At 46.5% G+C, this 288,358-nt stretch overlaps 9 protein-coding genes and 1 non-coding gene across 13 annotated transcripts; 2 read left to right on the top strand and 8 right to left on the bottom strand.

Moving 5' to 3' along the window:
* Positions 1–25,525: 25,525 nt before the first annotated feature.
* Positions 25,526–30,691, bottom strand: LOC149343364 (uncharacterized). The gene is made up of 2 exons (XM_089546945.1): positions 30,437–30,691; positions 25,526–25,957 (listed from the first exon to the last, which is right to left on the bottom strand). The coding sequence occupies exons 1-2, from the start codon at positions 30,689–30,691 to the stop codon at positions 25,526–25,528; spliced, it is 687 nt and encodes a 228-aa protein (XP_089403071.1).
* Positions 30,692–66,071: 35,380 nt separating this feature from the next.
* Positions 66,072–133,729, bottom strand: LOC149343362 (phospholipid-transporting ATPase ABCA3-like). The gene is made up of 23 exons (XM_089546944.1): positions 133,481–133,729; positions 132,175–132,363; positions 130,926–131,110; positions 129,616–129,741; positions 125,748–125,865; positions 123,132–123,286; positions 120,931–121,086; positions 120,041–120,213; positions 115,533–115,743; positions 113,914–114,079; positions 112,410–112,669; positions 94,038–94,234; positions 92,391–92,679; positions 91,251–91,404; positions 90,270–90,395; positions 88,054–88,311; positions 85,289–85,530; positions 83,541–83,765; positions 80,719–80,877; positions 77,175–77,356; positions 71,382–71,555; positions 67,627–67,849; positions 66,072–66,391 (listed from the first exon to the last, which is right to left on the bottom strand). Exons 1-23 carry the CDS (start codon positions 133,725–133,727, stop codon positions 66,161–66,163), a joined length of 4,446 nt encoding a protein of 1,481 aa, XP_089403070.1. The 5' UTR covers positions 133,728–133,729; the 3' UTR covers positions 66,072–66,160.
* LOC149343363 (uncharacterized) lies at positions 71,604–74,701 on the bottom strand. The gene is made up of 2 exons (XM_089542783.1): positions 73,785–74,701; positions 71,604–71,626 (listed from the first exon to the last, which is right to left on the bottom strand). The coding sequence occupies exons 1-2, from the start codon at positions 74,638–74,640 to the stop codon at positions 71,604–71,606; spliced, it is 879 nt and encodes a 292-aa protein (XP_089398909.1). The 5' UTR covers positions 74,641–74,701.
* Positions 133,730–134,559: 830 nt separating the features above from the next.
* LOC149343361 (uncharacterized) lies at positions 134,560–138,318 on the bottom strand. The gene is made up of 4 exons (XM_089546943.1): positions 138,266–138,318; positions 136,490–136,547; positions 135,918–136,160; positions 134,560–134,895 (listed from the first exon to the last, which is right to left on the bottom strand). Exons 1-4 carry the CDS (start codon positions 138,316–138,318, stop codon positions 134,560–134,562), a joined length of 690 nt encoding a protein of 229 aa, XP_089403069.1.
* Positions 138,319–143,029: 4,711 nt separating this feature from the next.
* Positions 143,030–146,378, bottom strand: LOC149343360 (uncharacterized). Its single transcript, XM_089546942.1, has 3 exons — positions 146,267–146,378; positions 144,126–144,316; positions 143,030–143,367 (listed from the first exon to the last, which is right to left on the bottom strand). Exons 1-3 carry the CDS (start codon positions 146,323–146,325, stop codon positions 143,030–143,032), a joined length of 588 nt encoding a protein of 195 aa, XP_089403068.1. The 5' UTR covers positions 146,326–146,378.
* Positions 146,379–153,148: 6,770 nt separating this feature from the next.
* On the bottom strand, positions 153,149–177,772 carry LOC149343359 (calcitonin gene-related peptide type 1 receptor-like). 4 transcript variants are annotated; one of them, XM_089542373.1, is made up of 17 exons: positions 177,718–177,772; positions 174,762–174,897; positions 174,446–174,559; positions 173,779–173,864; positions 171,943–172,105; positions 170,889–171,008; positions 169,397–169,503; positions 168,199–168,290; positions 165,975–166,101; positions 165,699–165,852; positions 161,422–161,488; positions 160,051–160,117; positions 159,479–159,564; positions 156,512–156,647; positions 155,663–155,704; positions 153,794–153,880; positions 153,149–153,348 (listed from the first exon to the last, which is right to left on the bottom strand). In XM_089542373.1, exons 1-17 carry the CDS (start codon positions 177,748–177,750, stop codon positions 153,328–153,330), a joined length of 1,638 nt encoding a protein of 545 aa, XP_089398499.1. In that variant the 5' UTR covers positions 177,751–177,772; the 3' UTR covers positions 153,149–153,327. The 4 variants fall into 4 exon arrangements, 3 of the variants coding, with proteins under 3 accessions (XP_089398499.1, XP_089398502.1, XP_089398503.1); XM_089542376.1 differs by lacking the exon at positions 155,663–155,704; XR_016282705.1 differs by lacking the exon at positions 153,149–153,348 and having other exon boundaries at positions 156,440–156,647.
* Positions 177,773–188,112: 10,340 nt separating this feature from the next.
* Positions 188,113–202,815, top strand: LOC149343358 (endothelin-converting enzyme 1-like). The gene is made up of 5 exons (XM_089546941.1): positions 188,113–188,311; positions 192,819–193,047; positions 195,429–195,603; positions 195,787–197,448; positions 202,090–202,815. Exons 1-5 carry the CDS (start codon positions 188,113–188,115, stop codon positions 202,489–202,491), a joined length of 2,667 nt encoding a protein of 888 aa, XP_089403067.1. The 3' UTR covers positions 202,492–202,815.
* A 7,493-nt stretch (positions 202,816–210,308) lies between these two features.
* LOC149343357 (uncharacterized) lies at positions 210,309–214,179 on the bottom strand. Its single transcript, XM_089542372.1, has 3 exons — positions 213,842–214,179; positions 212,676–213,034; positions 210,309–211,022 (listed from the first exon to the last, which is right to left on the bottom strand). Exons 1-3 carry the CDS (start codon positions 213,993–213,995, stop codon positions 210,483–210,485), a joined length of 1,053 nt encoding a protein of 350 aa, XP_089398498.1. The 5' UTR covers positions 213,996–214,179; the 3' UTR covers positions 210,309–210,482.
* A 23,876-nt stretch (positions 214,180–238,055) lies between these two features.
* On the bottom strand, positions 238,056–275,402 carry Nt5c (5' nucleotidase C). The gene is made up of 14 exons (XM_089545874.1): positions 275,166–275,402; positions 274,610–274,782; positions 271,868–271,942; positions 270,656–270,711; positions 268,712–268,802; positions 266,128–266,256; positions 263,838–263,895; positions 260,740–260,842; positions 256,082–256,183; positions 253,260–253,344; positions 252,113–252,253; positions 249,958–250,044; positions 247,711–247,769; positions 238,056–240,959 (listed from the first exon to the last, which is right to left on the bottom strand). The coding sequence occupies exons 1-14, from the start codon at positions 275,374–275,376 to the stop codon at positions 240,755–240,757; spliced, it is 1,575 nt and encodes a 524-aa protein (XP_089402000.1). The 5' UTR covers positions 275,377–275,402; the 3' UTR covers positions 238,056–240,754.
* A 368-nt stretch (positions 275,403–275,770) lies between these two features.
* On the top strand, positions 275,771–275,842 carry TRNAE-CUC (transfer RNA glutamic acid (anticodon CUC)). Its single transcript has one exon. It is a non-coding gene; the product is annotated as a tRNA-Glu (tRNA).
* Positions 275,843–288,358: the final 12,516 nt, after the last annotated feature.

Here is a 288,358-nt window from a genome sequence, read left to right as displayed (position 1 = left end):
ATGCCAGTGCACGTTAAAGAACCCCAGGTGGTCGAAATTTCCGGAGCCCTTCACTACGGCGTCTCTCATAGCCTCAGTTGCTTTGGGACGTTAAACCCCAATAAACCAAACCAAACCAAGCATCTTTAGCAATCACTGTGTTTCGCCAAAGGTTTCTCTTTGTTTGCCTATTCCTCCACACACTGGTTTATGTTATGACGCCGACAACGATGACGCCGTGCTACACTGAAAAATACTAGCTATCGCTGCAGCCGAGCGCCACAAGGAAGCTGATATGAAATTGTGATGGCGTGAAGGAAGCAGAGGGCAGACCAATCGAATAGAGCCTACCGGAGTAAAAAAACAACAAAACTTTATCTTGTAAACAGCATATTGAAGGCTTCCGTCCAATTTTCAGCTTATGCAACAACAGCTATTAGCGTGGACAATTATCTCCCATGCATGTGCGACAGCTGGTTTACGCGGCGGAACTACACCCATCTGTTGTTAAACCAGACATAACTTCAGCTTGCGCGGCCGCATCAACGAAGAAACCGCTGACGTATGGTTGAAACAGAGAATACAAAACACACGTCTCAAAAGTTTCGCAGTATCCGCCAGTTAACGTTTATCACTGACCAACCAAATATAGATAACATGTACGTAAGGTTTCATGTTCAAAGCGTCTTTCACACGCTCCCACATCTTGTGCTATAGTACCACACATCATATGGTAGGTATGCTTTCATGATACAGGTGAAAGTCGTGGAATCTTGTGATCTGATATCACAAGGAAACACGCGTTCACTCTCACGATAACTGAGATCGTCCATGTATGGCGCTTTTTTAGAAGGCTGACCTTAAGGAGGTGGCTCAGCGCTCGTTGCCGCTTCACGGTCATGAAAAACACTACGCGCAGGCTGCAGTTGGGGTACTGGTCGAGGCGGCCCCATGTAGCCCGAATGGCGTCCCTCTGTTCTCTGCGCTTGGGTGTCGACGTGACGAGCGCAGTTAATGTCGGACAGGGCGTCCAGGTTGCCCAAGAATCTATGTACAGGTCTGGAAAGTCCCACAGGGCTTGGTCCCGGTTCGGAGGCACTTCTTGACTGCGCGAAGACTGCCGTGACTCGGCGCGCCACACCAAGCGGTTGTTGAAAGGAGCAGCGGCGAGCCTCAAGTGCTCCGTGCAGAACGCGCAGCTCACCACCTCGGCCCTTGGACCAGATCCTTGTGCTTCCTTAGGCACCTGCACACTGTAGGCTGTCAAGAAGAAAAAGCAATGCACAGTTAATAGCCCTATGATCCACATGAGTGGTGACAGAATCGCTTGCATATTTTAACGAGAATTTAGAACAGCATGCAGTGAAGGCGCTAATCTGAATTTAACGCCAGCAGCACAACATGGACTTCCTACATGGAGTTCCATGTCTTTTTCTTTGCATTGTAGCCGTTGGTATAAAGGATCAAAAATAGCTCCTATGAACAATTTCCAACCCCTATGCACCGATGTGCTTCTAGAGCAATTTAAAGCCCTATGTAGTAATGAAAGTGCTTTCAGGCGCCTCGAAATGTGCTCCTGACGACTGTTGAGCAAAACAGAACGCCCTTTCAACTCATACACTGGACAGAAACATCACCCTCAATATGAAATCTCATTCATTATATTTTCGAACATCATTTATGTAGAAAGTCAGTCAGTCATTGGTTCTTTTCATATGTGTGCGTGCAATAGAACACGCCGAGAAAGAGTGTGGCGTAGGGCAGACCGTTTTCTTGTCGCGTTTTTTGTGTTGCCCACCACGAATTCGGATTTTACTTTCCAGACTGCTGCAGTCATACGTTTTGCAAGGCATTTAAAAGTGCAACATGTGTGATTAGTTTTGTTTTCTTTTTTACAGCTCTTGAGGAAGACGTAGCTATGCTTCAGCGACTTTTGAGCACCTAACCGCGAAAATCAACAAAAAAAATTGGGAAGTGTGGAGGGAAGCGGTCAAACCTGATATTTTCAAGCTCGTCGTTCCAAGCTGAATGTGAAGTGGATGAAGTAACACAAGGCAACCACAAAAATGCACCAGTCTTTGAAATGTTTGCAGTTTATCAATGCGCCAGCAGCAGACGGGTGTGTCCAAGCGGAAATCAAGACCGCCGTCTGTCAGCAGCCAGTGGCCGGTGGCCTAACAGCGACGAAGGTCAGGCGGCAACCTACTTGCCCACCGGGCAACGAACGAACTTAGTACACTGCCTATACTAACTTAGTATACAACATCGGATATACCAAACCTTAGTATGTCACCTCGAATATTACGACCTTTCGTGTGGCAGCCTCGGATATAAAGAATATTAGTATGCCACTTGGAATATGAGAAACTTCAGTGTGTTAGTTTCGAAGAGAACAAACTTCCGTGAGTTGCTTCCGATATAACGAACCTAACTATGCCACGTTAATTATTACGAGCTTTCGTGTTTGAATTTTGGATGTAACGAACTTTGCATGTTGACATTTAAAATAACAATCTTCAGTGTGTCAACCTCGTATATAGCGAATGTTTGGTTGCTAACGCATTCAAACGATTTTTTCCTGGCTAGCGAAAATAGAGATCTCCCGGAATGCTCGCCACTTCTAGTGCGAAGATGCTATAGTTATTAGCGTTTCTTTTTCCGTCTCCCGCCACCCACGGCAGCGCCCACTTCCACACGAAACGAAACAATGAGCCCCTTAACTGTTGCAGGAACAAAACTTGTGAAAGAACACTTGTACCAAAATCTGGCTCCTGGGCGAAAAATTCGATGTCAAGTGGGTTTACTTCATCTGTGACAATAAAACGAACTGCTCAGCACTGCTTTAAGCCGTATATACTGGAGAAAGAAAAGTTTCAAGGCATGAACAATAGCTGGCTTCCGGGTTCACTGCAGCGATTTCTGTGCGTAAACCTTTTCGACGCGGCCACGCGCAACATCCGAGTTTCGAAATGCATTTTCGGAAATTAAATGATCAGAGATTTCCCACAGCGTCTTGGTATGACGTACTCTGTCGTCGAAAGAGGCAAAGCCCCAAAGCCCTTTACCAGGAATACTGTTCCTAACATGCTAACCGCCGCAACAATAAAACGTTTGAATAAAAAGGTACACAAAATACCCACCAGAACGCAACTTTTAAAGCTCCAAATGCGTTGTTTCAATTTCTTACTTCATTTAGGATAGCCCATCTTGCTTTATACAAGAATACATAAAAGCTCATGCCCTTCAGCCTTCAAGTCAATTTTTCAAAACTCCCAATTATATCTTGCGAATAATTGGCTGCAGTAGAATCAGGTGTAACAACTCAGCGCTGAGGCAACAATGTTAATGTCGTACCGTGGACAAAGACGGAGGCGCTTCACCACAATCGTAAATTGGCTTGCGAAAATTCAAACAGCTAATGGGAAGACAGCGCACTGCGGTGTGAGCACTCTTTGAGTACAAGCACGGCCGGCCGCGTTGACAGCAGCATCGCTACTACCTGCGGCGCCTGGAAGCTGGTCTAGTAGCATCGTACGCTGCCGGCAGAACAGCATTGCACCAGTGGGGCCCATCACGAGCAGCAAGCAAATGCCCCGTCGAACTCGATGTGCGCAACCCTGCGGTGAAATCGCGGCAGCAGTGAAGTTTTGGCCACAGATCAAGCACGCTCAACTACCTTAGACAAAAAATATGAGGTTAGTAGAGGTCCTTTGTATTGCCTTACTCCCCGATTTTTCTCGTCGTTATCCCTCGCCTTAGATGGTGACGGTGACCTATAACCGACTGCCTCCAACCCTCTCCTTTGCTGCTAACTACTGCTTACAGGAGGTATTCCGGGGACTTAAATGGGAACAGTTGGGGATAAGAATTAATGGAGAATACCTGAGTAATTTGCTATTCGCTGATGACATTGCCTTGCTAAGTCACTCAGGACAAGAACTGCAAAGCATGATCAATCAGTTAGACAGGCAGAGCAGAACGGTAGGGCTAAGGATTAAGATGCAGAAAACCAAAGTAATGTTCAACAGCCTAGCAAGGGAACAGCAGTTCGCAATTGGTAGCGAGGTGCTGGAAGTAGTAAGAGAATAGGTCTACTTAGGGCAGGTAGTGACCGCAGATCCGGATCATGAGAGGGAAATAACTAGAAGAATAAGAATGGGGTGGAGCGCATATGGCAGGTTCTCTCAGGTCATGAATGGTAGCTTACCAATATCCCTGAAGAGAAAAGTATACAACAGCTGTATCCTACCGGTACTCACCTATTGGGCAGAAACGTGGAGGATAACAAAGATGGTTTAGCTTAAGTTAAGAACAAAGCAGCGAGCTATGGAAAGGAAAATGATAGGTGTAACGTTAAGAGATCGGAAAAGGGCGGAGTGGGTGAGGGAACAAACGCGGGTTAATGACATCTTAGTTGAAATCAAGAGGGAGAAATGGGCTTGGGCAGAGCATGTAATGCGAAGGCAAGATAACCGCATGTCCTTAAGGGTAACGGAGTGGATTCCAAGAGAAAGCAAACGTAGCAGGGGACGGCAGAAAGTTAGGTGGGCGGATGAGATTAAGAAGTTTGCGGGGATACTGTGGCGGCAACTGACAAAGGACAGGGTTAATTGGAGAGACATGGGAGAGGCCTTTGCCCTGCAGTGGGTGCAGTCAGGCTGATGATGACGATGATGACGGTTACAAGGCATATGTAAACGTACCGAAAGGATATCCCTAGTGGCTGTGCACTGGCAATTGTCCATCACGCTAAAACCAATAAAGTAACGGTCAGGAGGGTGGTAGACAGGAAGGCGCGATTTCTCCACAACTACTCCCCGCGTGTTTACAGGAGATATTTACAGGTATAGACTCGTTTACCTCAACTCCCCAATGACATCATTTATGTGTGTAGTTCATGGGACAAATTGCCGAGAATTATTGAGGACCGAGACAGGGAAAGCCGGAGGTTTGTTTTGAATATAATGGGCAGAAAACTACAATACCTCTCAACTGCCTTTACAGCAGTTTAGAGAAGTTGGTGGAGAATTTTACAGAAGCAGTTTACAGAAGTTGGCGGAGCATATAAGTGGTAGCGGAAAACATCTACTTAAGGCACGTAGTGACCGAGGATCAGTACCACAATAAAAAAAATAACTATGGGAATGAGAAGGATGTTCAGGATATTCGAACACTACTCTCAGATCACGAACACCAGTTTACCTGAATTTTTTAGAAAGTACACGAGTCCTGTATCTTACAAGCACTCCTTACGATTCCGAAACGTGCTGGCTAACGAAAAATGATAGACTAATCGTTAGGTGACCAGAAGTGAACAGGGTGGGTCACGGAACAAACACAAATTGATATCACAGACAAAACCAAGAATGAATGGGCATGAGGGAAGGGAAGGTAAGTGATAGCCCCACATGAAGAATGAATGCATTTAAAGACAAAACGAGCAGAGCAAGGAGGGGCAGAAAGCCAGGTGGACGAGCGGGATTTGGAAGTTTGCGGGAACAAGCTGGCCGCAGGTGGCACAGGACGTGGTTAGTGGGAGGGATATGCGAGATTCATTTGCACTCAAGCCGATGTTGTTAGATGGATGGTGATAATCATTTAAGGGTCTTTTGATCTTAAAGGTAATTTGTTATGTCGTGATTTGAGTGACTTTGTCGTACACAAAATCAGGTGCTCCAAAGAGAAGGCCTTTTTAATAACTCAGAATTTCAACAGCCAGATATCGTGCAGATTTAATATGAAAGCAGGATCTGGGAATACAAATTTTTTGAATGGCTATCAGCTCTAGCAACTCTGGGAAAACTCCCAACATCGTTACCAATAACTTCCTCGTTGACAGGCTACCCTGTCCATATGCACCAAGATGGAATTATGTGGACCGATAGTGACACAGTTTCATCGGTAACCTCTTTGCTATTAATGTCCCGATTTGGCCTGATTGGTGACGTGATTATAGATGGGATTTATCCGTAGGTCTCTGAATGGATGCTCTCTCTTGATGTGGGCACAGGCTATGCTCGTTCTTTCTATACCCGAAATTTGGGCTACAACTCAATGGAGTCCTTGTTTTCAAGCTGAATAGTTGTATTTTTATGCTGTGCCTTTCCTCTTCGTCCTGTGCTGCATTGCTTCAACCGGCGTCCGACAAACAGCTTAGTAAATTTTCTTTCGGGCCTTCTGTGCCACCTCACTTCGCTAAGAAGCCGAGTACTCATCGAGTAAAGGACTCCCTTCAAGAGCTTTCTCTCTCTACAACCATCGTAGTGCGTCAGCCAACATGAACTCAACACAGAGCGTTCTTCACCGGGATCTAAGAGAATTTGTTTTTACCTAATCATCCCTCAAGTCATCCCTCTCAAGTCTTTCCCTAAAAAAGCAGAAGAGACACAAGTACGCGATTCACGTTTACATAACGACAAGTTAGCTGAGATTTTAAACGCAAGGATGATTTCTACTTCTAATTCAAAGGCACATCGCAGGATCAAAATTAGAAAGAGTGCAATGGTTTCCCAGACGGCTTTCTCATACACTACCGTAGTTCCTCGCCCCTTATCGAAATCACGCTCTCAATATCTCACCAACGACGGCCTCGGCTAACAGCCTTCCAGTTTTACATTAGGAGCTGCTAAACAGGCAATGGCTGTAATACAAGTGGCCTGTGGGAGCTCAAGCCTGCGCTACACAGTTCTCCTCGGCTCGCAGTACAACGCATATGTAGCCACGGAATCAGAACACGGGAAGCACCAAAATAGTACCCTGCATTAAAGCCTAAGCACACAGCGAGGAACTGGCTAGCGTTCTCTCCACTTCACTTTATAACGTGAACATATCATTCCAAAAGGCAGTACAAAATTTGTTTTTTTTTTCTTTACTTCCATGCTCCAAAATCATCTGTGAGGACCGCCGCACAAAGGCTGGAGGCCACTAGACACTAGTACTCACCCACTTGAGAGTGTTGAACAGGCGGCCCGCCTTCCTGGTTATGCGCCGGAGCCACCCGGATGAGCGCTGCATGGCGGTGCTTGCGCCCACAGCTGGGAGTTGGTTTTCGGTGTTTCGTGCACACCTCGAGGTCAAGAACAGAACAGAGGCCAGGAGTTAGCTGGATACACGGCTACAGCTGCAGGTACCTTTCTTCTTCTTCCTTCTTCTTCAGTGAAGAAAACCAAGGCTACGGTTTCTTTTTTATTGTTGATGCTGGAATGGCGGTTGTGTATCCATATTTAAAATTCTCACCATAACAAAGGAAAACAGCGGTTTTCGCTATTCTGTTCTTTCACAAGGCACGGTTTATATTGTGGCTTAGTAAATTAAAGCATGACTCGTTGGGTCATGATGGGGTTGATGCATGCCGCCGGTGGCTCTGCAGTTACTGGCTGCGATTGAGGTGGTTGGTAGATATTCGACCACCGGCCCACATGACCCTGAGTGGCTCCTCTTGCAAGGAAGAAAGGTCGTTACATCTTCGCTGCCACTTTTCCGCATCAGAAACTGGCGGAAAGTGTCGGAAGAATCGAACTTTTACTAGTAGTTACCCACTTGTGGTATTTTGATATCTTGTTGGTCACCATACGCACGTGGTTACCATACGCAGTTTTGCAAAGCTTATTTATTTGTTGGCACTGTTGTCACAACCATCAGTGTCCGCAGAATTTGAGATTTCCGATTTATATATCAACAATTGCAAAGTAACATCAAATACATCTAGTCTCTCCACGTACTCACCGCTCAAACGATCACTAAGTCCTGCAGGTAGTGCCATTTCTTTCGAACTGCCACATAAGTACACCGGGCCAATATGTGACATCGGATCTGCTAAATGCCCCAGACGGCTGCTTACGTACCTTACAAGTATAACTTTGCAATGTCACTGGAGCGTATATTAAGGGTCAGATTTGTTCGTGGCGTGGAGGATGAACACGTCCGGCGAAATTTATTGACGCAACGGAAGCTTACATTAGAAGAGGCGGAAGTCGCTTACGCCGCCTTTCTTATAGTATGGAAATATAGTACACATAGTCTGACTGCCTTGCTACACGGGAAGTTGTTGCTCGTCTGTGATCTTGCACAGATCACAGACGAGCAACATCTTAAATAGTACATCATATCTGAAAAGAGAGATGCAAGCCAGACGACCACAAAAGGGGAAAGAAGACGACGACGCAAGTCTTCTTCCTTTTCTTTTTGTGGTCTTCTGGTATGCGCATCAATTTTGAGATGAACAACGCTCATGTCACCAAACTCTCCATCTTGCTTCTACACATCATACGCCTGCCACATCACACCCTACCCCACTGATTGGTGAGGCGGTCAGTGTTTGGGGAATCTATTTCCTTGAAGTCGAAGAATAAAGTTCCCATCGGTCGGGCTGCATTTTTTATTGCGAATGCAATATTGCTAGCACTTTTCTGCCGTCGCCGAAGGTCGTTCCTTCGCTGTCACGTGGCACGACCACGTGACAGCGTGACGTCACCACCAGAGGAGAGCAGGGGCCCCAATTCGTCTCTTCGGCCGTAGTCGTTCCTTTGCTCGGCGCGGCGGCTACCACGTGACGGCCTCCGCGGCCCGCCGCGTGAGTGCGCTCGCTAGGAGAGGATAAACGGGGCGCCGCAGGCGCGCTCCGCTTAGTCATGTCTGAGCAGTTGTACAACGCGTCGCTGGAGCGACGTGCTGCGCGCAAACGCCGGCGCCGTGCCGAGGAGACAGATAAAGAAAGGCAAGAGCTGTTGGCTAAGCAACGCGCCTATGCCACAGAATGGCGAGCCCTGCGGCGTTCTACAAGTTCTCTTTCTTTCCGTCCCAACAACAAGGCATCGCGCCGAACGGGTGGTGGCGTTCCTCCCTTCCTTTACGGTGCGGTTAGGGTGTCTACCGAGATGACAGAGAATTACTGCGCCATTTCCTTTCCTCAAAAAGCCGGTAGCCACGCGAGACCTGCAGACGCGGCGCACTGCGTTCCTTCAGTTGGAGGCGCTGCGCGCTTTCGCAACCTACCAGGCTTAACGAAAGCTAAGCCCCCGGCAATTTTTTTTCTTCCGCACGGCATCAAGCTCATTCATTCATTCATTAAGTCATTATCAGCCTGACTACGCCCACTGCAAGGTAAGGACTCTTCCATATCTCTCCAATTAACCCTCTCCTGTGCCAGCTATGGCCACCCTATTGCCGCAAACTTCTTAATCTCATCCGCTCACCTAACTTTATTACCCAACCTAACGTCAAGCTAGTCATAGAGTTGACGCACAGAAGTTGTGCCAGTCCTTTGTCGCTTTTTCTTTTGCTGCCGCAGAAAAATAAGTCGGCGTGTAGTCATACCACCACCAGTTACACTCAGAACCATATTCATTTCCAAACATATTTCAAGACAAGAGGACTATGGTACTCACAAATATAATCTTGCACACCGGGATACTCAATTAATTCGCAGATCTCATATATTTTCAGAGTTGTATTTTTGCTTGCGCAGAATACGGAAGGCGATATCTTCAGTGTGCGTGCATTTCTCGGCACGCTAGTTGTGTGCCTAGGCGCCGCCGTGCCAGCCACAGGCGATGCCGATCAAGTTGAGACTGCGACATTGCAATGCATCGCGCCACGCCATAGCGACTGACGGTGAACGAGGAGACGACGATGAGATAGGCTCATTGTCTTTTTAGACTTCTTTTTGTAGCAGGAGTAAGAGCGAGTTAAACATGGCCATAGATGTTATTCACGTCACGTCACGGGTGCCATCTTTGTATGTACAGGCCAGCTTCCACAGTGTCCTGTGGTTTGCCCTTGCGTATCTGAGCTAGTTCGAAATGACGTCATACGCGGCTCAGCAAAGCGCCTATTCCGACCTGTTTGGTATATGTGCTTCCCGCGAATAGAAGCTAAAACAAACAAGAACGAGTAGAACTGCGACAAACAACTTGCGGTGGTTTTATTAAATAAACACAGTGTTTATAAGCACAAACATTTCCAGGAGCTTGAATACAAAACACTATTTTATTCCGGCTGCCGAGCCCTCAGTGCTGCTGTAGTATTGTTGCCGAGTGCTCATGTGTTCTCCATTTTCTTTTACTGTTGTCAGGCGATGTAGAATCTAACCCATGCGCCGACCGTTACGATTGCATACTTTCCGAGCTCCAGAAACAAAATACCGGGCAAGCTACATTAATTTCCGATCTACAGGACATTAAAGATCAACTAAAAACTGCCGAAACAACCTTGACCGACTTAAACAAGCGCATGGACACCCTGGAATCACACTACGCCACACTTTCCACTCTTCATTCTGAGATAGACGCTCTGAAAACTTTTAACACCAAACTTGCCTGCAAGATCGACAAACTTGAAGAACGTATGGACGATGCAGAAAATCGATCTCGCCGTAACAATCTCATATTTTACAATATTCCTGACACTAACCCCACTGAAACGTATGCTGACTCGGAAGAAACAGTCATTCGTCATTGCTCCACTCAACTAGATTTTGCCATCGAACCCAATCTAATCGAGCGTGTTCACCGCCTCGGGCGCCACTCAACTGATCGCACCAGGCCAATCATCGTTAAATTCAACTCATCGAAAACTAAAGAAAGCATCCTTTCTTTAGGTACTAAGCTTAAAGGCACCAACTACAGTATTGGCGAAGACTTCTCCCTTCCCGTTCGTAACGCCCGCAAACATCTTGTAACCTTTGCCAAATCAGTATCCGATAAGTTCTCTTTGCGCTTCAAAACATTACATATTGGTCCCAAACGCTACATATTCGATGAATCATCACAAACAGTAAAAGAAGTGAAATAGCAACCATCTCAGCATCTATCGACAGATCGTTCGAAGCATGCACAGCAAGAAGCACTTTCATTGTCAGCGATCTTTACTAACGTGCGGAGTTTCATTTCAAAGCGCGACATTATTTCCCATATTGTCACTTCATCTGCTAGCACCATACTAGTCTTGACGGAAACGTGGCTAAACAGTGATATTACTGATAATGAAGTCCTTGCTGACTTGCCTAATTTCAGTGTTTTTCGCAAAGATTGCCCAAATCGAAGGGGAGGAGGGGTACTGATTGCAACCGCTCGGGATTTATCATGCTCAGCTGTTCACCTTTCATCAGATATAGAAATATTATGGGTTTTATGCCATGCTTCACCTAAATCAGTTGTGATTGGCGTTTGCTACAGGCCTCCTAGCTGCCCAGACTTCCCTCGAAAACTTAATAACGCATTAAATGAAATTAAAGCTAAGCACCCTAACACCTGCACTCTCCTATTCAGAGATTTCAATTTTCCGAGCATTGACTGGCATAATCTAATCGCTACAGGTAATAAGGATGCTAATGAATTTCTAGACGTCTGCCTTAATTTTAACCTCGTTCAAACTATATCCGAACCAACCCGTGTAACTGAAGACTGCGCTAATATCCTGGACCTAATATTAACGAATAATCCCTAATGCGTTCATTCCATTACGTATCTACCAGGCGTCAACGATCACCACGTCATACATGCGGCTTCACGATTAAACCATCTTTACGCGTAACTACTAAACGAGCTATCCGACTGTACGATAAAGGAAACTACACAGCAATAAATAATGAACTTCGCGCATTTTTACCAGGATTTCAATCCAGTTTTCATCAAAGATCCATCCCTGATAACTGGTCATTGTTTAAGAGGAAAATCGAAGATTTAGTCGACAGGTTTACTCCAAACATAAATATATGAAATAACCCTCAAAACCCATGCTTCACGAATACACTCAAACGTCTTGAAAATAAAAAAAGCGTCTTTTCCGATCAGCCAAGTTGCTTCCTAGTCAGAACGCTTGGAACAAATATTATGCAGCCGAAAAAACTTATTTATCAAGTATTCGAGAAGCCAAACGCACTTTTTTAACTCCGATCTGCCTAAAATGTTGTCAACTAACCCACGTAGGTTCTGGCAAGTCATTTACCCCCAGCACACACGCACTGTTTCCCTCACCGATGTTTCGGGTGCAACTGTCTCTGAAACTTAATGCGCCAACATGTTCAACACAGCCTTTTCATCCGTGTTTACTAATAAAACAGAGCCGACGTTTCCTCCAAACCCCCCAGTTATTCAAGATACTATGCCTCCTCTTACATTTTCTTCTGGAGGAATTTTGTCACTAATAGAAAATATTAAAATATCATCCTCTGCTGGAATTGAAAATATCAACGCTAAAATACTGATTAATACCAAAGATATATGTTCATCTCTGTTGTGCTTGTTATTCGCTCAGTCACTCTTCACAGGTCAACTACCCATTGACTGGAAAAATGGGAAGGTCGTTCCAGTCTACAAATCAGGTAACAAGAACTCGCCGCTTAATTACCGCCCCATCTCTCTAACTAGTATTCCCTGCAAAGTCATGGAACACGTCATCTATACCCACGTCATGACATTCCTTGATTCGAATAACTTTTTCCATCCTGCTCAGCATGGGTTTCGCCGGGGTTACTCCTGCGAGACCCAACTTGTCACATTCATTCATGATCTGCATGCTAACCTTGATTCTAATCTACAGACTGATATCATTTTTCTAGATTTTGCCAAAGCCTTTGATAAAGTACCCCATAAAAGCCTGCTCATAAAACATTCTCGATTAAATTTGCACCCCCGTATTTTAAAGTAGATTGAAGAATTTTTGACTAATCGCTCGCAGTTTGTCTCCGTTAACAATAAGAACTCTAACTCACTCTTAGTAACGTCGGGCGTCCCACAGGTATCTGTGATTGGCCCACTACAGTTTCTTATATACATTAATGATCTGCCTTCAAATGTAACAACTAACATACGCATGTTCGCTGACGACTGTGTACTTTATTGTGCTATTCTCACCACCACTGACCAATCTTCTCTTCAAAATGATCTTAATGCCGTTCAGGAGTGGTGTAATAAATGGCTAATGGAACTTAACCCACGTAAGTGTAATCTTTTGTCCATTAGCCTTCGCCGTAATCCTTTAACCTTCTCTTACGTAATATCTTAAGTTCCCGTACAACTAGTTCAGTCATACAAGTATCTAGGCATAACTATTTCTAGCGATCTTTCTTGGTGCCTGCATGTTACTAATATAATATCGTCAGCAAACAAGACATTCGGTTTCCTAAAGTGCCATCTTCATCATGCTCCCCATCATGTCAAGTTATTAGCTTACAAGTCATTAGTCAGGTCCAAACTAGAATTTGCGTCGCCCATCTGGAGTCCTCATCAAGCAAATCTCATCAATGCCTTCGAATCCGTTCAGAATCGCGCTGCTCGTTTCATTCATTCATCCTATTCGTATGACATCAGTGTTTCGTCCTTCAAAACAGCATCCGGATTATCACCCTTATCGCTCCGCCGTCGCATTGCCAGCATGTTTTTATTTCACAAATTCTTCCACAGCCCTATGCACATCGCACCTTATATTCTTCCACCCGCACGCATATCTCACCGCACCAGCCATCACCTACAAGTTGCCCGTCCACGATCACGCACCGTCACTTTTTCTAATTCCTTTTTTCCTCGTGCAGCCGCAGACTGAAACGGCCTTCCAAACAATGTTGCCATCATCACTTGCCCAAGTCTTTTCACTGATACTGTAGAAACTTTCCTGTCATTGTGAATTTGTGCTTTTATTCTTGCCACCCCTTATGTAACACCCCTTTTAAGGGGCATTTAAGGTAATAAAACGAAATGAAAAATGAAATAAAAGCACTGTAAAATACCAAAAAAAAAGAGATCTTGCGGAGGGAAAAAAGCGTAGCTTCGCGGCTTCAGAACGCGGTACAAGGCTTCTTCCCTTTTTTTGTTGTTGCTGTTGTTGCATCGGAAGCTATGGCACATACCCCCGATGGGGCATTCGCTAAGGTTTGGCGCAGACCCAAACAGGAGAAAAATTCATTCAGGCTAATCTCAAGTGGCTCATAAATAAAGATTGAAGAATCTGGGAAAACGAATAATCAATTCTGGAATGAAAATCGAAGAAGCAATGAGGTGAAAGTTAGAATAAATTAATCTAAAAGTAATATTTAAAATTAAGTAATTCATACGATAACAGTAAAGAAAAAGAAGAGTTGTACAAAAATATCCCGGTCTCAATAACCCATTTTACTTGAGGCCAACCAACCAACCAACCAACCAACCAACCAACATTCCTGTGATGAAGCTCACACACCAGCTTATTAAGGGAATGCCACTTGACGGTTGCACAGAAGGAGAGGAGGACAGGAAGAGTAAACGGCAGTCTTAATTGAGCAAGAGGAATTTGTAAATATGTAATTCTCAATCGTACAAACCCCCGGCAGGAGAGGATAAAATGGTCTAAGGATTCTATGTCTCCACATGGCACGCATAGATTCGATCGCGTGAATCCAAAACCACGAGGAATCCTGCAGCGCAACGGCGTCATGGAAACCTCACATTGCTTTGAAGCACATGAATGGATGTTCCATGGGAATTCTAAGTGTTCATAGCCCACTGTAGCAAGGATGGGATCATGGCTCATGTTCTGGTGTAGTTGGAAACATTCATAACGGGATGTGGTCAGCAGGGTAAGGTTTGGAACGACGAAGGCCCATCGATAGAGAGTTTCGCAAGGAAATGGGTCATCAAATTCGAAGTAATGCCTTTTCTAACCTATCTTTTTCTTCCTTTTCTATGCTTATCTCAGTCGACAGATCAGTGCAGCGGGCTCTCGAATAGTGACCCGATGGAGTTTGGCTCAACTCCGGCCGCGGCGGCCGCGTTTTCATGTAGCGGAATAGGAAAAAAAAATGCCGTGGTCTGTACATTTTTTTAGGGAAGATAATCATACCTGGAATATTCTGCGTTGGACTGCGCTGCGAATGTGACAAAGGAGAAGATGAAGTAGGCTCTCTGTTCAGCCATGCAATCCCGTCCTCAAGCACCCCTGGGTCGTGGCCTACGCCCTCACCCGGTGGCATCCGTGGGATCGGCCTTCATGTCGGACAGTCAGCTCCTCCAACAGCCGCCTCGAAGCGCCTCCGGACGTCTGTGGCCACTACTGAACTTCTGGGGTTGCTTGATGCTGCTGTTCGCCATTGACGTTTTCCTGGTCTTCTTCCTGTCCACTTCGAAACTCAGAGAGGACGAATTTGTTGAGGCCGTGGCTGGCGGAACTGGCGCGCCGCAGACGCGCACTTCATTCGCGCCAACGACTGACAACCGCAGAAAACCCCTTGGCCGTGTCGACGTGGGTAGGCGCAAGATACGTCGCCACCCGACCACTTCGACGCGAGATGGCGGAAGCTCTGACTGGCTGATGGTGTCTGTGACGCCGAACAACGATTCAGTGTGGATCATTGCTGCGACGACGTCTACAACTATAGACGAGGAATCTGCATGACCTGAAGTCGCCCAACTAATTGTGCTTTTAAATTGCCACTCTCGGAATCACCTCAGCATATAAAAACACCTTTAAACAAGAATGTAATTATTTTCTTCGTAGTGCACTTCGTAGAGCCCACGCTGAAGTGGGTGTTAGCCACCGCAAATGTGACTAAACGGAGTACTGCATTTGTGTTTCATATTCTTGATTTTTTTTTTCAAGCAAAAGCACTATAGAATGTATCGACTGAATAACATGTCATGGCACCACGCGGTGCAAGCGCCCCACCTTTGTGCCATTTGAAGCTTATATTAAGTGCCGATTGCGAAGGTGCCGTCAACGACAGGCAAATACTGGCAAAGCTCGATTGGAAGCCTGCTTTGCGAGTGATAGTGCAGAGATTCGAAAAATAAGAAAACGGCGCTCACGACTGCTTCTTCTTCGGCCTATTTCTATTCATTCCACACGTCAGTTGCGAGGTCAAGTAGTTTTGACCTCACGTTCTCAAACCTTATATAAAAACAAAATGAACGGGCAGCCTCGTGAGTCGGATCGTTGAGACGACCTCTCGATATCACAATGTTACAAAACTTTAAACCTCCCATTATATGGTTCGCTGGACAACTTTGGGTACGGGACAACGAATCTGACCACGACCTCGTCCTTGAATCACTGCCCTGGGCACCGTCGTAAAGTCATCATGAATAGATGTTTGACTCAACGCATTTTTTTGCTGAAGCACTATGTAATTGATGCTAGAGTCATCAAAATTTCCTCTTAACTCGAAAGAATTAAGCAAGGACGAAAAAATAGCATTAAGCAGGCCACCAAACCAAAACTATTCCCACCCCCAAATAGCCACACAGCTGTTGCCCAGAACTCTACAGGCCAAAATGTGGGCACAGTGAAAAAATTGTAAAATTCTACCGAATGCTAACGGCCTGTAAGTAAAGCAAGATCATATACCTTAAACCTTCGCACAATCCATAACCAGTGGGAGGCCATCATGCTCAACCCTGTCCCTCATCGCCCGTAATGTCTCCTAAGTAGCATCGCCGTAAGAGCTTCGGCCAAAAGAATTCTGAAATAGAGACTCCAACAATGGAGTTTACGCTAATTTCGGTCAGTAAACGTTCTCAACAAAGATACTTGGCGGAAGACATCACCCAGCCCCCAAACGCGGACAAGTTTAGCCGCCTGCACGGCACGCGCACGAGCCCCGCACTACTCCAGCTTCTACGATATCCCAAACTTGCCACCACCTCCCCTCCTCCTCCTCAAAAAACTATCCACCCTAGCGCCGCTGCTTCTTTCCAAACTCCAGGTGGCACCGCTTACGAGAAATACCCCGATCTATATGCGGGGACACTTCCAAGAATGTGCTGGCAGTGCTCAGAAAAAAAAAACGGAAAATTTTGGAAATAAACTGTATCGTTCTGGCTTTCTCCCGAAGCACAGAAGGTGCCCTTGCCCCATAATCAACATTTATTTTGTCAAAGTCTTTAGTGAAACGTGTGGCTCAGTGAAAAAAAAAAAGACGCTGTACATCACCCTTCGTTTGACACTTTCGTTCAGCTGCAAAATAAGCCTATGCTTAGCCATGACATCATTATTTTCTGGTTGTTAACTGAGGCTTATATGAATCTGAATTAAGTACTGACCAGTTGCATTTTCGTACTGTGCATTTTTCTTTCCGTTATTTACTTTTCATTCTTGTCCTCCATACAGCCAGCACTAAAATTCAGATAAAAAAGGGTGCCAGACAACTCCATCCAATGCTTTTCATCCCTTGTTCACAGAAGGTATTCAGAGGCCTGGATGGGAAACAGTCGGCGGTAAGAGTTAATGTAGAATACCTTAGTTATGTGCTATTTACTGATGAGATTTCCTTCCTAAGTCCCTCAGCGGCTGAATTGCAAAGCGTGGTCAGTGATTTAGGGAAGCAAAGCAGAACGGTAGGTCATCAGCTTATGCAGGGAACTAAATTAATGGAGGGAACAGCAACTTACGATTGGCAGCAAGGCACTGGAAACGGTAAGCGAAAACGACTACTTAGAGCAGGTAGTTATCGCAGATCCGGATCACGTGAGTGAAACAAATAGAAGAATAAGAAAAAGGTGGAGGGAATTTGTCAGGTCCTCTCAGATCATGAATGGCAGTTTAACAATATCCTTCAAGAGAAAAGTATACAACAGCTGTATCTTACCGGTACACACCAATTGGGCAGAAACGTTGTTTCTAACGAAAAGGACACGGCAGCGAGCTAAGGAAAGGAAAATGACGGGTGTAACATTAAGGTACAGGAAGAGGGCACAGTCGGTCAGGGAAGAAACGTGGCTTAATGTCATATTAGTCGAAATCAAGATTAATACATGTGATTGGGCGGAGCGTGTGAAACGAAGGCAAGATAATCGGTGACCGTTAAGGGTAACGGACTGGATTCCAAAAGAAGGCAAGCGTAGCAAAGGCACGGATGAAAGTTAAGCGGCCGAAAGAGACTATGAACTTTGGAGATGCAAGATGGCCGCACCTGGCACAGAACAGGGTTGATTGGAGCGATATGTGAGAGGCCTTTCTTCTGCAGTGGCCATAGTCACGCTGATGATGATGATAAGCGAACGAGTGCTAAGACGGTTATAAATGTTGCAGAGTTTCATTTTTCATCATTTCGCGGAAACACTTCACAAAATTGTTAAAGGATTTCAGAATTCCTTCATATAACCTCGCTACTGTTTACGACGGTGAAAGAATCTCCTGCATGAAAATCAACAGGTCCAGTTGCGATTAGAATGACCTGCAACGCTCTGGTGGCTACCTTCTGGTTTGCGTTTGATAGAAGGTGAATACCCTATTCTGCACAGTACCAGGCACGAGGCCACCCTGCTCGGCAGCTACACACTCGAGACATCAGCTTGTGCCAGCTGATGCGTGCTGCAAGCAATACTGCGCGAGGTAGTACCTGAAAGGGGCTTGCATTGAAGGTATAGGAAACCGGAATGCTGATAAATATTGAACCACCCAACATTCTCCTACAGAAATGTTCGATCCAGCTAGTGCAGCACAAAAGACGTCGGTGATCAGAAACGACCCTCCGTATTTCCCCTCTCAACTCGTGCGCTTGGGGGAGACATAAAAAAATAAAAATTACAAGCTAGGACGATGCTTCGCCCTCATATTTGCCCTATTTCTGTGTTTCCTATTTCCTCGATTCCAGGCGTGAGCTCACACTCGATCGCTTCCCAGCGTTTGCCCCACCTCAGCACTTGCCGCATCATCTTCTGAGTCTATGTGCTTTGCTGTTTTTGTCGCGTCATGGACTTCCAGATTGAGCAACGTCTTGCAGACGAGTGACGAAATGGGCTTAGAGCCTTAGAGGAACACGCCAATCGAATACACTGCGCTGAATACTGATCACGATGAAAGCAACTCGTCGTCAGAATCATCCTGCTCTCCCTTGAGGAGTTAGGTATAAAACTGGTGAATTGGATGAAGATAGTCCGGATATTCCTAGTTACAGAAGTTCTGTAAGTGACAAAAGATGGTAAATAATGGCTAGCGTGAGTGCTTTCATGCGATTCTTGCTTTCTTCAGCAATGTTTTAACCTGTCACGTGTCCAGCTACATGTTCTGCAGATATACATTGAAGGCTAACGCAAGTGCAGCTGCGGCTCCTGTGGCAGAGTGCCCACTACGCTGCCAAAAGTGTGTTGCTTTGATCTTCTGGTGGTTGTTCCTGTAAATGACGACGCGTGCGTGACCCTGCATCGCACATTCGATAAAGGTTGCTGCACCCCTGAACTCTTCAGAGTCCTGTGTACCTGGGGGCGAAAGAGGGGCTGCGTCGGTAATCCAGAAGTGTCTCGAAGCTGAAATGCAGTTATATGTCTCACCATAAAATTTGAGATTTTCAAGCTCATCATTTCTTGCCTACTGTGCACTCACGTGCTGGATATACAGGAAATTCGGTAAAGCAACAGGGTCGCTCTTTCAGCATTCGTAGTCTCGTGTTGCGGCGCGAGTTACAGCCAGCCAGCTATTCGTGCTTTTGGTAGCCCTCTCGGTGCAGGTAATGCTTCCGCAGTGTCATGATATTCTCATTTTCTGTTGGCTTTATATGACTGCCCCTTTACTGCTTAGTGCTGCCATCGGCTTATATCTGTTATGAGCGGGTTTGGTACGGATGGCAGGAAACAGGGCTTTGGCGAAGCAGCAAGAGCAAGATTGCACCGATACTTCTCAGGCCTTACATATACGCGTGCTTTATGGCTTTGATGTTCTCTGTATCGCTGTGTGTGTACGGACAGTATCATGTGTATGGGCCTTTGATTTTTCTCACGAGTGCAATGGGGTGACAACATGCACCAAAATTTGCAATTTGTGCTTGTTCGAATAACTATGAGCCAAATTTGGAGGTAATGTATACATGAGTTATCAAAGGGTTGAAGCCGTTCGGCTGCCTCGTATGCACGCTACACGCGAATAAACAAGTACGGCAGCCAAAAGGGAGTAACCTGTCCTCTAGCGCACTCCCTAAAAGAGCTGGGTATGCTGCCTAAGTTCTGGAGTAGCTATCGCTCAATAAATATGCGGAATGCTTACTTATCGCAACTGAGCCATATTCCAATTGGAAAATAGCGTAGCTCGACGCAGTTAGCAATAGGAGGAGAATTTTAAACGTGGCACTGGACTTATTCAGGCGACAGAGTATAGGGGATTGAAACATCTATTTAAATATTCAGTACTGCTAGAGTTTTGCATGTTTTGAAGAGTTAATTTCTTTCCATTGCCAATCAAAGGTATTTCATATTTTTAGTGCTGGAAACGTACCTACGGCATGGCACAATATCATACTCCTCAAAGGGAGTGCGCTGTAGGACAGCTTACACATTTTTACTGCTACACGCCTCGCATAGGCTATTTCGTGCTTAGACTGTTAAAATGAGACTGAAGCCACCTGGAAGTCGTTCATTTTATTGATAAAGCACATGAAAATACATTTTTTTTGCACCTCTGCTCTCTCTGTTACTCCATGCTCAGTGACATCAATATAATTTGAGCATTTCAGGTTCTGTCTAGCACGAAATATGTCTCTCCCTATCTCGAACACTTCTGCAGTGACTATATATATGGTGCTTATATTTGCCGCCATGCCAGTTTAGCGCTGCTCTGGAATTACTGCGCACGTACTGCATACACTCGACACAGTATCGCAAATTATCTCGCGCTTTTGTTGGCGTGCAATCCTTACTGAAACGACACATTTTGCACTTTGATAGATAACCTGTATTTCATGAAAACTAGTTCAATTTGCCATCCTATTTTGCGCTGTATGGCCCGTAATTACGGATGCAGTTACGTTTCTCCATCACTCTTGCTGTCGCCACTGCTTGGGCCTAGCTAACCACCTACCACCAGCTGCAAAAACATGCAGCTGACGGTGCAGTCCAGGCGAAAATGGTGCTGAGCTGAGTACGCAAAATTAACTTTAAGACTCTCACAGGTAGCGCAGAAGTGATAGATGCTGGGAAATGATGATCACAGCAGGCTGCAATAGCAAGGCAGTATTTGTCGCTGTATTCTGGCGAGTCGCAGTGACCTTCGCCAGCAAGGTCAAGCTGTTATCTGCAGGTTATCTGCAACGTTAACTGCTCCTCCTGAAAAAGCTGCATGCGAGCCAACTGACGTTTTCTATTGTCTTTGCTCTATTAATAGACTCCTCAATTCTTGCACATACACTTTTGTGTCTGATACAAACTCTATTACAGGGTTTTACGTTCATGGCAAAGGTTCCCTAGTTTCCTGCGATGTCACAATTCCGACAAAAATAACCGATTTCAGTTTTGCTCGGAATGAAATGTTAGCAGCCGCATTCTCATTGCTGTTCTCACGCATGCACTTCTATTTTCATACATTCCACTGTATGTCACGCAACCTATTGTTGTGACATACAGCAGTAGGAACCACACTATAATAAAAAAATTACCCGTTTCTCTTATTAGTACGACCATAATCCGAAGGAGAGCTTGAGAACTCAGGGGAATTCGAAATGAAATAGTACGTTTATTATGCTATCTCTAACTATGGGCATGCTAATATATGAAAGCAGTGGATACGTAGACGCTATTTAAGGTACAACGGTGCACATGCGCTAACCCCAACAGAGCGATGCCCAGGATCCGATACATATAAGCAGTGTTGTAAACATTACCGAAAAAAGTAACCAGATACGTTACTCGTTACGCTATAAAAAAAGAACGCGTTACCACCCCACGTTACCTACAAAAAAAAGTAACGCGTTACTGTTACCGTTACCAAGAAAACGTATCGCACGTTACTTTGCCGTTACTCCATGGCCATAAATTTTAATCAGTGCATCATCGCTGTAAAAACTCAAGAAAACAATTTTATAAAGCTCATATTTCACGATTTCAACTCCTCAAAGAAAACATAACTGAACTCAATGAATTTTCAGTAATTCTGGTAGGCTTCTGCTTACAAAATTACGCGGAAATTGTGCAGCACTAAAGAAACGCTTAAATGGCATAGTTCCGGGAAAAAAAATATATTTGCGCACATAAACAATCTTTTTTTTCACTTGAACCTGCATAATTATCGCAAAAATACGAATGTTTATGTCAAGGTGTTCAAGGTCAGCCACGCTCGCTTAGGAACTCGATAAGCAGAAACGTAGCCGCAGTTGCAGATAGAAATAAGCAAAATTTATGGTGAAAACGATGTTGATGAAGGGAGAAAGTTGGAGCGACAGTGTTGTTGAGCAGAAAATTTTTAGAAAGTTTAGTATGAGGTAGCTCATTACTGCCGGCACAGGATGATGATGTCTTCAGGCTTAATGGCACATACCCACCGGCACAGGAACTAAGGCTCATTTTCTTCTTTTTTCTCTACTTCCGTGCTACAGCCGGTTGACTGCAATCCCCTTTTCTGTGCTGCGCCATTGTACTCTTTAGACGGCTCTCTTGAGGCCATCTTGAAGTTGGTTGGTTTGGTTGGTTTATGGGGTTTAACGTCCCAAAGCGACTAAGGCTATGAGAGACGCCGTAGTGGAGGGCTCCGGAAATTTCGACCACCTGGGGTTCTTTAACGTGCACTGACATCGCACAGTACACGGGGCTCTAGAATTTCTCCTCCAAAGAAATTCTAGCCGCCGCGGCCGGGATCGAACCCGCGTCTTTTGGGTCAGCAGCCGAGCACCATAGCCACTGAGCCACCGCGGCGGCCATCTTGAAGTAAACTGGCGACATTCCTTAGTTTACTCAAAAGAGGAAACTGCTTCCACAAAGAATGCGAGAGTGTCGCCTGGGAACGAGACCTTTGGTTGGAAAACAAGCTTACGGAGAAACTGACTTACAGATTTCTGCAAATGGTCTATTGGTGGTTCGGCATGCGTCCGCTCCTTAGAGAGTTGTGTGTGTGAGTGGCTTGGAGGTGAAGACAAGTGTGTGAATGCGTGTTCGTGCTTTTTTTTTAGTTTAGTGCATCGTCAAGGGCAGGTGCTTTTTGGCGTGCGTGCGAGCCGCAACAAGGGTCGTCAAGAGCACCTAGAGACTGCTTATTTGCAACATCATTTTCGGTGGTTTTTTTTTTCTGAAAAAAGAGACAGAGGGGGACAACTGAAATAAATCAGGGGGACAGTAGAAATAAAAAGTAACTAGTAACGTGACTCCTCACGTTAACGAAAAATGTTAAGGTAAATACGTTACCCGTTACAGTTCCGAAATGGTAACGAGTACGTTACTAAGTTACCGAAAAAAGTAACACATTACCGGTAACGCCGTTACTTGTAACGCGTTACCGACAACACTGCATATAAGGTACGCAGCCAGCCACGGTCCAAAGCTGCCGTCACTGCCCGTGCTGCTGCATTCGGTGTTTCAAGCTTCGCTGTCCTGTCCTTAATCCGCTTTTCCTTTTTCTACTCCTCTCAAATATTTGGGTGCCTTCTTTTTCGCAACAATACCCACCGTTTTCTATCCACATCCATAGCCACCTTCTTTCCACTTGCACAACATGCACTTTTCGCCACGGCCAGAAAAGGCTGGCTTCTTCTAAATGATATCAAGCACTGTGGCAGAAGTTGGTTTAGATACTTTGAAAATCTCGAAAAAAATTCGCATTCTGTTTTGAATACTGAAGCATTACTTAATGCCTCCTGCGGAATGCAGCAGATTCCTTGGTTTCAATTTGCGGAATTACAATTTTTTCCATGCAGAACGGTACGGGCCTTAGTCATAGTTGCCACACATCTGCCAGTAAATAGGGCTTGAAACACAGCTGCAAGAAACGGTACAAATAATTTTCTTCTACATTCAGCGCAAATGTAAGAACCTTAAAATCCTTTCAAGACAAGAAGCTTCTGCATTGCTACAAAATAGGAGCTGCACATCAAAAATGTCAACTTCGTAACTAATGAAACACAGCGCAGGAACAAAAACGCGACGACGACGACGAGAAAGGACAAGCGCAAACTTTCAGCATAGCGTTTATTGCAGAAAGGAGCGTATATACTCTAATGAATCAGTGAAAGGGAAAAAACAACATAAGAGCACGTAAAAGCTGCTGACAAACAGCCACGCCACGTCCTCAGCCTATAAATCAAGCTCTTTCCTTGATAATGCCACAGACGGCCTACTGACAATTTGTCCCCTGCCCGAGCCATCTCCAAAGCTTCCAGAATTTCCATTGCCAGACCGTTAAGGTGTCGGTAGAAAGGGATTGTGTTATCGAACAAGGAATAACAAGGCGGTTCCGCATCACATTTTTTACATTGCGCAGCGGATGGCCGTCTGGGGCGATGTTATATCTGGCTGTAAAAACTGCGGCACGGAACCACTTTGTCATCACCTTGTTCAATAAGGCGATCCTTTTGTATCGACACCGAAACGACCTGACAAGGGAAGCAGCTCTCCACCGCACAAAAACCTTGAATAGGCTACAAGGTCGTTCGAAACTTTAGTTTGAGTTTCCCAGCGAGAGGCGCAGGGGGGGTTTCGCAGAGCTTCCTCCAAGGGCACACTCCTGAAGAAAGCAGGGCGCATGGCTGGAAGGCGCCTGCACCAGTTTTTACCTGCGGGTGGCCGGCGGTGGGTTTCAAACCATCTGACAAAGAAAAGACGGGCGCCCAAACAACTGGACAATTTCACCTCCTTTCTCAGCAGATTATGATTACGAGTAAATGGCCATCTCAAGGTGCGACTATATTTGCCGCATGCAAATAGATATATACGAGAAAGAAATAGATGCAAAAGCAAAAAACTAAATAAGCGCTTCGCAGTAACTGCGTTCGCGAAGCGTGGACTGCAACAACACATACTCCCAATATTGGGATATCAGGGGTATCTATTGTAGCAGCAATCGCTTGGGCGGACGTGGTTGCTTGACGGACCAATTCCTTCAAATTTTTCATTCCAATCTATTTCTTTTAAGTCTCTAAGGGCCGCACACTGCAGTAACAGTGGCACAGTGAAAAAGTATTTCGCTTGGTTTGGACGGACGGAAGAACGAAAACTGCAGACAAATAGAGGGGAAAATATAGCTATTAAATGTATTCCTACATTAAAGTTCCCGTGTGCTGTGGTTGTTAGCGTACGTTAAAGAGCCCAGGTCGCCTAACCAGAGCCATGCACTAGAGCGTCCCCCGAAGCCCATGTTTTCATTTGTTGAGTTCGGAGTTTGAAGAAAAATTTTAGGCAGTTTTCTTTAAACATTTTTTTCCGCCACCACATGCTAGAAGACGTCTTTTCTTGGCGCTCATCATACATATTACGCGTTGATTCGCCATCCCTGTTCGTGAATTACATATGCATAAAATGTCGTTTTTACTGCAAATGACACAAAGTGGAACCTCGTTCCCCTTTCGATCATCTGTATTGAAGGCGCCATCTTTGAAGACAGCCACCACCCAAGCACATCCTTAACCATTGCTACAACACAATTTCTTTCCTTGTAGTTCGTATCTTGTAAAATGTAATTTATTGTTCAGTTAGCATCCTCACACATTGTGTAGCTGATCTGGGCCGTCAGAACAGAGCAGAAAGTAGACAAGTACCGCTTCAACCAAAATGTGCCCTAAGAAAACTCTAAATATTGCTTTGCATTTGTACTGTCTACAGTTATTACAGAAGTCTCTTTCTCAAGAACAACGGTTGTATTCGTACATTCACTCATTTCCAAAACCCCATTAGTGGGGCATTTCGTCCAAAAGCGTTGAGACCGCTCGTTCGACTGCAGTGGGACTTGTGGGTTCATCGGTCTTGTCCACCCTCCCGGCCGTGCCAGCAAAAGGCTGCTGCTCCGCTGGCAATGCGCGGCTTCTGTTTGCGTCCTCGTTCTCCACGTTCACGTCGTCGGGTTGGTCAATGGCGAGGGTTATGTAGGCAGTCAGCGCCAAAAGAATCGCGGCCATACCGCAAATGTACAGCGCTATGAAAGGCACCCAGTTTCGGCGGCCACCGCTGATGCTTCCGGTCACGTGAGACTGTTCTTCCTGTCCGCCGACGACAATCGGAGGGTTCTGTGCTGCTCCACCTGCGCCTTCACCGATGGGGGGTCCTTGTACCTGGGCGGCTGCTTCGGCGGGTTGGGCCGCAGGTGGAACGAGTGGGTCTGGAGGCTGGAAAAATGTGGAACAAATTGCGCTACTGCCTCTACTGAATGCATTCGTTTAATATTTGCTCTTCAAGTTTCCCTGACAGACCTCAGGCTAGAGAGAGGGAGGGGGCGGAGGAGGGTTGTTCTTTAGACATATACGCAGAAAAAGCAAATGATTAGGCGAAGAAACACAGAAGTAACAAGCCTCTCAAGATGTAAGCGAATACAAATAATCAAACACAAAAATAATATGAGCTATAGTTAGAATCAAATTCAAAATTAAAATAGGCAAGAAGAGTTATAAATACATTCTAAATATGAGGCACCACAGTCGTACAGCCGTGACCTCATCGAAATACAGTAGAATAGAAAAACTAAGGCGGCTACAAATTCGTAGAACAGCGAGTTGAGCGAGTTGAGCGAGTTGATCATGAAGAAAACAGCGCCTGTCCCGTTTTCTCTCCTGTTCCTGTTACTGCGCTGTTTACTTCAAGTAAAAATTTGTGCTGTACGTTGAAATAGTAGCTCCCTGATTATGTAACAATTAGTCTCACTGACGGCGCTTTTAGCAAGATAATTGAATCCCATGGCACCACGAGCAAAATTACGGCTGATGCTGAGCGATGAAACGCTCTGTGCTCATGGATGAAGTAAGAGGCAGGATCGACCATCTCAAAGGAGCGCGTGAAAGGCTGCCAAGAAGTTATGGAAAGCTAAAGCATTTTTTCTTTTGCTAAACAAAATCGGTTCTAATTTCCAGATGGACTACCTTCTTGAGGAAAAACACAGCGCACTCCTAAGACACGGACAAAGAAAGGCAAGACGATACAGCGCTTACTTCAACTGATTATTTTATTGTGGAGCAACAAATATATGCTTTCGAAAAGTGGGCGGGAAGACATGAGTAACATGTTGCCTCCAATGGTCACCCTTGCCCTCATGTTATTTTCAATGGCAGTTTGTTATCTTTCGGTCGCGTGCAAACACAGCAGATGTTACTCATGTCTTCCCGCCCACTTTTCGAAAGTATATATTTGTTGCTCCACAATAAAATAATCAGTTGAAGTAAGCGCTGTATCGTCTTGCCTTTCTTTGTCCGTGTCTTAGGAGTGCGCTGTCTTTTTCCTCAAGATGAACTACCAACTAGCCCGCTCTTCCACCCTTGGAGTACCTTACTGCCCATTTTGTGTATTTGTATTAGTTAGGGCAACAGCGCAAAATACGTCAGTGGAAGGAGAGAAAACTGCGCTTGACCTGTGCTTTCACTCCTTTTGTTCACGCATTTCGTGTTGGGGCGTTTAAAATCTATCACCGAAACACCCTTTTAGCCGCAGTGCTGATCTCTATTTTAGTTAATTTACTCTCCAGAGTACTCAATATTCGACAAACATTCAATCCTCAATCCTGAACGTTTCTAAATTATTTCAAAAACATTTCTGGGTAATGAAAATTATCACAGCCCTTCGGCGAAACTTTTATTCCTTAAAATACCAGGGGAATGTCAAGAGCTGAAAGATAAGTAGAGGCTCATGCCTGTTAGGATATAATCGCTGTGTTTTCTTGCACACCCATAGCTATAGCTGCTTCTTTAGGATACGCTCATAAGCTTGCATATACTGCCTCTTAATGCGGCCCAAGTAAGCCATACAAATTTATTATATTCGCGAGAAACACCATGAAGTGACTTCTCACCTTTATTTGTAATTATATTGTAATATAGTAGGCCAGTGAGGGCCTTGCGCAGGCAACCGCCAGTGTTGAAAAAGACGGTTATGGCCAATGCTTGAAACCTGCCTGCTGAACCACCTTTTTGAACTAATTCGACGTCACGCGGACGCTGCATTCATCGCTGCCTTGCCGCTCCCTTCTGGTCTTAGCCCAGAAATCCCTAGCCCCCAGGCATTTGGTGGATGTGCGACTGGATCCCCATCCTGGAACTTCGCAGCAGAACCTTTCCGCTGATGTCCGCTATGACGGACAAACCCAGCCAGACCTAATCTATCCTTCCTGATACCATCATTTGTTCCGGCACCACACCGCAACGCGACCCCCCTCTCTTCCGTGGCCACGCCGATGAAGACGTCGACGACTGGCTCTCCACGTATGACCGCGTGAGCCGCTATAATAACTAGGACGAAAGCATTAAACTGTACACTGTCACCTTCTACCTGGTGGATGTTGCCCCTCGACGGTTCAGGAACCATCAAGCTATCTTTCCTGCTTGGTCAGCGTTTGAAACTGCGCTTGCGGATGCATTCGCCTGGCGTGCCGTTTGCAAGCTTCGCGCCGTACGGTGCCGTGGTCGCGCCCAGCAAACCGGCGAGACATTCCCTCGCTACATCGAGGACGTTGTAGACCTTTGCCACCGTCTCAATCCGTCGTTGTCCGAAGCAGACAAAATTCACCACATCATGAAGGGCATCGAGGACGATGCCTTCCAGATGCCTTCCAGTCGGCAAAGCGCTTCACCCGTCGTCCTTCAAACCCTCTCGAGTCCCTCACTGGTTTGTCGTTAAGTGTCCTAGACCAACCGTCATTGCTAACTGAACGGAAAGATTTCATTCGAGAAGAGGTTGCCCGCCAACTATCCCTCTTGCCGTCCGTCTCCAAGCCATCACATTAGGTTTCTCCCTGAATCCGCCGAGTCATGCTAGTGCAGATCACTGAGGCGATTCCCTCTACTTTACCTGTCAGGCAGGTGAGCGCGTCGCTCACGTACGCAGAAGCTCTGGAACAACCGTGGCGCCCTTCTGTTCCTGCCGCCTATGCTTTTGTGAATGCCTATTCTTCTCGTTCCATAGCTTCCCTGCACTGTCGCCGCCAACTTCTCGACTGGTGCCTCAACTTCACTGTCCCGCTCTTAACTCGAGGCACACCTCGGATAACCACCCTATCTGCTACACATGTTGTCTGCCAAAACACGTGGTCAGGCTCTTTTGCCAGCGGCTGCCGATGCCTTACTATTGGGCTCCTGCACGGCCATATGGTTACGATGAACCCCCACCAGCCTTCTCTTACCCTGCTCCGGCGTTTCCCTCCCCGCATCGTGACTCGTACACCCCCCGCCGGTCACCTTCTGCTCGCCGCCGCTCACTTTCGCTCATGATCCGTCGACCACAGCCAGCTGCTGAAAAAAACTAAAAGCCGCAGTGCCGGAGCCAAGCAGTGCGCTTTCGTTGAACTTCAAAAGTCCTCCGTTTCCCCTGCCAACGTTCTGCCTTTTACCCTTTTATTGGTCTGCTCAAAAAAAGGTAAAAAAAAAACATAAAAGAAAGAGAGGATGCCTGGACCAGCAATGCTTTGCGCTCGTTGACGCCGGAGCTACTAAGTCGGTTTTAAGCGAAGCACTCTGTCACCGGCCTCCTAAGATTTCTACGCCCATCTCCAACATCTCCCTCCGCACCGCAGCTTCGCACCGCATTTATCCTATCACCGGGTGCACTGCCCGAGTGACTTTTCAGCACGTCATATTATGCTGCGACTTTCTTTCGAATCACCAGGCAATGATATACTATGCCACTTCTGCGATCACCCTGTTTCCGCTTTGTGACCCACCCTCGTGCGACGTCCCTCTGCGCCTCGCCAAACTGATCGTTCCTGACGACACCGAAATTCCTCCGTTCTCGCCCACCCTCGTGCGTATGCCTTGTCCTTTTACCCCTGATGGCCCCTTTCTCTCGCATCCGACGGAGCCTAGAGTGCATCGCCACATCCTACTGCTTCCGTTCGGACTTCCCACGATCATCAGTGGCTGCAGAGCGATTTACGGGTCCAAGCCGTTTTCGTGCCCGTCGTCCTTACTCCGTGGTGAATGCCTCGGCCGCCTTGAAACATTGAACCCCGCCTCTACTTATCCGGTTCACGAAGAAACACATCCGCTTCACGTCGACGCCAGGTGCGGCCATCGTATCCCCGCAAACTTCTTAATCTCCACCGTTCACCTAAGTTTCTGCCACCCCCTGCCACGCTTGCCTTTTCTTGCAATCAATTTCGTTGCCATTAAGGACCAGCGGTTGTCTTGACTTCGCACTGCATGCCCTGCCCAAGCCTGAACCGCGCCGTAAGGGAAGGAGGGAAGGTGGGACTGAAAGTAGAAAGAGAGAAGGAGGTGCGGTATTGGAGACCTCCGGAATAATTTCGACCACCTGGGGATTTTTAACGTGCACTGGCATCGCAAAACACACGGGCGCCTCTTGCGTTTCGCATCCATCGAAACGCGGCCGCCGCGTTCGGGTTCGCAGTCGGGTACTCCGCCTCGGTAGACGAGAAGCTTTTGAAAAAAGTCGGGGCAGTGGTAGTAGTAGTAGACGTTTTAGTAGTCGTTCTCTAAGTGGCAGCAGTAGTTCTCATGTCTGAAGTTGATGGCGAAGTGGAAACTCAGAAGGCTACAGAGATACGAAAGGCGGCAAAATGTAGTACGTGACCCATCATACTCTTTTATCTCTAATGGTATAAATTATTACGTGTTCCAAGCTATTCTTCACACAAGCGCAGCGCTCACCCGCGGCTGGCTTTCCTGCGGGCCTCCCTTGCTGGCAGCCTGGGAGGGCGCATACTGCACTGGTGCCGCAGCAAGGACTTTGGAGATGGCCGGTCCGTTGCTGGGAGGTGCCTGGACACCGGGCGGCACTATTGAAGGCGGTGCCGCTGCCGCAGTGCCCGCTGGGTTTGCATTCAGCGTAGAAGGCGGGGTTGCGTAGACACTCTCAGGGCTCTTCACCCCTGAACGCAGAGCAGCTGGCGTTTTCTGCTTCATGGCGTCTGAAACCTCTTCTTCTTCTGCTTCGAAGACTTTTTAATAAAATCAAAAACACAAAACACACAAACAAAACGGAAGAAATGTAGAATAAGGTGAGGAATCCTGCTGCACAACAGCGTCATGGGAACCTTACATTGCCCTGATGCGCAAGAATATATGTTCCATGGGAATTTTAAATGCTCGAAATCTGCTGTACCAAGGATGGACTCATGGCTTAGGCAGTAGTGTATTTGGTAACGTTCATAACGGGTCGTGGTGAGCAGGATGAGGTTCGGAACGACATCGACAACAGGCCCATTGATTGCTGATTTCGATAAGAAATCGGCCATCGAGTTTAAAAGTAATGCCACAGTGCCCTGGGATCCACTGAAAACGCACTCCTTGCACATGAAGTGGAACAAAGTGCAGTAAGGATTGGTACCAGAGACTAGTTCCCGAACTTTCAAGCACTGCCAAGTCTGAGACACAGTCCGATAGAAGTTCGATAGTCGTGTTAAACGTCACCACACCATAACGCTGTGCATTAGAGAGCGTCGTCGTCATCAATTTCCATCTGTTTCGTCCCGTGGCACTGCGTGCTCACCGTTGTCTTCTACGTACCACAAATCCTTGTTTTCGCTCCGATGCGAATGTAGTAAACATTCTGCATAGCTTTAAGAGCTATGCTGTTTAAGTCGGAGGTTGTTCCGTTATTCGTGAGCAGCGGTGGCTGTGTTCGCAGTAGTGAGGTCACAGATAAAGGAGGGAGCGACAGAAGAAATGAAAAAAGAGGAATTTGAAAATTGGAATGACTCCAACGACTCCGTTTGCCCTGCCGCGGCACATATCCTCAAAGACTGCGTCCCTTACCGACAGATCTGCCTAGTCTGGATTCCTGCTCATGCTGGGAACTCCGGGAACGTGGGAGTTCGCAACTTAGCCCGAAGTTTTACGAACCGGGCGACCGACGCCCCCTCCTCCCCGGACGCCCCGGTGGAGTCTACCGTGACCTACGCTGAAATTCCCAACCTATACAGAGAACAACACCGAATATACCCTCCCTCCAACCTGACCTCGACAGAGCACAAGACACCCTGCTCCCTCGATTACAAACTCTTTCCCATCTCTGCCGCCACCCCTTTGGGGCTTATCACCAAATCGACCCTTCTTGCCCAAATTGTAACAAAGGCACCAGCGAAAAAAATTCAGGGGACACTTTGGTTCTCTAAAGTGCTGCAAAGCGAAAGCCTTTCCAGGCGCACTGTTTGGCATTGACTGCGAGACTGTTAGTGCTGTACTAGTGCTTTATTTGACTATACTTTTTGACTACATATTACAACTACACACTTTGACTGCCGATTTTGACTACCGACTTTGCTTCTTTAGCACGACTCTCTCTCTGCTTCGATGAGATCGGTTGTAACCATGGCTCTGTTCGCAGTAATGAGGTACGTAATGTGGTCACCCACAGAGGTCTTACGCCGCCTGTCAGAGCGGACGACAACTATTTTACTAGTTCTCGTCTGCTCCACAAGGGGGCGTCAGGCATTCGTGTGTGACCCCATTACTGCGAATTCGCGCACTCTGATGTCATAACCATTTCGACCAACCGAAAAGCGTGACACCTCTGCTGACAACCTTCCCCCACGCCCTAGTGCCAGCTACCACTAAAGGCTGATAGAAAGGAGCACTTACAACCACAGACAAATCGCAACACGTAGCTCTCACGTCGTGGGAACAAGCAGTCAACCCCATCCTGGGGGCCACGCCATCCCACTATGCCTCACTAATTACAATTAAGGCAATAAAATTTTTTCACTCACTCACTCCAAGACGACTGAAACTTTCCCCCATGTAGACTCGAGCACCACGTCGCTCGCAGCACCACCAATTTCAGCCGGCAGTGATCTGAAGGCGTCGCTGGCTTACTCCAGGGCCCGTATACGGAACTTTGTCAAAAATCTGTCAAAAGTTATTGACAGTGACGTCAAAATGACGAAACGATGTGACGTCGACGCCTGACGCAAAATTTACGCAACGAGGAATCAGCCAATTACAGCAGAGCGGCGCCCCGAAGCATTTGCCTGCACGACGAGGGACCGTCTGCTAAATTTTTGCTAAAAGAGTAAAGAAATCCACAGCGATAAAAATAATTATCATTTTATTTTGCCAAAAAATGATGTTTAAAGCTAAAAAATAGTAAGAAAAACAAGAAGCGCAAGAAGTTAGGCTATTAAATTTCCTGGTGGGTAACTTTTGCTGCCGCGGGGTGCGCAGACGGCGGTAAAACGTCAACAAGCCGCTTTGCACGGCTGTTCCACGCCTTGATACTGTTTTCTTACGTGGCGACGAAAATCAAGGTACTGTGCGGTTGTTCTAAGTGCGGAAAAATCGACGAAGCCAACTTGTTAAGGTCTCTGCTGTTCGGCTCTTACGATCGATGAAAAAAGTGTCAAAGCGTGAAGCGTTGTATGTGATGTGTGGTCGTCTGTTTATTTTTCCTCGACCGGACGACCACGAAGTGCGATTTGCAGGGGAAAATAAAGTTATTTGCCAGCATAAGCATGTTTTATTCGTATGTAGCTGTGGCACAGAGGTGTCGTCGGCTGCCGAAGCTTGCATGAAAGCCGCCGGCCGGAAATAACCGCTGTGCACACAGCACCCGCCGCTGCACCGACAGCGCGCTCGTACGCACACCTCCCAGTTCATCGCAGAGTTCGTCGCACAGCCACTCCATAGTCTGCCTCTCCAGTCGAAAAAGGCGTCGAAACAGCTCGTCCGGCAAGTTAAACGCGTCATCGTATGCCCTCCTTCGCCGTTTGCTCGCGCCGCCCTAGCCGCCATCGCCACATACACCGCTGCCGCCGCCGCCATTTTCTGTCAAAAACGCGACGGTCCAATTCTGATCGCCTCTAAGCCGTCAAAAAAAATCGTCAAAATGCGCCTGCATAATTAGGTGTGCAACGTCACCACTTCTGTCATGTCCGTGACGTAAACGCCAGCCACCCATGACGCAAGAATGCAACATGGCCGCCGGACACGGCCGACCAATAGGAGCGCGGCTACGGCGGGGCTTTTTGACGAGTTTTTGACGCGTTTTTGACAAGTTTTTGAATTGACAGTTCCGTAATACGGGCCCAGAAACAGTACACCATTGCGCTCCTGCCAAGCACAAAGGAGTGAGCATCCTCGGTTATAATCCATTCTCCCTTTCATAGAAAGTGATAGGTTTTTCGACCATTCCATGAGAAAACTACGGGAACGAAAACCTTTAATTTCACCTTATCAGTTGCCAAGAACATTCGCTTTCTACTAACGCAGCTGAGTTTTTTTATGTGCAATTTCCCACACTATCATTTTGAAGTTTTTCAAACATGCTTTGCAGGCGGCGTTGGCAGTTCATCAGCCTTCGAGTACTTTGCGCTCCGTCGTGTGCGGCTCACCCGGCTGCTGCTGGAATGACACCAACCTGACGTTTGCTGCACCCCCTGAAGCTCTTTTCACCTGTTGTGACCATTTAGACTTCTTCCTGCGTAAGTGCCAACTTCAATGGAAGTGCTCAGACTTCAAACAATCAAAAACGTCGAATACTAGCGTGATCAGCGAGTGGCGAGCCCCCTTCGACCGTTGCATGCTTAATGCGAAGTCCCGGCGCAGGATCTAGTGACGGGCTCTCTTCACGTGGAAGGGGTAGCGTGGAGGCACTGGTCGCGTGATACGCTTCAACGCAGATGACGACGTCTGCGCCGGGTGCGCCAGGAATGATCCACTAAAAGCTGTGCCGAAAGACAGCTGTTTTTATGAAAAATTTATTTGCCAGGAAGTCAGTTACGCTTAGCGCCCATAACTACCAGAAGGGGGTGTGCATCATTTTCACCTCTCGTGCACCCATGGTGGGGAACGGCTGGAAACACGGTCTTGGTGTTGCCTACGAAGCCTGCAGATATTTCCAAACCTCAAGAGAGGAACTTTGCGGGACGCATCCAGACAGGAAATTAGGTGCGCGACACTGCTCTCAAGCCTAAGTTCCGCAGAGTGAACAAAGAAATTGCATTTAGCTGTAATTAGGACGGGTTATTTCAAGCGCCTTCCACATATACAATTGGAATTACTGAAGCTTTTCGGAAGCATGAAGGCGAGCCTGCTTTCTGTGAGATCAAACATTGCCTCGACGGATTATATGCGGTGGTCAATCCCAGAATAAAGTCGTCACTAATGCCGCTCGTCGATGCCATGTTTGCGAAAACTATTTGAGCTCCTTGGCTAGGGATAACCACCTTGATAGTTCTTGAAAAACCTCAGCCGCTTCTCGCAATCGACTTTGCTGTGCCTCTGAAAAACCGCCATCTTGCTTCGTGTATTTCATGTTGTTTTTTTAATGGCTATAGATCCTTCCTCCATCCACATCATTAGTAGACGCAATGTTTCTTAGATTGACGGAAATGTTCATCACGAATGGGTGGCTTTATATCACAAGGCCTGAGCTGTTGCTAAGGAGCATGCAGTTTAAGCAATCAAATTGAAGGCGCGAAATGCAGCGAATGACCACTTCGATATTAAGCTAGTACATGCTACTTAAAACTAGCAGCATCGCACGGGACTAACGGGTCCATTCCTGATGAGTTGATGATGACACGCAGTCTGTAGAAGCGCTTGAATATACGCTACCAAGACACAAGAGAACTGTTATGCAGAGACAACACAATGCGTACTTCGCGTCACGAGAAGGACGCCCAACTGAAGCTTCTTGGGCAACCCGGCTATCATGCATGTTTATGCATAAAGCTTCAAAAAACACCTGCAGTAAGTTTTTGGAATAGTGAACTGGTCATGAGGCGAGTGAGTCGCTACTCGCATTTTGCCAGATGGGCCATTCTAGAGGCGCAATCAAGCGCTCCTGCGGCCAGATTTTGCGGCATCTGATGCGTCCACAATAGCACGCCAGTCTCTCAAACGAGCCCACCTGATCAGTTGGAATCTGATCAGGCAGGCCACGCAACCAAACTTCACCGCAGCAGCTAGAATATTGATGGTTATTATTCGCTGTAGGGGGGCGGGGGGGGGGGGGGGGGTGCTTAGAGACTGAGAATGAAAAATTGAGCTAATGCGCAGTGCAATAACTGCGTCCAGCTATGGGTGACCACAAGGGCGCTGCACAATGGAATGACTATAAAAGAAAAGGAGGCAAGGGTCAGTGAAGAAGGTGCTAGTAGTGCCCGCCTCAGTTTAAAGGCAGGAGAGAAAGTCTGTCCCCGCCAAGAACCGTAACAACATTTTCAGGGCGCTCCTCACTTTTGCAGGAGCAATGCAGTGAAAAATATTCACGCACAATGTTTAGTACGAAGGTTCCATCTTAAAGTCGTCGTCTCGCAGAGGACGCCGGTGTTGTTCGAAGTCTGAGAATTCACACAACAGCTGCTTCAATTTCGCTACCGCCATACCTAAATTCGCAGCGCAATTTTCCAACGATGAAGTGTACAGCACTTGCCAGGGTTCTGCAAAGTGGTGAAAATATGAGGAGGTCTAAATTACTAAGAGATGGTTAGGGGGGAGGGGGATGTTCGGGATAGAGGAGAAGCTGCAGTAATTCTCGTTAGTCACATGGAAAAAACTGTTACGAATTAGTAAAGGGGTGCGTTCGGAAAAGCTAGACAGTGTGTGCACCCCTCCTAGGAAGTGTAAAGGAAAATCACTGGCACTGTCATTTTCAGAGCCTTCCAGCGCTGTACCCTCTTTTTATCTTCCCACGCCGCCACTGAGAGGAAGCTAGGTAACGCGCTAGCACCGCTATTGGAGATTTTCATGAAACTCACTCAAAACTGCGATAGCGCTGGAAGCTAGTCCAAGAAGGATCGGCGGGCTTGGAACCTCGTTGTTTGCTCCTGGCGTGTCTGCTTCGGTACATCAGCGCGTTGTTATCACAATTATCCTAGAAAAATATACTTTATGAGGGCTGCTACTTCGGTGTCTGCGCTCTACCGAGACAGTAGAGTCGCTAGGACTCGTTGCGTGAGGTCAAAGTGCCAGCAGATAGAGAGAAGACGGGAACAACACGTCTTCTTTGGACGCTTATAGGGAATTAACGACGTAGTTTTTATCAGTAACAGAGCCTATATTTCGAAATAAATTATTTTTACGAACTAGAAGAGCCTATATAATTACGAAGCGTTTTTTGTCAACAAACATCGCTGACCACACAACTATAGCTGAAACATTTTTAAATGTGAACCGTTTTGTACGTAACTTGGCGGTAATTGCAGGCCTTGCTACGGCATGCGCGTATGATAATATGCTTCTTTGTTTCAAACGAAAGGTGAGAGGAGTTGTGTGATGATTTTATTCGAATTGCATTCCATTCTCTCTTTTTGCTCTTCGTTATTGCCCAAATTCTTGTTGTGTCTCAAGTCCGAAAGGTGGACGGATGGTAAGAATTCAACAGAACCGAACGAAAAGAAATGCATCATAGCAACCTTAAATTCATTAAATGCCTTCCACTTACTGCTCAGAACAAACTATCAGAGCGCACAAGGCGAGGTTGAGCGCTGGGAGAAAACAATACGCGAGTAAGGCGACACGCGTTTAGAAATCTATGCTTATAACTAATATAGGAAGTGTTTTATAAAATTGGCGAGCAAGAAAAAACGTAAAAGGACGCCGCTTTATCAGGAGAGATGACAACGATATCCAGTGAAAAATTTTTCATGCTTGTTTTCTGCGCGAACACTATGAAACTCGCTTGGTCTTTCTTACCTGTCCTGAAATAAGGACACCACCCGCAGCAGATGGCTTCGTCTTTATTTTGAATTCTCAATAAATGGTTCTACTATTACTACCGCCTGTAGTGTTCAATGAAAGCAAGACGCATAAAGCTTTACACTCCCTGGCTCTGCAAGTGTGAACATCATCTTCAGTGTCATTGATTTTAAACTCTCCAGAGTATGCGTCGACCGTCTGTCGGTACTCTTTGGCGCAGGCTATTTTATTTATTTATTTATTTATTTATTTATTTATTTATTTATTTATTTATTTATTTATTTATTTATTTATTTATTTATTTATTTATTTATTTATTTATTTATTTATTTATACGTACTGCAGCGCAATTATATGCGCTATGGCAGGAGTGGGAAAAAACAAAAAGCAAAATACTAAAGGTAACAAAATACAACAAAATGTACAAAGTGAGCACAATGAAGTTCAAAACACACAAAAAGTAACAAACAAAAAAGGAACTGTTAATGGCACGGTAAGAATATTCAGGTATTATGTGTCTTCCATGGCAGTTATAAAACTTTGAACTGGAGATGAACGAATGGATCCAGGTAAATTCCAGGCTTCTATTGAACGGGGAAAAAAACTGAATTTGAACAAATTAGTACGGGCAAAATACGGTATTAAATTTAGCTCGTGATGACTTCTTGTAGATGATAAAAGTGCAAAGTTAACGTAGTGGTTAACTGAGAGCCTTACCGACGAATTGACGATACAATGTAAGAATTTTAGTGATTCAGTGTGGCGACGGGCGGAGAGCGTGGTTAAATTCAATGAGAGAAGTGTAGAAGAGGGTGAGAAATCGCGATCATAACGATGACATATAAAACGCAAAGCTTTTTTTTGGACTGCTTCCAACATGTTAATTTCAAACTGCTTGTACGGGTTCCACACTACAGCTGCGTAATCAAGAACAGGGCGGATTAGAGATTTATACAACAGTAGCTTTGTGTCTTTTGGTGAATTGGGTAGCGTGCGTCGTAGATAACCTAGTTTTTTTAATGCTTTATTACATACTAAATTAATGTGTTTAGACCAAGACATGTTATTCGTGAATATACCACCAAGATATTTATACTGAGAGACCCTATCTACCACACGGCCATTGAACGAGTAACTATAATGGGAAACGGAAGATTTGTTACAAAAAGACATGAGGACGGTTTTGTCGAAATTAATTCTCATTTGCCAGGTACTACACCAACTACAAAACATAGCAAATGACTCTTGGAGGTGACGATGATCATTAGGGCCATTAACTACTTCGTATAAAACGCAGTCATCAGCGTAAAGACGAATGTTAGAAGAAATGTTATGTGGCAAGTCATTTATATATATTAAAAAGAGTAGCGGTCCAAGGACGGATCCCTGAGGCACTCCTGACGTCACATCAACAGCAGCGGAATGAGAAGAATTATAAGATACGAACTGGGAACGGGATGAGAGAAAGCTAGAAATCCAATCAACCAAGTGAGGATTGTTTAGTACAGCATTTAGTTTAGCAAGAAGTTTGGAATGTAGAACAGTATCGAACGCTTTCGAGAAATCTATAAAAATGGCATCAACATGGTTGCCGATATCGAGGTTAAGTAATATATCATGAGTGAATTCTGTTAATTGTGTTACCGTACTAAAACCGCGCCTAAACCCATGTTGAAAGTTAGATAGCAAATTGCTGGATTCAAGAAAAAGCATGATGTGTTTATGAATGACGTGTTCCAACATTTTGCATGATTGTGATGTCAAAGAAATCGGTCTATAGTTAGACAAGCTTTGCCTATCACCGGATTTATAAAGAGGGAGCACTTTGGCTAATTTCCATGAAGAAGGGACAGTAGCAGATGATAGGGACTTATTGAATATGATGGACAGGTATTTCGATGACCACATGGAGTAACGAACCAGGAACGCATTGTATATTCCATCTGGACCGGTACATTTCTTAACATCGAGGTTTAGTACAAGATTTAGGATGCCATCAGGGTTTACCACAACATCACTGATTGCTGAAGAAGAAATTATATTGGTGAGCGGTAGAATGACATTGTTATCGGGAACGAACACTGAGTGAAAATATTTGTTGAAAGCATCTGATATTACTGCCGGCTCACTGATGACGTCATTATCTAATCAGAACGAAGTGGATGAAGTATCGCGAGGTAAGATGGATGACCAAAATTTTCGGGGGTTAGTTCTTAACAGATCGCGCAGGTGGACACGAAAAAAAATCTTTGGCCGTATGCAACATAAGATTAAATTCTTCTTTCGCCTTGTGAAATCTGTCCAAGGTTATGGGATCGTTGCTTCTTCTAGAACGCCTTAGCCTACGAACGCGACGAGATAAATGCAAGATGTCTCGAGTCATCCAAGGAACATTAGTATTTTTTTTCTTAGTTTTCAAAGGAACAAAGCGTTGGACACAATCGTTGACAAGACATTCAAAGTAATTAACAAGAAAATTTACGTCTTGGCTTGCTGAGAAAGCAAAGAACGTATCGAAATGATCAGCTAAAACATCAATGATGGAATTGTCGTCAGCACGAGTGAAGTCAGGAAAAGTAGTAAACAAATAGGGTGATTTGGAAGCTGGACAAGAGAGTGAAACTAACACGCCTTTATGGTCTGAGAGCCCATCAATTACTTCGCAAGAGAAGGAACTATGGGCCAAAGAAGCGCTTAGAAAAACTAAGTCGAGAATGGAATTCAGCCTAGTAGCATTAGATACAACCTGAGTTAGTCCAAACAATAAGGAGATGTTTATTAGTTCTCTACAAATTGCAATGTCACGACCAAATGCAGATAACGAAGGCCAAAGGATGCCAGCAGTGTTGAAGTCTCCCATGCAGATAAATCTTGATGAAGCAATGTCGATCTTGCTCATGAAATTTGCGACAGCATGAAGGATATGAACGGAAGAGCCAGGTGGACGATAAATAACACTGATTATAATACTATAATTGTTTAGATAAACTTTACACCACAAGGATTCTGTGTCAGGGGAGAACATAACACTGAGAATCGCAAATCCGATCTGATCAGCAATGCCACGCCTCCACCAGCACTGCAACTTCTAAGCGCACGGCAACAAATCCTGGTGGAGTGAATTCGGAGTCGTAAATTCCACTATGCAGCCAGGACTCCGTTATGCCAATAATATGGGGAGAGTGAATAGAGATAAGGGAAAGTAAATCAGGAAATTTTTTAACAATGCTGCGAGCGTTAATATTTAAGACGACAAGCTTATCAGGACGGCCAGAGCTAAGTCAGGGAGACGATGATGCGGCAGTCAAGGACGCAGGCCCAGAACAAAGAGGATCATGATACGCTTTTACCAATGAATTAGAATTTTCATCCCAATTATAACGAACCTTGTCAATGAAGGCATGATCGAAACTTAACTTCACGACAGAACCGTTGTCACGAAAAGACCCTGATGCGTCCCATAACTTTTTCCGGATGGACCTAGCCCTTGCAGAAAAATCCTCTGTAATGAAGAAGGCAGAGCCCTTGAGTTTAGACACGTTTTTGAAAACCACTCTCCTGTCGGTGAAGCTAGAAAGATTTAGAATAACTGGACGAATATAACCCTTGAGAGCTACACCGAGCCTCTGGAAGCGCTCAATACTGGGGCAGCTAATCTTCAACTTATCAGTAAATACAGATGAGATGCTAGTCAGCAATGTGTTAGCGGTTTCGTTCGGATCTTCTGAAATGCCGTGTATGATAATGTTATTTCTCCGAGAGCGATTTTCTAGGTCATCGTTTTTTTGCACCAGCTGTGTTACTTTGGAATTTAAAGAGTTAATTTCAGCCTGTAAATCACAAATTAGATTGGTATTTTCGGGCGTGGGTGAAGACTCTAATGCAGCCACACGCGACTCCAAAGCATCAAAGCGACTGGCAAAAGATTGCTTAATGTCCGCAATGTCACGGGCCAACTGATCCTGCCCTGCCAGTATTCTAGAGAACATGTCAAACACTGAGGAATTTGAAGAGATTTCACTGTCAAGATTTACAGTGGAAGCACTCGTATCGTCAAACTCCCCGAGAGTGAGATTGGAACCACTCACAGACCGGGCTAAAGGTCTGCTACCAGATTGACTGTTCTTACTGGAGCTCGCTGGCTTTGATGAGGGGCCTGGATTGAGTTCCACGTCACCACTCAGGAGGAGATGACTTGCACAATAAAACGCGTGTATGCACCAGGACACAAGAGTACGTGGGCAAGGGTACAGCAGCAAATATCGATCATCAGATCGGATACACTCAGCGCCAGAATAGTAACATACCTGCATGAAGAGCAAGCAGCAGTTAAACATGATGCCGGTGCCGCTGCAGCCTAGCCCACTGAAGAGTCGGTCCATGCACATGGCTTTTATATCCTTCGCTAGTGACGTCATAGACCAGCAGTGCAGCGAGATTGGCTGGTCCAACGAGAAGTTGGCGAGTTGACTGGATTGCAGACATTTGAAGAAAGCGGGAAGCCCGACGCTATCACGGAGGGTATCAGCTGGCAAGTCCAAGGGCAAGCACACGGTGGTATCCACGTGCCCATTCAGAAGCGAAGAAACCAAATCCGACGAGATGATTCCGCAGGGGCCGTAGTCAGCAAAACAAGCGATGAACTGCATGAAGAGCAAGCAGCGGTTAAACATGATGCCGGTGCCGCTGCAGCCTAGCCCACTCACTGGCGGAAGAGGCCAATTTCTTCTTTTTCACACGTTATTTCTTTACACACTGGGGAAAGAAAGACTGACCCACGCGAGATTCCGACCATCAGTCAAAATGAGGGAATTTGTCATGAAACTTTAAAAAGAAGCGCGCGTGTGCTTATGCTATATAGACCAGAATCCAGAGCCGCTCCTGGACGCGGCCATTTTCCGCCGACTGGTGCGCCGCGGTGCGGGCGTTTCTTTGGAGACTGCGGGGCTGCGGCAGCTCCGCGGCCGCGCTTGCATATAGCCGCGCTTCGGGCGCTAAAAAAACATTGCCGAGCATACTTCCGCAGCGTGGCTGTGTTGCAGGAAGTATTCACGTTATCAAAGGGAGCGCATTGATGCGTTTTAATGACATTTAGTTTGACACTCACGTGAATTGTGCTGACGCTTAGAACGCGCTCGTCCTTATATCGCTACCGTCTTGGTGCTCCACTGCAAAAAAAAACAACAACTTTTTGTTCAATATCAAGTATTAGGTGTGCGGCTAGCATGCAGTTCCAATTCCCATGCACTCTTAATCCTTCGGCCATAAAGTACCACCCACAAACATGACTTTCTTGTCGCATGCGTGGTGCGCCAGTTTATCAACAAATTACCGCTGTGAGCTTAACTGAGTCGCAGCGCCAACAAAAAACAAAATTTGTCATGGTTTATGCAACCTGGTGCATAAAAACGTACTTTTGCTCAAATTATCAAAGCTTGAATAGACATTAGCAGCGAATCCAGCTTTCACGAATTCTGAGGTCCGAAGTCAAGTTCATTTTATTCTGTAGCTCTCGCCGCGTGTGACAGCGCTGCGTAGGCGTTTGGCTAAGAGTGAATGAATGTATTGAAATCGCGCATATTTTCCTATGATTAAGGTAGATAGCAAAAGCAGAAAGACACTACGCTAAATCCTTTACCCCCCCGCCCCTTGATCCCTATGACATGCGTGCGGAAAGAGCAACTGAAATCGGTAGCGGTCGTGCTTACAATCCTGTGCATGAAATGTGTTTAATGGAAACTAGAGCAAGCTCAGCGCAAGGAGGTGGTCGAAAACACGCGCTTCGTCGGGACAACCTTCAGTCTGCAACTCGCCTATACACCACTGATTCAAATCAATAAATCCACATTCCTGCGCCTAAAATTATCATAGATGATAGCGCACGTAAAAGACGGCAACAAACGACACGCCAGCGCAGAAATCTGCTTAGAAGTACCGGTTTCCAGTCCGTACGCTACCTGGCCGACTACTCCGCGGGAAAAATCCTTGCTTCTTGCAATACTATTCTAGAATTTCAGCCGCCGCGGTGGCTCAGTGGCTATGGTGCTCGGCTGCTGGCCCGAAAGACGCGGGTTCGACCCCGGTCGCGGCGGCTGAATTTCTTTGGAGGAGAAATTCGAGGCCCGTGTACTGTGCGATGTCAGTGCACGTTAAAGAACCCCAGGTGGTCGAAATTTCCGGAGCCCTCCACTACGGCGTCTCTCATAGCCTTAGTCGCTTTGGGACGTTAAACCCCATCAACTAAACTAAGCTATTCTAGAATTTCCCTGAGCAGCGCCGCCGCACCAGCGGCTCGGTGGAGCAGCGTCGCCGCTGCGGTGCCAGCGTTTAGAATCCTGAGCCAGCAGAATATCATCATTGAAAAACGTAGCGCGTAAAACGAGACACAGAAAAGGTGAAGACAGGACACGAGCGCTAATGATCAATATCAATATCATCATGGTGGGCACAAACAACGCGACAGACGCGCACTCCCTCGCCGCACTTACTCACATCCAAATGAACGGAAAAAAAACTCCGAGATGTCACGCTAACGACTAACTGCGCGCAAGATAACCGCAGTACTGTCTGGAAGAGGGAAAATGTGAGTAATGACGCACAGCACACACCCTCATACGTTATGACTAGAGACAGGATTTTAGGCAAATGCCTATTTTTTTCAACGCTTCGTAGGCGCACCATTTTTACATATGAGCACGAATTAGGTGTTCACAATATGTTTAACACTCTTTTTATAGTGCCTATAAATGCCTATTTTGGGTGTCAGTGCCTATAAATGCCTATTTTCGACGTCGGTGCCTAAAAATGCCCTATCTTACAGAAAAGGGGCCTCAAATAAGCTATGATTTTGCTTTCAGATTCTGGTTGCTTTCGAATCTATTTCGGCTTTGAGTAAAACACACACGTGGCAACATTAGATGAACTCGTCAGTTGCCAGTGGTGAACACTGCACCTACGCCGGCTGCGTACACAATACCAACCACGTCAGGCGAAAATATCGAAGCAACTTTTTTCCTATTTTCTGCCATTTTATCGAGGCAGCTTGTTGATGACTTTGGCTCTTAAAGTCGTAGTGTACCAGATGGCACCACATTTCGGAAAGAATACGGAGTAAGTTATAGGTTCGACCAAATAATTCCCAGTTGATTCCAGTTGAAACCAACTGTAAAATGTTTCATAAACCTGCTGGGAACAGTTTAACTGATTAAAATTTCCACCTGGGTAACCTGCCTTATTTTCGTTCCTTGTGCCCCAGCCGCATGCCATCTTCATCAAATGGCATTTGGCGGTAATCTTGTTGGAGCAGGCCACACTACACAGCTGGCAGTTGTGCGTGCATACGAAAACGCATTCGTGCACTCAAACCATAGAGTAAATGACTCAAACAATGTTTATTTCTAAATACATGGCCTCCTGTTAAGGTGTTCATTGTTTCTACTTTTGTACACGACAAGCAAATTGTTTGTTTCGAGGTATACCAACGTGTTTGAAAAGGGTTGGTAACCGTCCCTTTTGCTCTGCTGAAGCATTTGTATTGTACGAAAAGTTGCGCGACAGCCTTAAAAAAAACGGCTTCTAATGTTCGCACCTTGCTTAAGGTTCCAAATCATTCCTGCTGTGTTTTTGTTTTATTTTACGGCAGATATTGCGCGCTGAAGTTCGGAACTGTGTGCACTTTTGGTAAAGTTTATAGTGCCTATTTTTCTCCGTTAGGTGCCTAAAATGTAATTTTATCCGCCTATTTATGGCGCCTAAAACGTGGTTTTTAGTGCCTAAAAATCCGGCCTCTAGTTATGACGAAGCACTACAACGACCGAAGCGAACACGTAAACATGCATTCTACACGCGGCGCCGGCGCGACCCGCAGTCCATCGGTCCGCGCGCGCCGATAGATGGCGACTGGTGTCGAGAGTAGGGGCGCGCCAGCAGCCTGCGTGTGAGGGTAAAAGAATCTGGAATCCAGAGCCGCTCCTGGGCGCGGCCATTTTCCGCCGACTGGTGCGCCGCGGTGCGGGCGTTTCTTTGGGGACTGCGGGGCTGCGGACGCTCCGCGGCCGCGCCTGCATATAGCCGCGCTTCGGGCGCTAAAAAAACATTGCCGAGCATACTTCCGCAGCGTGGCTGTGTTGCAGGAAGTATTCACGTTATCAAAGGGAGCACATTGATGCGTTTTAATGACATTTAGTTTGGCATTCACATGAATTGTGCTGACGCTTAGAACGCGCTCGTGCTTATATCGCTACCGTCTTGGTGCTCCACTGCAAAAAAAAATCTTTTCGTTCAATATTAAGTATTAGGTGTGCGGCTAGCATGCAGTTCTAATTCCCATGCACTCTTAATCCTTCGGCCATAAAGTACCACCCCCCAACCAGGGCTTTCTGGTCGCATGCGTGGTGCGCCAGTTTATCAAGAAATTACCGCTGTGAGCTTAGCTGAGTCGCAACGCCAACAAAAAAATAAAACTTGTCATGGTTTGTGCAACCTGGTGCATAATAACGTACTTTTGCTCAAATTATCAGAGCTTGAATAGATATTAGCAGCGAAGCCAGTTTTCACGAATTCTGTGGTCCGAAGTCGCGTTCATTTTATTCTGTAGCTCTCGTCGCGTGTGACAGCGTTGCGTAGGCGTTTGGCTAAGTGTGAATGAATGTATTAAAATCGCGAACATTTTCTATCATTAAGGTAGGTAGCAAAAGCAGAAAGACACTACGGTAAATCCTTTACCCCCCCTTGATCCCTATGACATGCGTGCGAAAAGAGCAACTCGGTAGCGGTCGTGCTTACAATCCTGTGCATGAAATGTGTTTATGGAAACTAGAGCAAGCTCAGCGCAAGGAGGTGATCGAAAACACGCGCTTCGTCGGGACAACCTTCAGTCTGCAGCTCGCCTATCCATTTACTACACCACTGGTTCAAATCAATAAATCCACATTCCTGCGCCTAAAATTATCATAGATGATAGCGCACGTAAAAGACGGCAACAAACGACACGCCAGCACAGAAATCTGCTTAGAAGTGCCGGTTTCCAGTCCGTACGCTACCTGGCCGACTACTCCGCGGGAAAAATCCTTGCTGTTTGCAATACTATTCCAGAATTTCCCTGAGCAGCGCCGCCGCAACAGCGGCTCGGTGGAGCAGGGTCGCCGCTGCGGTGCCAGCGTTTAGAATTCTGAGCCAGCAGAATATCATCATTGAAAAAACGTAGCGAGAAAAACGAGGCACAGAAAAGGTGAAGATAGGACACGAGCGCTAATCATCAATATCATCATGGTGGGCACAAACAACGCGAAAGACGCGCACTGCCTCGCCGAACTTACATCCAAATGAACGGAAAAAACTCCGAGATGTCACGCTAACGACTAACTGCGCTCAAGATAACCGCAGTACTGTCTGGTAGAGGGAAAATGTGAGTAGTGACGCACAGCACACACCCTTATACGTTATGACGAAGCACTACAATGACAGAAGCGAACACGTAAACATGCATTCTACGCGCGGCGCCGGCGCGACCCGCAGTCCATCGGGCCTCGCAGTTCTAGGTGGCATTGGCCTCGCGCGCCGATAGATGGCGACTGGGGTCGAGAGTAGGGGCGCGCCAGCAGCCTGCGTGTGAGGGTAAAAGAATCTGGTCTATATACTGCCCACAGATGGAGTGCTATGTAAAGCCGCTATTTTGGAGCACCTGAGCCGCCGATCACGGTTGTGAAACTGACAATACTCGCCCAGAAATGTTTCCCGACATTCTCTTTTCTGCGTGGGCATGGAAAGATTTTTTTTTTTTTAGCTAGCCGCTGCTCGCTCTAGTTTTTCGTGACGTCCTCCAGATGGCGCCACCACACTAGCTCCTTACTTTTGAGGCAGCCGTGGCGTCCAGCAAACGGGACAAGAACCCAGTTGTTGGTAGGAGGTACTCCCTGATGGCTCGCACCCGCTCTTCTCGGGGTTTGAACATGACGTAGGCGTCTGCCGGCAAGTATCGTTGCTAGTCGCTACATCGGACACTTGTTTCCTCCTTCTGGCCAGTGCGCCTGTTTGAGCTGGCTTCTCCGACATTAAGCGGGCGCGCCCTGTGCGTACGAAATCTAGGCAGGCGGACAGTTCCCTAGTCTCGAATTTTTCACAGCCGACAGTGATAGTGGTATTTGGTGTATAGTTTTAAAAAAAAGCAGTGATATCGTCCACGATAATGTAGTAAAATTTGAAAGCGATTCTTGGAACTCTGGAGAGGGTCACGGCAATCAAGTATTCCATTTCGCACAAATACCGTCCTTAGAAAGATCGCCAAGCTGCGAGAAATATCCCTTGGTTATGGCCATAAGACAACTGAAAGTTCGATGACGACTCTGGGTCGGTTGATCTGTGGTTCATGCACGCTCTTCCAACAGCTATTAGTCGTTTTCAGACGGCCTGGGCGTTATTAAAAACTTCTAAAGTAAAGAACAGGTTGCACCTAGAACAGGTTACACCTGCAGATTCCTTAGAGCAAGAAACGTTCCCCACTATACACAAAAGAACCTGTTTTCTTAAAGACGCAAAATCCATTAGTACAATACATGGCTCGAACCAAAACCACATATATGCTTGCTTTGAACCGTCTTTCAAAATAATGGATCCAGCTAAACTCCTTCAGGCGGTATCAGAGAAACAATGCTCAAGGTAAAAAGAACATACTGATCTAAAAAACCACCAAGACTCCCAAAATTTAATTCGACGGGCCATCCGCCATTGCTGATTCCCTGGAAAAACGGTACATCAAAGAAATCACCACATTCAGCCAGCAGGACTAGCAGGACTCAAATTTCCATTCGCGTACAATTCTTCTGCTAATATGCATGATGTTTATGGCAACTTCATCACAGGTTGAACGAGCAATCCATTGGATGTGTGAAAACTTGGGGTCTTTACTCTTCGTTGCAAATGTTTTTACATCCTTCACTTTGCTAGCGAATGCAGCGGCAACGCATGACCCCTTGTTGGGCATTATAGCTGCGTCAAAAGCATATCCTGGCCGGCCAGTGATGATGTACACTCCGTCTGACACGAGTCTCGTCAATAAAAGCAAAAGAGCGTTCCCTATTGTGGTAAAATTTGTAAGTTCCTCAGAAGTTCAAATATCTTGTGAATTTGTAGGTTTTCGGCTCGGAAACCCCTACGGCTGTGGAACGTCGCTTGAAAATCTGCGTGAATTTAATACTCAGAAAAGAATGGTATTTCTCCCGCCGTCTTGGCACAACGTTCCAGAGTCTATCAGACGCCACTTCGAACGCCTGGCGGCAGATCGGCCACGCAATAGTCGCGGCGGAGTCGCATGAAGTGGGACTGCGTGAGTTTCCACAAAGTCTCTGCCAAGTGGTCAGTGTGAGCGCCAATGACATCAACGCTCCTGACGACAGATTCCGGAGATGTGCCACTCGCAAAACGATTCTTCCGTCGCACCTGTTCGTTCTCGAGAGATCAGACGGAACGTTCCCTAAAGGACACAAATACAGCGCGATTGTGTCTGCTACTCGTGGTATCAAAGCTGACATTAAGACAAAGCCAGAAGCTTTGGCCTTAATAGCCGCTTACAAGACACTTAACAACACAATTTATCCGATTAAAATTGGCGACTGGCACGACGTACACTGGAAGCTCGTAGACCTAATGCTTGTGCCAGTTGGAATCGAGGCCTTCTTCAAAGGGGACATATTCGCTCATGCGCAATATTCTCCAGCACCGCTGTGCTTCTTCACTCCCTTAAGAAGCGCAACTGAAGTAATCTTCGTCGACTCTTTAGCTTCGCTTGTTCTGTTCATTGTTGCCGTCATGACTTTCGGCATGATGCTTGCAGTGTACTTTCATATCCGCTGGCGCATTCATTTCAGCAGTCTGCAACGTTCTAAATATTCGTGCCTCTTTCTGTTTTTCGCTTCCACCTTTCTCTTGAAAGGATTACCGACATCACTAGCCAACAGTCCAAGATTTCGCTGTCTGGCAACCGCTGCTTGGGTCCTTGGCATGATGGCGCTGGGAAATTACCTTCAGTCCAGTATCACGGCAGTTCGCACCACCACAACGACCCTGAAGAACATTAATTCTTTTCCGGAAATGAATCGCCAGATTGAAATGGGTAGAGTATGCCCATGCGTGAGCAGGGATTGGGAAAATTTAATTAGCAATCATTTCCGAGATCGCTTTTGGGAAGATTTTGAAAAGCTATTGGATTGGGAGAGGCGTTGTGGCATGTTGTTCTTGCACGACACTGACATCTCTCAGTGTTACCAGCGAGCAAGCGAAGGAACGCACGTGGCGCTCTCAGTCTGCACTGACGACGAAATGGCAGTCGCTTCGCAGTGGGGCCTCGTTCCGGGCGACCATCACTCGACGATCATACAGGCGACTGCAGTGCACACCCTTAACCCGCATAGGTAAGAAAAAAATTCCTTGAACACTCACTCGCCAATTAATGTGATACACCAGAGCACAGCTAAGGCGTGCTAACTGCGGGCTGGTTAACGCATTATGAATAGTTAACTTTTAAACTATTACCGTCAGGCTCCCTAATTACTGATAGGCATGTGGGACACCATAAGTAATATTTATATCATTTCGAAAACGCGGTTACCCTCGCCGCTGTTGCCGAACGAATTTCGCCGAGATCGCGCGAAAATACATGCTCTTTCAGAAGCTTGCAGGCAGAGTAAGTTCTTCCGTGCACCTTACTCGTCGAGATAGACAAAAATTGTTGGGCCACAGCGCCTAGAGTAATCGTGTTTTCTAAATTCGAAGAGCTGATATGGACATTAATTACGGTGTGCTACAGGCCTCTTAATAATTGTGTACCCTAAAGGTAATGGTTAAAAGTCAGTTATTCAATATTAGTTAAGCATCCTGATAGTTGGCACGCCTTACTTTTATTCTGATGTACTGCACCGCTAACAATACTACGCCGAAAAAATCGGGCTTCTAACTCAAAAAATCTTTTTTTAAAATTTGTTTAGTCTTAGGTTAAACAGCCCTTGCAGTATTATATCGCTATTATATGACCACTATCTTTCCTGCCATGGGAACCAGCAGCCCGCGCTCTTCGGCACGGGATGGCCCTCCAGGTGACTCCCGTGGCGACCACCCAATGGTTCTAACATCGCTCAAACGCCGCTATGAAGTTCTTTGACGATCCGTTTAGAGCTGTCCTCTATAGAGGTTTATGTCTTCTAGAAAAAAAGTTCAAAATGTCCTTTATAGATATCGCAAATGCTATAAATGCTGTTCAATTGTCTTATTCACCGGCTGGAGAGGAAAAAAAAAACTCGAAAACTTGTTACCACTGTGTAAGGCGAGATTCAGCGGCAGCTGCTTAGGTATTACTCGCCGTCCTCCTTCTGCAATTACCACACTTAGTTCATGCACTCCAGTAGCACATTCCTCCGCTCCCGCAATCCGTCCGCCTTCTACGGTAACAACCTTGCGGTTACGCACTAGGCTCTCGATATATTGTCCTTCCATAGTTACCCCTCCCCTACGCTGGGTGGTTCCTGTGGCAAACCCTCTCCGGTTGTACACTGTTACGCTCTCACCTTACCCTCCTCTTTCATCCCATGGCAACAACCCCCCAGTTACGCATCCCTCCACTCTCGCCATGCCCTCCTCCTTCCATGGTAACTACCCTTCCAATAGTTCCCATGGCAACCATCCACCGGTCACGCCTGCTACAGTACTACTCCCACTGCGCCGACACGGAGCCCAGGAACGGTCGCTTAACAGCTCTCGCTGTAAGCAGCCGAAAGATTTAGTTTTACATTCGCTCGTTATTGGCAAGCCGGTAAGGCTGCTGTCTATTACTAGTACTTGAATACCGACGTGCATGCTGGTACGTGTTCCCGCAGGTACCAGCACCGTCGGCTCGTTCAGGCCGTCGCGGAAGCAGGACTGGCAGTCCCTCACCGAAGACGGTCGGTGACAACGAAAGGCGGCGTCCCCGGCAAAGAAACGGAGCCACTTCATTTGTACCTTGGAGTCTACCTGCTGGGCTGCTTGTTGTCAAGTGCCGCTCTCGCTGGCGAGATCTTCATGCAGTCACGACTAAGGTCGAGCCTGCAGAACTTGGCGAAGAATGTGTTCGACAAGACAAAAACTTCATTTCAACTGGGGTGCCATAAACGATTAGGGAAGAAAACTTTCTAAGCCAGCATGGCATGATTCCACTACTTGTGTGACGGTAGCGGCAATAGCGTTGTAATGTAAGGACTAAGGTTTGATAAGGACCTGCAATAAAGTGAACAGTGTTTAGAAGCAGCTTCGAAATACAACAATGGAAACGACTTTTCATTCCACAGCGAAATCGAAGTCAGTTTGCAGGTAGATTCGAAAATTCAGCACGAAGTTTTTGGCTCCAATGGAGTAAAACTCTCTAACAACCGGGAATCCGTAACAAATCCGCATTCCTGCAGATTACTTAGAACAGTTTTGTATAAAAAAAAAGAACCAAAAGAACGAGGCGGTTTATGGCTAAGATTTTTTGGGTCCCTTAATTGCAGCAGACATTTTTTTCTTCGAACCGAACTGAAGTAGAGTGTACACCTGCTGTTGTAGCCAGTGTACTCCATCGTGGCGTTTGTAACATGCCAGCGTTTTTTGTATGTTGCTTGTACCTATGTTGGGACAGCACAGAGACGCGAGAGGCACAGAGTTCCAGCGTGCTATCACCTGGGAGAGGCATGTGCAGTAGTATATATTCACACCACGTCCCCATGTACAAATAGATTGGAGAAACTCATGAGTCTTTATTTGCCTTTCTTTGGCTTTTTCGTCTTTCAGCCCAACATTCCTTACCTCATGGCACCGGCGAACTGTGGGCTCCAAACGAAGCAGTTACTGCTCCTTTTCTTCGCTCATAGCTTGCTTGCTTCTCCTACTCCGAACGCATGCCAGTTGGATCCACTCACCTCCGAGAGGGCGAGCAGCGTAAACAAAATTTCAGAGAAATTTGGAGCCTGCGCTCAAGAAGAACAAAAAGCCTTGCCTATTCTGCATTTTCGGAACCCACTTGACAGGTCCGGCTCAGCTCTTAGGTCAGCTGCTGTGTCTTAGATACCACCAGCGCCTACAACAGCTACATTAAGGGAAGCAATTTTTTTTTCGCGTTTCATACGCCCATGCGCACGTGCTTTTCCTCTTATTACTGTGACTCCTCATATTATTATCGGTACTGTTGGGATCACGATTTTGACCGAGAGAATTAACACGCCATTACTAACTTTGTTCCTAGGTCTACCTATGCAGTAAACGCTTCATGTCAGAATGTGCACAAATGTTAGCACTGGTATTCAACACATCCCACTTGCTTATACAAGACCATACCTCTTGTATGATGTGGCTCGTCGCACCAACCACACTCCTCTAAGACCTTGAACTACCGCTCCTAACCCAACACGCGATTGATAGGCTCGACTAAAATTTGTGGACCGACTGCTTAAACGTCTAACTAAGCTTTTAGGACGAATACACAGAGGACATGAAAGTTAGCGCTTCTTAAATTTTAACGAAAGAAAATGCATAACCAACTAGCCCCGCAACGTGTTTTACTAAGTCTAACTAAGCGCAGAAAAAATTTTCTCCAGCACTACATACGACGTTGAATGGTGACTTGCACGTCCCCATTCGTGCGCATCAATTAAGTGCTTGCCAACTACCGTGTGGTCCCGAACTCCATCCTCAACGCGGTCGCTTAAAATCAGAACCAGGACACTGCGCATATTTTAAACTCGTATCCCACTCTTTGAAACTAAATGCATTCGTCACAGGTAGAAAACTAGCCATAAACACACGTAACCTTCAGTGCTATGCAAACTTGTTGTCACCACGCAAGGAGAATATGTGGATGTGTTTCCAAACATGCTCTTGCTTCTATAAGTGTGTGACAATAGCCTCAGTGTGAGACAACTTTTAAATAAAGAGAGAAAAAAAGCACTCTTCTGCTAGCCTCTTTTCTACCAGGAAGCAAGAACATGCTTCATATCAGCGCCTCTAAAACGAAATTCCTGTTATTCAGCTGACATCACCGAAGGCTACCCTCTATTCCGTATATCACTACTGCAAGTAGTAATATACGACAGGAACCATTACTGCAAGACAAAATATAATACCATCTGACAGTTCTCTACCTCTTGGTGTTCAATTAGACAATCATATGAAATATTGTGACCATATTTCTTATGTAAATAAGAAAATGGCACCTGGCATACGTATTCTTACCAAAGCACGCCCTACGTCAGCATTAACGCATAGATCGCATTGCATCATTCATTTATCCACAATCTCATCATGTACAGTTTAACATGCTGGGCAAATACGTACTGCTCTCACCTTGCTTCAACACAGGTCATTCAGAACAAAGCCGCAAGAATAATTGCGTCCAGTCTGTGTATTGTTAATGCTAGAACTCTTCTCCATATGAATAATATCCTGTTTCAGAGTTCATTCAATTTCATGTGAGTATTTTCCTCTCCAAACTTAAGAAAACTAATTACCACCTTTTCAGTTCCTATAATCTAACTTCAACAATTCAAATATTACCCGGTTTGCTTCTAAAACCAATTTACTCCTACCCAAAGTTCCCACTAACTACGGTAAGCAGACCAGTTTTCATCAGTATCATTATGGAAGGCCTTACCGCTCAACAATCAAAATTGATATACACTGCTTAATTTTAAAGCATTGTTTCAACATTAGCCTCCTCTATTATCAACTGAATGACTAATAAAAAAATACTGATTCCCATTCTATGAAAAAAAAAACGGTAAAAAGAGTGGTGAAAAAAGCCGTCTTCACGGGAGCTGGTGTCTGCAAAGCAGAAGCCTGTGCAGAAACACTGCATGATGAGCCTGCCGTTTCATTCGGACATGCAATCATCAGCCACCAACGCATCTCAAAAGTTTTAAGTGTGGTAGTAACAAAAGTAGAAAGATAGCATTTTGGCAATGGATCAAACCAAATTTTCAGTTTGCCATCGTTCCGGGCACACTCAATTATGGTTGGACATCGATTTTGGTCCAAGTCGGCCAAGGCGAAATTTTGAGGATGGTCCATGCCAAATTTTGTAAATACCCGGGCCACATTTGGAGGTCGTATCATGTCGGACACGCTCAAGTATGGTTGGACATCAGTTTTGGTTCAAATTCGCCAAGGTCAAATTTTGGGGGTGTCCCGGGTCAAATCTTGAACATCACTAGGGCTAATTTTGAAGCTGATCATCATGTGGACACGCTCAAGGATGGTTGTACATAGATTTTGGACCAAATCGACCTAGTTCAGTCTGTTGCTGAGCTGTGATTATCACGGTCAGATCAGGCACGGAATGATGAGCGAGTTATGCATTGATTAGAGCTAGTGCTCTAAAAACGAATGGCGCCTGTCACCCTCGTCCTTGTCTCGGTTTAACGGCAGACACACGGCTGCATATCGTAGCCGATGGCAGCCTGTGGTCAGGTCCCGTCGCCTGCTGTGACAGAGCACTGCGATGTATTTAACATTGGCTGCATAATACAGCCAGTAGCAGCCAATGGGAAGTCCGGTCGACAACCATCCAATTGCCGGGTGCTTCCCGCAGACGCTTGCAAGCCGCGGGTATATTGAAGTGACCAATGACAGAGGACCTAATGAACGCGAAATGAAGAGTGGAAAATATGCAGCTTATAGAATACGGCCCCTGTACTCGCCTCCTTCGACGCGCCTTGCACGGTGGGGAAGAGGAAGCGCAGCGACAGAGTGCAGTTTTGATTGGATGCTATGTCAACCACGCCTCATTCCTGCTCTTTGAACTTTCAGAAATATAAGTGGATGTGCAAATAAGGACGGCAATGGTGGTCTTACGAACATCTGTAGTTCGGATTCATGCAGAATGTAATCCAATATTTTGTGACAACAAAATTTTTTCTGCAGCTTCATTAAATTTTTGTGTGATGCAGCGGACAAAACATTCGTGCCCCTCTATTTTCGCAGCATGAAATTTCAGTTTGTTTTTTTTTAATTTATGCATGCATTCATATAAGAGCCGTGTTGATGACAATAATGGAACAAGAAACAACTGGGAGCTTCACGCTGAAATGTTTTATCAATATTGACCGTTTATTCGTGCCACCCCACGGCCACATTAATGTGCTCAAAAGTTTAATCTTAAACTAAGCAAGAGGAATTGGGTGAGCTCAGGGTGAGCTCACTAGCCCGTGAGCTCACCCTGTTCAAGAGGAATTGAGTATTCGTTCGGACCACAGCGGGAGTTTTTTAATTTCTTATCGCAATGATGGTTGCATTGAGGAGAAAATTTCGAATGAAACTACGAAACCCATCCACATTGAAGCCCCGTGTGAAACATCAGCACAGTTAGTACATTTCTAACGGAGTTCTCCGACCAAACAGATGCGCCGCTTTCGAATCCGAAAACCGAGAAAGAACGCCAGACGTCACAGCGGAATTGTGCAAGTGGAGGCCGCCTCAGAATCACCCACTATACCTCCTCCCCCCCCCCCCCCCCCCCCAAAAGGCAGATTCTTTGCGATGGATCGCTTGCGTCTGCGCTTCGGTAAAACGCCCGCGCAGACTAGAAATAGGCTCCGTGGGCAGCCACAGACTGCAAACCGAACTGCTGATCGCGATCAAGCACGCATGCAGTGTGTGCTGTTCGGCGCGTTGTGGGGTGTCGTGAAGTGTACACGTAAACTTCGAGAGAACCTTGAAAGCATGCGATTGTGACCATAAATGAGGCGTTGTCCAGCGCACACTTCATAAGTTCTCATGGTTTGCCAGAGGGTAGCATCCTCGGCCCCGTTCTTTCCAGTTTGTGTGCGAATGATGCAGGTATAGAGGAAAGTTTCATCCGCTGCATTTATAAATTGTGCAGCTGATGCAAGAGACTTTTTTACAAAATAATCAAGCAATCAGGTGTCAGCCACACAAAAAGTAGCACTGGCTATGCTTGATAAATGAATGCAAAAAATACGCTGCTGATATACGCGGAGAAAACGAAAGCTCTGTTTTTTTTTTCAAACTTGAAACGAAAACATGCATGCAAGACAAACAAAATTCCAGCACTGCCACTGCCAATTCCTGCAGAAATTGTGCCTACCTTTATGACTCTATGCTACACTTTTCAAGGCCGAATCTCCTAGGATCGCCAAGTTGAAGCCATTAAAGAAATATCAAACAGCATGCACAGTTTCTCGCAATCGCAAATCAACCTTCGGAACAATGTTAAGCTTTTTGAAATGCCCTTTTCTCCTCTAGACTTAATTACTGTCACTTGGTTACGTACAGCAACTGCAAAATCAAATCCAGAAACTCTTCTCACTCAGCATCAAAAGCTTAGCTATGCACTATCATGCACAAAACGACACTTCTAGCAATGAAATGTTCTGACTACCAAATTTGCAAGTTGTTAAAGTAAGAAACAAAATATTACAATGGTTTTATTCATAAAATTCCTAAGCGCACAATAATGTAGAATCTGCAAGACGCATTATTTCGAGCCTTGGAAGGTTAAAATAAGCGGAACAACAAGCGGACTACAAGTGCTGCAAAGCTAATTACAGTTTACGCGCTTGAAACACGCAGCCTGCGAACAAACACCAGGTTGAAGACATTGGGCGATCTTTTCTTGAAAATCTATTATTTGCCATTATATTTTACTTCTATGTTCAAAATTCTGTTTTTCTTGCATATGATACACAAGTGCAATGTCGTTCCCACACAATCTAAAATTCTTACCATGCAATGCACCTGTTAATATGCGAATATCATATACTTTCACGCTTTTCTTTTGCTCTCAGTAGCACTTAGTGGACTCCACATGCTTAAGACCCTTCGTTTTTCTTCAACACTTTGTAAAGTTTTAGCTGGAACATCTGGTATATATCTCCGTGAATTACAAGATGCCTACGCCTGTGCAATCATTGCTTTTCGAATAGAAGAGACTTGCACTTCTCATCACTTCAATTTCTCTCTACTCTATGTACAAGATGCGTGGCGCTCAAGGTCTATTAGGGAGCCGAACGCAAATTGCTCATAAAGAGATAGTTCTGAATGTAGAAAAGGGAGAGGAGAGAATGTCTTGCAAACCGCGGGTGCTGGCACGAGCTTACATGTAGTCTGCCGAAGCCTTCAATTTCTGCTGCCCAATGAGTGAGGAAGATGGCGTAGCTATTGCAAATGACTAGCTTAGTTCGATGTAAGCCACCATAGCTGTGCAACCCGCTTGTTTAGGAGATTTAGAAACTCATGCTGGCAGTGCTTCGTGAAACTATTGAAAAAATCTGTACTGAGAGAGAGTTTGTACGCAAGATAGCTCCTATTCCTCTTTCTAGGATCCCTTGTTCCCGCACGGGCATGCTTCGTAAAATTGGCGCGCTACTTCCAACACGTCAAATATTCCCGCGTGTGTAATGAAATATCGCCTGATTATGACCAAAATAAAACTCTCTAATTGAGCCTTCCAAATCTACTCCACTTTGGGGGATTCCCTCAGGAAAATTGAACTACAATTAACTTTTTAGGCCTCTTTTCCTGTTCAAACTAAAAAATAAAACAAAATGGTTGCCGTTATGTTTAGTTTATTGAATCGCCCTATTTCAGTGAATCCCTTCTTGCAGCCTTGGTGCTTCGTACGCACAAATACGCAGCCAAAACTACGTGCACATCAAGTGGCAGCTCGCAGATAGAAATCCTGGAGGAAAAAATATGAACTGCCGTCAATATTTTTCGAGTGTTACTGGAACGAAAAATGCCGGGCGCTGCGGAAATTGCGCTTTCAAAACAGCCGAATTTGACACAGCTCTACATGGCACAGCCTGGCAGTTCTTGGCGAGTGCAATCGACTAATTCGATAAGTAGATATAGATTGGACAATTTTTAGGGAATGCACCGACGTCTGGTGTCGGACGGTGTTCAAGCAAAAGACATCGAACAAAATAATCGATAAATGTCGCCATGCGTTTGTTAGCACCACCCTCCAAAAAAACTGCTTTGCACACAGTGGCGTTATTTTTACTAACACTTTACTTTTCCTCATTTTTCCTAAGTAGCCACAGGGGCACGTCGAACGCAGCCCTTGGATTCGACCGCTTCAGGCATCGTGAGCATGCAGCCCGAAAGCGACGCGCGCGCGCACAGCGCGATCGCTGCGGGAGCTGGGCACCTCCCGAACTCCCTTGCGGATCGCCGCAGAAAAAATCAGGTTTTGTTTGCGCTCGAACATATGTGTCTTATTCTAACTTAAAGAACCTCGCCAGAATTGACAAGCTCTGTTGAAGGTATAATGAGTACAGTGGTTGTGATCACGAATCTCATGACTAGAATTTTCTTAAGAGACGAAACCATTGACAGATGAGGTACAGAGTCGATCACACTTGTCTAGAGCAGTCGAGCGGTGTACTGGGGAGCAAATGAAGTTAAATCTTGTCGCAGCTGCTTTGATGGGGATAAGGCGCTGGTGCCTGTGTGGTGCACATATCTATTAAACATCTCCCCAACGCAAGTATTGTCATTTTCTTCAAATTTAAGCAGCGCTAACTTTTAAGACGAATGCACACGAATACACAATCTGTAGCATTATCTGTGCCACCGCCTCTACTCTGTGGGTCCGAAGTGGAGAAAATGTTTTTTCTACTTGCTAGGCTCCTTTCCTACGGCATCCAGAATTCTTCTTTCAACTCCTACGCGCTTTTGCACGTCCGGAGGTGGTGTAAGCGCGTTTCAAGAAAAAAAACAAAAAAGGAAACACCCTTACTGTTTGCTAGCGCTATGTAAGCGCGATGCACTGGGTGGACACTTCATTGCCATCTTGATTCCAAACTTTTGTCAGATGGTGCTGCTGAACTTGAAAGAAACGAGATCACAGACCAAAGGAAACACTTAAGCTAAAGATAGCAGCACGCATGTACCGAATGCTTATCTACCCTGACCTGTCTGCTACGAACTGATACGGGACGCAAAACTGGCTAGTTGGCTAGTACTGGCGTTCACCGCAATGAGGAGCGGTCGTAAAGCAGTTGATGGCAGCTAGCTGAGCCCTGCTACTGCTATGAGAACAAGGGAGGGGGCTGAACTTGATTTCGGGAGGGGGGAAAGCCTCCCCCCCCCCTTTGAATATGTGCCTGGCTCCCGGATCTAATGTATGACGACATTGTAGTAATAGCGGATAGCCAGGAAGATTTACAGACTCGGGTTAATACTTGCGGGAAAGAAAGATGTTCTAGGCTTTACTTTGAGCGCCATTAGCTCAGGTTCTAAGACATTTAACGATTCCCCTTATCCCGTGCTTTCAATGCAATGACAATAGCTACCCAGGCTGGCATAATACGAATATCTTTGGTATGGGCAAACGGAAAGCATACATACATATATAATTACATACATACATACATACATACATACATACATACATACATACATACATACATACATACATACATACATACATACATACATACATACATACATACATACATACACATACATACATACATACATACATACATACATACATACATACATACATACATACATACATACATACATACATACATACATACATACATACATACATACATACATACATACATACATACATACATACATACATACATACATACATACATACATACATACATACATACATACATACATACATACATACATACATGCATGCATGCATGCATGCGAAAAGCACGATCAGGTTTGTACAGAAAAACAGCAAATAGGTGCCGCTATAATTAAGCGTGGGGCATTATAGGGGTAAGAATTAAGAGCTAAGTGGTATTTAGAAAGAAATAATGGCGTTTAGAAATGTGGTTTTGTGCCTAAGGGCAGAAGTTCTGTCGAGGATAGAAATGAGCGACGGGTTTGCAGATTAGCACTAAGTCAAATCAGCAAAACCACAAATTAGGCCGTGCAGTGAGACATGGCCTAGGCATGGTTTAAAGCACAGGGAGCTCGAGAGGTAAATATTATACCAAGAAGTCCCGAGGAAATTCGACGATAGCAGAAGGGTAGTCAAACATTTTCACAATTATGCACAGAGAGCGTGGACGCACAGTTCCAGAAAAGGACTACAAAAATAACCAGTAACTATGCAAGAAACTAGGGCAGAGAAATAAAATGCTTTGAACGACAGGATGAAAAACGCAAATGGTAAGAACTGGATTTATACAATGTAGAAAAAACATAAAATGAAAACGCAAATCAGGAAAGGATGCATCTAGGACATCTAAAGATCCCGCATCATTTTAAATGAGATCAGGGTGTCTTAGAACGCGAGGCTACGAAAAGAAATTTAACCATGAAAATCGCACACGTGGATTATGCGGAAAACCTGTGGTAACAATCGAAAACATTTTACTAGAATGTGACAATACCCATCCAAACGTTGGTAGAGGCACTGTCACTCTCTCTGAGACTTTAGTCTTGAGATGACAAAGGCAACATTAATCAATCTGTGATCAACGTCAAAAAAAGCGTTAGAAACACCAGGGGCTCAAAAGCAAGGGATGGATAGATATGGATATAAGTTCAGGAATAAAATTTCGTCAAGCGTAAAATCAATCGACTGCACATGTAAAAAAATGGCGAACATAAATAAATAACACCGTTAAATTTGGAAAATTGCTCAAAGAAATATAAAAAAGAAATACTGACCATGGTGGCACCTTTCACTGCCACCATAACTCTACAGCATCCCTACTTCGATTTATGGTAACCCAGTTATCTAACCTGAAATCAGTTCTTTTACAACGCTTGGACGCTTAATCGAAATGGCGAGTACACGTTGTTGTGGCGTGCTCCAGTGGAACTGCATAGGCCTCTCCTCAACGCTGCGAGAGCTCAGATATCGACTTCGCATGAACAAGCTCCAGGTGTGGGCCCTGCTACTGCAGGAGACCAATGCCTTGCCATCCATTCCGGGCTTTAATGGATACATGTCTCCTTCAGTGAACGACCGCCGTGTGCACACTGCAGCCCCTCCAGGAAAGGCGGCGGTATATGTTGATACGCGCTTTCCTCAAGTTCGCCTCTCCCTGGAAATCTGGTGTACCTCATACCAGAAGGTAGTAGCAGTGGCCGTGAAGTTTCCCGAGGCTGCTGTGGTGGTCGTGTCATACTACATAAGGCCCGCCGGTGGAGCTTCTTCCCGCATTAATCTAGGGTGGTTATTAGTTCTCCGGCAACAACGCCCAGGCTGCCCTGTTTTAGTCGGTGGTGACTTTAACGCCCCTCACCCAGACTGGGGATACCCCACTTCTAGCCCCCGTGGTAGGCGTGTGCGGGACGCCTTCGCGGATGCGTTGCTTGTTTTACTCAGCCATCCCAATTCAGCAACGCGGGCTGTACGCCATGCTCGCAGTCCAACATAAGCTCCGGACCTTTCGTGGTGGTCAGGTCCCGGCACTCCCTCGTGGCACGTGGAGCCTGATTGCTGGGGTAGTGACCACCACCCTATCATCATCAGTCTTCATCCGTTACGGGCCCGCCGATTACGCCGTTGGTGTTCTTTGGTCAATTGGGACACCTTTTGCACAACCCTCGAAGATCTCACTCTGGAGTTATCTACACTACTTATGGACTGCATACAAACTGCGCTTAATAAGGCTACAACTGTCACCTGGACAGACGTCAATCGCCCGGCGCCGGATGTGGGTCTGCTTAATTTGTGGGCTGCTCGCCGACAAGCGGAGAGGGCAGCCTCCGGAGACTCGGCTTCTGCACAAGCACGCACAAGGCTGAATTACCTTAAGACCAAGGCTCGCAGAATGAACGTGATCTCTCGCGAAGGCAGTGGTATGCGTGGTGTGAGCAGTTTTCAACAAAGTCATCGAATGCTTCTCTGTGACGAACATTTCGCGCTATGGAACACGGTTCCCGTCGTCCTGACGCAGCGGCCACAGCATGCTTCGCTGCTAACTTAGCTCCAGATGATTTCGCAAGAGAAGCAGCGCGGAAGATTTTCCCCCAAGTATGATGTGTTGCCTCCAAGGATCACAGAAGCCCCTTGGCTGGCATTCCGGCATATGTCGACAGGCTACCATCTACAGCCGACGCCGAGGGAATCGCAAGCCCATTTTCCATGCCCGAGTTACTTGCAGAAATAGATGAGGCCCGTCGGAAAACTGCACCCGGCCCGGACTCTATTCCGCACGAGGTGCACAAGAACTTGACTACCGCTGTACTCCCTCAACTCCTCGCCACCATCAACAAGGTATGGATAGAAGGCGTCGTACCAGAAACGTGGAAATCGGCTATTGTGATCCCTATCCCAAAGCCGGGGAAGCCGCCGACAGACCTTGGTAATTTCCGGACTATATCGCTTACGCCCGCTCTGTGCAAGCTTACAGAAAATATGCTTGCCACACGATTGTCGTGGTGGCTTGAGCACCATGGTTCCTATCACCCCGCCCAAATCGGCTTTCGGACCTCCATAGGTACAGATCTAGCTATGGACTGGCGGTCTTGGCGTCAACAGTTGTAGCATCAACTCGTAGTCATAATGTACGTACCGTACTGGCCATGGACGTTGAAGAGGCGTACGATAATATCAGTCATGCTGCTATCCTGGAATCCCTTGACATGCTGCATTTCCCCATTAGGGTGCCCAATATTGTAAAATCCTATCTGGAAGGCCGACACTTTGCCATACGCCTCACTGGTGAGACCGTTGGATCTTTCGTGCCTCTTCGTGGCGTACCCCAGGAATCTGTATTATCGCCAACTTTTATTGAATATTACTTTTATCCCCCTTGCTTGGCGCTTACATGATGTGTCTGAAATTAAGTTTTTATTGTACGCTGATGACATCACTGTGTGGAGCACCCACCACGACCTGTTGACTCAAGCCTCCGCCCTACAATTAGCCCTAGATATAACGTCGACTTATGCTTCTTCAATTGGTCTTCAGCTTTCAGTGAGCAAAACTACGTACGTGTCAGTTGCCAACCGCTGGTGACGCCGTAAACTCGCTGCGACACCAATTCGTCTCCATCTATCCGGAACTGCACTTCAACAAAGTTCGACCGTAAAAATCTTGGGCTTGACAATATACGAGTCAGGAAAAGGGATTGCTTGGCTTTCGTGAGCTAAAAAGCAAGCAAAAAATTCAGGCGTTAGGTCTGATTAGACGCATTGCTCCTAAAACAGCCTGCGCCCGATCTCATGTTGCACGGCAATTGGTGCGAGCGGTTGTGCAACCGCGCCTTGTTTACCAAGCCCAATTCAAGCATTTGACGAGAGCTCAATGGGATCGCCTTGAAGCTGTCAATCGAGAGGCAATGAGGGTCATCACTTGCCTTCCCCGCATCACCCCGATCGTGGCGCTCCAAGAACTTGCGCAGCTGAATACACAGATGAGCTTGTGCAGCAAAGACTTTATGCTCGGCGGCTCAAGTCTAACCTTACACACGCAACGTGTGCACTCAGGGCATATTCTTCATCGCACTCCATTCTACAGCCGCCTCCACCTGTTCTCCCGCCCTGGCATTTTGTGCAGCTAAGTACCCTCGCGGCGGCGTCGCTTCGCGAACGAATTACACAACAAGACGCCCATCTGCCGCAGGACTCCATCGTTTTATACGTTGACGCAAGCATCCAGGCCTGCGAAACCGCTACTGCAATTTACTGCCCTTCCATGCCTGCCCTGAATAAAACGTCCAGGTTTCGCTTCCCAGAAACTCCAACCTCCTTTTGTGCGGAGATACTTGCCGTTCAAGAGGCACTTTGCTCTGTGGCCGCCGTTCCCCTGCTACCTACGGCTCGCATTGTCATCCGCACCGACGCCCTTCACGTCATAGGCCTACTTCGACGCGTCATCCGCACCCCAGGCATTTGCCAGGAGATCCATCGTCTCGCGGCACGCATCCCGCAGCCAAACCGAATTGAGTGGGTCCCACGAGACCTGCTGAGCTCGCAAAGCCGTGCAGATTCTGCGACCCGCCTTGTGACCCCAACCTTGTCTCCGCAGTCTCCGCCTCGTGTCCTCACTCTGGACGACACCACCCTCCTTTTAACAAAGAAGGAACACCTCCGGCGCCGCACACGCGCTCTGATCCCTCCGTGTGCGGTAACCCTCCCCCGTGGTCTTATCCGTGCTGAGGAGGTTGCGCTTCGGAGGATCCGGGTAAGGGTTGCCCTAACTCCGGCCGTGCCACGAAAGTGGCTGCAATTCAAAGGTTTATATCCCCGCCCCAGCTGTCCGGTTTGAAAGAACCGAAATCTTGAGGCTGACATTCACCACCTGCTGTGGGTTTGCTCCGCGTTGAAACCGAGAAGAAACCGAGATCTTTCGCCGAACAATAGTGCTTCATACAACGCTTGGACACAAGGACCTCATCATCGTTCACTGCTCGATTTCATTAGATCAGCGAACCTTTTCTCATTTATTTAGGCATCCTCATCTATCATTACGTACCGTTCTATGTCCGGAGGCAATCAACATCACATTAAAAAAAAAGGCGACGCTCTTAACATTTACACATCCACCAACGGTGGAGGCGCTTGGCGGGCGCACGGTTTCTATAGGCACCTAGCTGAAAGCAGTCCACCTTTGGCGCCGTTCACATTTTGCTTTTCTCATATTAAAGTAGCTGTTTGTCAAGTGTACTTTGTTCATGTCGCAGAGTTCACACGTGTTGTGCCAGCCAGCACACCGACGCTGCACCATGCGGTATTAAAATTAAGATGAACATTTTTCTGTTAGGACATTGTTTGGTAGCTGACAGCAGACAGTGCTTCTACTTTTAACGCGATAGCCTTAGAGGCTCCGTTCTACAGAATATCCGGTGTCGACGTTGTCCGCATTGTGAGCGAAGAATCATGGACGTGAGTCTGGCAGGTGGCCCCCAGAAAGCAGCCTAGGAAGCAGGTTGGTGTCATGTGACCTTGTGGCGTCATCACAACTTGCCCACTGTGTAGTGAGTAAACTTCCCACTATGGCGGGTGGCAGTTCATGATTTTTCGCTGAGGAACAGCAATTTGGAACAGCATAAGCTCCACCGCTGGGAGCACCTGCCATCGCAGGGCAGCAGAGCATCGCTTTGCCGCTGCACCACTGCGCCAGGAGGGGTACGAGGACTCCCAGTCATCTGAGTGTAAAGCTGAGAAGGGCCTTCTGCGTATGTGGGAATGAACCCATTAAGGCTATCACCTCAAATCCTTAAGGCAGAGCTTAAGTGTCCCCGCCCATTTGTATAAGTATCACATGTGACCTAAATCTGTTCGTGCCGGTTGCTGCTATGGCTATCTTTCCTTCTCATTGCTTTCAATGCTCGCCGAAAGCGATGTTTTTTTTCTGTGCCTCGTCGTTCTCTACCTACCATTTTCCCCCGATTTCGTTCTACTGAGCTGGCCTTCATCTATTTTTTTCGGGTTAACCGCACTAATCCTCTCTGGATGCCAGCTGTCGCGGCCCCTGCCTGGGCAAGTCTTTTCAAGTTCACGTTCTCTGTTTCACCACCCTCTTCCCCACACCTTTCTGTCCCTCGCTGGTGCTTCCCTCCGGGAGCAAAAGCACTAACTACCCTGTCAATGATGAACGCATTACTAAGGCGAAAATGAATCCTCTCGTCGAAAGGTCGGCTTCCGGACTGAGGCTCCCTCTTTATTCCTTTAACTCATTAAGTCTTGAGCCTCATTCATGGTCCATCAGAAATATATTACCGACGAATTCACGGTAGAGCGCATCAAAGTATTTTTTTTATATTCTACCGCAGCCACTGGCGCTTAGATGCCGATGGTGGCGGTCGGCGGAATGAGGGCCTGCGGGCCCGCCGCGGCGGCAGTGGCTGCGGCCACGCTCGCCTCCTTCCGCGTCACGCTCATGAATATCTGCTCCAGCGAGGTGTCCGCGATGAAGAACTCCTGCAGCTTGAACTTCTTCTTGATGCGCGCCACGGTGGAGAACATCTCGCTCCACGCCATCTCCACCCGCGACATGCGGAACTCCAGCAGACCCTGCGCACACGGAGTTCAGGTGCATTGAGGGCGACATCGCATTTTATTTCTTTTTTATTCCGCAGCGTGGTTCTTCAAATCATAAATGGTTAATCAAGGCGGAATTGAGAAAATGATATTCTATGCGCTTCAACATCGGGCTCATCAATCGCAGTGGTAGCATATACGCCACATGTGAATGCGCATGGTGACACACAGCGAAAAGCAGTTTCTTTTATATGATGTCAAGCCGGAGCGAGCGCTGTGATTCTCATTCTAACCTGCTCTAATACACACAAGCACTAAAGGCTGCGTTCTGGTTGCCTAGTGCCTGCAGACTTCCTCGTCATGTGTAACTTCTCAGGCAACCTTTTCATGCCAGCATAGCGTGAATTGTTAAGTGAAGAAAAACATAAGGAATTAAAAAATGAGAAGCATGACATGCTCGCACTCTTCATTCCTTCTCTTCATGCAACTTTAGCTATTGATCTTTTGTAGTGTCATACGTGAAGTTTTCCGTCGCGCTCATTCCCTGACATTTTAAGTCAACTACGTACCACTGTGTTAAAGCTTAAAAACATGGTTTTCACAGGGCTTCGTTCAGGTCACCTCTGTCAGCGTACTCAAGCGTGCATGAAAATGAACTGTTATTGGGTTCTGTTTTAATTTGCAGCGTTTTTCGTGCTTCAGTGCCTATTATTCACCGCCGAAGAATATCCTCGGTATAACCGCAGTAGATTAATACTTCAAAAATTAGAACAAAAACACACCATGTACAGTAAAGCATTTTCTTTCCTGTTCTGAGGCGGTCTATGATTTGTTGGTACCTTACTTTGGGTTGTGTTTCTATACGGGAAGTTCGTTGCGTCTAACTTTAAATGAGCTGTCGGGAGTACACGTTCCCAGTACTACAGATTGGTTTGCAGAAACGTATCAGCTGCGACCAGGGGAAAGGAACTCAGGCAGTAATGGCCCAATTTGAGTCGTTTCTCATAGCAGGGACACCGCTAAATATCAGTCGGAAGCAGGCTGTACCTAGAAACCTTCCAAAACACGTAACTGCGAAGTAGGCGCCGCATCGCACAGAAAGTAAAGCAAAGTGCTTCGGAGGTTGTCTCATCGGGCCATAGTAGTAGCTCAAGGGTAGTCTCATTAATATAATGCTTCTGTCGCTCGTTTTACAACACGGATATGGTCCTACCTTCTCGATGCACTTCTCAAGCTGAGAGTTCCGCTCACCGGAGTCTGTCTCTCACCTCGTAGCTGTGAACGAGCTGGGCCTCTCGGAAGCTCTTGCGCACGGCCTGGGCCACGTCTCGCTGGTAGGCGAAGTCTTGCTTGCGGTCCGGGTACGTCTTCACGGTGATGGTGTAGCCCTTGCCGAACTTGCCTTTCAGGTGCTGAAGTGAACCCAGGCACTGAAGCTTCCCCTCTCCCAGGATGGCGATGCGGCTGCAGAGGAACTCCACATCCGACAATCTGCAAGTCAAATGAAATCATTTACAACAGTAATGCTGGATTTAAAGCATTCCTAAGAGAATGCCTTTTTAATGCCTATACTGCTTGGAATGTGCGTAGGACGTACAACTGCAAAATAGCGAAGCGCGCCTTATGGAAGTAGCAGAAAATAATTTTCGTCTACCCATTTACGTGAACGTACCGGGCGCCTGCGGCCAATATTATTACGGCAGCAGTGCGAAAAATGGAAATAATTACAAGAAAAAGGTGACATGAAGAGGGAAAAGAACATTTCGTGACTTCAGAAACTGAGAGAATGCTATGCTAGACGCGATGAGTTGAAGTACGTTAACTATAAAGCCCATTCGCCCCATTCAACATCATCTTGCAGTTCCTTCTAGAACGGCCGCTTTCCAGCGCTCGGGGGTGTGCTTTTTATTTTCTTAAGTTTTTCATAAGCTCAAAACTGAGCGGTACATTTGTATAGAAATAAGCACTGGTCACAATTTTGTACTTATGCATACAGGTACAATACCTATCACTGCAAGCGTCTGGTGATATTCCATATCGTAAGTATGCTAATTTTGAAAAAAGAATATCTCTTCTGACTTTCTTTTCTGCAGCAGTCTATAAAAACTCTGCAAATTCCTCTTCATTGCATTATAGCATTTTTGCATGATTTCTTGCTGTTAATCGAAATTAATGACATCCAGAGTCCTGGAATTTCGCAAGTACTAGCGGTTAGCGCGTCATAATTTTCACTGTGGCTATAATTTACGCAACAGTTTTATCGCTCAAGGCTTGCTTGTGGTTTATTAAGCAATTAGAAATGACGCGCCTGTCCTTGATTCGCCGAGCTCATGTGACCGGGGATTCTCCAGGCGAAGCTAGAGGTCATTCAAGCTAGAGGTGTCTCTATGCGTTGGTCGTGAGATTCTTTCCGTACCAGTAGCTATCTAGAACTACCTGAAGACAGTTTAGGCCACGGCAAATTCAAAACACGTCAAATTGCAGTAGGCGGCCACAAACATGTATCACGCCACGTATGCACAAGTCACGTAGATACAACCCTTTAAGACGTTATTTTGCGTTTACCAGGTGACCTTTATTCAGGTAACCACTTGCTAAAGAAATTCCAACAACCTATGGTCACCCAAAGAAATTATCCTGCAGTGAAACGTGAACCAAACACTGAGAAACTGTAACGATGATTACGAAATTATAACGTGCTTGTCGCGACAAAAACAAATATATGATCGAGGGACCATGTAACCACTTATTCTTTCCCTAGCAGCGGGAAGAGAAACCCAGGATAAAATTAATACAGTCAGGCTGGGCCTGTTCAGAGAAGAACGATAACGGAAGCGCCATAACCGATTTTTGTTTTCAATAAATTTTTTTGAAGTGATGGGACAATATGTTCACTCAAGGAAATCGTAATTAGTTTTCCAAGGAACTCTTTAGTTTTCATGGAAGAAGTCGTATATCACGCTAAGCAGAAAAGAAATCGCTACTTTGGAGCCCCGCAGAAAGTAAATAAAATTTTGTGGGACCTCATTATTTTGTCAGAAATTGTATGCAATCTTTCCTGATGGAAGCAACGCAAAAATATTTTTGGCAGGTATAGTTCTGCAGCAAAAAAATTGCTACCATTGCTGAAATTGTAAAGCATTCCGATAAGGGCAATTTTTAGAACAATACTGGGACAACAAGGGGTACGAAATTGAGGCTGAAATTTTTTTCAGTAAAACCAGATCCTGTTTCTATCGGCGGATAAAATTTGGACTTCCGGAACAGGCAGATTATTTTTAATTAGGCGTTGAATTCATCTTTAATACGAAAATTTCGAAAAAGGCGAACTTTACGAACATTTTTTTTTTTTTTTCATTTCTCCGGAACACCGTCAGTACCTGGTAATTGTAGTTGAAAAGTGTTTCATTATATTCGTGTAAATATATAATTAAAGCTAAATAGGCGTTGAATAAACCTCTCCCTGATGTAAACAGTGTGACGTCAAAAAGGTGTGCCCTGATGGGCAAAATCGTCGACTTTCGGTTCTGTACCGGTTTTTAGGGTGCCGAGCGCTCCCCCACCACCTTTGTTCCCCGATTCGAAACGCTTGCGGCCTTTCTTCTCCTGGTGTCAGCCTTCTCGGTACGGCGCATGTTTCGCCCATCGGACCAGAAACACGTGCGCTGATGACGTAGGCCGGGAGAGGTCTATTCATCTATAATACGAAAATTTCGAAAACAGCGAACTTTGTGAACATTTTTTTTTATTTCTCTAAAACACCGTCAGTACCTGGTAATTGTAGTTAAAGAGTGTTGCATTATGTTCTTGTAAATATATAATTAAAGGTATTACACAGACAATATTTCGTTCAGTTAATCTATATTCTGTGTTAAAAAGAGCAACCGTTATTAATTCGACTTTGAACTGAACCCATGTGGTTGCATTTGAGTTAGCACAATGGTAGAGTCTCAGAAAATAGCCTCTATAATTCGTGATAGCCCTATTGCTGATTATTAAAAATTTACAATTGGTGAAAAATAGCACTGCCACAATAATGAACTGGAATAAAGAATGGCCGTTGTGATCCTTACTAAAGCTTCATTTGTAACGCTGATGTGAGCTCCAATGGCCCCATTCCGATGGACGTGAAATAACAATCCCCATATGCTATGCGAAGTCAGAGCGAGCATTTTGAGAAACGCAAGGGGTTGAAATTAATCCGGAGGCAATCACTAAACCGCCTCTAATAGCATATATGCAGGCTCAGAACATTAAGCCTTACATTCTATAGAATCGACTGCGGCACGTAGGAACGCTTAGTACGGCAGAGTGATGCACTCGAAACCCATATATATATACATTGGTGTCATCAGAGTATGTTTATAAGGACATCAGACAAGGAACTTGGCTTCCATAGACTCTTGATATCTTGTCTCAAATTTCGAAAGGCAGACGAGGCAGGCAAGGGAGTGCTTGCATTCGTTAAGAGAACAGAATCGATTTGAATGTCCCGCTTCTCCAGTTGCGTTTCGCTGTTCCGGCAGTAGTTGTATAGGTATTATAACCTGAATGCTATGAGAGCCTGAGCCACCGATACACCTCCTGGTGAGCCTATCATGAATTATCTAAGATTGTTTGTGGGAACACTGCATTTGCAAAACTTAAAATTTCAATTCTTTAGTGATAGGAGACTGCGATGCAGTTTTTGTTTCGAGCTTTTTGGAAAACTGCTGCTCGAACCACGGCCACTTTAAAATGAGCCCCTCCTGCGCAATCTTCCGGTTGGCATTGCCGTTCGACTCCTGAGCAGCTGCTCTCATCTCTGTACTGTTGATGTGTATGCGGCCGACTTTTTTTTTGTGACTTTCAGCAAACCTTGCTACTCCATCTCGCTTCTTTGGTCATGCACTAGCGTGGTGCTCACGATCTATGAAGAATCCTGCTGCGTAAGCATCAAACAGTGCTCTTATTATCAAGACTCCTTGCCTGCGTGGTTAACTCGCTGCCTATGACAGTAAGAGAGGTACTTCGTGCATCTTACATGTGAGAAGAGAGAACGATGGACATCTTGGAAGCCCGCTGCAGTGAACTGATGTAGTTGACGATCCGCTTCCTGGACGTAGTCCCAATGCCGTTGTAGGGCTCGTCGAGAAGCAGCATGCTCGGCATGCCAATCATGGACAGGCACAGGGACAGCTTGCGTCGGTTCCCGCCACTGTACACACGCAGCCATTTCATTAAGCGCAGTGAAGGTTAAATCGCATCAGAATTTGGGATTCATGATGGCTGCAAGAAAGTGCACATTTGTTATGTTTTGAAAATGTTTATTAAAACGCTAATCGCCTATCACGTAACCCATGGAGTTTTTTGTTCATTTACGGTAGATCCTGGAACAAGAAGTATTCACTTTAGAACAAAACTTCTGCAGCAGGAAAATCAAAGCAGTATTTAAGCTGTAGGATGGGGGTTAAAGGCACTGGAACCTCAGGAGCAGGGCGGCAACAGTTCGTGGTCGGCGAAGGCGAGAACACAGCACGCGCAGCGATGGCAGCGCCGCCGCTAAGCAGAATAACGGTCGTCTTCGTCTTCACAATTGCCCCCGGGGAAAAGAGGAGCCAACCTGGCGACTTAGGGCGCGGCCAGGATGGCTGGGTCGTAGAATGGCTTGAGGCGCTGGACATGAACAGTCTCGCGTCCATGGCAGCGGCGATCAGAGGACGGCACGAGAGGTTCGACTGTGTTACAAAAGCTGTCTTGGGGCGATCGGCCTCTTCCATGGGTACCTGCCAGTACCCGGAACGTAAATCTAAAGAGGAAAATATTTCGGCACCTTGCAAGCAGTCTAGCGCGTCATCGATGCGTGGCAGGGGAATATACGTCCTTGCGCGTAATCTTGTTAAGGCGGCGATAGTCTACACAGAAACGGATGGAGCCGTCTTTCTTTTTGACAAGCACAACTGGCGAAGCCCATGGACTGCTTGAGGGTTTAATCACGCCGCTCTTGAGCATTTGGTCGACTTGATCTTCAATAACTTGGCGCTCGGGTGCCGACACACGATAGGGGCGCTGCCGTAGTGGAGCGTGGGCACCTGTGTCTATGCGATGTGTGACAGTCGACGTCTGGCCCAGTGAGCTGTGGTGACAGTCGAAGGAGGCGCGGAACTGGTTGAGCAAGTCGAGAAGCTGCGTGCGCTGCGGCAGTGGAAGATCTGCGTCGATGGAGCGGAGAAATAGTTCGGTAGATGAAGGAGTGGGTGTAGAAGATGGTGGGCTGAGCGCAGCGAGTCTGATGTGCGATGAACCGGCAGTCTCCCCATGGGTTAGAATAGACGCGACAGGTTGGACACTGCCGACACATTCGCCACGGCGCAAAGCACTAGGGTAGGGAAACGGGTTACAGACCCACAGTGCGGAAAGGCCAGCAGAAATAGTCAATACGGCGTAAGGCAGAGGAAGGCACTTGCGCCGGAGAAAAGTATGGGCTGGCGTGATAAGAACAGTGCCATCACGAGAAGGGGCACAAGAGAGGCGCACAAGGACGGAAGAGCATGGAGGCAGGTCGATGTCTTCGGTGACGAGGGCTTTAATACATGGCGGTGAAGGACCAGCGTCCGGCAGGGACTGGGGCAGAGCACAGAACCCGACTTCAGCGCGAGCGCAATCGATGACAGCGGCATGACGAGAAAGGAAATCCCAGCCCAAAATAACAGAGTGAGAACAACACGGCAGTACGACGAACTCGATCGTGTAGAGGACATCCTCAATTAAAACTCGAGCGGTGCAAGCTGCCGACGGCTTGATGTGCTGAGCGCTGGCCGTGCGCAGCGAGAGACCGGCAATTGGCGTCTTAACTTTCTTCAAGCGGTGACAAAGGTTGGCGTCTATTACTGAAATTACGGCGCCAGTGTCTACAAGGGCCATGACAGAAATTCCCTCGACCGAAACGTCAATAAGGTTCGCAGGGGACAGCTGAGGTCTTTGGTAGTTCGACGAGGACGCAGTTCTTGCCTCAGGAACTGCGACATCTAGTTTTCCTCTTGAGAATTACTTGGGCGGCGACGCATCGGAGAAATGGAGCGTCGTCGCGGCGAAGGGGAACGGCGGTCGGTAATCGCTGAACGGTCGGGGGAGGAAGGACGAGTGCACGCACGGGGCTCAGCAGACGCGGAGTACTGACGCACTGGAGGCCAGTACCCGACCGGCGGTGCCGAAACTGGGTGACGGCGACGGCAATGGCGGGCTACGTGGCCAGGCAATCCGCAAGTGTAGCAAATAGGCCGGTTATCCGTCGTGCGCCAAGGATCTCGGTCTCGTGGAGATGGTCGCAGATAAGGTGCCGGCGCTTGTACGGGCGCTGACATTATAGGGTACGTAGGCGGCCGAGGTTGTGCGACGACTTCAGCGTAAGTCATTGGACGGGCGACAGGTTTTGGGGCGACGTTGCCATAATTCAGAGGGGTGGCCACTGGTCTTGGGGCGGCGTCAGCGTACGCCAGCGGAGCTGCGACAGGTGGTGATGAATGTGCTGACGGAAGCACCTCAGCAACCTGCTCTCGAATTGCATGTTGGAGAGCCGGGGCCAAATATGGTGGCGACCCTTGAGGGCTAGGCAAAAGCGAAAGCTGACGGGCCACCTCCTCACGTACAAAGTCCTTCATTTGCTGCAGCAGATAGGAGCTGTCAGCTGCGGGTGTCAGTCCAGAAAGCGACTCTGGCTGAGCTGAGTGCTGACGAGTCAGGACCCTCTGCTTACGTAGCTCCTCGAAGCTCTGGCACAGCGTGATGACTTCCGAAACGGTGCGCAAGTCCCGAGCGAGCAGCATTTGAAAGGCGTCATCATCAATGCCTTTCAAGATCTGCTTGGTCTTGTCAGCTTCCGGCATGCTGACGTTCACTCGGTTGCAGAGGGCGATTACATCTTCTATGTAGCTAGTGAAGCTTTCGCCGACCTGCTGCGACCGTTCACGCAAGCGTTGTTCGGCGCGAAGTTGTCTGACAGCTGGGCGACCAAACACTTCTGAGAACTTCGTCTTGAAGGCTGACCAAGTCGCAACATCCCCTTCATGGTTACGGTACCATAAGTTTGCGACGCCGGTAAGATAAAAAATTACATTGTTGAGCTTTGTCTCGTCATCCCACTTGTTATACAGGCTCACCCGCTCGTAGGATGCGAGCCAGTCTTCCACGTCATGGTCATCTGTGCCGCTGAAGATAGCCGGGTCCCTTTGGCGAAGGGAGCCGGCACAGATGACAGTCGGTGGGCCTGCTTGCACGGCTTGGTGTTGGATGTCTACAGGCATCGCAGGTGTCGGAAGAGTGCGGCTACGGAGCTCCAGAGCCGATATCGTTACCCAGCACCTCCACCAAATGTAGGATGGGGGTTAAAGGCACTGGGACCTCAGGAGCAGGGCGGCAACAGTTCGTGGTCGGCGAAGGCGAGAACACAGCACGCGCCGCGATGGCAGCGCCGCCGCTAAGCAGAACGGTCGTCTTCGTCTTCACAAAACATATAAACATCGACAGTGCAGTGTATATCTCTGAAGCGCATGTCTTGACGATCTCTTCAAGGACGTGGCTCATATTGCTATGAGGAATTATGAATAACATGCAAAAATTGGAGGTCACACTTAAACACCGACTTCAGGGTATGACGCGACAGCGTTATTGGATAATGCCGATATACACGGAATTGGTCATTCTCGTCTTTACATCCATATGTCCCTGGGAATCCTCATACCACTCCTGGCGCAGTGGTGCAGCTGTTAAGCGTTGCGCCACTCTCGTGCGACGGCAGGTGCTGCGACCGGTGGGGCTTGTGCGACTTAGGTTCCTCCTTCCGAGCCACCTCTCAAGACCGATCTTTAATTTAAGCGCCATCGGCAACGGCGGAAAGGATGCCCACAATATGGTGGGCTGGTTGCGACAACGCCACGAGGCCACGTGAGCTAGGTGGGCCACCTGCCTTCCACTTGGTTTCTTCTCTGGATATTTTTATTTTTCTCAGAAGTTTCTCGACACCGAAGCCGTCTTTGCTGCGACATGGGTTTCTTAACGTGATCGCATTAATAACTTGATCATATAGTGTGGTCCGGCGGCGAACGCTAGAAGTTAGAGCCGTCCGTTCCTCTTCGAGGTATTATCGCGTGCTGCGCAAATAAACGCACGCGGTAGAATGCTTTTCCCAGCTAAACGGGCGCATTGTTCCAGCTGAAATTTCGCACAGAAGTGGCATTTTGTCGACAGAATTGTTTCATTCTACATTTTTTTGCGTTACTTCCCTGAATCGATCAAAAAAAGTCACCTATTCGCATCCTCTGCGGCGACAGCGAAGGAAATCACACCGTTCTTTCAGCGATCACACCGGTGGCGCCATCTCGTTTGTTGACCGTGAAGATTCAGCAAAGGAAAGAGGTTCGGGTGATTTGAAGACGCTCTTTCAACTGTATTTTTTTAATGGTCACAGAAAACTTAACTTGCTGAAAACTTACTTTGGCCAATCAAGTTTTCTGTGCCCATTAAAAAACCAGCCGAAAGAGAGTCTTCAAATCTCCCGAAACCCCCTCTTTTGCTGAATCTTCACGACCAACAAACGAGATGGCGCCGTCGGTGCGATCGGTGACAGAGCGGCTTAATTTCCTTCGTCGTCGCCGCAGACGATGTGAATATCCGACTTATTCTGTTCGAATCAGGTAAGTACGCTAACCAAACGTGGTATAAAACAATTCTGCCGACCAAATGCCATTTCTGAGCGAAATTTAAGTTCGAACAATGCACCCGTTTAGCTCAGAGAAGCATTCTATGGCGTGCGTTTATTTCCGCAGCAGGCGATATATTCCTCTACGAAATCTGCGTTTTTGTCACGGCTGAGCATTCAGCGGTTAAGTCAGCATTTCTTGTTCACAGGCATCGCGGTAACCATATCAGATGGCATAACAAATTCAAAAAAAGCTTACCTCCCACATATATAGCAACAAGATGGTAGGGTTCAAAAAGCCAGTGCTTTTTGTCGGGCTCGTAGTGCCTCGTGCTGAATTCAGCATAGAAAACCGAATGGCTAATGCAAAGCAAGCTCAGTGATTAATTTATAGTATTGAGCTTAACTCGACAGTAACGTGCCTAAGCACCAGCAACAAGCAACCGAAGAGGAATTCCAGAAGTGGCGGGCCATTTGTTATTCATTTTTATATTGCACAGTGCAAAGGACGAACAATCAGCATATAGTTTCAAGGTGCCACGATCATTCATTCATTTATCGCGGGTTCGATCCCGGCAGCGGCGGTTGAATTTCTTTGGAGGAGAAATTCTAGAGGCCCGTGTACTGTGCGATGTCAGTGCACGTTAAAGAACCCCAGGTGGTCGAAATTTCCGGAGCCCTTCACTACGGCGTCTCTCATAGCCTTAGTCGCTTTGGGACGTTAAACCCCATAAACCAACCAACCAACCAACCAACCAACCAACCAACCAACCAACCAACCAACCAACCAACCAACCAACCAACCAACCAACCAACCAACCAACCAACCAACCAACCAACCAACCAACCAACCAACCAACCAACCAACCATTCATTCATTCATTCATTCATTCATTCATTCATTCATTCATTCATTCATTCATTCATTCATTCATTTCAACGAATCTGTGCACACATCAATGCAAACGTTGTGTCAATAACCAAAGCTAGTGTAGGCCCCTTTTACAGATATATTCGGCCGTGAAAAGACGCCTGAAGGACATGAAGAAAATCATCAGGATAATTCATGTTAAGGAAGAACAGAAAAACCCATGAAGAAATAACTGTCTTTTTTTGACAGAGAGGCATGAGTACGCGTACCTGTATGTGCTGACGAGCTTCTCCGCGTACTCTTGCAGATGGAAGATCTCCAGGAGTGCGTCCAAATACTCCCTGGTTGGCACGATACCGCGCAATCGCGTATACAGTGACAGCGTCTCCAGGCCTGTCAGCATATCCAACAGACCGTCCCGCTGCGGACAGTAGCCGAGGAACCTTTGGAACTGCGAGTGTAACCGGAATAAGTGGCGGCTCCAAAAATATAGTTTAACTGGCTCGCTGTAGGTGCAAATCACTAATTGTCGCACAGAAGCTGCTACGTGATGGAGACCACAGTTCTGTGCACCACAGCTGTTTAGTGTAACAACTAAGATGCTGCTTCTACTTAAATTCCGCATTTCGTGGGGAGATTGGGGCGTCATGTGATATGCAATAATCGGCAAAGACACATTGCGTACTTTCCATTTCATGCAGGAATACCTATAAACGCGAGCCCAACATAACCGTGTATCCATTTGTACTGCCTTTTTGCACGGTATTAAACCAATGATTCTTGCTGCTAGCGCGTAGCTTATACAAGTATTTATTTCTTTACTTCTCGACACTGCGATATAGTACAAGATCATGAGAACATGGTTGTAATAAAAACGGACGCATACAATACACATGCGAGAAAATCACGCACAAAGATTGCAGGCAATTTTCAACGTTAGAAAATTCTGCGTAGCAGCCTCGTCATTAGGATCACTGCAGTCTAAAATCGTCTTCGCGAGGAAAGAATATTTAACATAGTTATTTCGAGCGGTTAAAGGCGTCATTTTTAAAGCATTCCTTTGCCTCATATTATGGCCTAACAGAGAATATCCGAGAGCACCAGTGTAGTAATGGCCGCTTAAGAGTTAAAACAGAAACTTTATTCCGTAAGTACGGTTGCGTACAGAGACCAGTGGCAACCAGTGAGTTTCGGAAGCTTAGAAAAAGAAGTACAACCATACGAATTAAATATACACCTGACTACCTTGTCCTGTTCCCTTTGCATTTTGTTGATGTTATTCGAGGTGACCCAAATAATTTCAGCTTATTGAAACAAAGGGCGAATAAGGGATTCGTGATTTATGATTTATGGTGGTTTAACGTCCCAAAGCGACTCAGGCAGTGAAGGGCTCCGAAAATTTCGACCACCTGAGGTTCTTTAACGCGCACTGACATCGCAGAGTACGCGGGCCTCTCGAATTTTGCCTCCATTGAAATCCGACTGGCACGGCCGTGATCGAGCCCGCGTCTTTCGGGTCAGCGGCCGAGCGCCATAACCACTGAGCCACCGTGGCGGCGAATAAGGGATTAGTACGCGTGGAGAATTACAGTGGGTGTAGATGATTTCACTGAGCGCTGGAACGAAAATTACGAAGGAAATTCGCTGTCACAGTACCTATGTGCATCGCCCAGGAAAGAATAATAGTTTTCTGTAGGCCAAGGTATTTGTAATCTGTAACCTGTGATAGTGGCATGCTGACACCATAGTGAAATTAAGAGGTTGTTTCTAGTGCATAATTCTCATAAAAAATTCTTAATGGACCTTTTTATTGGTCACTGCAAGGAATCACTTTCGCAAGGCAATTATTTAAACGCACCTAATCATAAACTTTGCGCACCTTTTAGAACAAAACAGTCATCTGCACACAGCTTAATGTTAACTGAAAGTTCTGTCAGAATGTCGTTCAAAAACCACCAGAACAAAAGCGCTCCCAGAACTAATTCCTTGATGTGCCCAGATTCAACATGGGCTTTTGTTCAAAGTTACAAATGGACATTTGTTTGAAAGGTATGCCGCGGTTCATGCCAATCTTGAGTTATTGTTGATATAATAGCAAAACTGGAATTACGTGATACCTTATCTAAAGCTGCGTACAAATCAATGAATATAGCGCCCTTTCCTAATGCCAATAATTGATTACCGGGAAGTAAAAAAAAAAATGGCACTGGTTTAGCTCTGTTAATGATGGGTTTGAAAGCGCGACAAGACGGAGACGAAAGGAAAAGAACACACACAACAAGCGTTTACTATCAACAAAAACGTTTATTGCAACGCTGGGAATAAATAGGGAATATTGTGTACATGATTCCCGTGTCATGTGGGGCTGTGTATATCGGTCAAACTGGTCGATGCATTAACACGCGCCTCGCAGAACATTGCCGGGCTTTACGAAGTAGCACAGGTACGCACCTGGCAAGTCATGTGGGCAAGCACGGGGAACAAGATAAGTCCTGCCAAGCCCAATTGGATCTAACGACAGTGATCTTTTCGCATCACGACCAGAAGACTAGGGAAATCATCGAATCCTATCATATTGCTAAGACAAAGGGCTGTGTCAGTGAGCCTTCAATTTTGCTGTCGGAGAAGGAACGAGCGTTTTTAGATAGTAACGGCTAATCTCTTTTTCTGTCTTGTTATTTTATGGTTCTTTATGTTTTCTGTGACCCCTATTTATTCCCAGCGTTGCAATAAACGTTTTTGTTGCTAGTAAGCGCTTGACGTGTGTGTTCTTTTCCTTTCGTCTCCGTCTTGTCGCGCTTTCAAACCCATCATGAATGTTTACCAACTTGCCCAACTCTTTGCCCTCCTCCAATAGCTCTGTTAAACCTGGAAGATTGCGAAAGCAACGACGAGAGAGAGAGAGGCGATGGAGAGCGCGCGGCAGCGGAGGCGGCCCCGGCACGCTAGTTATGCGCCGCTAATGCTCATGCGCAACTGGCGAGCGCGGAGGCGGAACCTCTGAGTCAACCGCGCCGCTACGGCGGCGCTGTGCCAGCTGTGCGCCGTGTGACGTCACAGCTCCTTGCGTATGCGCAGTATGCCCTTTCGTCAGCTTCGCGAAATGGCTCGGCGACTCGCGTAGTGTTGCTTTCGCAACAAAAAACGTATTTGAAGAATCGCTCCCCCCTTCCACCCCCCCCCCCCCTTTCAAACATGCTGACGACAAACTAAGGACCTTGTACTCGTATAAGAAATGTGATATAAATTTACTAATTATATGCTCAATATTATTGCTTGATGTTGGCGGTACCTTTGAACGGCGGTCTTCTTTAGCCTTGAAAATAGCATTGACCGAAAGGACTGTCAGTTGAAAGATAACCAAACAATGATTTCCAGATTATGTGTAAAGTCAACCGGCAGATTTTTCCAGTAGTCCCCATTTGTATTCGCCCCTGTCCCACTGTTGCAAATGTATCAGCGCCACGTGGCGACTCCTTAACGAATCGACATTATCTTCTGCTCCATGGTTTTCTGCTACTCTGGCAAATGGTAATTCGCCTATTTCTGAAAAGTAGTGATTGACTAACTTCAAGAACATCTATGAACAACTGCGTCGGAAGCCTCTAGACGGCACCTCATGCAGGGCTCCAGATAGAAAGCTGAAAACGAAGCCTCTGTACAAAAATGAAGGATGCTTAAAGGGGCTACTATATTTCATATTCTCAACCGTGTTTTAGAAGCCTCTAAAGCTCATCCCAACATTTCGCTGTTTTTGCAGAATGCAGGCCATACATAAATATGCGCTTGGTGACAAAGATTAGATTCGCTTGCCTGGTACAGGTCTCGCACGACAGAGAAACCGCCAATGAAGGCGTCTCCTTCGTGAGGCAGTATGTCACCGCTGAGGATTTTGAAGGTGGTTGTCTTGCCCACGCCGTTTGCGCCCAGGAGACCAAAGCATTCCCCTGTGCGGACGGTGAAGCTCAGTCCCTGCGGCGATAGAAGTTCGTTATTGAAACGCAACTTTCCAAGCAACTTAAGTCGATTTTTGTAAGAGTACAAAAGAAGTACACAGTCATGTGCCACTGTAAAAGGGAGTGTTCAGGGGTGTGATCAATAACCTCCCCGTTCTGCAGTGAAAACCAGCTGGTATCTACTCCCAAAGACACGAAACTGCCGTGAAGGCTAAAAACGAAGCACATTTACCTGATGAAACGAAAAATCTGCGCACTCACACTCATTGCTTGTGGTATAGGAACATCCCTGCTAGGACTTCGAAGACCTTATCACGTGCGGAAGCAAACAGTATACGAAAGTTGTCCGAAAATTTCGCAATGGTGAGCGAGCGAGCAGCAGCACTGCGGTCCTCGGCGTTAGCACCTGCTCCCTGGCTGTGAGTTTAAACAGACTAACGTAAGCGTGCGCCCTCGCTGTCCTTCCTGGGATGATAAGGAATCAAGCGGGTCGCATGTGAAGCCAGATATTTTAAGGCGAAAGCCTTTCATGCCTGTAATGCCGAGAGAAGGTTGCCAGCAGAGGTGCCACGCTTTTCGGTTGGTCGAAATGGTTATGATGTCACACTGCGCGGATTCAAAATAATGAGGTCACCCACGACTGCCTGACGCCCCCTTTTGGAGCACAGGACAACTAATAAAATATCTGTCGTCCGCTCCGACAGCGGGTGTAAGGCGTCCTGGGTGACCACATTACATACCGCATTACTGCGAACAGAGCCATGGAAACAACAGAACTCATCGAAGCAGAGATAGAGTCGTGCTAAAGAAGCCGTCAAAGTCGGCAGTCGAAGTGTATACTTGTAATGCGTAGTCGAAAGTGCGTAGTCAAATATAGCACTAGTACAGCACAGTCTCGCAGTCAATGCCAAACAGTGCGCGAGGAAAGGCGCCTTGCAGCACATTAGACAGCCAAAGTGCCCCTAAATTTTTGCGCGTTCAGAAAGCTGTAATGCAAACCGAGGGCGCAAGCTTTCGTCAGCCAGTTTATACTCGCAGTCAGAGAGCAGAGGCAGCGCCGGATCCGCAGCGCTGCCGTTTGGTAGCGAGTCCCCTCTCGCCGCTGGCGCGGCCCCTCGGTCACTTTTGGCAAAGACGGTACGTGTGGTGGGGCAGTTTTAAGTCAGCACGTTTCTATGGTAAACTTCTTGGCCCATGGTATTAATAAATTATTATACACAACTCCATTTTGCTATCAAATCTCATGCACTGGCATTTGGTATATGAATCGTATATCTAGTAATATATCAAAACTTCATAAATTTCAAAAAAACGCCATCCGCATAATCACTATTGCTAATTTTGAAAGTCGAAGATGGCCTGTTTTAAACTTCCATAGTACAGCAGCAGCCATTAACCTTTACAGCAGGACAATGAGATGTCTGTAGGAAGTCATCCGAAAATATGAGTCATTTCTTTCTTAGCCTTGCTCACATGACATGTCGAACCAGTCCCAACCGTGTAAGTTCCCGCGAACTTTGGAATGTACCATGCTGCCCAAGCAGTCATGGATCTGATATGGTTTGATTTAATGTTCCAGAAATAGTAAATATTTGCAGTTTTCTTTGGACTAGTCAGTACTACTGAACGCATTGCTACTTTATTTTAAAATTTGTACTTTTTTTCTTTCATTTGACAAGCTTCGTGTGCCAGTGAATTTCAGTGCGTTCTTTTACATGGCCCTTTTCTTTTCACAACCTGTTAGGTTCTAAAACATTTGCCGTCGCGTTTTGCTCTGTGTACCACGAGAGTGTGTGCCATTCTCATCACATCTGTCAATTCGTTCTTGTACTGGAAGTGTCATAATCATTTCCGACTGCTGTTAACTGAAAAAAAAATATTCACTGGTGTTCTCAGCAAAGGTACGCAGCCACAGACAAGATTCCTTTTGGCTTTTTAGCTGCGTCTCTCGTTTAGCAGCGTAGAGATCTGTAAAAAATTTTCATAAATATTGACACGATCAAAAACGACAAAACATTAATTATGCAGCTGAGCACATCAAGCAAAGTTGCTGACAATATGCTGCCCTGATCCCGTGAAAGGCATAGATGAAAGTGGCACTTTTAAGAAAATTGTCTGGCGCCACTCACAGACCGAGTCGCTTTGGGACGTTAGGTTAACCCTATAAAGCAACTAAGGAACATATCTACAACAACATAAGAAGTGTGTTCTAGCCATGTACATCCTATTACTTGTGACGTTGTAACTCTTCTTGATAAGCTTATTTTGCTGATGGCCCTCTGTAAAAAGCTGCATAACCATTGAAGTCCCTATGGAAAAACACCATGGGTTTCAACAACTTGAGAGCGGATGCTTGGCCAATCAGGAAAATAATTTGTACATAAGAGCTGGGTGCTTCATTTTGACCCCTCAGGCTTGTTGCTCAAAAAATGAGGCACTGGAAAACTTATAAATCAACTATGGGGAAAGAGATCTCTAATTGCTCATTAATGAGTTGTGTTAGAACTCGTCCCCCTTTCTGAACCAAAGATGCGACTTTAATGAAACCGCCATAGCTCGTTCCACTCCAGAAATACAGAACGAAGAGAAGATTGGGTGTGGCCTGACATTAGGACGCCAGAAGATAATGCTAGACCCTGCCATGTTTTTTTTTCTTCTTTTTTTTTGGTGAAAGCTTGCCTGCAGGACGGCATTGGTCTCCACGTATCCGTAGGCTTTCGTCAGGCGGTACACAACCATTGCCGGCGGCCCCGCTTCGGGTGACTGCAGCTGCGGCAGCTGCTGCGGCTCTTGCTGCGGCGGCTGTTGCTGCTGCTGTTGTTCCTGCGCTTGCAGACCCTTGGACGCAATGTTTTCGACCAACTTGGTTTCGTCCGCAACATCCGTGTCTTCGCGCTTGGCCGACTGGAATCAGAAGCGCCGGAAGGCGCACGTCAAACGAGAATCGTGTGTTTCCGTGTCCTCTGCACTCCGTATAAAACGGGTGCCCATATCTCCAGAAGCCTTAACGGGTTCGCAGTTTAGAATACGCGTCAAACATATATCTTTTGCAATGGCTCTGCCACGTGGACTTTGCAGCAAATATCATTTTCTGTAAGTCAGATTTCGAAATGCGCTAGGAAGGCTACTCATGGACAACTTTTTCGGGACCTAAAGCTGAGCTCCGGTTTGAGAATACCTCGACCATAGCTTTTGTTTACTGGCACTGGGCAGCCCGTTAATGATTAACCAGTCTACATAAAAAAAATTTTATTCAGATCTCCGTTTGAGCAAGGACTGTATGTCCATTACTGCATCCTATAACTCAAAGGCATCGAAATGCACCGGTTTACGTCGAATTAGTAAATTAGCATAAAGACGATAATTTCACGCTGTAGAATTTGTTCTATTTGTTGTATAACATATTCAATACTGGTTTCACTTCCTTAGGCACCACTACATACGTAATTATTTTGAACTGTAAATGGCCACTACTGCTTCCGCAATACACTAGAGGAGTGCAAGAAACGCACTTCCTCTCTCTATACTACCCATACAGTAATACATCCTGTCAACGCGGTTGCGGGTTTATTTATATTACGCTTATTTTTATTTTATTTTTTTTGGGGGGGGGGAGGGAGAGAGGCTTAGCCGAAGCGTTTTTTGGTTCCTTTAAAAATGCCACCTGTATTCAGTACAGCGTAGCCGTTGCCTTCCTCCCTGCGTATAAGCTTAGAGAAGCGCGCACTTCAATGCTGACTCTGAGTGAACATCAGTCCTGGCATGCGAACAGCTTCCATATCCTTCTGGTCAGTTCTATTCGGTTCAGTCTAAGATGTGCTCCCTCTCTAAAAAAAGTTTCAGTGAAGGAAGTGATTTCCATGGGGCAATAGCATTTTTGCACGTAGTGGCACCTTTACTAATGCTACGGGGTGGCGAAGCATACATCTAGAAAAGTTGACAAGGATCAGTTACGGCTCGGTTGATTGTTATGTTTGCTTCGTTTCTCTTATGTTTCACAGATGGATGGTGTTATGGGCAAGTGCCTTCCAATCGGCTGTTTTTTTTTGTCGTCTACATTCTCTAGCATCGTGGATGCTTTTCTGTTTTTATCTAGATTCAGCGGAAACAGGCAAGAAGCAGAATCCCCCAGTAGTGGCACTCAGCAATTCATAATTGACTTCAGTGCCGCAGTCCTTTATCAGAAGCAAAAGATAGACGCCATAATGAAAATTTTTCCACGTTGACGGTGAGATGGCGATTCAGACATGACTCGCCCGATAACACTTTCCGGTAACACTCACTTCCCACGCTTTCTTTTCAAAAGGCCACATCAGCAAACACTTGCTCGATCAGAAACACTGCATCAAAACAACCCGGCAAACGATTCTGAGTCTTCCATTAGCGCTGCTACAGCCCGTAGACAAGAGGAGGGGAAGTTCTCTTACCCTCGGGGAAACCGTATTGAGCAATTGCGTCATGGCCGGCCGTGGTGACCCCGCGTCGTCTGTGGGTTCAGGTTCGCTCAGGTGGCGGTCCAGGCGACGCAGCCAGAAGTAGTCGGCGCAGAGCAGCAAGGCGAATAGCAGCGGGCCCTCGAAGAACAGGGTGAGCACCTCGTAGAAAGCAGAGTACCAGTGCACGCCCAAGGGGCTGATCGCGTACAGCTCGGGGTGGGGTTCGTCCGCGTCTGCGTCGAAAGCATGAGCGTGACGATGACGAAATGCGCATTATTGCGGCAGCATTTACGTTTTCCTCTTGCACAAACCGCACGGATTCTCAGTAACGACTTTCGCTGATTGATCGAGAGAGTCGTTACGTGATCAGCATCGCCAAATTTGAAAATCTGAGGACTAGAATGTTCGAATTTCATTGAATTATCAACGCGAGGTTATACTAAACCGACCCACTCTTCCACCTTAATGCTCCCACCAATTCACTTTTATTCACTTCTGAACTCACTAATACACACAACACACCTGCTAATCGCCGCTAATCTTCTAATTTCACGAATCCACCTTCATTTAATTTCAGGTGTAGGCCTGCTTCGAAACTATGGGGGGGGGGGGGTCTTTAGTAGTATTTGGGCGCAGGTAAATTTCTAAATTATCGCATTTACTTTAAGAATTTGGTTACATGGTTAGAAAAAAAAACTTTATTGAGCAAAAGAAAGGCCGCCTGGGTGGTCTCCTGGCTGGTTTCAATACTACGTTTTTCACTTCAGTAGGTTTAAGGCAAATGGAAGTTCGGTGTTAGGCTCGTGTGGAAACATTCACAGCATTTCCTCGAGGTTTGCCCAAAGAATAGTTGTATTTTTACAGCTGAATCCACGTGTTAGGTCCAACACAGCTGGTTAGGGCAACTGGCCGATATCTGGCCGCCAGCGTGGCTTCTTTGCATTGTTTTAATATTGGGATAAGAACCCCTTCTTTCCAGACTTTGGCAAAATGTCCAGAGGCACACATCTTATCAAAGAGGCACAGTAAGAAACCTAGTCTTCCCGACATTCCTTCGCCTCCCCATGCTGGATGAAGTGTACCACCGCCACCTTTCCATCTAGTTATATTAAGAAACTCTGTGTCCCCAGGGATCCACACAGGAGTGACCATTCAGTCGAGAGAGGGGGCCGGGGTGAGACTGTGAAGGGTGGCCGGTGACGCCGCGCCCTGAAGGTAGTGGCGGCCTAAGAACCTAAGCAAATTTGGACGATTTCCTCGTCAATGCTGGAGTGGGCCAGCGCAAGCGTGGTGGCGGCTCCCTCTGTCTCTGCCGGGAAGTGAGTTCTGCTAGCGGCGGCAGCCTCCACTGTACCGTCTTCGTATGCTTCGACTGCTGTAAGTCTTGAGTTGGTGTCCTCTGCCACGCCGACATAGTGGATGTCGGAGCGGTTTGCTGTTCCTCTAGGTTTAATAACTCGCTCGAGCGTGCCGCCTACCCGCATGTTGGATAGCGCTCATGTTGCCTGGCAGGAGCTTCTGATGTAGGTTAGCTTGGGTTGGGGAGTAATTACGAAAGGGGTTCGACTTGCTGGGAAGGTAAAGGGTGGCCTCAGAGGGAGCGGTCCCAGTAGGCGCTGTCCCGTATCCATGCTCGGGCGGACCAACTGGTTGGTGCGTTGCGCCTGCATTAGGTCTGTCATGGTGCTGTGGGTAGCTGTGGCCAGGAAACGAGCCGTTCGAAGGAATATTTTGAAAACCAAATTTTCAGGTTATAATTCATGTTGGCCTTCAAATGAACGTTTTGTTACCAAATATTTCTTTTAAAAAAGTTCGATTATTCCTCTTTCCGTTAAGTCATTCAAACTTTAAACAAAAATGCTGGGACATATCCACAGCACCGCTTTAAGTCCAAATTATGCTGGCTGGCAGACCAGCCGAGAGCGTCTTTTAAGCATACTTGCCAACAGCAATTAATTATCTCTAATTGTGTCCCCCTCAACCGCCCAGATAACCTATTCTGAGCAACCTGTATGTAATGAAATGAAGCCCCCTTTGTTTTCTGCTGCAGTGCATGCAAGTGTTAGTAAGAGAGAAAAATTCCGCACCCACTGAAAATGTACACACCCCGTACAGTTTCTGCTGGCTACAGTAAGCGCGCTTCGCAGGCTCCTCAATGGTTTTAAGAAGTAAGACGTATGATGTAAGTGGCATGTTTTGGTTTAAAATCATGAGCTAAAAGAGCCAAACCTTTTGCTTAATTTCAGGTTGCGGTATAATTTAAATAAGGCGCTAATTCTCTTTCTCGCGTTAATAGGCCTTTGTGAGATACACACTCCATAACAACGCAGAAGTGTTAACGGCCTCATCTCGCAGAAAAGCCGGCGCCGGAGTCATTGGCCGAGAGTGAAATATCAACTAAAAATATCCCGAGGAACAAAGAAGGGGACATGTGGGCTACCTTGGTCATGTGACCTTGTGATATCGTCACAACCTGCAAAACCTGCGTTTTCTGGCTCTTATTCTATACGGAGTGTATTGTACATGCTTCGCAAATTGAAAAAGCCTGTACTCTGAAGCACTCCTAACTCTTTCGACAGCAGCTATGGTTCCTAAAGCAATGAGTTAATCAGTGGAAGATGCCTTCATTATGCAATGAATTACACCTAGCTTATGCCACTGCTGACGGAGATCATGATGTGGTGAGATATGGTAAGAAACTCTGCATTTAAGGTCCCTTTTAAGGATTTGGCTCCGTGCGCTTAAAATTTACTCACGCATGCAGCACTGCTCAAGGGATATCTTCAGCGTCGCCGTCTTGGCGTGGCACGCGGAGCGGAGCGCCTGTCCCCCCGTGCGGCACAGCGCATTCTCGGCGGCCAGCTGCAGCACCTTGGTCATGCCGCGCGAGTACGAGTAGTTGGGCAGAAGCCGCGCAAACTGCAGCACTGTCCGGATGAGCAGCGTCAGCACGGCGTTGTTCAGCGTGACCGCGTAGTGCTCCATGAACACAGAGCCCAGGCAGCACACCGAGGCTGTTGAGCGCACGCAAAGGAGACACAAAGAGTTGCGCCCGCGCTGCTGCTCCCACCATACGTATCTGCTACAGGACAAACCTCTACAATTTTTTAACCACTTCTTTCAAACACTTTTTGAGGCGAAAACCTTTAATGCCTCATCGTTGTCGACAGAAGGTTGTCGGCAGAAGGCTGTCACCAGAAGGTTGTCAGAAGAGGTGTCACGCTTTTTCTACTCAGACCAGAAAAAAAATCTTTGCGCACGATGGGATTCAAACCACCATCCTTCCGTTCCGCAGCCGAGTGTGCTAATGGTTTCCCTACTTCCTCCCAACGCATATCTAGTTACCCTTGTCTGGGACGCTGGAGAGTGTTTGCAGAAAGGTGTCAAATCATCATCATCATCATCATCATTTATTTGACCCTTAAAGGCCCCTGGGGGGGGGGGGGGTATTGGGCGCATGCCCAATACCCCCCAAACGGCTACCTCCCAAATGCCCTCCAGTGTCTCCAGCATTTAAGATTCACAAACAATTATGTACTTAATTAACATCTTAACCACACATCAGTGACACAAGCAGCAAACACCGTGCTTTAGGTCAACAAAGTGCCCCCCCCCCCCCCTCCGCCCCCCTGAATTTTTTTTTCCTGACATGTCTACTATTCCCGATGCTAATGTAGTGGCCAGACAAAAATAGGATGCGGCATTGCTCGACGTCCCATGTCCAACACCTCTTCAGACAGCCGCTCATCGAGTCCCGACCAGCTACCCCTTGTCTGCACGCCCGTTCACCGCAGCAGCCGCCGCCTCCTGGGACTGGTTGATATAACAAGGTTGATATAACAGTCCTTCGTGCGGCCTGTGCGGTGAGTGCACATCTGGGGGTTTGAGATTTCAATAACTAGTGAAGACCTAGGCGTTAAACACCAAGAAGTGTTTCGATAAGAAACCGCATGGCATATCACTGGTCCCCAAACTCTGCACAATTGTGTGTCATACTACGTATCGCGCCGGACCGGAGGGACAAAACCTGCATTAGTATCGCGTTATTCATATACCAGATCCCGTAATAAGCAGTGCTTCTAAACAGAGGCGCTAACTTTGATCGTAGGCAGCTGGTCTTTGCAGAAACTTTGCATGGACAACACTGAATTTCGGAATGAAAAAATCTGTTGAGGAAAGGAATGTCCTCGGCTTTTAACAAAGCAGCGGAGGAATCATTTGATGGAGGCGTGCCGAAGACAGCTTCTATTTCGTTCTAGGTAGACATTCAGCCGGTGACACCAAAATTTCTCAATTTCTTCCTGCGTCCGAACGACCAAATAATGTAAAAGCTCTTTTTGTCCATGCCGTGATAAAGTAAATTTGGTTCAGCACTTGTGCGGACGTCCTCAGACGGTTATTAAGGTAAACTTTACTGTTTTCTTAAGTGTTTACACGTAAAAAATTTGTTCGTGGTAGTGAGTTTAAACTGGACATCACAGCCTCTCAAGGCGGGTCGTTCCATCGTCTACACTAATTACGAAGGCTAGCAGCTTGCAGGAGGAGGGTCAATTCATCAATACACGCGAGAACATTTGTTCAATACGAACCAACGAGTCGCCCAAGCTGCAGTGAAGATTAACGACGTCAGTGAGTATTCAATATGCACTGAAAAGCCGATATGCGAGAGAAAATAAAGATATAAATCTTTTGACTACGAAGTTTCGCAATTTAAAATCCCGTCCTCTATTTCTTTCAGTACTCACCCAAGAAGGTGAATAGTTTCCTTAGATTGGAGGGTAACGAGTATCCTGACCTGTTAAACCCATATAACGAGTTTCCAACTAATGTAACCGTTGCAAAGCTAAAGTCTCAAAAAAAAGTTTCAATTCTCCTTCTCCTAATGCCCCATATGAATTTATTTCATGCAACTCACCAGCACCGATCAGCCACAGCTCTAATTTGCGCGTAATGACGAGCAGTGACTACTCACATATCACAAAAGTGGAGATGGCTAGCGTAGAGAATCCATATCCAGGGTTGTCAAAAAAGAAGGAGCATATATAGATGAATGGTAACGCAGCGTAGCCGTGCAGCATATTCATTGTAAGGATGTTCTCTGCAATAAAATTAAGAAGAAATGTCACAAGTTTTGTGCTTCTGACCGAGCACTGCATAAAAGTATAGAGCATGTCGTAGTGATTTAAATCATACTTTTAAGCTGATCGCATATATGCTGGAATAAATGCAGATATAGAACTAACGTGCAATATTTGTTCATAGTCGCAAGCCACTGCGGTGGCTCACTGGTTACGGTTCTCTGCTGTTCATCCAATAGACGTAGGTTCGATCCCGGCCGCTTCGGTTCCATTTCAAAGTAGTCGAAATGCTACAGGCTGGTGTACTGTGAGATGTCATTGCACGTTAAAAAACACCAGGTAATCGGAATTATTAGGAGCCCTTCACTACGGTGACCCTCAAAGTCCGAGACCATTTGGATGTTAAACCCCATAAAGAAACCACTGATAGCCGACCTACTACTTGCTTGTCGCAGTTTAATTCTCAATACCACCAGGGTTTTTATTATGCAATATACGCCAAATAATAGGAATGGGGCAAACCATCATGAATAAGCAACTGTTGTAATCTAATTAAGCAGTGGCCAGTCAGGATAAGACCTGACAGAGGCTAATCTGCAACACTTCGACACCACAAACAGATGTTATTGAACACGGCTGTGGCTGAAAATTTCGCATGGAAACAAGCCTCTCTTTTTTTGCAGTGCTTGGAATGTTTGCATGTTGATAGTATTCGAACGCATGCCGTGCTGGTTGAACCAGTCGTAAAAGTCCACCCAGAAGCCTGCGGTAACAATGCGCTAAAGAGCTATGCAAACGTCAAATACCTGACCTCACATTTATGCCTAAAAGTTTCTTCTGCCGAAGCAGGCTTGCAGAGTCCCGCGATAACTTACGAATGTAGTCGAAATCCAATGAATCCGCGTGGAAATAAGCTATTGGTGGCAGCACGAAGATGGCGGTTCCCATATAAAACATGAAGTCCCACACAAAGTTGCTGGCCCAGTAGAGAAAGGGGCTGACACCCGTAATGATGTGCAGGTGCTTCACCTGCAGCAGAGTTAAAAAGTTTCGTCACGAGGAGTCTTGGCGGTGCAGATCAAGTAAAACAGAGCACTAGGGTTAGCGTCAGCAACTGCAATGGTTCTGAACTGTACCCTAAGTATCAGCGTAGACTGGCAATGCACAAATGACGTAGTTCACCTAGACACTTTGCCTGAAACAAGCCTTGTGTTAGTTGCTGACGCCGAGAAAACAGTTGACGCGTACGCTCATGTTATGCCACCACGCAGGCTTCATTTTTGCGCGAAATTACCATTCATGTTCAGCAACATAAACAAGCACAAGCCCAGACAGGAATTATGCGTCAAAACGAGGACCGCTGGTGAATCGCGCTTCCACTGAGTGCATCACTTCACCAGAAACCTTTTCCCCCTGCTTGCAACATCTGATGGCGTAATAACACCTAGTTACGTAATAAATGAATAAGCTTGCGAATCCTGACGAAATAAATACGTGGGCCCATCGAAGCCACCGCGACAAAAGCCGTAAGGAGTGCGAGGGCAAAGCGTTCTCGTCGAAAAGGTGAGAGGAAGAGAGGCTGGGGAGGGGGCGAACGTCGCGACAGTTACGTTATTTAGCGGTTTGTGGCTGAACATCCTTCCATTAAATATCTTTTTGTTAATAATTGACGGTCCTTCCAGCCATTTCGCCGATTGTTCGGTTCGGTAGCAAGAGTCTTACTGCGCCTTCGCCTAACAGCAGGTCGCCTGGCTTCACCGACGGTGATTCTATCAGTTTTTCGTAGGCTATTGAGTTTTTAATTACCGAACTCTTGAAGTAATCGCACTAAAAATATGCTAAATCTCCTAACCGTCAGCCATATTTCTGCTTCTCTAGGCTCCATGGCAAAATATCATCGCTAAGGACCCCTCGTTGAAGGGTTGGCGCAAATAACCGAGAAGAAATTAAAACATGAACTTTCCAAGAACCCAGCGCCCGTGTCTACGAATGGTTTCACTAGGCTTAGCGCGTACCTGCAGCGCCCTCTCGGTGATGGGAAAGAGCACGAAGTTGCTGCACATCAGGCTGGAGGCCAGGGGCAGGAAGATGGATCTCAGCACCTTGGGCAGCAGCTCGCGGTACACGTCTCGGTTGCTGGTTGGCTCGTCCTCGACCTTGTTGGCGCCGTAGTCGAGCTCCGTGACGTCGAACGACAGGTGGGCGTCGTCCACTCCGGTGACGTAGCGCAGGCGTGCCTCATTGAACAGCCTCATGATGAGCAACGCCGAGTGCTGGATCTCACCGTTGTACCACAGGAGTGTCCTGCAAGTAAATAGCCTCAGAGATGGGGAGTGCAACTAGCTACTGCACTCGTTGCACAGTTCAGTCCAGTAGTTTATCGCATTCAGTATGCAGGATCCGCTTCCATAAACATCTCATCCGAACTTCTGCGTTCTTATTGGGAGAGTAGTGTGTAGAAGCAAAATGGAAGGTTAAGGTCCTTCATTCCGGTAACTTCCCTGATTCGTCATCACGAAACACTAGACTGGATGGCATAGTGAAAGAGGGAATGGAAGGGCACATCCGGTAGAGAGAGCAGGGCGGGTTGCGTTGCCCTCTACGACTGGAATAAAGCAGTCTCGTTCCTTCCTACATCGGTGACCAAGATGTGACGTCGCCCAAAATGTTTCCTGATCCTCAAAAAACGATCTCCTATAATATGGAAAAGCTACCAGAATAAAATGACGTGATGAGAAAAGCCGGATAAATACTTAAATACCCATTGCGAGGTCCTCACGTTTTTCGTGCTGTTCTCATATTAGGACATATTTACCAACAAGGCCAACGTGCATTACATCTACCGAAAGACATTTTGGCGACTACTGTTATAGCGGTGACCTTGTGACCAGTGCGCCATATGCTGTGGTGGCAATAAAATGCAAAGTTTTAAATCCAAGGCATTAAAATGGAGGGCAGAAAAACCTAGACATTGCGCCCTCCAACGCGAGATCAAAATGTAGCAGTAGTGGTACCAAACCTTCGTTCTCGTTCTTGCCACCCGTACGTGCACCTATTTCCATGATTTCGTGAAAAACAGGTGCACAGATGTAAAATAAGGCCCCCTTCAAACACCCAGAGTAACGATATCCTTTCAAGAGCATCGATTTTTTGTAACCCCTGCTCTTTAGGAGCCTATCCAAGCCCCCTTTTCGCCGCAGTCGACTATTCTAAATGGAGCGTTCGCAGTAGGAAAATTGTTGTTATAGTTATGACCTGCCGTTACTTTAGTTCATGGCCATTAGCGGCACATTCTCGAGCGAAGCAGGTTAGCCTTTCTGGTTGAAACAAATAGAAAAAGGGCTCACCAGTGGCAGTGGTCAAGCTATTCATTCGAGAGGAACTCTCCTGAAGTTATTGCAGTAAAACGAATTGCGTGCCAAATACCCCTTCACGCTTAAATGACTCATGAAGCAATACCGACAGCATCTTTGTAAAAACAGCGCAAAAGACGACGGACGTAGAAAGAACCGACACCACAAGAGGCGACTCGCAACGGCGAGTCGGCATAGCGTCATCGCTTGTGGTGTCTGTTCATTTTACGCCACTCGTCTTTCGCGCTGTTTTTTTCCTAAACTTTTGATGCCCTCCTTGCCGCCAATAGCATGAGAACGAGAGAGAACCTGTTTTCTTCGAGCAGCTGCAGAGCAAAATGCGTGTTGAAGACGTATTGCCGCAAGTCGCTCCTTGCTGCTTCCAACAGGACTGCGCCTATGCTTTGACTGGGTGGAACGAGGTTGACGTGGAAGCGCTCCGTGTCGAACATCGGTACGACGTAGTCGACGTAGAAGTCCGCGTCGCCGCTCACTTGTGCGAACCCCTGCGCACAGTAGTCAAAGAACGCATCATATGCATTGTTGCATGGTGTACTGCTGAAAAAAAAAGCTTGGAATAAGCGTCGAGAGAATGGGATATCAATCCGAATCCACTGCAGAGATTTATCACTAACGCCTCGAAGTTGTTGGGTTCTCAGCACACGTGTCTGAAAGACATAGCTGACTGACAAACCTTGTGACATTGATCTATTTTTAAGTATCCGGCTGCTATATCTTTTCTGCTCGAGTAAGGAGAAAGCGCATACTTGGGGGCGTACAGAGACAAGTTGAATGCTTTATCAGAAATCTAGATTACTAGCAAGTAGATTTAAAAAAATAAAAGATGCCAGGGCGCTATCCGAAGTCCAAGAAAATTTCGGAATAACATCGAACACGGTTCGAGTCTTACTAAATAAGCAAGTGATGCCCCTTAAATTATTTTTTCTTCGAGATTCATTCCACGCAGTCTACTAAACCGTTAAACACAGCAGCGAAAGCAGTTACAAAAAATGAAGCAAGCAGACAGGGCCTGCGCGGCACTATTTCCTGGAGAGAATTCAGGTAAAACAAGCTCAAGTTTGGGCCCTAAAACTGGAGTAGTTGGGGCTATGGACTTATGGCCGAATGCCAATGCCATAGCTAGCTTCATAATTTATCCTCATTTTGGTAGAAAGCATAAGCCAATTTTTCGCAGAGCTCCGGGGTTGGTGGGAATCCAAACAGGACTGGGAATACTTTACTTTATTAACAAATTACAGTTCAAAATTTTTCTGCCGTTTTCAGCTTCAGTATCGCCGCCGTTTTAAGAAAAGCGTTTTGAAGATGCTGAACTATGATCAGCCAGAACAGACCCAACTCTGGGGAGAGCTAAGGCAAAGGTCACGTGTGGACAGAGCAACGTTGAAGTTTTTGCATTTTCTTTTATCCCTTCACCTACTTGCACTTCCGTGCTTCGTAGAAATCTCTGGAGACCAGTGCGTTGCGCTTCTGTCTTTATCGTGAGTGATGCCGGACGAAAATTGCAGTGTTACCATTGCTAGCAAGACATGACAGTAGCACTGTAGCACTGTAGACAGTAGCACTGTAGCTCTGTAGACAGTAGCACTGTAGCTCAGCCCCAAGAAGCGTGTTATTATTTTCTTATTTAAACTTTTGAAGCTGCTCATTAGCTATTTCAGAAAATATTTAGCTTGTCATTCAGAAGAAAGGCCCCATTGATAACCTTTTGTACATGTCATCATGATATACAGAGGTAAACATATTGGTACCACCGCCACAGCGATCCAAAGGCTCACCAATTAATAAGCGTGCATGCAAGGCCACATAAAGTTGCCTAGTGCAACATAGTTGCCATCCTTTCCATGAAATACGTCACCTCTACAGGCACGTTAGACGCATGGAAACTGACACATGCCAAATATTTTGGAATGAATAGTACCCGTCAATCTTCAAGCAGAATGCTTTGTTTATATCTGTAGGTAGCTAATTGTATCAGTGCAAAGAGATAAAATATCTGCAATCACTCTCGCCAGCTTTGTCAAAAATCAGGGAAGTCAATATCTAGTGATTATTATCACAATGACTATCGCAAAAAATGCGCACTATTAATGAGCAGGAATGACCGAATTTGAGAGTGCAAGATGATCCAACTTCCAACTTGTACTTATAGCATACCTATTTCATTACCGCAACACTAAGCTTAAAGACTAAGGTTTAAAATGATAAAGATATTTATCGTTCACAATTTCAAGGTGACACTGAAACATGCTACCCACGTCATTACTTCCGTTCGTGTCGTATTCTTGCTCAAAAGTCACAATGTGTTAATACTCATGAAATTTTATTATCCCAACGCACTATCATAAACAACACATGGTTCGCGCTGCGCAATAACTTTCTGCCACCAAAGGTAAGTGCGAACTACGGAAAAAAATGCTGTAGGATGGGGGTTGTGACTCAGCACAACCTAGGTCGCTCTGCAACGTTCAGCAAAGCTTCAGCCAAACGTTCGGGCTGCGAGCGAGCTTCACACCTAAGGATCGTCGTCGTCTTTCACTACCACAGTTCATCACAGTGAGCGAGCGCGGCTGCTACACTACAATTACCTCCCGGCGAAAAAGGAGGCATCCTGCCGACTTAGGGCGCACACACGGTAGGCGGGTCGTAGTACGGCTTGAGACGGTCAACGTGCACTGTTTCACAGCCACGACGGCGTGCATCTTGAGGCGGGGAAAGCGGTTCAATAATGTAGTTGACTGGAGAGGACTGGCAGACGACACGGTACGGGCAGTGGTACTTTGAGATGAGTTTAGTGGAGAGACCGGGACTGGTTGAGGGAACCCAAAGCCACACGAGCGAGCCTGGGGTATAGGACGGAAGAGGACAGGTAGGGGCGCGAAGGTTCTTCTGGCGATTCTGATCTTGCGTTGTAAAAGAGCGGGCAAGCTGGCGGTATTCTTCAGCATAGGTCACTGCTTGAGAAAGGGTAAGAAACTCGGAAACAACAGGGCGATACGGAAGCACGGTATCCATGGTACAGGTAGGCTCGCGGCCGTAAAGAAGAAAGAACGGAGAGAAGCCAGTTGTGCTCTGTGTGGCAGTGTTGTACGCATATGTCACAAATGGGAGAATGCGGTCCCAGTTTGAGTGGTCCGAGGCAACATACTTGGCGATCATGTCGGTCAATGTGCGATTGAAACGTTCAGTAATGCCGTTCGTTTGCGGGTGGTAGGCCGTTGTAGAGCGATGAACAATGCGGCATTGGCGAAGTCGGGCTTCGACGGTGTCTGAGAGGAAGACACGGCCGCGGTCGCTCAGACGCTCCTTAGGGGAGCCATGGCGTAGAACGAGATGATGCAGGATGAAAGACGCAACGTCGGGCGCAGACGCGGATGGCAAGGATGACGTTTCGACGTAGCGGGTAAAGTGATCGACTGCCACTATGACCCAGCGGTGTCCAGCCGGAGTGATGGGAAGGGGCCCGTATAGATCGATGCCAACGCGGTCGAATGGGCATGTGGGGCAAGGCAAGTGCTGCATCGGAGCAATAGAACGGCGAGAAGGGGTTTTGTGGCGTTGGCATTCCGGGCAGGAGCGAACGTACTGTCGGATAAAACGGTACATTCCCCGCCAGTAGAAGCGGAGTCGAAGGCGTGTGTAGGTCTTCACCACACCGCCGTGAGCACATTGGGGGTCGGAGTGGAAAGAGGCACATATGTCGGAACGTAGGTGCCGAGGAATGACAAGGAGCCATTTGCGCCCGTCAGGAAGGTAGTTGCGGCGGTAAAGGAGGCCCTCCCGTATTGCGAAGTGGCGGGCTTGACGACGGAGAGTGTGGTTCGCAGGTCGCTGAGATGGTGTAGACAGGAGAGCGAGGAGGGAAGCGACCCAGGGGTCCCGTTGTTGTTCAAATGGCATGTCCGCAATATCAAGGGAGGAGGCATCAGTGGTGGCGGAAGATGTGGAGTCTAAGTCACGAGGTAGAGGGGACCGCGATAGTGCGTCGGCATCAAAATGCTTACGGCCAGATCGATAGACTACTTCAATGTCGTATTCTTGTAAGCGCAACGCCCAACGAGCAAGACGGCCTGAGGGGTCTTTGAGGGACGACAGCCAGCAGAGAGCATGGTGGTCGGTAACGACAGAGAAAGGGCGACCGTATAGGTAAGGTCGGAACTTTCCAATGGCCCAAATTATTGCCAAGCACTCCTTTTCTGTCACGGAATAATTGCGCTCGGCCTTTGTCAAAGTGCGGCTGGCATACGCAACAACATGGTCGGCGCAGCCGGGCTTCCGCTGAGCTAGCACGGCACCGAGGCCCACGCCGCTGGCGTCAGTGTGAATTTTATTGTGTAGGCTGGGGTCGAAATGGCGGAGGATCGGAGGGGACACAAGCAGGCGCCGAAGCGTGCATATGGTGAACGTAGCGTCACAGTCTGGCGTCCAAGACGAGAGGCTGGTGTCGCCGGCAAGCAGATCAGTCAGGGGAGGCAGGATGGAAGCGAAATTGCGCACGAAGCCGCGAAAATATGAGCACAGCCCGATGAAGCTCCGCAGCTCTTTCAGGGAAGTGGGTCGGGGGAACTCGGCGACTGCACGCAGTTTTGCAGGATCAGGAAGGACGCCTGGTTTGGAGACGACGTGGCCCAAGATGGTAAGCCGCCGGGCTGCGAAGCAGCATTTCTTCAAATTCAGTTGCAGGCCGGCGTCGGTCAAACATTGCAGGACACTCTCGAGGCGGACCAGGTGGGACGAAAAGTCTCGAGAAAAGACGACGATATCGTCCAGATAGCAGAGACACGTGTGCCACTTGAGTCCGCTGAGAACTGTGTCCATCATACGCTCGAATGTGGCCGGCGCATAGCACAAGCCGAACGGCATGACGTTAAATTCGTAGAGGCCGTCGGGCGTAACAAAGGCCGTCTTTGGCCGATCAGCAGCAGCCATGGGCACCTGCCAGTAGCCGGAGCGGAGGTCCAATGAGAAAAAGAATTCCGCGCCTTGCAGGCAGTCGAGGGCATCGTCAATACGGGGAAGTGGATACACATCCTTGCGCGTAATCTTGTTGAGGCGACGGTAATCAATGCAAAAGCGGATGGATCCGTCCTCCTTCCGCACGAGAACAACGGGAGAGGCCCAGGGGCTGTGAGAAGGCTGGATGACGCCCTGCTGAAGCATGTCGTCCACTTCTTTGGTAATGACGGTGTGTTCTGGGGCCGACACGCGATAACGACGCTGGCGCAAAGGGGCATGCGTTCCGGTGTCAATGCTGTATGACGACGGATGTGCGGCCAAGAGAGCTGTGCGGGAAGTCCAAAGACGGACGGAAACGTTGAAGTAATGCGACGAGCTGATCACGTTGGTGCGGCGAAAGGCTGGCATCGATAGATCGGGAAAAAACAGAAACGGTGTCTTGGTTTGGCGCAGCAGGAGGCGAACCAATGGCATCTATCTGGAGAGGGGCAGGTTCTTCAGCGACGGAGTATGGAAGAGCGTGATCGACTGATTCGACATGTCCCAGGCATTCGCCGCGGAGAAGCGTTGATGGACAAGAAAAAGGGTTCGTGACATAGACTGCGTTGTGGCCATCGCAGACAGTCAGAAGAGCGACCGCAAGGAGGAAACAGTGGCGACGGACAGCAGCATCAGTCGGAGTAAAGAGAACAGTTGAATCAGGATCGCAGAATCGAATCAGGAAGTGAGGGGAACCAGGGCTGCAGAGAAGGCAGGGATGTCAGTATCTGCGGCGACCAGCATTTTACCGAGTCGGGGAGAGGTGTCGCACGGCAGAGTAGCGCAGAGCGGAGACAGTTCAATGCTGGCACGGGCACAGTCGATGATCGCATGATGAAGGGTTAGAAAGTCGCAGCTCAGAATGACGTCATGAGAACAAGAGGACAGCACGAAAAACTCGGCGACATACACAACATCCCCGATAACAAGGCGAGCTGTGCATCACGCTAGAGGTTAAATGCGGTGCGAGCTTGCAGTGCGCAGGCAAAAGTTCGAAACAGGCGTCTTCACTTTACGGAGTCTACGGAAAAGGGCTGCGCTAATAACGGATACAGCAGCGCCTGTGTCTACAAGGGCGAGAACGGCGACGCCATCAACAAATACTTCGATAACATTGGCTGGTGAAGACGGATGACTTGGGAAGTTCGATGAAATCGCAGTTCTTGCCTCTAGAACTGCGGTTGTTAGTTTTCCTCCGGACGAGAGGGTGATCGCCGGCGCATGGGAGAGATAGATCGGCGACGGGGACAAGGCGATCGGCATGAAGAATCTGAAGAGCGGTCATGATGGAAGGAGTCCGCAGTGGCGCCGGAGGAAACTGGTAGCGAAGGAGGCGCAGGGTCGTAGTGGAATGGGCTTGCCTCGTCCCGGAAACTCGGCGTGTGTTGGCGACAAAGCCGGGCGACGTGGCCCGGCAAACCACAGGCGTAATAGATGGGGCGGTTGTCGTGGGTGCGCCATGGGCTCATGACAGATGGTTGGGAAACAGGCGTCGTGGCGTCGGGGTCTGGCGGCAGCCTCAGCGTAGGTGGGGGGGCAGCCACAGGCGGAAGCCGAGAGCTAGAGGGCAAAACGTCGGCGACCTGCTTTTGGATGGTGCGTCGCAGTGCGGAATCGAGGGCTGGCGCATGGTCGCCAGACACAGGCAGGAAGGACAGTTGGCGGGCCACCTCTTCCTGTATGAAGGCCTTGATCAGGGGAAGCAGGGAGGCCGAGTCAGAGACCAGACTGCAGACCGCCTGCGCAGGAAGGGTCTCGTCGAGCACGCCGGGTCGGCGTGTAAAATTCCTCTGCTTACTGAGGACGTCATAGCTCTGACAAAGCTGAATGACATCCACCACTGTTTGTGGATTCCTGGCGAGCAACATTTGGAACGCGTCGTCTGAGATGCCCTTCAAGATGTTAATTTTCTCGGCATCCGGCATGGATGGATTGATGCGTTGGCACAGGTCTAGAACATCTTCTATGTAACTGGTGAATGTTTCAGTGGCGTGCTGAGCGCGAGCGCGGAGGCGTTGTTCGGCGTGGAGTTTGCGCACAGCTGGGCGGCCGAATACCTCCGAGAAGCTGGTCTTAAATGACGACCAGGTAGGCAAGTCGGCCTCGTGGTTGCGGAACCACAAGTTGGCAACGTCACTGAGATAGAATAGCACGTTACCAAGCTAGGTGGCATCGTCCCACTTGTTGTGGGCGCTGACGCGCTCGTAAGTCGCCAACCAGTCGTCAACATCGGGGTCGTCGCACCGCTGAAGACGCAGGGATTTCACTGCCGGAGCCCGCCAGAACAGAGGATGGTAGGCGACGGGATGGGGGCTGTCTGGCTGGTGACTTCAGGCATAACAGACCGCAAAGGTAAGGTGCGGCTACGGAGCTCCAGGATGAGGACGAGAGGGGGAACTTACAGCAGCCTCCACCAAATGTAGGATGGGGGTTGTGACTCAGCAGAACCTAGGTCGCTCTGCAACGTTCAGCAAAGGTTCAGCCAAACGTTCGGGCGGCGAGCGAGCTTCACACCTAAGGATCGTCGTCGTCTTTCACTACCACAGTTCATCACAGTGAGCGAGCGCGGCTGCTACACTACAATACATTTTATTTTCTACGACACCATTTTAGAATTCTTTAAATTTGGACACAAAAGCAAACTAATACACTTTCATTGGTAAAGTACCATATACGTTTTTCTTCTGATTATGATTCTGATTTATATAATGTTATTTATCTTTTGTATCACGGCATCCTAGAGTGTGCTATTGTGCTTTATTTTGTATTTTATTTCTTCTATTTAAATCTCTTGGCTTTCTGCTTAACACTCTGTGCCTTGTTATTTATTATCTGTGTTGTTTCGCAATATAATTTGTGTACGTGGATATTGTTTGTAGCTTTTGTCTCGCATTTTACTGATTAGATGTGCATTGAAATTTATTCTCGCGGGAGGTCTCACCTGCGGTCTTGCACCGTAGGGCATGTGGCTCTACATTCTTATGACATGTTTTGGATTTTCAAAATAAACTTCGAGCATCAACTTAAAGATGACGAAATTTTTCTCAGTGTTCGCAGTCAGGCTCACTGGGAATAGTGATAACACTGATTCACTGACTACTAATCAGAGTGAAAGGCCTGGGTGCTAACATAACACGGTTCCTAATATATTGTTACAGGTTCAATTCACAAAGCTTATTTACATAGGGAGGTCGACCCGAGCCTCGCGCGTCAGCGGCAAGATACCTAACTTCCTCCTTTTCTTCCTGCGTGCGCACTTCTTCGTTGTTCCTTAGGGCCCATGCATAGCGCCTGACATTTCACCGTTCGCAGACGAAGCCCTCTGGGCCAGTCAGTCAATATGGGTCCCGAGAGTGGAAGGGCTTTAGCCGTGCGACATGCACGACTTGGGTTTTCCTTGAGCGGCGTACTTGCGTAGATTGGGGAGAGACCTCATAGTTAAGGTCACTGAGGCGAGCAAGAATGATGAACGGGCCTGCGTAGCGGGACATCAGCTTTTGTGATAAAGCACGCTTACGTAGAGGCGTCCACAACCATACAACGTCACCGGGCAGGTAGCAGACATCTTTGCGCCGGCGGTCGTAACGCTGCTTAGAGCGATCCTGCGATGCCAAGGTTCGTATCCGGGCAATCCTACGGGCTTCTTCAGCTTCTTCAGCGAGTGTTTGCAATAGAAGGCTCGGTGTCGAGAGAGAAAGGTAAAATGGTGTCGAGGGAGTTAGGAGGCGGACGGGCATAAAGAAGGAAGAACGGGCTTTAACCAGTTATTTCATGCCTCGACGTGTTATAGGCGTATGTAATTACAGGAAGCACATCGGCCCAGTTCTTATGGCGGGAATCGGCATACATGGAAAGCATGTTCGTAAGTGCCCGATTGGTACGTTCAACCAGTCCATTCATCTGGGGGCAGTACGGTGTCGCGTGGCGAAAATCGCATGAACAAAGACGCAGAAGCAGCGTCTCCCGTAATCTGGCGACCAGGTCACTGACAACAACTCGAGGAGGTCCATGCCGGAGGATAACAGCATGAAGAAGAAAGAGCGAGACTTCAGCAGCGGTGGCGCAAGGTAGGGCGGCGGTTTCACAATAAAGGGTGAGGTGATCAACGCAGACGATGACCCAGCAGATACTGTTGGACAAGCGGGGAAATGGGCCGAGCAGATCGAAACCAACTTGTTCATATGGTGTGCTTGGAGGTCGCACATGATGCAGGCGTCCAGGCGGAGAAGTTGTGGGGAGCTCGAACCGCTGACACTGCACGCAGGTGGCCACTTAGCGCTGAACCATGCGACGCATTTTTGGCCAGTAAAAACGTTCTTCGGTGCGGTTAAGGGTCCTGGCACACCCCAAGTGCCCAGCCATGACGTCATCGTCAATTGCGTTTAGAGTAGCCGGAACAGAGTAGCCGGAACGACGAAAAGAAAGCGCGCACCTCCAGACGAGTAATTAGTTCTACAGAGTAAATCGCCGCGAATGCAAAAGGGCTTGCGGATGTCGGGTCACGGGCTTCAGCAAAAAGTGGCGCCAAGTGCTGATCCTTGCGTTGTTCGGCCTGGAAAGTGCCAAGATCCGGAAACTCTTGGGAAACGGCAGTGAGGTAGTGGTCAAAGTTTTCATCATCGGAAGTAGTAGCCGTGAGCGGCAGCCACAAGTGGTCATCTGCGTCGGCGTGTTGGCGGCCACTTTTGTAAGACACTTTGAAGCTGAAATCTTGCAGGCGTAACGCCCAACGGCCCAACCGACCGCAGGGGTCGCGTAGATTGACCAGCCAGCACAGAGAATGATGGTCTATGACGACTGTAAAAGCACGTCCACAAAGGTACGAACGAAACCGTTGTACGCCGAAAACAACGGCGAGACACTGTTGCTCTGTTAGTGTAATTGCGTTCCGACTTGCTGAGGGTGCGACTTGCATAAGCGACAACGTGTTGATTGCCCTCATGGCGTTTGTAAGGGATCGGTAGTGTACGCGGGGTCATCAGAACGCGGCTGGGGGCGCTCAAAGCGAAGCGTCTCCTTTCTTGGAACGCGGCCGCTCGCGAACGCCCCGGCAAGTACGGGTGTCCCCCCCACCCGCGGTACCGATTCGCACACGTGCTGGCACGGATGTGTATTTGTGTTTGTTTTATTTTTATTTTGTGGTGGAGGGAATGTTCTCTGCACGTACTGGCACGACCGTGCGTTTGTGTTCGTGGAAAGGGCGTTTTGCCCTACAGAAGATGGAGGGCTGGTCAGGCTCTTGATAAACCAATCATGTGAACATTGTAACATGATTCGAAGTTACCAAATGTGGGCTGGGCCTTTAGGGCTTTAAAATCGGGCCCCGGAGCGGAAAGCGAGGTTCTGTGCTAAGGTGAGATGCTATGCATCTTCGGCTACGCCGAGTAGGGGCCTCCCCTAGTATTAGCCAGTTCCACACTTTTTGTTGTTTGTCTTTTTGCCGTTGTATCTCACTTGTATATTCTGTAAATATTTGTATATAAATCTTCAGTTATTCCCTTTTTTATCCCTGCGTGTCAACACATCTTGAGACCGTCTCTGACGGGGCACCCCTGGTGCAAAGATCAAGCTTCAGTCTTGAGAGTTAAACCAACCGTCTCTGGCGGGGCACCTCTGGTGCAAAGAAGAAGAACCTGATCTTTACTGGCGCAGTCGACAGGATCCTGCGGCCATCGGAAGACGGCGCAGGAAGAAGGCTGAAGGCAGGGAGAAAGGCGACGACAAGGCAACAGGTCAGCGTTCGAGAACGGACCTGCGGAGAGACGGCGGCAAGGACGCTAGGACCACGGCAGTAGTCCAGCGACGCGGGACTGCGTCCGGTCAAGGAAGGCAGTGCGTCGAGAACTCGACGGTCACCGGCGGGTCGCAGCAAGTGACGACAACGGGCACAGGACCAGCGGCGTGCGACAGGTCATCGCAGCGTCCGGTGAAAGTGGCGGTGGACTGCGACGCCAAGGAGCTGGCAATGCGGATCGACGCATCGAAACCGTGAGTTTCCTAGGTCGCATTGTTCACGTCCCTGTGTTCGAGCCGGCAGGACAGCTGTGGGGTACGGAAGGCGGTATGGAGAGTTATCCAAGCCGGCCCTCACTTGATGTGAAGTACCGAGTAGAACTGGCGAAGGCGCGGTTGGCTTATTTTCAGGCAGAGCTTGCAAAAGTGAATGGAGGAAAGGCGCCGCTATGCGAGGAAAAACCTCCGGATTTGCAGGAGTTAGAAGCAAGGCGCCAGCAGCTAGAGCTCGAGCTGGCTAAGCTCAAAGAATCTAGGAGAGCTAGTCAACTAGCCAGGGAGAACTGCTCCGAGTCCCGAGCGGAGAGGCCGCCAGTGCTGGAAGGCAAAGGCATATGCCTGTCAAGCACAGGTGAGGAAAACAGCCAGGCAGAAGTAAAAAGTGAGCCCGATTTCTGCGAAGCTGGAGTCGCAGTTCAAGAAAGCAGCCCGATGGAACGCAGTGTCGCGGTGTTAGAGGCGGTGAACGCGCACCCCGACGATCCAGCTGCACAGGTTAGCTCTACCCCAGATAAGACCAGGGACGAGGGCGCGAGTTCCGGAATAAAAACTCGGTCTCAGGCAAGTTGCGAAAAAGAACAGTTGGTCCAGCGTGAAACGACAAGTGAAGACAGACGCCAGATCGGCGAGCGAGTGAAAGAAGGAAGTCAAGCGTTGCCGCAGCGGCACACTGTGTCAGGCATAGGGCATAGAGTGTCCCGTAGCGCTATTGACGCCAGGAAACTTCCATCCGAGGCAAATAACGAAGGTTGGCCTGATGTGCCGACTGGACCGAGCGCCGCGCAGTTGTTGAACGCACCCGGCGGGTTTCCCACCAGGTCCTTCGAGGACAATGAAATGTGTGGCGAGTTGCCACAAAACAAATTCGAATCAAGCGACTGCGAGGGAGCTCATGCAGCCTCAGACTATGCCACGAAGCCGGCAAGCGCCGATCAAGCGCGGAGCGGCAATTTCAAGGTTTGCCCGTGCAGTAAAGGTACAAATGGCTCCAAGCGAGGCAGAGTAACAGGAGGCAGGTGCGTGGCTTTCACGGTGGAAGTCGGCGCGGGGAACTGTACGTCCCGTGCTGCAGAACGCCAAATCACGTGTGGCAAAAGTGGCCGCACTGATATGATTAGGCTGGACAGGGACTATGTTCCTCAAGCAGTACGCGTTTCGAACCGGCGCGCCGGAGAAAGCTTGCCCTCAAGTGCGTCGCGTGCTGAAGTATTTGGACTTATCGAGGATCAGGACGTTGTTTTCGATCCTGGAGGGCAGCAATTTTTGAATTCTTGCCCCGCTGTGGCACCGGCCTAATGAGCATAGTAGCCATTGGGCGTTGATCGTGTCGGTTGAGACGCGTGGTGGCTCGAACTCACACAGGGACGCTCGGTGCGACCAAGGAGGCTCACGTGGCCGCTTTCGGACCCCGTATCAGTGCTACTGAACGCTCTAGTTGCGAGTGTCGGTGTGTGTGTGTCGAGCAGGACGCGGGTGTGCATGCTGGTGAACTGGGTGCAACGCACCAACTTGGACGCTGTGTTACGGCGCACGGCAGGCATGCCACTGTGTGTATTTAAGTGTGCATTTTGCGTAATGTTGTGTTGGTGCCCGTGTGCATTTTTTGTTTTTGGTTTTGTTGGTGCCAGTGCTGGTGTATCTGCGGCATGTCACACACGGGGTGGTTTTGTGACCCGTACCAATCCGTTTGTTATAATTCTAAAAGTGGCATTTGAGCCCTTTGTAGAATCTTCGGAAGGGCGTGTAAGGGATCGGTAGTGTACGCGGGGTCATAGGAACGCGGCTGGGGGCGCTCAATGCGAAGCGTCTCCTTTCTTGGAACGCGGCCGCTCGCGAACGCGCCGGCAAGTACGGGTGTCCCCCCACCCGCGGTACCGATTCGCACACGTGCTGGCACGGATGTGTATTTGTGTTTGTTTTATTTTTATTTTGTGGTGGAGGAATGTTCTCTGCACGTACTGGCACGACCGTGCGTTTGTGTTTGTGGAAAGGGCGTTTGCCCTACAGAAGCTGGAGGGCTGGCCAGGCTCTTGATAAACCAATCATGTGAACATTGTAACATGATTGGAAGTTACCAAATGTGGGCTGGGCCCTTAGGGCTTTAAAACCGGGCCCCGGAGCGGGAAGCGAGGTTCTGTGCTAAGGTGAGATGCTATGCATCTTCGGCTACGCCGAGTAGGGGCCTCCCCTAGTATTAGCCAGTTCCACACTTTTTGTTGTTTGTCTTTTTGCCGTTGTATCTAACTTGTATATTCTGTAAATATTTGTATATAAATCTTCAGTTATTCCCCTTTTTTATCCCTGCGTGTCAACACATCTTGAGACCGTCTCTGACGGGGCACCCCTGGTGCAAAGATCAAGCTTCAGTCTTGAGAGTTAAACCAACCGTCTCTGGCGGGGCACCTCTGGTGCAAAGAAGAAGAAGAAGAACCTGATCTTTACTGCGTTGGATAAGTAGAACACCCACGCCGATGCCGCTGGCGTCAGTGTGGAGTTCAGTGGGTGCTGTCGGGCAGAAATGACACAATACTGGCCGCGAGGTAAGGAGAAACTTGAGCTCGCGAAACGCGGAGTCGCATTCGGGAGTCCAGTGGAAAGGAGGGCCTTTTTGTAGGAGACTTGTAACCGGGTAGGCTAAATCAGAAAACTTGGGAACGAAACGCCCAAAATATGAGCGAAGTCCTAGGAATCTCTTGAGCTCTTTTACTGATTTGGGCTCTTTGACACTACCATAGTCATTCAGTGCTTTTATGGACATGAAACTTCTCCGTAACGCTATGGGAGAGCTTCATATGGTGACCGCGCCTTCCACGAGGCGGCGCTGAGTGTGCTGTGGGGGCAACGACACGAGGAAGCGAGCGTCTCTACGGCCGGAAGTCTACGGGCGGAATGGGAAACCGGCGGTGCGGCAGCAGCTATTTTCTCTTTTCACACTGCCTTCGTTTGCAAAATAAGTACATTGCACGTGACGTGCAAGCCTGTGATGCCGAATACTTGCTGCGTGACGGGTTGCCGCTCCGGCTACGGAGGTACGCAGGAAAAGGCCTCGCTATTCTGTCTGCCGAGCGACGCCGAGCAGCGTAAAATATGGAAGCGGGCGATACCCCGACAGGAAAGTGGTGGGTTTAGTTTCGACTCCAAGCATGTCCGTGTCTGCGAGAGGCATTTTGCCCCACGGATTCGGTCTCACGAGTTTGTGATCAACAGAGAAATAGTGTCGCTGCAATGCGAGAAACCGAAACTGAGGCCCGGCGTCTTCCCACGGATATTCGAAGGCCTAACAGCGTAGATGTTGCATTGCAGACAGCTGTACTCTTTAATGTGCTGGTGGCTTTTGGTGCGAAAGCACTACTTCATGGGGTGAAACGCAACCATGAATCTTGCGGCGTCCCTTAATTTACGGGTGCAGAAATAAAATAAATATTGCCGCGACTGAAAATTTCGTACCCCCGGCGGCGCGAACGGATCAGCTTCACTGGCCACTGTACGAGAGCGCTATCACGCCTCTTGTTGTTGTTGTTGCTGCCTCAAAAACGACGGAACATGCCCACGGTGGGAGATTGGTCAGGGTTTCGTGCAGATCCAAACAGGAAAAAACTAAACTGTAACACACTCTCGCGCTGCGCGCATTGTACACCGTCGTCTTCAACAACGTCCACCCTCGGAACGAACACATCAGACCAGCTTAACCTCGATCAGAGCTTAACTTCAGTCTAATATCGTCGCCAGACGTGCCAACGACCCAGCAAAGCAAAACCATGAGCCGAACAGCCTAAACACATGCGTTCGCAGGTCTGCTGAGTTTAACCACGTTGAACACCTAGCGCTTTTTATTTTTTGTGCATGTTTCTCCGTGATTTCTATCATTGCTCGTTTTTGTTTATTGCGTGGCCGCTTACAGCTTGTCTCTTATTTTGGAAGCGCGAAGCGAGCACATGAGCAATGAACAACAAAAATTCATAATTTCCTTGCACTCGTCAGCGCTTCCGTAGTCCCAGCGTGACAAAGTGTAAATAAATGGCTTATGTAGCAAGAGTCTTCAGCAGCTGGCTTTGCCACCTCCGAAAGTGTCAGCAAAAAAAAAATGAGACAGCACCATCAAACTAACGGTGCATTCGTCGTGTGATCGCTCGTGTAGCGCGCACTCCGGTTCTTAATATGCCGCCATAACGTCTTGTTCTCAGCATTACTGTGATTGCAGTATTTGTCACAAGGTAAACGCCAGCCTTAAGCAGCCTTGTGCACTTAGATGAAAGCGAGGACTCGGCCGAGATAGGCGCAACCCAGACACGTATAGATAATGTTACTGATCGCTACGCTAGATCTTCCAGAATAACGTTGTTGGCAAGTTGCGGTAAACATGAATGCGAAGGAGTAAAATTTCACAGGTTCTTTTTCTTCTTTGCACCAGAGGTGCCCCGCCAGAGACGGTTGGTAACTCGAAGACTGAAGCTTATTTCTTCGCACCAGGGGTGCCCCGTCAGAGACGGTCTTGTGATGTGTTGAAACGCAGGGATAAAAAAGGGAATAGCTGAAGATTTATATACAAATATTTACAGAATATACAAGCTAGATACAACGGCAAAAAGACAAACAACAAAAAGGCGGAACTGGCTAACACTAGGGGAGGCCCCTACTCGGCATAGCCGACGATGCATAGCATCTCACCTTAGCGCAGAACCCTTATTCCGGCTCTGGGGCCCGGTTTTAAAGCCCTAAAGGCCCGGCCCACATTTGGTGGCCTCCAATCATGTTACAATGTCCACATGATTGGTTTATCGAGAGCCTGGCCAGCACTCCAGCTCCCGTAAGACAAAACGCCCTTTCCACAAACACAAACGCACGGTCGTGCCAGCATGTGCGGAGTAGAACATTCTCTCCACCACAAAATAAAAATAAAAACAGACACAAATACACATTCGTGCCAGCACGTGCGCGAATCGGATCCCCGGGGCGGGGTGGACACCCGTACTTCTTGGCGCGTTCGCGAGCGGCCGCGTTCCAAATAGGAGACGCTTCGCTTTGAGCGCCCCCAGCCGCGTTCCGATGACCCCGCGTACACTACCGATCCCTTACAGAAGGCTGAACCAATGTACAAAAATCGCTTTTTTGTGAAAAGCAACGAGAGAAAGTAAGCGCGTTAATTGTTTGCCAGAAAACAGCCGCTAACAAGGTTTACTAGTGACCGTCGTCGACCGCACAGGGTTTTTAGTGTCTCGACGTTGCAGCCAAGCTTTCAGGTGATAACCGGTAAAGTATCGTCCATCCTAAGCCCAAATACCGATCCCCAGAAAGCACGACTACCAAGCGAATATGAGCCTGCTGGCCGGAAAACAGCCGCTGCGAGCAGGGCTCGCGCAGCGACCCGTGCCCCCTCGCCGACAACCGCGCCACTAGCGGCGCGCGCTGTCCCTATATGAAACTTTGGCCGGAGTTTCGTGACCAGAACAAAACATTGAAGGACTATGACACTACTTACAGCTTCAACCTTGTGCGGGTCGGGCTTGACGCCATCCTTGTCAACGAGATGACCAAGCACAGTTATCTAGCGTTCACCGAAGCGACACTTCTTGGAGTTCAGCACGAGGCCCGCTCTTTCTATGCAGTCTAGGACAATGGCTAAGTGGCTGTTATTTTCGGCGAAGGTGTTTCCAAAAATAACAACATCTTCCAGATAACGCATGCAAACTTGCCACTTCAGGCCACGTAAAAGCGTATCCATAAATCGTTCAAAAGTGGCAGGAGCGTTGCAAAGGCCGAATGACATAACATTAAATTCATACAACCCATCAGGTGTCACGAACGCCGTTTTCTCTTTGTCTTTCGGGTGCATCGGAATCTGCCAGTATCCAGACCGTAGACCCCCCGAGGAAATGTAGGAGGCTGAGTGGAGGCAGTCAATGGCATCATCAACACTTGGGAGCGGGTAAACATCTTTCTTTGTGACAGTGCTAAGCCGGCGATAGTCGGCACAAAATCGCCAAGTGCCATCTTTCTTTTTGACGAGCATCACTAGAGCAGCCCACGGTCTTGAAGATTCCTGAATAATGCCGCGGTGCAACATGTCACGGACTTGTTCATCGATTATCTGACGTTCGGAACGCGAGACGCGGTATGGCTTCTGTCGAATCGGTTGTGCAGATCCAGAATTGATCATGGGATGGGTACGGGAAGCTGAAATCGGTGGTGGTTGGTCGCGACCGAAGTCAAACACCATGCGGAGCTTTATTCATGGCTCTAATATCATCAGATATTTGAAAAGAATATAAGCGCTATAAGTATACAGCACCGAAAGGATCCTGTGAATGCATTTTTTTACGCAGAAAATTCGCGTCAGTGTGCTTCCGTATAACAATTATGTTGCAATAAGATTTGCAGGCTATTTGGTTGCTTCTGAAGAAGGGTGTAACTGCGCGAAAGAGTTATGACTATAAGAAGGAACCCACTCAACACTTAGAAGCGCAGATCGGCAAATGTTACTGCAGTATATTTTTATTACCATAGGCTCTTTCCTATCTACGAAGGCAAGACCAGATGCAGCATTCTCTTGTGCAAGCCTAATTGCAGTCAGTTCCGGCTCCTTCCTTTACCGCGTGGATAACATGTTTGGCAACTTATCAGAGCGTCACAGACAGCGCTTAATTGCGCCTTGCGCTTCCTTGAGCAATGAAATTGACAGTCTGCGATTCTAAGTGTCTTGAGCGTAACTTCATGTTGTCCTAAGCCTTTCGCGCAGTTACGTCCTTCTTTAGCAATTCTGACTGCTCAGTGCTGTTATACTGCTCGCAGAAGAAATGTTCCATTGATCGTGTCGATAAATTTCTCCTAAGGACTGGACCATGGAGATCGCCAACCAAAATAATGCTGTGTACGGATGGCCCGTCTAAACTATTCCACAGATAGGAAATCTGCTCACTACGGCATCCTACAATTTAGTCATCTCAATACTCAGAAGCCGCCACCTTACAAAAGTTTCGGACAATACGCGACACGTACGAGTGATGAAATGCATAGCAGCACTGTTAGCGCTGGTTGAACTGGGGCCCTACGAAGCAGCTGGCCCGGTTCACAATCCGATGCAATTGGGACAAGAAACTGCGCTACCTGGAAACACGAAGAACTGGAGAGATATTTTACAAACGGTTCTCATAAATTCCTTCTCCATTATTTATGCGCCATGCGGAGTTCAATTCGATATTTTCCGTGGCAGCAGCGGGTCAGGCCTCCCACCGAAAACCACGCTACTATTAAACACAGCCTCTTCAGCATGCTCGTTAAAAATTTTGAAAATTAGAAAATTGTAAGGTACTGTTAGAAAAAAATTGAAGGTAATGTTCCATTCTTCCACATACATAGCAAAATATTTCTTTTCAAGTGCTTCCATCGATCGGGTCGAACAGATAAGGCTGCCATAGAAAACCAATGTAGAAAGCTTTTGACGATAGCGAAAATGTTAATAGAAAAAAATCAAGACTGCTATGGGGTCATCTGCGGATATATTGATTGGTATAGTGAAATCTTACATTATGTGAAAACATTGCATTCACAAACGGTTTTTCGCTCAAAAATTCTTTTGTACAAAATTTTTGGGTATGAGAAAAAAACGCACTCGTGTGTGGCACCGTTTCTAGATAGGGAAAAAAGGTGTTTCCTCACGGCCGTCGTCTGCGTCACATCGATGAAGGTGTAGGACAGCGTGTCGCCGACGTGCTGCGCCACGTGCGTGGTGTGGTAGAGCGCCACGTTCTCCAGCTGGAAGAGCAGGCCGAGCAGCAGTGGCGGCAGCAGCCAGCTGAACAGCGGCTGCTTCTTCTGGCGCCAGATGCACGTGGCCTTCTTGGAGAGCAGGGTCCACATGCGACTAACGAAGCTGGGCTCCGAGGAGAGCGTGGTGGCCATCAGGGCAATCAGGGGCTCTGCAAAGACGTCGCCAGCTCTCTGAAGCTCCTGCAGAATATGCCTAAAATCTGTTAACTTTAAAACGGCTGCTCAAGGTTTTTATTGTAACGACTGACATCTTGCCCGCAATTACTTTGTTCATTATGCGTTGTATTTTTGTATTTCTATTTCTACTCGCGCTACCATTTAGCTCTTCCGGAACGACTGTTATTAGAATGCACACTTTTTTATGTTTGACCGTCATCTTAGCTTTAAATGTTGTCGTTATTTGCGTTCTGTATTTTTCATTGTTCGGCTTTTGTTTGGTAGTTCCGAGGATAAAATAAATTAAGAAAACACTGAAACTGAGCTTTATCCTTTTCAGAAGGAAGATGGGAAAAAAATCCTTTTTGTGTCTATTGGACCGTGCGCCGCAGTAAACGGTGTGTAACTAGTCACTAGCGTCACTGTCGGCAGCGCCTTCCCACGGCCTATGAGCTGTCATCGTTCAGTTTTGGCCATGCAGAAAGCTCGGCATCAAGGAGGGCCGTGCTCACATCGGTCTTGAGTAATAAGCGTTGTTATTATGAAGTGCAGAGGGACAACAATCACAGTCAAATCATTTTATAATGATGGCTGAGCCGCGCGAACGCAATAGACGTTTTATATTTCCGTGTTAAACCTTTGTTATCTTTCACTGGAAGGAATAAAAACGGAGCCTAGCCACAATTTTAGCAATTACCACTGCATAATAAATGAAGATGACGGAGCAATTCATCGCACCACCACTTTAGCTACGTCCATAAGCTTTCTATCGTCAGTTACATTACACTTCACGTGCCAGAAATGGAACTAGTATATCAGTGACTACCAACAGTGAAAGCCATACTAGCGTGGAGAAGAAATGCTGCATTCATTCGCGTATTTTCTCGACCTTGTGTCCTTATTTTGTGAAGCACAACGCCAATATGACCGCGAAAAAGTTCTTCCTGAACGTTTTTAATGAGATGCGGTAAGTTTTCATTGATATCCGGCGGTATGCATCCGTGAGTAACCTCCGTCCCAAGACTCGATTCAGAATAACAATCCCTTTATTGGAATAAAAAAAAATAAAGTATAAGTTGGACAAATTTACACACAACAGATCTGAAAAGGCTCGCTTGCTCTACCCGCTTAGCTATGCGGCTCGCCACCATTCTACATCAAGAACATCCGCGCTACGTGATCAGCTACGTGACCCGGCTTAAGTCGCTGCAGCACAAGGCCAGCGTAGAGTGCTCACCCTTGGCGTCGATCATGGACGCCTCTTCCATAGCGGCGTCAAAGGACTTGCGCTGCTGCTGCTGCACCTGATGTTCTTCGCCGACGCGAATGAGCACATCTTCCAACGAGGTCACCGTCATCCCGAGGCAGTCGATGCCCAAGTCCGCGCTGTTCTTCTCGATATCCTGAAATGCGGAAGGGTTATTCGCCGCACTAAGTAATTAAGTGTCCGATCGACTTATGCGAACAACAGGAGCTGATGTTTATCCGTAATACTGCTCGTCAAAAGTCTTTACCTACCTGCAAAGCCTGCAAAAACGTACTCGCATCTTTACCTACGTATGCATGCATGGCTCATAAATGTATGATCGTCCATGCAGCTTTAATACAACACCTTCTCCCCCCTCTCTTCACTCCGCACATTCTTTGGGCGAATTAGTTAACTAAACGCAGAACAGGCAAGCACAGGTATACTAGCTTACTACTACCACAGTCGCCGGCTGAAGATGTGGCCCCTGCGGGACGCCTGTTAACTCAGTATGGAGATGCGGAGCTATCCAGTAGGATGCCCACTAAACACGAATTAAAGAACCTTGTGTTTTCTGTCCTTGTGCAAATAAATATTGACATGCTTATTATTCGCAAAAGATGAGCGCAGTTTTTATGAGAGTGGTTATTCAGACCAAATACAAATTCACATGGATTTCTTTGACCAACTAAAAACGGCACTGTTTCAATCTTCGATCTTTCGAACGGCATGTGCGTAGTGCAGCCATTTGTGTAACATTTAGAGGTCCCGGTGCCATAAATTATCAAGGTTTCTGGGGTGGTTTTAAGAAATTGCTCAAATGAAGCCAGTCGCCATGAGCGTGCAAGAGGAGATGCCTGCTCGGAAAGCCCGTAATGTGCTTGTAGTCCTCACCGTCACTTATATCTTGTAGTGCAAGTTACTGAAGCAGCATAACTGCACAGCTTTTCCAACCGACTGTGATGTAGAAGAAAATACTCTAAAACAAGCACATAATAATGGCTTTCAGTAGTCTTTGCACCCAAAGCGTAATAACCTAACGGATGGAAGATGCAGGTTTTCAAGAATGCTAACTATACACTTTGAAGAACGTTGAGGAAAAGTGGCTCAAAAAAGTGACTGCGAAAACTTTCATTTGTTTTTTAACACCACGGTATCTAATTAATGCTTCAAACATGAAAATAGCCTCCAATCGACGATATCCACAATATCCACATGACAATATCCACAAGACAATTCCGCCTTTCGCCAAGTGATTCAAAGATTTGAAGCCTTGCTTCGAGGTTCCGTGCAGTGCAGTCTTCTTTCGCAGCCATGGCCAATGTTTACTTGGTGCTTATTCTCTGCTTTTCTAAGCTTTCACGAAATCTACCATAACTTGAAGTGATGTTTCTGAAAGCAAACTACTAGCAAAGAAATTGCTCTCGTATCACCCCTGCGATGCAGTGGCAAGTTGTGGCGTGCTATCTAGTTATGTAGTGAGTGCTGAGTATGTCACGTAAATATTTTGGGGAAACAAGTACTATAAGGGCGGGTGACCATTGGAGCAGTGCGCTCGAGGGCCACCCATCCAGTGTTCCCAATGGCAGCAACTCTGGTGAGCATCTCGCCTTGAACATGGTGATGATCAGCTTCGTGCTGATGATCTGGCCCAGCATGAAGACGACCTCGTTGCGGGAGTCGCTCTGCATCCTTGCCTTCGGCGCGTGCTTGCGCAGCAGCTTCTCGATGCCGGGGACGTCGCACTTGGGGCCCTTGTGGATGCGCATGCGGTAGCCCGTGCCGAAACGCTGCTTCAAGAATGCCGGGGAGCCGGTGCAGCTGCGAGAAGAATTTCAGTTTCGCCTTTCGCGCATCTACGAATATCTTGAGAGTTAATGCCCTGCCTTAAGATGCATATAAGAAAAGCGCGGGTGCTTTTTTGATTAAAATACAAGAATAATTAACGACACTTCCCACTTGAAAGGGGCAATCACGTGTTACGACTATAGCCGTACCAAAGGCTTTTCCGTGACCTCGACAATCAGGGCTACAAAGGGGCAGGAACACCGAATTTACCAAACCCAGGAGGTCCATTTTCGGCAGCAACCACTTCTCGGCCAACTGACAAAGGTGAACCCAAGAGCGTTTGATTAGAATACGCTACGACGTCCACAGTGATAGCAGCGCCGGACACTTCGGACAAGTCTGCTGCGTATCTAGGCCTGCGAAACACAATGCACGGATACAAAAATTCAGGCTTCCCGATGGCTGCGAAAATTGCAACGCTTTTTCGCTTCACCCCATCTTTTATTCTGCTAAAGCACACAGTCTTACTGTATCATTGCCTGCTGTTATCTCCCCACTGGCAGTAGATTCTATTGAATATGATGTCATGCAGCCGCACAGCACCATTCCCCTCTCTTTGATACCCAGGGTGTAGCTTACATGGATGCCGCCTTCGTGGCTCCTCGAGGTTCCTGCGGCTACGTCCTGTACCATCCACACCTCCCGGCTCCTGAAACCCACACCAGCGGGCCGTATCTACACCCTCCAGACGCATTGTCCCTCGAGGTCCTCGCCATTGCGCATTCCCTCCAGTCATTTGCCCTCCTTCCCTCTCTCCAGGAGTACACAGTCTATTCAGACTCACAAGCCGCTATACACCACATACATAAACGCACCCTGACCCCTTCTCTCCAACAGGAGGTCGAACGAGCGGTCTCCGCACTGCAGCCTTCCATTGTTTTCCTCCGCTGGGTCCCTGGGCATTCCGCTGGGTCCCTGGGCCCATCAGCTCGCCCGCGACACACTTTTCCGGGCACCGTTGAGCCCCTGGCCCAAGCCCTCGGAGGACGGTGGGAGACTCACCCTTCGCCGCACCATAAAAGAGGTCTACCTTGAGCTCCGCCTCGACAAACGCCTTAACCCTCCCCCTCATCCATCACTCACGGTGCCGGAGCAGATGAATGCAGTTATCACCCCGTCCCGCCTCTTCCTCTATCGCTATCGATCGGACCCTTCATGTCCCAACTGCCCCTGTATCTATGCGGACCTGGACCATTAACTCTTCTATTGCCCGGCTGCTCAGCTGTCGGGTTCCTTCTCCCCACCCTCTCTGTCCATCACCACCTGGCTCGACTGGCTTGGCGCTGAAGGGGAAGAAGAACAGCAGCTTCTGGTCGCCCAGGCGGTTGACATGCTCGGCCTATAAATTATGGTCGAATAAAAGTCTTTTACTACTACTACTGATTTCATCTCTTTGCCACAGGCAAAGAAACCGTACAAACTCTGAACATCTTGGACGCCAAACGTCCTGTGGTTCAGCAAGACCATTGTGAAAGAAGTGTTGCGAAAAAAAAATGAAAAAGGTCAAAAGCAGGAGCAGAACTTATGATCACTGTTGGCACATTTTTCGTCTTCTGGTGGCTGTGTTTGCCGATTTCAGCGCACTGTTCACCGTTATGAATCACTGTCAACAACCCCACCAACAAACTTTTCTAAGTACCGAGGCCACGACTGCTCGAGCACATAGCAAACGTCGCCAAGTTTTCATTTTGCTGACTACTTTGGCTCCGGGCTAATTACAGAAGAACCGTTGCAAATTGTTGCTTCCCCGATAATCCCAAAGTCTAAGAATGGCAGCGCAGATACAATAACACATATGTCTCGTTGGCGATGTGTTGAGGAAAAAAAAAAGAGAAAAAGGAAAGAAACACTATTAGATCTCAGTTAAATGCTTCTTACACAAGCACCTCAACAAATTTATTCCTTTTTTTTTCACAGTGTGTTCCTAACAGTGCGCCCGACTATTTATTCCTCATCTATGCAGTATCGAAGCGTTTATGACATCAGCCTTGCTCAGCACATCATATCTTTCATTAATGACGTCAGCAATACCTGTTACACCCACGCCGTACAGCCTAACCAAGAGATGAACGTCGGGCAAGCATGTTTGTGGTGGCAGTTCAGAATTACAAAGAGAGGAAGGCGAGGGTGCTGGCATTTGTTACGCGCAACATTTAAGAGATTGTCCTTGAGTGGTGTGTTGCGACGGAGGATACTTGTTCCGACGCAGTGCAGATGGCGGAATATTAAGTCTACCTGTGACCAAGCTGCGCTACCGTCGAAGCACTTTCACGCCTGACAAACTGTAAAAGACACATTTGGCCCATTTAAAGAGGGCGGTTTAGAATCCGGATTACCCGCATCAAGGTATAGGCAGAAATGGCTAATGCTTAAGATTAGCTGAGATTCCGGCCATTTTGGAGGGTGCTAAGTACCTTCCTCCGGACGGCGACGTTCTGATGTCGATGATTTTTGTTCACACATGGGCAACTTTTGGACAAAATGCGCCATGGCACAAGTTGTTTCGCTGTACTCAAGGCAGGGTGAAAGACCTTCTTCCCAAGTCTTTCCCCCAAGAGAAGCCGAGCACTGGGCCCGGGACTACTTGCACCCTCTGTGTTAGCGGTGAATAGTTAGCAGCACTCGAAACAGAACCCACACTTCCTTCTAGATCATGGCGGCGGTATAACGTCCATGTTCTCAACCAAGACAAAAGTTGATTGTGGCGGAACACAGCTTTCAACATTGTAAATCAGTAAATTAGACAAACACCTCATGTGCAAAGCTGGATATCTAGTCAAAACTGCATATTGTATGTTAAAATTAAAGGCTACTGTCGAAATACTGAGATTTATATATCGTATATTCTTCTGAAATATTTCCTAAACGATTCCACTGACACATCTTTGAACGAACATTTTCTTTTCGCAGGCAAAAGCTTTCGTGTTTTTTTCGCCCACAGTGTACGCAAAAAAGGCTTTTCAGTATGTTGTTTGTAAAGAAACTATGTTCTGTAGCTCTTAATTTCATGTTTTCAACCTTCCACGCTACCTCTCGAATGTCTTGCAACTAAAAACTATGCACTATCTGCGAAATCTAAGACAGGACGCAGCAGGCGCTTTTAGTGTGAAACGCTGTGACAATTCTCGAACGAGAACGGAATATGCTCAAGAACGAGAACGGAATATACAATGCGCCCTTTACTGCCTCGAAGCTCTCGCACCGAACCAGCCATTGTGTGTGTCAACCTCATCGCCGTGTCTGCATGCCAGTCCCGAGTTGGCGCTGGTCCTGTCGTGTTTGTCTCTTTTGTCCACGTCTTTTGCCCCGTTTTCCTCTTGAATCGAGAACGGAATATTGTGCTCCTAAACCCTGAAGTACTTCCCTTTTACGTGCACTTATCAGGGTAGCCAACCAGAACACACATTTCGTTAAGCTCCTTGCCTCAACTCTCCTCTCCCTTTATTTTTCCTCACAACGTTTCCAGCCGGACAGCAACGTTAAATGGTGCGCGTGCGATGCCAATGTTGTTAAAAGCATTAAAATGCATTCAAGTACTTTAATAATTGACAGTTTTCCAAACCAGTGCATACGAGGCGCGTCGTTTCCATAAACAAGCCTCAACCGAAATCCCACGCCCTATTTTCCATGAAAAAATAGCGTTACCATGAACGCTCTCCAACTTGTCCAACTATTGGCTTACGCTATTCTATACGCTTAATTCGGGATATCAAGGTACAGTCCTGGCCATAATAATGAGGAGCACGCTTCGGCCAATAAACTCCGATCACGTCTCACCTAATAAAATTAATGAGATTCTTTATACGTATGTAAAAAATAGAAAAAGGTGGGCTAACGTATAAACGCAAAACGTTTTCATATCTCCTTTGCAAAATGCGTGAGATGTCCAAACAAAGAAGCATGCTTGGTAAAATTTTGGCTGCACCTGTACCTACGCATCTTTAATCAGTAGGTACTAAATACATATGGGTAGCAATGACAAAGAGTAAAAGCGTAGCGCAAAAAGATGAGTACTCAGAAAGATAGACACACACTCAGTCTTCGTCTTTTTGCGCTACGCTTTTACCCTTGTAATATGAATCAGCAAGCCCAAGCGTCTACCCTTCTGTGCCAATGTGTTTGCAGATGACCTTGAGTGCACGGCTTGCATGCGCCAAGAATATGTTCCACACTTGCAGATCAACTAACTACACAGTTTTATACTGCGGAATGAAGCCAGAACTGATGCTGATCGGAAGGTAGTGGCAGGAAAGGTTATTCAAGCACCTACCGGATGCGACCATTGGACATGACGGCTATCCTGTCTCCCAGAACGTCCGCTTCGTCGAGATGCTGCGTCGTGAGAAAGACCGCGCAGGTCCGGCGGACTTTCAGAAGCAGCTCCCACATCTCCCTGCGGCTGTCTGGATCCATGTTGGCCGTGGGCTCGTCCAATATGATCACCTGCACATCAAACGCGTGTGCACGATTACTGTCTTTCTGCACGAGCATATTATATACTAACGATGCCCGCTCCCGCTTTAAAGCAGAAAACTGCGCTTGAATGAAGCTGCGTTCTATAGCTCAACAAATTTGTGAATAAAATATAAAAGATGTGTACCTGTCAGTTAAACAGCCAGAAAATTATTTCAGGACCAACCATTATCTTCCTGTTAGACAGCACTCGTGTAGGAGCACCAGGTGACAATATTAAGTGTCTTTACGAATGCTTCTTTGAACATGTACCAGCTGTCGTAGAAAATCCCTCACAGGTGAAGTTCTAGCCGACTTGTCGACGAAGATTACACGCATAGACACATTTTTATGTTGGTCCGCCCCAGTGGCTCAGTAGTTATGGCGCTCGGCTACTGACCCGAAAGACGCGGGTTCAATCCCGGCCGCAGCGGGCGAATTTCGATGGAGGCGAAATTCTAGAGGCCCGCGTACTGTGCGATGTTAGTGCACGTTAAACAACTACAGGTAGCCGAAATTTCCTGAACCTTTCACTACGGCGTCTCTCATAGTCTGAATCGTTTTGCGACGTTAAACCCCACGAACTAAAGCAAATATTTTTATGTTGATTGCCACAGTTATCAACATAAAGCGCAAGCAGCAGTTCTTATGCACTGTGACGCGTCTACTGGTCTCCTGCCGATGGCTGTGTGTACGAGCGTCTCTTACCCTGGGCTTGGACACAATGGCGAGAGCTGTGCAGAGCCGTCGCTGCTGCCCCAAGGAGAGGTCGACCGCCAGGTCTGAGCGGTACGGCATGAGACCCACTTCATGAAGCAAGGTGACGACTTCCAGCCGGACAGAGCAGTACGGTGTGCCCTTGACCTGGGCAGAGCGCAACAGAGGCCGAAACACCTTGAGAAAGTGACCTGACCTAAATGACCAAGACAAACCCTCGAAACTGGTTCAGTGCAGGGCAGACAAAGATTTGTCAGTCTGCGAAAATTAATCCAACTTGCTTATGCTGGCGGCCACCTAGGGCGAGAATAAATATATATGTCAGTGAGCGTTTTTTAGAGTATTTCTTATGAAATATTCAGCTTCACAACCACTCCTGTTACATCAACTGTTTTGATTTGTAAAACTACCAAGCGTGAGCAAAGCCACTAATGGCATGATAATGCCGCAGCACCTTTAACCTCAAAGTTTTTTCTTACTAAATGCTCGAGAAGTAGCGGTGTACTTTGCGCGCAGCAGCGCTCCCGCATCGGTCCTGCCACGCCTGGTCTCCGTTCGCGCACCCATAGGAGATATCAGCGTGCTCAAGAGGGCGAAAGTTTGCCTCCCTAGTGGTTTCGCAAGAACAGCATGTTCTACCCAGTTTTATTTCGTTTTTTTACTTAAAAGCATGCTGCCAGCCTGAATACAATGCTTTAGGAAGGAGGTTATATAGGGCTCACAAATGAAGAAAATACAGGAAGAGCAATATGAATCACAGTAAAGAAAATTCAGTACGAAGCAACCGAGGTTTGTAGCAACTTCTCAGCGAAGTGCAATACAGTAAAAGAGATTACAAAAACGGGAGAAAACGGGAAACTGATAGCAAAAGAGAGCATGGCAGAGAAGCATAGAGGCAAACTAGCAAATAAAGGCCTGAAGGTGTCAGCGCGTTGCAGAATTTGTGCAAGAGTGCGCCCGAGATGACACCGTTGAGCACTGCACAATACCAGTAGACAAAAAGTCTGATTCTCGAGTCGTTCAAGGAAACAACTATTCTTTAAAACAACTTTTGTGATAATATAAAAGTGTTGTGTGTGGATTGGCGCCTTCAATGTGGATGTTTTATTAAACCTTAAGCGGTGATGGTAAAAAAGGAATTTTAATTCTTATTTGATAACGTCTTCAGGCAAGGTTTTGTTGCTATTAATGGCTGTGTTGGGGACGCGTTGTACGCGTTGTAAACTAGCCTCATTGATTACTTTTGTGCCTTTTCGAGGTTAGTGACGTTTTTTAGCGTGCACTGTTGCCAAAAAGCGGCAGTATATATCTACTACTACTATGATGTAGGTTTCATACACCCGAAGTTTAGGTTGCGTGTTGATGTTGCCAGTATTTTTCTCAGATAACCGAATTTTCTCTTTGCTTTCTCTCGATATATGGTATGTGCTCGTTCTACCACAGGTTCTCGAATTTAAAAATAACAGAATATATATAGCTTTATACTCGAGGTGACACATGCCTGTTAAGTCAATATTCGAAGTCAATGTTAAGTCAATATTCGAAGTCAAAGTTTGTTTGTGCGCCTGACTGACCCTGCACCCGTTTCTTTCTTTTTTTTGGAGTGGGGGTGGGGGGAGCGGGCTTAGGGTTTCTTTATAACCGTTTGCCATGTGATGCATCAAGAAAACTGTTTAAAACTTCGATCCTATTGGCGCGCTAGAACCAGGAATCACAAGACACTTACATGGGTAAAAAACAAATATAAAGACAATGCGCGCATTCATAAGTTGTGAGTCCGGCTGCATCTTCATGGCTTGTTCGTTGTCCCCCTGTTAGTGCCCCGCAGTCTCCGACGGGCCCGCTAATGTAGCAGAGTATGGGGCTTGTTGAAGAGCCGTGCTTAATGAAAATGACATTAGCAAAGCAGACAAGAGGGAAGTAATGCTCCATGGCGTGGACAGCTCTTGTGGTTCAGTCACTCTGTTCACTCAAACCGCTTGAAGTACAGAAGCGAAACAAAATTTCTTCCTTCCCATGCATTCTGATAGGGCACCGAAGGTAAACTTTCAGGAAAATATGTAGACTTCCATGAACATCATCATCATCATCATGATCCTTACTACACCGACTGCAGGGCAAAGGCCTCTCCGATATCTCTCCAATTAACCCAGTATATCGCAAGGCGGCAATATCGCAAGGCGGCAACTCACGACAGCGAAGAAGATGAGGTGCTCTTCGACGGTGAGGTCATCAAACAGGATGTTGTCCTGGGCGCAGTAACCGAAGCTTCGGCGAGCGTCCCTGGTGCAGGTCACGACGTCGTAGCCGCCCACCAGCACATTGCCCGCACTGCAGCTCGTGAACCCTGCGATGCAGTTCAATGCATAGTTGGCCGCTGGCGTTTGCCAACTTAAAGTGCGATGCGAGAAGTCATGCTTGTAGCAACTGATAATGGTGTGGAAGGCTTTTTCACTCATTGCTTCCTCGGTAACTTGCTTCATTCTACACTAGTGATTAACCTTTTAAACACCGCACTGTGACGCAATGTGTCAAAGCCGAAAATTACTGTTTGCTTTTAAATAAGTCGATAACAAATATCATATTTGTGATGCTCTCCACAATCATCACAGTATGCGAAAAAATAGTTTTGAAGAAGGATGGATTTTTATGTTCCACTTTTGAAACATTGGTAAGGAAGATGGTAAGCGCACCTTTCCTCGCCTTTAACCTTGGGCGCAAGCGCTGGCTGTTTCTGAATTTCCATCCCTACTCTGATTTCACAATTCTTAGGTCACTTTTGAGCCAGAAAGTTAAACAACATTTTATTGTGGATTGTGTCTCTGGTGGTTAGTATGCCGCAGTGAAAAAACTTGTTGACGTCATGTTTAGGCAGCATGACGTCTTGTTCAAACACCAGCCCTAGCGGCAGAAAGGAAGCGCTTTTCATAATATGACAGGCCTACGCGACTTGAAATGCTACTTGTAACTGGTCAGTCAGTTTCAGTGAAATGAATTATTTCGAAAAACAAAAAACTCGAATTTCTGCACAGGCTACTCAAAAATGAATTTGTTAGAGGTCTTCTAGCTGTTGCCATGTCATAGAGCCAGTCCTGTTCTTTCCCATAAAATAAGAAATTTAACGATGCTAATTATCACTCTAGCCAAAATTATGTGTTTACTGTCACTTTAATGGTTAAAGACGCTACGAGCAGACCGGGTCGACATATATTCATTATGACAAATCAAAGCGCTAACAAACAACGACTCAGAGCGGACACAGCGCTTAAGACAGCGCTTAACAGCGCTTAACAGAGCGGACACTTATATCGTCTGGTGACATTGTTAATTCACAAACATGCTACACTCGCAGAAACAATATTATAAAATTAAAAACGGGCATCTCACGTCAAGTACCGGAAAAACTTTACCTGGAGTGGGTGACAGCCGCATTTTTCGTGCTCCGGCAGCTTATGACGGAGCGTACTTCCGAAAATATCAAATTTGAGCGCACGCTACCTAAGCCCGTGCTTAATATTGAGCTTTCCGCAAGTTTGCTTCATCGCAAAGCGCAGGAGCGCAGAAAAAGCGGCCGTCGCGCACTCTAGCTAAACATTTGGCCGGCTGTACGTTGTTGTAAACAGACCTCAGAGTTTGAATCGGGGATAACGGATTCAGGAATGCACTCGACATCAACGAAAACGCCATGGCTTTCGAATGGGATGGTGGGAGAAAAGTTCATCTCCAAATTTTTCACCTACCGATACATATTTTATTGTCAACCAAATGTTAACAAATTCACAAGAATCCATACTGCCGAGCTGTGCTCAGAAAAAAATCTACAGTAAATTATACTGTCATCAAAGCTTGAGAAATTTCGCCACCCAGTTGTTTCTGCGCTTTGTGGGAGGTAACTCTAGCGTCAGAGATTGCTTTCGTTTAATTTATGTGAAAATGCGAGACAATAACTTTTCCTTTCGTATTCTACGTGCAGAAAACGTCATATTTTACGTAATTAAATTTCGTAGCCAGCTGGAGGCCGAGTACTGTTTTGGTGGCTACTGACAATATGTTTTCAACACGAGCTCTCTAACAGTAGCTTTATAAGATGTTGTGCATGACACCCACAAGCCAGGTTGTACCTGGAGTCATTTTAACCTTTGTTCTGTTATGAAAGTAAGCCTCTCTTGCGGTAGGCTCTCCTCTATGTCTACTTTACGGACCCACTTACGATGCGGAAGCTGCTTCGCGTCATTTAGAAATCAATTTTCCGAGACAATGCATTGTAGCAACGGCTCCAAAGATATGCTGTAGTATCTGAAAATGTGCCATTTTTCAACGCTTGCGTTCTGTACTCACTTAAATTAAAGAGCTCAATCCATGCGCTCAATCAAACGTCATCTAAGTTGAATTTCCATAGATAAAATCCATAAAATTGCTAAAATAACGATTAAATGTCGGGCTATTGTTTTCCAACTTCCCGCCTTCATGGCGACCTCTCGCAACAACGGTTCCATCTGCTCTCGCAGAACATTTTTGGTGCAGTCCCAATTACCCTTGTCTGGAGCATTAAGCGGCGCTGTGGGGAAAAATTAAGAGTAAATTTTAAAGCCAGTTATGGCTTCCACTGACCTTGTGGTTTAGCGCCGCCTGATAGGCATGCGAACCGCATAGTCAAAAGTGCCTTGCGCGTAGCAGAGCAGCATGGAAATCATTTCACTTTATTTGCTTCGCAGCACACCACTAATGCGTTCTAGACAATATGTGATCGGGTCTATACTAGGTCCTAGTGAGCGCTGAAAAAACATTCCCGGAAGCCGCGACCTCACCCGTGATCATGTTGAGCAGCGTTGTTTTCCCGGCTCCGTTGTGGCCGAGAAGCACGGTGATCTGGTTCTCGAATATCCGCATGCTGACGTCTTGGACGGCAAGCACGCCATCGTAGTCCTGCGCGTCGGTCGCGTTAAACGTGACTAGGCTGCTCTATTTCTAATTTTAATCACCCGTTTAGAGAAACAAGTTCAGTGGCAAATGTGTGACTGCGCTTCTAATATCTTAGATGTTTCTACACCTTAGAGTTTCGTTGAGGCCGCCATAACCAAACATAGGGCATGAGCAACGTTTCGCCCGGTCAGGATATTTCAAAGTGTGAAGGGAGCAAAAACTAAGAAAACGACACCAGGTGATTAGTCTGAAAAGATTTCTTACTAGAAACTGCTCCAGGCCTTGTGACTAATTGGTCATTCTTCATTTTTAAAAAGTAAAAACAGTCACATCCCAGGAGCCTAGCCAAAATAATTAAAGCCACCCCCGGCTTCTACGTGCCGCAAATTAAATGTTTCATAGTTCTCGTACTTACCATTTCTTCAAGGATATCAAAGCTCGTGAGCTAACAAACTACCTTCAAGGATAATCCGCAAGAATAACACTATGAGCATTGCACTTACTGCGTTTGTAATGGAGCTGTGGGCAGTTTTGTCGAGCGCTCCAACGTAATTCTGCTGTGTACGAACAACAACAAAACAGCACAGACTCGCGACTCTGCTAGCCCTGTTTTGCAGTGGCCTGTCTTTACCTTTATTACACTGATGCATCTTTATCAGCCTGACTATGCCCACTGCAGGACAGAGGCCTCTCCCATATCCCTCCAATTAACCGCGTCCAGTGCTAACTGCCCACCTTATCCCCGAAAACTTCATCTTATCCGCCCACCTTTACTTTTTGTTGTGCTTGCTCCGCTTGCCTTGTGTTGGTATCCAGCTTCGTTACCTTTAACGATCATAGATAATCTTGCCTGCGCATTACATTCCCTGCCAAAGCCCACTTGTTTGTCGTGATTTCGACAAGGATGCCTTTAACCCGCGTTCAATCCCTGACCCACTCTGCCCTCTCCCTGTCCCTTAACGTTATACGTATCATTTTCCTGTCCATAGCTTTCTGCTTTGTCCTCAATTTGAGTTTTACCCCTTTAGTTAGCCTCCATGTTTCTACCCCGCAGGTGAGTACCTGTAAGACAAAGCTGTCGTATACTTTTTCTTGAGGGATATTGATAGACTGCTATTCATGATCTTCGAGAACCTGTGAAATGCGCTCCACTCCTTTCTTGTTCTAGTTGTTTCACTGTCGTGATCCGGATCTGCGGACACTACGTGCCTTAAGTACATGTATTTTCTAGCCATTTCCCGCACCTCGCTACCAATAGTAAACTGCTGCTCCGGTCCGAAAGTGCCGCACATTGCCTTAGTTAATTTTTAGACACACCTTTCCGCTCCCGAGTTTATGGCTGTGACCCGAAGGCTTTCGTAGAAATCAAAACCGTATATTTGTGAAGGAAGCTAAGCAGAACTGGTGACAAGTTCGTCGTGGTGACTAGCAGCTTCGCAGTCTTACGGAGAAGTACGCTCGTGGGCATCTTACAGATGGCGTCGCGAATAAAAGCTATACGAGATATCAGAGAGGACTTAGCCTTCCAGTAGCCTTTGGGCTTTAGGGATAGTCAAAGCTAGATTAACACATGAGCTGCAGGGACGACCAAGAGAACACCGGAGTATTGGTGGCGTAAAAGCAGAATGAAGAAATTGAAGGAAACGCCACACAAAGCGAACTAATGTAGCTTAGAACTTGAATAATAGGGTTGAATGGGTCAAAAAATAATAACACGGTTAAAAAGGACAAATGAGAGGAGATGGACAAGTACACAGCAAATAAAAGAATTAACCACTTTAGTTCATTAACCAGGGTGGCTCTCGCCACCACCCCAATGCAAAGGGGATGCCAATAGGTATCCCTCGGCAATTGTAGAACACTCCTACTTTGCCCACTGCCTTTCGGCAAGGTGGGAAAGCAGCAGCCGGTAAGATAAGGAGTTTAAGAAAAGCTTTTAGCTGAGTCGCCAATGCGCTGAACGCGTTCCGCTCGTTGCTCGCACTGCAGTCCATTACGCACGTGAGTCGACAGGTGACGTTTCGACTTACGTAGTGGCTGCTAGAAGGGCGAAAAAGTGGCAGGAGTGGGGGAGAAAAGGGAAGGGCAAGGACAGTCCTTGATCGCTTTTTTGGATGCTTTATTTTAAACATCGAAGTCCTATAGTAGAAGAAACTCAAAGCTCCTTACGGCAGCACAGCATTATCGTGTGTCAAATGTGTAGCAGTGCACTCGGGACAGCGAATCATTATGTCGTACCACTTGGACCTAACCGACCTCGCCCCTTGCCTGTCAACAATAATGTTCGGTTTGGTTTATGGTGGTTAACGTCACAAGTGACTCAGGCTATGAGAAAGGCCGTAGTGAAGGGCTCCTGTCAACAATAGGGCATCCCAGCCGTATATTTGTGTATGGGTGGCGGTCCTCGGGTTATTACTGCGAAAGCAATACTGCGGTAGGTTTTGAGCCTTCAGCGTGGTCCCGGCGGTAGTCACGTTTGACCTTTAGGCGGCCTCCAGTTTTATGACGCGTAGAGGTGCTCGCGTCTGTGACGTCATAGCGAGGTGAAATCTGAGCTACCAAGTCGGTTCGTCGGCGCGGTCCCAGCGGTAGCCACAAAGCGGCGCAGATCCCAGGCAGTAAGAGAGGGGACTGCGTTCATTTCGAGGAAAGGAAAGGCGTCTTACCAACTCTGTGGTTTAGTGGACACCTCAATAACACTTTAAGCTAATTCCGGCGTTCATTTATGCGCTCTGACAGAGACAACGTTGTAGACTGCGTTGATTTGGAGGAAAGGAAAGGCGCCTTACCAACTCTGTGGTTTAGTGGACACCTCAAAAGCACTTTAAGCTAATTCCGGCGTTTCGTGCAGCACTCAGGCTTTCGCCTTTCACTACTTTAACCACTAAAGTTGCTCGTAATTTGCTTTCGCAACCTTCTGGGCTTAACCAAGCTAAGCCTCTGCCATTTTTTTTTATTTTCCGGCTCCTCACCTTTGGTCGAATTTGGCGGAACGGCACTCACACTGCGCCATTCACCGTGCCACCGTCTTCCCTTCTTTTTACTGTCTTTGTTTTATCTCTCCCCGACATCTGCGGTTGACCCAGAGCAACAGCGTGATACACCGCATGAACAGCAATTCTGCTCTGAAAAATTGTAAAAATCTCGTTGCAAGCATAAGAGATGGCCACGTCGCACCCGATTGCAAGATGGATAAAATAAATGATTACCCACAGAACGGAATAAAAATTTGCAGGAAAAACAATTTTTACCTCAGCCTGGAACCAAATGGCAAACCATGGCATTTTTTATAACCCACCGACAAATGATCATCTTTAATGTAGGAGCTGGAAGGGAATAGCGGGCAGGAAAGTTCGAGTAGGAAAGCGACACGACGAGGAATGCCGCTACATTGTCTTTATAGAAGGATGTAATGTGAATGGCCAGCGCTTAGGGCGTCGCCGCAGGAGCAAAACCTTTTGAAGTCCCCCCCTACCCACCTCATTTTAGCATAGTTCTAGCATCGCTGGATATGGTTGGTTGGTTTATGGGGTTTAACGTCCCAAAGCGACTAAGGCTATGAGAGACGCCGTAGTGGAGGGCTGCGGAAATTTCGACCACCTGGGGATCGATGATGCCGCCATGTGGCACTTGATGTGCGGCCATGACGTGCCGTGGAGGCTGGAACGGTGACTAAGCCCTCATGTGCATTAACTACATTGACTATCTAGGAAATTACGTCTAGGGCTGTGGTCTTGGGTTAAGCGCGCTTGCCTTGCTTGCGTGGTAGAGATCTATGGCGACCATCTGATTCCTCGGCTCGGACTCGAAGTTCTGCGCTTCGGCCTGGGTTATCTCGGGCGTCTTGAGTAGCATGACGGTGGGCACCCAGTAGCTTATCTGCGGCAAGAACGTTTGAACAATAAAATTTTCTAATAGTCAGCGTTCTGCGCTTCTGCGGAAGGCAAGAAAACTGAGGGAGCTATAGGTACTCTGCATGGATGAAAATGTGTTTCCCCCCAAAAAATTCCTCTGTACTTTTTTAACTGCCATAGTGCAGCGTTCTCAGAAGCTTTTTTTTTTTTGGTGCTTGTCTAACTATTTTTACAGTGATAACAGAACGTTCCAAAAAAGCTAGTATAATAGTATTGCTATACCCGCGATCCCATTTGATTGGCATTCTTTTGTTCCTTACCCAATCAATAACTTCCGGGAGATCCAAACTAATGCCTTGCAGTTATCTGAGAGGCCTTTATACCTGTTAGAGTACGAGCTGTACCTTGACAAAATTTCTTACTAGAATTGCTTATGAGCGATAGAACTTGTTTACCCCGGTGTGTTTCTCAAGTACGCATTTTTAAAATTGCCATGCGATTCTAGAACAGATCCATATATCTCCTGCATAGCCTATTACAAAGCAACAGCAATAGCAACCACTTGGCAGGCACTGGGAGCCGTTTTATCCAAGGAGCTGTTTACTCAACAATTCTAGACAAAAAAGTTTTGAAAGGGAAACAGCGTATGAATGCAATTTTTTCAGTATATTTCAAGATTTCACTACAACAATCTATATCGGTAGGTCACCCGTCAGCAGGCTTGTATTTTTTTCGTACTGACATTTTTGCTGTCATGAAAAGTGTTTCTTATTGGCTTTCTATGGCAGTCTTAAATGCTCGGTGCGAGCAGTGGAAACGCTATAAAAGAAAACTTTTGCTACATATCGGAAGAATGGATCAGTACGTTGAATATTTTCACACGATTACTTTGCAGTTGTGCAATATTCAATATTTTTGTCCAGGAATGTTAAACATTCACGTGCAAAAAGCCGTAATAGGCAGTGTTTAAGTGCAGCAAAAGCATACATTCCTAAATCAATTCGTGTTTTCCCTAATATATTGTCGCCTAGCGTGGATTCTCCGTAAACGCTTTCGAATAGCACCTTGCTACTGGTTTTAAATTTCTTTTAAAGACTGATAAATATAAAGGTTATTACGTGTTACTTTGTTTCGAAAATAGATAAAAATCGTCTAAAGGTTCGTTTTTTTTTTTTTTGGGGGGGGGGGGGGAGGGGTCAGAGACGTCACCTTGAACGGGTAGAGGAAAGGCTTCGCAATTCCTGGGCCGATGGGCATCACGTTGTCCAGGTACCACACAGAGATGACGATGAGGCAGTCGCATATCACGCCCACGAACAGTATTTCGGCCAGGGTTATGTTGTCTGGCGTGGCAGCACGATCGGCGAAGTTCACCCAGTTGGCGCCGAAATCAACTGGGCATCGAAGAATAGGATAAAAGCGGATTGCTGGAGTGCATGCGCATGGCCCGGCTTGTCAATTCAGATACGCTGGAAACTTATCTGTTACCGCCACTAAGAAACTGAATTCCAGAACTGCCAGTCGTCTCTACAATTAGGCGCGCCGTCATAGGATTACCTCCGCACCTTCACGCCTACATCTAAAATGGTCGTACAACAGCTCTTGAAGCGATACTTGACAACACAATTATTTATGCCGCGTGGGTAAGCACTCGAACAAAAATAACAAAAACGGATATTATGTTGTGAATATAACTCTACAACCGGGCAAATAACACGGCGCCCTCGACATGGTTTTCATATATTTTCCAGTTTCTGTCGATTGTTTGGTCAATCGAATATATACATGGGACGGAAGCATGCAGCTCATGAATGCCTGTTGGAAAGGCACGTTAGTAACTACTGACAGGGATAAAGATAACTTACGCATGAAGCCATGTAATATATGCAGCCGATAACCAGTCTGTTAGAGTGGCGATAGTCTTAGGGAGGAGGAAAGCTCTCTGGTGTGGCAGCTCAACCACACAAACACCTTTGCAGCACTCAGGCGTAGCCTTTGGCAAGTGTGTTCTTGGAAACATCTCTCAAATGAGCCACACACTACTTTTTATGCAGTACCACTCTAGCGACTTCACCATAGTTACCACACTGGTCTACCAAATCAAACCAAGAAACAATTCCAAACAAACGTCGGTCTATCCAGACCAGCAATGGAGAAGAAGAATTTAGCTGTTTAGCTACACAGCGCAGGTACTTTTTCCGGGCGCACTGACTGCAGTTATATAAGTACGCGCATCTAAGACACCGCGTCGTCCACTAAGACTACGTGTAAAAAGCAATTTACCAAAGAAGGTGCAGCAGCACTGCGAATAGTCTGAAGTTTAAGTTGTAAAGGTCAGAGCTGCTTGTTATTTCGTTTTCATTTTCTGCTGTAATTCAAAACTGCAAAAATATTGAATGACACCGATTGCCCCCGGTCTAAGAATGCTTTGGTCGCATGATTCCAACTAAAAACTTACCGAACTTCTCGAAGCGCTCCAAGACGCGAAAACTCCAGTGCAGGCTCATGCCAGGGAAGACGCACGTGGCGAGCTTCTGGCTGCGCTTGATGAAGTGGTAGCCCTGGCCGCCCGCGTCCTCAAGAGCCAGGAAGGGCACCACGCAGCTGAACGTCCAGTACAGCATGGCGCCGGCCACCGCAGTGTGCGCTGCACAAGATCACAAGGATGCTAAGTGGCCTTCTACTGCGAGGTCATAACGTCTCGGAAAGGAGATGCGATCGAAGTGCGATCGTTTATGACTACATATTGTGATCTGTCTATCAGGTACGTTTGCAACAGTCTCAGCGCAACGCCCCGAAACCCTCAGATCTCTATCTTTTTTATCTATATATGATGTTGCACAGTATCGAACGCTTTCCTAAGATCTATAAATAGACCAAGGGTTAAGAGTTTCTTCTCTATGTTTTCAATAATTTTGTCTTTAATGTGTATAAGACCTTCCTCCACAGACATACTTGCTTGAAAACCATACTGTGCATAAGATATTTTATGTTTCTCAAAAAAGCTGGTAAGTCTATCATTAATGACGCGCGTAATTGTTCATATTTGTTGCACCGCCGCCTTTATACACGGGTACTACTTTAGCTATCTTTAGGTCATCCGGAAACTCCCCAGTAAGAAGCATTAGGTTGATTATATAGGACAACACATGACTAATATGATTTGCAACATGTTTAATTGGCAAAGCCTTTATACCGTCATCTCCAGGCGCTACGTCACTTTTCAAGCTTCCGATTATTTTGCAAATTTCAGTTGGACTGCATGCAAAAAGCGAGATAGAGCTCATTGGACTGTTTGCATGTGTATGGTAGGACATGCTAGCAAGTGGGCCTGCATATTTGCCTGTGCTAATGAACCTAAGATTCATTTCTTCTGCAAGATGATCATCAGAGAGACGTTCACCATCGACTGTGATATCTGCTACACAATGGCTGGAGCGCCTTTTGTACATTAGATCGTTAGCCATCTCCCATAACCTTTTATAGTCATTGCGAGCACGAAGAATTTGAGCCCGAAAGTACTCAATTTTTGCTTTGATCTTTGCTCGACCCTTCCTTATAGACAACGGTGTTGCTAAACAGGGCACTTCCTTAACTGTGCGTACTGAGCAGGCGAAGAAGTACAAGCGTCAGAGCTACTGCACAAACACTGTGGGCGTGATTTGGAGCCCGGCGAGAATTTTGGATTCGAGATGCGAACTGTTTTGGCTGACACGGTGTAAAATATGGCAGACTAAAAAATTTCCGCAGTCAGGCGAACTCACGACTAGCGAAGAACATGGACAGCAGCGTGGCTTGCATCAGACACGAGCTGCAGAAGCACATCAGGATGCAGAAGAGCACCAGGGGGTCGCTGAACTGGATGAATGCCCGGCCTTCTTCGTTCCTCTTGACGCACAGAAAGAGCATCATGAGGGTCACGATGATGAGGTGCATAAAGAAGCCGCTGATGTAGTGGCTCACCCAGTAGACCCAATCGTTGAGGCCGACGACCCTCAGCATCTCCTTCATGCCTGCGTAAAAATGCATGCATGCAAAAGCAAGTTTAGAAAATTTTGACAGCGCCGCCGCCTGTTCAATGTGAGATAACACATCCGCCATCCCGAAAGATCTCATCTTCAGATTGCGCTAGGCGTACAGAGCGCTTTCCCAAACGTTGTGTTTGGGCTTTTACCAAGAAAAAAGTTGCAACCCACGCAATGATTTTGATTTTGCCGGTAACTGAAAACTATTACACGTTTGCTAAGCTTCCACTAATTTTCTCCAGACATTTGGGGCACATTATAGGCGTCAAAAAAAAACATCACTCATCGAAACGTACTGTAGCAAACAATGCAAGTGGAACTGGGCCTGTCGCGCTATTAGTGTTAACACAATGTGAAGATCACTAAATGCTCCAAATGAGAATGTTTACCCTGATTGTACCTTCAAGAGATTATAATTATAGAAGAAGAGAGCGCCTAAAATATCAGCTGCCACTGCACAATTAGAAAAAAACAGCATGAACTTTTGTAGTACACCTGCATACAATGAAGAATTTCACTCACCCCTGTATGGGCAATTTTCCACTGCTACAGTGCGCTGTACGGAATTGCAGTCAGAGCTGAATTCCAACCTACTGGTGTACTTTTAGGAGAGCAAATAAGCGTGGATAACTCTTTTCATTATACTCTAAGGCCAAATGAATCACCAGTTTGGAGTCAACAGTGGTAGCTTTGCACGGTTGTCTTCGCACACATCTAAGCTTGGAGAAATAAGCCTTAAATTGCCCATTAGGTACTGGTCACGTGCTAATAAGTAATAGTGGCCGTAAGCTCCCACCGCAGTGCAAATGGAAGAAGACTCAAACAAAATAGACGGGCTTACCAGTTGCCTTCTCATCACTAAGCCTAGCGACGAACACGGCAAAGGGCACAAGCATGCCGATGCAGAACCGCGTCAGCACCAGCGCGTAGTTCTTCGTGTCCTTGTGCTGGATGTAGGTGGGGTAAGGGAAACGCTGGAAGTGCACCTTATTCAGCCACCCCTGTCCCTGTTTCCGCTGGAAGAGGAGCGCCTGCTGCTCCAGGTGGCGCTGGTGGAGTGCATTCATGATAGGCAGCAGGGTGTTCATCTCGGGGAAGCGCTCCTCTCGTGATGGTCCTTCCGGCTGCGAGAGGATCCGCTCAGGATAGTTGACCTGCGAAAATCAAGGCGGCAGAGAACGGATGTCAGGAATGATGAATGGTTTTTAAGACTGTTAAGACTTTTCCCCTAGCAGCATCGCCGCAAGTAGCGTGCCCAAAGAAATGAGGCGTCAGGCTGCAAGATGAATACCATTTTCAAGATGATTCTGTTCCAGCTTGGTCAGTCGCGCTGGCTGGCAGTCCCTGGCACAGTAAAATCTGAGCTAACAACTCAGTGCGGGAGGAACAGTAACACAACGACAAGCGACAACCTGTTCAGAGTCTGGTGATTTTATGTAATAAACCACTGCCACTAACACCATTTGACAGGCTGCTTTAAAATCAATCCTTTGAATAAGCAAATTACAAGGAAGGATCGTTTCCTTACCTATGGGAATGTTGAAGCTCACTCCCACCTTAAAGTTATTCTGTCTCTGGCGCCTCCCTTCGTAACATCTTTCCCTACCGTAATTCCTACTTTATGATAAGTCTGAGACACCTCCGCTATCTTGACGCTATGAATAATCACTTTTCCTAAGCCTACCAGTCTAGTTCTCTGGACAGGCCTTTTGATGCCGTCTATTGTGATTTTCGATGAAACTCGGATAAGCTGTCATGACCCAGTTCGGTTACAGTGACCGCTATAAGATGAAAGCCACATATACAGGCTCCAAAGCGAAATCCCGCTAAATTCCCTTTTAGATGCAATAAAAGTTTGTATTGAAATTCCTAACTGTCTACAGGTGTTCTGCACTGCAGCTGCGATATTTTCATAGGACGCATTTTCCGAACTTCCTGAGCATTGAATGTAACACTGCTACCCATTCAAAGAGGGTTTTTAGCCCTCTTTGCAAACGAGTGAAAACCCATCTTTACAAAAGCGAATGAAATACGAGAAAAGTGTTTCCTGCCAGAAATACAATCCGTGGAAGTCATTTACGCAGAACGCAAGTTTGTATCACATCTTTTTAAACCTCTCTCAACTTTCCATACTCTTGCTATGTGTCAGGTTTTTTGGGCGTTTAGACATACTCACGTGCACATCAAAAGGTAGAGGGCCACCGAAGAAGCTGATGTGCAGGCTGACAGGCGCGTCAGTGGGAGGCATGTCCTTGAAGAACAGTCCCACCGTGCGCACGGGCGTCCTGTTCTGTTTGCGCATGGCAGCCACCAGCTCTTTCTCCGACGGAAGACCCGTCACACTGAGCACGCGCAGGTCCTTCAGGGCCGTGCGCGTCAGCCACGATGCGTACTTGTTGCCGACGGGCGCGAACAGCACCTGCGGCCACGACGGCGGTGATAGTTTTTCCCGCGAGAATCAAGAAATATTTTTCTCCTGAGTGGCTTTCGGTTACATCAAGCACGGCATTCCAGAAAATTCGACGTTACACGAATTATTCGTAAAAACATTCTGCAAAAACAACAGCGAAAAACTTATCCTCGATAATACCGCAAGTAGGCGTTCATTCTTGGAAACTGTGCAGCAGCTCACTTCTCCTCCAGCCCTGAAATTCACTGAAAGAGGATGCGTCATGAAGGAAAATATAACGCACCAAAATACATTCTCATAGTATGATTACACAATTTTCCTGGTACATATTCATTTGCCTGTGCATCTCTGAGTGGATAGCTGTATTTGGGACTGCTAACGAGCGTGAGCGGCGGGCTGCAATGAAACAAGACGTGAATCATACCTCTCAGTAGTAAGCGTAGGTACGCAAATGGGAAGCCAACACTTAGCAAACGTTTTGCCTCTTCGAGCTGCCGTTTTAAAGCATTTCATCACCCAAGGTAGTAATGAGAATGGCGGCAAACCAGTGGTGATTCCGATTGCTGAGCGGCCACCAATCTGAAAGACACGTATGGAGCTGCGGCGTCATGAAGCGACCGTAAAGAACATCAGCTGCACTTACCGAACGTGGTGGCTAGGCAGCCAGGAAGAGCGAATCGATGTGTTAGATTGCTGTCTAGGCGCGCAATAACCATGATAGGTCAAACAACGGTTTAGGTGCCGTATTACACGCGTACGGTAGAGATGTCATGTTGACTGAGATTTTGAATACTGAAAAAAAATTGACAAAAAAAATGTCCTCTTCCGGAAATAATGGAAACACTGGAAGTATAAGCAGGACAAGAATAAGCAGGTAATTTATTCGCAGATACGTCCGCAGTTGGACACTGAACAGACTAACAAGCATTGTCGGATTATTGTACACATATACAGTCTATTGCCTGGTCTTTTCGCTTCCCACAGTCTGCCACTTGCTTGTGTGTGATATCGATGGTGGATACTTCTGTTTGCGCTCAGAGCCATGGTGGATCAGAGAAGGCACGTTTGGAGCAACACTGAAAGAAGAGAAAATTGGACATCGAGGGGTCCTCTGTTAATTTTCTACTGGACGGGGTCTCAAGGATGCGCCTGATTACAGCCACTTCACAAGGAGATCTAGTGAAGTAGTGAGGTCAAAGGTGTAGGAAGTCGAAAGTTGACTGCACCTAAGCAAAGAAGGAAACTGACAGACAAGTCGACCAGTGTACCTTTTAGAAACCTCTGATGAGCAAATTGCACCGGAGTTTAAGAGACGCTTGATGAGGCGCGGACAGCTTTGTTACTCATAACAGATACTGGCTAGAAGCCTTAGAGCTTCAAAGGCTCGTATTCGAGCTGCCGTCAATTGCACTTGCTCAGCAGGCGACTCTCGGCGGTTATATATGACAGCTGGATGAGGAAAGCAGTAAAAAAAATCCTTAGAGATTAGAAAGAGCGCTGAAATGGTGTCTATACATGTGGCAATGAAGGAGAGTTGCTAATCCACTCACACTTCCTCTATCATCACCAGGCTTGGGATTTACCGGTATTTTCTTTTTTTTTTGAGAAATAAGAAATACAAGTGCTTTGTTTTGCCACGAACAAAAAGGAATAAGTCTATTTCCTTTCTTTAGTAAACCATTTTAGGTACAGATATATGGTAGCGAAGAAATAACACCGTATTCAAAAAGCCCCGTTTTAAAATTTTCGCCATAGGTAGCCGCATTCTATTGTAGTACAGAACCACGGAACATTTGTCGTTTAGTTGTTTGTTACCAACTCAAACTTTATCATGGTGCAATGCTTCAACCATATTTTATTTTTGAACTCAAACTTAATAATCAATGAAGAGCAATTTTCGCATATTTTTTTTTCACACATCTCTGCAAGGCAGTTTCGATGTTCACTGCAACAGTTGTTCACTATAATTGACGCGCACTCTATACCAGATCCATTTTTTTTTTGACATCCTTCGAAACGAAAAACAAGTTCTCGGCTTCTCTCCTAGGCCCATCATCTCTAGCTGAAGCGCAATATAAATATATAGTTAGTACGGTTCATGCAAAGCTCTGTACCTTAGCTCGTTGGTTCTATGAAGAACCTTTGCTGCACAGACGGTGACGCGCATGTTCCAATGCGCAACAGAAAAGTACTGCATAGATCTACTGCGGACAAGAAAAACGCGAGACCAGATTCAGAACTGACTCGCAGCGCTCCTTGTTTTTGCGGCACCGGACAAAAAGTGCAGTGGCACGCCATGCGTGGTTTCAGCAGAGCACAGGAGCTGGTGCCTGGAGATCTGCCCAGATCAGCACTAAAGCTCTGACGGCACTATTCCCACCCCGTTACGGCTGTTCTGAAAAAGTCACTAAAAAAATGCTTTTCGCTTATTTCTCTTTGAAACCCGTGTTGTGTCGGTCAATCGCATTCCCAAGCGTAAACTTTGAGGGATATGTTTAGGCGACAAAATTTTTCTTCGGCGTTCTATTTTTCTGATATATATCTAACCCTGACTGCATATTTCATGAAAGCTTGGCTGGTTTTCAATATTCCTGAAGCACCTGTCAAAGACGTTTAGTCAAGAGACATTTTGCTTACGCGTCAGCTGTCTCTCGTTTCGTTTATGGGGGGCGACTCAAGACTATGAGGAACGCCGTAGTGGAGGGCTCCGGATAATTTCGATCACGTGGGGTTCTTAAACGTACGCTGACATCGCACAGTACATGTGCCTCTAGAGCCGCTTGGTGTCTCAGTGGTTATGGCGCTTGGCTGCTGACCCAAAAGACGAGGGTTCGATCCCAGCCGCGGCGGCCGAATTTCGATGGAGGCGAAATTTTAGAGGCCCGTGTACTGCGCGATGTCAGCGCACATTAAGAACCCCAGATGGTTGAAATTTTCGGAGACCTTCACTACGGCGTCCCTCATAGCCTGAGTCTCTTTGGGACGTTAGAACCTCATAAACTAAACTAAACCGGCTTCTAGAATTTCGCCCCCATCGAAATTCGACCGCCGCGGCCGGTATCGAACCCACGTCTTTAGGGACAGCAGCCAAGCGCTATAAGCACTGATCCACCGCGGCGGCTGCGTCATGTATCGCGACTCCGCTGTGGTCAACCAGGTGGAGCTCCTGTGTTCACTTATTTATTTCGCATACCTCAGAAACCGAATTACAATGAATAAACAAATTATAGTTAACGTTATCACGTACTGTAACTTAACAAAAAGAGAATACAAAAACTTGGGGGCCTTCTTAAAGCCATTCTTAAAGAAGAAAATGTGACAGCATTCAGGTTACAGCTTATGGTGTCTAGAATGACTGGCCAATGTTGTTCTTGCGATTACTCCTAAAACTCTGGTTGGGCCGGTTCCGTTGAATTTATGCCTTATCCTACCCACTAATCTACTACCTTTTCTGGGGTCGGCCTACATTCAAAATTTTGGAGATCCTTTGTAATTTTCGAGCGCAGACAGACTTCCTAACTTTAGGGGTTCTCAATAATAAATTTGGCGGTGCACTATGATTGGTCTACTGGTGGTCACGTGGTGTTTACGTGACATAATGTCTCTCTGAATCACATTTATAATAGATACCAGGGAGTCATACCACTACTGGCGTAGTGGTTCAGCGGTTAAGCGATCCACAACGGCCACGGAAAGTGACCGTGGAAAAAGCCACTGGTGGGGTTTGCAAGAGCCGGGTTTCTCTTCCCGAGCTTCCGTAAGACTATTTTTGCAGCGATGGCTGTATATCGCTCGAGCAATAAGCTGATGAGCAGTACCACCGTGGCCAGTGTCAATGGCACTAAATTTATGTGCATTAATCTCATTGCCACGTGCAACGGGGAGCCAGTGGCTCCACCTGCCCACCGTGGCGGGTTTAGTTCAGCGTGGCAGGTGGGCCGCCTGCTTTTTCGTGACGCATAAGGACAAATGCCGGCTTTTCTCGTGAACCGAATCTCTATTGCTCTCAGATTAACGGATTTTTTTCTTTCACTGCCTGTGTAAAGGCTTGATCTTGACCGTGAAGTGTCTTAATTTGCAATGTGCAGAAAGCGGGGTAGCAAGCTTGGCGTGCGGCGGCCTCTTCTGTTTCTTAGGAATGTCTTTCACCCCCTGATGAACAGCTACCCACGAGCTTGAGATGTTAGTAAACCCCATTATATTCAAAACAAGTTGACGAGAAAATAGCTCGTTTGACCGTGGCGAAGGCGTTGACATTTGATCGAGGCGCGGAAGAAACCCTCTCTCGCAAACTGAAACTGAGGTCTCGTACGAATCTCTTTATTACAGCTTGCCTCATTTAGCGCGTAGTCATTTCCAACAGTAACGTAACAACGGAGTTGCCCTCTTAACCGTGTACAGCAGCACATAAGTCATACCTTAACCTCTACATCTGAGCAAGGTAAGGAGAACGTTTGTCCTCACTTTTCCATGCTTTTTGCGTTTAAAGGCGGCGTAAAGGCATCCCCTTATGGCTGAGAAGCAAACCCCGTCGGCTGTTTAGTTTTGGAAAAAGAGTGTACCTTACCCATAAGGAGTGGTAACAATATTATACCCAATTATTTGAATCCTATGACTCATGACTCATGCAAAGGATAAAAGTGGCTGCTCAAAATCAGGTAACTGCCGATATTTTGATGGACAGTGAGGATTTTGTGCTAGAAAGTGCTTCATGGCCTCGAACATACCGTAATCTTGGAAGAATGCTAACGTCCTCCTAAATCATACAAAGGAGAACATTGCGGACATCACCAAATACCGACCGATCAGGCTATTTTCCATTGTTCACGAAGTATTTAGAGAAGTGATGTTCATTTGAAATAAATGTACCGTAGACTTCAATCAACCAAAAGGACATGGTTGGCTTTGGGAAAGGTTACTAAGCAATAGACCCTATTCACCATATCGATCATGTGGTTGATAAGAGCGCCGAATATAACTATCGTCTACATATTGCCTTCATCGATTGCGAGTACACATTTGACCCCAGTCGAAATGTACTCGGTCATGCAGGATTGCGCAAACGGAATGCAGAAGAGGACTGTGCTAGAATTCTGGAAAAGATCTATAGCGGTTGCACAGCGAGTATAGTCATTCACGGAGAAAGGATATACCATTATGGAAGTGAGTCGGGCAAGGAGGAACATTTTCTCCAGTACTATTAACCGTAACTTGACGGGGAATAACTGGTAATACGCGTTAATGGAGAATACCTTAGTAATCTCCGATTCGCTAATCACATCGGCTTGGTAAGTAATTATCGCATGGTACAAAATTTAGAAAAACAAAACAGAACCGACCGAAGTTTACTCTGCAGAAAACTAAAGTTCTGCTCAACACTCTCGGAAAGAAGCAGAGGCGATGGAAGTGGCAAGGGAGTACATCAGCTTAGGGCAGCTGGTGACCACAGATCCAAATCAGAGGAAATAACTAGGAGAATAAGAATGGGGTGAAGGGAATTTAGCAGGAAATCTTAGGTGATCGTCACTAGGTCAATATCCCAAAACACTTGGTCAGTATCTCAAAAGAATAATTCCTAATAGCCGTATCTTACCGGTTCTCACCTATGGAACAAAACTCGTAGCCTAACGTGAAAGGTCCCACTAAAACTGAGGACGACGAAGCGAGCTATGGTAAGAAAAACGATAGGTGCAACGTTAAGAGACAAGAAGACAACACAGTGGGCTAGAGAACAAACGCGAGTCAATGGCATCCTATTTAAAATCAAGAAGACGTGAGCATGAACAGGGCATGTACTATAATAGCAAGATAACCGATGGTCGTTAAGATTAACGACGAGGATGCTAACAGTCCGGAAGAAAGTCAGGTGGGCTGCTGATATCAGGACGTTTTCGGGGATAGGTTGTCGTAGGTGGCACAAGACAGGGTGAATTGGAGGGAAATGGTATGAACCTTGGTCCTGCGGTAGACAGTGCAGTGCAGTGGGATGATGATGGCGATTCATGTCTGCGTCTAGCTAGGTAGCCGTGACGGTTCAAGACGGTAGTCTAAAAAGTCACGGACGTTTGACAGCTTTCTTCAAAAGTCAGTACCTTAGCGACATTTTGAGTAAAGTGAGAAGTGAGGTGAAGCGGCAATACCGATGTTGAGCGCGTGTGCGATATTTCTCTTATAAGAGGCTGAAATCATTACAGCTGTGCACAACAATATTCACCACCAATGAAGAAAACGAGAAGCGTGCTTCATTGCGTCATGCCAATGATGAGTACAGTAGACGAAAAGACTCAGCGACTGCAGCCATATTCATAAAAGAAACGCAGCCTTTTAGTGGCGAACGCTATTTGGCAAAATAAAGAGAGAAGAATACACAGCAAATAACAAAGAAAATATTTCTGAAAGACTGCTCAGGTAGAGTTCGATCAAGTGTTTGAGAGCATTTAATTTTCAAACTTAAAAACAAAAGAAAATTTGCTCCCAATTTGCACTGTATATGCTTTGTGCTAACTAGAGATTGCTTCGCGCAAGTTCGCCTCTCTTCGTACTGCTGTTTTTCTAGTATTTTAAAGTAGCATTAAGACTGTTATATAAGGCTCAATGACGCAGTACACGACTCTCTCTCTCTCTCTCTCTCTCTCTCTCTCTACACCTGATTATCTGCGCCTCGGGAAATCGCGCACAACCGTTTACACATCGTCACGGAAGACCTCACAGATGGGCGTAAGCAACGTGCTCCAAGAACGTTTCTCTCGTGGTAGTTTTTATCGCTGCTAATAATAAAAGGCAGCGCGCGTTGTCCACAGTGAACCTCAACCGAAAATTATGCAAGCAGACAGGAACGACGCTTGAAAGCTGTTCAGCGTCCCTTGAGAACTTCAGTCCTATTCTGAAGCTGTCCTGTCAATCAAAGGGAACAGCAGAGTTGGAGCACTCACCTGCCTGATCAGCGCCATGTCCGGCTGCGTGTTCCAGTAGGCGTCGGCGTTCATGGGCGTAAAATAGGTGTCGCCTCTTCGGATGAACGGTTCGCGGACCACGGAGTCCTCCTGGATCCCCAGCAGCAGCACCACCATGAGCACGATCTCGAGCAGCGTCGTGGTGTAGTGGCGGCACAGGCGCTTCAAGTAGATGTTCTTCCAGAGCACCATCAGTAGCTGCCGCAGTGGCGAGGCACCCTTGCATGGGCTGGGCTCGACTAAGGTCTCCTTGGGTATGGGGCCTGCAGTGAGGAATTAGCCCGTAATATGCCCGCGCTCCGCGCTTCCCACAGAAACAAGCGAGATCAGGGTACTTAAAGGACTGGAACTGCATCCCGTACTGAAAACAGAGCAACCGTTAAATATAAGGCTTTTAATTCATGTTAGCCTACCCAGCTTACACATACATTGCTTAATAATCTCACAGACTGTATGCAACGTTTACGAGCCCCGATGTTACAAGTATAAAGTGAGGCCTCGGGCAGAGTAAGCCAGTAAGACTCAGTAGCTCATCTGGCTCTATCCTATATGGTTCGCAATAATATAAAACTTGAACCGCATGCATAACACTTCCCTTAGTGCCAGCTAATCCGCTGTCTTAATCCCATTATAGGTTGTAGGATAAAAATGTGGTGGCTTGGTTTCCGAATGCAGGAAGGGGCTGCACGCCCAATAGATAAGCAGAGCTTAACGTGCGATGAATTCCAGCAAGCAAGTGCGGCATAGAGGTCTATGAGGCGTGCACCTTGCGGAGGGCTCCTGATTAACGGTAGGCTGTTGTGGTTCGCCTTCTTCGGCCGGAATCTGAGTACACAAGCGGTTAACAATTTCGCTCCCGCCCAAACTACAGCCGCCGCGGGCGGGATAGCTCTGTCGAATTTACGCACAAAAACGTGGCTCAAGCGCCTCGTTGGGTGCATATGGCACAGCCATTAGAGCCCCGATGCTCATTGAGTAGAGACAACCTCCAAAAACGGCACCGATTGAGGTAAATCCGTACCTGGTGCGTCCTTCCCCGTTCCCTCTGCTTGGAGAGTGAGGCGCGAAGCGGAACCGCGACGGCCAGGCGCCGACATCCTGTAGACCTGAGCAAGGTAATCCACGACCAGAACGCAGAATAACTCGTGAAGGGCGTGGTGCAATCTTCTTCTGCTTCTTGTCCTCGTGCTGGCACGTGGCCTCGTGATAATGCTTCGTTCAGCGTTAAAGAAAAAGACAAAACCGCATTGCTATTGCATTGAATTGGCATGCACTATAAATGCGAAAAAAAAATCACTACTTGGTTTTTTACGTGCCGCAAAACATGTTGAGATAAATTATCTCGTTTAGAGAGCACAGTTTACTCCAAGATTACTTGTTGGAGAAGTGCTTAAAAGAAAGGAAGAAAAGAGCGTTCATGTGAGGTCATTATTATCGGTCGCGCCTGACAAATTTTGCTCCAAGAATTGCTCGCTTTGGCCTGGAACCTACTTAAAACCTATGTATTTGTCAATTGGCTACAGCCCAACGTGAATGCGCAGTCTATTATCGACATATGCCCGTAAAACACAGCTAAGTGTGTTCAACCAGCACTACACCAGCGGAGGGAAGTTAAAAGGTAAAAAAAAAAAATTGTTAGCTCGCTCTCATTGTGCTCTTCAATACTACACTATGCAAGAAAATAACAAAATGGTAACAGAGGACGGTGTACGCACCGGTCCGCTTGATATTTCGGTTAAACATCAATAAATTTAACCTATTCACCTTAAAATTCAGCAAGGTGCTTTCAGTTCCAGATTAAACCATTAGACATTCAGAGGACTTTGCACCCTAGTGGCCAGATTCTCTCAGTGGAAGAGCTTGTCTGACATAACGGTGGTGGTAAACACTTTATTCTTTAATGAACTTTGCGCCCCCTGAACTGGCAGGGGCCATTATTCAAGGGCTTCTACTGCCTTAGGTCTTTGCTGCTGCTGCCTAACGAGCTGTTTTTGGTCCTCTAGCCTGGATCTGGACTGCACGGTTTCCCACTGCTCAGGTTATGGGTTTTGTATTTTCAGCGCAGCCTGTTTGCTTTAGCAAGCGCATGAAGCATATTACTGAGGGTGTTGTAAATTTCAGTGGGATATTGCTCAAATTATAGCTAGTTAAACATGTTGAATATATTTTTTGCACTCGAATAGTTCATGTCCGAGCTCACCGACCCCGAACATGTCCTCCACAATTGCGGGAGTAGAGGCTGGAGAGGATGCACAGGTCATCAGGGCATTGTGTATTCGACTGAAACTGTCAGCACGAGTGACAGAGACGGGACCCAAGAAAATTACGTTGGTGGTGTCGGTGACATGGTTCTACTTGCCTGTTGAGGAGGACACATCGTTGAAGGACAGGAGGGCTCGAAGTAAATGAAGGCGGTGGATACAATCATTCGGCTTGCGCTCGGGGGCCACACGAAATCAATACTTCGGACCGACTAGAAACGGCGACGACGGAAGCGGCTGCGATGAGGGGCCGGACGCCTCCGGGACTTTTAGATTTCACGGTGTTCGCTCAAAGACATAGGCATGGCCTCAGAGTACGCGTTGCGCGTCATCAACAGAGGGGGAGAAATCTGACTGTGCGGCCTGCTCGTGCCACCCTCCCGGCCCCCCACCCCCACCCCCGCCACCGGATTAGGGCCGGTGTAGTTTTGGCTACTAGGCTTTGAACCGGTGCAACACCAGCGGTGGGGATGGGATGGCCGATCCTCACGGGATGCGAACCCCATGGGGGTGGCAGCGGCTCCCAGGCGACTATGAGGGCCAGTGGCGCTCGTGAGGTCCGATGCCTGAGCGCACACAGGCCTGGGTTTATACTCAGGTTGGACCCACGAAATCCGGCATGGGAGGCGTGTCAGAAATGACAAGATTTTCAAACACATGCTACTTCCCTCCGCCTACCGACGCGCCGGTGTTTAGTTCAAGAGAAACCAGGTCCGCGCGGGGGTTCACAGTGGCCAGGCTCTAAAACGACACCGAGGGGAAGCGGCCTCACGGCCGGTTGCAGGGCTGTAATGGTCATTGCGTGATGCCGAGGTACAGGGGGGCGGACTACGACCTTGAAACGTCTAGGAAAACCGTCGATGTTGTGCAGTACCGGCGGAGTAGGCCCGGGTCATCTCACCTTGAGGCACCTTCTTGGTTTGCGGCCCTGTCGCCCAGCCTTGAACACTCTTTCCTCATTAGGAGAGGAGCAAGCTAGGGAAGGAAATAAGTGCATGGTTGGTTGGTTGGAAGCACAGGTAGGTCCCCCCGGAGGTGTTAGGTTATGGTGCCGAGAGCCTGTGAGCCAATAGGCTGATGTCCTAAGTCTGTCCTGGCCGGTTCACATCATACATACTTCGGTGTGTGAAAAACCTCGATAAGCACTCGATGGATACTAGCTGGCAGGTCGGAAATAAACCCCGTCGTGGAAGGGCCCCAGGTAGCTGACCCCGAGTTAGGTTCTCATGTCTCCGGCGGTCGGAGACCTTTGCGTTTGGTGGTTGGTCGGGCATCCGGTGAGCGGAGCCGCACAATTGGACGATCTCGATGCTCTCCCTGTCCTGGTCAGGCAAGCCAGAAATAGAGTCGAGATAATTTAATGATCAGATCAAACAACTTGCTGTCCCGATTCCTACCCTAAATACCATAACTAATTTCCTAACAACCATTCATGACATTCATTTTAAGGCGGAAGCCTTTAATGTCTCATCGTTGTAAGCAGCAGTTGTCGACAGAAATGTCACGCGTTTCAATTGGTCGAAACGGTCGTGACGTCACAGTGCGCGAATTTCAAACGAGGCCAATTGTACTTTGGCTAGTAACCATGCAACCAATTGAAGGGATCGTATATTGATGCTCCAAGTAAGTGGGACCGAGCTTAGTTAATTGCTTAATTGCCCAATTAGCCTAACTTTTCTAGTCAGGCCATATAAATAAATAAAGCCGAGTAGGAAATTGGTCAAGCTCGGGAATCGAACCCCGGTCTTCGGCATGCGAGACGAGCGTGCTATCCACTCCGCCATACAAGCTTTTTTTTTCTTTATTGACTCCGCCATACCAGCTCGATGGTTTGGAATGAACAAAGGCGCGTCTAGTGAATACGGTGTCTTCACTCACTCTCATCCTCCTCCCTTTCCTCCCGGCGAGGTTTAGGTGTCCACCGAGATATGAGAGACATATAATTTCCTTTCCTCAAAAACCAATTTACCGACGAGGGAGGCGTAGAACCCAATGGGCGATGGCGTTCTATGGACTCCCTGACACCGTTGCAAGACGCTGTCGCATTCCACTCTTAGAGGCGAAGCTTAACATCTTAACCACACATCAGTGACCACACTTTAGGTCAAAAAAGTGCCCCCTGAAATTTGACGGGTGTCCACCGAGATATGTGAGAAAGTTACTGCGTGATTTCCTTTCCTCAAATGCAATTCTCATTTTCTTCATTACGGGCCCTCTTTGTCTTCTTTCACTCCCACTTCCTCCCTTCCTCTACGGTGCGGTTCAGGTGTCCACCGAGATGACACAGAATTACTGCTCCATTTCCTTTCCTCAAAGAGCGTTGCGTTCAAAGGACAAGGCATCGCGCCGAGCAGGTGGTGGCGTTCCGTGGACTCCCTGGTAGCGCTACAACACGCTGTGGACTGCTAAAGGCGAAGCTTAAGCGTCATTAATTAGCAGTTAATTAGTATTCAGGCATTAATCAGTAATTAACCACTAATTAGTGATTTGTCATCACTTAGAAATTAGTACTCAATTATATGTGACGCCACCAGTGCCACAGAAGAGCGAAAGTGATGCGGAAAACGCTTTCGCCTCTACGCACTTTAGACAGTGAAAGTGCCCCCTGAATTTTTTGCCCATCCTTTCCGTTACTGCCGAGTTGAGATCAGGGGAGTCTCCCCGAGCCTGCTCCCCCGGCTCTGGATCGCTATAGTTGTTTTCTCATTTTTTTCTCCTTTCCACCTTCGGGTGGCAAAATCTGAATTGTCTACGGGCCAATTCTTTTATATCACCATTGGGTTTATACCCGTGATACAGTAGTGGTGCGAGAGAGTTTTTTATTCATTTTTATGCCTCAGTCTATGTCCTTATAAAGCCGTCGTGGTCCTTATATATGTCATGACGAGAGAAATTGTGCTCTGTTGAGATTGTCAGCTTACTTCAAGGGCTAGGAGGAATGCTTGCAAGGGCCGGCTGGTGCAGCCTTAGGCCGTCAACATCAGATCCGATTGGTTGGTGGCTTTTTGTCTTGTAAGGTTATGCCTTCGAGTGTTTTTAATCAAACAGAGAGGAGGTGATAAGCAGTTAACGTTATAATAAACGTGAGTAAAGCTCTTGTCCTATCAGGAGCGGCCCAACAACCATAGGTCCCTGAAGAATAAGCATGGCAGACGAGGTCGAAGAACGTCCTGAGGTAGGGGCGCCGACTCCAATGATAAGAGGGAATCAATTTTTCTGCAACGAGGAAAGATTAATAGGTAATAGGCTCGGTTTTTGCATAAGGCAGGGTGCCTGGATGACCGTTCATTTCCTGCTCCCGTCGCGCTCCTGTTCCGGCGGTTCCGCGATGCCGGACGCTTTCTGAGACAGCACGCATGCGCTGTGGAAAACATCGCGATTGTCGTCTGCTTCGTGGCGCTGCACTGACACCAGCCATGTCTGCTGCTCCGCTAATAGCCACAGCATTTCGTTTCGCGGTAGTGTCGATATGTGACGCGTTGGTGGGGCTATTTTTGCAAGGAGGATAGCGAAAGAAGAAAATCGCGCACAAAGCCGCATCAGCGAGTGAAGGGGATGGAAAAAAATTATGGCTGAGGCTTAGCTAAGGTTAAGACTAGTCAGATGCGAAGCATATTGGTGGCTAGGCTTGGTAATACATGGCTTTCCTTGGTTGCATACTTGGTCATTTTAATACAACCCCTAGAAGCCTTCGTCGTGGGGGAAGACAACGGCATGGCTACAGCGGAACGCCGACTAACCCCGAGACGCGCGTTGGGTGAGCGCCTGGATTGCCACGGAAGCCGCGTCTGCCTGCCCGGTGGAGCGAGCGTTTCACCTACACCGAGTGTGAACGCGCGTTCGAAATGCGCGGGAATGCCGCTCGAGGACATTCCGGCGTCTGTGCGATGGCATCGTCACGACGACGTCACGGTGCCACGTGGCGTGACGGCTAGGGGTCCCACGGCGACGGCGCGAGGTGGAGGCCGCCTCTCTCATCCGATGTCACGTGGTGTGACGTCACGGTGCCACGTGGTGTGACGTCACGGTGTTACGTGGTGTGAAGACAAGGTGTCACGTGGTGTGACGTCACAATGTCACGTGGTGTGACGTCACGGTGTCACGTGGTGTGACGTCTAGGGGTCCCACGCCGACGGCGTGAGTGGTAGCTCTAGCAATATGCTTCGCATAAAAGAGTGTACAACACAGTACTGAGTGCCGGAATCTGACCCACCTAAAACACGCGAGCCTTGTTCTGGAATCACCTCGAATGGTGTGTGTTGTGCGCCCGTGGGGTACCGCGTGGCAAGGGCTGTCATTCGGGCTGAAGGCTGAATTTTCGGCGGACGCCGTTTTGAGCCGCACAGGTTACGCAGCCCTGTACAGTCGAGGTGTATACATGTCTGTCCATGTATTGACCAGAATTTTGAGCCTCTCCCGGGCGCGGCCATTTTGCGCCGACTGGCGCGCCGCGGTGCGGGCGTTTCTTTGGGGACTGCGGGGCTGCGGCAGTTCCGCGGCCGCGCCTGCATACAGCTGCGCTTCGGGCGCTAAAAAAACATTGTCGAGCATACTTCCGCTGCGTGGCTGTGTTGCAGGAAGTATTTACGTTATCAAAGCGATAACATTGACGTGTTTTAATGACATTTAGTTTGATATTCAGGTTAATTGTGCAGGCGCATAGAACGCGCTCGTGCTTATATCGAATTCCGTCTTGGTGCTCCACCGCAAAGAAACTTTTTGTTCAGTATCAAGCATTAGGTGTGCGGCTAGCATGCAGTTCCAATTCCCATGCACTCTTTTTCCTACCTGCCGGCCGGCCATAAAGCCTCCCCCCCCCCCCCCCCTACAAACAGGGCTTTCTTGTCGCCGCGCCAGTTTATCAACAAATTACCGCTGTGAGCTCAACTGAGTCGCAAGTCGCAGCGCCAACTGAAAACAAATTTTGGCATGGTTTATGCAACCTGGTGCATAAAAACGTACTTTCGCTTAATTTATCATAGCTTGAATAGATATGAGCAGCTTTTACTAATTCTGAGGTCCGAAGTCGCGCTATTTTATTCAGGAGCTCTCGGCGCGTGTGAGAGCGCTGCGTAGCCGTTTGGCTAAGTGTGGAAAATGTAATGAAATCGCGCATAGTATTTTCCTATAACTAAGGTAGATACCGCACCGCTGCTGTGGCTCAGTGGTTACGGCTCTCGGCTCTGGCCCAAAAGACGCGGGTTCGATCCCGGCCGCGGCGGCCGAATTTCGATGGAGGCGAAATTCTAGAGGCCCGTGACTGTGCGATGTCAGTGCACGTTAAAGAACCCCAGGTGGTCGAAATTTCCGGAGCCCTTCACTACGGCGTCCCTCATAGCCTGAGTCGCTTTGGGACGTAAAACCTTAATAAACCAAACCAATAAAACTAGTGTAGATACCAACAGCAGAAAGATACTATAGATAAACCTTTACCCCCCAGATCCCTCTGACATGCGTGCGGAAAAAGCAGCTGAAATCGGTAGCGGTCGTGCTTACAATCGTGTCATGAAATGTGTTTAATGGCAACAAGAGCAAGCTCAGCGCAAGGATTCCGAACACGTACTGGTGATCGAAAACACGCGCTCCGTCGGGACAACCTTCAGTCTGCAGCTCGCCTATCCAGTCACTATACTCCACTGAGTCAAATCAGCAGATCTACATTCTGATGCCTAAAATTATCATAGATGATATCGCACGTAAAAGGCGACAACAAACGACACGACAGCGCAGAAATCTGCTTAGAAGTGCCGGTTTCCAGTCCGTACACTACCTGGTCGACTACCCTCGGATGTCACGTTAACGAGTAACTGCGCGCAAGATAACCGCAGTACTGTCTGGAAGAGGGAAAATGTGAGTAGTGACGCACAGCACACACCCTCATACGTTAGCTGATGAAGCACAACAACGGCAGAAGCGAACACGGAAACATGCGTTCTACGCGCGGCGCCGGCGCTACCCGCAGTCCCTCGGGCCGCGCGCGCCGACAGATGGCGACTGGTGTCGAGAATAGGAGCGCGCCCGCAGCCTGCGTGCGAGGGTAAAAAAATCTGGTCTAATAATTACTTCAGTAAGGCTCCGCGTCTTGACCTACATGGTCAGAACCTCTAGCTTCCGCATGCTTCACCAAGATGGTATGGGCGTCTTTGCACTACGCATCGACTCTGGCCATCAAAGGGCCTCAGACTTTCCGCGAAGCTGAAGACGTGAGTCTGTGCATTTCAATTTCATTTGATTTTCTTTCCAAAAGACACTTTGTTGTTGTAGTTACTCTTATGGATTGACGTATTGGTTGTCTGTCACCCGTATCTAAATGGATGCGCTATGATGCCCTTTTGTTCCTAAGCTTAAAAGCTTGCCAAATGCGGGAAAAAATAACAAAGGACCAGAAAACAGACGTGGGCCTCATTTTTCTTTCATCTTTTTTTCTTTGGAAATGACGCATTCGGTTACTCCAATCCTAGGTAAGCATCACTTGCCATGGTTGGGCGCGTTGGAGGACACGGCGGAAGAGGTGTTCGAAAAAATTAATCTTCGCTGTTTCGCTCAATTCCGTTTCAGAGTCAAAGAATAAAACTCCGTGTTCTCTCTGAGATTTACTCTTGTTTCGTCAGACACTAGTGGCTCTTTGTGATTTTTGAAAACTCCCTGCAGTATCGAATTCGTCATGGCGGCACGGTCGCAAAGATGCAGACTTTCTTTTCTTTCGACACAATGAGGCCGTAGCGGCGCAGCGGGCTTTTGCTCTCAATAGACAACTCTAAGGCATTAAAATTGAACTCCCTCGGGCATAGAAAGAAGACCACTTTTTTCCTCCCCTCTGCACACACGTAAAAATCCTTGGACTGAGTGGACGCCACAGCCTGGTCCAAGCTTCAGACGCACACTATTGCGAGCCTCTACAACACAAACCGCTTCTTCCCCACTCAATACCGTGGATGCTACATGACATGCAGCAGCCCTCGACTCACTTTTCTGTACTCCGTATGTGAATGCCTGACCCACCACGACTCCAAGCACCCACCGCGACACCAAGCGCGGGTAGAAACTGTAGTACGTATAGTTTAATATAGTACATATAGTTTAATACGTATAGTACGTATAGTTTAGTGGTCATTCCCTGCATATCGGGGTTGTGTGTTCGTCTCTTTTTTTGTTTCTGTTTGTCTGAAGCCTATTTTCTGGCAGGCTGCTCATCTGTCCACCGGGTGGTGGGCAACCTGCCACCGTGTCAAGCGGCCGCCCATTTATACGTGAGAGGCTGCTCGGGAAGGGCAACCTGGGTCGCAACCCAACCCAAGCAATCCAAGTACCACCAGAGGCAACACCTGCCATAGCACCCGCCTTTTGCCAATGCGCCACTGCTCACCTGCCCACCTGGTGACTTACTGGTCAAGTTGTTGCCGGTGATAACCAGGCGGGAACCAAGGGCGCTAATCAGGCGGAACACCTGTAAGCGCTCCGAGCTAAGCGGAATGAGCAGCAGCGGTTAGGAGAAGACCGTAACTGGAATGATGCTTGCGCCGTAGCTAAACGGCAGAAGTTGTAGTAGTTATAAAGTGGTGGCCTCGAGTCACCTAGTAGGTCGCAGCTCTAAACGACAATTGATGTCATGCTAGCGCACATATCCGTATTTCGCCTAACTACCCACATTGACATTTTTCTCCCCTTAACACCTCTCCCTCAATGCTAAGAAATGACCACCACAGGTGTACGACTTTTGTGGTTGTGTTTATTGCTTTTTTTTTTATTTTTCTGGCCAGAAGTCGTGCAGGAAAGAGCCATTTGTCTTCTGCATCCCTAAGAAAAAAAATCAGCACTCGTAGGGCCGTGGTAAACGCTGACACGCAGTCAAACAATGCGAAGGAACCAAATTGAAGAAAGACTGAGATGGCGAGAACGCTGTTACTTGAAACCCAGCTCCTTCTTGCGAATGTTAGACGGCATTCAGGGACTTCGGCCGTTTTACGGACGCTTCGGTACAAACTGCAAAGAAAAGGTTCAGCGATAAGCTGTTTTAGTCTAGCAGTGGTTGGTGAATTGAGTAAAAAGCAATAATTTGTCTTTGTGAAGAGTAGCTGAGAGAAATGCACTTTTCATGGCATGAATTTAAGAAATCGCCAAATACGTGCCATTAAAATTGAACCCTCGAAGTTGCACCACTTAGTAACCGCCCCCTATGAAAGTGAGTGGCCTAACATTAAGCTTAAATTAAACATGTTTTAAATCAATTTTTACGCCTTTCAGTTTCATTCGCATCACTTGGACATCACTGACTGCTTGCAGTTGTTAAAGCCGCACTAATAAATAGTTGGACTAAAGCATGCAATCTTCGTGTATAGACGTAAAAATAGTAGATGCAATATATAGATGTAAAACCCGTGACACGTCTATGAGCAACAGGATCGCTTGTGGTAGTTGAGCAACTCACAGTCACGCTTGTATCCGCATAAAATGTCCGATCCGTAGTTCTGAATCTCAGGCGTTTGGAATAAGTCTGGCGCAGGGCGGCTACGACCTGAGCAGAAAAAAAAAAACAAGTTTTCGTTCATGTTGAAACAAAAACACAACTATGTGCTGCGGTGTTGTTATCTTTCATGAAACAAATTAAATCAGTGGAGGAAACAACTGCACCTCTCCCTCATTTCACTTTCTCATTTTGAAAGCCCTGGGAACTGAGAAAATTTCTGGTCTTCTAAACACAGACAGCCACTAAGGTGCAATGACTAGACACAACGTAGAAAGAAAGCTTATGGAAATTATGTACGTATTTTAGGCACAGTAACATTCTGCACCAAATATCTCTACCCATCAGCCCCCAACTGCTTTTTTTTTTTCGGAAAAGAAGGCTTATGGTAGTTCCCAAATCTCTCGTAGTCATTAAAAGTAGTTTCTGAGCTCCTTCCGTAATCTGCTTTGACGCCAGAACAAAATGGGTGGCCTGAAAAACAGGGCTTTGGCAGTAGCTGCCGGAAAAGAAACGGTCGCGAGAGATAATAGCTTCGTTTATAACGCGTAAAAACAGGCATAAAACAGCCAGTTTATTAACGTCGTACTAAATTTATGCGCGCATGCTTTTAAGTATTTAATGGTCACTTTTAACTTGCTGCCTAGAACAAAAAGATCCATGGATGTCTGGAGGTGATCCAGCAGCACAGTGCCTGCGTCTCTTTTTGACCAGAACCTTTCCCAACCACATATCAAAACACTTCAAGATGACATCCTCCTCCACTTTTAGGTATCGCGCCAAAGGTCGATTTTTCAGCTATGCACTAAGTTGCCGTTCATGCCTCCTGGAGTCTCCTGCCTAAGATATTTCTTCTTTGGTGAAAAAGAATTTCGTAGAACTTTCCTCTAAAGTAAAGCATGGACCGAAAATAGCCTTATATATATAACAAATCACACGGAACAGTTCTTCCGCTTAAGTGTGGCAAGATTTGCCGTCTGTATATACTTTACTCCGATAGTGCATATGTGGGACAATTTTTTCTTCGTAGCAGTCCTTCCGTTTGCGCTCCGGCGTGCGATGGTGCAGCAGGAAATTTTTACATGGACGACCATAAATTAATATTGTCGTCACTCAGGCACTCCTTATCCAAAAGTCGCGGATTGAATTCAAGCGCCTGGGTTTTATAAACGTGCACCTTAACCAATGTTCTGGCGCTTCGACTATGTCCAAATACCGCCACCCTGCAGCAACGATGTTTTAATGTTTGATTCCTTCTTGCCACGGAGGAACCACGGACTTCCTTCAACTTGAAGTTTGTAATACTCTAACTGAGAGCATGCATCTCAAAATCAGCTGAACATTTGTATTTCGCTGATGGCAGACACTGGGAGGGAATGAATTTGAGTACGAAAATGAAAACTATATATCAATAGGATGACCGCCGCATTTAAACGAGATGTTGTGGACACTGTGCTAGAAAACTAATTAACTAGCAATATTCATTGAACAACTCCTTAGGAGACCCTGATGTAGCAGATACGATATCCCAAAAAATAACTGTAATGCAGCATTAAATTATTTCCCGGACGACTTCGTTTGCTTGGAAACAACTGGCAGCACAAAAATCCTCGGAAGATTAGGTCTCAAAGCCTTCATTAAGAGAAAGGTGTGATAGACTATTATCTTCAGCGTTCTACTTTTTCTTTTGTAACGCCACGATACTCGATATTAAAGTTGGCAGCAAAAATGCAACGTCGCATGATGCGTACTGCTCTGCCGAGATCGCCAGAACATGTTTTGTGAATGAATTTTATTGCATGCCACTTTTGTGCACGCAATTTTCCCACTCACCTCGTCGTGAAGGAAGCAGAACAAAACCGCAACACAAAGACCCTGAAAAGTGAGTAGAGCCAAACACAAAGCATGTGTCTTGCAACAACAATACCCCGATGTGTCACACTGACTATGCGCTACAAAACAAACTGAAACAAAACACGTGAACGACCTGGGCTAGCGTTCACGGCTAGCTGCCTTTATTCATTTATCCACACGCCCACTGCTAGTGACTGCAAAGGCATTGATCGATGTACTTTGGCTCCAAAGGCCAACTGGCCTGAAGGACCTGTGGTCCAGTACTACACGCTTATTGTACTGTCAGGTGCAAAAGGGATGCTTACAGCGCGAACACGGATGTATTGCTGCGACACCATCTGGCAGCCTACGCTGTCTAGAACGGCCAAAAGGTGGCAATTGTTTTTTTTTGCTAGAGGCATGGCAGTTTGCTCATTTCTTTTCCGTGGTCCTCCTTAACGAAAACGCGAAAAGGCATTACAAGAGCAATTAGCTATGCTCCCGTGCATGGCATAGTGAAGTTTAGCTACAGAAAAAAATTAGATGGCTTGCAGTACTGGGCACGAATAAAAGAAAAAGAACTAAAGAGCCAATCGGAATTCCAGTGGACTGTCAGTGTGTTCGCCTACGCACCGTGATATTAATAACATCAAGTCACAGTGCCGTTCAGCCTCGAAATGATCATCTTTACTCTGTAGCAAGCGAATGCCCTCTGTAGGTTCTTAAACTGAAAGCAAAAAGTTTCTTTCACAATACAATTATTAACAATCATCTCACCTGCCACTGGTTTTTTAGCCCCACATCACGCCAATCAACAGATTAAAGAAAACTGCGTAGAGATGACGGCACCTGCAGAGACGTGACAATAGCTGAGATGACCTCGTAGACGAGCAGTACGCCGCCGCCGCCATGTGGCCGGAAAGGGATCAGGACGTAATGCAAGCCCAGCAAAGGGAGCAAGATGATGGTTGCTCGAACTGCTTTCCTGATGAAGAATGAAGTAAAACAAACAGCGAGAGGCAATGTGTACAGTAGTAAAACCGAACGTCGTTGACTTTAGAAAATCATAGGTTTATTGATTGACATATAGCTATGCAGAATTATACTCAACATCTTATTTGCCGTAAACTCTGTGCTGGAAATAATCGCAAAAACTGTGATATTAACAGTCAGCACTATAAATCAAAAAGAAGATATTGAAACTTTCAAGGTCTAAAACTGATACGGCTATAATAGCACAAGAACATATTTGAATAAAACTGCAATGAATCTTGGTGACTCAGCCTACCTTGTACGTCAGGATAAAAAGGTGTACCTTGTTAAATGGTAGGATAACAAATCTGTTCTTCTTCTCCCCAGCGCGGTGGGAACTAGTCCGATGGGTTCATGCAAGTCGAGGTCGAATGATCAGAAAAGAAAAATTGCCGTTTCGCGACCAGCCATCGTCTCAGAATATAACTAATGCATGGGAGGTGTGCAACTGATGGAAATATCTAATATTTCATTATACAGACTTAAAATCAGAAGCATAAAGTGGACCGTGAGGTTTTTCGCTCACTTTCTGCGCATGGCTGTTTACAATGCATGGATTGAAACCTTAGGGACGGTATAGCTATATGGATGGAAAACTTTATTAACCAAGCGAGTTTGGACCGTGCAAGGTCTCAGGGCAACCGCACAGCCCTCACATTACGCGCATGTGTCCAGGCCACGTAGGGCCATGGCACTGGCACTCCGGTTCACACAGCGAAGTTGCGCGTCCGGGTCCTGCGACGCAAGGAGGGCCTCCCATTCCTCCCATGTTCCGATGCCGGGCTGTCCCTGCGGGGGAGGATCGGCAGGGCAGCCGAAGAGGATGTGGTCCAGGGTGGCGTGCGATTCTCCGCAGAGAGTGCACTCCGGGGAAACATGGCGGAAGTAGGATAGACACTGAGGGGTAGGAAGAGTTCGGGTCTGGAGTGGCCTCCAGAGGATTTGTTGGGAGTGGGATAAGCGGGGGTGGGGAAGGGGATAGAGTCGACGGGCAAGGCGTGTTTGTTGAGTCAGTTCTGAGAACGTGTGTGCCCGCTCCCTCGAGAAATCCCGGCTGGGGTCGCCATTTGCCCGGCAAATAAGTCCTCGGGCTGTGTTATCGGCGGCCTCATTTCCGGGATTGACAGATTGAGCCGGCACAGACAGGAGCTCAATACGCCTATCGGGACTTAGGGTGCACATTCTCAATATCTGCCACGCGGGGGGATGGACGCGTCCGCCGGCGAAGTTAAGAATGGCTGTTTTGGAATCGCTAAGTATATAAGCCGCATAGGTTTGGGCAATGGCTATTGCTATAGCTGCTTCCTCTGCTTCTTCCGGGGTACAAGGGGGGTCTATGAAATGGGTAAATGGGGGGCTGCTGGATGGTAAGCCACAGCTACTGAACGGTCTGGACTACATGCGGCGTCCACCCAGCGCACATCCTCTGAAGTGTCATATTCTTTATGGAGAGCTCTGGCTCGCGCGACTCGGCGGGATTGATATAGCTATAAACGCGCCGCAAAAAGAAGTTTTCTCGCACCCTCAGTACAAGCGAAACACAGCGGAATCACTGATCAAATGTAATCCAACTCAGAACAGAAGGGGGACTGTAAGAAACGTACATTTAACTGCACAACAGGATGCAAAGCCAGAACATCCGCCTAATCAAGACGTCCTTAATGACTGCTTTGATAACTTCCAGCAATTTTTTACGCTACAGAATGCGATCTGCTGAAGGAACTGTAACTGCTCAGGTAAAACCAGGGTGCGATGCACCAAATGCAACGTATTTATGTGCCTGCTGGGAAAAAACTTCGTTGAACAGTTGGCAACTAATGTCCAAGTTTCTGTACCCAATTTTTTCTAAACAAAAATGCGCCAAAATTTTGAGTAATTTTTATCTGTGTGTACTATTCACGAGGTGTTTAATAAAAATTTAGAAGTGAGTTGATTTTCTCGCCTCTTTTCAGGGTCGGTGCTGAGCAGGTTATACTCAATATCTCATTTGCCGTAGGCACTATGCTAGAAAGAGAGCTATGTCAAAGACTGCGGCAATATTATTCAGCACCACTAAATCAAGAGGAGGATTTAGAAATTTTCAGCGTCGAAATTTCATGTCGATAATGCGCAAACACATTTCTGTTCGAGTTTCGCAGGTACGACCACTAGAACTAATGAGTATCCTTGCCATCGGTATATTACTCCTCCAATGGCCAGATATGATGGTTTTAAATATTCTCTTGTCCAGAGCGATCAAAGTATGAAAAATATTTCTCAGATTCATTGCTCAGTGTTTAGTCTGTTTAAGCGGTAATTCCGGCCCGGCAGTGTGTTAGACTTGTAGTGGCGCTTATTCATACTTTGCATTTTTTAGCGCCCTTTTGCAGTGTGTTCATTCGCATGTAAGACCATGATGTCATCTTTTGAAATAAATCTTTTGATATCTTGCTCGTCAATTATTTTTGTTCAATATAACCTGTTCTAACTTTACATGTGTTGCGTGTTTGGACCAGTCGCGTTTGTTAGTATAGCAAGTTTATACGTCTATGTTGCGACTCCAGCGATCTCCGTTGTGGGGCTGGCAGTAAGTATATATAAACAAAAAAAATGTCTTAGGCACTAGTCCTAGTTCCTAACACTGTGTATTGGTTGTTAAAAGTATAAAGTATAAATGCCCATAGATTCTTAGCATGATGAAGCAGAGCGAAATAAATGCGCTACCATCAACTAATACGTACGTCATTTCTAAAACCTATATTACGCCACACGGTTTTAAGATTAGCAAACCAGACGAGTGCTCACCTGGACTGCTGATTGTCGGGAGAGTGCAAGACACGAAGCTTGGTTACCACGACTCTCACGATGTTCACAAGAAATGCGAAATTAAACTGCAAGCGTAAGAGAAACGAAATATTTACAGAATGAGGATGAATGGTTTGGAAGAGACATAATAAATGTTAGAATAGGCGGACGAAGCGTGCTAGTCAACCTGCCAAGCTTGACGGCAGGAAACAGTTTCAGTTGTGCTTGCTGGCACTAAGCGTGATTTGGAACTTCTGGAAGGAGACAATATGTAGCGTATTGCTAGTTCTGCTAAGCTGCAATGCGGAAGAAGAGGTCAGAGGGAGTTTTCATGGTCTCATGTAGGACACTACAAATGCTAGTGTTAAAAATAATGGTGACCGTTTTGCTAATTTGTCCCAATCCGATAAATTTTCATTCTATATAAACAACTGAATGCATTTCCCATTAGTGAAGGTGGGGCTGTATAAATATTTCAGTAGCGCTACTTCCGTCATCGCTTGTAATTTCTGCTTCAAAGTTGCCTAAAAAAAGGATGTTTTTTTTTTTTCATAGAAAGAAAGTTCGCTCACCATAATTGAAAGGCCCACAGTAACGCTCAGTATATAAGTATACCAGACGTCGTGTTCGATCCAGCACCTTTAAAATGAAGAGAGTAAAATAGCACGCTTGAAACATATTCTATACGGCATCACGCAGCAGCCATTATTTAAGTTTATGTTTATTTTCTTCCTTATGCAGAAAGAGGGAACCGAGACAAAAGGCCATTCCACCTGACGAGGTCTCCGTACCCATAACAGGGGTAGCGGTGCAGAACAGATGCAGAAATTTTAAAATAAATGACGAGATCATTTACGCAAAAGCAAGGAAACAAGCACTGCAATTTAAAATTTCATAACAGAACACAATACACGCAGGCCTATAATGAAGTGATGGCAGCATTTATAAAAAACCTATGAGAAACAATTGGGCTGGAAACAGAAAACAAAAACTGAATAATCAGCTACCGTAGGGCATACTGTGCGATCGCAATCAAAAGGGGACGTGAGGCAGCGGAAGGAAAAATTATTTTGGCGCAGTCACATAATCCAGTCGTCTCAAATGTGTCTAGATATTTCGGCATGTGCATGCTCAATCCGCTGGTGACAATAACCGCGCGGTTGGGTGGCCAGTCAGAGCTACAATAAACTTTTTTCCGAGAGTATGTGTCTCGTAAACATTTGATCGCGATAGCACATGCATTGGAAAAACCATTGAATGCTTACGAATACATGCCGTTATTTTAATTCCTTGCTGCCTTCATCGGAGCCTGTTTGATTTCTTACGCAATTAAGGGAAAAAACGAGGAATCATAGCAAACACCACATACTGGTGCACTGCAATCGACGAAATCAGCACTCTACATGGCCAAAGAATTTCATGTAAAGCAGAAGTAATATGTATTGTGATTTAATTTGTTATTCATGCTGATGACATAAAGATATTTAATGCGGAAAATTTTGGCGCATAAGAATTTGCTTAAGGTATCGTCGCGAGCACCTTAATCAGCTCACGTGTATGGTATGAAAACATATCTAATACTTCGTTGCTTGGCGAATGTAATGCTTTGCATTTTATCGAGAAAAGTTCAATAACACGGACATTTGAACTAGTTGGTACATACTGCTGAGAAAAAACAGCGCTAAGACGAAGGACAAAGAAAAGAGAACAGGACCGGCGCTCGATCGATCCCTTTTGGTTTGACCTCTAACAGCTTAACACACTCTGCGTCGAGATGCACTCGGAGGAAAAAAAAACAGTAATTTGGAGCGAGGACTCAGTTTGGTTCCCATGGTTACATCATTGATATATACCTCAGAAATGCTTTCCCTAGTTATCGTCAGGTGCTATCTGTGCTTACGTAAAAGAAGATGCAATATAAAGAAAAATTTTTTCACACTCACATATCTGATGCTTCCACATCTAAGCCACGCAAAACGGCGTAGGCTATGGTGGGAAATACAGGGAATCCTGTGAATGGCAAGCATTTTCCCACAGCCTTAGTTAAGAATTTATTGACAGCATTGTATCAGTCGCAATACCATATATGCATTCACAAGAACAGGTGGACGGTGAAAAACAATTTATGCGCAACAGCTGTAACGGGCGATTTCCCCGCTTAAGCCATACGATGGTTTTGGCGTTAGCACGCAATGAATAACTTGGTGGCACAAGCCCGACATAAAACAAGCAGTTGATTACAATATATTACGGGCAGTAAATGCTTAATCGATATGCTGCCCAGTGTGATCATCACAACGTCTGTCTACAAGCAACCTTGAGTGACGTCACCAACGAGAAGAGAGTCAGCAGTGTAAAACAACCACTGAAGCCACTTATGAGAAGTTTTCATGGCAGGAGAAAAACTGGCAATACGTCAGGAAGTACATTTTATCAGTAATCTAGGCCGACAGATATTTGCCTGGCGATTGGAATCGTAATGAAAGCAGGTTCCTTTATCTTCTACTTTGCCAATCTATCTTGAAATATTCGTTTATGTTCATTCGGGACATTTGCATCCCTTGCTATGGGCAAGTGGAAGCCAATTCATGCCCATCTGAAATGAACATGCTGACAATGCTGCTTACTTGCCAGAACGTGTCGAAGTCGCTGCCCAAGAGACACAGTCAACTCCGAACGACACAGTACAAAGGGATGCTCTATAGCGTTAAACGTCATTTAAGTATGTTTACCCCAGTAGCGGTTCAAGAAAATGTTGTTGAAGTGATGAACAGAAGGGATACTACACAGGCCTCCCCCATAGCGAAATAGATGACTTAGAAAATCGCAATGGCCAAAATACGAGGGGGTGCTGAGAAGTTTCTGGCTTTGCACAGAAAGAATGTAGCCAGAGTTTTGAAAGTGCAGATTTATTCAACATATTCTCCCCTGAGTCTCATGCACTTGTTGCATCGTTCTTTCTGCTTTTCTAGTTCGTTTAAAATAAAAAATGCGACAGGTCGTCAGACCAGCCTTCAGCAGCAGCAATGACGACCCTTCAGATGATTCTTCAAGTTAGACAACAGATGGTAGTCAGAAGGGGCCAGGTCAAATGAATAGAGGGGATGGTGGACCAATTTAAAACCCAGAGTCTTCACTTTGACAGCCACAACTTTGGACGTGTGCGCAGGTGCATTGTCCTGCAACAAAAGGATTCCTTTGTTCAGCTTCCCCCAACGTTTCGTCTTACTTGCCCCTTTCAGCTTGTCGAGGAGGCCGGCAGAATATTATCCGCTTATACTACTGCCCTGAGGTAGGTAGTCTACCAGCAAAACTCCATCTTTGTGCCAAAAAATGGACGCCATGACTTTTTTGGCCGATTTCTGTGCGCAGAATTTCTTCGGTCGGGGGAGACCACTGTGGAGCCATTCCTTTGACTGTTCCTTGGTTTCGGGATCATGAATGTGGAGCAATGTTCCATCCTCAGTCACTGATCTATTCAAAAAGTCTTTTGTAGTATCAAAATGGGTCAAAACAGCTCTGGATGCCTCAACTCGAGCCTTCTTCTGTTCACTGTTCAAACATTTCGACACCCCCTTCGCTGAAATCTTGCGCATGTCTAGGATATCGGTAATAATAAAACCAACGCGCTCCAGTGAGATGTCCAGTATCTGGGCTATCTCTATGGCGGATATCCGCCGACCCTCAAAAATCAGCTTGTGGAGAGAATCGCTTGTTGCCGGGTCTGTTGAGGTTGTGGGTACCCCACTACGGGGCTCATCTTCGACAGTGAAATGCCCAGTCTTGAAACGAGCAACCCAGGTTTTGACAGTGCAGTAGAAGGGACACTTCTCCCCTAGTGTTTGTGACATCTCACTGTGAATGTCCTTTGCAGACTTTCCCTGTAGAAACAAAAACTTCATCATGAACCGTAACTATACATGCGTGAAACTAGCTTGTGCCTCTGCCATCTCACGTTCTACCTGACATTAAAAATAGTTATGAAAACAAGAAACATCTGATACTTGCACAGTTACATAAAAAGATAAGCTTTCTTTATGGCACATTGGATTGGAAAACATTTATTTCGTCAAGAAGAGCTTGGTGATCGGAGGGCCGTGTTAGGTGGCCGCTAGTCCGTGACTATTGGCGACGTTGTTGGCCCACTCGACGGCCCGGACTTGCGTCTTCGGGTCTGAGCTGGCCAGCACAGCCTCCCACCGCTCGAGAGAAGGGATTTGTACTAGCTCCGCCGGAGGCAGCTCTTCCCTACAGTCCCATAAGATGTGGTCGTAAGTGGCGCGTTCGCCACTGCGGCAACATTGGGGTTCGTATTGAGAGGGGTACATGAGCGACAGTAGCGCGGGATTCGTCAGGGAGCGCGTCTAAAGCCCTCTCCACGTGGTTTCTTGTGTTTTGGACAGCGTTTTAGCCGGAGGGGGATAAACTTGCCTGCTCAAGGTGTAATATGTCATGAAAAGAGGTCATGCCGTCTCTCGTAAACCCCGGATAAAAAGGCGAGCTCCCTGCCCTGTTGACGAAACCTCGGGCTTTATTGTGAGCTGCCTCGTTCCCCGGATTGTCCGAGTGGGACGGCACCCAAATTAGTTCGACCTCTCTGGGAGATTGGCCTGCTTTTGCAAGAATCCTGAGGGTGGTGGGTGCTATTCGGCCCCTCGCGAAATTGCGAACGGCAGCAAAACTAATTTTTCAATTCGACATGAAAGGGCGCAAAGCCAGGAACTTCTCAGCATCCCCTCGTGATTTATTCCTTTCCTGGCTAGATAAATTAACAGTGAAGTTTCAAGAACTCTAGTGCAGAGTGATCTTTGCGGAAATAAACTAAGAAAAGTGTTTCACTTATAATTATTGAAAGCTGTTATGGGTAAACTCAAAACCGTAAGCAAAGCTCCTTATGTGTATGCACCCTTTCATTCCTGTGAAAACACGTCCGTAATGAAGGACTCATAAAAGCTAAAGCTCGAATCTAATCTGTCGATTTTGAAAGATGTTTTACTTAGAGTTCGTAAGACATGCAGACAAATTTGGGAAAGTTCTGTGAAAGAAAGAGAAGGTGGAATGAAAGTAAACTAGAGGCGCGCAGCACACTGCGAATAATATTCTAGCGCCCGGCGACGCTATAAAGCGCAGGCGCTGAGATCGGCGGTACCAGCGCGCGCTAGAGGAAAATAAAATGGACAGCGCTTGCTCGGAGCGCACGCCCGGCACGGGCTGTTCGGAACTAGAAGCCTGCCACGCGGGTCATCTTGCTCTGGTGCTCCACTGCGACCCCGCAAATCTTCAACAGTGGTGACCCGGACGTGCCCACCGCTTCGTCTTCTTCCGCGTGCCGATACGGTGGCGCTATAATATCTTTATCAGTTTTTATAATTTCGAAAACGCAGTCACCCTCGTCACTGTCACCCCACAAATCTCGACTGTTTCGACGAGTTACGGGCACAAGAGGGTGTTCCTTTGCCTGCAAGCTCTTCGAAAGCACGTGTATTTTATCGCGACGTGGGCAAAATTTGTTGGTACACAGTGCAGAGGAAACTGCGTTTTCGAAATTTTAAAAACTGATGTATATATTATTTAAGGTCGGAGACACGCCCCTCATTAAATAAAATATTAACAGTAACAGATGAAAAGTTATTATTCATTATTATTTATTAAATCAATAATTAGCACATCGGTAGCTATATTCTGATGCGCCACACCATTCACAATTCTAAGCCAAAAAAGTGCCGTCACTCAAAAAATTTACTTTTAAAAAGTGCAGAACTTCTTGAGCGAAACAACCGGTATTTCGATATTGCTATTCTGCAGAAACTTGTGCTCAGAATAGCTCTTTTCCGCCCGTTTTAGTTGTCTCGAGCTCTCTTTCCTGGAAATGGTAATGAATGTGATTTACTTTATAGGGATGTAGTATTACTCCATTGGTTCCTTTTTTACTCAAATATAATCTTTTTAATTAGAAGCCAGATGCATCATTTTTTTGATGATGGCTCTGTACAGGAGTTAATGAAAGTATCAAGCACCGATGTTCTCAGCAGCCCTCGAATTCTCTTTGACCGGTGTTCGCTAGCCGGTCATAACTTCTGTCTTGCAATTAGGATTAAATTACTGTATTACTTTTTACACCGTGACATGAAGCACTCGCTTCTTTCCGAAATATTATCTTAAAAACAATTGTTCACATCAACGACTTGGCCGATTCAACGCGCGACTGTAGATGACTTACCCCAACCGATGAGCAACAGCCATGTTAGTGTGTTCTCCTCGGCAATGAACGCTACCACGAGCAATGTGTGCAGATAGAAGCCCTCGCAGAACATCCACAGATAGTTGCACAGCAGAAAGTACTGCGTAACCACGTGCAACGCTCGGCACCAGATCTGCCAGGAAAGGAGATTACGTTCCATACTTGATAGGACTTTATTTCAACACATATATGACGTACTATGTTCAAACGTCCATTTCTGTGCGTTATGAAAAAGATATATTGCGTTGTACTCACAGGATTTCGCTCTATTACATCCGGATCGGAAATGACGTGGATGTACCAAGCTATCCAACAGAGATTATTGATAATGAACGATAGAAACAGATTCTTGTGGATAGTGATTCTTCTGCACCGCAGCGACCTGTAAAGTAATTTATTGTGCGGATATTAACCTGAGCAGAGATATTCTAGAACTAAATAAGAACAAACGTTTGCTCAAGGAAGCTGGAGCCAGACAAAGAAGAGTGGGGATGACTTTTCTGGAACCAATTTAAATTTTTTAGATAACATTCAAGTTTTCCGTGCATAACTATTCACTTCGTTACCAAGTAGGATAAAATTGATTTATTTCTTCATCACCTCATTGATATTTCATGAAATGCAAGTTACAGCTCGCTCATCGATACTTTTTTAAGAAGGCCGCTAATAATGCATAGAGGGCTCATAGACAGCGGGACATGTCTGTAGCATCACATTTATTTAGGCGACACTCAGTTATGAATTTGTCATAGATGTCGTAACGTATTACGAGAAATAGAGGTTAGTCTGAAGCCAGTTTGAAATAAAGCCGTGCCAGTACAGCAGCAGTCAAATTGGAGTCGTACAACAAATAGTCTTGACCCAAAGGAAAGCATCGCGGGCTGCTGATGCTGTACAGTGTGTTTTTCTAAGCACTACTTCATAACTTCAACGTTTTCCCGCGTAGCGTTTTCTTTTACATTGGCTAACACGATGAATGTAAAGTAAATTTTTTCATTAAATAAAGACACGTCATTACACGTCACACAGTTGATGTCTTGCCTTTCTATGAATCCAGAAATGTGTGATGAAGAACTTAACGATAAAGGATCTCGAGAAAAAAACATTTTTCCCCTCTGGCCAGCAAAGCGAGTAAACTGAAAAGCTAGAATGCATGAGGGGTCGTGCATACGACATCGGCTGCAACGAATACCAGCTGTCTGGGTGGCCGAGAAATGCAGAAATCTTATTTTCAGACCTGCATCTTCGAAATTTTTACCATGCTAGTCCTTTGGTTAAGCGACGCTAAAAGCGACCGGAAACGAAAAGCACTTCTCTGTGACTCCTTGTGTGTCTGATTTCTCTCTAGGCTTTTCACGTTTTTTGACGCACACGTCCTTTGAGGCACACGAGGGAGGGAGGGAGGGAGGGAGGGAGGGAGGGAGGGAGGGAGGGAGGGAGGGAGGGAGGGGGGGAGGGAGGGACAGACGGACGGACGGACGGACGGATCGTCCCTTTGAAACGAGGTGGAGGCAGGTTCCACCATGCTCGATATTGTGACGGGCTAGAAGACGACGAAGCGGGCAGTGGCATGGGCAGGAGCGCTCGTGCTAGGCTCGCAGACATTAAATCATATCATCGCCATCGGTCATGCAGTCCTTTCTTCATCGCTTGCCGTCACGTAACATTATTCTTTCGGCGTTCGTAGAGCCACCTACCTCGGTTGGCAGGTGGCAAGTAAAAAGAGAGAAACCCCGCTCCCAACTTTTAGGAGAGAGGAGAGAAGGAAAAGTGGTAGGGATACAAAACAAGGATAAAAGTACTCGCCCCGGCTTTTTTATTCTCACACCACAGCTAACGCTCAGACATTCACATTACACATTCCTAAACGTCCTGTCATTCCGGTTTCTTTCCTTTAAAGAAAGTACATTTCAGCCCTCTCTTGTCTCATTGTAGAGACAGCTGAAAATGAGCAGAGGTATCAGAAACCTTTGTCAAGGGCGGGATAATATTACTGCGCACACGTAGCGATGGCGCTGCCTACGAACACTGCGAGGCCATAGAACACTGTCGCAATGCTTCCAGAGGATTAATAACAGCTAAAAACCGAACTCCGCTGACTAAAAACTTTCTCCTTCGTTTACTTTTCTCCTGTTCTGTCGGTATTTTAGAAAACTTGCAAGCAGATAGGTTGCAAATGTGACCTTTGAACTTAATGTTACACGATGTTCAAAACAAATTTTCTTCTCGTAGAAATAGTGAGGCCTGATATCGACTATTCATGCAGATTTACCTGGGCATCCATCTAAAGAAACACGCTCAAATAATTTGAAAGACCTCATATCACACTGGAAGACGTGCCGCTGGATGGTGTTCTAGTCTCTAAGCATATTCTGGTTCTCTGGGTGATCTAAACAAATTTTGGTCAGAAATCTCAGAGCTATCGAAAGAGGGAACGCATGCGAAAACGCAACAATTGAAAAAAAGCTGTCACACTCACCTAAAGTAGCAAAATATGAACAGCGAAAACAGCAGAGCCGTCGAAGATAATGTGTACCCAATGACATATAACAAGTTCACGAAGTTTCGGAACTGCGAAATGAAAGCATTGAAATCAGTTTCACCAGCAAACACGTATCGCCACAGCAGGGATGAGTCGCATAAAACGGGCGCCAACAATCAATACATTTTTTTAACACAACTCAACAATGCAATAGCATAGCTACGAACTAGTTCAGGTAAAAGAGGCGTAGAAATCTCAAATCTTGCTTTATTACCAGCGAGGGTTCTTTGCTGGAGAAGGCCCGGCGAAGGACAAGGTGTAGTCTCGTGCAAGTTTTCCCGATTCTTACTCGTTTTCAGCCCGCACTTTCAAAAAATTGCAGTCCGCATGACGTCATATTATTTTTCAAATATTCGTTTGTAGTATATGAATTCTCTATTGCCTATTTCCTAATCTGTTGGTGGACATTCAAGATATAAGATGGTTTACAGTGCCCAAAGGACAACTTTCGGCAAAGGGATCCTCCGCGTGCAAATAGACAGTAATAGCTTAAAACGTAGCAAACACATCTGGTTTAAAATATCTCGTCACCATTGGAAAAACAGAAGCTATACTAATCACTGATTAATTCACAAGTAGGATTAGAATGGCTGTTGCATTTTGTTCTCGTTTATGAGCCATCAATTTCGAACATTTTTACTGACCAACCGTAAACTTGCAAAGTGACCAAAATAGTGCTGATTATATGCCTTCTAAACCCGTGCGGTTACAACATGTGAAAATGCAATGGCTCCAACACGGGTGAGAGCACGCTTTATGCAATAGTTAAACCAAAGTGCCGAGGACGTTGCCATATCAGATTCGCTGAGCACCAGGTTCTTCTGTGACCGGTGACCTTTTATTTTTTTATGATTTTACGTCTTTCGTTGTCGTCTGACCTCTTCGGAGTGTACATGGTTCCCGGGGCAATGTTAATTGTCCGCTCAAACCTATTCACTAAGTAATTAGCAACGTTTTCCAATTGACTACGAAATACCATATACGTCCAACACAAGGAACTCATTCGTTTTGTGCGCACTGCGAAGATTGCAACTAACTACCGTAAAGATATGTATAAGAGCAGCAATAACTATTCGCGTTTCTTTCTTTTTTTGCAAACACACCTAGAAAAAATAGACCTGAAAGGGCTACATACTTGGAGGTCGCCTTCGTCAATGCAGGCTGTGTAGTTGGACCAGACGTTGCCGCTAACGGGGTGCCGAAACCAGGTGCCATTCAAGGTGCACACCTTCTCGGCTTTCCCTTTGAAGAAAAGCAGGGATACGTCTAGGTTCCGCGGCTAGTGAGAGCAGCGGGTTTGAATTAAGGTAGTAATCGCTACCGATGGATCTCTAGCTGCTTAATTTGGCTTTACCGGTTTTCATGCCAGAGACGTTTTACAGCCCCCACCCACTCTGAGCGACCATCAGCAGTAATGTGGCGACAATTCTCGCGCGACACCAGAGCCATCGCACGGCCTAAGATGGAATTAAACAGAAGCAGATGGTTGGACTCTGAGATGGCGCGGCTCCACAGCCATCGCGTAGCCAAGGTTAAAGCTAAGAGGATGAAGTGGTGATGTCGAACGCTTCATTGGGGTAGGGTTACTGTATTTAGGTTCTGAAAGGGAGCGCCTACAGAGTAACTACACCGCGACAGAGTCCTATTTTATAAAACCGGCGCCAAGCGCCTGCTAGCTGTGCTTCTGCCAAGTGATGGTCCACGAAGCAGCTCTCGCCCGCTGCCGCGCTGAACAGCGTGAAACCCAGCTGCGTCGCCAAGAAAGAAGAAAAAAAGTCCATGGACGCCGCAGAGGAACCTTGCTTTGCTCGATGCCGAGCGGGAAACCCGTCTGCGCAGACCCCACACTGAGCATCGAAGTCAAGTGTACATTGCCTAAAGTAGTACAGCAAAGCGCAGCATAAAAAGGCTCTCATTGGAGATGCGTGCGCTACGCATCGAACCTTAGCACTGGCTATTTTTAGTTCATTGTCAGCACAAACGTCGATTCGCGGTATTGTGGAAAGTCAGTCACAAAAACTCGTTTCTTCCTACCCGAAATATCAACGTTAAAATATTAAGAATCAGACGTGCGCAATAATTTCACTTCAAGGTGATCTAGCCCTCAAGCCCTTAGCTTCTGTTTTAACATGTATCAGACTGAACGCTGATTTCTGCGGCGGAAGTGATTATGTTTATTAACCTGGTATTTTCTCCGAGGGTTATTGAGAAAACATATTGTTTAGAATGCTGGGCTCCTACCACCACCACCTAATTGGGTCATTACATTTCGACAGTATCAGTAGTGCGACAAAACAAAAGTAGATCCACAGCAGCCCTCACGTACAACAATATTAAGACAGAACTAACATTTATTACTTTTTCTTCGAGGTTGCAGAAAGATGAAAAAGGTTGACGCAAAAATTTATCGAATTCTCTTACATCTGTACCTGAGAAAAATAAATCCATCTTTGAATAATTAACACTTTTTTGTCTAGTCACCTGAGTACTTCATATTTTCTTACATTTTGTTTGTAATGTCCTGAATTTATATATTTGAATGGCCCGTTTTTGTGCCAACTTAAAACAACTCCAAACCATAGTTAAGCAGCTTGAAAAACACATTGGCTGAATTGTCGATCACTCACTCGATGCACTGAATCCAGCCACGAAGCCCGGGCAGGACGCGTAGGCTGTCTGACCCGGCGCGGTGTCCTGCCAGCAAGTCCAGCCGTCCCATGTACGGTAACACACTGAACGGTTGTCATCTACGGCGAGATCAGTTCAGGACAGCATGCATTGACACTAAGTCCTTATAATAGAGCATATATCACGTTTGATTTGACAGGTTCTGGAAAAGACTTCAAGGGTGCAAATTTTTTTAGAATGTAAACCATGAAAATGTGCGTTGACGTAAAAGTCAACGCACAATTAATCAATAATGGAACAAAAATATTTGTGTACGGGGCTTGAGCGCTGTTATCAAGTCGCGCGCCACTGTGCTAAAAGCGTCTTCAGGCTTCCTTTTATAGACACCACAAGTGACTGTGAAGTTGGAGAAAAGGAGAGAGATATCTTAATTAATACAGGAGAGGTGTGCCTGGTGGTTAACTTGGCTTGCTATTCCGGATGAGAGTGAAAAAGAGGTGGGAAAAGGGAATAGCAGAAAAGGAAAAAGTGAAACCAAGCATACACAACACTAGCGCAATCACCAACACACCAGATCATCAAAGGGTGTCCATCATGCCCGCGTCCTTAAAATAAACTATTACTCTTTTTGTCCCAGGCACAACCGAAGCCGCATCACTCCAGAGTGCAAGGACATGCACCAGGCACATGCTGGTGAAGTCGAGAAGATGGAGGTTTTTCGGGAAGACTATAGGCACAAAAAATACTTTTATTGGTATGAAAGCAGAGAATTATAGACCGAACTTGAAAAATAAATTATATATAGAACCCAGTTGCTTTCTAATGAGTTTCAGCAAAATGCAGTTTAATGAAAGTAACAGAAAATTTCCACTTCCATGCATATCTTTCAAATGCAGAACCTATCTGTCTAACTGTGCCCGCAATATGGGTGTCAATGTCTAAGAAAATACCACTAAAGGTTGTTTTTAAGCGTGTAATTTACTATGAACGACTAACTTCCCACTGTAAGCGTGCAGGCAGCACACGAGACCTCTAATATCACCGTTTACTTACCGAGCTGCAGTGCTGGCTTTTGCAGCATATATCCAAGGCAGTGCTTAAAGCGGTCGATTTTATCCCGCCACATCCTGTTCTCTCCACGCAGCGAGCTTCGCTCCCACGGAACGTAGTGTCCGAGGCCTTCCGCTATACCATAGAGAAACTTCAGACTAGGATCCTGGAACGTGGAGAGGAACGTTGGTTAAGACGCGCTGTCTTCACAACAAGCTGTCAGTGTATAAGTTAACTGCCTAGCGATCTCTCGCAAACCATTTCTGCGTCTCAATCGTTAATCGCTGGCAGTGCAGCACCTCGCTGCACATTGGAGTGAGGCGTTGTGTGGTCTTAATTGTTACGTGGTCTTATCTGCCTCAGCTGGCCGTTGTACAGTGTTACATGAGTACTTACACTTGTTGGCAATATCCAGCAAAAGTATAACACGATATTCGCATTAGTTGGGCTTATATGCTTTCCTAGTCTCACTGTTATGACCCTCTAGGTTGTAACCCTCTCGGTGTTCTTGTACCCAGTGGATTGTATTGTGAACAGTCAAGTTTTGTGGCACAAATTGGATCCTTTTTTGTGCGCTCGCAGAAATAGATTGCGAAACATCTCTTTCTGTGTGCACGCTAATTCAGACCTACGAAGAGTTAACTGATGGGCTAGTCAGTCATTATATTCATCTAATTTAGCGCAAACACACACGCTAGACAAAAGAAAGGAACCCAGAGCACCCGCGTTTCGTCTTGTGTGCTCCTTTCTTTTGTTTGTTGTGTGTTTTGCGCTAAATCAGATTAATATAATCCACACCATAGTGTAAATATCCGGCGACTATAGCGATATATAATAGGCTTCCATCGCACAGAAAAGTTATTCACTCACAGATTAAAATTATTTCGTTTCATTGCTCCACGCAAGGGAGAATCTAGCAGTCATTGAAACGAAGGGAAGCGCTCTTGAGCCTAGCAGGAAATTGGGTTCAGCAGAATGCGTTGTTGGGCAAGTTGGTTCATATTGCATTAGAAAGATGGAATGCGGACATCCCATCTTCCCGTCTTCCCGTCCCGTGCCCGCCGTCTTCTTTCTTGTGATTCTTTCATGTGCGCATCCCATCATTGTAAGGAAATTGGGGTGGTAATAATTATTTCGATCGAAGATAGTTTAACAAAAAGCCGCAAAAAAGACAACCACACGCCAACATTAGTATGCGAACAGATGACCTTCACACGTCGTGTATGGTGTTCGACCATCTGACGAACTGAGCTACGGCATCTGCCGTGTACATAACTGATTGCTGACTTCCCGTTGGAAAAAAAAATGAACTTTCCCCTGCGTTTCAGAGGTTGTAAGCTCCTGTTATGGGTGTATTATAAGGAGGCTGTCATTTCGCCACCGTAGTCTATACAGTGCCACTTCTCAGAATATCCAAGGATTGCTGATCTCTGGATTACTTAGGCATAAGGGAACATATGACGGTTACATTATTAGAGTTACGCAGTGCATAGAAGCAACAATTACCACAAAGAAGACAGTCTCTGCGCACTTCCACATATACAAAAAAAATATTATTCTCAGCAGTGAACTAACGGAACGAAACTCCCCCTACAAGAGCACATTATTCATAAGTTGCATTGTCCACAGTATTGACCATGCAAGACAGTTGACGTTCACATTGGTTCAGCCTTGCACATAACCGAGGGCCTGTGGTATAGACCGCTAACTCAGTGATTGTGGCCGCCCCACAGTTTAATAAGTAGGTAGGTTTAATAACCCGTGTTTAATAAGTAGGAGTAGGTAGTGATTTAGCACAGCTTCAGTATTCATGCACTGGCCGTCATTTGGAAAGCTTACATGATATTGGGATGTTGTACACGATGTGTAATTTGCCATTGTCTCGTCCCATAGACCATAGCTTGAGCAGTGACGCGTGGCAAAACCTGCGTTGGTGTGAGAACGTTAATTTGCAACGCTTATCTGACGGCGTGCAAACCTAATTAGCTCCCATCCGAAACCCCTCCGGATGCATGTAACTTTCTGAACGAGACTTTTAAGCGATAAATGCACGTAACAAGGATCTAATATTGTCTGCGCATACCACTATTCGAATAATATTTAAAAAAATAATTAATTGCCTCATTTTGTTCTTTCTGCGACCATGGAAGATTGGCGCACGCAGAAGCATCTCAGAGAGAGACTACGGAAGCATACAGTCAGCTTTCGGTCAGAAAAAAGAGCAGCAGAAGTACTTCAGTTACTTTTGAAAAAAATCTAGTTTTGGTGCAGTTCCTTGACACCATCTTAGCTTTCCTTAGTATATATTCTATCTCTTTCTCTCTCTCTCTCTCTCTCTCTCTCTCTCTCTCTCTCTCCGTTCGACTACTAAGATGCATGCCTCCATAGGTCAGCTTTCAAAGCACGAACACATCACCCAACCGAATGGCAGGTTAGTGATTACAATATGAACTGCTAGTTAAGCGTCCACATGCGTAAGCCAAAAGAGCCGGGAACAATCACTCACTCGATCCGCTCACATGTCCTGGAAGATAACTCGGACACGGCGCCCATGCTATAGAACTTGGTGCTGTCGGAGGCCAGCAATGCCAGCCGTCGAAATTCCTGGGGCACAAAGGCTCTGTGCATTGAGAGAATAACCAATTATAAATCAGCAAGGCAAGGTGACGATATTCTAAAACCTTGTTTCTCAAGAGCGTTGGGTCTGACCAGATTTGAGATAAGGAACTATCAAAGAGCCTGTCGTTCCGACAGCCTGCAGCACATGCACTATCGGTTGAAAGCCGTAATCAGCCTGAACTGAAACTTCGTCCCACTCTCACCACTATCGTTGCTTTCGGCGTCGAGTAGCGCTCGCTGCTCGCACTCGTACAGCGCCTTCAGCTGGGAAAACACCCGCTCGGTGAAATCACCACGCACGCAGGCACCGAAGAACGGAAGGACGTAAGCCGACAAGACCTAAACAAAAGAACATAACGAAGAAAGAAGTGTCCGAACTGATATATAACACGCGAACCTAGTCCCGCTACCCATTCGACAGAAGTTTCCAATTACTAAAAATCGAAATGAACGTTACGTGGACGCATTGTCTCACGCACTGTTTCAAAGTTTAGATTAATTTAACGAATTTAACCAATGTTTCAAATACCAATACCGCCAGAGTAAAACTAAAAGTTCGATGTAGAGAATTGCTCTATGAATGTTTTCTTTTATTGTTTCTTAAGACAACACCCACGTTCACCGCATAGTCTGTTCATTATCCGAATCTAGCTTTATAAACTTGCCACGTTCTCTGCGGCAAGATCATCATCTAACAAAACCGCCTCTTAAGAGAGAAAGATCGGTCATAATTAACGTGCTTGCCACAGGGTTGAGTGTGACAGGGATTTTTTGAGACTACAGGCATTACTGGCCACGTAAAAGCAATGAGCGAGTGCAGGGATCCCGTATGGATGGATGTGCTGTACGGCGAATTCTCAGTTTAGTAAGTTCCACAGAGATTCCGACGCGCTTGGCCGTTGCGAAACCTGTTCGAAGCATTCAAAGAGGGCGAACCGCTACCCTTAGTGCCATTTCATTATGCCTGTTTGCTTAGTGGGCGCACTTAGGCACGTTCCAACTTCTCTGGGAGACTAGAGGTCATTCAACGCCACTATAATTGTCAGACTCAAGACAAGCTAACTTTGTGGTTGTTCAGAGTTCGAATAAGTCGGACAAAAATCTTGTACAAGTTATCCTAAGAATGTGAGAAAGGAGTTCAAATGGTTCATACAGACAACCCCGAAACTTCTACGGCTAAAATGTCTCATTATAGGAGGTATCGAAGTTATTATGCCATACGTGCGCAAATATTTAAACAAATTCAGAGCCCAAATGTTTCCAGCCAGAGTAATATGAAAGGTCTTCATACTGCCGTTTTATGCACTTACTACTGCGAAAACACCTTCTTTATAGTTCTGATATTATTTGCGGTGAGAGCTGCAAAATGCCGTTTGTACACATGGAAAAACTGGAAGCCATCATTGTATTGCGTAAATGTAAAGCGGTGAGTCTTTTTATTGAAATTCATGCGACAAAAGGCGGTGACGATTAATATCGACGGTTGTTCACTTTTTGGCTCTTTATAGTTCCTGGGGAATAGCTCTTTGCGAACACAGTACAAGGCGAGTATATTTTCTGCCTTCCTTTTTATGATGACCGCATGTGCCCCTTTAAGGCTTTCTCCTTTGTGAGCATGTAAGTGTTTGTATTGTTCTACAGCAACGAAAGAAAGTTATTGCGTGCATTAAGGTTCATGCAGGACACAACGAGGTGACGACAACACAGGAGCAGCAGAAGGCTCTCGAAGCTTTTCATGTTTAGGCGGGATACATAGCCGGTCAGTGCCCCAGTAACACCAAAACCTGCAGGTTATTGGCGATTGCCTAGACAGAAACATGAAATATCCTCACGACCTCAACGTTTTGTCGGAGAAGAAACCAGACGTCCTTAATAATTCACGAGGTCGCCAGAACGTGTAAAAATTTATGACGTGCACTTAAGTCTCCTTATGAGCGGAAATGCGAAAGCTGTGCGCGCTCCGCCACTTGCGCCATCTGGTGGGCCAGCGCCGTGCAATGCTAGGGGGTTTTCAGTGGGTGCCGCATGATGGCGCTACAACTGTGCGCTGTGCGCAAAGCACAGAGGAAATTTACCCGAAACGGAAAAAATTTGGCACTCGTTTGATTGTGACTCTGTAAGTAACATGTTAATAATTACTCATGCAGGGCTTAGTGCATATCTCGAATATACGCTTTTAAGAATTGTGCATTCTAGACGCGCCTTTATTCAACTTCAAACAATAACTCATGTCCATAAAGCATCGCATCATTGTAATAAATGCCGTTATAAAAGAAACAATCTTGGTGGACTGGCAGCGCCCCAGTTTCGCACTCCGGCTGGCCGGGTTTGGTTCCCACCTACACCCAAATTTCCTCTTCATTGATTTACAGTTCAAGCGGACACTTTTGCGGACAGCCTCTGTCTGAAACTGCCGTCCACGCCACTCATGAGCTATGAAAAGCTTTCGCCTTAAAATATCGCATGCACTGGACTACGGGCCAAGCTCATGTATGCCCCCCCCCCCCCCCCTGAGTGATCCTCACATGACCGCTAAGAGCAGATTGAATTCGTGATGTCTTCTCGCAGATCTTGAATTCATGGGATACGGTGTCAATGAACATTGTTGTCAAATACTTAAAGAAGTTAAAGAAAAATTTAAAGAAAAAAGCTAGAGAAATTTAGAATGCAATGGATGCAATTAAAGATGACTTCGTTTAGGAGGGTGGTGAGGAGTCAGGCCCGAAGAGCGGCGACAGGGATGGAGATGAAGAACCTGATGATGATAATGAGACTCGTATCGTCAGACTGCATGCATCGTGACACAATTTCCCAACAATACAGTGCGAGCATTGACCGGAAAACGCGACTTCCGTGTAAGGATCGTACCCCGCCAAAACGGCAAAAATAAACGGTGGCCCTTATTTGAGCGCAGGCCGTACCTAGGAGGACTAGGAACAAACCCATACTGTTGGAAGCGCTTACTCAAGAAGCTTATCTTCAACACTGTGAGAGCACCTTTTACTTGGAAGTGTATGGAAAGCCGTTGGAGAGAGGGTGAGAGATTTAACACTTCTATAGCTATTTCCCGCATTGTGGCCACGAAACTATCGTGCCAGCAAGTTTTCGAGAACACAGAGAGCGTAACCCACATAAGTCATAAACGCTCATCGAACTTACCAGTGTCAGTTGCAGCAAGCGAGTTTGAACCATCGCTATGTAGTACCACGACGAATCTTTTCCTTTTTTAAGAGCTTCAGGCAGTCCTCTGCAGCAAGACTTATAATGTGACCCGGATAGCCACTCTCCGTGAGTATCGCAACCTGAATACAAACACTGTTAGAGATTTCGCGGTAGAATGATTTTTAAAACTCTTTAACAAGCAAACTTCACCATTCCCCCTGTTTTATCCTGTTTTGTCAGAAATATGATTTGGCTGACAGTGGCGCAATGTCAGGTTGTTGCCTTTTTTCCGTAGGTCCTCATTCACTCTCTCAACTCAGAGCGCATTCAAGCTACAAAGCGAGGTACATGCGTGTCATGACAGCAGTTAGTGGGACATATACTCATATAACAATACCTCTATGTGCTCAATCATGTAATGCAAAAAAAAATAAAAAGCCTGTGAACGCTTAAAAAAATTCTATGCAGCAAACGACGTGAATCTTTAGAACTCACATGAAGCAAGCGCCTCGTCTTGCATACCTATACTTAAGTCATAACTAAAGCAACACCCGCCGCGGCTACTGAGTGGTTACGGCGCTCGGCTGCTGGCCCGAAAGACGCGGGTTCGATCCCGGCCACGGCGGCCAAATTTCGATGGAGGCGAAATTCTAGATGCCCGTGTACTGTGCGATGTCAGTTCACGTTAAAGAACCCTAAGTGGACCAAATTTCCGGAGCCCTTCACTAAGGCGTCCCTCATAGCCTGAGTCGCTTTGGGATGTAAAACCCCAATAAACAAACAAACATAAAGCAACACTGTCCCGTATTTGTTACAGTCACTCCAGCTAAATTCTGCAACGATGTGACAACTGTCATCGCCATATGCATAGCGGGTTTCTGTCAGGAGGCAATGGAGCACTGAATCTGATACTAACGGCACAGTAGCCAATACGAGTAATTACAAGCATTCATTCATAGTACAGAAAGCATATTCTGGCACAACTGGCCTCCAATCCCGACAACTTCTCGATAGACCCGAATTTCTGCCTTAAAAACAAACACTCAGTAAACAAGAGCTGAAGGGGCTACACTTACCCGTACCGCAGTTTTTAATCGCTACCTGGAGGCGGTAGCCAAATGCTGCCGAACTGATACGCCATTATCACTGGTAGCATCACCGTTCGCTGAGGCTAACATTATATCTGCTCCAAGCATCGCTCGCATCATTAGCTACGCGAGCGCTATTGGATGCTGTCATCTTGGTCGTATAAAGCACTGCGCAGTTAAGGTGTCACAGCCCTTATGCCGTAAGGGCACCGCGCACACGAAACATGCTCTCGCATAAGCGTGTTCACATGGTGGAACGCGGGAGAAACAAACCTGCGATGTGCAGCATTCAAAGCAGCACCGCATGAGTGCACGGCAAACAATGGCTTACGCCGCTCTTCGTCGTGACTAGAGACACTCACAGCATTGTGCGATGCGCCGCTTCCGCGCCCACGGAAGCGCCAGCATGCTCTTTTCAGTCAAGTGTAGACTGCAAAAACTCTGCATAATTTGGAGCGCACAGCTAAAACTTGGCTTATGAGGCGCGCTTGTGCAATTATGGGGATAAGGCACCAATATGATATGGCAAATATGTGAAAATCCGTGTAGTTGTTGTATGTTTCTTCATGGAATTCGCGGGATTCACATACAGTCTGCACGTATTCATACGGAATTTATTTGAACTCCAACCTCTAAGTACCTGTCGCCTCGTTTGGCCCGTCTATCTATATCCTGTATGTTCTTTATTAGTTTTTTAAAAGACAAACGGCTCTGAAGTGAAATTTTGTATCAGACATCGAAATCACATACGGCATCATTAAAATCGACCTATGGAACGTTTCCCTATAGCGTTGAAAACAAGACCTCTGCACCAAAGCAAAAAAAAATGGTTGTGGCTTAGCTTGGTTAAGCCTGGTAATTGCGAAGAAATACGTGGTTCTGCTGCCGTTCTTCTCGTTCTTCTTCTGTCTCCGTAGCTCGCTGATTCTTTTTTTTTTGCAACCTGCCGAAGCGTATAGGCTGGAGGCGGCATCTCATGGGCTTGACGAGAAGAGCGCAGTCAGGCCGCGGCCGTTGCTATGCGCCGCGCAAGGCAACGGCGTGAGATGGGGCCCCGTTTTTAAGCAGATGGTATGACGTCACATAGCGCGCACGCAGCGCCCCTGGTGAGAGGAGCGGGAGTCAGGCCGTGGCTATGCGCCGCGAAAGGCGACGGCGTGAGATGGCGCCCCGTTTTTACACAGATGGTATGACGTCACGCAGCGAGGTCACGCGAAAGGTCAAGCGTGGCTATGCGGCCGCGGCACGGCACGGGCTGAGGTTGTAGCGAAAGTAGTATTGCTTCGCAAAAAAATATTTAGTATATGCGTGTCAGGGGTCATGTATTCGCTGCTCTAATTTGCGCCATTCTGTACTTGGTGGCATTTTTTTTACATTTCGATATTTTTACTTTTTTAACTGTGAGAGATATGTGTGTGCAGTCTGTGCCTACGAATAGTACAGCTAGACGGGAACCATGCATGTGGTAGAGATAATTAAAAGTCGATTTCTTAACTGAACTTTACTAATCAACTTGATAGTTTGGATTTTCGGTGACAGATATTGCTAAATTAAAGGCCCTCAACGTAGAAAGTGAAACCTGCTTGAAATTTTTTTTCGGCAATGTGGTTCCAAAAATCTACACTAAAAAATTCTCTTCTCAAGGCTAATTGCATTGGCTTTCCCGCGTTGCCAATTTATAAAATGGCGTTGCTGTGCATATAGATGCGTAAAAATCACGCAACTGCATCTAACTGCATCTCAGTTATAAAATAAAGAAATTTCAGCTGTTTAAGGCGAGCTTCCAATGGCGCGTTTTCCAACTTGGATATTTTGAAGCACGATATACAGTTTGAAAAATTAAAAACTGCTCACCATCACTGTTGACGGAATTCATGTTCACAACATAATCTAGCACCTAACAAACAAAAAATTAAAAATTTAACAGCTCATTTTGGTTAATTAAATTTTGGTTGTTTTCAGTGACCGCTACCACGTACTGTACACAATTCCTGCTTTGCTGGGAAAGCAACTTGCACAGACTGCACTGCCATATGTCACAGATTTTAAAATAAAAATTTTTGCACACAAAAAAACTGACCACGTATACCATGCACATGAGCAAGCGTTCTACTGAAAACAAGAAAGTAAATATTTTATAATTAAGAAAGAAAACGGCACAACCCTGATAGTGCACTTCGAGAGGGCGTGGCTGAGTTTCCAAATTAAAAAAAAGCAACTTACGAGTATCAACGAATTATAAATGACGGCGTTTTGTCATTGAAAGCATCAATGTTACGAAAAACAACAAGACCTTAAGCATGCGACCTGCTTCAGTATCTACGAAATAATTCTTTTTTTCAGAAGGCTTTGTTTACTTATAGATGCAATGAAAAGTTCTTAAAATTTGCTTTTTCTTAAGTAGATTGATGGGAATGTTATGTAGTAGTTATTAGTGTGTAATTTTCCATCTGTTAGCTGTTTAGAACTAAGCTTGTTCTTTGCAGCCTGCAGTTAAAAATGCGTCACTGAAAATTTTGGCAGGAACCTCGTATATAGAATTACCACCATAAGGACACTGTACGCCAAACATGAAGTTGTAATTTGTAATGGGCACACAAAAACGCGTACAGCCAGACGCATATTAAGCTAGTGATGATAACTTTCAATTTTCACCTACTGACTACCTAACACCCTGATTTATTAAGTTGTTCTTTTGACCATTTCTTTTATTTTAAAAGATATAAGCAAGAGGTCATTTCAGGTCGCGATTTTTTCAGTGCCTTTTTTGATGTCTATAAGATCTCTGTTCAAAATGGTGGAGCCTTCGCATCGCGGAGTGACTCGGCAGAGATGCGGCCCTCAAAGCACGGCGCCACGCACCAGTGCTTTTTCACGCTTGGATGGATGCAAAAACATACAAGCGTGTGAATGTTAGCATAAAAGTAATATGACATCCTTAATGGCATCTTGCACAATTACGATCGCATTGTTTTAGTATCTGACGCTTAGGGCGCATGATTTCGGCTTCTCACTCCTGCTGCTGCTACTGATTTGCTTTTCTAATCCACTATCATTAACTGCAACATTCGGAAAGTAAAAGAAAGTACCAGAGAAAAAACAAACACTATATATATATTTTTTTTTAAGTTTTAGATGCTGCTGCTTTCAAACCGCCTGCTTCATGAAAGATAGTTTTTTGCACTGGAACGATTGGAGTATAAAACTAACTTCTGTATTTCTACAAAGAGCCCCTGAAACTGTGTTTATTTAAATATGAGCGTCATGTAACGACCGAAGGGAGAAGAAGTGCAACAACTTTCTCGCAAGAACTGTCTTCTCTAAGCGTTCATTATCAAAGCGCTAGAGGAAATGAAGTACTACTCGACGAAATTCCGCAATCTCCCTCCTCAGTTCGTCCTTTGGGAGGCTAGGTCTGGCCTGTGTACAGTCTGTCTCATGCCTTTGCGTTAAAGTTGTATGGTGCAGGCCATCCAGGCGAGATTGCTTCCCCGCGTATTTTATCGCCAGAGCATTTTGTCATACCGCATTCTTCCTTAGCAAGCTACTGTTTTCATCATATCGGAGAAGGCAGTTGCAAATGTTCCTGAATGCCCATACAAAGTTTCTTACAGGATTGAGCCTCTGTACAGCCAGTTAAATCAGCCGACCATACTAAACTTTCACATCTCGTGCACCACCTTTTGTCGGCCTTGTCACCTTATCGTTATCCTGCCCACTGCACAGGAACACAGATTAATTGCTCTCCACGGTAACAAACTGGAAGTATAAAGCCACTTACAAGCACGAGCACAAGAAAAATATGATTAATTCTCTGCCAACTGCGAGTGTAGTGTTTCTTTGAATAATCAGATTTTCTTTTCAGCTTTGCATTTGCTCAATAGACAGTACACAAGTAGCCAGGTCAATCCAATATAAAGTAAGCTTGTAGGTCGTGTCGAATGTCTAGCGCGATTGGCGTCACTTGGAAGGATTAGCGGAAAAATCACGGAGTAATACTGCCCCAATCAACCAATAATCGTAAGCGTAAAAACTTCCGTAGACGTTCTACACATCCGGCGTCCTTTAATTTTCTTTCAAATGGCTGAAAACACCTCCGTCCTGTTAGTGCTCGCGATCTGAAATGCATTCTAAATGAATATATCAAAACCAACATCAGGATCGTTTTTCAAGACTAAACTATTAGTGTTGGCAGAGCTCCATCTGCAGCCCGTGGGATTAGCAATAAGTTGTGAAAATTAAAAATGTAGGCATATAAGTAGAAACATATTTGCTTTTGTTTCACTCGCTGCGACGGATTCTGTGAAGTAATTAATACTATGAAAGTTGACAGATGCTTTCACATAATGCAACAATGGACTCATTCATACGTGCATGCCTTGTTCGCAAATTTTACGCCTCAAAATGCCGTCACCTGAGATTAGTTAAGGAATCCAATCAATGTCGAAATGCTTATCTTTTGTGGAACTGCTGGCCATTATTGTGGGTCCATTCATGATATGTGTTTTAATCGAACGTTTTGTGCTGGATCTGGATTTTGATCATTGTTATGGGAGCGCGTACACTATCTCAGAGAGCACTGCATTGCGTTTAAAGGAAAACGTTACCTCTATCACAGCCACACCCGGCGTGCATGCATACAGCTACAATTGTGATGAATCGGACAGCATTGGAGGCTTCATGAAATGCAATTAGTGCATGATGGAGACAATTTCGTTAGTCGCCACAGCATATTACAAGCGTTCTTTGGAAAATAGGTGGGGTCTGAGCGGATTTTAAAGACATTTCTGATGTATGAAAAGAACAAAGTCGACACAATTCAAGGTGGTTAATTAATAGACAGTTCCGTTGGCTACGCAATGATCGTGTATATATTAAATGAGTGAAAACCAGTACAAAAAAATATTAACAGAACATCTCAAAAGACTGCTGCCCTATGCCAGCATACTTTAATAAACTACAGTGGGATAACTGGGCTTCAAAGTACTTTACGTTTTAAAGCAGCATATAACCAACACAATAAAATATGCCCTATTCATGTGTTGTACAGACATTATACACCAATCTCAGACAGCATGAACGTGTAGAAACAGCCGAGGCATAATAGCGTCTGTAAGGCTGCAACAAGGTATCCAAGCTTCGTGTTGTAGAACAAAGATGCGCCCTGTGCCTGAAAGATTACTGGCACACGCCTAACAACCACATAAACACACACGTATACGCACACCCGATGTGAAAGTAGTACAAACATAGTAATATTTTTCGTTGTAGATAAAGACCTTGTGATCTTCTTTTTTTCAGATCGGAGCAAACCTAAGAGTGTCTGCGGTGATTAACTGCAGAACAGAAAATGTTTGCAGCTTCATAAATTAAAAACACTTGAAGATTATCGGGATAAAGAGACAATAGTTTTTGCGTATGTATTTAGGTGTGTCGCCGAACTGCAACAAAAAGTGAACAAGATGTGCCGTCAAGAAATTGCCCATGCTGAACATCAGGTACATTCTATGCTGGACTTCCTGTGATTTTAGATGCCAAATAGCAGTAGAAATCATCAGAATTAATTCAGCACTGGATCAGGGTCTGAAGAGATGAAAACAAAACTGACACTTTAGAAATGGTCGGACACATGCATCCTATTCCTCCACTATTTGTAGCCATCCTATCATTTCTATTCATACTGAATGAAAAAGAAAATACTCGGGTGTAAGTTGAAAACCTACCGATAGTTCAAGCCTTTTACTCGGCCTGCACGCGACCACAGCTATAAGGCATGCACCGCCGTATCGCCCGATACGGCGACGGTTCGAAATCGTCGCCAACTCTAGCCATTAACACTGCGCGTGTCACAAATTGTCTCTGTGATGTCAAAGGAGCAACAGTAACTAAACGTAGCCGTCATCACGAAACGATGTGTTCATCCTGACCAGCTCTACAAGCTTTTACGCCTGACCGCACGGCTACCAAACAGCCACCCACTGAGACAGCGCATAAGTTTACACAGTTGAGTGTTGCCCGCGAGAACCTGAGTGCCTGTAGCCTGCGAGTGTCCCAAAAAGAAAAGAAAGACTGAAAGAGCGTCAGAGCCGGACGCCCAGTCCCAGGTGTTAATCACATAGTTTGGCATCTCGCCCCCTTCTCTATGTGACCCAAGAAGAGCAAAGCATTGATCACGTCAGGGATTGCGAAACCACGCAGAGCTTTTTCTATGCGATGTGGAAAATAATTAAGGCGCCAAGCTGCACAGGGGAAGGACGCATATCTCTTCGCTCGGAGCCGCCTCTAAGGATCTTGCCGGAGTGTGCCGTATACCCGCGACGTTGCGCAGGACATTACTAAGAGATTAATTTTAGGAGTGATGCCCATGAGGCTAGATAACATTTTGAGTACCATGTGACCAAGAAAAGGCCTGTTTTTTCACAATCTAAGCGTGAGCAGAGCCTTTCCCACTGTCTTGTGCCTGTCATACGACCAGATGAGCGTGAGAAGCGAAACACAGATGCCCAGATCATTACGATCACGCGCTCTGCTTTTCTCAGTCACGCATATACATATCCGAATGCAAAAAATTGCGGGGATACTTAAGCTACGCCTTAAGGGTGTGACGTGGTAGCTGTGTAGATGTAGCGGGCATGAAGATTACATGAGGAAAATAAACTCAGATCTACAACATGAAATTATAGTACTCAGAAAAGTGCAAGGCGAACATCAAGAATGCGCGACAAACATAGGTTCGAACTGACTGCATTGATGCCAGGTTAAAAAAAAATGACTGTGGTTTAGCTGTGCTTAAGCCTGGAGTGACGCGAGAGCTCCGCCGAACGGCCTACTTATACAGCTGCGACACCTCTCCCCCACTCCACTGCGCATGCGCACAGCTGTTGCAGCTCTGTTTCACCTGTGCGCCGCGCCGCCGGCAGCAGCAGCTGTTTCGCACCACGTGACCAACCGGCTCACGGCGCCGCTACGGACCTCAAGAGGTGCCACGCTGAAGGCTCGAAGAGCTGGCGTAGTGTAGCTCTCGCTACAAAACTTTTTTCGTTCAGGCAAGGTCACCGCGCGCTCGGCGCGAACACGGACGGCGCCGAGCAGCGGCTGTGTGTCGTCCTCCACTGAGTTGCGCCAGCGCAACGGCGGTCAGCGGCGCGTCTTATTTCTCACACATCCTTCGAAAAGTTTAAACTTATACTCTCTTCACCTCTCTAAAGCTCTACAACTCCTGTTGGCGTGCAACTCTCAAGCTCTACAACTCCTACGCTCAAACAAAATCAGTTTTATAATTTATATGTCACATATAATAGATTATATATATATATATATATATAGGTTGCGAAAGCGTGAAGTACTAGACTGCTTATAAGAATATATAGCGAAGTATACGCTTCGTTAAAGGAAACATATTTATTAAACTCGACGTTTCGATCGGAAGAAAAGGGGATGCATTCACAATGTAAAATCACTCCTGAAGAAGATCGGTCTTCCGATCGAAACGTCGAGTTTAATAAATATGTTTCCTTTAACGAAGCGTATACATCGCTATATATATATAGTATATATATATATACTCCAAATATATACTCCAATATATATATACACCAAAAAACATTTATTGGCAGCTGATTGATCAATATAAGATAAAGTCACCAGAAATTTAAAACATAAGAGGATTTAATTCACGACGTTTCGGCTGGAGGACCAGCCTTTTTCGAGTGTATTACAGTATTCGAAACAAGCAGCTTTTATAGCATCCGCGAGGTACAGGAAAACGCGTAAAGCACAAATGCAAACAATGGTGAGGAAGGGGAATGAAGAAAAAAAAAGAAAGAATAGGTTAGAAGGGTTGTTTTGTAGGCCATTTGGTGGTCCATACTTCAAGAAATGCTTCGCTTCGGCGCGGTAGACAAGGACAAAACGTAGAAAACACACCACAGAGTGCCAAGTTGTTAGTTGGCGCTCTGTGGTATGTTTTCTACTTTTTGTTTGCATTTCTTGAAGAAAGAATAGGTTACAACTTGAAAACTCGATCCCCTAACGTGGATGCAGGTGTTCCGAAGGAGGGAACGACAGAAAATAAAAGCGGGGAAAGAAATTTTTCATTCTCCCGCTTTTATTTTCTGTCGTTCCCTCTTTCGGAACACCTGCATCCGCGTTAGGGGATCGAGTTTTCAAGTTGTAACTTATTCTTTCTTTTTTTCCTCATTCCCCCTTCCTTACTATTGTTTGCATTTGTGCTTTACATCGATCGGAAGACCGATCTTGTCTTCCGATCGAAACGTCGAGCCGAATAAAAAATTACGAGGAACTTTAGCGGCTGAAGTGGTGAAAGGCGAAAGCCTGAGTGCTGCATTCTGCCACGCGATTGTTCACTTCACATTCTGTTGGTGCATTAGTTAACTGCCAATTAATGACGCTTCATCTTTGCCTTTAGGAGTGCAACGCGACAGCGTGTTGTAGCGCTGCCAGGGAGTCTACGGAACGCCACCACCCGTTCGCCGCAATGCCTTGCCCTTTGGACGCAACGCTTTTTGAGGAAAGGAAATGGCGCAGTAATTCTGTGTCATCTCGGTGGACACCTGAACCGCACCGTACAGGAAGGGAGGAAGTGGGAGTGAAAGAAGACAAAGAGGGCCCGTAATGAAGAAAATGAGAATTGCATTTGAGGAAAGGAGATTACGCAGTTACTGTCTTACATATCTCGGTGGACACCTGTCGTAAACTGTCTTTGAGGAAAGGAAGTTGCGCAGTAACTGTCTCACATATTTCGGTGGACACCCGTCAAAATTCGCCCGCAGTGACGTCACGACCATTTCGACCAATCTGAAACGCGGAAAAGTTTGCTAACACGTCTCGGTCACGACAGTATTAGCCATTAAAGGATTTCGCCTTAATATGTTCCCTTTAACGAAGCGTACACTTCGCTATATAGTCCTCTAAGCAGTCAAGTACTTTATGCTCTCTCTCTCTCTCTATATATATATATATATATATATTTGCCTATCTGCAAGCGCCATTTGGCTCCTGAATTTATCAAAAACGACATAAAAGCTAGTTGTATTTAGTGACCTGATCTGGCAGGTGCAGAGATCTGAGGAAGCGCTGCGCGTTGGAACGAGCATTATTCGTCGAGCACAAGATGTATAAATTTCTAGGCGAATGCTGAATACTGGCTTCCCTGTGTGGAGCACTTATGACGCAGGCGGCTTTTCTCACATGACAAAGCCAGCATCCGGGCAAACGCGCGTGAAAGAACGGGAAGAACGTGCCGGCCAAGAAGACACAGAAGAAGAACTGGCTAGCTGAAGCGATGGATCCCCCGTCGGAGAAGTCTTCGAGCCGCCGTCGCCACAAAGCTTCCAGAGCTGCGACCCGCGAGACGTCGAAAGGCGAGGCGCAAGAGGACGAGGTCAGCAGGCACACCACCAGCAGCAGTCGCGTCAAGAAGGGCGGTGCCAAGCGCCGTCACAGAAAGCGACCGTCCACGGGAAGACACGCTGCGCCTGAAGGTGAGAAACATCGCAATCTAGCGCTGCAGCAGTGCTTCCGTAGTTTGGGTTCCCCTCGCTTTGGTGACTTTCGTTCAGGGGTAAAAGACGCCATTTCTTAGAAAATGTAGAAATTGAAACGAATGTTCTTCTCTTCAGCTCGTACCATGTTTATTACGCGATAACTGGCACATTTGCACTGTGTGCGCAACGTATTTTCAGTTTTTGGCTTAGATTCTGTCCAGTGTACATAAATGTATCTGTACCCTCATTTCACCGCAATACCAACAAAATATGCTTGCGTTCTATTGCTGAATGCACTGTGTTCCTCGTATTTCTTTTTTGCTATACCTAAAAGGCGTGAAATTATTTTTTTTTCCTATTATAACCGCATAGGGTTTGAATTTCAGAAAATGTATTTCTACTCCAGGAGTTTGTGAACCGTGTGCGAGAGCTGAGGCCCCCTCCGGCTTACGAACCTTTAGCCTTACGCCGATCACTGAGATTCATATGTGTTGCGTCTTGCAAATAAAAACCAACTTCAATTTTAAAGTCGGCATCCATGTTGTCTGGCATTAGAGATTTCCGAAGAAAAACCAACTGAAATCATGGCATCTTTCATTTGAAAGTGGTCTCAGCTGGCGATATCAATGGCTTTTTATGCCGCTTTGGAACTTATAAAGCTTCATAGTTTCAGTCAATATAGCCTCTTTTTCATCCTACCACGGTAATAAATCCATTACGGCAACTTCAATTCGAACTCAATTCAATTCGCTCTGTCCCTTTCTCGTGTCTTGTGCGCGCGCGCGTGTGTGTGTGTGTGTGTGTGTGTGTGTGTGTGTGTGTGTGTGTGTGTGTGTGTGTGTGCGTGCGTGCGTGTGCGTGTGCGTGTGCGTGTGCGTGCGTGTGCGCGTGCGCGTGCGCGTGTGTGTGTGTGTGTGTGTGTGTGTGTGTGTGTGTGTGTGTGTGTGTGTGTGTGTGTGTGTGTGTGTGTGTGTGTGTGTGTGTGTGTGTGTGTGTGTGTGTGTGTGTGTGTGTGTGTGTGTGTGTGTGTGTGTGTGTGTGTGTGGTTTTTGGCGCCTTTACTTTACAGGTTAACTCTATGTTTCTTAAAGACAGAAGAGCATTAAAGGAATAAGGCAGAAAATTGAGGATAAAGGCACATTACATCCCGATGTAAACACCTGCTAAACGTTGCATACAACTTTCGTCACTATGGTCTAAACGGACAAACGGCGGCCTAGCTGCCACATTTCAATTGGCGGCAGGTTTGGCGACAGCATTGTGGTCTTTTCACTTCCCAGTTTCCCGTTTGAATGACGCTACATCCGCGCCGTCGCCTCAACCGCTGGCGTCCTCGTCCCATCCCGGCAACGACGTTTCCGGTCGGGAGCCGTTTTCCGCCGATCAGTGCGCTTGGTCGCCCTCACCTTACGGTGCATCCCGCACCCCTACAACCCCGCCAGATTGGTCTACTGCTTGGTCATACGATGGTGAGTGGCTGCTTCGTCACGGGGACCAACTTCCCGAGAAACATTTTGCGGACACGTCCGGCGTCAACGTAGTCATCTAATGGATTGGCGTTAACATATACAAATGTAAAGGGATGAAAGGGGCAGTATGCCAACCTTGAAACAAAGTACGATCGCCAGAAAATACTCACTGGCAAAAGAAAATGCGAGATAAGCCAGCGTTGGAGCTCTTTAGGACGGCCAAATCTACAATTTAAAAGGAAAACTTTTTGTGACAATTCCAAAAGGAGGGCTTTATTTTTTAGGCTAGGGCTGGTTGCTTGAGGACGAAGTATCACCAACAAAAATTTGACACCACGGTTGACGATTGCTGTTGGCGCATGCATGACAGAAAAAAAATAGAACATATTCTTATCCAGTGCACGACTCTCCAACCCTCAGTGCACTGGGCCACCGCAGGAATTCACGAAGCACTAGGGTTTCGGAATTGCCAAGACATGCTTAATTTTCAAAAAGCAGAAAAAAGAAAGGGACGACTAGAAGGTTCGTGGAAAAGGTCAAAAGAGAAGATTAGTAATGGGAAGGAAATCACTTATTAATATTACAATATTAAGCATGCTAGAAATTAATAGGTAGTTTACACTTGTCCCCACCCCGATACAACGGCGAGGCTAATAATTATCGAATGCCCTTCCGTACCCGGCGCCACGGGTTGCGTTAAGGCTAGTAGTGAACGACCCTGTACATATCAATTACGTACAATTGCGGACGAAAAGAATTTTGCTCACTTTTCCGATGGCCGAACGAGGCAACTGCAATACGCGGCGCAGCGATATCACGAACGCAGCGAGGATGAAACTGGCCGTGCCATTTCCACATTTTTCTGAGGTGGAAGCGACTATGACAAACAGGTAATGTTTGCAAAAATAGTTTCAAGAACGGCCTGTTTAATACGGTGAGTCACACGTCAGATGGCGTTATCTAGGTTGTTCTGGCTCTACCGGTGTTTGAATGTACAGCCGCCCGCACACTTAACACAAATCATGGACTGCGTGGTTTATACAGACGCCAGCCACGAAACGCTAGCCGACCTGCAGCGAGATCATGATCTGTATAGGTGTACACTCTGTTTACGCCGCGTAGACAGCGCGCTCATGAAGGAGCCGTTTCCTTCCGCATTGCGCTCGCGGTTGCGGCTTCGAGCGCCCAGGCAACGCGTTGTAATTTCCTTATCTCGGGAACAAAACATTGGGGTCGAAGTTGCCGCAGCTCGAGCGTCTTTCTAGTTTGGTCCCAAGGCTGCCGGTCTTACAAAATCAAATTCATATGCTGTGTTCTGCACTTAAAGTAAGGAAAAGGCAAAGAGCAAGGCGAAACGCGGAAAACGCCCCTTTCACAAGTGTTGGGGTGATCCGGCACAGACAAAAAAGCTTTCAAATCGAACTGTGCGCCAACTATCGCCATCCGGCTCAAAGATACTAAGAGCATGCTCTTCCAAGCGTCAGTCTGAGACACACTGTGCGTCATTCGTGTTAACTACGCGGGCGCCTGTACTAACGTTCCCAGCTCGCAATAATGCAACGCCGTTCTGATGCTGCCCCAGACCATTACGGCCCCATATCACTCTTGCCAGGTCTTCAGCGACGGTCGAATACTCACTAAGAAAGTAGATACCGCTACTCCCTACAAGCAGGTAAGATTTAAACTTGTGCACGTAGTCGCGCATAAATAACGGACCCCCAGTGCAGCGCAGCGGCTGCGAACTTAAGTGGATTTTCTCTTCCGATCACACCTGTGCTTGATTAAAGGCAGTAGTATGGAAGTCGTCTAGCTGGGTCACCTGTGCGACTGGAGTGCTTCGTGATTTAACTTTTAAAGGTCTAACGAAGAGTTGATCATAGTGAGCCGTAGTACAGTCAGTTGCCCGTTAAAATACTCTTGCTATGGCGCAATTATTGTATGTAGATTTCCGATGGAAGATATATCCTTTTTATACTGCTAGGAGCAACCTTTAATACTACAGTGACTAAATTATATATCGCAATTTTACTCTATTGCCTTCTGCTGAAATACCAGGCGCAGTCGAAGCCCGCTAGGGAAAGATGGATGTGACAATACACGGCAGCGATTTTGGAAACTCCTCCTCTTTATTCATGACGTCGCTTTCATGGTCCTTTCATATTCGTAAACAGATATCAACTTCTCGGATGCGGGCGCATTCCGGCCCAGTTTAAGCAATTTTTTCAAGCACAATTACCAGCGTCTTGCGAGCATTTCAAGTTAGGAACCCTGTTGATCAACTTGCATGCTGACACGTGTGCCAGTCGCTGGGCGTACACCTTCTCTGCCCTCTTACTGACGGCCGTTACGCGGGTTCTGCAAAACGTGGCGCTTTCTGAAATTAATGCGCACGATGCGCAATGCGCAAATGCGATGCGATGCAATGCAGTGAGATGCGCAATGCGCAACCTAATGCGCAAGTTTTACACTTAAAATGCCTCAAACATATCATTTTTGGGGTCCTATCTGCCTTACAGCACACAGAAACGACGTTTTATTGCTTCGATTCTTTCAAGCTATCCTGCAGTTCTGACAAACTGGTACATTGCAGGTGAGGTCAGGGTGAATGTCCTGCGATCTTTGAGCGCACACGTGCTATTATGCTGACCGATAATCAGAAGGAGCGCGAAATTCTCGATTTGCTCGTTATTAACTCCAAAAATGATGTTGTGGTCATGTTTTCAATATGTATCCTACATGTAGTGAAAGTTGTGAGGTGGAGGATGCGCTACGCATGATTTTTTAGTATCTGGTGTACTCAGCCACGTGTTCTTGGCCCATACATGGGACTGTTTCTTGAAGGCAATTTAGTTTGTGTAGCATCCATAGTCTTTCGCTTGTCTCGGTCCTTGTTTTTTTCAGGCTATGAATCATGCCTTCTTATTTGAAACTCCTACTAGATAAACTTACTCATTGATCAAAGAGCTTCCTTCCTTCCTTCCTTCCTTTCCAAAAATGGTCTTCGATTTCAGCAAGGGTTCTTGTTTTCTTTGCAGCATCCCCGATCCCTCAATGCATAGAAGTTCAGGGAAGTGGGAAGAGTGTCATCGCAAGCCAGGAAGGTGGCTTTTGGGCGCAGCAAGGCAGTCCAGAGCCGTTGCTTCAAGGATTGAATCATGACACGCTCAGGCCTGGTTGCAGCTACGGGGCAGCTGGGGCTTTTTCACCCGCATCCGTGTTCTCGGACGAGGCCATGCTACCCTCAGATATGCCATTCGGAAGTGGGTCGGTGCTGTCCCCATTCGAAAAGAGTGGCTCAGTCGATCTTTCGCCCTCATCACAGGACGCAACGCTATACTTCGAACCTTCTGTGCAGCACCATCCAGAGATGTAATAACCTCCTGCTAACGTTTGCACGTTGTGTTTGCGGACACCTGAACTGCGCGGCGCGTATGACAAAATTTGGTTTATGGGGCTTAACGTCCCAAAGCGGCTCTGGCTATGAGGGACGCAGCATAGAAGGGATCCAGATAATTTCGATCACGTGGGGTTCTTCGTCCACTGACGTCGCACAGTGCACGGCTCTCTAGCATATCACCTCCATCGAAATTCAACCACCGCAGCCGGGATCGAACCCGCGTATTTCGGGTCAACAGCCGAGCGTCATAACCACTGAGCCGCCGCAAAGGTGACTACGCAGGTGACTGGTAACGAGCAGTCGCGTCTACACTTGTTAGCTTTTCATAGTTTAAATTCGTTTAAAAACTGCATTGCCCAGCTGCAAGTGGTGGTTCGAAAAGAAACAGGAAGCATGGAAACAGGATGCATCCCTTGTCGCGTCGCAAACGGCCAACAAACCGTTGCCATTGAAAACAAATTATGTGATAACGACAAAAACATACTACACACTTCACATAGGTAGAGACCTAATAATAGACTTAATAATTATTAATAATAGAATTCGGATTACAAAAGTGATCCAACGACTCTTGCTCCACCCGTTTAACAAAGAAGGAAGTGTGTATGATAATGATTCCTTGCAGTAGTTTCCTCGTGGCGCGTACACATTCCACGTTTCACCATGGTGGTTATGGCGGCAAGATTCGTTCTTTTAAAGCTTCGAAATTTCCGCTAAGATGTTTGAACAGAGGACTTGAAGCATACCAGTAAGCTGTAACTAGACATTCTGAAAATGTGAGCAACATCATATCGCAAAAAGAGATCATGGGAAGGATAATGCTAAGCAACATTTGCTATACATCTCAAGGCTTTTATCTGGCGTAATGCGTATTAAATCAAGTTTGTGCCCCAGACGAGGGTAGAATATTATAGAGAATTGCAGAGCCTGACTTTCAGTTTTTCTGGAGGTATACTTTTAAACAGCATATGACCCCACACCAGCGGCTACATTAGAACGAACATGTTTCATGGGTTTATTCCATGTTAAGCGCACTCAAAAGATGACACCAAGGATCTTTACAGAATCGACTATTTCCAATATATTTGTGCCTAGCCGTATACTAAGTGGCTCGGAAATGCGTTTTCCTTTCGGCACGTGTACTGTGCGATGTCAGTGCATGTTAAAGAACCCCAGGTGGACGAAATTTCCGGAGCCCTCCACTACGGCGTCTCTCATAGCCTTAGTTGCTTTGGGACGTTAAACCCCATAAACCAAACCAAACCAAACCTTTCGGCAAGTATAACACAGTCTTTGTTTGCTTTATTTGGATTTATATCCTAAGATGGTTTGCATCAACCCATGTTCGAATGTCGGCCAACACTTTATTTGCAAAAAGTTTGTCACTTTCGCAACTACCTGTAATAAAAACGTATGTGTCCCTGGAAATAGCAAGATCATTCCACTAAAAAACGCTATCTTATGTAAACCATATTAAAAGGCCGTATTTTGGGAGGGATCAAATTTCTGAGAGTTTCTGTTCACCATTTCGGTGGCAGAAATTACTTTCACTCGTTTGGAAGATGCGTTTCTCGCATTTTAGAGCTAATTAAACGGTTCAAAGAAAACGAGACATACCTTAAGCGTTGTTTGGGCGTGAACTTATTTTGAAATTTCTTTTCCTTTTTCTTTCTTCGCAAGAGAATGAAACTAAAGAACACATGCATGCGTACCTGGTAAACGTTTGTGATACAGTGAGTCGACTAACTGCCGGTTGCTTGATTCTTGAAAAAATATGTGCAAGGCATGCGATAAACATTTCTTCACTAAGTCTCCAATATCCTAAAATGTCTGCTGCTGTGTGTAATGTAAAGTAGCAATGTCCAGCAGTGTTTCTTTGAAAACTTCATTTCACAAATCCATGAGGGTTTTTTTTACGCATGTAGGCTACTGGCTTCACAAAGGTTCCACTAACATCTTTATTTACATAGTAACATTCCAAGGATTCCCTATAAGTACAATTGGCAAATAGGCGACGAATGTGCTGCAACTTGCCGTTAAATAACCTGCACCTGTGCCCGAATCTGCGGTCACAGTGTATACGGTAAAAAATTTTGAAAAGCGCATAAACTCATAACAAACATGTCACCTCCGATCTTCGCACCAATGTTGTACGCTTTAGGTCTCTATACTGGTGCAGCGCAAGTTTCGTAACACTTCAAATGAGGCAACCGGAACTGTCGTGATCTTTCCCTCCTAACTCGCACAGGCCGGAGTCTGTGCCTCCTGCCACTGCGCCACCTGCCCCAGACACGGACACGCAGCAGCCACAAGACATAGGATCCAGCCGCCAGCCGGTTTCTGCGCCGGCAGAGATCATCAGCCACCCAGAGACACTCTCTTCCGATGCCGCCTGGCAGACTAGTCTCAAGATGCCCAGCGCGGTAAGCAGCCCTGAGCAGTCTCGTTGTACACGTAATAGAGTACGTTGGTATTCTTAACGTTAACCGTCATGTTCACCCACATTGCATGTTGCGCGAGCTGCGCAAAAACATGAAACGCCTGACAGGGAAAGAGTGCTTAGCATCTTCAGTTGTAAATGGGGTTGGTTCATGGCTGGCGAGCAGGTGAACGTCTGCGGATTGACCCCTACTGAGGACCGAACTCAGGACGAGGAAGAGTGGAAGGTCGTCTGTGCGTTGGTCGCGTTCACCGCGGCTCTGGTTGGCGCCACCGCTGTGGCCGCGCTAATGGTGCGCCGCAGAATCAACACGGAGCCGCAGCTGTGCACCAGCGACGACTGCCTGGCACACGCAATTTGGCTGAGTGGCCGCATAAACCATAGCGCGGATCCTTGCGAGGACTTCTCTGCTTTCACGTGCTCTACGTGGATGCCAGCACTCGACGTCTCCTACAAGAAACTGGACCATGATTTGCTCACCGCGTGGTTTTCCAGAATCGACCCACTCCTGGAGGCTGGCGCCAGTCGTGTCTTGGCTGCTGCGAAAGCTCACGCCGCCTTCCGTACCTGCATGGACCAGGAGCCGTCAAACGGGGCTATGACTTTGGATGCGCTTCGAGAATTCATGCGAGAGCGTCATATACCGTGGCCGGAAGTGCCACCCACGGACGTTTCTCCGCTCGGCGTGCTCCTGGACCTGGCCTTTAACTGGCAGCTGCCATTTTGGATGAGCCTCCGGCTGCAGCGCGGCGCACACGGTGACCGGACAACATTGCTGAGCAGGGGGAGGTACGTGCCTTTCTGGGCCAGCCACCACATGGCGTTGATTTCAAGGCATGCCTACGAAAGCTACTGGGAAAAATATCAGGCGGTTTTCGCGCGTGGTGATGCGCCCTTGCAAACGGCAGGCGAGGCCCACAAGATGGCCGCGATGATGAGTGATGTCCTCGAACGGCTGTTAGCTGTAGAAAAGCGGAAGACACCAACACCGATCCGCTTCCAGCTACAAAACATTGTCAAGTTCACCGGCAACATCAGTCTTGTATCATGGATGGCTGCGCTGAACGAGAACGTAAACTCCGCCCCAAATTTTACCGATACTGAAGTGGTCTCTGTGAGCGATGTCGCCTTGATTCAAGCCGTGGACGCTTTATTCGGAAGTTACAGCCGCACTGAACTCTTGCAGCATATAGGGTGGTTCTTCGTGCTGACGCTGGCGCCGTTGGGAAACATCTCCATGCTTGACGAAGGCTTGGTTCAGACATCACGGCCTGTTTTCTGCGCCTCTGAAGTCGAAGCCTCATACGGCGTGCTGCTTACATCTCTGTATGCACGCGCACGATTCTCGAAGGCGGAGCGTGCTGAAATTACCCTCGCGCTCAGCAATGTTACTCGAGCCGCCCTGGATCAGGTGGGATCAATCCGCTGGAGCAATGATGTGTCGAAGTTAACTGCGCTGAAGAAGCTGGAACAAGTCAAGATAGTTCTCTGGCCATCAGATGATTTGCTGACAGTTTCAGGCTTAAATGAGATGTACGCGGCGTTCTTGTCGCACGCGGACATGTTCATTGCATTCTGGCTTGACGGGCATCGTCGCCTTCGAGAGTTGACCGCCGATAACCAGTACAACCTGGCGCTATCACTGCCCAGCAACTCGCAGCTGCCCCTCTTTGACTTCGACCGCCTGCTGGACACGGTCGCTGTTTCAGTGGCAGCTCTGGCTCCTCCTCTCTACTACGGCGCAAGCACTCCTGCGATGCTCTACAGCGGCTTGGGATTCGCATTCGCCCAACAACTGCTGAAGGCCTTGGAGAGCCTGTGGCTTGAGGTTAGTTGAAACTATTCAGGCAGTAGCAGCTTGCTTGCTTTAACCGTTTCACTATTTCGTATATGTACTAACAATCACCTGTGGTTTTTTTACTACTGCGCCCAAAAAAAGATGAAAAAATGTACGTTTCGTTTGAGGATATCTACGGCTGTAAATGCCCAGCAGCATTATTATATCTGGTGGCATGCTATCATTATTTCCGCTGATAGAAACCTGATTTCCCAACTGTCTTTCAGGAAGTCTTTTTGCGATGTGCAGTTAAGAGTAAGCCAGATATGAGTCTATATTTTAGATTTAGGGCTTCAGCGTCCCGAAGCGGCACATGGGCTTTGAACGACGCTGCAGTGAGGGCTCCTGATTAATTTCGGCCACCTCCGCTTATTTAAAGTGCGCTTACATCGCACAGCGCACAGGCGTTTTTGTATTTCTCCTTTAAAGAAATAAGCCCGCCGCCACTGAGATCGAATAGATTTCAAGAATACCCTTTCCAACAGTCAAGAAAAATATGGTCAGTACTTCATGTCCAACACTCTTCGACAAAATTTTGAAAATTTGAAAATTATAAAACACTGTTCTTGAAATATTGAAGGTAACGGTTCATTCTTCTCATATCTAGCAAAATCTTTCTTTTAAAATGTTTCTATCGATGATATAGAACAGTAGAAAACCATAGAAAACCAATAGGGAACGCTTATGATGATAGCAAAAACGTTAATAGAAAAAAAATACGAGACTGCCGTCGGCTGGCCTGCGGATATATTGATCTTTATAGTGAGATCTCGCAATTTATGAAAAAATTGCGTTCATAAAATGTTTCTCGTTAAAAAATCCAGATTTGTTGGGGGTTTGTCTACGGACAGAAAAAAAATGCGTTCCTCATGGTATAATGAAGCCCTTTTCCTGGAGACACTTGTCCTTCTAAAATGTTTCCGCGCAACATAAACAAAAAACTTTGATCCCAAAGCGGCAGACAAAGGCTTAACGCTTCCAACTTTGTTGCCTCGGCCTTGACAGGGCATAGGCATGTATAGCGGCAATAGCAGAATAAAACCGCACTGATACTTATGCAATATTTTTTCAGAGAAACAAACTTAGATAAACACCAGAGAAACAGCCTTTATGGAAACGACCATCAGTTATCTAAGTACAGCTATCTCAAGTAAATAAAATATCCCATAGTCATGCTCGTAGTATACATAACCAAATGAAGAAAACATCTGCCCAGTATACATTGACATACTGCTCATGAAAAGAGCTCCGAGACATCACGGATAAAAGTTATCTCCGGACAAGCTTTTGCAATTACAGTCGAGCCAAAGCAAGTCCAGCGAAGCGAACTCCCAGAGAAAACAAACTTTGCGCTCTCTTGCTTATAGAGCCCCAAAAGGAAAAATGCGAATATTTTACCCGCCGCGGTGGCTCAGTGGTAAGGAGCTCGTCTACCGAGCCGGAATACCCGGGTTCGAACCCGACCGCGGCGGCCTCGTTTCGATCGAGGCGAAACGCAAGGAGCGCCCGTGTGCTGTGCGATGTCAGTGCACGTTAAAGATCCCCAGGTGGTCGAAAGACCTCCACTACGGCACCTCTTTCTCTCTTTCTTCCTTCACTCCTACCTTCCTCCCTTCCCTTACGGCGCGGTTCAGGTGTCCGCCGAGATATGCGAGACAGATACTGTTCTATCGTGGCCAAGGGAAGACACGACGAGGGAAGACACGACGAAGACACGACATTTCCTTTCCTCAAAAACCAATTTACCAATTTACGAATATGTGATTCACTTTCTCCACGTTAACTCGTGAGCAATCAATGACCTGCAGGACATATCACTGATTGCTCACCAGGAACAGACTGCGCACAGTGGCACGGGCAAATATAGGAAGAGGAAACACGTTGTGGTATTTTTTTTTTTTTTGGTACACCGGCTGACACAGCTCTGGCTGCGGCCTCCAGTCATGGCGTTCCCAGCGGTGACGCCGCCGCCGCCACTTCGATTTACTTCACCGCATCGACTCGATCTGCCATGTGTCCATGTTTCGTGGGTGGCCGCGTTGGGTGTCGAGACGTTCCGTGGGTGTCATGTTAAACTGTTCCGCTTGCCGCTTGCCGAGCTGAGCTTGCGGCCGCTTGCGGACTGCGCCGTCTGGCTGGGCACTTTGGATACGTTGCCGAATGTTCCCTTTGACAGAACAAGTATCGGGTTTTGCAAAAGTGTCCTTTCAGGAAGTGCATCTTGTCCGCAGTTTCCGGCTGTCTCTGTGGTTAGAGCACACGTCGCCTGTATGGCCTTGCGTCAGCCATGTGCATACCAGGGTACATGCTCAATGTGGGCAGAACCTATATTCCGCGTTGGAGTAGTAAAAGAAGCGCAGTACCCGGAGGCGGCAAAGTGGCGATACGATGGTGGTGTTAGTGCTGCTCATTATATGGACGTACACAATGGCACTATCAAGAACAGCTAGATTCTCTATCACCTCCTTAGGCTGTGTATTAGGGGCAGAAGGTCCTATGACTTCTTTGATCGCTCAGGAATGGAAAATGATCCGACACCTCGGGCACTTTTCCACCGTGCGTGACACTGTTGATGCCCTGGAGAGCGTGGGCGAGATGTACTTACGCCGTCCTCAGGATCAGTAGATTCTGTTGTAGCTCAACTCGCATGATGAGTTGCTGCTGCTGTGGCATTTGGACCTGTGTTGCCTTTGCAGTCTAGACGCCTTGTGGGATGTGGTGCACGAGCCAGTCAGCGAGGTTGAGTTCGTCGCGTGGCCTTAAAGGGCAACTTCAGAGGTCTTCGAATTCGATGAGCTTAGAGAGGTCGAATGTTTGAAATTTCCCGGTGAAACATGTGAAGTCCTTTTGGGACATGAGAAGTGCCAAAAGGACTTCGCATGTCCCAAAAGAGACATGCGGCGGCCTTCATCTCGCGGCGGCCTTCAAGCTGCTCCGCAGCGCGCAGCACCAAGAGGGGACATATGATGGCGTCATCTACGGTACCTGAACATTTAATATACGCATAAACGCTTGCTTTGAACGAAGAAAACCAACGCCAACGAATGCGAAATCCACCGAGCATTGTTTAGAAACATCCAACAACACACAGAGCGCTTGACGTCAGCAGAAATTTGAAATCGTACCGTTCGTGACTTCGAACTGATCTCTGCACTTCTCTGGTGCTGTGAGAAGCCAGAAATTTATTTAAATGCTTGGCATTCTTTTCCTACAGGCTACGTAGATTTCAAGCCTTGAATATCGCGGAATGCCCAAAAAGTCGTGGAGTTGCCCTTTAACACTAACTTCAAGTCGCCAGTGGGCCGGGTTTTCCTTATACGATGCTTGCTCTCGTTTGGGTGGCTACATAAGTCATGGTGAGGGTTTGCGGGTGAGTTTGTTAGCTGGCGTCGAGGGCGGAGCATGTCGCCCCATTAGCTGCGTTCGGTGTTGGTGTTTTTCATGTTAACACATTCGGATCTTGCGGTGTTGTTTCTGCAAAGTGACCCGCAGTTGCCGCGTAGGCCTAACTCAGAGTGACAGGCAGCTTGGAGCGGGAGGGGAGGTAGCGGGGTATGGGCGTTCAGTCACGCTTAGGCTTAGCTGGTCGGCCTCTCGCGTCCAAACATTCAATGCCATTAGTTCGGCGAAAAATTCGTTACCAAAGTTGAGCTCGATATCTGCAGTTTTGGCTGACGATGAGGACTACTTTGGTGAAATTCAAGGCTGGTTGCATCATTCGATTTCTTGGTCAATGGCTGGTCCTGTGAGAGCCCATGCGGAGAGTGCTTGTTTAGGCTTTCGATTTCTAAGCGTCCCGAGACATTTGTGCTCCAACTGTTGCAACCATTTTTCTTGGACTACTCCAGACACTTCGTGCCGACGCTTCACGGTCGCAGCGTCCAGTTTCATGGTGTTAGGAGTGGCTCTCTCACTGTGTGCCCCTGGACATTCCTTTTGTTTCTAGCGATGGTCACGGCGTTGACCGACGACTCGATGTCGATTCACCACTACGGCACTTCTTTCTCTTTTTTCACTCTCTCTTTCATCCCGCCGGTGTACTGTGCGGTGTCAGCAGCCGCCACGGTGGCTCAGTCGTTATGGCGCTCCGCTGCTGACCCGAAATTTCCGAAACGCATTACTACGGCGTCCCTATAGCCAGAGTCGCTTTGGGACGTTAAATCCCCATAAACCAAACCATAAAAAATCTTACATCTGAACTCGGCGACCATGTGAATGACAAAAAATTCTGGGCCGAAAACAGGATACTATTCTGGATGTGCACTCGGCAGTTGTGTCATACTTACCTAGCTAAGCATGATTAGTACTTGCCTTCGAGAAGCCGCACTTATATTGGGGTCTCTACGCTTTAAACAGAAAGGAGTAAATATCAGCTACGATGTCCTCTAGCTCACTCCCTTTTTAAGTCGTGTTTAGAGCGTAATATTCTCTTTGGCATATAATCATTTGAAACGAATGAAAGACGTATATTAAAGCATCTGTCACCGATGGGACCAAGTGCCGAACATTTGTGAATTGATCATACCAATCGCAGGTCCTGCTCAAACGAGGAATGTGGGTACACATACATGTAGAGCAGTACACGGCACGCAAGTTGGTCCGAGCCTGAAGTAGCGCTTACCTTTCTCGCAGATCGATCCCAGCGACAAAGTGGTAGCGGATACGCGGGAGTCGGCCGTGTGGGTGGAGGCTGTCAACGAGCGGCGGCAGTGCTTGGTCCGTCCGGACTCGAAAGCCGCCGGTTTCCAAGACATCTTCCCCGAAGTGCCGGCACTCGAGCTTGCACATGCATCCTTCTTCTCTGCGCTTGGTCGTGGCCGGCCGCTGAAAACCGTCCAAAATTTCACCGAGGAGCAGGCGTTCTTCGTCGCCATCTGCCGCGGCATGTGTGACCACCGCGATGGCCGCGTCGGCGTACTCTACGGCGCCGACTGCAACAAGGCCATGCGCAACTTCCCGCCCTTCGCGTCGGCCTTCTCTTGCCCCGAAGGATCGCGCATGAACCCCTCCCACAAATGCCCTTTTTTCAAGTGACGCCCTCCGCCGCTGTTTCTGTGCCGCTGCTTGTGCGCAACTGCTGGCCACCACTTTGCGGCGTGTGTAGGCAAAGATTCGCGCCTGCTTTACCAGAATGCTTTTGTTCGAAATATTGACTTAATTCAAGAACGTTACCTTATGTTACCATAACGCGATGCTCTCTCCAAAACCAAACTGCAAAAGATAATCCATCAAACGTGCTTTGTGTAACTTAAATATCCGAAGGAATGCATTGTCTTTTAATCTACAAATGACTTCCAGCAGTTTCAGGTAGCCGCCTTAACAGGACTCTTGAATAAGGCGTTCGTCTTCGCAATTGTGTTTTTCCGAGAACTTCGTCCCTGCAGACTTCTTTTCGGACAGCAAAGGCAGGTACTATGTAATTTGCGCTGTGCTTTGCCTGATTGCAAGAATGTTTCGAAGTGAAACACAGGAGGCGAAGTGCCTAAAGACTTAATCCACAGCACTTTCCCGATTTCCATCGGGCGTCCTCCATGAGTCGTTCCGCGTGTTCCTGCATTATCAGATGAATTACTAAAATGCCTTTAGTGCGTTTCTGTGCGACTCAACATGCCTGTATTTAACTGTCGCATGTCCAGACATTCGTTTTGTTTAGCTATTTGCTGCCTGTGTCGAAGACCTATGATCGGACCTGATCGGACCGCACGGATCTTTTCTGGAAAACTGTTTCGATGTGCCGCTTACATTACTGCTTAACGTTTTCTGCGGTGTTTCTTAAGTGAGCACTTATCAAATTCGAAATGCTTATCATTGTTTGGCAGAACTTTACTGTACCATGTAAAACCGTGTGTTGTTGACAAGACACCGCTGGTGTGGATTCTACCTGTAGCCAGACGGAAGGACTCTTTTCTTTCAGTAGTCCCCTGAAATTTCTATTGAACGAAGAACACACGTGTTGTTGCACATATATATATACTTGTGCATATGTATTTTGCCACAATACATCCTTTTGCAAAGATATAATTATAGTAGTCAAGCACCACTTCGGCAAGCCTATTCTACGGTTCCACGTTTTAACGGCCTTGCTCTATGGGAACGTCGACACACTGATGTTAGCTTTTTCTGTACAATAAATTTGTCTGCACTCTGATCCGAGCAATAGCGCATTATTGGTTTTTACCTTAGCTTGCACTGAAAGTGCAGAAATCTTAGTAGCTTAGGTCTATGATGCAAGTAAATCGCTTTACTGCTTCTTTTCAGAGCAGGGAGAATCTTTCTTGAGATGGAGCGAGCATTTCATAAGACTAACTCTACAGAAATGTATCAACAGCAAAAATACTCGACGCAATGAATGGTTTATTATTGTAGCTTAAATAAAACAGGAGATTGGCGCCATCAACCGTATCGGTTTTGTGGTTAATTTTCTTTAGTCGTTTTTGCATTGGTATTGCATTTTATCGCCCCTCCAAGAGCCAAGAAGGGTCTGCCGTATTTTCTGAAAAAAAACAAATTTCCTTGCGGTGTTGCGCTGCTAAGTACGAAATAGTGTGCGAAAGCACAGTTTTTTGCAAGTGTACACCACCGCCACGTACCTGAAAGCGCGATTGAGGTATCCAAAGGCTAACAAAAACAACCCAAGGAGTCAGTTATGCGAGTCGTTTTAAAATAAGACTTTTTTATCGTCACCGTCGATTTACTGAACGTACGCCGGCGGCCTCTGCTCCAATGCCGTGTTTCTTCAGCTAAGTTGCCAACGCCAACTTTTATTTATCTAGTGCCGTGTTTCTGCCGCAGTGTTGTCCACGCCAGCGCATGCAGCCCACATTTCTGTCACTACCACCGCATAGCTCAAAGCGCGAATTTTGAGTTTGATCGTAGCATGAGATCATGAAGAAGACGAAGTGCAATGCACGGCAAGAGAATGTTTTGCAGTTTAACACGAGCCGTGCTCGGGTGCGTCGAGAGCCTAGCGCTCTCGCGTAGTGCCCAGCGAAGCTGATCACTTCGCGCAGGCGCGGGCTCGAATCCCAGTCGCGGATATTTATTTGGTTTATATTTAATTATTTATTTGGCTTGGTACCCAGCAACACACATCGCAAGATATTGTTGAAGGTTTACACTTCAGAATAGTGCTTTCGCACTGATAGTTGCGCAGGAAGTCTTTCTATGCTGCTAGTATCAGAAGAAAACACACTCTCATTACTCCCTGCTTGGTAGCCGTAGGAGCAAAGTATGGAGCTAGCAGATTTAATTGCTAATGTGTGCTGTGTTGTTTTCGACCCTTTGATTTCCGCTAAGGCTAATAGGGGATATTCAAAATTCCGCAAGTGCGCTTTCCCGCATAACAATGTTGCCCCAAAAAAGATGGCTGACCATGCGTTTCCAGCTGGAACAAAGCAAGAAAGACTGGTTTTTTGTTTGAATCTTCCAAAATACGTTTTTTACATTCTATCCACACCTTTAGCGCCTGTCCTGAAGCCCACGTAGTTCCTTTATAGCGAAGTCGGCCATCTTGTTTGGGGCAACATTGTTATACGGGAAAGCGCACTTGCGGAATTTTGAATATCCCCTATTGTGCAGCGTTAGAGCTCACGTGATTGCTGGAATGTGGTGAGGATTTAATCACTAGATCCCCAAAACCTGTTTCGCTGACCTATACCTGTGGTATTCACGGAGCACATCACGATCTAGAAAAAAATAGGACCAGAAAGTAAGGCAGACATATGCCGGATGTTCCAGTTAAAATATTGTAACGTGGCGGCCAGCCAAAGAATGAGGCGTGATGAACGATGGATCAGAAATGATTTAATGGCCGCTGGCCTAGCGCGAGCGCTCCGTCCCGCGCCACTGCCAGCGTCGTCGTCTTCGTAACATTACCCGGGGCCACCGAGCGATCGTCCAGATCGTAAACAGAGGAAGATGTGGACGAAAGGATGCGTGATTCATTTTACCAAGGCAAAGTGAATATAAAGGCTACACAGCGCATGCGCGCAGAATGCACAAGGAAAGGCACCTTCCAACGACACATCGAAAGGTACTTCTTTTCTGGTGCCAGAAAAAAGGTCGCACTCAGAACTGTACAGGAATGCCGAAGAAACCCTTACGCACTTCTCGCCCCTCTTCGTTATATGGTAAGCTTCCAGGCTTTTGCGTGTGGTCTGATCATTGCGTCTGGCAAGTATCTTTGCACTGTCGATATGCGGCGAACATTGACATTAGGTACTGTAATGCACAACCAAACGCGCGTTCTCGTCGTCCTCTAATTCCCACCCGTGCTACCTCCACAAGCCGTCGGTGGGATCCGAAATGACGACCTCCGAATTTCGCGTCTGGTGCTCTACAAAATGAGCTACGGCGACGGCTGTCAAATATTCTGCTTTCGGGGGTATTTATGTGTAGCGTAACCGGTGGCATGTGGGTGTTTTTTGTTCTTTTTTGTAATGAATTATGCTTGCCTAAATACTTTATTAATCTTTCATTAACGAACACCGCAAATTTAGAACAAAACATCCCCTATGCTCTTTGGCTTCGGTGACTGTTGGCTTCCGTCATGTGTGTCATAACGAGCACCTCTTTTCTCTTCCCTTTACGCTATGTGATGTTTATTACTCGCGTGCTCTTTCCTTTACGTATTCATATATTTGGTGCACCTAAAAAAATCTCAGGAGTAATGGCTTATCAAAAATTAATCCTTATAGTCACTTTACTGTTCCCTGTTAGTTTATAGTAACAGTACACCGGGTGCTCCCTGGTGCAGAGGAACGTTTGTGTATTTGTGTGCACGTTATTCTTCTTTACATTTTCAATGTGAATTTAATTTCCTCCTGCCACAGGCATAAGTGTGTGCATTCAGTTTTGAATGATACGTATCTGCATGTTTATGTTACTTGCAATGTTGGTCTTTCAGTTTCATGTACGGTTTCGAAGCTCCGCCGAGAGAGGAAGTGTACTGTAACGAAGACAGGACTGGCACGGCCAACAGTTTCAGCAAAGTTCAGCGCCCAGCAGAGAACTCAAAAGATGGCTGACTCTGGCTGACTCGCTGACCGAACCACACACACACTTCGTCTTCGTCGACCGACACACGCACACTTCGTCTTCATCGTCGGCGCGCTCCCATGAGCACGCGCCATTGCCCCCTCCATCAAAGCGGCGGCCCGATGCCGGGAACAAACATGTAGGGCAAAGGTAATGTTCGGTATAGAGGGCGGAGGGCAGAGAACACGGAGAGCTGTTAAGCTGGTAAAACGGCGGGGTGAAGCCTGTCATGGTAGGGCTTCATGCGCACCACGTGGACCGTCTCCGTCGGATGGCGCCGGCGTGGTAAGGAGGTCGTGTCCCGCGGGACAACTTCGTAAGTGACGTCACTAACACGACGAACCACTTCCTAAGACCGAAGTAGCGTTGGAGTAGCGTCGGAGTAGCCTTTCGGAGAGTCCGCGGCGGCGCACAGGTGTCCATACCCACACAGAATCGCCGGGCTCGTACCGAACGTATCGGTGTCGGAGGATGTAGCGACCGACGTCGAGTTGTTGTTGATGTCGAATCCGGTACCTTGCGAGTTGGCGGGCTTCTTCAGCCCGCTGGATGAATGCGTCAACGTCAGCATAGGTGTCTATGTTTGCGTCGTTGTGACCAGCGGGTAGCATAGCATCCAGCATGGTAGTGACACGCCGTCCGTAGACCAGCTGGAAAGGTGTAAGAAGGGTAGTCTCCTATTCTGCCGTATTGTAGGCGAAGGTTGCATAAGGAAGAACTTCGTCCCACGTGCGATGCTCAACGTCGACATACATAGCAAGCATATCTGCAAGCGTCCGGTTGAGGCGTTCAGTCAAGCTGTTAGTTTGGGGATGATAGGCTGTTGTCTTCCTCTGACTGGTGTGGGTAAGTTCGAAGAGAGATAGCATTAATGCCGCCGTAAAGGCGGTTCCATGGTCCGTGATGACGACTGATGGCGCACCATGACGCAAGACAATGGATGTCATGAAAAACTGAGCCACTTCTGCAGCACTAGCGTGGGGAAGCGCCTGTGTCCCGGCGTACCGCGTTAAATAGCCCGTCTCCTCAACAATCCATTTGCTCCCAGAGGAATACAATGGAAATGGCCCAGCAAGTCCATGCCCACTTGTTGGAAAGGGGTTGTAGGCGGTGTGATGGGCTGGAGAACCCCTGCAGGTTTAACCGGTGGTGTCTTTCGTCGCTGGCAGTCACGGCTGGTCCTCACATATCGCTGGACTGATGAGAGCAGCTTTGGCCAGTAATACTTCGCATGAATGCGGGAAAACGTCCGGGTAACACCCAAATGGCCAGCCGATGGCTCGTCGTGGCAGGCGTGCAAGATTTCTGGACGGAGTTCGGATGGCACAACCAGAAGAAAGATTTCCGTGTTATGCGCGAAGTTCCTCTTGTAAAGGACGTCATCTCAGAGACTGTAGGAACCCAAACCTCGAACGAAAAGCCGCGGAACAGCGACGTTAAGACCCTCCAGATGCTCGATGAGCGGACGCAACTCTGAGTCAGCCCGTTGACACCGGGCCATATCGGACGACGTGACGAGAGCAAAAAACGGAAAGTCGTCCTCCGTGTAGGCCGGAGCAACGTCGGTAGGTGCACGTGACAAACAATCGGCATCATTGTGCTTACGGTCGGACTTGTAGACTACCGTGATGTCATAGTCCTGGAGCCGACGGCTCCACCTCGCAAGCCGTCCCGAAGGGTCTTTGAGGTTGGCTAGCCAGCATAACGAATGATGGTCACAACTCGAAACGGGCGACCATAGAGATATGGTCGGAACTTGCTAATCGCCCCCACTACCGCAAGGCATTCCTTCTCTGTGGTAGAGTAGTTTGCCTCTGCATTCTAGAGGGAGCGGCTAGCGTACGCTATGACTTTCTCGTTGCCGTCCTGCCGCTGAACGAGAATAGCGCCGAGGGTAACATTGCTGGCGTCAGTATTAATTTCAGTGTCAGCTCGTTCATCAAAATGGGTGAGTATTGGGACAGTCTTCAGGCGGCTGCGTAGCTCGTTGAAGGCAGCTTCCTGATCCTCGTGCCACACAAAAGAAACATTGACGCTATAAGCATTGTAGGGGGCTCGGCAATTGGGTAAAAGTTTTCAACGAAACGTCTGTAGTAGGCACAGATGCCCAGAAACCTAGGAACGAACTTTTTGTCGGTTGGGCGCGGGAACTGTGCCACAGCGGCAGTCTTCTCCTGGTCAGGACGGACTCCGTCAGCGCTTATCACGTGACCAAGAAAACTGAGCTCTTCGAAACCGAAGTGGCACTTTTGTGGCTTTATCGTAACTGTGCCGAACGGAGTGCCTGTAACACCATTCGCAGCCGGTTGAGGTGTTCCTCGAAGCTAGGAGCAAAAATGACAACATCATCAAGGTACACTAGGCATGTCTGCCATTTCAGGCCAGAAAGAACAGTGTCCATCATGCGTTGGAAGGTTGCTGGCGCAGAACAGAGTCCAAAGGGTACCACTTTGAATTCATAAAGGCCGTCAGGTGTCACGAACGCTGTCTTCTCTCTGTCCCTTTCATCCACTTCGATCTGCCAGTAACCATTCTTAAGGTCGAGTGAAGAAAAATATTTAGCATCACGCAGTCGATCCAAGGCGTCAACGATACGTGGAAGGGGGTAGACGTCACGTTTCGTGACACGATATGGCCAGCCTCACCGCAATGGTAACAAAGGGGCCGCTGGTCTGGTGCCCGCCACTCGTCCGTCTTCCGCAGCCTCACTTCGGCCAACACAGGGACAGCCGAGGGCCGCGGCTCGAAAGTAGATGGGCCTGCGCTCCAAGGAGTGAGGTCGCAGTTCTGCCGGAGTACCGACGCGTACGTCTGGAGCGGGGGCGCCGGTGTAAGGGCAGCAGAGGCAGCAGGTTCAGGGACCGCCTGCTGGACTTCCTCTCAGATAATTTGTGCTAACGACGGACACTGCGGCTGCGACTGGGCAGAGAGGTGCATTTTGTGCAGCTCTTCTTTGACGACAGACCGAACCAGCTCCCACAGGGTGTCAGCGGAGTCGCTGGAGGCTGGCGCAAAGTAGGCAGTTGATACAGTGTTCACGCCGCGATTGTAATAGCGGGCGCGTTGTTGCAGTGTCTTTTCGACGGTAGTAGCCTACGATAGAAATTCCAAAGTGGTGTTAGGTGGGTTTCGCACAAGCCCAGCGAACAGTTCTTTTATTCCGAGCATCAGGTGGCGCACTTTCTTGTCCTCGGCCATGTTTGGATCCGCCCTTCTGAACAGTCGTGTCATGTCCTCATAATACATAGCGACGCTCTCATTCGGTCGCTGATTCCTTGACTGTAGCGCCGACTCAGCTCGTTCCCGACGGTCGGTCTTGACGTAGGTCGCCTGCCACTGGCTGCAGGACCGTTTCCAAGAAGGAAACGTTGCCTCGTGGTTCTCGTACCACGTCCGCGCCGAATCGTCAAGAGCGAAGTAAACATTGTAGAGGTTCCGCTCCGCATCCCAGCCGTTGTACCTGGCAGCGCGCTCGAGCATCTCGCTCGTTAAGGCTAAGTGCTGGGATCGAACCTTCGTTACCACCAGGGTACTTACCGCTACCCTGGGCGCTTACTCGCTGATACACAGTATGCTGCACTGTGCCTCTGACGGATATAAACTTGACGTGAAATACTGCCATTCAGAAGCTGCATTTTATTTTAATCGCATTAGAGCACGTTATTAATCTGGAGCTCACGACAATGAACAGAAAGTCTCCTGATGATTAATAAGAATGCGGCTACCTGCATTCGAAGCGCCCAAAGCACATCTTGTATGCTAAGTCATTAAGGTAATATTCACACATCACAACGATGGTACTATACACTGGAGGTTCGGAAAAACTTATTTCTATTTAACGAGTCTTTTTGCGTTAGCACTAAAGTCGACCGGCACATAAAAATGCTCATGGATTGAGTGCCATGAGTCGACCTCGCTCCTTGTCTCTTTAGTCTTTTATCTCATAGTTATTTCACACACACGTCGACGCCCACTATAACGTTGCACGCTCAGCGCTGCAAAAGGCTCCGGTGCAGGCTTGCAATTTCCCTCGGCTGCAGACCATGCAGCGTCAGATGCGAGGAGCTAACGTTGCCCTCCCGCAGCCACTTCTGCAGGAGTGCTTCCTCAGGACGATGGCAGGGTCCGATGCCTTCGAGGTGCGCCAGCCTTAGACCCGCCCAACGAGCCAGCCGTCCCGTAACCAACGACCCTTCGTCTCCGTTCGGCTGCTCGTCGGCAAATGCCGGCTGCAATCGCTGGAACACGTCCGACTTGGCCATGTAGGCGCAGCCTTCCAGGTGATCGCCATCTGGTGACATGCGACCGTACAAGGTCCCAGCGGATGATTCGCCCGCTAACTGGTCCACAGCAGCTATCACGGCGGGCACGTGCACGTGCGTGTCGTCGGTGACGCGCAGCACGAACTGCGAGTCGAGCACGTGCCCGGGAACCCACTCGATGAGCATAGCAGCCATCGAGGCGGGAGGCTCCTGCACTGCCGGTACCGCTGCCTGGGCCACGATGTCCTTGAACTGCCGGTGCTCTGCCTGTGAGCGAGAAAGAGAAATGGGGATTAAACATCCGGTTTCGAGGAGTGAGTGGAGGAGTGATGATTGAGATCAAGGGAGCTGGAGTTAGTTTGCTTAGCAGGTACTGGTGTAAGGCTCATGGGTATGAAGGGAAGATTCATCACATGGAGGTGACAAACAACATCCGCATCTCACCAACGGGCACGCTGCTCAACAAGTGTGCCAAACTTTTTCTACAAGGATTGGAAAAGAGTAACAGACCTCCACCGCCGTGGTGGCTAAGTGGTTATGGTGCTCGGCTGCTGACCCAAAAGACGCGGGTTCGAACCCGGCCGCGGCGGCTGAATTCCTTTGAGGAGAAATTCTAGAGGCCCGTGTGCTGTGCGATGTCAGTGCACGTTAAAGAACCCCAGTAACAGACCTCCTGTGCGGGTGAAAGTGAAATGAACTGCCCAGCCAATTTTTTCAAGCCTCGTCCAGTTCCATTTGCTCTTCTGCCTGGAATTTAGGAAGCAATGGTCAAACTAGCGAGGAAAGGAATTTTGCAGTCAGTATGACATTCCGTATGGGCGATTCCAGTTGTTCCGATTGTCAAAAAGAATGGTACAGTGAGAATCTGTGGCAACTATAAAAGCAATGTAAATGCTGTTGTATAATGGCACACTTACCTCTTGGCGACAAGCGAAAAACTATTTGCAAAACTGTCAGGTTCTTCGGTTTTCTTCAATCTTGAACGTTTGTCTCACAAGAATTTCAAGAATTCATGCAGAAGAACCAAATTCGACATGTGAAGGTGGCACCTCCCCAACCGTCTTCCAATGACCAGACTGAGCGGATGGTACAAAAAACAAAACAAGTCCTCCAATGTTAAGATAGTGGAGAAATAGCTAAAAAGCTTTCCCAGTTCCATTTCGAGTAAACATATTGTTTCATATTCCACTACGGGAAAGAGCCTTGCCGAAATGCTCGTGAGTAGAAGACTCCATACTGCGTATGACACACTTTATCAGATTTGTAGTTTGAAATGGAGCTCGAACAATAAAAGCATGATGAGCGGCGGAATCAGGGTAATAGAACATTTCAGAAGTAAGAACCCCTTTTTTTATGACAAATTGTCTAAGGGGGCCTATGCGGCTACTAGGTGTTTATATGCGACGTTATTGGCCCTGCGTCTTACAAAGTCCATACGGTAGATAATCACCTATGGAAACGCCATGGGGAACGGATGCACCGTTGAGATTGGTGTGCATGCTCGAAAGACAAGTGACGAAAAGCTAGCCACCACTCCAGTTCTAGAACATCCGCTGTCAGCAGAGCAAGAGGAACCTGAGGAGGAATGCGCGCCTTCACCAACAACTTAGCCGGATGGTGCTGCAGAACATGACCTGCCAGCAGCATCACCACTATCTTCTCAGTATACTGAATCAACCGGACTGTCTAGTCCTAAATAATACCAAATACCAAACAATACCCCATAAACGCCTGGTCGTCATTCCGGGTGCAGAAGAAAGCCGTTTGGCGAAGTGCCGATATAGCATTTCCTTCTATCGTTAGCTGCACAATATGCACAAAGTCCAGTAAAATGAACAGCGGTGACTCAGCTCAATCAGCAACCGTACAGTCACACGCACCGGGAAAAATGCTTGCGCTGCAGTACCCTGAGGACCTTACCTTCATGGAGCGGTACAGGCTCATACCCCGAACCACGCTCATGAAGAAGATGACGCGCAGGGTGCAGTTGGGGTACTGGCGGGATCGCCCCCAGCTAGAGCGGATCATGTCCCTATGCGTCCTGCGCTCGGGAGACGTGGTGACGAGCACTGTGAGCCTCGGGCAGGGGATCCAGATGCCGCTCACGTCCACCAGCAGGTCCGGGTAGCCCCAGAGTACATCGTCCGCGCCCGGCGGCGGCTCTCGGCTAGACTGGGACCACGTTCGCCACACCACACGGTCGCCAAGAGACCCCGTCCAGTCGACCGCAGAGGAATTCACGCCGCTCACGTCTTCGGCTCGTGGAGCCGCTGCGTACACTGGTAAGCGCGGGTACACAAAGTTGAGCAGAGGCTAAGAATGGGTAAGCACTGTCACTGTCCATCACCTTAGACATGCACAACATGCTAAGCTAACTCCACTGAAATTTGAAGTCCAAATGGGCAACGATAATCTTGCCTTCCCAGCGCCTTGCTTTCGAATAGTTCACACTGCCGAGTACTCATATTGTTCAGAGTCGGTAAACCTTACACTTGCGCGCGAAGATAGGTGTACGCTGCAAAATAAAAAAAAAACAGGATCAAGGTGCTTTCGTCCTTCGTGAAGCGACCGTGCAAAAAGAAACCTAATAGTGGCACCTTATATTTAAGCGCCCACAACAGTAACTTGGCAAGGATCGAATAATTCTGCCGATATTTACGGGGCGATTGTGCTGTAACTGAATGTCTCAGTTTTAAGTTTTGAGTTTCTATGCCACTCCGAAACGCCCGCAACAACCACGCGTTCCCCGAAATTGAAGCATGTGGCACAGAAATTACTCGTTTCTTTTGCGCACGATGCTCAAGAAAAATGTGTAGCACCTTCGCAGAGGATGTGGTGCTCGTGAGCATTTTGACATATCCGAGGAACATAATAATAACTGTTAAAACCATCCTGTTAAACCACTATGTTAAGAGAATAAAACTATCAATTTGTTACGTCCCAGGAACTTGACTGAATAGTTGCAGTGCAAACCAAGACCCTCGGCGAAGATAGCTTTGAATTCACGCTTTAGAGTGCTGTGAGGAACATCTTCAAATGAAACGCACCCCACACCATGGACACGCCACAGGAGCCGGAGTACTCACTCATGAAAGCAGTCGTTGCTTGCTGCTGGCTGCAGCAACCCGCATCTCGATCTTTGAGCACCAAGGTCCAAGCAAGTCCCATCACAGCGAGCAAGGGCACCAAAAGGCAGAAGTGTAACTGAGCTTTCCGAAGGAAGCCCTGGGTGACACACATCAGGATTATACAACTAAGTCATATTTGCTTTAAAGTACGCCCGCGCAAGCACACTGATTTACTCGATCAACGCAGTTGAATGGATATTTCGCGAACAGATCAAGAGCGGGTGAGTGCAAGCATAGTGGATGTTGACTCTCATTGTCCTTTTCTTCAGAGCGCAACTCGCATCGCTGTTGTTCGGTAAACGAAAAGTTGAGATGACATTTACGTTCTAATGACAAGACTGTATGCGTCTGCTGCGTGTGCAAAGAGCCTGTAAGTGACAACCTCGGAAGTTTTTGCGGAACGTAATGGCTTGGCTCACTCCGGTTCCGATAGTGAAAAGATTTGTCATGCTACCAACCTTTGTATGTGATGACGTCATTTTATGACGACGACACTACTATATTCAGTAATGCCTTATTATAAAGCAGCTGTGTGAGCTATTTCTGAAACTTAATGTATAATTATTATCTGTCGACGTAAGCGCTGTATTGGCATTCTCATCATCATCATCAGCCTCACTACGCCCACTGCAGGGCAAAGGCCTCTCCCATGTCTCTCCAATTAACCCTGTCCTTTGCTAATAGTGGTCAGTGTATCCCCGCGAACTTCTTAATCTCATCCGCCCACCTAACTTCCTGCCGCCCCCTGCTACGCTTGCCTTCTTTTAGAATCCATTCCGTTACCCTTAAGGACTAGCGGTTATACTGCCTTCGCATTACATGCCCTGCCCAAGCCCATTTCTTCCTCTTGATTTCAACTAGGATGCAACGAACCAGCGTTTGGTCCCTCACCCACTCCGCCCGCTTCCGATTTCTTAACGTTACACTTATCATTTTTCTTTCTATAGCCGGCTGCGCTGGCCTGAACATAAGCTGAACCCTATTCGTTAGCCTCCACATCTCTGCCCCATAGGTGAGTTCCGGTAAGATACAGCTGTTGTAAACTTTTCTCTGGGGGGATATTGGTAAAGTGCCGTTCATGATCTGAAAGAACTTGCTAAATGCACTCCACCCCATTCTTATTATTCTAGTTATTTCCCTCTCATGATCCGGATCAGCGGTCACTACCTGCCCTAAGTAGACATATTCTCTTACTACTTCCAGCACCTCGTTACCATTTGCGAACTGCTGTTCTCTTGCTAGACTGTTGAATATTGCTTTGGTTTTTTGCATGTTAATTTTTAGACCCACCGTTCTGCTCTTTCTGTCTAGCTCATTGATCGTGTTTTGCAGTTCATATCCTGAGTGACGTAGCAAAGTAATGTCATCAGCGAATCGCAGACTTCTTAGGTATTAAGGCCGAAAGCTTTAATGCCTCATCGTTGTAAGCAGGAGTTGTCGACAGAAGTGTCACGCTTCTCAATTGGTCGAAATGGTCGTGACGTCACAGTGCGCGAGGTTCAAACGGGGCCAATTGTACTTTAGCTAGTAACCATGCAACCAATTAAAGGGATGGTATAGTGATGCTCCAAGTAAAATAAATAAATAAACAAAGCCCAGTAGGAAATTGGTCGAGTTGGGGTATCGAACGAGGGTCTCCGGAGTACTAGACGAGCATTTGCAAGACGATGGTTTGCAACGAACAAAGGCGCGTCTAGTGAATACGGTGTCTTCGTTCACTCCCATCTTTCTCCCTTCCCTTACGACGAGGTTCAGGTGTCCACCGAGATATTCGAGACAGGTACATTTCCTTTCCTCAAATCCAATTTACCGACGAGCAAGGCATAGAGCCGAATGGGCGATGGCGTTCTGTGGACTCCCTGGCAGCGTTACAAGACGCTCTCGCGTTCCACTCGTGAAGCTAAACATCTTAACCACACATCAGTGACACAAGAGGCAACACTGCGCTTAAGGCTTTCTCCTCACCGCACTTTAGGTCAACAAAGCGCCCCCCTGAATTTGTTTTTCGTCATTAACTCTTATCCCCGACTGTTCCCAGTTTAGGTCTCGTAATACCTCCGGTAAACAGGTGGTGAATAGCCGAAGCTTTCCTGAGCATTATGCAGTGGCTCATATGCTCCCCCGTTTAGTAGAGCCAGTACAGCCCCGTTTGCAAAACCAATAAACGATCGGACGCGCCTGGCTTCTTTAGAGCTTTCCCTCACTCCCGTCTGTACAACAAAAAAAAGGTCTAAAGAAAAAATGGGAATTTTCCCGGGGTCAGCTGATTCTCTAACAGCAGTACAAAAAGCAAAAAAGGTACGATCTATTCTAGTAAAAGGAATATCGAAAGGGGAATAAAATCGAATAAGCCTGTTGGGGCTGCGTGTTGCAGTTGCTGAGGAAATGGGCCTTAAATATGCTTCCAAGTACATAAGTAGTATGGGGCCAACCCTGCGGCCTTGAAATAAATGCTGCTGCCTGTTCATGCTTTCTATTTTTTTAATATAAACCTCCCGCAGTACGTCGTAGCTACAAGCACTCCCGTACAATGGCTCGCCAGTAAGAATTTTGTCCACGTGGGCCGGGAAGTGGACGCACCAGTGTTAAACGTGTACCCTACGCTGTCTGTGATCCAGCTCGGTCCACGAAAGGGCTCATTCATGGGGACAACTATCTTGGTCACCTTTTCGCCCCATGAAAAGGGAATAAGACTTGGTGCATACCTGACTCTTTTTAACCGCTCACTACCGGGCTGAAATTCGCTGTGGCAGCACCCTGACCATGCACTTACAATGTTCCGATTCCCCAAGTTTTCCATCAGTGCGGAGCTTTTCAATATGCGCTTTCTTTCTTACTGATCAACCTGTAAAATATCGACTGTGCGTATTCAGGCAGCCAAACACTCACGCAGGTCAAGCAGTCGAAGCAACGGCCTGCCTTCCTCCAGAGCCACCGCTGGGAACGCAGCATGGTTTCCTCCGTTGGAGCCTTCCGGGCACAGGGTGAACTGCAAGCTGAAGTCCGTGTCATAGGAGAGACAGCGTAGCGGGGGCCCTAGCGGCATCTTCTTCTGTTTCTTCTTCTCGCTCTCAGAGCGCCTTCCGCGTTTTCTTCTTCTTCTTCTTCACCATATGAAAATGACACATGCCCACGCGGTGGGATTGGCCAAGGTACGGTGGTGAATGACAAGGAAGTATAGGTGCTTCCGTGAGACGACGCTTCCTAAGAAAGGTAAACCTGCGATGGGACGTTGCAGGCGACTATCGCAAGTAGACTCAAGATAACCGCTTTATAGCGAACTTTTGCCGCTTTTATAAGCGAGGCTTGTTTGCACTCCTTTTTATAACTTTCTTTCCCTTTTTCATTATGCTTAATGGCAAACAGCTCGAATAAAAAAAAAGTATATGTGCCGTAAAAAAAACTGAGTAGAATAGTAGAATGACTGAAACTAGAAAATATATATGAATTGTTAAAATTCTAAATAAATTAAACAAATTAGAAATACCAGTAAGAAAACAAAATACACTTTTTGGACATGCGGTGGAATTTTATATGGGGAGAGGAGGTGACGAGGTCGGCAGCCTTCGGGCTACGGCCGTGTATCTGTTTTTTTTTCGGCCAGCGTCCGCTCCGGCGGACGCGGTTGTTGCGACGCGCGTCTTTACTCTCTCTTTTGCTCTTTCCTTTTATCTTTCAACTCTGCCGCCGCGGTGGCTCAGTGGCTATGGTGCTCGGCTGCTGTCCCGAAAGACGCGGGTTCGGTCCCGGCCGCGGCGGTTGAATTTCTTTGGAGGAGAAATTCGAGGCCCGTGTGCTGTGCGATGTCAGTGCACGTTAAAGAATCCCAGGTGGTCGAAATTTCCGGAGCCCTCCACTACGGCGTCTCTCATAGCCTTAGTCGCTTTGGGGCGTTAAACCCCATAAACCAACCAACTTTCAACTCTCTTCTATCTGCCCGTGGCAGCGGTGGTGGCTCGGCTTGAGTCAGTCGGCAGGCCCGTGCACTTTTCCTTTTCATCCATCTCTCAGTCACAACCAACCAACCAACCAATTTTATATGGAGTTAACAGAGTTATCGACCAGTTGCAATAATATAATCATGAAGGTAGCCGCAAATACTGCTTAACGAGAATCCCGTGGCACTCGCACGAAACGAGAAAAGAACTGGTAGAGACAAAGGGAGTCCTGACCTCGAAAGAGGGACCTCCAAATACTGTTTTCTCTGAAATTCGAACCGCCGGCAAGAAAGGACAAAATGTTCTATTGGTTCGACTTCTCCGCATGAGTTACAAAGGTTTGTCGTAGCGAACCCGCATCTGCATAAGTACAAATTGAGGGCTTAGGGGGGGGATTCTGCATCTCAAAATTGTCATGGACACTTCACACAGCCTTGACTTATTAGATCTGACATTCCATGGGAACTTTAGATGTTGAAAATCCACGGTATTCAGCAACGTATCACCCAAGCTGGTTGATATATGTTGGAATCGCTGGAAACAGTTAGTCTCCAACAGAATGAGGTGAGGTGCGGTATATATTACAGGGGCAGTGAGAGCTGACCTTGCCAATAAATCAGCCACCTCCCAGGTACCCAGACAAAGCGGACCTCCCTGACTGTGCGCGGAACAAAAAACCTAAGGGAACGATTCAATAGAGAGGTGCCGGAAGTTTGGTGAGACACTAAAACTGAAAGGCAGTCTGCAAGGATAAGAACCCGTGCTACATGCCTCAGAATTTGAAGAAGAGCCAAACCAATTGCCAAAAACTCTGCAAAAGGTCCCAAAAGCTCTAAAAACGCCAAAAACCCGCGTCTTTTTCGCCAACTTCCTCTTCTTTTCACGGCCTACGCCAGCACCCGCTCGTATTCCCGTCTGCGTTCGTGGGTACGTATTTCATTTCTTTCAATGTATTTTGCTCCAGCTTCTCTTCTGTCCTTGTTGTAAGTAGGATGCATATTCTTGGTCCGGAGTTGACATGAGTTTTCTCTCGTCTTTGATTGTACACCCGCTCTCCTTATCGTAGCCGAGAAGAATAGTATCTGAGTTTCTCAAGAAGCTTTCACAGACGCAGACGGACAAGTTCATGGCATCTGTAATGTGGTAGCTATCGATCCAGGTGGTCGACTAATAGGCTCCGCGTCAATCAAAACCAGACACTTTACGATTGCTGAGGAAGTTGCCATAGCCATCGCCATCTGGGCACATCCTCAGGCAGTCATGACCTAGAAACTACATCAAGTGTCGGGTCGGCGAGCAAGCCGTCAAGATCCACAAGGTTACGGACTTTGAAACCGCTGTCATAATATGGTCCTCTGGAGACCAAGGGGTACGGGGCATGAACTTTCCTACGACCCTGCCCGTCAATTACTACATCGGGCACCATCGTAGAAAGATCGCAACTACGATGTTTCACTCCACACCTCTGATAAAATGCTACAGAACTACAGCCTAAAGCGATCAGGGTGTTCCAAACACTCGAAAAAATTAAACAAAGACGATAAAATGTCATTATGAACGGCACAAACCATCGAACTTCAAACCTCTAAATCACTAAATACCTGCTAGAGGCCCGTGTGCAGTGAGGTCTCAGTACCCGCTAAAGAGCCCCATGTGGCAGAAATTACCCGCAGCACTCCATTACGGGGTCCCTCATAGTCTGAGTCGCTTTTGGACGTTAAACCCCAAAAAACCTCGGCCTATAACTAGAACTTTACAGGCAACATTGATAGCCCTTCCAGAAAAAGAAGTTTAAGAGACGCTTATGCTTCGCCTTTAATTTAGGGCTTAAGGGCATGAAGCGATATCGTTAATGGCTCCCTCCAGCGGTTTCTTTTCACACACTCACTGTTCTGTGTTCACATTCACATGTTTATCACAATTATCACAACACAGTTTCCTTAGAGCGCAGACTTTGGCGCCCGTTTCTGCGTTTCGTGGCGTTGCCGTCGCCTTCGCCGTTGTCCGTTTTAACCAGCAGTGGACGACGTTTTCCACTACCTTTGGGAATGTCCTTCCCCAAAGGCAGTACCCCCCATCCCCGATCCCACTCATTCTTCTTGGGAGGCTGCTTTACGGACCGCTCAGCCCGCCGGCCAGAAATGGCTGGTGGATCGGGCTTTACGTGGAGCACAAGCCCGTGGACTCCTGGACCAGTAGGGAACCACCCTGGAAATTTTTTTTTGTATAATAAATAAGGATCGGTATACCGATCTCTTACAAAAATGATGGCAGTGGCGAACAGTGAAAAAAAAATAGTACAATTGAAAGACGTCAGCGCTCATGAAGATGTTTTAAATTGTTGTGTAGTGTTTCAAGAGCGGGTGAGAACATTTCTGTGCAATATTATAAGCTTAAAATATCATTTCCGGCCATTGTGCAGCACTCTAGCCATCAGAAGCCAAGCCAAGTACAAAGTCAACCACGTATTCGATAAATGTAAACTATAGTGTACTAGAATACTCTCGTTCGTAGTATTCTAGTTGACTATAATAGTATTCTAGTTCACTATAATGTAAACAAACAAAAAATGGCTGACACGGCGGCCTGCGCAGGAGCGCGGAGCGTGGAAATGACTTCCAAAAGGTAAACTGCTCAGCTACATCTTTAAGTACTTCCGAGCTGAACGAACATGCAACGCCAACCGGCAAGAAACATACAAACCAGAATGATCGACGGTCGCGAGAAAGGCCCTGCTTCACGCCCGCCGCTTGCGTTGGCTGCTGCTGAGACCGAGAGTAATAGCTATCCACAAGAGAGTCTAGTGTGAACAGGTTCACATCAAAATTAACATTTTTTTAGCAGAACTAAATAAATACATTTTCTAGCTTTGGCAGCGCGCTCATTATTTTTTCGCGGCGCTTGATTCTGCTGCATATCTAGTGTCCAGAGTAGGCATTCGGTTCGACATCGAATGCGAATTAGGTCCCCAAACTCATTCGATTACGAATGACATTCGAACCTAATGACATTAAATGTTCCCGTGTAGCAGCCGATTAATGACATTAGGAGCCAATGTCATTCGATGTGAATGACATTAAATTTGCTAGTCATACAGGGGCATAAGTTTTGCACATATAGGCTTCGTCGAACGCAGTTACCATTTTCAAAGACGACGGGCGCAGGTTAAGTTTCTGTGGCATCTGTAGTCGCCAAAACACTGCCACGAGTGCTCTGTGTCGCCACCATTAAAATGCTGCTGCACATGCGTTGAGATCCTCAGACACGCCCCTCACCAATCTCATCGGTTCAAAGTCCCACGCTTGGCCCTGATGAGGTCATACTATTTTTAGAAGCCCAGATATATGGGCAGTGCCTTTGCTGTTCGACGCTGTCAAAGCCATTAACCGCTACGGTAGAAACTAAAGTCGGCTGGCCTTATACTGCATCATTGCACCGGGCCGTGTGTGCGCTTCACCTCCTTTGCTCTGCTCTCCTTTCGTCCTTTCAGTCCTTAGCTTCCCAGGGCAGGGTAGGTAACTAGACTGAGTAACCTGAGTTAACTGAGCCTAGTCAACTTACGTTACACTTTTTTAAGCAATAGTGTCAAGGAGCCCGTGTCACAGAAGATCTGTGACACGTCCCGTCACATGTCCCGTCTTTCTGTCTTGTGTTCTGTCTTTTTTCGCGCCTATAACCAAAGATGAACAGTTACCAACTTGCCCAGCAAGACGTTCTTTTAAGAAGTTCTGACGTCGTCGTGGGCGTCACCGTCGTTGACCATGAGCGAAAAATCCACGTAAAAATCTCCAGAGAAGCAACCCAAGTAGGCCACCTATAGATGGCACCTACTAGGTGCCAACCAAAAGGAGGTAGACCACTTAGCTCACGTGACCCTGTGGCGTCATCGCAACCTGCCCACCTGATAGTGAGCAAGCTGCCCACCGTGACAGTTGGCAGTTAAAATAATGACTGGTCGCTCGGGAAGAGCAACCTTCGTCTCGCAAGCCCACCAGTGACAGCACCTGCCATCGCAGGGCAGTGCCGAATCGCTTAACCGCTGCACCACTGCTCCATGGAGTGGTATGAGGACCCCCAGGGATATACATGACTGTAAAGTAGAGAATGACGAATTCGGCATATATGGGCACTAACCCGTTTACGCTATCCCGCCATACAAACCACCGCGGTGGCTGAGTGGTTATGGTGCACGGCTGCTGACTCGAAAAACGCGGGTTTGATCCCTGTCGCGGCGGTCGCATTTCGACGGAGGCGACATGCTAGAGGCCGGTGTACTGTGTGATGTCAGTGAACGTTAAAGAACCACATGTGGTTGAAATTTCTGGAGCCCTCCACTTCGGCATCCTTGATAGTCTGAGTCCCTTTGTGACGTCAAACCCCACCAAAACCAAAAAGCTATCGCGTCATACCATTAAGGCGGAGCTTTGGTGTCCCCTTCAATAACTTTTTTCTGATCTCTCTCTGTCTCTTTTTCTTCCTTGGCGCTGTTCGCGACAGCCATCGAACCACTGGGCGTCGTAAATTGGCCATGCGCGACTACTCCACTCCTTGAAAAGAAGGGAAGATTTGCAGGCCGCGGGTCATTTCACACCAGTCAGTGGCGAAGTGTAGTGTTTCATAAGCTAGCTCGGCAAGTGCACGCAGAGAGGACCACTGTTACGCTTACATATGAAGGAAGCCAACAGTCACCAAAACGGGGCCGCCGCGGTGACTCAGTGGTTATGGCGCTCGGCTGCTGATCCAAAAACGCGGGCTCGATCCCGGCCGCGGTGGTCGAATTTCTATGGAGGCGAAATTGTAGAGGCCCGTGTACTGTGCGATGTCAGTGCGCGTTAAAGAACCCCAGCGTGGTCGAAATTTCCGGAGCCCTCCACTACGGCGTCCCTCATAGCCTGAGTCACTTTCGGACGTTAAGCCCTATAAAACCGAACGAAGTCACTGAAACCAAGGAAAGCACAGAGGAATTGTGTTTTTCTGTTAATTTGTGGCATTGGTGAATAGGGGGTTAGTAGTGTACTAATTTTAGGCGTCAAAGATAACTGTTTAGAACGTAGACAAAAAAAAACTGCATGGTGCCAGTGTTATCCGAACCCACTATCTCCATTTGTCGCGTCCGGTGCTCTATCAACTAAACTACGACGACGGCTGTCCAAACTTCTGCTTTAGGGGGTATTTATGTTTGCGTGTAACCGAACCTTGAGTGTGTTCACCAGTGCCACCCTCGTCCATAGCTGCGGCCATAGAACGTCGTGTATTACCGCAAGTGCCTAGAAAGCGATCGAACGGTGAGGGTGGCAGCCGTGAAATAACCCTCTCAAACGGCATCAAAGACTGCCAGAACTGAGGCTCTCATCAATCTTTTGTGCATACAGGGGTAGGGAAGTGAGCGCCTCGTACAACGAGCCCCACATTTGAAACAGGACGAAATCGACAAGAACTTTGTGCGCATGTACGTATTATCGGCTGTTTCGCTTCTTCAGAGGCCACCTTGCGGCCGTCCGTTCAAAACTGTTGTGGCACTGTTGAAGAACTGGCCGGGTTTACTGCCAACACACGTATATCGCGTGCACGTATTTAATAAAAATGGAGCGTATAGCGATCATGCTGTCCTTTTATCCTCTCGTTACGTTTGTCTTCTCTTGTACGCAATTTTTATTTTTACACTCTGAGGAACGCGAAGCTCAGCTGTGCGTCGGATAAGCATACCACGTGCGGCAGTGAGCCGTCACTGGCAGCAAGAGAGGAGGCGGAGTAGCTGGCGATCGAAGATATGCTGGGTATTCCGTTATACGGCTGTCAAAAACGACGTCGAAAAGTTAGAGCACTATCGTCGCTGCGTTTACGAGAAATGTGGCACATGTGGCTAAATGTAACGTCGCCTAGCTTTTGAAACGAATGCAACCAATTGACCAGTTGTGGACGACTATGGGGCCGTGACAATCGCGAGGATGCAAAGCGGCACACTTTCAAGGCTTAACAACATATGATGTATTTATTTTTAGGCTATATAAGGACGAGACATGACAAGCTCAAGACACAGCGTCCGAGGCTTTTGATCCAGACAAATGAAGGCACCGCCTTGAACGCAACAAGATTTTTATTCACACTGTGCGCCGCGCAACATAGACAAGTGCAAAGGCGCAAAGAATAGCATTGTGAAAAAACAATGACCCGAAGGTTGGAGCGCCCCATCACGAACGGAGCTCTAATTTCACTTGCCTTCTCAGACAGCGTCAAGAATGTGCTAGAATTTTCCTTCTTTTCGAGGGATACAACTCGTTCATAAGCAGTCAAACACTAAAGAGATGAGACAGCGATTGTCCAGCAACGCGCCGCTGTTTCTGAAGATAACCACTCGTAGCGCATTCGCCCATCGTCAGACACATGAGCACTAGTTCAATTTCGTTTATTCTGTTCAAGGTCGTGTACGTATGCGAAGGCGTAATAGCAACAAAATATACAAGCTAATCATTTCCACTCAGAACACGAAGTGAAACTGCACTTCAGACCCGGAAACCCCAGCTGTAATGTTTCACTCGCGCTTGTGAATCGACAGAAGAAAAAAAGCTACTGAACACCTGACCACTTGCATGTGGTGTAAATACTTTTCTGCACAGACAAAGTCTTGAAAAAAAAAAAAGAAATCTTTAGCGCAAGTTATTTGGCAGTCATTTAATGTCGCTTAGAGCATGGGTACGAAACCAGCACGCAATTTTAATACGTGAAGGAGCATTTTTAAACGCAGCATATGCTAGCACATCCCGCACCAACAAATTAAATTTCTTGTATTCCTAACGCCTGCAACAAAGAACAAAATGCACATATTCATCTATACACTGCAGTCTCAGCGAAGCAGATCTGTATCCATCAAACCATTTCGACGTAACCCGAAAAGCTATAGCATAGTCCTTCCGAAGGACTATGGCTATAGCTAAGAACGGCCTCCACATGAACGTTCCTGACTACAAAATATGCGACGAAGCTGAAGCAAAAATCGCTGCATCCAGCTGCTCAACACAAACTTCGGCGTGAAACAGTCCTTCATTGCGTAGGTTAACACGCTCACAGTCAAGTCTTTCACTTACTGAAATTCAGACGTCGCATCCAATGTCGTCGTTCTTCGCAAAAATAACGAAATGTTGCTGCCCAAAACAGTCTCACTCATCGCGCTAAGTGACGCGAGAAGCGATGCACAAACACCACGCTTTCTCACTGGCTCTTGGTGTATGAGACCGACGCCGAAAGGAACTCGCCGCTTGAGGCGACGGTGCTGGAGGACAGGTTAGCAGCGTCTACAGCCTCCGAGGACGAGGACGGGCGCCGGGCGATGAACACCAGGATGACCACGACGTCGGTGAGCAGCATCGCTCCGCTGACGAAGACCACGGCGCCGCCAATGATGCCCGTCGGGATACCGCTCGATTCGGCCTTCGACGTGAAACCGTCGCGGCTCTCGTAGAAGATGCGCAGCAGCAGCATCACGCCACCCATGAGGAACATGAGCGTGAAGAAGGACAGCCTCAGGACCCGCGCCGGCGTCAAGGGGTCGGCAGGACGCTCGCCGGGGCGTGGCGTGATCGTGACCGCCTTGGTGCAATCGCAGGACAGAGGCAGCTTGCCCATTGCCGGAACTATACGCTTGCACTGTTGGAAAAAGAAGTTCTTAAGACTCGCTGGCTGGTTGCGCTGCAAGGACACGTTGCTATGACCCGGCGGGTGGCGGCCCCAATGAGCACTGGGTAACGGCTCTTACCTTGACCCAACGTCGCTTAACTCCGTTCAGCGAGAGTGACCAATGGAAGAACACTGTTCTTTGTCGCTGTCGGCGGCTTTGTCGCTCCAAGTCTTGCCGTGTCCTTCCTTCACTGCGGTTCTGTCACGGTTTGCTTCCTTGAGCCAAGTTCTGCAATGGCTAGGCACGACCACAGGCGAATCGTTGCAGTACAGGTCTGGCACCTTGAACAACTGCTCAAAGCGTGCTGTGGTACACGGTCCAGTGCACTTTTGAACTTAGCCGCCGATTTCGTTCGCTTTCAAGTCGGGGTTTCTTTTCTTCAGCAATGTTCTTCGGCTGAACTGCAATGCATGATGTAGCTCAAGGGTGTAGTCAATATTCGTGGAGGTCTGGACGTGCAGCTTCAACTGGTACCAAATTATATCCACAGTCAGCGGTTTTACATGACTGCCAGTTGACCTGCGGGACGTAGGAGCTGAATTCGCAGAAGCACGCACTACTCGACGTTCCCCACTGTACTGCAGCCCAAGGAAACGTGCGAAACAAACCTGGCTCCGAACGTTGGAGAGCACACTTCCTTACACGCCCCACTGGTGACCACGATGACAGGATCCAGCGAGGGTATAAGAACCACGGAAACAAACGCACCGTGCTCCGTCGACGCGTTGTCCGCGGTGTTGTGTACTGGTTGCAGTGGCCAGTAGAAATCACCACCAAGGGATGGAAGCAGGTTGTCCGTGAATGAGTCGTCCACCGGTTGAGTCACACGAGCGGCAGACTACCACGGCGCAGAATCCCGAAAGGCGCAAGTCACTGCACGCCTTCTGCAGAAGCCAGCTAGGTCCGAAGCGCAGACGCAGTGCTCTTGCGTCAGGTGAACGGCTTTCTTCGCGTGAAACTCTAAAGCGCCGAAGGAATCCGGACGCACGCAGATAAAAAAAATAAAGATAGCACATTCAAACCGTATACGCTGCACTGCGCACGCACGCGCGGACCCCGCCAAACGATTAAGGTAAAACTGTCTTTTCTTCCGCGGGCACGCTGGCGCGCAAGCTGTTTCGCGCGCCACTCACTCTTGCAGCCTTCCACCACACTTGCGTTCGCCTTTCGTTTTTTTTTTTTTGTTGCTGTTTGCTTGCTGCTTGGTAAAGCGCTCTTCTTTGCTGTTATTCTGTTCTGCTCGGACTGTCGTGACCGTTACGCCGCGCTGTCTCTTTCCGGTCGCTTGCGCGACTTGGGGCGGAAAAGTACAATGTGCGGTGGTATGGATGAAGTGGGCCGAATGGGTCATCTGGGACACGACTAACGACGGTGCGAGACGAAGAAAGAACGAAAGAATAAGCGCGCGTTCTTGGGCGAAAGTAGAGCTCTGTCACTCGAGGAACGTTTCACCAGCGCAGTCGACCTTCTTGTGAGTGACTATGATGACTGATCCAGACATGTCAATTAGTGAACAATTAAACGTAAGGTAGCACGCTTCCAGGAGATTAATTTTTTGTAAACTTTTGCTTCACGCTAACGATGAAATGTCCGCTCTGCGTTATTCACGTCGGTCGGCTCAAGCCGTACCAGGCAGCTGATCCTTTTCCAGCTCAGCACCGGGAAAGTGTCCCTGCCACCGGAGGGTTGTGTCTAAAACCAAATTCCACTGGCCGATCGGGAGCAGATTTTCTTGCTCCGCAGCGGCGAATGCGAATTCCTCTGGTAGACCTGCATCAAGTTCGCGAGTTCTACTGGTCGTTTCGGAGCGACACGCTCCGTGGAGGAGCGCTCCCTCTTGATACGCCGGGAAAAGGCGGATTTAGCCGGAATTCCGAGGTTACGGTGCCGTAAGCTCCGCAAAAGCCGCGTTTGCCTGTTTCTAGCGCGGTTGAAGAGCTGAAAAACCTTGGGCCTTTTACGTTCCGACAACGTGGTCAAAACGAAGGGTGACGCTTCTCGCCCCGATTAATTCGGAAACGGATTAAGAAGCCCAGAGACCAGCACCAGTGACGATGACGTAATGTACGTTCCCTTAAGGCAAAAAAAAATTAAGAGAATGTTTCTCGAATCGGTTAACAAACTGTTGAAAAATCACCGGTTGCATCGACGCGCCGCAGCGCATGTTGCCATTGTCAAGGCCTGGTCGTCATTAGCCATAGGGCGTGACTAAATGCGATGAACCTCACAAGCTATGTGCACCATATGAATGAACTGTCAACATCGCTAGTTAGCGTCAAGCGAATATGAGCAAATGGAAGCCAGGCCCAACTTATGGAGACAGTTGCGCGTGAAAGCTTCCGTTGGACTCCTTGCTAGAGCATGTTCGTGTTTCGCTGGTCGATCAGGATTGTGTCGTGTTGTGGCAGATTCGGTCACTCTGGCACCCGTTCCAAATAGACCAGTGAAAGTGGCCGTAAAGGGGTATGGGACAATTGAAAGTGTTTTCGTTATTTATGCACAAAATGTAACCAAATTTAGCACAGATATGTAACTTTTTAACTGATATCAGAATTGCATTCTATTTTAAGCCAGCTAGTATATGTGTTGAGTAATTACAATTAACACTCTCGTCAAGTCATCTCTGGTTAAGAAGAAAGTGCGCGTTTTTTTTTTTTTTGCGTCAGCATGTTTATAGAGTTCTGTTCTGTGCAGTAAGGCTATCTGTTTTTTGTTGAGATGCTCAGCACTCATGAAAATGCACATTTACATATTTACATGTTTACATACATATTTACATTAAACCATTCCATACAGAAATATAACTGTTTAAAACTATTGTACGTTTACATAAAGAAGTCATTAAGTCATAAAGAAGTCATTATGAACCAACTCGCCCAGACGAAAGCGCTTATTAGATAAAGAAGTCAGTACCTTCACTGCACTAACGCCTCCCGGTTCATGCGCAAAAAGCAGAGTCATCCTACTGCCATTCGTTACGAAATGCCGCAGGGTTGAGTGACAGCAATAGCAGGAAAAGTGAAACCTCAGAAAAACAACCTTAAAGCTTATTCCCACGTCTGCTTCATTTATCACCCCATACGCTTCTGCTCTTGGTCAGAGAAATGCGGCATTGCAACCAACAAAAGCGCGGATATTCTGATATCTTTTTTTTTTATGGTGATACGATGGCGTTCCGCTCTCAGCAACCTGCGGGATGCGCGATGCGCTGGTATGCTATCGGAGGCGCGATTCGTTCAAAATTTTCGACGACTACTCACCAAAAGAACGTCATTTTCTAAATTTGTACTGAATATTTCGATAAATTTTTCGCGACGAGACAGATGAAGATTCGAGGATTAACAAAAATAATAAATTGAGAATTCGAAATTTTTGAACAAATTTGCAATTTTATTTGTGACACGTGCCCGTATTAGGCGCCGCTTCCCCTAGCTGTTCATCTACGCTTGTCTCTTCTTGGTATACACGACGACGAAGCGGAGGTTGGCTATCGAGGCGCGCTGGCTCTGTGACCTGGGACCTGGCTCTCTAATCAAAAAATGGCTCTGAGTCTTGGGTTCTCCCGCGCTCAAGCCTCCCAGACTGCTTCAGTGCATCAAGCCGCCACAAATACCATTCGACAAAGTCGGCATGGACCTTCTGAGGCCATTTCGTCTCTCGTCGACAGGCCACAAGTGGATCGCCACAGATACCCGCTACGCTGAAATGAAGGCCCTCAATTGCACGAGGTACTGCCGCCGAAGTTGCCCACTTCTTAATGCACGACATCGTGCTTAGACACGGCGCCTCATCGACTATCATTACTGACCGAGGCAAGGCGTTTACAGCCCGGCTTCTACGTGACATCTTTAACGCTTAGCCATACAGCTCATCGACCAACAACAGTGTATCATCCCCCAACCAATGGTCTAACGGGACGGCTCAACAAAACATTGGCGGTCATGATCTCGATGTACGTCGACGTTGAACACAAAACCTAGGAGGAGGACTTGCCCTACGTCACTTTCGCATAGAATACCGCGACGCAGGAAACCGACCAGTTTACCCCGTTCCGTCTCGTCTATGGCAGGGAGACCCATCTCATTAACCTCGTGTGTGGGAAAGCTCATGGAGACAATGGTTCGGGATCGCCTCTCTCCATACATGGAGGGTAAGGGCCTCTTTGCAGACACTATGTTCGGGTTCCGCCCGCACATGTCTGCACAGGATGTCCTACTCCAACTACACAGGGACATAATACGACCCACAGCCATGCAACAAAACGACAAGGCCATTCTCGCCCTCGATCTTAAGGGGGCGTTTGACAATGTTAAACATGGCACCATACTCTCTAACTTGAACACCACTAACTGCGGGGCGAAGGTCTTCGCCTATGTCAGAGACTTCCTCTCTGCGCGTCAGGCACTCCTACGGATCGAGGACGAGGAATACGGCCCGTACTCTATAGGTACACGAGGTACACCACAGGGGGCGGTGTTATCACCGCTCCTTTTCAACATCGCCATGATGCACCTGCCCGGCCGACTGGCTCAGGTGGATGGCATAAAACACGCACTCTACGCAGACGACATTACAATCTGGACCACCGAGGGGAGCCTTGGGGAGATGGAGGACCGCCTTCAGCAGGCCGCCTCCATAGTCGAAGCATATGCTGCCGACTGTGGTCTCCAATGTGCTCCCGCCAAATCAGAGCTTCTACACGTCAGGACAAACCACAAGGACAACACGTCTCTACACATATCTCTGTCGGGCGGTCCCATCAGAGAAGTGGCGGAGCTCCGGATCCTGGGTCTGTTCATCAATAACAAACTTCGGCCGGACTCTACTATAGCGAAACTCAAGAGCATAGGTGAACAGGTAGGGCGCATGATCCGCCGTGTTTCCAACAAGCGGGGTGGTCTGCGGGGCAGGGACGCGCTACGGCTCGCCTATGCCTTCGTGACCAGCCGGATCCTCTACGCCGTGCCGTACCTACGCACCACCAAACAACAAGACGAGCGCATTGACGCCATCATCAGGAAGGCAACAAAGCGAGCGCTGGACCTCCCGGTGGCTACCTCCAACGCCAAACTGAAGGCGTTGGGAGTGGTAAACTCCTATCAGGAGTTGCGGGAGGCCCACCTCGTGAACCAATATACGCGGCTATCGCAGACGGTGCCTGGGCGCCGCCTGCTAAACCGCTTACACATCCAACACACATGCATACCAGAGGGGACGGAGAACATCCCGGTGCTGTGGCGCCACATGCTCTTGGTCGCTCCGCTCCCGCGTAACATGGACATGGCTTCACATGAAGGCAGACGACAAGCGCGGGTTCGCACGCTTGAGAGGCAATATGGTTATAAAGAGGGCGTCTATTACGTGGACATCACAGGGCCGTCGCCCGCGGGATTCTTCACGGCTGCCGTAGTCCACCAGGGAATGAATGTCGATGGGCTATCTTTTCGGGCCCCAAATTCAACACGAGCGGAGGAAGTCGCAATAGCTCTCGCTGCCGCCGATCCAAAATCGAAAACGGTAATCACAGACTCTCGCCGGGCCTGTGAACATTATCTTGCAGGCGAAATATCACCTCTTGCCTCGCAAATTCTAAGACGCGCTCTCGCCGATCCAACTCGCACAAAAGTTATCTGGGCTCCTGGCCACCAGGGTCTACGAGGCAATGAGGCCGCTGATGCGGCCGCCCGAGCGCTCACATACCGGGCTCCTCATCCTAGCTCTCATGGCTCAGAAGCTCATAAACCGCTTCTGCGGTTCCGCGAAATCCTAATTTATTATTGCGACAGCCACCGTCTCTACCCGGCACCCGCCAAGGGGCTGAGTAAGGCGGAGGAGCGAACTCTGCGGCGCCTGCAGACAGGAACCCTTCTCTGTCCTGCAATAGCAAAACACTTCGATCCGAACACAGATGGGCGCTGCCCGCACTGTGGAGAGATCTGCGATATCTTTCACATGGTGTGGGCATGTACTCAGAATCCTCACCTTCCCCCCTCCCCCACCCCCACCCGAGAGGCATGGGAGACTGCCCTCCTCAACTGATCCACACTGGAGTCCCAAAGGGCTCTGGTCAAGCGGGCGCGAGACGGGGCCTCGTCATGCGGTGTCCCGGACTAAGGATACCGACCATGCAGCAGGGTTTCTTTTTACCCTCAAGCTCTCTTTGATTAAAGTTTTTCACCACCACCACCACGGCGACGCAGAGCTCCCCTCTGAAGCAGGCCACTTCGTGGAACAAGCTGAACAAGCCCGTCAGCTGGCCCGCTTGCACATCAAGGACCAGCAGTCCGCCGATGCCCGACACTATAAACCTTCGGCACAGGGACGTGCACAACGAGCCGGGTGACCAGGTGTGGATGTGGACACCCTTGCGCCGCAAGGGGCTGTGCGAAAAGCTTATCCATAAGTATTTCGGCCCGTACAAAGTCCTGCACCACCTGAACAGCGTCAACTACGAAGTTGTCCCCGATGGAACTGTGATCGTCAGCCCTCAGCGTCAACGGTCTGAAATCGTCCATGTAGTGCGCTTAAAGCTGTACCTTTCGCGTGACTGAGCGCTGTGTTTCGTACCTTTATCCCCTTACCCCACGCGCAAATTTGACTTTCCCCGCATCTCAACTAGCGCGGATTGTGTAGTTCACCTCATCCCTATTTTTCTTGTTTTGTTCCTCCTGCTCTCCCTGTACATATCCCATTCCACATCGAGACGATGTTTGCGTTCGGGGGAAGGGGGGGGGGATAAATGCCACGCGCCTCGCCGCGCGTCTTCCTCGCTGTAGAAGACGACGACGAAGCGGCGGTTGCCTCTCGAGGCGCGTTGGCTTTGACCTGGGACCTGGCTGATCGCACTATGAGAACCAAGCGCGGCAGAGTGCAGTGCGCAGAGAAGCTGCCGTTCGCCCATTACGGTCACCCTCGTCCGTGCTTCGGTTCCTTTTAAGGAGAAAGCCTTTAATGGCTCATGCTCGCGGTGTCCGTCCGTGCGCTGGAATTGTGCCAACTGTGGCCTCTCCTCCGCGCAGCGGCGCAACCTCCTCCCCTCCTTAGCAACCGGCGCGCCGGTGGGGGGCGCAGCTGCGCATAGCAACCGTGACGTCACACAGTAGCGGTAGAACGAGCGCGCGCCCATCGGCGGTGGCAGCTTAGTGGCAGCTGCACTGCCGCTCCTTCGCCAGACGTCTCGTTGCAGTCGAGTGAGTGAGACGCATGGTTCCGAAGCGGCCCAGTGATTCCGCGCCAGGCGGTTGGGGGAAGCGGCAGTGGGTTGACCACAATGCTTTCGCCATGCAAGCACACTTTAGAATTTCCAAAGTGTCTTCGGTAATTTTTTCTGTGTATGGATTGAACTGTTCGCCGGTTTGATGTCCATTTGCAATAGAGGCCACGTGATAGCATCTTCAGTTGCGAACGCTGCGGCACGGCATTAAAAGGGGGAAGCGCGCCTTTCACTGCCGTTTATGTTCTATTCAGAGGGTTTTCGTTCTAAATTTGGGTCTACAGGGAGAAGGGAATATCTGATGAGTTTTTATGCAATTTTAACGAGATAGCGCTGATGCTTTCGTTTTGCAGAAAATCCGGCGTCGTCGGCATATTGTCAGCAAACAATAGGCTGGCGTAGGGTGGCCAGGTGACTACCTCCCGGAGAAGCAAGCTACGGGTGGGTCACCTATAGGTCACGTGACTTTGTGGCATCATCACAAACTGACCACCATGGCAGGTGGCAGTAATTCAATTATTGATCGCGAGAGGCTGCACCGGAAGACCAATCTGGGTCACACAAGCCCCACCACTGGCAGCACCTGCCATCGCAGGGCAGTGGCGTATCCCTTAACCGCTGCACCACTGTGCCAAGGAGTGGTATGAGAGAATGACAAATTCCGCATACATGGGCATTAAGAGGGACTATAGCATTAACTTATTAACATTATCCCGTCATATATTTAAGGCAGAGTTTAAGCGTCCGGTCCAATTTTTTAAGAATTGGCAGGGAAATTAAGCAAATTCTTTTGGCTGCAGGCATTTTTGCCTAAAGAGAAAGATCACAGCCAGGACACGGCAAAAACCCGGCTCCAAACACAAAGGAAGAAAGAAAGGGGCACAATCGATGAACAGACTTTTTTCGCAGTCACCTTCAAGCATCCTTAGATACGACAGCTACTGTCACTATACTATTTGCAGTTTTTCAAACTTGGCGCGAAAACAGCGAACACGGTATTTTCAAAAAATGCAATACCAACTAGCCAAAAGCTCCACTTTGTTAGCATTTGCAAAGGTTTCACGCGCCCTCCCTTTTTAATTGGAGCCACAAAAAAGGTTCCCAGGTAAGAATCAGCACTAATCGTTGTCTCTCTGGCAGTGTTCGCACTATCGTTGCTTCATTGTTCAATAAGTTACTAACGATAATTACTACGACAGCGTTGACGCTGCAGATGTTTATACTGTCTGCCTGCCGAATATTCATAGAATGAAATAGCGGTGGCTCCATTTCTCATATTCCATTGTGTTCTCACATGCATCGGGTTTTTAGGAGCACGCTGTCCACGGTGCCATGTTTCTTCCAGCACCACTGCATCAGCGATATCCGATACGCTGCACTGTGTCGTGCACCTCAATCTCATTCTAATAGCTCAAAGGTTTCGTTGGATGAACTATCTTACACCACAACTTGAACTTAATATTTTTTCCTTTCCCGAAGTTATGGTATCGACCAGTACAACGGATCGACAATTTGGAATAATACGGCAGTTATGTTGAACTGACACTATGGTGACCCTAAATGTTAAAAGACAGGTACGAGATGCGAGTTCATGATGTCATTTGCATGCATGTTTCTTTCGCTTTTGTTAAGAAATGCGTTCCTAGCCACTTTTGTGACTCGCCTCTGCTTCAAATACATGGAGCAAGGAAAAGGAAACACCAACACACTCAACGAGCAGTACTGGGCATATTACTGCACTTTGACATTTATTAGTAACGGTCTGTACTGCAATCATTAATGAAAACCCGTAAAAAATTCAGGAGAAAATGTGGGAATTTTTCGATACGATGCTGGCAAAAAAAACTCACCAGGCGTATGTTTACAACTGTGTAACAGTGCTATTTAGTGACTGCTGGTATTTATGTTTCATTATATATTGATATAGAGAGTATATGAGAGCGATGTCATATCTATGCAGTCCTAGATGGCTATTTATGGTTTTCCACACGTACTCATTCTTCGACTAGCACTCCCCTCCAGACCGCCACTCTAGGCGCGTGGCGCCACAGCTGCTTCTCCTCTCCTCGGCGGCACGTTTTGCAGCAGTCGCCTCAGATGGACCATGCTACATTCCTCCGCTCATCCATACTCTCCCTTCTTCCACGGTAACCACTCTTCGGATGGTTCTCATTCCTAGCACTCATCATAACCCTCCTCCTTTCGGGGTAACCAGGTTACGCACACCTTCCGGGTGCCTGCCGTGGCAATCACCCTCTGGTCGCGCCATTTCACGATCTCGCCATAGCCTCTTCCTCTCATTATAACCACCCTCCGGGTGGTTCCCATGACAACCTCTCTCCGGTTTCTTCACCCTATCTAGCTGCTCCTTTCACAGTAACCATCCTCCAGTTGGCGATTCATCCGCTCTTTCAATACCCGCCCGTGGCAATCCTTCTCCAGTTAAGCATTCCTATGCTCTAGCCATACGCTGCTCCTTCTATGGTGGCCACCCTTATGGAGGTTCTCACAGCAATCCATCTCTGATTACGCATTTATATGCTTTCGTCATACCCTCATCCATCTACGATAATCATCCTCCTCTGGGTGGCTCCTGTGGTAACCCGCCTCCGGTTACACACTCCTACACTCTCGCCATACCCCCCTTACCCTGTAACCACCCTGCAAATGGTTCCGCTGGTAATTCCACCCTCTGGTTACGCATTCTTCCGTTCTCGTCATACCCTCCTCCGTTCATGGTAACCACCTCTGAGTGATTCCAATGGCAACCATCCTCCAGTAATACCGACAAGGACTACTATTACACCGCTGCGAAACTCAGAAACAAACGCTTAACAGCTATCACTGTAAAAGTGCCTAAAATAGGGAGTTTTTTTCCCTAAGGAAGAGAATTTTCAGTCGGCATGAAGCATCCCTGTTCAGTGCTTTGTTGGCAACACGTACGGTGACGGCTGTAAGCAAGGACCTTGTCATTTGAAACATGTTCTCAATTTTAAGTGACCTCAAGCATATCGATCATTCCTGCTGGTAAACTGAACTTGCATCAGTGGCCCCCCTTGCTACGGTTACAGTGTAAAGAGGTCAAAGGACGATTTCACCGTTTGATGGGAGTTCAGGGAAATACACTTAGTGCACTGGGGACATCGTGACCCACATGCGCTACTGCTCGAAAGGACCAGGGCCGACTTTACGGTGCGGTAGTTTCTAGAAGTAACTGCCGTTTGGCCACAGCCATCTTTACATTTCGGGGCATTGCCCGCTGCCTGAATGTGAAGATGGCGAGGAAGGAAATTTAGCGGCTGATATTCTGTGGATGGGCAGGGTTAACTTTGTCAGGAAAATCGCCCGTACCCAGGACCAGCCAAGAAATGGCTGCCAGGACCAACGCCACCAACCATTGAAGGGACGGTAGCCAGAGAATGATGGCACGGCTTTCACATAGAGAGCAATCCAATGGGCATCGAAAACTCGGGCAGACCTTATCCAAAATGAAAAAAAAAAACGTCATTGAAGAAGGTACTGTCTTCGTTAAAAGTAACCAGGCTGTATGGTCTGCTTCTCACTAGCCTAGTGGAGCCCTTACAACTTTCCTAAATAATCAAAAGGTGCTGAAAGATAAAGACAAGAGTTCTCCTTACCTTACAGAGATTCAGAGCTTGAGGCGAGAAGCAGACCATGCAGCCTGCTCTTGGCAATGGCAGCACACATGATCACTGCCATTTGCACAAGCCGGAAAAGGATCGGGCATGAACATCTGGCTGCCATGTCCAGATGCCAAGGATAATTCAAGGAATAACAAACAAAACATGCTAAGTAATAAATCTGTGCCATTGCCATTTGAAGATCCCCTTATTATTTATCGCTATTTCACTCCTAGTTTTGTCCAGCCAAACAACACTACTCTATTTTGGCGCGTTTAATGCGCCTCTCCGTATAACCCATACCCCTAATTTCGATCACCTACGATAGAAAAAAAAATCCCCTTGTGGGATGTCGTTCCTGCTGAAGGATGGATTCCAACATGAAAACGTAACAACTGTTCATTTGATTAGCGGTGGCGGCGGACGAGCATACCAATGCTACGCTCGTCACGGGAGCGGAAAGAAAAAGCCGCCCTTCCCAGCCGGGCAGTCCGTTTTTGTAGCCACCATTGGCGACGCATGCATCGGGTGACGCAGCAGTAGCACTGTGTTTTATCGGTAACGCAGAGCAGCGTGTAGCCGTGTTGCGCTGGGCCGGATGGTAACAAGGCGGAGGCTGCGTGAAAATATGCGCAGAGTGTATCGCCACACCCTCTTATAACCCACACACTTACCTGAAAGAAGCACAATTTTTTTGGCCACTTTATAACTTCACACAGGGTGATAAATTTGTATTCGAATTTACCTCTGCAGGTCGCTGCAATGCTCAATTCACCCCATTCAATTATCGCTACTAACCAGCAACGTTCCTTCACATCGTGGTATGCCGGATGGAAGCCGGAGCTTCAGACCTGGGTCCAAGGATATTAAACATGAATTGGAAAATTGGCTGGAATTCCACGCAGCAAATGTGATGTCCCGCGCAAGTGCACGAAGCCTGCCCACTGCGTCTGACCTGGAAATGGGGATCGACACTAAATCGCTGTCGTGGTGAGCAGTTCGTGCAACCTCATCTGTGCGGTGATTGCCTGCTATGCCGCTGTGCCCCGGTAGCCGTTGGTAGATAATGCAATGTCCTTTATTCCTACCAGCCCTAACTACCTGCCCTAAGTAGACATTCTCTAACCGCTTCCAGCACGTCACTACCAGTTGTAAACTGCTGTTCTCTTCTGAGACTGAACATTACTTTGGTTTTCTATGTATCAATTTTTACGCCAACCATTCTGCTCTGCCTGTCTTAGTGATTGATTGTGTTTTCCAATTCATCCCCCGAGTGACATAGCAAGACAATGTCATCAGCAAATCGCAGGTTACTAAGGTCTTTTCTATTAACTCTTATGCCCCAACTGTCCTAGTCCAGGCCTGTGTATACCTCCTATAAACTTGCGGTGAATAACATTGGCAAGATCATGTCACCCTGCTGACACCCTTCCTTACTGGAATTTCATTTCCGGCTTTATGGAAGACTACGGCAGCTGTGCAGCAAGGTCATAACACGTCATACAAGCACAAAAATCAAGAAGAGGAGCAGTACGTAGGAAGCTTCGAGGGCTAACCCTAAAGGCTTCAGAATTAAAATTCATCTTGACAACTGCTGCTTAAATGCCAGTTGTAGTCAACTGAAAGGAAAGTTTTCCCACAAGGGCTAGAGAATAATGATTACTAGCCTGACAACCAAACACAAAATTTAACAACACACACATACTGTTGTTCAAAAACGGCAGACTTTATTCCACTGAAAGGTCAACTTTCATTCACCATGAAAAAACTGAATAACCAGGTTTTAACAGGCTAACGCCTCACAGCCAAGAAATGCATACACTAAACTATTGCCAAGGTGCATGCCTCTGCCATAAAGCTCGAGCAGATGGGTGGTGCAAGGTAAAATTGTTCTTTTAACAAAAAAAATTGGCAGAAGGTACTAAATGAAGCAGTAAATGGCTGTACGACATAAAGCATGTCGTGAAATATCAATGCATAAACAAAAGCAGTACTTGCAAAAAAGGCAAAAAGCACAAAAAAAGTTGCATGTAAAAGCACTGAACCTCTATTATTCAAACTGGCTAAGACCTATGGCACACTACTTCCCATTTCAACTATGCTGCAGCTTGATTAAAAAAAAAACCCTACCAAAGTACTCGTTTTCTATCTCACGAGACATGCGCTAACTATTTCTTTTGCCTAAAGACAGCATTTTCTGCACATCTACGCTGTAAAGCAAGTGCATGATATGCACACCGGGACCGTGTTGAAGACTGTAGACAAGTCTAATGGCTCCCAATGGCAAGCTACTAGTCACCTTTTTAAAAGCAGTACAGGGGTTTGCACACTTCAGCAGGAAAAAAAAAATTACCTCTGACAGGCTTGAAATTTAACACAGTCTGTACATTGAAAGCCCTCTAGCATCAGCGTATCTCCACTCTTACAGCACACGCACAGCAGTACACAGCATAATGAAAATCCATTTGGCTGTTAAATATACATGTCCAGCAACAAGTATGTTAGCAAATAAATGTCCAATATAGCAGGGTTTTTTTTTTCTTCTAATGCTTGACTTGCAGCACTAAATTCAGTCGAAAGATTGCCATAATAGCTTAAATAACCATACAAACTGTTTTCAAAAAGCAAAAAAAGTGAATCCACCCACGCACTTTCACACAAGGTGAAATACAATGCTGCATCAGCCACCTGTTTTCCTTGAGACCAGGGAGTTGTTTTTAGCCTTTACTTAAAAGCTTCATAAAAAAAACTAGGCATTAAACAACCTTAGACTTTAAAAGTGAGACCTCCAAGGCCATATTACGCACACAAAATCAGAAGCAAACGCTTTCTTGAAGTTAAAGATGAAAAGAAATATTTGCTACCTGTTAGCTATACAATGCACAATAACTCAACACTGTGCTTTTCATTACTGGTCACAAATGCTGCTGTGAAACTTCTAATTGGCTGAATGCGAATCTTGCAAAAAACAACACCAAAACAGTTTCAAACAAGTCAAACTCCGTGAGATTACTATAACACAAATATCCTGACATACTTCCTCTCATATAACAACCAAACATCCATTAAAAATTTCGCCATAAACCATGTGCAGTAGAATGTACAATATTAGGCAATAAGAAAATAAAGCGACTTCTGCATGTGCACTTCTACAATGGAAGGCAACAAATTTGAGTATAAATGCTACTTCCATTTTGTATCAGAACACAAACAGACTAAATAGTACCCTGACAAGGACAAAAACTGCCATCCGCTTTTCACTGTATATTTAAGTGCCGCCACTCGTAACACCCACATACTTCGTTCTCCCATAACATCTGCATTGTTCACCTCCACAGGCTGATTTCCATTTCTTTATGTTACTTTATGAGAGCGAGACAACACGACTAAGCAGATCAAGATTTCCTCGGCCCTGCGGTTCTTTGCCGATAATGCTCCGCACCCAAAATTTTTCCAAAATTAAAGCATGCAGTAAATATACACCAAGTTATGATTAAGAACAGTTTTTAATATGATGTTGCGCTGCCATTGAACAATCAGCAGACCTTTCTTCCAGGTAATATTCCTGAATGTCCCAATTGATCAGTTAATTACCCAATTATATAGCAAAATGGCAAAATCTTACTTAGCCTCTGAGCAATGAAATTCGTACCTGCACACACAGAGGTAAGTTGTCATCAAATATAAAGTAGACAATCAGGCCTTGACTCAAAACAAACAAACAAACATCATCTCAGTTCTCAGTAGCATTCATTTCTTGACTTGACTCTCATGAGAGAATTTATGTCAGTACTACCCCAACACCTAAAATAAAAAAAGAATGCCAAACCACACATGATGTGCTGGCCCCACAATTTTCCTGCTCTAAGTAGCTGCCAGTGACATTCGGTGTCACAAAAGCCACAGACTGAGCAGCGTGTATAGCAAGACCCCACAATGATTGTTTGAATAATGCCTGAGATGGCTATACAGCTGAGGATAACCTCGCAACAGCCTGTGGTAATATAGATGGCTTGCTAGTCCCAAAACTCCATTACGATACTGAGATGGTGCTCATCTAAGACATCCTGTCTCGAGGGTACAAAGAGCAGCAAATGACTGTTGGAGACTGGTCACTTTGAATAGAACGGCCTGGTTCTCCGAGGAGGGAACGATGTATTTCAGCAACAAAAGCTACTGCACCTCTTGTGGCATGGTTTGGGCGGCCACGCATTATGCCGTCGTTCAGGTCACCGTGCAGTCAAGAGAAGGGGTGCAGTTTACCAGCGTTTCGTACTGACACCGCTGGAAACATCCGACTTAATTTCTCCCCACACTAAACGCTGCCAGTGTATGAGTGAACTAAGTGGCACACCCTAATTCCCTAATACACAGCCGTGGCATGCTTGGTCAAAAACGAAAGACTTAGCTGTGCGGGGTGTGGCACTCGTGGGGGAGGGCTCCGCGTCGCGGGTAGAAAGTGTGGCGCAGCGAGTAGTTGAGCAGGTTGGTGACGTGGGACATGTAGATGTCGGAGTAGCGGAACAGGCGGCGCGAGAAGTACGTCGGGTTGTGGTGCGTGCGGAAGATGCTCCCAAAGTTGGCGTTGAACAGGGACTTGGTGGTTTTCCTGGGCAGCAGCACAGAGAAGAAATAACAGTCAAAGAAAAAAGGTGACGTAAGGGTGTCTCAACAAAAGCTGAGGTTTCAAAAAAGATGCAGCACTCTACCTGTGTTCAACCAACGACACACCATCACAATCACCACCACTGATGCTATGCTTGATAGTGACACAGTACAGGTGTTTATAAGCAGGTCCAAGTGAAAAATACTTAATTAAAGAAAGGAATTCGCAGTCAGCATGGGCTCAGTTCATTTTAATGCAGAAATGCATACTTGGCTTCCATCTCGCATGCCCCGAGTACAGAAAAAGGTTGTCAGATTTTGTGTTCACCCATTGGCTCTTTGCTGCGTGAATCTTATGGCATCTATCCAGTGGTGACAAAACTTGGCTTTTCAGTACCCAGCATAATGTGGAGTACGAGGGGGTACCCAAAAGAAACCGGACTAAATTTTTTGGCCGGAAAAGCTTCTGTGGTACCGCGTTTTGCCACTAGGAGCGCATAGAACGAACATTCCAGAGTCAGTAAGCCGAGTGCCGTCGCTGAAGGAGGTCAGACTAGTTTAGGCAGAGTTTTAGAGTGACGACTGTTTTGTGTGAATGTTGTTTTTGCAATGGCTGATTTTCGTGAACAGCGTGCGTCGGTGAAATTCTGATTTTTGCTCGGAAAAAATTGAATGGAAACTCTTGAAATATTAAGAAAGACGTACAAGGACGATGCTATGGGGACAACTCAAGTGTTCCTGAATCGAATCCTGAATCAAAGCAACAATCATGCCAATGGAAAACTTCAAATTCACCTCGCCTCAAGAAAGCTCATCAGGTGAAACCAAACCTCGAAACAATGCTGATTTGTTTTTTCGACGTGAGAGAAGTCGTCCATTGAGAATTTGTTCCGCAGGGTCAGACAGTTAGCCAGGCTTTCTACTTGGATGTTTTGAAAAGATTGGGCAACAGTGTGCGGTGGAAGTGGCCAGATTTATGGCGTTCAGGTGACTGGTTTTTCCATCATGGCAATGCCCCTGCTCCCACAGCCCTGTCTCTACGGCAATTTTGGACCAAAAATGGCATGACCCCTATTCCTCAACCCTCATATTCTCCCGACCTTGCCCCGTGCTACTTTCTTTGTTTCCTAGAATGAAAATATAGGTGAATGGCAAGCGTTTCGCTGATGTTGCTGAGGTGAAGGAAAAAACGACGGAGGCACTGTCAAGCATCACAAAAGATGAATTTAAACAATGTTTTGAAAAATGGAATGAAAGATTCGACAAGCGTATCATTGCAAGTGGGGAATACTTTGAAGGAGACTGAAGGTTTGTGCTTAAAATGTGAACAAATAAATTCAAACAAAAATAAGTCCGGTTTCTCCCAAGTTTTTACTAATTATGGAAAACGTCATTCTCATTTCTCATGCATTTCCCTGTGGAATAATTTACCCCCGAGTTTAAAATCGCCTATGTCTTTGTCTATGTTTAAATCGTATTTAAAAAGTTTTCTTTTGCAGCAAAATGTGGAGCGAACTGCTTCTATTCCCTTTAGAAAATTCTTGTACTTAATTATTTGCTAGAAATTTCTACTTTGTTTTTTGTTTCTTGACAACTGTATCCTTGTATTCTCAATTGTTTCTTTATATGTCTTTTCAGAACGCTGTACTATTTTTGTTCAATATTATTTATAGTGGGTTGTTATTCTGGTTTTGCTTGTCTGTTTGTTTTTGCCCTGCTAATCTATTTCATTCTCATTATATAAATGTTACTTATTTAAAATACCATTGTTCTTACTGCTAATTGTACCTGTCTGTGATGCTGCTTGTTTTTTAATCAAGTTAGTATTAATCTACCGGGGGTCCCGTGACAGTCGCTTGACTTTGGGACCCTCGCCTGTATACTGAATTTATGTAACCGATTTGTACTCAATAAATTCTTATCTTATCTTATCTTATCTTACCCCCTCGTATATGTGGTGTAAGAGGCTGATGTGTGGGTATGTGTTCATCTGTAGCATTATACTCAAACGCATGCCCGCTATGCAGGGAAAACACCACATTGCATCGCACTACATGGGCTTGCCAAAGCATGCAGGCCGCCCCAAAAATTCCAAACCCACAACCTGAGTAGTGGGAGGCCGTGCTTCCCAGCTCACGCCTAGAGGACCAAAGACAGCTGGTTCAGTGGGTGCAGTCAACAGCTGAAGCCATAGAAGCCCTTGGCTAAGGGCCCCTACCAGTTCGGGGTGCAAAGCTCTTTACTGAATAAAATGCTTAACACCACCACCACGACTTGGCATATGTTCCAAGAAATGGCAGCTCTACAGTGATTTAAGCAGTCACTACAAGTTTGCTAGCAATTGGTATCATATTGTCTTTCTTGATCACAGAAGGCACGAGTGAGCTCAATGACTATGCTTTGTTAGCGGCTAAACCTTCGGTGTAAATAATTAAAGGCACCAAAAAAACATGCACACACAAGAGAAGACAACACGACAGCGAGACAGGGTGCTTTGTCACGTTGTCTTATCTTGTGTGTGTGTGTTTTTTGGCGCCTTTAATTATTTACAGTGAACAGCAACCAACTTGCCCAACAAGAAGTTCTCCTAATGTGAACCTTCGTGTTTATCAGCAAAGGACCAAAAGCACCGCAAAGGTGTTCAAAAATAGTGAGCTCATGCAACAAAGACAGCCATATTTTATAAAAGCTGTTTTGGAGCAGCTGAAAAAGAAGAGTGCCAGAGTACATACAAGAACAGGCAAATATCTAAACGATTTTGCTTTAACTAAGAGAGTTGGAACAGGAAACCTCAAAAAATCTCGCGCAAGATGTATGTAGCCACAATGCATTTTGGTATCAGTCAGCTTTAGCACAGTGCCGGCCTGCTGACTTTCTTTTTTTTCTAGGTGATGAGAGAGATACCGTATTTACTCGCATAATGATCGCACTCGCGTAATGATCGCACCCCCGAATTTTGTTGGCAAAATTCTATTTTTATTCCGCCCGTAATGATCGCACCCCGAACTTGCCGCTGCAATTTGTCGACGATGTCGAGTCTAGCCACGATGATCGTACTTGCTATCTGTCTGCCAGATGGCACGTGCAGATGACCATCTTGCTCTGTCAGCCGCCTGTTGGCTGACCTGCAGTCACATGGGCAGTCTAAATGCGGTTATGCTTAATCGCAGATACCAAACTTATCTGCGGTAATCTCGAATCACGGTTTGCCGCTGTCGCAAGGCTCGCCACCGATCTGGGTTGCGGTGCAACGAAGTGACGCGGGGATCCGGCTAAACTTTATTGTTCTCGTAAATAATAAGCCCTGGGATACAGGAATGTCAGAAATGAATCCTCCTTGAGGATCGCTAGCCTGCACCGAGTTGCTGGTAGGATTAATAACTGCGATACAAGCTAGTTTTATGCTCGCAGCCGCGTAGCAGCTGCCACTGTTGCAGCGCGACTGACCCGATCTGCTTGCACGCCAGCTCCGCTGCTAAAGCGTCGCTGAGTCGATCGTATATATTTCTTTTAATACGAAACAATAAGGTTGTCAGTAAGGCAGAACTATAAGTAGAACATTCATTATAGCGTTGGTCAGTTCAAAAGCGCCGTCCACTGTGGCTTCGATACGAAACAAGTTAGGCCTAGCAACGACTCGGGAGTACAGAGCGCCGTCGTCCGCCGCGCTCGCGGGCGACATCATTGCGGTAAGCTTGCGGAATCTGGTGCTGCGAGCGTTCCGAATTTGTCGCCTACTTTAATGATGCGGCAGGGACCGGAAATTTTTCGGCGTAACGGCGGTAAAATGCGTAGCTTGAGCGCCGCGGAACGTTGGTGTTGTACGCTGTTGCTGCTCCATCGGACGAGATCGAAAGTTGCATAAAAGCGTCGTGCGTTGCTCTTGGAACGTGATTTAATGCGAAGAAAGTATGTTCTTGAAGCGGGCCAGCTCGTGCGCTTTTCACACTCTATCTTATCGGTTAACAACGTAAGCCGAGATCGCCAAGCGCGTTTAGCGGCGTAATCGCGGGTAGTGCGCCCGAGTGACAAGGGTAGTCTGACCTGCAACTTGTTTGTGTTTTCGGGGCTCAAAAATTTTTGTTAAAAATTTACCCCGCGTAATGTTCGTACCCCTAAATTTGCGTCAATGTTTTGAAAAAAAAAAGTGCGATCATTATGCGAGTAAATACGGTACATTACATACAATGAGGAGGAGGAAAACACTCATAATGGTGGTTCAACATGATTCAACATGAGGAAAACATGATTCTTGCCTCGGGAGCAGAGGGTGCCGTTAAGAGGAAGGATGCCAGGAGATATCATAAGAAAGTGCATTCACAATATTGAAAAGCTATGTGACAATGAGCAAACTGAGGTGCTCAAGAAAACATAGTACAGAACTCCAACTTTAAGGTGCAAAGATATATACACCTTGGTGCTCGTGACTGCAAGCCTTCAGCCTAGCATTCATTACTTAAATGCTGATGTCAGACCATGAAAATCGTCAGTCAAGAGGATTTTGAAGAAGGAGAAACTGCTCCTCTGTCAAGCTCAATTCTATCCAAATTTAGAAGACAGGTTGTCAAAAACGGGCTCAATCTTAGCATGTGGATTTCGATAAAGTGTGACGAGAAGACCAATGTTTGTGATGTGTGGTGGATGAAAGAAGCAAACTTATCCAGAAATGTATGAGTCAATCTCCACAACACCCATTATTAGAGTGAAACAAAGCTACAGTGGCAGGTGCTGGCTCTGGCATGCAATCTTTGACAGCAGGAATATTAATGTAGTATGTGGTACTCGTACGTGGATTTAACGTCTCGAAGCGACACAATGGGCTATGGAGGACATCGCAGCAGAAGGCTCTGGATTAATTTTTGAACCGCTAGGGTTCTTTGACTTGCGCTGACATCAGACAACACATGGAGGTTTTTGCATTTCACCTACACTGAAATGTGGCTGTCCCAGCTGGGATTCCACTGAGCCACAGCGGCAGGTCAACAGCGGGATTATTAATCCCATGTTTTAATGTGGTGGCATTAGAAGCTCAATGTCGGGAAAATCTGTCCATCTTTCTATCAGAAGCCTCGGTTGGCAGGTGTCAAAGTGGAGAGAGAACTCTCCCTTTCTACTTTTGGAGGAGTTAGGAGGAAGGGGAAGACAAACAGAGGATGAGACTCACGGGTGGCGGATGACAAAGTGGACAGATGACAATACCCCTCTCTATTTTAAGAGGAGGTGAGGGAGAGGGAAGATAAAGAAAGGGTGAGAGGGTGCGGGTGGGTCAGAGTGAAAAGGGGGTACAGCGTGCCACACTGTGATTGCCGAATTCGATCCCGAGAGTGAAGTGGGAGTACACCGTGTCACACAGTAATTAATGGATTCGATTACACCACCCACTCGCATTCACACGGCCTGAATCTGTCAGTGGCAGCAGATGCTCCATCTGGGGTAAACTGTAACGCTACCACACGGCAGCACATGTGATAGCATCAATCCATATCAATGTCGTATAAATCGTACTGATCGTCTATAACCTTTTCCAGAGAAAGGTATTATAGCTTTGGGTAGCCATAAAACCCTGCATTCCACTGCAGAATATACCGTATTTACTCACATAATAGGCGCACTTTTTTTTTCAGAAAATCCGGCTCAAAGTTCAGGGTGCACCTATTACGCGGGGCAAAATTTCCGGAAATTTTTCGACTCGCAAAATTGAACATACTGCATAAACGAACCCGTGTACGGGCCACACCCTGTTTTCCCAAAAAAAATATTTAAAAAAAAAGATCCGTGTAAGGGCCGCACCGAATCTTTCCACGACCCACGCAGGAATAGCCTTCGAAATGCACGCGCCATGCCTCCACGATCAGCTCCGGCTGCACGCAACGGGCGCTTGATCGCGGAGGCCACACATGTGCACAGGAGCCTCCAGATGCCGCCCACGGAGGGCGCCCAAGGCCAAACACATCATTATCATCGTTTTCCTCCACCGCGAACTTTTGCTATCGATATCGCCGTCAGCGTCACCAAATCCAGCTTTTTTGTGGCTGTCAAAGTGCCGGGTCCTGCGGTAGCGTGTTAGTTCATCGTAGTTGTGGCTTTGCCGCCTAGCGTTGCTGTTTTAGCACGACAGGCAAGCACCTTAATAGTTACACGGCTGGGAGTTTGCTCTCAAACACGGCAAGTGTGCGGCAGGCTGGAAATTCGATATGGCCGAGAAGTGCGGCAGTTGCGAAGGCGGCGTGCCTAAATTTTCGTACGCGACTCCAAGCGCCGAGGTTTTCGTGGGCCTAAGTCAGGAATGTTCCCGGCTGGAGATGAAGCTTTGCAAACAGACGTTTAAAGTGAGCATCCCAGAAAACTGTGTGCGGCTGTTCCACGCGATGTCGTTGTACAGGCTGTGGGTTCGCAGCAGCTGCGATGGCAGGAGCACTAGTGAGGACTAGTAGTCAGTTCAAAACTTTGTTAAAATAAAGATTGGGGGGTGGGGGCCGAGGTGTCGGCTTGCAATCTTGTAAATACAGTATTGATCACAGTGCCAAGTTAGGGGTGCGCCTATTATGCGAGTAAATACGGTACAGCGTCAGCCATAAAGCCTTAACTACTTGTGTACTATATTAACTTAGTATATTTTTAATTAACTTAGTATATTTGGTCAAGTCCAACACTTTCCTCCTGAAAGGTGATTTCTGCAACAGCCTGAAGTATTGGTAACGTGCATAGTAGGCGTGTGCCTACTCTGCATATGAAGCACTTCACCACGAACTCACCTCAGCTGATCACGTTCTTGCAGGAGTTGTTCAATAAAGTCTTCAATGTCCTCGTGATCCTGAACAGAACAAGCCAGCAGAGCATAGCAATTATTTCAGGATGAAGACAATTTATGAATGCGCAGGAATGAGCCCTAGAGCTGCAAAATCTTTACTTCTCCTAGTATGAAAGCCTGCAACTCTGGACAGCATGTCTTCCCTATTCAGACAAATTTTCAGCATCAGAGCTCCTACAGGTGTGATCTGCAACTATTACACATTCTTCTAATAAAGCGGCAAGCACGGATCAGTACATATAATAGGCTAGAGCCTCAACAAAATAGAAGACATGAGAGAGCTTTCAAAATCTGTGCATGAAATTCGCCAACCAATACAGACCATGCAAAATGGGAGTCAACACGTTACTCCAGGTTCATCAGTCATGTGGCATACTCAAGCACAAAAAAAACATGGCAAATGTAAACAAGTCTTGTCATTCGGCCGAAGAATTTTACTAATGTGCTAGCATTAGAAGGGTCAGTGCAGGCAGAAATGGTAACCGCCATCGTACGTGGCGTGTGACCGGATTGTAAGCAAACTACCCACCGTGGCAGGTGGCAGTTAAATTAAGAGGAGATGCAGGTCTTGAAATGATAAAAAAATGTGAAAATTTCTATTTTGCAGAAACGGCATATTCGGAATCAATACACTCTATAAAGTTCCTGCCTAAAAAGTTTCAAGGTCTAACGACCTCCAACTACTAAAATATCTATATATTTCATGCCTATGAAGTGTGGAAATGGCGATTTTGGCGCGAAATGTGGCAGGACTTCGCGCCCGCCTTTTCCCTCCACCGCATCCCCGATGGCCGCCATCTTGGTTTTGATTGAAGACTGGGCCCCTTCCCCACTACCTGGTATTACTAACTAAGTGAAATAATCTCGGAACGTCTGCATTCCGCTGTTTTTTGAGCCCTCTATAACGACCTCCAGATGGCTGGCGCATGCACTTCAAATGCGATTTTCTCAGCTTCGTGTTTCTTGCCAACATGACTAGCCTTACGGAAGTTTTTATTATGTTTTTAGCTGCAATTTCAATTATTCTTACACCATTCAATTCAGAAAGAACTAAACTGTGGAGCTACGCTGTTTTTTACTATACTTCATAATTATGGCGCTTGGACAAAAATTTAAGGTTTTTTTATAAGATGATGTACTTCAACAACAACACAATTAACACAGCTCCAGATGGCAGGTCTTTGGCTACAGGCCCATTTCAATCGAAACCAAAAAATATAGAAAGAAAGTGCCTTAACAACACACAAAAATTTAACTAATTAGGCTTCAGTTATTTTCATGTAATATGGGCACTAATTAACATATACTGAAACTAATTTATTAACACTGCTTCTATTTATTAACACTGCTTCTGTATAAAAAGTGAAACATTACGCGGTAAGAAATGATTGTATAGATGAAGATTCACTTTGTATTTTTGTATAATCGTCGAAACCTTTTTGCTTTCCAAGTGTCACGCCCCACCACTGTAACGGCCTCACGGCCAACAGTATTTTCAAATAAATAAAATTATATGTTTGAAAACAGGAAGAACTTTAAAAAAAACACATATGCGCACCTACTTTCATTACGATATCTTGTATAATAAAAATGTTCATTTCAAGACCCGCGTCTCACCCCCCTAAGACGTTGCTCGGTCAGAGCAACCTGGGTAGCAAAAGCCCCATCACTGGCAGCACCTATGAATGCAAAGTCTAGCATGACCAATTTCACATGCATGGGCATTAACCCATTTAAGCGATCATGTAACGTCCTTAAGGAGGAGCTACACTAGAATCAGCAGCAACAGAAAATGCTAACACATTGCAGTGATCCACCAAGGATTGTCTACTCTAGTAGTGCGACATTTTTTTGCCACAGCACACCAATCCCTACCCTGTGTTCCTTTTAGACAATGCCACGCAAGGAATTCCACCATTTTCAAGTCTTCAAGCAACTACGATTCCAGGCACTATTCACACATTTGTGAACTCAATGTCGCAATGGTCACGTGCATACTGACATTGAAGGAATAACGAGAGTACAAAATTACCATTTCTTCATGACCTGTGACTCACATCTAACATGCATACATGGGTTGAAGTTTGCATTAATAAAAAATTATCTGGAAGTTTTAAACCTTGCTGGCGATCACCAATACATTTTACTTGGACAGGGGATGGAGGCCTTAGCATGTGGGCACGAGACTTACCTGCATCTCTTCGATCAGGTGCTGCAGAGACTGAAGCCAGCTGACAGTGTGCCGGAATTCTTCAGAGTTGAGGATTTTAATTTCATTCTGCGGCAAGAAGAGCACGAAATAAGGCACAGCCCAGTTTCGCAACTTTCGCTCATAGTATTTATTAAGTCCTTTAATTAAAAGGAAGACAACAAACAAGTCCCACTGACAGCCACACATGACACTATGTCGAGAAACTACAGGAAATTTACACTCATGCAGACAGAGCGGCATTTGTTACACTATGCGCACAAATCTGCATAAAATCTGCACAAGAAGAGTTCTGAGGACGCACAACAAAGTTCTTGAAGATGATTTTGGTAAAAAGACAAAAATAGACACCCAGTGCATCTTCATTCCTCTAGTTGCTCATCCCTGTCAAGCTCATCACTCACGCATGGTATAATAAACACTTAGCTGACAAAAGCTCGACCAGTACCAGTAAGCCAAATGTCCACTGCAACCACCATTTATCCCAGTAATAATAATAATAGTAATGAAGAGGGGATTTATTGACAGAGGAAAGGCGACAAACACAGGCAGCAGTCAGGGCAGAGCCAAAGGGAACAAAATAAACAGGTACAAAAAGCTGCACCTCAAGTCTCAAGCATGGGCGACCAGAGATGGCAATGGAGTGCGGCATTGCCGCTTGATCTCCATCATCTTTCTTAAAATAATAACTAGGCTATCAGAAACTGTCTCGCTCAGGTTGAAACCCCAAACTGTGCTGAAAGCAGGAAGAAAGGAAAAGTGGCCATAGATAAAGGCTCTGGATTGATTTCGACCACCTGGGGGTTCTCTATGTGCACTGACGTCGCACAGAAAGCACTTCTGAGGAGGAGAAAGGCAAACACAAAACAGGTACCGTATTTCCCGGTGTACAAGACGCACCCTTGTATAAGATGCACCCGCCATATATGCAGGCTGTCATTGAAAAAATTGGTATATAAGACGCACCCGTGTATAAGACGCACCCCAATTTACCCAGTTAGGCTAGTGAGGCTTAATTAAGCATATTTATGCGACCATCGTAAAATGCACCGTACGTGTGAGAAGTTCTTAAGCAACGCTAATTGATCGAAAAAGGCAACACTCACGCCATACCCGCCCACGTTGTAGCACAAAAGAAAAAAAAGCAAAAGAACTCTCTTTATGCCCACAACAATTTATCTTTACATAAAACCTTCAAAGTCTTCATCTTCGGATGCGCTATCGAAAAGGCAACGTGGCTGAAGCATTCTCTTTGCACTACGTACTTGCAAAGGGTGACTAAAAAAAAACATCGGCTTCTCTTGGCTTGTCTTGACAATGGCGAGAAGCGCGATTGTCACCATCTTTTGGCATTTCACATTACCTTTGCTTGGGCTCTCCGAAACGGCCGCGTGTTTAAGATCCCGGAAGTGGTCAACCCCGCCGTTTCATGATAAAGTTCACCTAAAAAAGTTGCGCACGGCGGTCCCCGTATTGAAGTATTAACCATGTTACAACCGCGTTATTGGTAGTAATATTTTTTCGGTGAAAAAAGCCTGAACATGACCCTGAGTAATTTTTGAACTCGCAAAAAAAAAAATGGAAAATTCGCGTATAAGACGCACCCTTGTACAGGACGCACCAGCAAGATTTTTGGAGAAAAAAACGCGTCTTATACACCGGAAAATACGGTATTGACAAAAGAGTGTACATAAAGGAGCCCCATTACGTCTCCTCTAGGTGAGACAATGCTAACAAAATTATACCTTATCAGTGCAGTACTAATGTATTCAAATATTCACGTTTTCCTAACATGATTAATGACTGGAACCAGGTGGATGCACCTGATATTGAAAATTCTATTGAGAGCCTTATTCACTGAGTTGATTTCAGCTTTTTTTCTTCTTATCAAACTATTGTCTATACTACTGTGTGAGCTCTTCTTATGTATTTTCTTTGTATTGTTCTACATAGTTATTTCACTCTTTGTATGTTTTCCAGTAATTTTTATTTCAGTGTTGGTCGTTGTTAACTGGTGTATTCATGTGCAATATGGCAAACTTTTTGCCATTGTATGACCCCCATGTACTTAACCCCCCTACAATAATGCCTTCTGGCGATGTAGGTATTCTGAATAAATAAATAAATAAACACGTACTGCCAGCTCCCAGATGATGGCCCCCGTTCTCCAACCATAGTTGAGTGTCAGGTCAGCAAGGTCGCTGTAGATCTGGTCCCCAAAGTAGAGGACGTTGTTGCCACACCATCCAGTCATGGCTTGGAGCTGGGTGACTGTGCCCTGAAGTAGGGAGAAGCACGGAGAAATGCCAGAATGGCTCAATTTCTCCCACAAATATGGGAAAGGTAATCTCCGAACAAGAAGACTCGGCAGAAGGAGGAGGAGCATGTTTTTCGCAACTGATCACTTCTTCAGTTTTCACTTCTTCAGATGAAATCTTCAGTTCTGATGGAGTATATTTGGAGTGTGTGAGGCACTTTGCAAAAATAAACTCATATTACTGTAGAATAGTGCAGATTCATTGTTCTGAATAAGTGGAATTTAAAATTTTCCACTGCAGAAAGTTCGGTGCCTTAATCATATTGTTCACTTGTGCACCATTTGTCAGACTTTGAAGAAATATTGTCGGCGCCACCATTCAATGCCCAAAGATGACATGCCCCAAAATGGAAGCTTCACAAGCCTGTAAAGCTCAATAATGCGAATGCTTTTCTATTATGCAAAAGAAACTAAGAACTAGTCGGATGAGCATGCATTAGTGCATGCTGAATTGAACCACAATGTACTATGCCACAATCCACTAAAAAATAAGAGTACATTTAGCACAACTCAACTAAACAAGAACAGATTTTTAACAATTTTTCAAAATCGTGACGTCAAAAGCTGTTAAGACAACTGCTTTTCACTGCAGTCTAGAAGCGTATAAAAATTAAGATATAGTACTGCCACATGCTCCATGTTGCATTCTTTTCTAACCTGATGTGAACTGCACTCACGTATGAAACTTATAATAACTTACAAAACTTTCAGCACCTTCTAAAATATTACAGTAACCAATGAACCAGCTATGTACATAAGGTGTGGTTCATTAATAAAATTTCTCACCCTCATTCAATGGTCACTAAAACCACCAGCTATGGTTGCACGTCTCAGTGGTGCCTCATTTTGGCACAAAATGAGTGCAAGCCAAAATTAGCACTTTTTTTTCCAGTTTTTTTGTTCTTAGTGCACATGACAGTAATGACGATGGGAATAAAATGCACTGCTGAGTGACAATGACACACACCTCGATGTAAACTTTGTTCTTCTCCAACTTGGTGACGCGTTCCCAGAGTTGACTTTTTGTCTCGGGGTCATAGACACGGAATGGCCTGTGAGAAAAATGCAGCACTAAATCAACAAACGTATCTTAAATACAAATCTTTTTATGAGAGAAAACAACAAAGACTTCCTTACAGCTCTGCCATAGCCATAGCTTTAAGTATTCATTTGACTCCACACAGGAGCTCTTTCTGAGTAATTTTGTGTTTCTGTGTGCAACTGACAGCAAGAAAACAGCTATACTCTGTTTCATGCATTGCACTGCCTACATCCGAAATCAAAAAGTAGTGTGTTCCTTGTAGTGAGCGAAAAATAGTAAATGATTTCCCTGCAGGTTTAATACATACATTTGTCATGACCTTGATTAAATGCAATATTATTGCTGATGACACGCCGTCGCTTTCTCGTGCCTTAGACCACTCGGCCTCAGAACAAAGGCGCAGCAACATGCCTTCCTTTATTTTTTCAAGCAAACTACTTCTGTACCTTTCACAGTGTTGCACCTAATGTATGAAACAAAGTATAGTGGTTAAGAACATCACTTATATCCCCTTAGGCACAAATTATGATCCAGCATGGAAAAATTTTCATAATTTCAGATTTTTGTAAGCAGCATGCCAGGATTGCTCAGAAAAAATTCCAACCTTCCCCGATGATTAATTACACTTTCTTTTTCTTTGGGCCCCCATATATCCACATCGGGACTTGACAGTATTCCCAAGGTCTCAATTATACTACTTTTGAATCATTCCTGTCATAACCAGTTATGTTAACAAATCAACACGTTAGGCACATGCCTCTAGAGGCAAAATTCTAGAGGCCCGTGTACTGTGCGATGTCAGTGCAAGTTAAAGAACCCCAGGTGGTCGAAATTTCCGGAGCCCTCCACTACGGCGTCTCTCATAGCCTGAGTCGCTTTGGGACGTTAAACCCCATAAACCAAACCAAACCAAAATTTCCGAACATAGTCCCAGCTCTTACCTAGCCACTGCCTTTCTCTCCTACTTACTTTTTTATTCTTTCTGCTTGTGTAAATGACATGCTCATTTACTTTGACCTGCAGTTTTGTCAAGCTGCCTTTAAAGAAAGCAGCTTTCACCTGCAGCCTTCGCCACCATATTAATGAAAGAAGAAAGCTTATTTGATTCTATTAGTGTGCGTATGACGTGCACTCAAGTTTTCAAAAGCCTAGAACCTGCCCCTGAAAATATAGAAGTAAAAGTTCAGGTCCCTGGATGAAAATAGCCTTCACGGCCGTCTTAGCAGGGGTGGCGTTAAAAGGAAGCTGAAACTGTTTTTTGAGAAATCGAGGTTATTCAAGAGTTTGAATCTATCAAGCTTCTAGGTAATTTGTGCAAAGTATTTTTGCACTAGCATTTAAAATGGGGACATAATCGTCGATTAAAACCGCGACGATGTTCAGGCTTCTCCTCACTACGTTGGAGGAGTGCGAGGAAACTCGGCAGTGACGTCATTATCGCTGAAACTTCAGATGTCCGCTGCTTACACCTGTATGCTGCTGTGCGTCGTCAGATGGCGCCAAACAATGCATCGTGAGCTCCACCTTCGATGGCGTCGGTTTTTTTCTATGGAATAACCATTTCTTCGCTGTAAACGTAGTGCCATAATATGTGACGTCATTATCAGGGCCTCTGCCCGTCGCTGTGCACTTCAGAGAAGCCAGAACGCTGAAGACGACTTTATTCGGCGATTACGCCACCATTTCAAATGCTAGAGCAAAACGATTTCGCAGGCTTTACCAGCACATTTCGCTCATTCGGCAACCTTAAACTCATGGAATTCTAAAACTGCTTCAGTTGCTCTTTAAAGGCATATGCAGAACCATAAAAAAAATAATCTTTTTAGAGAAGAGCCACAATATAAACGGTGTCGTGGCAATTTTGTTTTTATTTCTTTCAACAAAGCTGGTGGTAACAGTAAACCCCACTCATGCAGCGATTGCTCACAGTGCCTCTGCATTGCGATGCCCATTCGTGAAGCAAGCACCTCTTCTAGAACATCAGGGACTGTCTTCAGAGGCAAAAATGGGAGGGGGGTACAGATGCCACAGTTGCGAGCCGTACTCGAACCCATGAAGAGCCGCAGTTTGGCCACCCCTGGTCTATAGTATAGTAGTAATGGGTATAGTAGTATAGAAGTAGCATAATATAGCATAGCATAGCATAGCATAGCATAGCATAGCATAGCATAGCATAGCATAGCATAGCATAGCATAGCATAGCATAGCATAGCATAGCATAGCATAGCATAGCATAGTATAGTATAGTATAGCATAGTATAGTATAGTATAGTATAGTAGTATGGCAAGTCCTTAAAAAAAAATACAGACAAGCTAGAAGCTATAGGTACGTATTTACACACCATGGACTTGAGTCACGAGTTGACTTGAGAGGCCAATTTTGGACCACGAAATTGTGTGCAAGCTGAAATTTACACCCTTGCTAGACAAAACTGCTGCAGGTATGTAATGTGGATCACAATTCACACGTACTTGCATGTGCATGTTCTCTTTTTCCACAGGGGCCATAGCGGTGCTCATTTCTGTGCACAGCATAATATACACTGCCAATAATCCAATAAGTAATCCAATCTGTAGACTTGGCAAAAGTTTTCCACACATTTCATTAGTAAATATATAAAAGCATAAATTTGGGCAGGTGCTACTTACGCAGCCATGAAGGTAGGCTGTGGATAAGGCAAGCCAGTGCAATAAAAGCAATCCAGCTCGAGCGTATATTCGTTCTCGCAGCTAGAAATTACACATACCTGTGCTGATCAGTGAAGAACTTGGGCTTCCTGGCTTGAACGATGACGACATCGAAGATCTCTTGCCAATCAGGACCAATCATGTATCGCATACCCACATCACTGTGGCAACAAAAACAGAGAATGATAATTTCATTTATTATAATTCAGCCACATAACAGTAATACATTAAAGTACTGCAGGGCAAAACTGTACAAAACTGTCAACCAAAGACTAAGCAAAGAAGCCAATGTCTACCTTGTAAAGGAAGCTCAACAATAGAAAATTATAACAGTTTTTATGCGACTTCCACATAAGTAAGATTTACCACTCCTCACAGCACTATGAGGGGTTGCCGGTTAATGTGCATGGTGAGGGAAGCAAATTAACTATCATGCGCCACAAAAACACAGCAAAAAGACTTAACCAATCAACAGTACAGAACTAATCACACAAACTGCCAATAATCATCATTCATAAGCAATAAATAATGCACGATATATTAAATATGCATATATTCACTTTAGGCTTTGCTCACAGTTAAATCAACATGGCAATATTTGATGCCAGAAGTAGCATGGCTTTGGCAGTGCTTTTTGAGCACGAACTAAAACTTTTTTTTTTAAACACAAGATGCCCAAATCCAATATAAAACCTTACAAATTGAGATAATCAAGAAACCCACTTTTGCTAATTTAACTGCTTGAGATCATTTAACAGTGTGCCCAGCTAGATAGCTCCCAAAAATTATTCAGGCCATCACTTTATATTTACAACTTTTTTCCTGTGAACAGTAAAGATAAGTTTCACATTTATATATAACTCAGTTACCAAGAGCTGGCCAGCCAAAAGCTGTTCAATCTCACTTATGTTCTTTCCATCACCAAGTGCTGAAGTAAGGATGTGTAAAACAATCTTCTCATGATGAAAAACATTGGAAAAACAAACATGTTCAAAAAAACTAGTTCGACAAAAATGTGCAGGCAGAAACTGACGGCACATTTTATGCGCATGCGTTGTTCTTTCTTGCGCCGTCGTCACTGAGCTGTCATTCTCTAGCAACATGCACCAACTCGACCAACAGTCTGTTGTTCTAATACACCACTGCAGAAGCTATGCAAAACTTCAGTCAAGTAGCGGCTGAATTCAGAAAGTTGACTGCATGATGGAATGGCTAGGGGCTGGCTGGCGCAATTAACAAGCACTCTGATCCTTAGCCAGTCAAGCACCACTCTCACATGACAATAGCTTTGTAAATCTGGTCACCGACCGGCTAACAGTGAGCATGGCTTCCGTAACCCTACACAGCTGAGACAGCAACAGTGGCAATGATAATAACGACGCCCCAGACACGGCCACCAACTACGAGGGGGTACCCAAAAGAAACCGGACTAAATTTTTTGGTCGGCCAAGCTTCTCTGGTACCGCGTTTTGCCACTAGGAGCGCATAGAACGAACATTCCAGAGTCAGTAAGCCGAGTGCCGTCGCTGAAGGAGGTCAGACTAGTTTAGGCAGAGTTTTAGAGTGACGACTGTTTTGTGTGAATGTTGTTTTTGCAATGGCTGATTTTCGTGAACAGCGTGCGCCGGTGAAATTCTGATTTTTGCTCGGAAAAAGTTGAATGGAAACTCTTGAAATATTAAGAAAGACGTACAAGGACGATGCTATGGGGACAACTCATGTGTTCCTGAATCGAATCCTGAATCAAAGCAACAATCATGCCAATGGAAAACTTCAAATTCACCTCGCCTCAAGAAAGCTCGTCAGGTAAAACCAAACCTCAAAACAATGCTGATTTGTTTTTTCGACGTGAGAGGAGTCGTCCATTGAGAATTTGTTCCGCAGGGTCAGACAGTTAGCCAGGCTTTCTGCTTGGATGTTTTGAAAAGATTGGGCAACAGTGTGCGGTGGAAGCGGCCAGATTTGTGGCGGTCGGGTGACTGGTTTTTCCATCATGGCAATGCCCCTGCTCACACAGCCTTGTCTCTACGACAATTTCGGACCAAAAATGGCATGGCCCCTATTCCTCAACCCTCATACTCTCCCGACCTTGCCCCGTGCTACTTTCTTTCTTTCCTAGAATGAAAAAATAGGTGAGTGGAAAGCGTTTCGCTGATGTTGCTGAGGTGAAGAAAAAAATGACGGAGGCACTGTCAAGCATCACAAAAGATAAATTTAAACAATGTTTTGAAAAATGGAATGAAAGATTCGACAAGCGTATTATTGCAAGTGGGGAATACTTTGAAGGAGATTGAAGGTCTGTGCTTAAAATGTGAACAAATAAGTTCAAACAAAAATAAGTCCGGTTTCTTTTGGGTACCCCCTCGTATACCAGACAAATGGTGGCAGTGCTTTTAACTGCAGAACAGATCTGTCCACACTTAAAGGGCCACTCAGCACAACTTCAAAGAAATTTTATTTTCCATATAAATGGACTGCTTGCCTCTTTGGAGCTAGATTAAAGCCCCTAACTTTCTATGCAGGAAAACTTTTAATTTTGCGAACTGAGAATAAAAAATCCGCAAACATTCCGCGGGAGACGTCAAATAATGCTTCAGAGTGCACTTTCTGTTAAATTCACGTTATATTCAAAACCAAGGTATGAATATAGTGTGAATTCTTTTTTTTTTTTTTTCGAGCTCTTCAATATAGACAAAGCAACCTTCGCCACCAGACTTGAAAGCTGCTAGGAGAAGCCAGCTTTTTAATCACCATGGGCAAAGCGTATGCTGAACAAGTGCAAAGGATAAAGTGGCTATGCATAGAAAAAAAAGGCACAGGTTGCTGAGAAAGGCACTGAAAAAGATCAGTGGAGTAGGGAAAGCAAGGAAGAGCACAAGGGAGCAGGACTTAAAAGGACACTGAGGAGAAATTGAAGTTGGCTTGTATCGACAGAACACCAGCTCCTGATTACAAAAACGCCACTCATACTAACAACAAAGCTCTTGTAACGTAGAAAAGAGCAAGAACCAAAATACAGGTATCGCCGCCACAGGCCAAACTCGCAAGTACAAGCGTGATGACGTCATAGGACAAAGCAGTGTTGCTAGAACCAATGGTTCTAGCAACTCTAGGACCCGAGAAGCCACAAATCCCTGAGGCGCAGCCAATGCATGCGCAAATGTCCTTGACGTCGCCAGATGGCGCCACGTGCCCGGCAGCTACGCGCGCTCCTGAAGCATCGGGACCAATCAGCGCCTGTTTTCCGGCGGTAGGCGGGCTCCCAGTATTCCGCTAGCGGTAACAAGGTACACAGTATGCTAAACGTGTCTATTTGAGAGAACTTCGTTGACGACTTCGAGAATGAGATCCATCGTAACGCTGGCAAAACGCCAGTGCAAACGTAATCGAAGCAACTGTAACGACGGCCGCAATAGCCGATAGATGCCTTCAACGTGCGGCCGGCGGTAGCTTTCTTTTTGGCTGCTGCAAGGCCGCACTGCTGGCCGCCAGAAATCACGGAGTCTGTGGTACGTCATGTGCACGTCATGTTTCACGTCACTTAGTCCTGTGTCGTCATAGGAGAATCCCAAGTTTGAATCAGAGCGGCGGGAAAAACTTTCAACTTCGAATCCAAATTTCTTAGAAATAAATGCATCTTTCGCTGCCGGCCAAGTGGCAACAAAGCCATGACATGCCGAACTATCGGATTTTGCTATAAAAAAAATATTAATAGTGCTCTCCTCAGTGTCCCTTTAAGCAGCGGTGGAGTAGCACCGGCACAGCAGTGATGGCAGCTGCTGCTGCGTTGGAGGCCGCATGCATTAAAACATCAGGGGCTTGGCTTTGCTCGAGTGTGGCACATGCACCTGAAGCCTTGCCTCTTAAATAGCATCAATGCTTGCGTATTTTAGCATGCCGGCGGCTTTTTTTTTTTTTTGTGGGCCCTGGGCTATGGTTGGCGTGAACAGCTTCAGAGAGCATTGTAATCGTAATATTTCTTTTAAAATTATCCCGACACCTCAAAATCACCCCCTCACATTATATTCATCCAAACAAGGTACAATAGGCGGTTTCCATCATACTGTCGTTTCTACTGATGTATGTAACAACGAAAGAACCAGAAAAGAGAATGCGGCCGCTAACACACAACTCAACGTAAAATGCATAGCGATTTTTCGCGAAATTGCAGGAAACACAGGTCTTAGCTGTGATGATGAAGAACGCTGTGTCTAAAATGAACAACTTTCAGACAATTTCCCGCCACTAGATTCAAACTCACGAAGTCAATAACAAAAAGCACTCTGAGCACTATTCGGAGGTGAATGGCAGTGTAGCCCTGCTTCATAGATATAAAACGAAAAGAAGCCATTGATGTCAGTTCGGTTGTCGAAACAATCAATAGCAGCAGTTTCTGTATTCTATTTTTTTTTTGCCTTTTCTAGCTAATTGAAGGTCCATTTAAGGTAGCCCTTTTCACTATAATGCGGTAATCTATTGGTACAGGCCAACTTCAATTTGTCGGCAGTGTAACGTGAACAACGAAGAACAGTGCTGCAAAACGGCTTATTCAGGCAAAGATCGCTACCACAATATGTACTTCTAGTTTCCTTAAAAATTCAAACCCGTTCTTCAATTCAAACTTTAGGTAATTTGAGCAGGTTCAACATGACCCAACCAAACAGATGTCAGCTGTAAAGAAAATATCCAGCACTAGTTTGGCAGCACGCTTACTTACACAAATTTGAATGGGCTGTTGGTTACCAGGAACATCTGCTTGCCAGCAGACCGAAGCCGCTCTAGGAATGCTACCAGTTCCTCACGCTTTTCTAAGTATTCATCTGTAATAAAAAGACAAGACCCAGTCAGCCAGTTAACCAGTAGCATTTTCAATACGGGCGGGCACAGACAGTTGAAAAGAGTGTGGGCATCAGAAGCAGGTAAACAAAGAATATAGAGCAGTACATACTGGCTTCACTTGGAGCTCTAGAAGGTTCAATAAGCTGCGATTTCACATTTTCTAGTTTTTTTCCAGTAAGTAAAAAAAAAAAAGAATAGAGCCAGGGACCAAGAGAAGATACCAGTACCAGACAGGTCCCCTTGACATTTACCAGTGTTCACGCAGTTACATTGCATAGACCCCAAAACGGAAAGAAAACTTATTTCGAGTGGCACCACGCATAAGATATTTACCAAACGAAGCCGGGAGTGGACAAATTACCACATTTACTCGTGTAATGAACCCACTTTTCTTTTTTACAAAAACAACTGACAGGGCACTGTTCACTACGTGAGGGAAAAAAAAAAGTTTAGACAGAATTTTTGTGTCAGAGTTGAACTTTCGTACATATCCGTGCATCCGTTATCAACAAATGTGCATGGTCGACAAGTTGCGTCCTCGCGTCACCCACGTTTGCGTCACCCACGTTTGTGTCGCGGGCATTTAGTAGCGTCATTCATTTCAAAAGGCACTTGCTGTATCAAGACATGATCCAATGATTTTGTGATAGTAGACGGTGCTGGCCAATCAAGGTGAGATAAAGCGAACATGCTGAAACCAGCTGTGAATGTCAGGTGTGCACTTTTGCACAAGGTTTAAAAAAAAACATTCTCAAAGACAAAGGGGGAGGGGGGGGAGGGTGCATTGATTATATGAGTGGGTCCATTACATGAGCAAATACAGCATTTACCGAATGCAGGCAAATTCCTCATGGTAAGCCATGTACGCTAATGTCTTACACACCTGTCCAAAGAACTCCAAAGAACAAGACATGGGACCGAAAATGTGGCGTCTGTACACCTTTAAGAGGAAGCATGCAATGCATGAGGATGAAGCATATACTTTTAATTCTCTCTTTGCGCAAGGCAGCATTTGCAATGCCTAAGCTTCTGTGAGAGCGCCTTAACTGTTGTTTTCAACAATTTAATGTGCTCGAACTCACTGCCTTGGTGATTACTCGAACAGGCAGTTTGCACTCCACTGCTGCAAGATAAACAAGATAACAATTTTTTCCCAAGACACATCGACACTGTGGTACGTTGGCACAAAAACAGCTAGAAAAAGTTGGCCAGTGGAGCTTCATTGAATACCCAGAACGCAAAGCTGCATAACAACCTCCAGTGTCAGGTGTAGCTTGTTGTCAGTCTGCCTGCACAATGATGTCTCCAGTCTAGAATAACACTGAAGCACCAAGCCAAGACACATCCCTTTCTTGTAGCGCCCAAAAATCTTAAAGAAGAAATTCTGCAAGCTGCTCACGAGAAACTAAGTGCAGAGCATAGGCTCCAACAAGCTGAGAATTACTACAGACTACATCTGTCCATTGGCACCATGCACTAAGTAAAAACCTGTAGAGCCTTTCGGCTATGAAAGGTATCACCAACAAGACCGGCAGGGCTTCTAAAGCCAATCTCAGTACTGACTAAACCTTGAATTCAGCCCAAGCCAATGCCAACATCTGGTGAAAAGTTGACCACAGTGTTGACAGACAGCCTGAACCAATATGCAGAAGCAAAAGCTCTGCCCAATGCTGATGCAGCTAAAGTCCCGAGATTCTTCATTGATAGCATTGTGCAACTACCACAGCCAGACAGGCGACCAGAAAGCAACAGGCTACCATACATAGACAAAGAGCACCAAAGAACACTCAAGCAAGGCTACTGCTGACATGCTTTTTAAGTGCGTTGACACCAAGCACAATTCTTCCCTATGTGGACTGCAATGCAGGAAGCAGAGCAGATGATGCCATTCAAGCTTATGCCTAGCAGGAAAGTTCCACTATGTGCAGTGCAACACAGCAAAGCATCCCCAGTAAAGCCAACCTCAACCTACTGTGGCCAGGTCAAGCCTGAGAACTCAACCAGCTGTGCATTAAAGACCAACATTGTACTCAAGCCAAATATGTGATGATGCAACAAGGAACACAAGCAATGTGACCCTGAATGGAAGTGGACTCTTATTAAATGACGTATAAGCAGAGCCAAGTGAAAAACAAACGCAAAGTTATTTTGGAGATTGTAACAAATAGGGAAATTGTACTATGAAACTGCTGTCAGCATCCTCTCAAAGATATTGACAGCAATATCCTCCATGGCATAAGTGATGCATCTGGATAAAACTCCAGTTTCACTACACAGATCTACCTGTTCAATTTTCCGTAGCTCACTCAAAGTTTTTTCAGCTAAAAATTTGTTACATCGTTCAAAACATAAAGCCAATGCTGCTTTGAAAAGGGGACAGGGGGTTGTGAGGGAAAGGAGTAATGCTTTGAAGTCCTGTGTTTACCCTACCAAGCAGTACTCTATATTGCCATCCAGGGCATCACCTGGCTTTCGCCTGTTCTGCCAAATGCGCTTACTCATCCCGTGCATGTCTCCACAAACAATCAGTTTGATAAAGAAGCATTCCTGTCGTGTAGACATGATTCTGTGATGACCAGAAGTGTTCATGAAAGGCATTTGAGTGTGTGTAGAGTTCTTTGCCATGGGAACAACACAGCTAGAGAGCTACAGACATTCGTGTCCTAAAAATTGCTAAATACTTTTGCATTACTGCTGTCACCACGCATTCTTTCCTCTTGTGGACAGAAAATCCCCTAATAAACAGCCTAAATTTTATGCCTTCATCCACCTGCCTGCCTTCCTATCGTCAGCAACAGCTGACGGTACCTATATACATTACACTGTGGGATACCAGTGCTTCATAGGTGCGCAAAACCATCAAGAAATTCAACAGCTATGGTAAATTCTGCTCTTCAGGTAGGAGTAGGCTTACTGCAAAGAAAAAAATGTATGACGGTTTTGTAAACAGGCAAGCAACAAACAAGAGGCACTTACTGATGTTCACTTCAGTGAGTGTGTTGTGAATCACAGGGTGGATGCTTGAAATGGCATTCTAATGAGCAGAAAGGACAGTAAAACAAATTTTCTGATAGTTGCACAGCAGAGAACTTTTGTCAAGCACACTTGAATACATTGAACAACAGCTAAAGAGAGATATGTTATGCAACATGCAAACATAGGAGTAACATTCTTATTAGCAGAGGGAACTGAAAGATGTTACATTGCCACAGTGCACTGCCATTGATGAGAACCATACCAAGAAGTGATGTGTTCCTGTCATGCCAGACATTCCTAACTTTCATTCCAATGCAACACCTTTAAATTCCATCACTTAACAAGAATGCTGCAACATAGAAGGCAAAAATTACTGAATACACTTCGTAAAAAACTTTAAAAATCCCAGTTCCTAGCTGTATCCCGCAAGAGTTAAAGCGGTGACTGCGAATGGGCTGCAGGGTCTGCTCCACACAGATTATACACCGCCACATTGCTGGAAAACATCCTTGTTTCATTACCACGCAATAGGCTAATGATATCTAAAGTGTGCCATTAAATTTAGACAGCAGACACTATGAAGTGCCTTCCAAAACATCAAATCTAACACTATAAGACTGCTCATGGTCTTTTTGTGTCAGCTTGATACATGTGTAGTCCTCGCTCTTCTGCCATAAAATTTTTTACCCACGCATTGTTACCGTGGCGTGCATCAACAGTCAACATCAAAATCCCCAGGCCACAAGACTGAGCCCTATGGGCCACTAACACAGAGGCAGAGGTTGAGAGAGGCTGAGATTGTTGCAAGCGACTGGTGGGGTTAGCCTTGCAGATTCTGCCAGCAACTGCTCCACCGTAGCGACACTTAAATGCTAAATAAGGTCCACAAATCAGGTGCATACCTGAGGCCTGACTGATCTACACAGCTATACACACAACCGCCTATAAGAGTTAATAGTCAATTCTGTAACTATCTGGAGTCCAAATCCAAGTCCGGAACAACTTTAAAAGAAGAGGTGAAGCCTCCTTTCTACATGACTATTTTCCGCGCGGGTAGACAATGTTGTGAACGGGACAGTGAGGGGCTCCTCCATTCCTGAGGGAACCGAACAGCACACACCTTTCCGCGCTGTACACTGGACAGCACAATATAATGTTCTATATCACTGCATACACCACATGTGGAACGCGGCAGAGATGATGTCAGACCCATCTTATGCATCCACCGCACATAATCTTTGTAGCAGGAATTCCTAGAGCTGAGTTTTAGATGTATCGGGCGACATGTAGTACGCTGCTAACATCATTAAACCAGAGGACCAACATTTAGCAATGCACATTTCGCCATACTCAGATCCTCGGGCTGTAGCTTCCTGCTCTTTGATGAATGTGCAGACATGTGCATGCTACGAGAAACGTGGAGGTAACCCGCCTCCTATCAGCAGAGGTCAAGGCTGGTCAAGGGCAACATGGCCAAGCCAGGCCAAGCACATTAAGCACAATGTTAATTACTATTCATTGTTATCATTGCTTTTGCCATGGAAACATTTGCGTTCTCTTTTCAGTTTGCATGCAACACTAAAGTGACAACGGTCCCGAGATCATGCATCAACCCAAGCCAACCTTTCCTCTTGCCTCCTCACTATCTCTATGGAAGTTTAAGCTGCTAATCATTTTTTTCCCTGTTTGGTCTTCTTCCTGCCTTCTCGCTACCTCTGCAGAAGTGTTATCTTTAGTCTCCCCTCTTGACACCTCTCCTCTTCTCAAGCCCCATATGTTGTAAAGCAAACGAACACACGTCTTCTAGGTTTCTGGGTTTCCTCTCCAAGAATAGCAATCATCATTAAAGAAAACAACACATGAGACTGCAAAATACTTTTTTTTAAGACTAATACAGTAATAAGGAGTATAAAAACAATGATATTCTGAACAGCATGGCTAACACGAGAGTCACAACAAAGAATCCATGATGGAAACCTGCAACAATAGCTACAAAAAACAGCCATCATCCAGAATATCAGCAAAATGAAATCATAAACAGCAGTATGACCCTTCCTTTAGAGACAGTATCATAAAAGCGGCATGCCGACAAGCTGGATGAAGCTAGAACCCCCCCTAATCATCAAAGTACTACAATGTGGTCTGAAACAGTGTGTACTGCAAGTCAAAAATCAGCCAAATATTGCAAATGAAATTGCCATGCACGTCATAGAGTGCAGTATATATAAATGCTTTTTCAGCACAGTTCCGGGCAAAGGACCTTCAGTTACAGTACATGAAGCATACTCACCTGGATGTCGAAGAATAGAATTTCTGGGTTGTAGGCAATGTTATGTCGTTCGAAGTACTCTGTCACATTGGACAGCAGGCATATTTCAGGAACAGAAAAGAGATCATTCAGTTGCTTCATGCGGGCATCCTGCACATAACGAGATTTGCCAGTGCACAATGAGCCAGTAGTATTGTGCAACAGGCCATACAAGTATTTTTAATGGAGAAATGTGTTCTTGGTCCCCACCTCGCGCTGTCCACGTTCCTGTCTGAATTTCGAGCTTCGACCATCGGTCTGTTGTTGCCAGGGTGACTCGCTTCCAGCTTCACTTTTTAAATTTGATCGAAAATAAGACTTCGATGCTAAACAGCAGTGTACTGGACAGTATTTCATGCCACAAAAATGTAAAAGTGCTGCTCTGCGCAAAGATATTTTAGTGTTGCTGAATTAAGTCCACCATAATGGCGCAGAAGTCACCACGCTGTTTTCTGTCATTTTCACTGGTACTGGTAAGTAACACATCTGCTTAACAGTCAACCTTTGACAGGTGCCCACTATGCTTTAAATGAAAAAGTTATGTCGGTACTCTTAGTGTGAAAAGATGTGCAATGTTATCAAAGCAGAAATGCATTCTTGGTCTATGTCTCGTACTTTGAGCTGGCAAAAAGTGGCTTGCTTCTGAATTCTACGCTGCAATTGTTGTTACGTCATCTTTTTGCACAAAGCTGTCGCTTGCACCTAAAGAGTCAAGTGTCAGTGCTGCAAAATCCCGAGAACACCGTCGCTGCTGAGCAGGACCAGTGCAACAAGAGGATGTCACCTTGGATCCCAAGGTGACAAAGGCCCTGCTCACCTTTTTTGTGTGAAACAGGCCTGGATACTCGTCTGTGACCGCCTGTGCACAACCTACATGGTTAATGACATGTGTCGGTGTTTGTATTGCTGACACCAGTTTTATGAGTTTTATGTGCGTCTACTCACCGCGATGCGAGTGCCAGCCAGTGTGGTGTGTGTGGTGTGTGTGTGTGTAGACATCACCCGAGAAACTCATTGTATTATGCCATCATCAGCCTTCATTCGCACTTTCCTTTTCCTCCTCTTCCCTTTCCCCTGTGTGGAGTAGCAGGCCAGGGCCATGTTACCACCGGCCGACCTCTCCACCTTTCCCTCATTAAAATTCCTTTCTCTCTCTCTCTCACCTTGGATCCCATGCTTGCACGATCGTTCCGCGCTGAGAAGTTCCATGCGAAGTTTAAAAACACTCCCTCCCCATGCGGCTGATGAAAAAACCGATTCCAAAGCTAAAGTACACTCCTTCTGCAGCATACTAAATAGCATTACTGGTGCAGAAGCAGCGTGGATTGCTCAGAATAGGGCATTATGCGTCACCATCCAAATTTACCGGTCTTAATAGGCCCGATAAGGAAAGAGTTAAGAAATGTTGCAACCCAAACATTTTCTGAGTGTAGTTCTGGCAAGGAAGTCTAGCTCCCTATATGAGAACTAAAAAAAAAACCTGTTAGGAACCACTGTTACTGAGAAGTATGTAATAGCATGGTATAGTAGTAGGCTTAATATGCCGCCGCAGACGCACATGGGCCAAGGGATGCCAAAATTCCGAAATGGTTTCAACCCTCCCTTTGGTTTTTCAAAGTGCACTAATATTGTACAGAACACCAGAGTTTTCACCTTTTACCTCCATCATGAAGCGGCCACCACGGCTGGTATTTTATGCTGGGACCCAGGGCTCAGCAAACGAATGCCATAGTGGCAGATGCAAATACAAAATAATAAATTTCTTTTTGTTTTTCCGGCACAGTATAATCATTGTTGTGAATCATGTGCTCATGCACCAGAATTATGAGTACAGGCTACATGTAAACTGACACCTAGAGTTTCTGCAATAGGCATAGAAAAAGTATAAATTAACGGCCATTCATTCTCCTTACACACCTCCTTTTCTTGAAAACCGCCAATCTGGCCATGTCAATCAAGAGAGGTGATTGATGTCTACCAAGAAATATTAAGTGCAGAATGCAAATGGTGTACTGTGATAAATGTGTACAGAACACACAGCATTTTACTGGAAGTCAGTATTTCAAATGAAGTTGGCATATCGTTTACCCTGTGTATTCATTCAGACTGAAATAAATGCATTTCAAGGCATTTTATTCTTTGTTATACATAGGCACTATTCGCAAGTTGCTACTTCCAAAACCTTTGTTATTATGGAACACATGGTGAAGACAGTTCATTGCAGAGAGATCAAATGCATCAATCTTTATCAACAACTATTAGAAGCACAATAAAATATTTCGTATGTTCAAAAATTTTGGCCCCGAAATTTCATTATTACAGGGTCCAACTCTACTGTACTATGGAGATGAAATGCAAAAGGCTCCCACGTGCCGTGCAATGTCATCGTATGTTAGAGAACCCCAGGTTGTCTAAATTAGTCCAGAGCCCTCTACTATGGCGTCCCTCATAGCACGTGTCGCTTCAGGATGTTAAACACCTAAACTTCAACTTTGCAAAAAGGCAGTAAGCAGCGTGAAAAGTCCGCCAAATTTTTTACTTCTTGAAAAAGTCATGCCCCACTTACTCGCTCAGCATTTCCACGAATCATGTACTGCGGAATGTACGAGCCACCATAGATGTTTATCACTTCTTCCCTGCTGAGTGGTGTGAGGCCTCTGAAATATTCACAGAACAAAACATCCATCGGGTTTGTTTGTTTTTTTTCGCTACAATGAAGGGCATCAACTAGCATCAGCAACAGGCCGCAGGTGAAGCCAGTTGATTAAATCGCCAGAAAATGCATTCAGGCCCATTTTGCAAGTTTCCACTGCAGTTCACACTGACAAGTTGGAGCTCCAAATGCTGATGTGATGACAGCATGTAAACAGCTGACATGTCTTTCCTGTGACATCACCTCAGCTGACACTGCACTTACCAATGCAAACAAGAGCGCAGAAGAGAACATTCCAAAACGCCCCAGCCTTACTTTAAATACTTGCCATTGATGTGCTAGGAAACAGAAACAGGAGGAAGCTTCATTTTAAGGTAGCCGGAGTTCTTACGTGACTGCTCATGTGATCCAAGAGGGCAGTGGCAGCATTTGTCATTTTTGGGAGCAAGAAAACACAGTTTGAGCCACGGCCATTTGAATAAGCCCGCTTAGTGAACGTATCCAGAATATAAGTCACAATTCCGATTTGGGCCACACGGTCGTATCCATGCTCTATCATTGTCACTCCTATCGTCAGAAGAGTTAAGTCCATTCTAGGGGAAAAAAAAAAAGAGGCCTCACTCAGTGATCCTTGATCAGCCCTGTACAGTGGTAACATTATTTTTCTGCATCTATCAAAGATGCCCTTTAGCATGGAGAGTATGTTTGTCATGATAGAGCTAGTAAATGAAAGGTGTGTAGAAGGGTTAACATTTTTAAGAAAACCTCTGGGATACTGTCTTCTTACTTATTTCCTAACAACGTGTATGGAAATAAGTAAGAAGCTGTACAACATACGGCGATCAAAAACTAAGTTATTTGATTCCGGATTTCCTCAATGCGCATCCTGAATTAGCTGAGATACTGTTTACTGCCACCAAGGTGCAACGACTGAGAAGAACACTTAGAGACTTTTTCTTAAATGAAAACTAAAGACCATGCTGTGCTGATAACTTCGTTCACCTTCACTACGGATCTTTACCTTCACTGTGATGATCGAAGACGTGCGCACATAGATCACTGTTTTTCATAACACCACACTACTGATCCAACTTATTGTTTTTATGTACCTGTATTTTTGTATTTTTGTGTTTTTCATGCCCTTTCATATCATGCAGTATTGGTGTTTCTTTTGCTTTGTAATTATTGTGCTTATGTTATGTTGTTTCTGCCGCAGCCAAGGGGGGCACGGCCCCATCAGGCATGTCTATTCCCTTTTGTCGCGTCCCCCAAGGCATTTCTGTAACGGGATGTCTTGAATAAAGAAACAAACAAACAAACAATGTGATACAGAGTTGAGCCAACCAGTAACTTCGTTTTGCATTTTTCTGTTCTGCTGCTGCTGCCAAATGATGTGGGATGAAAATTTCACCCCTGAAATTGCATAGTAGATAGCATCACAGATGGAAAGCTTAAACACTTATTTTATATTTATTACTACAATTTTCCCTGCCGATCTGGAGGAACTTTCTCAAGACACGCATAGTATGAAATTGGTCTTGCATGAGGACTGAAAATAATGATCAGCTAGAGAACCCCGCTAATACCTGCACTGCTATGTGGCGTTCCCATAAATTCCCTGCAACCTGCCCCACATAGCAAAGCAAGCATTGGAAGGACGGTGGGCACTTCACCAGTGCCCCAAATTTCACACCATGAGCATCTTGACACAGCTCACGTCTTTGACGTGCAGGAAGATTGATGAGAAATAATGTTCTCCATCGTTGCCCTTTCTCACTTTTTCTTTTACATTTCACAGACTACTCAGGTTCAATTAGGGCTTGACGTTATTGAACTAAGAGAAAAAAAAGACCATACCTGTAAACACTGCAGAACTGTATCTGGTGGAAGAGGTCCATCTTCATGAGTACGCCCTGGGGAAAAAAACAAGAGCTCTCTATAGTGTACAAGATTGTGTGAGGTAAATGTTCTGCTTGCTCTGAGCAGGAGTGTCCAAAGGATTTGAGCAGCGTTACACAAAGCTTCCAATAGCACTAAAGACTTGATGATGATAATAACGATGGTGGGTTTTAATGGTGCAAGGGCATCTCACGCCAAAGAGCGCCAAAACACAAGGTGAACGGTCAACTCAAGTTAATAAGATGTGATGGGTGTGAAGTTTCATGAAGTAATAAAACACTAGTGTATAAGGCCTAAAAATTATTCGAGCACTAAAGACCTCTCTTAGCTACCTGGTTAATTAACCTAAGGAAAGATGATGGCAGCATACAAGCTACACAGAAACATTTTATCTATAAATGACAAGGGCACTTTAAGTGATTCAACTGCATTCAATTTTTGTTCAGAGTAAAAATTGATTGCACAGCTCTTTCTCACTATGTTGAAGCTTCTTTGGCAATAAAAAATGAATTTATTACAGGAAAAATTGAATTTATAAGTAAAAAATTTCTTTCTCATGCCAATAAATTCATACTCATAACATAAAAAATGATCCCCTGATCACTATCTGAAAGTGAACGGCAGTGTAAGTTAGCCAGAGAGGTGCATGAAAAACTGCCTTGACATCCCCCCATTTGGCATGTACAGTGGCGGCGATAGCCATATGTCAGTTTTTGTCTTTTTTTCTAGCTTATAAAGCTCCGTTTGAAGCAACAGTAGTCTCTTTGTTATTAGAATGCAGTAATCTATCCATACAAGCCAACTTCAATTTGCCCTCAGAGGCCCATCAAGAAAGGAAAAAAAGCTTCTATAGAGGATATGTTGGTAAATAGACCCATGTGTCGTGAAGCCCAGCAAGAATGCACTTCTTGACTGCATCAGTTTTTCTTTACCACAAAAGTGTAAACTTTAAGGGAAGTTTATGGTGTACACACGAGCTACACCTAGTCTGTTTCCAGACCTTTCGACAGCTTTTTTTCCTTCACCTAACCTCAAGCATAAAGCAGTATGCACCATATTGCATACAGTGTTATATATTACACACACAAGGAGTTTGAAGAACCAAATGTCAGCGTAAATAACACAAGGAATTTTAAGAAGCAAATTTCATTTATCCTTTATTGTACTCACTTTCTTGATGTCATACTGGAGGCCTCTAATTGCAAAACCAGGCCTATACTCCAGCTGAGCAATATCTTTTGGATACTGTAAAGGAGAGAGAAAAGAAAGAAATGATGTTGTAGTAGAACCACGAAATAAAGAGAAGATTGAGATAAATTGGAGAAATTAATGATGAATTAACATTCAAGGCTGATTCACACCTGCGAGTAACCAAAGATGCGTGAGCTGTTGTCACTTGCAACCAGGAAGTACCTTGACAGTATCTATGTTTACACTTACAAGGGCGACCCATGGGTCGCCTTCCCAAAGGGTCTCCTCCAGAACGAGATTTGTCGGTCTTAACCGTTACTGGCAATGAGAAGCCGGATATGGAACAAGCTTCCGTTCACTTCTAAGGCATCACTGATTGGTTAGTGGCTTGCAACTTGCAGTCGCAAAGCTAAAAAATCAAGAAATGTGCTACTGGCCTGCAACTGTCGCTTTCCTACCAATGCAACCATTTGTGACTTTCGCTTTTCAACTAAAACAATCGCACAACCTCCACAATTCACAAGAGTGAATGGGCCTTCAGACTACACATAACATTTGTAAGTTTACATGCTTTATTCATAATGTGGTGCTCCCCATATAACAAATAGCACAAGGTATCAGAGAAGCCTCGGCACTGGTATAATCTCACGTAACGCTGAACTGCTAGAAAAGCACTCTTGTTTAGCTGTCGTCATCTGCTTAGGGTTGTTATTCGGTTTAGTAGGTTCCTCCCCTGCACGCAAAGACACTGATGGGAAACTATGCAAGAACACCATGACAAACGGTCCTGTTGTGGCTACTGCGATGGTTCGGCACCAGTTCCATTGCAGCCGTAAGACGGAGACCACATGAAGCGCCCCCTTTTCACTCAACCAAGGGCAACAGCTTGATGCTACAATGATTTCAGTTTTTAGAAGTAAACTTGCATTTCTGTTTTCGTTTGACACCAGGTGCTTACTAGCAATTCTTAGATTTTTACGTGTCAAAGCCATAGTGGCATGCTGCAATCAAGAGCTAACCTAACCTAACCTAAAGAACCACATGGAGTTCTTTGGCATGTGCTGAGATCTCAGCATACAAGTGATTTTTCATTTCACATGAATCGAAATGCAGCTACCATGCCCACGTCCAAACTCCCAACCTTATGCTCAGTATTTGAACACTTTCACAACTAAATGAGTTGCAATGTTGAGTACATATTTTTTTTGCATTTTATAAACTAATGAAAGCTCACATCCAGTTGCTAAAATAATTGCAAACAGTTCTTATGTAAAAAAAACCATGTTCATGGTTAAGGTCAGTGCCCTTGCATGGCATACCTTTTACCTGCTAACAGTGTAGTGGCTTCACTGTTCACTGCACTACAGGCAATTTAATGCGTAAAGAGGGGTGTCATTGCAGACACATTTTGTAACAGAAGCAGAAAACGACGGCTCACGGTATATTTGAATTTAAATTTTATGAGTATTGAAGCAATTCCACGAGTTACTTCCTCCAAAAAAGTTGTTTGTAACAACACAGGAAAACACCGCCCATTAAACAAACTTGTGCTTTTCAAGAGAGTTTTGTCTGTGCACCGCATCAGTGAGACAATGTGCTGAAAAACCACTGTGTACAGTTGAAGAATGTTCTGGACAGAAAAAATTCTTAAGTAATACTGGTAAAGTTTGCTGTCAATCTAAATAAGGTTCAATTAGAAGGGTTGTAAGCCTAAGAGCAAATATTAATTAGTTTATTTCAGTGCTGCGACAGTATCCATTCACTTCAAGTATTTTGTCAAGTTGCTGCTTGTCATTACACTAATGAGCACACTTGATGCCAAGTTTCTCAGTTTTCCTGTTCTTGCCATGATAGCTTTCTTTCAGGAGCCCTTAGATGTGCTCAAATTGGCTACTGAGAAACAGTCACAAAGTTTAGTTTAGAGAAATTATAAAGTAATGAGATATCGTTCAGGTTTCATTACACTGTCAGTTTTAACCTGGTGAAGTACTCTACTCACAAACATGACACTGTCAGTTCAGTTGCAGGCATGGCAGCCTTTAATGGAAAAACACACTCGTGAACTGGTCGCATAGTGAACATTGACCATCTTCAGGCAGTCTAAACTAAACCACAAGTTACTTTGAGATGGAAGATGTGTATCTTAACCACATCTTCATTAGAAAAGATAACGACAGTTAAAGTTATGACAGAAGATACTTGAGCTCCCATCTCCTATGTTCAATACTGATCTTCTAATAGTTCACGAATAAAACATGCCAAGAATGCCTTCGATATGGTGATGCAAAGAAACCATTGCTGACTAAAGTTGAATCCAATGAACACGGCCTTATGCACCCCATGAACTGTGCACACAAAACTGATATCTAAATGCTAACTCTGAACATCTGCAACAATGCTAGCTCCACTCAATGAAAAGTCATCTCAACAAACTTTTACACATGAAAGAAAAGAAATTGTTGACTGGCTGCAGACTTTAATAGGTACCTGTAACCCTTAAAGCTTCACATTTTAATCAACATTCAAAATAACGCCGGCTAAAAAAAATCCTTTAAGCCTGCTGCCCTAAAAAAATTTGCCACCATGATGAACTAGATCAAATGTGCACCGTCCAACATGATAAGCATGCATGTCCAGGAAATCGACACTTTTATTACTGCCCACTGTCTGCTCACTGCCAAGGAACCACGGAACCTCATAACAAAAAGGATATGCTTTTACCTTGAACTTATTTATCAGCCAATCTCTGCCAAGGTCATAAATGAGGTAGTGTAGCTTTTCAGTGTACACGGCCAGCGTGTAATCGTAATCGAAGCCATACACTTCGATCTGCGATATGTCCAGCTCATTGTTTGCGAACACACCGAAGGGGTTCACTTCCGGCGTCGGCAAAGCTGCAATGAACAAATAAGAGCAGTAAAACAATTAGCCGTAAATGCAAATGGAAACACAAAACGACAGCGCGAGAAGCGCAGTGGAGTACATTAGGTAAGCACGTACTGCCATCGAGCAGCAAAGTGCTATGCCTTTTTTACCGTCTCAGTAATTGGAAGCCGAGAACACAATACCAATCGAACCGCTTGTCACCGCCGTATCTAAAAGGTCAATGACTCGATAGCACGGGAAGAGTGGAGTTGCTGCGTAGTAAAATAGGTGCAAGCACAATAGCTAGGCACAAATAATCTCGAAAGAACAGCGCTCATTTCTGCAGACGCGTGTGAAATAAGAACACCGGAAAAACTAGAACTGACCCAGTCAAGCTGGGCAAACTACGCACCCTCGCACGCCTGCTTGGCACTCAAGTACTTTTCGAGAAGAGATGTCTGTGAATAAACGCCACCCTCGTCTAACTGTTCGATTCCATCCCTCGAAGAACGCTGAATGCTCCTGGCGGCAAGCACTGTTTGGTTTAACTGGCTTTGCAACACAAAGGTCGCTCTTTTGACGTTGCTTACAGCAGACCTACACAGCAGACGACATGCCGCCATGATTGCGTTTGATTTTGCCGTGACAGGGTGGCCAAGCTGCTAATCAAGTGACGCGATTCCGACGGTTGCGAAGCCCAACGTTGGCGAAGCCCCCTGAAGCAAAGTTTGCATTTAGACCAGCCTTAGCTTTAGCAGCCCAGTTTATGCGGGGAACGAAAGTTGAAGTCGGCAATTCATTAAACATAGTACGCAAAAGTTCAGAGAAGCTTAGCTGGAAAACGCTGAATGGCACTGTGAATATGACGCTGACAGGTGAAACCACTCTTGTTTTCTATGGGGAAATTGACAAAATGTAAGGTTGTATCAGTTGCAAACAACAATGACAAAAAATAAACAAACAAAAATTAGTAATACACATGCTACATAAAGGCATTACGTAGAATTGTACACCATCTCCGGCATGGTCTAGTGGTTAGGATACCTGGCTCTCACCCAGGAGGCCCGGGTTCGATTCCCGGTGTCGGAACTAATTTTTTTTTCTTCAGTATAATGCGCCTTGTTCAATACAATGTTCGGATATGTTACGCTTTTTCGGATGCGGGAGGATTGGTTAGCGGACTGACGTATTCCTCCCTCCCTTATGCGATTTGAGCGCAATGCCGTATAACGACGTGCCACACGAAAACCACACAAAGGTAGTTATCGTTACTCCTACTTCAAAGTTATCGAAAATTAACTTCGGGTTCTATGTTCGAAATGCATCTGCATGGCACATGGCAGCACGTGCATTGGAGTCGCTGATGCTCAGTGTACAGATACAAAATTTCGAACGCACACATTTTTTTTTTTTTTGCCTGAGCGTAAGATGTATTCTAGCAAGGTTGCCGCAGGCGTTGAGTGGAACATATGATTTTGGGAGTTGTCCGAGGAGCTACCCGGCATTTTCACCTCCATCGCCTGCACTTGCCCACTGCGGGGGATTGTCATCAAGAATGTGGTAGTCCATGGTGTCCGGCGGATGGTGACATTAAGGTGCACTTCATTGTTGGTGCCGACCTAGCTAGGCCGAAGCTGCCGGTACGAAATCATTTGTAAATAATTATTAACGCTGCGCATTGGTGTTTTGAGCTCATTTTCATGATTACTAGACTAGTATAGGTCTCTTAATTTCTAGGCAAAAGAACCATGGAAGGAAAAAGTTCAGGAGGGAGCGTCTGGCGGTTACCTTGAAGCATAGAAAGTTAAAATGAGAGAGTCGCCCCCCCCCCCCCTTTTCGTTATCACACCACGTGATATCATGCGGTGATACATCTATCACCGCTGCGAGCGCGCAGGAGCGGATCAACGCGGCAAACTGACTGTACACAACGGTGCTGCAGGCCAAACTCCTTGCTGTAGACTCCCGCGCAGACGCGCGTACCAAGACCCAAAAACATTGTGTGTGTGCTCCTTTAGCTCAATACAACTCTAATCCCGCCTGCACCGAAACAACACCTTTACGTTAAATATATGAGCAAATAAAAAAAAAGTGCTTTAGTTATAATGACGGTTTGATATGGGTGTCAGGGTGTGCGAGATGGGTAGTAGCGGCCGCAATTGTTTCGCATTTGAAAACGTCTCCAGCGCGTTGATCACACATTTTATCTTGTTTCGGGATCTCTACACAGCGATGGCTTAATTAAGCTGGCATACGCTTCTTCATCATGCAGGCTGGGAAGAGAATCAAGCTTCGCCATGCCCTGTACCTGAGTAAGGCTTTACCTGAGTGTACTGTGGTACGCCATCGTTTGAGTGGAACGGCCTGCCCAGAGTCAAAACGGAATAAGCCCTCTCATTTACTCAGAAACAAACCTACACATAAATTACAGCGCTAAAAGATCCGCGGTAAAGAAAGAAGGACTAGATCCAGTCTCTTGCGCGAAATTTCGAGTGCTAATAATATAAACGCATTTCCGAGTTCGCTTCTCATCGGGTCCTCTACTTGTTTGAAATCGCTTAAATATATTTTTAATACAGTTGTAAAACACACCTATGTCGCTCGCAGAAACACCCCTTCGTGCTCATCGCCGTTATTCGATACCGCGCCGCAGGGAGCTGGATATACTTGAACCTAGCTCCCATATTTGATCCAGACTAGGGCGTACAGGTATCGTTGAAGTTGGTCAACTATGCAGTGACGCTATATCTGAGTATTATGATGGTACAGACGAACCTCGTTATAACGAAGTTGAAGGAGCCCGGGGAAATTACTTCGTTATATCCGTATCTTCGTTGTAGCTCGTGTTGACCGAGCTTCCAACGGGAATCGCCATTCATTTATATCCATTATTTCGTTATAAACCGAGGTTCGATATATCTAGCAATTGTGGCCATTGGCATTAGCAAAATGAATTAAAAGTTTGGTGTTCACATCTTAGGCTTATTCAGCGATTTGGTCGTAACTCATTACATATAGCTTGTTCGTAATTACTTGTAACCTTACAGCACTTATAAAAAAGGAAAATGGCGTGGGTGGCTACTCGAGGGGACGCCTCGAGGGGACGCTCTCGCAACGGCCGGAGCGTCGTCAGATCGAGATCAGCCCCATCGTCTGTACCGGTGGCCGGCGGCGACGTATAGCGGGATATAAGCTCGAGCGACGGCACACCGTCCGCTGCCCGCCTGCAGCGCGAGACTGCGAGCTAGCGAGGCGAGCTTTTCTGTGAGGCAATTTCCTCTGTCCCACTTTCGTTACACAACGTTTTCGTAAACGCTGAAGGAAAAGGAAAGCCTGAGTTGTCGTCATCGTCGGCCGGCCGATCTCGAGCCGTCGTCGCGATCTGTGCAAGCGTGCGGGCTGCCCGGCCGGCCGTCGACCCCTACGCTGCTTGCGTGCTATGGGGCGAAATGACAACAGGTACGTACTGCGCCAGCAGTCTAAGAGATGCGTACAGAGCCGATGGTGGAGGCGTCCGCGTGCTAAAACAACGGGTAATCGCGGCCTCGAGGGAGGGGTCGATTGGGCTGTTGTTGATTGAGGGGTAGATTGGATTGTTGCACAGAACATCGGCAATGGCCGGCTTTTTAGATGCCGTGTACGGTATACTGCGTCGATGTCGGCTCGCGATCAGTTCTTTAACGTCATCCCCACTGCTCCGACGGTCAGACGGGCCAACAAGGCACAGAAAGCAATAACCATACTCCGAGGCTTTTCAGTTTTTGGCATACGACTCAATAGTGCACGTTTAAGTGACCATTTGTTTCTGTAGACAAATAAAACTATTCCAGCTTGTAACTCTGTTGTTCCACTGTAGAAGAGAAGCAGTCATCAGCATGAAGAGGGTCGTGTCCAGCTACCGTTGCTTGATCACAATCATACGTTCATCACGTGCGCAGCCTTCCGCACATTGGCAAAGCATTCACTGCACTAAAGCAGACAATTTTCGTAGTGCATATAGTCGTTTCGGCTTCTCAGAGCACACACTGCAATATACAAATGTAATTATTAAATTGGTGTCAAGAAGGAATTTGTGGAATAAAGAAGTCCCTTGTCGCGTTTGGCGCCACTTTCTGAAGGAGGGCCAGCCTCAGAGGCTAAGCGGTTGCGGCGTTTGGTTGCCTGCCTCACTAAACGCTTTTCTTTCTAATGTGCACTGTCGCTTCAGGAGCCTGTGTGCAGCCCCATTACAAAAAAGCTGCGGGTGCAAAAGAAAGACTAGTTATCGGACCACGATTAAGCAGTGCAGAGAGACGAAAGTCCAGAAAGGAAGGCTGCAGATTTTTCGCGCAATTCCGCGTCCTTCCGTTTTGCGTCCTTGTCTGCTTAAAATGCATTGTTCCACTTTTTCAACCGTCGGCCGCGGCGGTCGAATTTCGATGGAGGCGAAATTCTAGAGGCCCGTGTATACAGTGCGATGTTAGTGCACGTAAAAGAACCCTAGGTAGTCGAAATTTACGGAGCCCTTCACTACGGCGTCTCTCATAGCCTTGGTCGCTTTGGGACGTTAAATCTCGTAAACCAACCAACTACTTTTTTAACCATCTGTTCTGCTGCTCCAGTTATCGACATCAGTGGCTTAGCCAGAAAAATCATACGTGTAGGAGTGGGAAGCGAGCGGGGGGGGGGGGGTCATTATTGCGCTAAACAAAAACAAATAACATCCAAGCCTGCACTTCGATCCCCGTATTATTTGTTGTACGCTGCATAATGTACTTAAAATGGCTTCGGGAGTTTTATATGTTGCTTGGAGACAGAAGTCAGGTGACTTTGCATTCGAAATAATGTCCCAAAATGCCAGTTTTCGAAAGACATTTCAAAGCATGAAATCTGCTGCCCGCAGTACTCTGGAAGAACCATCGAACCTAGCCCCGCAGGAGTTCTAGTAATTTCTTTGTTGGGTAAAATTGTGGGCCTCAGTGATGTGGGGTGCCAAGGCCAATGCAGGGGTGAAGGCTCGGCTCTACTGCATCCTATACACTTTGTCCGCCAGTCCCGAAGTTCACCAGGAAACGCTTTCTCGTAGGCATCGTGTGATAATGCATGCACAAGCTCCTCTCGCTCGGTCGGTCACCCCTCCTTCTCTAGCTGGGCAAAAAATATTCTATTGAAGAACCCCACAGACTCCATGTTATCGACGAATAAACGTCGCAAAATGCATTGTGCATATTAGACCACCACCTCACGCCACCCCATCCAAGGGCTGTCCATGAATCCGCCTCTGCGTATGCGGAAAAAAACGGTTGCGCGGAATTTTCTCAGCAATGATATGTGACGTTCAAAGCGTCGCGGCAGTTGTTCTAAAGTTACTGAAGGGCATACGCACATTGATTTCAAAATAATCTTTACGCGTTTATGCCGGGATATTACGTATTCTATAGTCTTGGCGGGACCCCCCCCCCCCCCCCCCCCCCCACCGGAGGTATAAATTCAACATTCATTGCTTTTACAAGCTCCTTCACTTTAAAAACCACCTTTGAAAAAAATTCTCCACAATTGCTCTAAAACCCACCTCTACACTAGTCGGCTGACGAATATCTTATGGCCACCACGCCGAGGAACCATTGTGGGATGCCATACTGTTGCTTTTATGCTGGAAAAGCGTAGGCTGACTGGTTAGGACCAACCGGGCATTGTCCACATAGATTGGTTGGTTCTACCTGGATTATGTCCAAGCATGGAACGAACGCGAAACCTAACACGTAAACATACATCGATACTATATACATCCCAACAAATACCCGGGGGCTTCAGTTAACAGCGAGTGGAACTTTACAGAAGAAGCTCTATCGTCTACACCTCATCACCTATAAGGAAGACGACCACAACGATTCGAAGACTCACACAAGATTTAAATCCCTAACCCTCCTGCACCTTTTCCAAAATAAAGACTCGGCCCGTTCAGTTTCTGCAATAAATCCATTCATTTTGGAAGAAAAGAGATGGAACCCTCTCGTCTCTCCCCTTCCATGCTAGGCCTCTGAGCGACATCGTTGCGCCCAGTCTCATTCACCGCTTATACTGCCGGTAGCACTGCCCTTGACCGCTTGGAGACGGGGTCACCTCGACTGGACAGGCAGCGATCACGGATGATCAGCAGGCCGTCGCCGTAGCGGGTGTCAAACGCTATGCGCGCGCATTCGCTCAGTGTAGCTGTAGCAACGTCTCTCGGGGGCCCCGAGACAGGCGTGTCCGCGAGTGTGAGTGGCGGCGACGGAGTCTTGTCGCGTGGCGGTGCGCCTCGAAGCGCCCGCGCGCGCCATAGCCGCATTCCTGCTCAAGGTCAACGCACGCTCCTCTTCGCCGAGACATCGGGAGGAGCGTACGCGCTGCCGGCGTTGGTCGCGAGGGGAGGGAAAGCATCTGGAGTGTTTCTCCAAACTGCAGGAGAAATCCACCGCCGAAAGGAAAAGAAAAAAAAAAAGCGAAAGCGCGGCGCGGCCGCGCTTCTCGCGCGGAGACGAAGCACTCGAAGGTGTGCGCGTGCAAGCGGTTTTCGGGGACCGCCAAAGTATTATCGTTCATTAAGGCTGTCAAATGAGCTCAGAGAATGTGGGCCACACGGGCTGCATCTATCATCACGAAGGCCCGAAGACCAGGTTGGGAAGACGGAAGTACTGCAACCGTCTTGACTTGGGACAGACATCATGCCCATGTCTGTGCTTCTTGTTTTCTTTCTCTTCTTTTTTAGAGAATGAGGGAATAACAGTGGCGACACTGTTCGCCCAAAACTCAAAAAAGAAAAAAAAAAGCGCAGTAGCGCGCTCAGTCGGCTTGTACAGTCATCCACACACCTCTTTAAAGAGCACTGGAGAGTAAACTTCTGTCATTTTCAAAGCGGCCTAGAGCTCTAAACCTGACACTGTCCTGTGTGAACATGTACAGCCTTTGTCAAAAGTTTAGAGCCCAGGGGGCTCGCTTCAAAGCACTATTGTGGCGCTCCTGTAGCACTCATGGAAGTCCTACGCATCGGAGGGTGGAGGACGAAAAATCTTCTTACCTTTAGGAGATTTGGGACGCTGAGGACGCATCATGAGCAAAGCAGTGTCGCCCAGAAGCAAACCCCCTGGGCTCTAAACTTCTGACAAAGGCTGTACATGTATGGCGTTTAACTCATCATGTCTTTACGAGCTGCATCGAGCCCAGGAGGCAGCGACGATTGTCACAAATGCGCAGCACAGCGCTCCGTTCGAGCGTTCCAGACAAGTGTGTGGATGACTGTACGTGACGTCAGCCTCTCTACGTCTCTCTCTGGATGAATCAGCCTCTGGATGACTGTACGTGACGTCAGATCACCGTCCCTGGCTTGTAAAAACATGTAAGTGGATTTTAATACGCACAAAATCTCTCCTCTGGCTGTTGCCTTTTGCAGGCACGAATCCGAAGCTAGCTCAATGGACAGAAAATTTTGCGGTGACCAGTAGCAGCAGCACTTTTCTTGGGATTTGCAAGTGCAACGGCAGCAGCAGCATCCCGGCCTCTGCGCCTGAATGAACGCATCTGTAGTGTGTGTCATGTGGGGTCGCTTGACTCATTAATGTAGCGCACTGTAGGCTACCTGGAGCTCTCAGTGCCGGATACGCTGCCGGTCATAGTGTGGTGGTCAAAATGCCTTGCGGTCGTGTCATTTGGGAGAGCTACCGCAACTACAGCGCAAATGACAAGACGAAGCAAAGAAAGAAAGAAAAACAGTGTCTTATATATCAGATGTTTCAGGAAAGATTGTAAGCAATTCTCAAAAATCGGCTTTTAGAGGTAAGAATATGGCTTTTGCTTCCTAGTATTACTAGTGTTGGCGAACACCGTAACAACGGTGAATCGTGTCAAGTGGTAAGCTGGTTGACTAATTTCTGATAATTAACTTTTTAACTATCGCAGCTAGGGTAACTGGTTTCAATCAGAGATTTGTAGCCGGTCGTTAGCAATAGCCATATCATTTTTTAGAATTTCGGAAACGCGATAACCCTCGCCGCTGTGGACCAACAAATTTTAGCTACATCGTGCCAAAATACATGCGCTTTCGAAAAGCTTTTGCAGGCAAAGCAACTTTTCCAGTGCGCGTAACTAGTCGAAAAAGCCAAAAGCGGAAGCTCTTCGTACGTGTGCCTCCCGCAGGCTCTGTGAGTGCTCGCATTTATAAAGCCTTATAGAAATGGCAAAGGGACAGCCAGTATAAACTGGATAGCATTAAAGGCCCCGGTCGCAGAAAAGCCAGACAAAACCCCAGAGGATAAACTTAGGTGGAAGGAAGGGGGGGGGGCACTAGGTCACGTGACGTTGTGACGTCGTCACAGCCTGTCCAGATGATGGTATGCAAACTGGCCCCCGCGGCAGGCGGCGGTGGAGTTAATGATTGGTCGCGAGGAGTTGCTCGGGAAGAACCGCTTGGCCGGGTCACACAAGCTCCACAGGTGGCAGCACCTGCCATCGCAGGGCAGTGGCACATCGCTTAACCGCTGCACCACTGGAGGAGCTTCTCCTCCAGTTTTTTTTTAATTTTTGCTTCTTGTGATTCTTAGCACGGACTACTTCGCCACGGAGAAACAGCATGCTTATTCAAGGACAGAGTCAGCATAGTACGCTATGCCACTGGCCCTTGCATCTGGCGAAGGCTACGGAAAGAATAAAGATAACCAATTAGTGCGAACGGCTCGGAGCAGATCGTAGGCGTTTCGGCTAAAAACACGAAACTACTGTGCTTATTTTCAAATGGGCGAAAACAACACTTCACTCAAAAGCGCACTATCTCAAGGGCGAGAGCGAGAAAGAGAGATGATGCGAGAGACGGCGAAAACTTCCTGACTTTCATTCGTGCACAGCAAACGTTCTCCTCCGCTACGCGGCGTGGCTGCTTTACTTTTGCTTTCGGCATTCGAGCGGCCTGTTCCACTTGCACTCTCGAACACCGCTCTTTTTCACGGAACCATGTTTGCTTCCACCCCGTGAACGTGTGTAGCGCATCACGGCTGTCTGAGTTGTCACGCCCCTGCTACGGGGAAGATCGCCGCACCTTCGAACGTCCGAAGCGCACCGCTCCCCCCGCGCGCGCTCTGGAAATGTCACGCGCGCGATGTTTTTCGAGGGCACGCCGCAAGCTTATACCTCTACACACGGCCGCAGACTTTAAGCCAGCCATTTTTATACACTGTGTCCTGCTCTAGCACGGACGCTTTACTACACCGAATTTCTTACACTAGAGAATTTCGGCGTGCCAATGTCAGGTTTACGCCATCGACATTACCACGGCATATAAAATGCCGCTGTAAAAACTCGGTTTGTTATCATACATGCAATTAAAAGGAGGAAATCGGCATGGAAGATGAGCGGGAATGTGGACATTCCAAGAGATGGCAAACGCAGCGTGGAGCAGCACAGAATCAGCAGGACAGATGAGATCAGGAAATTTGCTGGGATATAGGGTATATAGGACATCGCTGACTGGAGATCAGATGGAAAGTCTTATCTTGCAGTGGATGTAAATGGGTTGACGATGATGATTATTACAAGTCGCCGCCTGGTGGCTAGGGGCCGCCGCGGTGGCTCAGTGGTTATGGCGCTCGGCTGCTGACCTGAAAGATGCGGGTTCGATCCTGGCGGCGGCGGTCGAATTCCAGTGGAGGCGAAATTCTAGACGCCAGTGTACTGTGCGATGTCAGTGCACGCTAAAGAACCCCAGGTGGTCGAAGTTTCCGGAGCCCTTCACTGCGGCGTCCCTCATAGCGTGAGTCGCTTTGGGACGTTAAACCACTTAAATCAAACCAAACCAGCCTGGTGCTAGGTAATGAAGGTGACATCAATGATGGGAGATGCAAAGAAAAAAATAACTTAATTTTGATGCTGATATGCAGTGTCCTCGATATCAATTCAGATACAAGATAAAAAAGGCAAATTTTTTCCCCCATAGGCAAGCCAGGCTCACTCAATAATACATTTTGGCATGACGCAATAGTCGCGTAAACATAAAACTTGTCTCTCGACGACTTTACATTCTTCTCGTGTTTGTTTCCTGGGTTCTGCTATATGGGCTGATGCTTCAACAGCACCTAAATAGATTTACACGCGTGTATGATAACATGGGTTTGACATCCCTTCCAACCGAAACGACAAGCGCGTGAAAAGAACGCGCAATGTGTCGGGTTACGAGTTTAGTAAGGCCAACGACTTGACAAAGTTATTGGTCGAATAAACTGCTTTCTTCCCAGGGGCGAACGATCACAGCAAACGAGTGGCAAGCAGTAAACTTTCACATTTATTCTTCGGTATCTGCAGGGCTATTTAAATTATTTCAGAGTCGTTTTTTAACACTGGAGAAATTCTAGTTGAGGTTTCAACCTAATTCAAGCCTTTGTTTTTGAAAGCAGTCGAAATCACTTTTAAGCCGCTAATAACGTTAGCTCTCATTTTCGGGCGTTAATTTACATTAAAAAAAATAAAAACTCGCTTTTATCATTAAATAAGCCACACCCAACTAAAATCATGCATGCCGTCTCAACAAACCATACAAACTGCACATGCGAGGCATCGCTGCAACCAGCATCGGGAATCAACAATTTGTTTTTCTTTTACTGCGCGTCTATCTCGAGCCAGAACTTTAGTCCACATTTGTTCGGAAGCTTCAGTGGAAAGAATGGCGTCAAGACTGCAGGATCGCTTTCCCGTGTTTAACCTCTTCTGGCCGCTTGTCGCAATTCCGCGACACACCGATTGCAAGCCTAACAAGAGGAACTAAAACGCGGTAACTGCTGACACCGCCGGTGGAAACCAACTACTGAAAGTCAGCAACTAAGGAAAGAAGTGGCGAAATTCGGGAATGAAGTGCTATACGAGAAGTTTTGTTTGCGACATGCAACACAGGACGATGGATGGCCGCCAAAGAGACCGAGTGGAACACGAAACTAGGCAGAAACGAAAAATTTAACTGCTTCTCCGGCCGTATGAACTCAAATCCTCAGCGGCAGTTTCCGAAAACACGGGTAAGTCACCTTCAACATATGCGAGAGAAAAGAGGGGGAGGGGGGGGGGGGGGGGCTAAAGGCGCGCTGCTTTCACAGTAAAAACTGCCACACGGGTGGCTGCAAAATTTCCTGCTTGTTTTTGGTTTTGGTTATGGTGGTTTAACGTACCAAAACGACTCAGGCTATGAGGGACGCTGTAGTGAAAGGCTCCGGATAATTTCGACCACATGGGGTTCTTTAGCGTGCGCTGACATTGCACAGCACACGGCCCTCTGGAATTTCGCCTTCATCGAAAATCTACCGCCGCGGCCGGGATCGAACCCGCGTCTTTCGAGTCAGCAGCCGAGCACCATAACCACTGCTCCATAGCGACTGACTCTTGTTTTTGGGTGTAACACACAGACTTAAAAATGTGTCGCGACTATCACTGACAAACTTATTCTCACGCCTGAAAATAACACACTAATGGGATATTAAGTATGTTTTTATGTGTTTTATTTTTCTTTTGGCACATGAAAACTTCATCCCAAGTTGTTGACGGCGCTGGATGGAGCTATCGGTTTTGCACAGTTCTTCTGTCGTCCACGTATAGGGGCCATAACTGCTTTCAGACCCACTGATTGCTGTTGAAAATGGCCAGTTGTCAACGCATCGTGGGCACCGCACGGGTTTAGAGAGTTCGCTTTACTATATGAGCCGCGTAGTAAAATGAATAAAGTGCTATAAGTGTGGTCTATACACTCATGTAACGGTCGCGCTCGTGCAGGAGCCGTTCCTTCAAAACTAAAAAAAAAAAAACATAGCCGCGAAAAAATCTATTGCGCGTCACGTGCGATTAGTTTCGTCATGCGACACGCTCCGAGGAGGGATACCGGATTGCGACAGATGTACCTCATTCGTATTCAGAATAGCTTGTAGGTGGCGTGGTGTCTTATAGTAAAATGCTCTACGAGCCTCTTTTACTGGGGGCTGTTCATGCCGGTGGTTTGATGAGTCAGACTTTCAATGTGTTATCTCCATTAATGGGTCCACCAGGACCACGCTAATTCGCCTCAAAGTGCGGGTCGTCGCACAAATGGAGTACCCATAAGGTTCCATTGTGTATAGTCGGAAAGACTGAGTGGAAAAATGCCGCGCTTGTGCAAGGGCCGCACCCTACTGAACTGTGCAAAAAAAAAGAAGAAAGAAATGTGGCAAGATGTTAACGCTGTTAAACCGAGTAGACGCGCGGAAGCATGTATTTAGCATGGCTGTCTCATGATTTCGCTTTGGTGGGTAGTCGGCACGTCTGATGACGGTATTAGTTCGACAGTAGTGAAGGGTGGTTTATTGGGACGTGGGTAGCGCTGGCGATGAATTCTTTTGCACAAGTAATCGATGATGCAGCGGGGTGAGAGGCAGGGTCACAAGGAGCAGTTATCCCCCACGCCTTTAGAGCTTCGTCAACGTTGCCATCGGCGCATGATCATCTTCTTCATTCCAGCAGTATTAGTTGATGAAGATGATATGCAGTGCACAGTTCCAGAGTGTGCATGTTGGTTCCATACAACGTTTTTAGAAGAACGTTGGTTCCATAGTAGTATTGGCTGATGAAGATGAAGATATATTCAATGCACAGCGCGAGAGTTTGTTGAAGTTTAACACGCGGCGTGATGCATTGCGGAGATAGCATTGCTCTCATGCAGTGGCCAGCGAATCCCAGTCGCGGCAGTATTTTATTTATTTATTTACTTATTTATTTATTTATTTATTTATTGCACCACTTTATGAGAAGGGCGCCACTTCTTTCGGTGGTGCCCTACAGTATACGGTCTATAAGAATCTGCGAACAGAAACAAAAGTGGATAATACGCATCAGCTCAAGAAATGTTGTTCTTGCCATTTTATGAAACTGCTTTTTTTTTTGTCGGCCTTTATGCGCAGCAATGTCGGCCTACTGCAAAAATAAAAAAATACGAAAAAGAGCGGTATACACAGATGATCCATAAATGGAATGTCCACGACTGCAGCGATTCCTCGTCAAAAAGAAATAATGGCACATTCGAGGTCCTGAGAGTTCGAGTAACACTGCTCCTGTGGCTACATATTTATTTTATAAAACATTGCTTATCCCTTTGCAAGGCAGCGGCACACACGAGTGTGTCCCATTTGCTTCAAGTGCAGACAAACGAAAAACGGTGCGCTTAAGTACCATATTTTTGCATGTGGAACACTACCGAACTATAAAGTAAACCGTTCAGCGCATATTTATCTTTCTCTAATTGACCTCCTTGGTGTTCTGAGTATTTTTACAAGCGTGGGTGTACGGTTTGACGTGACCCATCTTGGCAATTAATAAAATTAAAAATTAAAAATTGTAGAGCTTTCGAGCCTTTTCCATCTGTTATCTATTTGATAATATTTCTTGAAGCGATTTTAGTTCTGATGCAAGTCGTCTTATACGTCCATAACACTGAGGTAAGGACACGGACCACATCTGATGTCTCTCTACGAAGTAATGTATACTACTGTGCACCCCATTTTTTGCACAAAACCAGTGGTCGAAACGTCTTGAAAGTAATGTAATTCAATTCATTTAGACATTCTGAGGGCAATGTTACCATTTATGTGC

Source organism: Amblyomma mixtum, chromosome 5 (genome assembly GCF_055824585.1).
Source record: "Amblyomma mixtum isolate Tamu chromosome 5, ASM5582458v1, whole genome shotgun sequence".
NCBI classification, from domain to species: Eukaryota; Metazoa; Arthropoda; class Arachnida; order Ixodida; family Ixodidae; genus Amblyomma; species Amblyomma mixtum.
This window is presented reverse-complemented; position numbering and strand designations above follow the sequence as displayed.

What these genes read in the sequence shown, in the direction of transcription:
- LOC149343359 (XM_089542373.1), bottom strand. Translation starts at nt 177,750, where the DNA reads ATGGTTCAAACTCGCTTGCTGCAACTGACACTG. An exon ending in CGCCGAAAGCAACGATAGTG is followed by an intron (nt 174,560 to 174,761) that starts GTGAGAGTGGGA and finishes CTCAATGCACAG; the next exon opens with AGCCTTTGTGCCCCAGGAAT. An exon ending in TTGACGAAGGCGACCTCCAA is followed by an intron (nt 168,291 to 169,396) that starts GTATGTAGCCCT and finishes TTCATTTCGCAG; the next exon opens with TTCCGAAACTTCGTGAACTT.
- LOC149343362 (XM_089546944.1), bottom strand. Translation starts at nt 133,727, where the DNA reads ATGAAGGAGATGCTGAGGGTCGTCGGCCTCAACGATTGGGTCTACTGG. An exon ending in GTCCATGATCGACGCCAAGG is followed by an intron (nt 112,670 to 113,913) that starts GTGAGCACTCTA and finishes ACGTCTTTGCAG; the next exon opens with AGCCCCTGATTGCCCTGATG. An exon ending in ATGTGACGCAGACGACGGCC is followed by an intron (nt 94,235 to 112,409) that starts GTGAGGAAACAC and finishes TACTGTGCGCAG; the next exon opens with GGGTTCGCACAAGTGAGCGG.
- LOC149343361 (XM_089546943.1), bottom strand. Translation starts at nt 138,318, where the DNA reads ATGCGCGTCACCGTCTGTGCAGCAAAGGTTCTTCATAGAACCAACGAG. An exon ending in CATAGAACCAACGAGCTAAG is followed by an intron (nt 136,548 to 138,265) that starts GTACAGAGCTTT and finishes GTTTCATTGCAG; the next exon opens with CCCGCCGCTCACGCTCGTTA. An exon ending in ATCCACTCAGAGATGCACAG is followed by an intron (nt 136,161 to 136,489) that starts GCAAATGAATAT and finishes TCGTGGCCGCAG; the next exon opens with GTGCTGTTCGCGCCCGTCGG.
- LOC149343363 (XM_089542783.1), bottom strand. Translation starts at nt 74,640, where the DNA reads ATGCCTGTAGACATCCAACACCAAGCCGTGCAAGCAGGCCCACCGACT. An exon ending in GGCCACCCCTCTGAATTATG is followed by an intron (nt 71,627 to 73,784) that starts GCAACGTCGCCC and finishes ACTTTCTTGCAG; the next exon opens with CCATCATGAATCCCAAATTC.
- LOC149343358 (XM_089546941.1), top strand. Translation starts at nt 188,113, where the DNA reads ATGGATCCCCCGTCGGAGAAGTCTTCGAGCCGCCGTCGCCACAAAGCT. An exon ending in AAGACACGCTGCGCCTGAAG is followed by an intron (nt 188,312 to 192,818) that starts GTGAGAAACATC and finishes TTTTCTTTGCAG; the next exon opens with CATCCCCGATCCCTCAATGC. An exon ending in GTCTCAAGATGCCCAGCGCG is followed by an intron (nt 195,604 to 195,786) that starts GTAAGCAGCCCT and finishes GCTGGCGAGCAG; the next exon opens with GTGAACGTCTGCGGATTGAC.
- LOC149343357 (XM_089542372.1), bottom strand. Translation starts at nt 213,995, where the DNA reads ATGTGTGTCACCCAGGGCTTCCTTCGGAAAGCTCAGTTACACTTCTGC. An exon ending in AGCAACGACTGCTTTCATGA is followed by an intron (nt 213,035 to 213,841) that starts GTGAGTACTCCG and finishes CGCGCTTACCAG; the next exon opens with TGTACGCAGCGGCTCCACGA. An exon ending in GCCTGTACCGCTCCATGAAG is followed by an intron (nt 211,023 to 212,675) that starts GTAAGGTCCTCA and finishes TCTCGCTCACAG; the next exon opens with GCAGAGCACCGGCAGTTCAA.
- LOC149343360 (XM_089546942.1), bottom strand. Translation starts at nt 146,325, where the DNA reads ATGAGGAAAGAGTGTTCAAGGCTGGGCGACAGGGCCGCAAACCAAGAA. An exon ending in AACCAAGAAGGTGCCTCAAG is followed by an intron (nt 144,317 to 146,266) that starts GTGAGATGACCC and finishes CGCTGAACGAAG; the next exon opens with CATTATCACGAGGCCACGTG. An exon ending in AACGGGGAAGGACGCACCAG is followed by an intron (nt 143,368 to 144,125) that starts GTACGGATTTAC and finishes TCCTCACTGCAG; the next exon opens with GCCCCATACCCAAGGAGACC.
- LOC149343364 (XM_089546945.1), bottom strand. Translation starts at nt 30,691, where the DNA reads ATGAAGCAGAAAACGCCAGCTGCTCTGCGTTCAGGGGTGAAGAGCCCT. An exon ending in CGCAGGAAAGCCAGCCGCGG is followed by an intron (nt 25,958 to 30,436) that starts GTGAGCGCTGCG and finishes ACATTTTTCCAG; the next exon opens with CCTCCAGACCCACTCGTTCC.
- Nt5c (XM_089545874.1), bottom strand. Translation starts at nt 275,376, where the DNA reads ATGGCGGCATGTCGTCTGCTGTGTAGGTCTGCTGTAAGCAACGTCAAA. An exon ending in TGCCAAGCAGGCGTGCGAGG is followed by an intron (nt 274,783 to 275,165) that starts GTGCGTAGTTTG and finishes TGTTCATTGCAG; the next exon opens with CTTTGCCGACGCCGGAAGTG. An exon ending in AACAGCCCATTCAAATTTGT is followed by an intron (nt 256,184 to 260,739) that starts GTAAGTAAGCGT and finishes TTGTTGCCACAG; the next exon opens with TGATGTGGGTATGCGATACA.